General features: G+C 55.0%; 8 protein-coding genes and 1 non-coding gene across 14 annotated transcripts; 7 read left to right on the top strand and 2 right to left on the bottom strand.

Moving 5' to 3' along the window:
• The first annotated feature begins 1,149 nt into the window (after positions 1–1,149).
• GOLM2 (golgi membrane protein 2) lies at positions 1,150–18,510 on the top strand. 4 transcript variants are annotated; one of them, XM_021541789.3, is made up of 10 exons: positions 1,158–1,506; positions 7,054–7,108; positions 8,095–8,197; positions 9,233–9,323; positions 10,156–10,300; positions 10,516–10,596; positions 10,935–11,033; positions 11,517–11,690; positions 14,408–14,575; positions 17,299–18,510. In XM_021541789.3, exons 1-10 carry the CDS (start codon positions 1,180–1,182, stop codon positions 17,370–17,372), a joined length of 1,317 nt encoding a protein of 438 aa, XP_021397464.2. In that variant the 5' UTR covers positions 1,158–1,179; the 3' UTR covers positions 17,373–18,510. The 4 variants fall into 4 exon arrangements, with proteins under 4 accessions (XP_021397466.2, XP_021397465.2, XP_021397464.2 ...); XM_021541788.3 differs by having other exon boundaries at positions 1,161–1,506; positions 10,153–10,300; XM_021541791.3 differs by lacking the exon at positions 14,408–14,575 and having other exon boundaries at positions 1,150–1,506.
• Positions 18,511–23,257: 4,747 nt separating this feature from the next.
• CTDSPL2 (CTD small phosphatase like 2) lies at positions 23,258–53,914 on the top strand. Its single transcript, XM_021541787.3, has 13 exons — positions 23,258–23,314; positions 40,873–41,081; positions 42,565–42,703; positions 43,628–43,777; positions 44,215–44,427; positions 45,814–45,892; positions 46,170–46,281; positions 46,447–46,533; positions 48,356–48,418; positions 49,031–49,110; positions 51,112–51,238; positions 51,472–51,567; positions 52,013–53,914. Exons 2-13 carry the CDS (start codon positions 40,890–40,892, stop codon positions 52,076–52,078), a joined length of 1,404 nt encoding a protein of 467 aa, XP_021397462.2. The 5' UTR covers positions 23,258–23,314; positions 40,873–40,889; the 3' UTR covers positions 52,079–53,914.
• Positions 53,915–56,815: 2,901 nt separating this feature from the next.
• EIF3J (eukaryotic translation initiation factor 3 subunit J) lies at positions 56,816–65,200 on the top strand. Its single transcript, XM_077785973.1, has 8 exons — positions 56,816–56,913; positions 56,995–57,095; positions 60,956–61,013; positions 61,267–61,358; positions 61,751–61,865; positions 62,678–62,836; positions 63,832–63,905; positions 64,203–65,200. The coding sequence occupies exons 1-8, from the start codon at positions 56,886–56,888 to the stop codon at positions 64,329–64,331; spliced, it is 756 nt and encodes a 251-aa protein (XP_077642099.1). The 5' UTR covers positions 56,816–56,885; the 3' UTR covers positions 64,332–65,200.
• A 436-nt stretch (positions 65,201–65,636) lies between these two features.
• SPG11 (SPG11 vesicle trafficking associated, spatacsin) lies at positions 65,637–97,685 on the bottom strand. Its single transcript, XM_077785972.1, has 40 exons — positions 97,486–97,685; positions 95,836–96,020; positions 94,868–95,095; positions 93,789–93,975; positions 93,123–93,260; positions 91,978–92,444; positions 91,657–91,802; positions 90,863–90,995; positions 90,605–90,760; positions 89,975–90,153; positions 89,657–89,833; positions 88,539–88,610; positions 87,558–87,685; positions 86,555–86,727; positions 85,670–85,877; positions 84,991–85,194; positions 84,225–84,331; positions 83,359–83,504; positions 82,888–83,049; positions 82,471–82,537; positions 81,918–82,083; positions 80,047–80,225; positions 79,433–79,541; positions 78,658–78,817; positions 77,670–77,912; positions 77,352–77,552; positions 76,920–77,027; positions 76,402–76,561; positions 76,081–76,295; positions 74,837–75,680; positions 73,795–73,931; positions 72,263–72,461; positions 71,293–71,430; positions 70,670–70,803; positions 70,172–70,279; positions 69,497–69,665; positions 68,091–68,179; positions 67,220–67,375; positions 66,566–66,717; positions 65,637–66,004 (listed from the first exon to the last, which is right to left on the bottom strand). The coding sequence occupies exons 1-40, from the start codon at positions 97,683–97,685 to the stop codon at positions 65,824–65,826; spliced, it is 7,311 nt and encodes a 2,436-aa protein (XP_077642098.1). The 3' UTR covers positions 65,637–65,823.
• Positions 97,686–99,351: 1,666 nt separating this feature from the next.
• CIAO2A (cytosolic iron-sulfur assembly component 2A) lies at positions 99,352–102,364 on the top strand. Its single transcript, XM_021543438.2, has 5 exons — positions 99,352–99,486; positions 99,755–99,919; positions 100,846–100,895; positions 101,197–101,242; positions 101,935–102,364. The coding sequence occupies exons 1-5, from the start codon at positions 99,369–99,371 to the stop codon at positions 102,030–102,032; spliced, it is 477 nt and encodes a 158-aa protein (XP_021399113.1). The 5' UTR covers positions 99,352–99,368; the 3' UTR covers positions 102,033–102,364.
• A 1,809-nt stretch (positions 102,365–104,173) lies between these two features.
• Positions 104,174–142,451, bottom strand: ADAMTS7 (ADAM metallopeptidase with thrombospondin type 1 motif 7). The gene is made up of 26 exons (XM_077785817.1): positions 142,277–142,451; positions 141,291–141,634; positions 140,311–140,482; positions 138,267–138,466; positions 136,883–136,966; positions 135,607–135,731; positions 134,477–134,626; positions 133,776–133,919; positions 130,418–130,562; positions 129,642–129,734; positions 128,979–129,124; positions 127,502–127,671; positions 127,180–127,313; positions 126,654–126,774; positions 126,140–126,384; positions 124,833–124,974; positions 123,037–123,163; positions 122,381–122,594; positions 118,347–119,957; positions 117,744–117,947; positions 116,759–116,911; positions 115,723–115,896; positions 114,828–114,974; positions 114,592–114,751; positions 108,371–108,524; positions 104,174–104,906 (listed from the first exon to the last, which is right to left on the bottom strand). The coding sequence occupies exons 1-26, from the start codon at positions 142,449–142,451 to the stop codon at positions 104,174–104,176; spliced, it is 6,267 nt and encodes a 2,088-aa protein (XP_077641943.1).
• A 1,890-nt stretch (positions 142,452–144,341) lies between these two features.
• Positions 144,342–144,414, top strand: TRNAK-CUU (transfer RNA lysine (anticodon CUU)). The gene has a single exon. It is a non-coding gene; the product is annotated as a tRNA-Lys (tRNA).
• A 177-nt stretch (positions 144,415–144,591) lies between these two features.
• On the top strand, positions 144,592–159,993 carry MORF4L1 (mortality factor 4 like 1). Of its 2 annotated transcripts, none has more exons than XM_021543434.3 (13): positions 144,592–144,704; positions 146,635–146,681; positions 148,663–148,730; positions 150,808–150,894; positions 151,047–151,127; positions 152,809–152,871; positions 155,388–155,413; positions 155,949–156,037; positions 156,142–156,243; positions 156,481–156,569; positions 157,648–157,820; positions 158,107–158,191; positions 159,332–159,993. In XM_021543434.3, the coding sequence occupies exons 1-13, from the start codon at positions 144,665–144,667 to the stop codon at positions 159,414–159,416; spliced, it is 1,035 nt and encodes a 344-aa protein (XP_021399109.1). In that variant the 5' UTR covers positions 144,592–144,664; the 3' UTR covers positions 159,417–159,993. The 2 variants fall into 2 exon arrangements, with proteins under 2 accessions (XP_021399109.1, XP_031361581.1); XM_031505721.2 differs by lacking the exon at positions 144,592–144,704 and adding an exon at positions 144,820–145,004.
• A 14,463-nt stretch (positions 159,994–174,456) lies between these two features.
• Positions 174,457–203,197, top strand: UACA (uveal autoantigen with coiled-coil domains and ankyrin repeats). 2 transcript variants are annotated; one of them, XM_021543432.3, is made up of 19 exons: positions 174,457–174,562; positions 186,210–186,343; positions 187,220–187,308; positions 188,100–188,164; positions 188,849–188,906; positions 189,807–189,877; positions 190,013–190,119; positions 190,941–191,122; positions 191,556–191,593; positions 191,723–191,806; positions 192,347–192,454; positions 193,389–193,421; positions 193,920–194,018; positions 194,218–194,254; positions 195,097–195,149; positions 196,761–199,421; positions 199,993–200,145; positions 201,355–201,420; positions 201,498–203,197. In XM_021543432.3, exons 1-19 carry the CDS (start codon positions 174,506–174,508, stop codon positions 201,567–201,569), a joined length of 4,167 nt encoding a protein of 1,388 aa, XP_021399107.1. In that variant the 5' UTR covers positions 174,457–174,505; the 3' UTR covers positions 201,570–203,197. The 2 variants fall into 2 exon arrangements, with proteins under 2 accessions (XP_021399107.1, XP_021399108.1); XM_021543433.3 differs by lacking the exon at positions 193,389–193,421.
• Positions 203,198–243,793: the final 40,596 nt, after the last annotated feature.

Here is a 243,793-nt window from a genome sequence, read left to right as displayed (position 1 = left end):
TTTGCTGGGATTTCTCTCCCCTCACACTGAACCCTGACTTTGCGGGGATTTCTCTCTCCCCTCACACCAAACCCTGACTTTCCTGGCCTCTTTCTCCCCTCACCGAGGGAGCGGCTGCAGCCACGGCCAGAGCTGGTTCCGTGTTCCAGCCCAGCTGTGTCCCGTTCTCCCCTGTGAGAACCAGCAGCACAGCGACATTAACGGGCGGGAATCCGCCCGGGAATAAATGCGCTATCTGAGTGTTTGTTAGGAAATGAATGATCCACACCCTCACTTCATTCCGGGGGCACACTTTGCTCCCTCGGCAGACACCTCTCGGCTGTGGGGCTCAGAAGCCCACGATGTTCCTGCCGCAGCGTGCCCTGCCCCGGAGCCAGGGAGAGCCGGCGGTGTTCACCTGGAGAAGGGTCCAGAGACCTCAGAGCCCCTTCAGGAGCCGAGAGGGGGTCCAGAGAGCCGGCAAGGGACTCAGCACAAGGGCCTGGAGGGACAGGACAAGCCAGAAATGCTTCCCACTGCAGGGCTGGATGGGATATCGGGCAGGAACTGTTCCCTGTGAGGGCGGGCAGGCCGCGGCACAGGTGCCCAGAGCAGCTGTGGCTGCCCGTGGATCGCTGGCAGTGCCCAAGGCCAGGCTGGACATTGGGGCAGTGATTGTGAAGCGTTTCCCCGCACGCGGCAGGGAGGCTTTTCATCTCATGTCCTTTGCAGCACGGAGGCTTTTGACGCCCTTCAGCCCAACGCCGCCGCGCCCCCTCAGGGCACGCGGCGCCTCAGGGCAGGCGGGACGCGGCTCTCGCGAGCGCTCCGCGGGCTCTTCTCGCGAGAGCCGCAAGGGGCGGGCGGCGGGCGGGGCGCCGCGGTGGCGGCTCGGCCGGTCGGTCCCGCACGGCTCGGCTGGCACCGCCACCGCCACCGGCACAGCCCTGCCGGCCACCGCCCGCTCCCCTCGGGCTCTTCCCTCCCGCCGTTCTCTCCCAGCTCCCCCTCAGCGCCTCTTCCCTTCTCTCAGCCCCCCCACTTCACCCCCCCCCCCCATCCCCGCGGACCCCCCAGTTCCCCCCCGCTCATTCCCTCTCCCCCCTCAGGATTCCCTTTCCCCTCACATCCCCCCGCACCCTCAGGGCTCCCTGAGCGCCTGCCCCGCCGCGCCCGAAGCCGCCGCCCTCGGCCTGCCCCATGGTGGGGTTCGGGGCGAACCGCCGGGGCGGCCGCCTGCCCTCGCTGGTGCTCGTGGCGCTGCTGGCCGTGATCGCCGTGCTGGCCCTGCACTGCTGGAACGCGGCGTCGCGGCAGGCCCTGCTGCGGGAGGAGCTGGCCGAGCTGCAGAGCCAGGCCCAGCGCACCGAGGTGGCGCGGGGCCGCCTGGAGCGCCGCAACTCCGACCTCCTGGGCAAGGTGGACTCGCACAGGAAGCAGCTGGAGCAGAAGGAGGCGGACTACAGCCAGCTGAGCAGCCAGCTGCAGGCCAGGGACGGCCAGGTGAAGAGGTGCGAGGACGGCAAGGTAAGGGCAGGGGGCGGCTCAGCCCGGGGCACTGTCTGTCCTCGCCTGTCCAAGGTGTCCCCGCAGCCTCTGCAGCCCGGGAGCGAACCGAGGCTCAGGTTTGGTGCTGCTGGGACAACTGCAGCGCTCTCTGTTCTCCGAAAACGTCCCTAAAAAGAGCTGGAGATGTCCTGTGAACAATGGAAATCCCGAGAGATCGCTCGTTTCCAGGCTGCTGTTTCAAATTTACTTATTGTTTTTTAGCTTTCTGTCTCTCCTGAGAATATTTGGTCTTTTGTGATCATTCAAGATCATTCAGACGCAAAAACTACAGTTTCAAGGGAAATGAAACCAGTGTGGTGTTCAGTGGCACCCTGAGCTTGCCTCTTGGAATGCCTGGTACAGCACACTTTGATTTTTATGCTGCCAGCGTGTACTTGAGGGGAAAGAAACCAAACAACCCTGCTGCTGACTAACGTGTCATTTTCCTTGGCTTGGAGAAGCCAAGCTCATTGAAAATTCAATTGGCCCTTTCAATGGGGGTGGCCTGGGGATTTCTTTTGTTGTGGAAGATGAGCGAGCGGTTCAACTTTCACTGTTGTGCTTTCATAACTGAACTGGGAAGTTCACGGGGCTCAGCACACAAGTCCTGCTCAGGGGGCGTGTGGGGTGTATTTGCATGCAGGTCATCACTGTGCTCATTCAACAGTGTTCTTACAGTGGGATTTATGGAAATGTCACATCTTCAGGGTTGTTACTGGCTAGGTTTGTTTTCCTGGCCCTTTCTTATTGCACATAGGATGAGCAGCCTCAGAAAATGCACTGAGGTGTCACAGAAAAAGCCGAATATGTACATGTCACATTCCAGAGTTAGATTCCCTCAAACTGATTAAGTTTGTATTAATGTTTCCTACTGAATCATTAAAATTAAGCCCTTTGTGTGTTCAGCAAACATATTTTAAATTTTTTTTCTCTTCTTAGACTGCAGTAAAAACTCAAATTGGATATGACATGGACTCCATGATCTTTAAGGTGTTTTTCAGCTTCAGTGATTCTAAAGCAGTTGGGGTTTAGCCCAGATACTTCCCCTTCTGTCTGCAAAAGGGCAGCCAGCTTGTTTGGTGTGTTAGTGTCACTGCCTGTGGGTGTAAAACTCCCCTGGCAGGATTCAGGTAAGCTGTCAGGCACTGGAACTGCCCAGGGAGGTTTGGCGTCCCCATCCCTGGAGGTGTCCAGGGAATTCCTGGAGGTGGCACTCAATGCTCTGGGTGGTGACAAGGTGTGGATCAGGCACAAGTTGGGCTGGATGGTCTGGGAGGGCTTTTCCAGCCTCGGGAATTCTGGGATCAGTTGCTGGGCTGCATGATAAGGGGTGCTTTTAATGCAAGGAGTTGGTATTATTTTGGAAGTCTGTGCTGTGTTCCTGTAGGACAGCAGGGGAGGAGGTGTAGGTGTGAGCTGGGCAGTGCAGCTCTGGTTACTGGAACCGTGGGGCACAAACAGCTGCTGCTGGCTGCCCCTGCCTGCCCACCCCTCTGCTGTTCCCCGAGATCTGCCTGGGCTTTGGACGCTCTGAGTGTGACACTGCACAGGGCAGCAAGAGAAACCTGCCCAGTTAGCCTGACAGATTAAATTTAGTGTTAATTGCCTGCACTGTGTGCCCTGAATCTTCCTCCTTTGTTCCAGAAGCTGCCAGTTAAGGCCGTGGGAGCTCGTAGCTTTTGAACATCCTCTCTCTTGTGTTCCAAATGTTCAGAGTGCCCTAAGAGGCCAGAAGAGCAGGATTTTATCAAAAACCAGTCGCTGGCCTGTTTTCCTCCCATGTAAGCCACTGTCTTTTCTCAGTGGCACCAATGCTTAATTTTTTTCTAAAACCCTTTAAGTGACTTTATTTAAGGACTATTGCTTCTCTCAGAGGAGAGAATAAAGCTTTGTTTTAGAGAATTAAAGTCTGTCATAAGGAAACAGTAGTAGATATAAAGTGTCTGACCAAAAAAGGCTTGAATGATAATTTTTTTCCTCTCAAAATTGAATTTGGCAAGTCTGTCTGACCAAACTGATCATTACCTGTGATCTTAGTCTGTTTGTGAAATGCAGGAGCTGAAATAAAACCCCAGTGTTGATATCAAGTGATCACAACAAATTCAGGCTCATTTTAAGGAAAACTCATTTGAAGAGTCTCAGTGTCAGTTCTGCTTTGTGCTCCTTTGTCCTCAGCTGAGGTTCTTTGCCTTGTGGTCACATAAATCAAGTGCCTTTCCCAGTGCTGAGGCAAGTCCAGTTTCTGCAGCAGCCTCCTCTTGGTTCAGGGATTTCTGGAGTCAAGACCAAACCCTTGGCTCTCCCCTCTGTCCCCTGCTTGTGGAATGAGCCCGTCACACTGCACCAGGGTGTTGTTTGTTCTGGTGAGCAAATATGGGAGTGTGACCCAGTGCCTTGTGTTTCAAAAGAAACAGGAAAACATAACTTCTTGGGAATTCTCCCTCCTGTGGTGAGCTCCTGAGGGTCTGTTGGACCTGGAGCAAGCAAGCAGGTCTCTTTTGAAAGAGCCTGTGAGAGGCAAGCAGGGGTAATGCCTACCTTGGAATTTGGGCAGGTGCTGCATGCACAGCTTCCTGAGTATTCCGTGGGTTTTTGGCAGCGTGCCGATGGGTTTTGGGGTTTTTCCGTAGCCTGGCGCATCCGTTTGCCGTAAGCGCAGTGAAACGTGGGACTGGCAGGAGCCCGTGGTGGAGAGGTTCCAGGTGGCAGGCGCCCAGCCTGCAGGGAGCACCTCTCATTGCCTACCTGCTGCTGGCCGTGCCAGGCGTGGAGCACTGCCCTGCCCTTCCTGCTGCCCAGAAATGCTCGGGATGAACTGTTTAGTCAAACATCCCCAGCAGCAGCTGGGTCTGTTCTTTGTTGCCAAAACTTGGTGACTCCCCAGTTTGCAAAGCTGTGGTTTGACAGCAGCTGTGTGGAGTTGTTACATGGCAAGATTCACAACTCGGGGTTCTCTGGAGGGTTGCCACATGACTGTGCATAGGATTTCTGGTGGGTTTTTCCCTGTGCAGGGCTTGTTGGGCTGCAGAGGATTTATGTTCTCCATCCCAAGTGCTTGGAAAGGCCCTGAGGAGCCCCTGAGAGCTCAGCAGTACAAACAGGTCTAGATCAAAGGAGGATGGGGCCCAGGAAGAGCTGGACCTGCGCCATGGCTCATGGATTGTGGGTTTTGCATGTGTGTAGGTGGAACAGATCCCATGAATCATAAAAAAGCTTCCTCCTTTTTTGTCCTTCAGATGAGGGACATTTGCTGTCAGCTGAGCTGGTTTGGATATAAATTCTGTCACTTCTCTTTGAAACTCCAAATCACCAAAAGGAAAGATTGTGTGATAAAAGTGCTGCATGTTCCCATGCAGCTCCTGCTCACAACAGCAGCCCTCCCCCAGCCAGGCACATGGGTTATAGGATAAGCAAGAGCAAATGGGAAGGATTTGTGTGTGAGGAATTCTCACAGATGACGGTCTGAAAACAGACCCCACTACTTCCCAGGATCTCCATTTTTCACAGATTTATTGGGTTCTGGGAAACAACTGCATTAGATTGGAGTACAGGAAAATATGATTATTGCCTGTAGTTTTGCAAAAGAGCGGGAGATACTTGTTCATTCACACAACAAATCTCTGGGTGTGCCTGCTCCCCTGTCCCCTGTGGGAGGGGCAGCTGGCACGGTGGGTGCCCAGTGGATGGAGAGGCTTGGTGGTGACTTGGGTCTCCTGCTTCCCTGTGTGTCCCCGCTGCAGGGCCAGGTGTGCATTTGGAGTGAAGCTCTGCAGGTCCTGCCCAGGCTGGCCCTGATGGGATGTTGCTTTGTGCATCCTGTAAGGGGGCCTTGAATGCCTCAGTGGGCAGAGCAGGAGACAAACGTGGCTCTGACATGCCAGGAGGCTCCTTGAGTGCCCCTGTGAGGAGTAATTTTGTCCCTCTTTCAGAACACTGTGGTCAGAGGGCTCAGGTTACCTAAAGATCACGTTCCTGGGGGAATTAATAAATGCTGACACTTTAGGTGTGAAGCTGGACTTTATGGTTATGTTCCTGGGTCTGGAGGAAATAGGTTCAAGGCTATTCTGTTTATTTTACTGGTTTTTCTGTTCTGTCCCTAGAATTTTCCAGTTCTGCTTGCTTTCTCTTTTTGGGAAAAGCCGTGTGAAGCAGTGCTGTGTCCTGGCATAGGTGGGAGCCGTGGTGGTGCCTCTCCAGACCCTAGAACCCTCTTGGCTTTTGTTTTGGGCATGGGTCAGGATCTGCCTGCACCCCGTGTGCCCTGCTCCAGGGACAGCCAGGGTCCTGCAGGCTGGCACAAAAGCCCTGCTGCCCAGGGAACCTCTGCTGTGTGCCCGCAGCTGTGGGATGCTCCGTGTGCACTGTGCTGCAGGAAAGCTGCATCTCTGCATCTCTGCACTTCCTGCAGGGCTGAGGTCCCAAAGCAGGAATGCCTGATCGTACCCACACAGGACAAAGGGATCAGCCTGCTCAGAGTGCCTCTTGCAACAACAAAACCACGATGGGAAACACATTTAAAGAAGGAAGAATTTGATAAAAGGGAAGGCTCAGGTGCAGGGAGGAAGTCCTAAAATCAGGACAGGCAGATGTGTTTTGGGGTTTTCTGACAGGAAACAGAGGTGACTGACACAGACACTTCAGGGACTGTGGGGGGCACTGAAACAGCCCCTGTGTCTGGTGTGTCCCTGCGTATGTCCCTGCACGTCCTGGCAGAGTGGCTGTGCTGGCACTGCAGCGTGCTGTTCGAGAGGTGATGCTGACCTTGTCACCCACGTGTGACAGCCTGCTCAGCACCTTCCTGCAGTTACCCTTTGTATCACTGTGGAACTGCAAGAGAAACAGCCACAGCCCCCGAGGTGCCCGAGGGCAGGCAGGGATTTTTATCTGCTTTTTCAGAATATTCCACACTTAGTCTTTTTCTTTGTTCCTGCTGGTCTTTATGTAATGACAGAACAAAGCATCTTTACTTCAGGACTTTGTGTATGTGCATTTCTTACTTATTGTAACTATTTTTTTTCCTTACTAAACATGCCAAATTAAAAGCTGTTGTTGTTTACTGGTGTGAGATTCCCTCTCAAAATAAAATGTGTGTTAGGATGTTAGATAGCAACATGTAAAAGATATATTTAAATATAACAATTCTATTATATCATACATCTTAGGTAAAAATTGGTTTTGCTGTTGATGCTGTATTTATTTTTATCTACCTGTGCTTTGACATTGGCCGTTTACTGTCCCTCTTGCAATATCAGGATGCAGCATGTTTATTTTAGTCGAGGCAATCTAGTTCTTTTGATATAAATATGTTCTGGAATTAAAATTTAAGCCTTTGTTAGCAAAGCCTGAACACAGTGTTTGGTTTGGTGATGTCACTTACACTCACTAAATATACATTTCTTAGATTTACAGGAACTTTGTGCACGTCACTCTGATAATCCTGTACATATGTTGCTTCACCAAACAAACAGACACACCTGAGTCTTCACAGCCCAAATCTGTATTTATCCAACCTTTTCTTCCTTCCAGATGAAGCTGCAGAACAACATCTCGTATCAGATGGCAGACATACATCGGCTAAAGGGTGAGGGCTTCATGGCCAAACTCATTTGGCAGGCTGAAGCTGTGCATTCTAACTGCCCAGTGCTGCAGAATGCAGTATAAATGAAGGATCTGGTGATGCTGGAACTCATAATGTGCATAATTTCTCGTAATGTGAAATCTGACTGTGTTTGTTACCTGGTGTGGGTAAGTGCAAAACTGGCTCTCATTTGCTGCAAGAGAGGATGTGTGTTCTGGCACTGCTGCATTACAAGACGGTAGAATCATTTTCATGGCCAAACATGCAGTTTAGCAGAGTTTGCTCAGAATCACTGTGATGGTTATGCTGGGTTAGAAAAGGTCCAGGACACATCTCTGCAGTTTTGTACAGACATGATTATAATGCCTGGGGTGTTGCTGTATTGAGAGCACTTCAGAGTGAGCGACAACGTGGTGAGGTGTGAACATGCCTGCACACAACACACATGGGTTCTGCCTGTATCTGTGTAGCTGCAGCTGAAAATAGTAGGGAATTTCATAATTCCTAGCCTGAGGGGCAGGGAGAACTTCTAGAGCAGTTGTGAAGACAGGAAATCCGTGTTGGCTTTACGGGTAGGGGGAAGGTGCCTCCTTTTGTACACTCACTACCACAAACAGTGCTTGAGCATCCTGCCTGGAGTAGCCTGGCAGCACTTCCTTGTTACCCAGGGTGACAGGAGTGTTCAGGAAATTATGGAGATTGCCAGCAGAGAAGTGAAGCAGCGTTGTGCAAGGTTTTTGAATGCAAAGGTGCAGAAACGTTTAGGGAGATTGGCATAGTATCAGAGGACTTTGTATCTAATTCGTATGCCATCTGGCATACATGAGTAAAGTGGCATCTTCTTCAAATTGCTTTAAGAATCTTTAATCTATGTCTAGACATGAAACTTGAGCAATTTCTCATACTTAACAATATTGGAAATTATATCTGCCATGGGGCATTTTTTCTTCTCTTTCTGTATTCATGTTGGTTTTGCTTTTTTGGCCTAGAACAACTGGCAGAGCTACGGCAGGAATTCATCCGCCAGGAAGATCAGCTGCATGAGTACAAGAAGAACAACACATACCTGACAAGGAGGCTGGAATATGACAGGTATGTCCTCAAGAGTGTTGGTAGCTGCAGGTTGGTGTGTGTGAGGGGGACCTGTATTTACTAAAAAGTGCTAATTAATCTCGTGTCTGCTAGTCCTCAAACGCGAGTATGCTCACTTGGTGATGTACCTGAGCTGGCTGTTTGACTTTCAAGTTCTGTGTGGTGTTGTAGTCCTTCCCCCATCGTGAGATAGGAGCTAAGGAAAGTCTTGACTTAGTGGAATCGTTCTGCATTTTTAAGTCAATGTATTTTTTATAACATGGAGATTTAGTTCACTAACACATGAAGGAGTCTAAAGGACACAGTCCTGTGTCACCAGCATTGTTTAATACTGCCTTTCTAGCAGTGTAGTTTCATTTGTTTCAGCTGCAGCTGAAAGCATCTTGTGTAGATTGAAATTTTAAGTTGACTTTAGCCCTTTCAGTTGATGATAGAGAAACAGGGAGGACAAATACTCCTGCTTTGAGTTGGGAGGAAGACTTAACTCTTGAGAAAGTGTTTGAAACTTTTACACACATGAAGTTCTGTGCTGTGCTGGGAGCTTGTGGCACATGGGAGTTTTGGTGATTGGGCTGATGTTGTGGCTTGCTGGGGAAGTGGGGCAGCTGGCTGTGTATTCAGATGGTGTTATTTGAGTTGGGAGCAGTAACTGATAGTGGCACTTGTGCACCTTCTCTGTTGACAGCCAGGAGAGACACGTTGCTTTCCCAGAGGAATTAATATTTGTGGACAGATTAACTGTGGAGCTTGACCTTTTGGTTGCATTCCAGCTTCTGGAGGAAGTATATTCAACACCATTCTATTTATTTTACTGTTTTTTTGGCTCTGTGCCCATTTTTTTCCAGCTCTGCTTTCTAACTGTATTCAGTCTATTCCCACTCCATATACATGCCAGGGCCAGGCTTCTTGGACAGACTATTCTAGTTAGATCTCACATTTGGCTTTTTGTGTCCCTTCATATTTTTCCCCTTATTTTATTTGTGGAAGAGCAGATCCAACTAATGAAATGGAACTAATGGTGTGTTTCTCCTCAAGCCTGCAGTGTGGGCAGCAGATCAAGGAAATGAGAATGCAGCATGAAGAGAGCATCAAGAAATTAATGGACCAGCTTGCACGGGAGCAAAAGGTAATGCCAAAGAAGTTTGTGTTGAATGAGAAGAGCCCAGAGCCTGCTGTTTGCCTCAGAGATGTGGAGGTCTGGGACATTGCTTCCCTGGCTTTGTGTTTGGTATCCCCCTGAGCAGCCCCAAGTGGGTGTTAGTGTAAGAAATCTGCCTGCTGTCTCACCCAGTGGACTGAGCTCAAAGCTGAGGCCAAATTCGTTGCTGTGCTCCAGCACATCCCCATGATGTCATTGCTGAGGATTTCAGCTGTCTGTAACATGGATATCGCTGTTCAGCTCTCCAGGTGGGATCTGTGTTCTCACAGCCTTCCCCAGGTTACTGCAGAGGGAGCCTGAGCTCTGCAAGGCATGAGGTGTTAACGTGATGCAAATCATGTACTGGAATGGTATCAAGGGTGTGATTACATCAAGCAGGCTGCCAGAATTTGGGCCTCTTTCCTGCAAACAGATGCTTAAAATCTTGTTTCCTTACTTCATCTATAAAATAATAGACTGAGAACAAGTTTGTCACATCTTCTCTTACAGTCTAAAATTGTTTCAAGGCTCTGACCTTAAGGCTGATGTTACCTTAACCTGTTTTTGTTGTGCTTAGCACCTGTGTTTGGCAGCAGACATGTCATGTACCTGTGCTGTGTTGAACATTTTCTGTCCAGTTGTGTTTCCAGGTCCCCAGGGTCCAGCTTTTGTGCATAGAGTGCTCTGCTCTTTGTTTTGGTGATCATTGAATTCATAAATGCAGTTTTGCTGACCAAAAGTAATCTTGAATTTGAGGATGTGTTTTTTTTTGTAATTTCCAGGGAAGTGTTTAATGTTGTCTCCTTATTTTTTCTAGCAGGCCACACAAAAAGTTCAGTCTAGTAAAGACACTGCAGTCAGCCCCAGCAATGGTGACCAGGCAGTACCTGAGACTGCTGCAGAGTTGGAAGATAAAGACATAGTGAAAAATGAGGAGCCTTCAGAACATGTTGCAAATGGCAAAGGTATTTCCTTTTTTGGGCATTTGTGATAGAGAATGGGCCAGTTGGGTTGCCAGCCTCCAGACTGTGCTTATCTCTGAAGCAGAAGAAGGAATTGTTTGGCTCAGGTACACTGATTAGCTGCAGTGATTGTTCTAAGTTAGAGCATTCCACAGGAGGGAAATTCACAGTTCAGACTGAAGTGTAGTAAGGCAGAATATCCTTTTCTTCTCTTGCAGAGAAAATCAAACCAGGAGGAGATGCAGGCATGCCTGAAATAGAAGATAATGACCCTGCTAAAGCTGAAGATACTCCCACTGGTTAGGAGAAATACTCTTCATTCTTTCACATTTGGGTCTTGGTGATGTAGATGTTGTGTGTGAACACCATGTGGTTCACAGTGAATGCAGGCTTTTAAAACCCCTCAGTGGTAATAAAATTCAAGTGAGGTGTAAAATCAGATCATTTCTAGTGTTCCTTAGAGATTTGCATTCTCAAAATGGAATGTTTTGGATAATGCCCCTCCTGAAATCTTACCTTTTATATTTTCATTAAGGAAATTATGAAAAAATAGAAGTTTACAGGATTGTTAGAGCAAGAGCGGGTAAATAGTGTGTTTGTTTCATGTTAATGCTTTTGTCCCTGTGTTCTGTTTTAGCTTTAAAGAGGCCACTTATTTCAGCTCCTAAAAGTGAAGGTCACCAGCCTGTTATCAATCTTCCAACTGAGCAGCCCCATGCTCCAAACCTGGCACCAGGTAAAATTTCTGTTAGCAGGTAACGAGGCAATATTTTGGTTACAAGAAGAAAACTAAGGATAAATTTCTGTAGTATCCAAGGCTGTGTAAGATAAGTGCTTCAAGTGGACAGAGTAATTTAAATGAGTGTTTCTCCTTACAGTACTAATTAGGACCGCACCACCCTCTCAGGGGGTGGTTGTTGGTCTCTGGTAGCCACAATCAGATGTTCCTGTCACCTGCTCAGTGTCCTCCTGTCCCTGGGAACATCTCACTCGAGGGTGACACGGGAAATGTTTAGGACATGGGAATGTAAAGTCCTGCAGTGAAAGGGTTTGGAGGAGTTGCAGCTAAAGAGAGACAAACCCAAAGAAAATAAACTCTGTGCTTGGTCGAGTCACTTTAAGGTCCAGAGAATATCAGGTGATGCCTGCACTGCAGGTGGCTTGTTCCAGTCCTGTCCTGCTAAAATTCTGAGTGTAACTTCCCATTTCAATGTTGTAGGTTTGCCCAGTGACAGTGATGGAAACGCTGACATTGCCAAGCAGATCCCTCCAAATTCTCTCCAGCACTTGAATTTTGAAGAAAATGTGGAAGGTCAGAAAGAGCAGAAGATTGAGCCAGACCAGATAAAAATCCCAAAGAGCCGAGTTAGCGACTTGCAGAAGATTAAGCAAAGTAAGTTGGCCAATATCACACGCTTCAATATATTAAAAAAATCCCTTCCTTTTTTATCTCTGTAAGGGCCTGTCTGGAAAATAGGGACCAGTGCAGAGGGTGGCTTTGGAGAGGGAGCCTGAGAAGGAATATAATGTGTTCCTGGGTAAAAGATAGGCTTTAATGTGATTTTTTTTCACATGTACATTCAGTTATTTAAAAAAAAAATGTTTTGTTATTGGAATTTAAGATGTTTTTGGAAATTACTGCACAGTTAAATTGGTTAAGTCAGAACTTTGATACATGCAGGATGCTGAGTTACTCACTTTATTACTTGACTTCAGTACACTTTCTGGACAATGTTGTAGGAATTCAGCCAAAACTGAGAAAACTTTGGTTGTTTTAATATCACTCGTAGAACTTTGTGATGGAGCAGGGACAAGTGTATTACAAATTGTCACAGAACCTGGGCAGGCCTGGCTTTCACTCTGTGTATCCTGAGGTGTGCAAGGCGTGCTATTTTATCAAAGCAGCTTCTGGAAGAAACTTCTGAAGTGAGAAAGCTTCTAATTTCATTTGTTGGATTTGTTAATGGATTGTCTCTTCCCTGGTCACAGATTGAATGATGGGGGGTAGTTGTGCAGGCAGGAGTTGGAAGGAAATGTCTCCATTGTAGGCTGTGAGGGTACCTGAGAGTCAGGAATTGTCCCCAGTTAGTCTCTCCTCTTTGCTCCTTCATATTTGGAATAACTTTAACGGTGCAGTGAGGGAGAGACTTTATCATGGAAGGAAATAGCTAATCCAGGTTTGTGTAAGGGTCTGTCCTGATGTCAGTGGCTGCTCACAGAGGTCCATTGGTGACAAACTCACCCTGGTATGGAGGAGCCTGGCTGTGGCACAGCTCTGCAGCTCCCACCGTGGGCAGGTGCCTGCCTGGTGTTGGTGACTGAGAGCTGAGAAGCAGAAGGTGCAGAGTGGGACTGTTCAGCCTGGAGGAGAGAAGAGTCTGGGAAGGCCTTAGAGTGCCTAAAGGGGCTCCTAGAGAACTGGAGAGGGGCTGGGACAAGGGATGGAGGGACAGGACACAGGGAATGGCTCCCACTGCCAGAGGGCAGGAATGGATGGGATATTGGGAAGGAATTGTTCCCTGGGAGGTTGACAGGGGCTGGGATAGAATTCCCAGAGCAGCTGTGGCTGCCCCTGGACCCCTGGCAGTGCCCAAGGCCAGGTTGGGCAGGGCCTGGAACAGCCTGAGACAGTGGGAGATGTCCCTGCCGTGGCAGGGGTGGCACAGGATGGGCTCACTGGACTGTGGTCCCTGAGCTCGGTCTGTGGCCTTTGTGGGCCTGCTGCATTTCCTGGGATCTCTTTCTACACTTCAACCTTTCCTTCTGTCAACTTCAGTTTTAATTAAGTTCTTCTTTATCACAGTGTCTCTGGCTATCCACGGGCTGGTTTTGCTGGAAGTTAGGTATAGGCCCTTGTCTTCCATGGCTCAGTTTGGGTTTAACACATGCAAATCCCACTGTCCTACTTGGGTTTTGTATCTAATGCAGTGTCAAAAATGCCAACAGGATCGCTCCACTCAGACATGAACAGGCAATGAATAATATATGAAACTTTGGATTTCTAAACAGATCATGGGTGTTTTTCTTGCTTGTTTTATGAAAATACCTGTAGCTGGTGTTCCTGTATGTTTGAGCTGTGCTAGGTGTGATTCTGCTGCTTTTCCCCCATACAGAGAAGCAGGATGGTACTGCTTCTGGGCTTTTATATACACATTGTTTTAGAGAATAATTTCACTTTCACATCTGTCCATTTTTAATCCTGATGTTGAAGTCATTCTCCAGTTTTACTTCTCCATTAGTTGTTTACAGCAGGAATCATCAGCTGCCCTGGCAGCCTTGGTGCCCAGTGTGTAAGAACTGTATCACACTTTAATCCCATTTTTCCCATTTATACACAGTCTTCCAGGCCAGTGAGCTCTGCAGACTCAGACTGCTTCCCTCCAGCACTGGGCTGGAGATCTCCCTGTGTCCCATTAAACAGCAGCTCTGAGCTCACATCACACCAGTAATCTCTCACCTGGGTGGTTGCCTGCTCATTCCATACTTCCAGCTAATTCCTGTTTTCCTCATGCCTTGTTTCAGGATCTGAAACCACTCCTAGTTTTTTGCTGGGAGATGAAATACTGGTTTTGGGACATTTTGGAAACAGTTAGAGCTTGCTAGGGAAGCAGAGTGTAAAGGCAGGTAGAGTTTCCAGCTGAGCAGCGAGGGCCGGCCTGTGCTGGGCTCCCTCCTGTGCCAGCAGGGCACCCTCTGCAGGCACTGCTGGGCACCAGGGCAGCACTGGTGGCTCCGGGGTGTGCAAAATGCCAGGCCTCAGCCAAAGGGGCTACTGACCCTTCCAAGGATGAGTGCTCCTGTGCTTTTTGAGAAATCTTGTGTTGGTGCCTGTGGGCAATCCAAGCTGGAGCTGTTTGGGTGCTCACTCAGCCCTTCCCGTGGAGAGGGGAGTGTGGGACAGTCAGGTGTCAGGGTGACACAGAGGTGTCACCTGCATGGAGGTGTCCATGAACCCTGTTCAACCCCTGCCCCAGCCCTCTCCCTTCTCCCCCTTTCTCTCAGCTGGATCTACCACAGACCCTGACTGCCTCCACCTGCGATCTGCTCTCGTGTAGGATCTCCCTGTTTCTTTCCTCTCTGCTGCTGACTTACTCCTTTCCTACTCCACAGGCCGGTTCTTTGATGAGAATGAATCCCCTGTGGACCCGCAGCAGGGTTCTAAACTGGCAGATTATAATGGGGATGATGGGAACGTGGGTGAGTATGAGGCAGACAAACAGGCCGAGCTGGCTTACAATGAGGAAGAGGATGGTGATGGTGGAGAAGAAGACGTCCAAGGTGAGCTTGGGCCTTACCTCCATCCCATTGTGATAAATCCATGCTGAGTTACTTGTTGAATTTGTGTAAAGCCTCTCTGGTTTAGCTGATCACAAATTACTCAGACAGAACAAACAAGCTCGAAATTTGGTCTCGCTCTCTGTGGGACAGCAACGATGCAACAGTCTTGAGAGAGAGAGTTTTGGCACCTTACTGGAGTTGTCTAGAGTTCCTGCTAGGAAAAGCAAGACTCTGAATTCCAGACATGGTTTTCCCCAAACCCCCAGCTCTGGCCCCTGACTAGGAGGGCTTTGGGCCTTGACATTTCTAAATTGTCAAACAGAGGAATGAAGTGGTTCGACTCCTGCTCTTGTCACACCTGCCTGGAGCTCAGGTTATTCCAGGTGGTGAATCCAGGTGCCACTTTTGTGCATTATACACAGATTCAACAGGCTTGTGGTGTTCTGCTAACTCACCTCGGAGCTCCTGACCCAGTGCTGCCTAACACCTGTGTGTGCACGGCCATTCCCTGTCCTGCATGCAGCTCCTGCATCGCCTCCCTCGATGCCTCTGCCTGCCTTGTCTGCCTTCTCCATCCAGCTGTTGGGGATATTTGGGACAGGCCTGCATGTCTGTAGGGTGAGAATGGATGTTGGGTAAACACAGAGAGTATTGCCAGTTAAATGGAAGTGTAAAATAAAGGGGAGGGAAAAAAGTAGGAAATGGGACAAAAATCCTACAGGCCTCCTGATTTTTGACCCTCATAATATAAGTTAATAAGTTTTTAGCTGCAGGTTTTTCAGGCACCATATTTAACTGGCATCTAAGCAGAATAAATGGGCAAAGCCAGTAGAAAGCAGCTGACTGTGTGAGCTCAGTGCAGTGTCAGCAGGCTGGCACTTTGAAACCGGTGCACAAGGGAAGGAATAGGATGGACCAGAACCTGTGGCAATTAATTAACCTGATAATGGACTGCAGTGCCGTTTCCTCTTGTCCTGTCCCTTGTTCCCTGGGACAGGAGCCGGACTGTAGGTGGCTGCCACACGGTGCAGGGACGCAGCTCCCCGTCCCTGTCCCCATGCCACAGAGCTCTCGTTGTCCCTCAGAGCTCTGTGCTGCTCCATCAGCACGAGGTCCTGCCTGTGGGGACCTTCCTGGGGGAGCTGCTGGCTCAGGCAGCAGGGGTGCCATGAACAGCTGCAGCAACAAGGGCAGCATTCCCCAGTGCCACTTGGGGAAGGGTTCAGCTCTAAGTGGTGGGAAAATGTTAAACCCCAGAGACTGGGCTTGTGTAACTTGCAGTGTGAGTGGTTTTTGACGAAACAGCTCTGACTGACAGTGACCCCATCAAACATTTCCCGTCCAGGTGGGGTCCCTGCAAGGTCCCTGCTCTGGTGGCTTGGAATTTGAACTTGATCCTTCTCCTGGTCAACCCCTCTTTGTATAGACAGACTGGATTAAGAGCTGGTAGTTAAGGTTAAAGGGTGACTTCTGGAAGCTTCTTCCTGAGGGATGGTCTGAGCAGAGTGTGTTAATACTTCAAACCACATTTCCCAAGCTTTGTGCTGCTGTTGTTCCTTAATAACTTGTCGTGTTGGCTTGAGCTGTGATTTAAGTGTGGCCAGTGGAGCTTCCAGGGACAGTATTCCAGAAAAAGTGGCTGCTTCAAGCTTTATACTGATTCGTCTGCAGAGCAGGAGAGGGCAGGGTGAAGGGAGGGTGGTTATAATTGTTTGGGGAGGGAAAAAAAGAAATGAGAATTTCTGTCTAAAAACTGTTAAGAAAACATCACCTGGGTCTGCATCAGTCTGAGCAAAGCCCCTGGCATGTGCCACAAAGCCACTGGATTCCATATGGTTTCTCCTGCCTCTAGGAATGTGTGGGCTTAGATTGAAATGATCCAGGGGAAATACCCAATTTGAGGGATGTTCCTTGGGGCAGGGCAGCAACCAGCCTGGTTCTTCCCCTCAGGCACCTGCTGAAGGACAAGGAGATGTTCAAAGGTGGCAGCTTCTAAAATACCTTTTAGTGGTGGCTGGATGCTGGAGGGGGAGTAACTCCAGAATGTCCAGGTGCTGTGGTGGCACTTCCTTATGGAACAAACCTGTGTCACGCAGGTGAGCTCCAGCCTCCTGCTGCTGGAGCAGCCCCTCAGGCCCCTGCCTGGCTCCCAGGCTGCTGGTGTGAAGGTGTGGAGAGCTCCAGGCAGCTCGGCAGCTCACCTTGGATTTCCTTTGCTGTGAACAAAAGTCTTTCCTGATGTAAAGGAAGAGCTCTGAGGTGCAGGAAAAACTGATTAGTTGGAACAAATGGAAGTTTTAGGGTTTTTCACTTTTTGAGGGAAAAGGTATGGAAGGGGTCCCAGTGACTTCCCTGTGCTAGTCCCTGAGGTTCCCACCCTCTGTGAATGGTGTCAGCTCTGGACATGGGACTTTGAGCAAAAGCTGGTTTTAGTGGGGGAGTTTGAAAGCTTGGTAGGCAGTCTAAAGCCCAGCAGCTGGTGTGACAGTGCTGCAGTGTCTGCAGTCAGGCAGTCTGTGAGGTGGGGCTGCCCTGCAGCCAGAGTTCCCCCTGGAGCACTGACAGCTGGGCTGGACACATCCTGTCACCAGCCTCGGTCAGCTCGGGACTGTGCCCTTTAGCAGCATGTCCTGGCAACTGTACTTTGATATTTTTTCAGTGATACCGCATCAGATCTGGGCCGAGCATTTTAATTGTAAGCTAATTACAATCTGTAATTGCAGATGATGAGGAGAGAGACCTGCAGAACGACCTGGGGGACTACAGCAAGTCCCGCCTCAGCGAGGGGGTCCTGTAGGTCCCACTCACAGAGAGCTCAACCCAGGAGCCTGAGGTGCTGCAAAACTGGACCTGTTTTACTCCAGCGTTTCCTGCTTCCAGGGAAGCTGAGGATCAAGTGCCGAGAGTGCTCAGCAGCAGGAGGAGAGGACCCCCTCTGTACATATGTACATATTTGTACTGTTGCAGGTTGTATTAAACCCACATCTTTGCTGTTACATGGAGCTGGTTACTCAGCCTGGTCCTTACCTGTAATAATCTCTACACTTAAACCCAGTCTATAAACACAGGCTGAACTGTTTCTGCCACTTAGAACACTTGGAACCCGGAGAACTTGTACAGTTTGTACCTGATGTAACAAAGCCACTGTGGAAGCCATGTACAGCCAAGAACTCCTTTTCTACAGTCCCACCTGTGTGGCAGAGCTGCTGCTCCCCAGTGCTGGGGTTTGTACAGCAGTGAGGATGGCATGTCAGAGGGACTGGGAACTGAATGGTTCAGTAACTGCTCTTTCCTCACTGCAACCCAGCACCACATCCCACTGAACTCCTGTACAGTGACCACATCTCATAGCTAGAGCTACAAATCTGTAGTAGGATTTGAATAATTCAATACATCCCAAAAGAGTTGTGCAACTAATAGCTCGATTTAAAAGGTGATACAAATAATTTGCAGCTTGTAGGAAGTCTTTGTGTTAAAGAGGGTGTGTCAGTGAGAGACATGTCCAGCAGCTGTGTCAGCCCCTCGATGGAAGGACCAGCCCTTACCCAGGTAAACACGCTGTGGGTGCTGGTGTGCTGTCCCAGAGTGTCCATCCCAGCTCCAGCCACCCCAGTTCATTCCCAGTTCGATGCCCTGATCCTGAACACCCACCACATCCCACGGTTTGGTTTTCTCCATCAGATCTGTAAGTCAGACCCTTTTCTGTATTCTGTATTCAAGCCCTTTCAGAATTGATGGAGATGATTCCATTGCTCTGCAGCAGTGGGAATGAAGGGGATTGTCCCCCCTGGTCCCCCAAGGGCTCCTGTGGACACAGGCTGTAGGCCCTGATGAGGAACTCATCCCTGTGCTCTGGTGCTGGGCTGAAGTAATCGGTCAGGTTTGCTCCTTGCCAGCTCAGTGAACCTCTTAAATAAAGTTCAATGCTTGTACAATTGTGTTATGGGTTTTTAAGACAGTTTATTATTACTTCAAGTGTCAGTGGCGAAAAAAATTCCCCCCAGTTTCTGCATTTAATAAGTGGAACTCCAGCTCAGCGCTGCGTCCCGGTTCCAGCTGAACCCCACATTCTCCAAAGTCGTGCAGCACCACACGGCACAGCTTGGGGAGACCCCTGAATAGAGCTACTTCTGAAATGTTGAGATTAAACCATTCTGTCCTCACAGCTGCTTTTCCCTTCCCTGCCCATCAGCAGGACCATCCCTCTTGGGCTCTGTGCTGAAGGTGAGTTGCTCCATGTTCGTCCTCTGCCTTTTCTTTTTCTAGCATTCCACGTTTTCTCTTTTTTCCCTCTTTCCACGTGAGTGATTACTCTGCTTCACCCTTGTGTGGCCACCCCTGGAGTATTGTGTTCAGTCCTGGGCTCCACAGCTCAGGAAAGACAAGGGGCTACTGCAGAGGGTCCAGGAGACCACCAGGATGATGAGGGCTCTGGAGCACCTCTCCCAGCAGGAGCTGCGGAGCCGTGGGCTCACAGCTGCCCCTGCAGCCGGGCTGTGCAGCACCGAGGGTGACAAACCAGCTCGGGTTTGTTTTGGAAATGCAGCTCAGACATCCCTGTGCTTAGTGCGGAGCCCGCTGCCGTTGCCATGGCAATGGCACACAGACAACGCTGACAGACCTCGAGCAGCTGCTTCCCTCAGCACCCAGCGAGACTGGGAATCCAACCGGCTCTCACATTCCAGGTCTGCAGCAGAAATCCAGCAAAGCCTCTTCCCACCGCACCGCGGCCAGCCCGCATGTGAGCCAGCACGCCCAGGTAGCCCCAGCAGCACACCCACTCCTGGCTCCGAGGCTCCAAATCCCTTTGGATCCATGTGGCAATGCACTTCACACGAGGAGCTGACATTCGGCTGCCAGAGCCGAGGGATGAGCTCAGGCAGTGTCAGAAATGCAGGCACCTCCACCCCGCAGCCAGAGAAACAGCTCCAGTTACTCCAGCCAGTCCTAGCTGCCTGGTTTTGGAGGTTTTCAGCAAACAGACTCTGCCAAAGCTTTCCCGAAGTCACATGGATCCCACAAAAACAAAGAATCGCTGGTGAACCCATTTTAATTTCAAAATGAGGAAAACCAAACTGATGGGCAGGATCTTGCCAAAAGGTCAAACCCAGTTCTGGATGAAACAAACCCCTGTATTTTTCAGCATTTTAATAGCCATGAAGAGCTAAAGATACTTTGAGGTGTCAAGAAACAAACAGATGCGAGATAATAGTTTGTGGATTTTATTAAATGTTATCATTTTACATGTTCATATATGCAAACCCAGCAACAGTGGGAAATCCAAAGCCTGCAGGACAGAAGAGCTGGTGAGTGAGTGTTCTGCAGTAGTATATACAAGAAGTACAAAATGTTTTCTTCTCTATAAATCTATTTACTGCCCGTTTACAGTTTGCACACTGGATTGAACAATGCTCATTCATGTGGTGGTTTTGGAGGTCCTGAGCTCTCAGCAGCACCCATTTCCCATTTCCTGTACACACACAAACTCTCTATCTGAAAACTTTCTCCTTTATCCCTATTAAGGAGAATTTCCACATGCCATAAATCTGTCAGCTGCAATCACTGCTCCCGGAGATACAGAGTGCTTTCAGCAACCTGGCAGCCAAGTAGGGAAATTCCAGCTGAAGTAACCTGGGACCCTTCCTTGAGGCTGACCAAAATACTTGATAGGAACAAATCTTGCCGCAATGAACTAGAAAATGTGAGATTAGGCACTTTATAAGGAGGAGCAGTGGCCTGCTGTTCCAGCTGGCTCCAGCACTCAGGAGACCCGATTTCTGTAGTTTAAATAAAACAGGAAAACAAACCCACAAAACCAGCCAGGGCCATCTCTCCCTATTTATGAGAGTGCAGTGGAATTTTCAAGCCAGCCAGAAACACAGTAGTGATATTTATGCCTGAACACTTTTATGCCAATATAGAAACCCTAATACTCCCAATTCCTCAACCTATGAAACCTGTGTAGCCACACTGGGATTACTGGGATGGATAATCTACAGTTCAGCTTCCCAAAGCCCGCTGGTGGCTGTGCATTTCCACCCCTGCAGGAATGTCTCATGCCACTCTCCAGTGCTGCACTGTGCCAGATCAAACACAAGGCTCGTTCCCGGGTGTTTCTGCGGGGACTGGGAGCAGATGAGTGCCTGTTGCTGTCAGCTGGAGTGTCTGCAGGGAGAACAGCAAGTCTGGAGCTGCTCCTGGACAGCCAGATTGGCTCCCAGACCCGGGGATGGAGCAGCAGCACAGCCTGGGAGCTGCTTCTCAACTCTGCTCACCTATCCAATGGAACTGATCCCCTTTGGAAAGGCAACAGGAACAGCAAACACGAAAAGGGCAACAGCAACATATAAACCCAAAGGAGACTCCTGGATTTGCTGAGAAGTGCCAGATGCTGAAGTTGAACTGAAACTGGAGCTGGAATAAACCCCACCCAGCCCTGAGTTGCAGATGCTACAAAAACCTGCTGGTTTATATGATGTATAAACACAGAGCTAAGGGCTCTGCAAGGCTCAGGGGACAGAGCAGGGAAGAAATCCTCAACCCTGAGGAACGGCCTTCGAGGAGCAGTGGGGATCCCACTGCAGGAATGGGCAGTGTTCTGACAAGTGCACATTTCCCTTTCGGTTTCTCTGTGCAGTGAAGCAAACGTGCTCCTCAAATGCCCCAGGAGCCCGGATCCCCGGGCCAGGGAAGCCCAGTGCTGCCAGCTCAGCCTTTTCCTTGGCCCAGACAAACACTGCGAGCTCCCCAGGCTCCGTGTGCCAGCACAGGGTTTTCACACTGCCCACTCGGGGCTGAGGCTGTGCTCCATGGGGAGCAGGGTACAGAGGGGACCTCTGAGCAGCACAGCAACACCATCAGCAAGATGGTTTTCCATATTCCCTTTCCTGCAAGTCTCCCTAATTCAGCACCAGGGAACTCGAGCACAAGGCGCTGTGAAAAAACAAATTTTGATATCCTGTTATCCAGAAAAGGGCAGTGCTCACTGCCATAAAGATCAGTTTGAATCCTGAGTCACACATTTAATCTCTTGTCAGAGTGTTTTTGGCCGTGCTGGTGCTCACACAAATACCTGCTTGCTTTGAACCTTGCTGGATCAGCTCCTCTGGCCGCTCGTTTCAGTTTAATTACATGGCTTGAGAGAGTATTTCCACCCACCGTTTCCCAAAACTCCCACTTTCTAAGTACCAGTGACTGTCCTTTTGGGGTAACAGTGTGAGACATCACACAGTTATCCTGTCATACAGGTTCCTCCTCAGGGACTGCCAAACCATCTTAATGAGGCTCCAACATGCCCAAACTAACCTTTTTCACAGCTGATCATTCACAAAATATCCACAAGAAATACTTGAATGCTCTAAAGGAATATGGTTCCCTGTTCTGAATGAGTTTCCACTACTTTCGTACTACCTCTTTCCTATGGTAAAATTAGCTTTGTAGTGTCTTCTGTTAAAGACAGAGTAGTAGAGTCCTGTGACAGAATTCTAAAACAAATCTTGGCTTCACAGCAGCAGATGTACTTCTCTTTAACAAGCCAATAAATATTTTAGGTGACTAGAGAGCTGGGACTTCTATAATCTGATCCAAGTTCAAAAGCTAAGCAGGGAGTCAACAGGTACCAGGAAACACAACACCCGTGTAGGTTTCTTTACTGCTAAATTAGAGGATGCCAGACACTCCTGTAAAACCTTCCATTCTGGGCAGTACCTTGAGATGTTATCCAGTCATAACACAGGTGAACCTGAGAACTGATTTCTGTTACAAAGACTGGTAAGTAAAAGTGATTACCAAGAGAAAAATTAAGATATCTAAATTCAGTAGCATTGAGACAAGAAAAGTAACGTCACCACATCCTCATACTGCAAGAGGTGGCCAAGCCGCTTCATTAAGCCCTTTAAATAGCAAATCACGCAGCATCCTCAGCATTTCCCACACGAAGAGGCTGCCTAGAAGACAAAAAAAAAAAAAAAAACAGAAAGCGGAAATAAAAACTTCACAACCGACTCCACAGGCGACTTAAAAACAGCAACCGAAACCGCAAGCCGGCAGTGCCCTACGCTTCGGGAATGGCACGGAGGGCGAGGCGGCAGGGCCGGGAGCCGGGCAGCGCCCGGGGGAGCGCGGGGAGCGGGCGGCCGGAGCCGCGGCGGGCGGGGCTGCGCTGCCCGTCCGTCCGATCGTCCGTCTGTCCGCCCGTCCGTCTGTCTGCCCGTCCGCCCGGCCGCGGCGGGTGCTGCCCGGCGCTGCCGCTGCCCGGGGAGCGCGGGCAGGGCCGGTTCTCGCCCGCCGCCGGGACTCGGGCAGGGCCGGTTCTCGCCCGCCCCCGGCCGCTCGCGCCCCGCGGTGCCCTCAGGGCTCCGCTCTCCCCTCACCTCCCGGAGCGGCGGCGCGGCCCAGCGCGGCCCGGCGCCGGGACAGCGGGGCGGCCGCGCCTCCTCCGCCGCTCCCGGCCGCCGGCCCCGCCGCCTGCCAGGCCCCGCTCCGCTCCCTCCTTCCCGGCCTGCCCCGGCCCGGCCCCCTCCCCCGGCCGGGCGCGCCTGCGCGGCGGCCCCGCTGCCATCCGGGTCCCTCGGTGCGGTGCAGCGGGTCGGTAGGCGGGAAATGGCGACTGAGCGCTGAGCGCCGAGCGCCCGGAGCGCGGACCCGCCGCCGCCGCCGCCCGCCCCCTCCGCCCGCCCGGCCGCCCGGCCGCCCGCAGCGCGGCCCCGCGGCGCCGCTCCCCGGCCCCCGCTCCCGCAGGTGAGTGACGCGGCGGAGCCGCGCGGGTCCCAGCCCGGGATCAGGTGGGGGCGCGGGGTGGCCGCTGCGAGTGACCGGCGGGATGTCCCCTCGGGGCCTGCCCGCCGCGGGCCCGCCGCCCGCGGGCACCGCGCGCCCGCCGCGCTCGCCCGCCGCGGCCGCTCGGAGCCCCGGGCGAGCCCCGGCCGCGGCCGTGGCGGGGCGGCCCTGCCGCGGGCAGCGGCGGAGCGGTGTCACCCCGCCTGGCACCCCCCGCGCCCCCCCGGGCCGAGGCCTGCGGCGGGTCCCGCCCGGCCCGTGCGCCCCGGGGCCGGGCCGGAGCCGCGGCGCTGCGGGCCGTGCCGCGCGGGTCCCGCGCAGGACGCGCCTGTTGCTGGCGCGGCTCGGCGCCGGACGCGCCTGTCAGCGGCCCGGGGGCGGCGGGGCGCCGGCTCCGCGCTGCCCGGGCACGGCTCCGCCGGCGGCTCCGCGGATGCCAGCGCGCCGGGGACGCCAACTTTGTGGCCGGCACCGGCACCGTGCAGGAGCCCCGCCGCCCGGGGCCGTTATTGGCATTCCCGGTCCCTGCTGGGAAGGCGGCGGAAGGAATTAGCGAGCCGCATACCACATTGATTATCTGCTCGCTCGGTGTTACTGGAGAGCACCGCACGAGCCTGTTGCTCAATTTTATGGTACTTAAGAGCGCTCGAGAGGACAGGTCTGGCTGTTTGTGTGAGGCTGTTCGGGTGAGCTCGAGCCTACGTCTGTCCAGGGCACTTCGTTCTCTGCGGTGACAGTTGTGATGCTGTTTCTGGTCCCAAGCCTGTTGTTTCTGGGAGGGATTTTCCATCGCCTTCCAGATGTTCATGGTGCGCTTCTAAAAGTAATTTCGAGTTTGTCGTTTTTGTCTTAGCCTTTGTTGACATGTTTCCACTGTTAAGAGTAGCCCGTGAGGAAGATCTCTAAGTGTAACTACTACTCTGTTGCCTTGGGCAAGCGACAACCTCTTTTGCCGTTTCTCCACGAGTAAAATGGGGATAATAATACCTTGGAGAGTTGTTACAAGAAGTAGTTAATGTTTGTAGAAGACTTAAAAGACCTAAGTGTTATTAATTAAGCCCCATGACACATTAAGGTAAGAGTTAGCGAGCCAGGTTTGCACATGGATGAACTGAGGCAGGAAGAGATTATGATTTAGCCAGAGTAACGTCCTGGATCTGTGACAATAGCAGAAAACAAGTTGTAACTACTTCATGCTGTAGGCACAAGGGAGCCGTTCTGGATAACAGATAGGATTCCAAGATACTTGCCCCTCCCTCGCCCCCCCTCCCAATTTCAGGCTTTTCTACTTTAGGAGGTTCTGCCCGTGTGACTTCCAGTTGACTGGATAGCTCCAAGGACACTTATGGCTTGCCCACTTAAAAGTGTTTCAGCAGTTTTCATAACAAGATATATGTTCTAGGATGCTAGCCAAATCCTGACTGAAATTCCATGAAACATTCTCCTCTTTTCCCCTGAAAACATCGTGTGGAACTCAGTTTTGATCCTGTTCCAGTCAGTGCAGTGTGCAGTAAAGCTGACATTCCTGTTCCATCAAAGTTCTTTATTAAAGAAAAATTCCCCTGTCAGTCTGCCCTGGAGATTGAACGGGACAGTTGGGCCGTTTCTCTACGGATGTAAACATTCCACATATGCTGGGGCCATACATGCATTTCATAATTGAAAGGTGATTTTCCATCCCCAGCCTAGCACCACCAGTGTTGGTGACTCCCTTCCAGGGTGGCAATTCCCCAGCACGAGGATGTGACACTGGCAGAGGCTCAGGAGCATTAAGCAGTTAAAAAACCAGACAAAGTTGTCAGGATTCAAAAGGAAACTGAGGCTTCACCATCCCAAGTTTTACCATACTGCATTGGCTTTTCTTTGATCTCGTGCAATGCCGTGAGGTTGACGCCAACAGAAATCGTGTTTGCAGGAGACTTTGGGAATCACATATGTTCTTTTGACAGATTTCTATGCACATATTTCCCTCCTGTGGAACAAACTTCCACAGGTGTAAGGAGAAGAACAACTTGGGGCACTTGCACATTTTTGTAAAAACCATTCTGAAAGTCAGGCTGAACTATTTTGGCAAGAACTTGCAAGAAAAGCTTGAGCAGGGGGATTGCACAAGAGAAACTCCAGAATTCCCTTCTTACCTCAGCCATTCTGGGAGTCTGTAAAACCATGATGCATGAAGTAGGGCTGGAATTTGACATAAATTTTAAATTCCTGTGTATTTCTAGACGTGTGTATGCTCTGAGAGGAGCTTGAGACTTCCTGCTCTTTGGGACAGTGCCTTGGGGCTCCAGAGCATCACTGTGATCATTTCAGGATCACAGCTGGATAAGTAATCCCAGAACCCTGAAAGTGCCTTTTCCAGGTTATGGGTGTGCAGCTGTGCCCTGTCCAAACCCTGCCCAGGTTCTGCCCCAGCCGTGTGCCTTCAGCCTGCTCTCCCTGGGGAAGCAGTTCTGATGGGTGGTGGGTTTTGGACTTTGGTAGAGTCGCTGCAGGACCACTGAGATGATCCCACATTTAAAGGCTGCCCCTCGCACACGCTCCCTCTGTGGCTGCATCCTTGTTCCCTAATTCCTGGGGAGTGTTCTTCTCCACAAGTGCCTTTCTCATTCCTCACTGTCAGTAGATCAGATGTGGTGATCCTTGCTCCTCAGAGCCCAGAAAGTAAAGGACCAAGTCTGCATGAAATCCCTTCATTTGCTGGCCCCTGAGTCGCTGTCACCATCTCCTGTGTATTTTAAAGAGCAGATTGGTTTTTGTCTGTTTTATGTGAAAAGTTCCTGGGGTTCTGCTCACAGCTCTGGGGTTCCCAGCACAGGAGGGACATGGACCTGTTGGAGGGAGTCCAGAGGAGACCACCAAGGTGATCAGGAGGATGGAGCAGCTCTGCTGTGGGGGAAGCCTGGCGGAATTGGGATTGTTCAGCCTGGAGAAGAGAGGGAGCCTTCAGGGTGATGTCACTGTGGCCTTCCAGGACCTGAAGGAGCCGGCCAGAAAGATGGAGAGAGACCCTTTACAAGGGTCTGGAGTGACAGGACACAGGGAATGGCTTCCCACTGCCAGAGGACAGGGTTAGATGGGATATTGGGAAGGAATTCCTCCCTTTGAGGGTGGGCAAACCCTGGCACAGGGTGCCCAGAGCAGCTGTGGCTGCCCCTGGATCCCTGGCAGTGCCCAGGCCAGGCTGGATGGGGATGGAGCAGCCTGGGACAGTGGGAGGTGTCCCTGTCCTGGCAGGGGGTGGAACAGAATCAGCTTTAAGGTCCCTCCCAACCCAAACCATTCTACGATTTTGTGATTTGATGTTCATACATCCCAGCTAAGTCTTCAGAAAATGCAAATACGCACCACAAGTGCAGAGCTGATTAATCACATCCATGATGGGTTGTGATTTTCAGGGGGCAGACTGTTCAAATGGAATCATTGCTGGCATCCTGGGAGGGAGGAACGAGCTCTCAGCAGCTGGTTTAAGAGGAGCTCTCCCAGCAGGATGTGGCAGTGGCAGCCCTACGGAGGGCTCTGTCCCGGGGGAATTCCCTGGAGTGCCACGGAGCTGCAGTGAGGTGCAGCTCTTCCGATTGCTTCAGAGGAACTCACGTACAGCCGGGTGCTTGAAAGCCTACCTGACATGTTGTTTACATGTTGAGATGCCTAGATGGCCATTATTTAGTGTTTTAGAAAAATAAATATTTGACATTCACAGATGAAGACATTTTCAATAGCACTTGAAAAATTAAGTGGGAAATCATCCACATCTAAAGCAATCAGCTCAGGGGTTGGGTCGGAGCTTCCCAGTTGGCAGTCCTAACTTTTTCTAAATAAATTATTTCCCAATCAGATCAGTTTCAGTAATTACTTTGATTAAGGTGCTCTTAACTTCTTAAATGATAAGTTCTCTCATCATATCCTGCGATCCAAGGAAAACCCTTGTCAGGACAATCTGCTGTAAGAAAACAGGAGCTGAGCATCAGCCTGCAGTGCGCTTCCACCTCTGCCAGCACTGCAGGATCCATGTGGGATCTGAGGAGATACAGCCTTTGCTGCCTCAGTTTCCCTGTCTGATGGGTCAGTGTTTTGGTAATCCCAGGATCTGTGGCCAAGCCCAGGGGGAGGAAATGTGCAGCTGCTGGTGGACAGGATCAGCTCAGCAGCACTTGATCTCTGCTCTGTTGGGACATTCAAAATACAGCTCCCCATTCAGAGTCCAGCCCCATCAGTCAGAGTTCTGTGCATCCTGCTAAAAATAACCCTAAAGCCAACATTTAGGAAGTGCCTGTGCTGCATTAGATCCAGCAAGGATCCACTGCCCACCAAGTGATGCTTTTGCTGGAGTTACATAGGAAAGAGATGATGGAAATAGAAGTTATTCCTAACAGTCCTAACCTGCCTGAATTCAGAATTCGATTTTGGTGGCTGAGGAGTCTAGTTAGGATGCATGAAACACCTCTAGTTCTGTGTCCATAGTATTTAGTGTAGCAGTATAATTTTAAGTATGATACTGTCATGAAAATAAGTTTAACTAAAAGGAGCTGTTAACTTCACAGCATCTGGAAAATAAGCTATGGATAGTTACTTAAGTATGGACACTTACTTAAAGGAGCAGAGGTACAAAAAATATATCCTGCTAGTCATTGCTAATATTCCAGATATAAGTAGGAGAAAAGAATCTGGGACTCTAAAGCATTTGGATTAGAATTTACCTGTAAATTAATTACCTTATGTGTATAAACAAGAGTGTTGTTAGCAGCAGAATAGGGCCAGGCAGCTGATGCTGCAGGGCTCATTAGCATCCTCAAAGCCTCACAGGGAAGGCAGGGATCCTGTCCTTATTTAGGCTGTGTTTGGGAGTAGCTAATTTAAGTTAATAAAGTAGCAGGAACTCTGATCAAATCAGAGCAGTTGTTCTGAGCAGTTTGGCCTGTGCTGCACCAGTTCAGTCTAAATCATAACTCAGTTTACCCTAGGCCATTCTAACCCACGATTGCTTTGATTTACCCTGTACTTTAGGAGGTGCTAATTAGTGGAAGGGAGGTAATTCAATCTCAGGCTGAGGCTGTACCACAAGGGCTTCCCTGGCCCACAGCAGCAGCCTGGTTAGTGGGAGCCCCACACGGGTTCCTTGGCTGCCCGTGCCCTCCGGGAGCCTCTCAGCCTGGCTGGCTTAGTGGGGAGAAGCAGCATTTCCCTTCCCTTCCCTTCCCTTCCCTTCCCTTCCCTTCCCTTCCCTTCCCTTCCCTTCCCTTCCCTTCCCTTCCCTTCCCTTCCCTTCCCTTCCCTTCCCTTCCCTTCCCTTCCCTTCCCTTCCCTCCCCTCCCCTCCCCTCCCCTCCCCTCTCCCCACAGCCGGGGCTGTCTCGGGGGGCTGCAGGCTTGGACCCAGCCTAGCAGAGCTTTCCTGGCCTAGGCAGAGCTTTGGGCTGCTGTGTGCTGGGCTCGGCACGGGGGGGCTGCAGTGCTGGGGCACAGCTCCGTGTTCCGTGGCCTGAGCTGGGACTGCAGCCAGCCCGTGGCTCCCTCCAGCTCGCCCTTCCCTGCTTCCCTCCGGGCGCTGCTGCGTGTGGAGCGTGCACTGCTCCAGGAAGGAGGGGGATCCTGCCGAGGTGACAGCTAGGACCTGTCCTTCATCCTTGCTTCATCCTCCAGTTCCCCTTCCAGGGGATGTGACACCCCCTGAGCGCTCCTCTTCCCTCCCCATGCTGGAAGCTTCTCTGTTTTACCTCCCTGGGGGAGCTCATGTGGGGCAGGAGGCTTCTTTTTATATGGAACAGTGCTCTGGGCTGCTGGGTGATGCCTGGTACCCAATTCCAGTCCATCACCTGGGAGGGGGATCCTGCAGGTGTGGGATGTGCCCCATCACCTGGAATGGGAATCCTGCAGGTGTGGGATGTGCCCCATCACCTGGAATGGGAATCCTGCAGGTGTGGGATGTGCCCCATCACCTGGGAGAGGAATCCTACAGGTGTGGGATGTGCCCCATCACCTGGGAGAGGAATCCTACAGGTGTGGGATGTGCCCCATCACCTGGAGGGGAATCCTGCAGGTGTGGGATGTACCCCATCACCTGGAATGGGAATCCTACAGGTGTGGGATGTGCCCCATCACCTGGAATGGGAATCCTGCAGCTGCAGGCTGAGCTCCTGCTCCAGGCAGTGTGGGATGTGGGATGTGCCCGATCACCTGGAATGGGAATCCTACAGCTGCAGGCTGAGCTCCTGCTCCGGGCAGTGTGGGATGTGGGATGTGCCCCATCACCTGGAGGGGAATCCTACAGCTGCAGGCTGAGCTCCTGCTCCGGGCAGTGTGGGATGTGGGATGTGCTCCAGCCCCGAGCCAGGAGCAGCTGGGGAACCGTGGGTGATGGTCAGGAGCTCAGAAGGGAAAGCAGAGAGGGAGAGGCAGCTCCTTGTGAGCTCCGTGGGCAACACTTCTGGCCTGGGGCTTGCCAAAGCAAGGCAGAGTGTGAACTGAAGGTTTAAGGTTTGTTTTCAGAGGGGGAAAACGGTATGCAAAAAGTAAAGGAAGTGTTTAATAAGTAGCAGGAGTATTTACAAGAATGTTCAAGGTACTTGCTGGCATTGTGAATGTGGGATTTAACTACAGTATATTTGATTGAATTATCTACCTCAGTTTGTCTGACACCTTGAGCTCCTGTCAAGACCAAGCAGTTGTAGTTAAATCAATTTAAAAACAATTGGAAAAGCTTGTTTATTTTGCTTATCAGGCCAGAAATTATAAAGATTACAGGAGAAAATAAAGTTAGTGTAATCTTGATGCTTTTATGTTCTTAAAGATTTGGAAGAAACTTCTGAGGACTTCATTGTAGCTAAAATAATATTCCTAAAAAACTGTAATTACTGGGTTTAGAGTCCTTTAGTTTTGTGTTGATTAGGGACTATGAAGCTCATTGGTATTTTTTAAGAGAAAGGTCTTTGGGAGCTCAGTTGGAAAAATGGGCTGCAGAGATCCAGGTTCAGGTGAAGAGGTGTCAGACTTAATTGTTAGGTGTAATTACCCTGTTGGACTTATTTGAAGATAATTCTCTTTTGATAGTAGATTGGTTTATTATATACCTGAAAAGGTTTGATAATGTTCCATCTCCGAGATTAATAGTTAATATAGAAATATCCTAAGTCAGTTAACGTAAGAGGGTTCCAAACCATGAAATAGTTTAAGGTTAGAAAATAAACATTTGTCTTTGGTGGTATGTGCTTTCCAAAGGAAAAAGCCATTTTGAGAGGGTTTCTCTGCTCTTTGTCACTCGAGGGGTTTCTGTTCCCTGCTGGGGGGGCTGAGGTGTGAGCAGGGTGTGCAGCTGCTGCTGTGCCATTTCCTGGGAATTCCAGAGGCTCCGTGCCTGGTGTTTGGGGGAATTTTGGGCTAAGGGCTCCTTCCTTCCCTAGTTTGGGTTTGGTTGTGCACTGAAGTGGCTGTGTGAGAACTCCCCGCTGCTCTCGGGTCCCTCGGGGCACTGTGGGGTCTGAGGTGACCCCAGAACTGGGGATGAGCTGGGGTGACCCCAGACCTGGGATGGGGCTGGAGGTGACCCCAGACCTGGGATGGGGCTGGAGGTGACCCCAGACCTGGGATGGGGCTGGGGTGACCCCAGAACTGGGATGGGGCTGGGGGTGACCCCAGACCTGGGATGGGGCTGGAGGTGACCCCAGACCTGGGATGGAGCTGGAGGTGACCCCAGACCTGGGATGGGGCTGGAGGTGACCCCAGACCTGGGATGGGGCTGGGGTGACCCCAGAACTGGGGATGAGCTGGGGTGACCCCAGACCTGGGGAGGGGCTGGGGTGACCCCAGACCTGGGATGGGGCTGGGGGTGACCCCAGACCTGGGATGGGGCTGGAGGTGACCCCAGACCTGGGATGGAGCTGGAGGTGACCCCAGACCTGGGATGGGGCTGGAGGTGACCCCAGACCTGGGATGGGGCTGGGGTGACCCCAGAACTGGGGATGAGCTGGGGTGACCCCAGACCTGGGGAGGGGCTGGGGTGACCCCAGACCTGGGATGGGGCTGGGGGTGACCCCAGACCTGGGATGGGGTTGGGGTGACCCCAGACCTGGGGAGGGGCTGGGGTGACCCCAGAACTGGGATGGGGCTGGGGGTGACCCCAGACCTGGGATGGGGTTGGGGTGACCCCAGACCTGGGGAGGGGCTGGGGTGACCCCAGAACTGGGATGGGGCTGGAGGTGACCCCAGACCTGGGATGGGGCTGGAGGTGACCCCAGACCTGGGATGGGGCTGGAGGTGACCCCAGACCTGGGATGGGGCTGGAGGTGACCCCAGGCCTGGGATGGGGCTGGAGGTGACCCCAGACCTGAGATGGGGCTGGAGGTGACCCCAGACTGGGGAGGGGCTGGAGGTGACCCCAGACCTGAGATGGGGCTGGAGGTGACCCCAGACTGGGGTGTCAGAATGGGGTTTCCAGGTGTTGCTCAGCTCTGCTCCCTCCCTGCTCCTGCACTGAGCTCTGCAATGGGTGCTTGTTTAAACTCAGCTGGGTGGCCTTTGCTCACCCTCTGTGCTCAGAGGGAGTTAAACAACACTCATTTCTGGTTTAGAACTTACATGATCCCAAAAGGATGAAGCAAGGAATTTCTTTCCTACTTTAATGTGCCCGTTTTTAAATATTCCAGAGGGGGCTAAGCAAGGAAGCAAGGTGGATGTGTCTGTGTGTAAGGACTGAGCCGTGGCCATCTTCTGCTGACTCAGGATGCTTGAAGGGTCTGTCTTACCTACAGAGGTCTGAATTTTCAGAAACCTTGAGGGAATTGAGTATATTTAAAATTCCTGTTCCTCTGTGACGTTGGGTCGATGCTGGTCCATGGGCCCTGCATTTCCCAGGGAGGACTGACAGACACACAGACAGATGCAATTGGGTAAGCCTCATTTCCTCTAGGGAAAGCTGATCAGTGATGCTGTGCTGAAGGACAGAGCCCATCAGAGAGTGCAGGGAGCAAATGAAGCCCGTGCTGTGAGTGTCCTTTCCTGTGCCAGGAGTTCCAAGTTTTATTCCCGTGGGGAAACACTCCCACCTGAAGTCATGGCTTGCTGGAGGCTCAGGACAAAGGAGCTGCAGGGCTGAGGGGCCTGGAAGGGATGAGGGGAAAGGAGGAATGGGAATGAGAAAACATTCCTTTCACCTCCAGCAAAACATTTCTACTCTCCCACAATTTTGCTGAGTTGTTCCTTCGGCACTGCTGGGGAGAAGTGATGTGTGCTCTGTCATATACCACACGGCACAGAGGTGGCAGCTAACCTTTTTCAAGGGTTTCTTTGATATTTTAGTTAACGTGCATGAAATCTGTTATTTAAATTAACTCAGGTTTCCTCAGTGTCTGGAAAATGTTCCCAAATTCTAGTGTAGCTAGAAATTGTAGGTGCAGGTGCAGAGCCCCCTTTCCCCAGCTCAAAAAGCCCCTCAGACAGAAACTCCCAAAGCAAGGCAGGAGCCAAACACCATCTCCTCACTCAGCAGAGCAATCCCCCGGCCGTTTGCAGAGCCACTGTGCCACTTCACAGCCAGAAAGTTCTCATTTCATTACACATTGTGCACTTCAGAGCGACAGAGATGCATTAGACCAGCCTGGAGGTGATCATCTTGTGAAAGAAATTAGTGAAATTCAGCCTGAAATCTACTGGAAACATTTCAGTGTGGATGCAGGGCAGTTTTACCCTAAAAATTTCTGTTGTCATTGGTAGCTTGTGCTTATTATACTTCGTATTATTGGAATATTGAGCAGAAACTTCCTATCACTTTCCATTGAGTAGGCAACAAGGTTTGTTGTTTTGGTTTTCTTGTTTTGTTTTTTTTCCTTGTGGATTTCTCATCCAAAATAAAACAGGGAGTAAAAAAATAGAATGAAAATAAAATCTATAAAATAGCTTCATTGTGATGGAATCAGACAGGTCCCTGAAATTCATTTCAGGCAAGTTTTTGAGACTGGATAAATTTCAAGTTCATCATGTCTCAATATTATATTTTAAGGGTAAACACATAATATCACTCACAAGTGAGTACAGCTGTTAAACCTTTAGAACTTCTTTTCATGTCAGTTTTAACTCAGGTACATGCACAAATTAATCTCAGATTTGCAATTTTGTAAGAATGAAGTTTTCCATGCAGGAAAGAAGCCAGGATGGGCTGTGAAAGAGTCAGGATTTCAGCATGTATTCATGAGGGAAAATGATTCGTTTAAACTTTGTCTGGACACTGAGTAATATGAATCCTGACTGTGCTGGAATTTTCCCCATTTTAACAACACAGTTGGTTGATTTTTTTTGTTTTAAATCAGGGAAGCCAGGTGCGAGGAGAGCATGGAAGCAGCCCCGTGCAAAGGGAGAGCAGAGTTTAACCTCTTGTGAAAGGTTCTGAAGGTGTTTGCCAGGGCAATGAGAATCATATTATCATTTAAAGAGTCTTTATCCTGCAATAAAAATAGTCTGCTATTTTTAAGGCCAAAGGAGCAGCCAGAGCCCTTATCTCTCCCTTTGGAAGATACAACCTGACAGAGTCCTGTGGGATTCGTGATTGTGGCTGTGATCCCCGGGAGGATTCAGGTGGAGTGGAGCAGGATTAGGTTTTCTGAAGTTCAGCAAAAGGCAGCTCTGCTGCTGTGCACACCGTGCAGAAATTCCTAGATTCTCCTCAAAACCCAGGAGTTACTCCACGGCTCCCATAGTCCAGCACAGACTTACTCAAGTTTATTCATCTGCTTGTTTCTGTTGTTTTTTTAATGAAAGAGGTAACTGGTGGGGTGACTGGACAATTAGCCCAAGTGGCTGCTCGGGATTGTTTTGTGTTCAGAGCACATCCCGGAAGGTCTGCTCAGGAAGCGTTTGCAACCTGGCCGTGCCACAGCCTGGAGCAGGGACTTGACTTCCATAAATAGGCTCCCTGTGTGCCTGGCAGCGTGGATTAAATGTCCAGAGAGCCTGAGGACAGCTGCTCCCTCCCAGATCCCAGCAGCAGCCTGCTGGCTCTGGGAATCTGTTCCTGCTCGTCCGAAACTCCGGCACCGCAAACTTCCCTCTCCAGCCTCTCAGTGAGCCCCACAAGGTCTGGAGGTGACTCCTGTGGAGTCTCAGGAGCCCCACAAGGTCTGGAGGTGATTCCTGTGGAGTCTCAGGAGCCCCACAAGGTCTGGAGATGACTCCTGTGGAGTCTCAGGAGCCCACAAGGTCTGGAGGTGACTCCTGTGGAGTCTCAGGAGCCCCACAAGGTCTGGAGGTGATTCCTGTGGAGTCTCAGGAGCCCCACAAGGTCTGGAGGTGACACCTGTGGAGTCTCAGGAGCCCCACAAGGTCTGGAGATGACTCCTGTGGAGTCTCAGGAGCCCCACAAGGTCTGGAGGTGATTCCTGTGGAGTCTCAGGAGCCCCACAAGGTCTGGAGGTGACTCCTGTGGAGTCTCAGAAGCCCCACAAGGTCTGGAGATGACTCCTGTGGAGTTGTCACCTTGGCAGCACCAGAGGCTGGAATGGGCTCTTCTTTCTGCAGCAGGTGTTGGGGTTCTGCTCAAGGTTTGCTGTCCCATGCTTACCCCACTTCTCCAAGTTTCCTCCTTCTTTCGTGTGACACAAACTGGAAAGCCTGAATTAATTACCAGCGTGTGCCCTCAGTGCAAAGAGAAAAATATCTTGGCTGGGAGGGAATAAACTTTCAGTTCCAAACGCATTTGGTATAATCAAAACAAAGCCTCACTTGCAAAGCAATGGCAAAACAGAAATATGATGGCTAGAGCAGAAAAATAAAGCAACAAATGATGTATTTTCTGTTGAGGCCAATTGTAAAATGCTGCCATCCTTCTTTGGCAAAATCACCCTAAGGATGGGGTTGTTTTAGGGGCAATACTCAAACTTTGGGAGAATAGAAGTGAGCACAAGGCCATGAGGGATCAGGGTTTGAACAGGGCAACTGAAGAGCAGGGATTTCAAGCAGGATTTAGTTTCAGATGGAAATTATTTGGTGCCTTGGAAGGTGGGGAGGAGCAGAAAATGGGCTTTCAGTGAAACAGGGAGAATTTAGAGGTGCCTTTGATAGTTGTAATTCCTTGCTGTTGTTTTGGTGGAACTCATGGTTGCTTTATACATTTATCCAGATTTCATAACCCAGCACCAACATCTGAGTAGTACATATTGGGTGATTTGATATTTTAATAAATCGGTGCCTTTTTATTTTGCTTTCACCTGCTCCAGAGTAGCATCACTTCCAGACTGCTTTGAGTCAGGCTTTCCTGGTTTATTGCTCTCTCAGTTCTGCAGTGGCAGAAAAACACACCTAAAGATTGGAGAAGAGTGACAAGTAGGTGCAGTACATTGGAAAATATGGAATACATCTGCTGAGTGACATAAAATGGCTGTAATTTTCTAGGGAAGGAGAAAAAGTTGGTTAAGAATGGCCAAGAGTCACTGAAAGGGCAGAGTCTCTGGATGTTGAGCTAACAAAGAGTATTTTGTTGGGGTGTGTGAAGGGCTTTGGGGGGCATGCCGCGGTGCAGCCCGGGCTGCTGTGTGCCCACAGCCCTGCCCCGTGTCCCCCCTTCCCCTGGGGCCCAGCCCGGGCTCCGGGCCCCTGAAGCATCCCAGCACCCAGGGGTGGATGCCAGCAGCTCTGGAGCACACCTCCTCCTGGGGCTGCTGCTCACCCTGAAATGCGGGTCGCATCGCAGCCTTGAACGTGCTGACAGACACCTCTGGCAGGACTTGTCCGCAGGGAAACTGGGCAAAATATCTGCTCCTGGTTCCTCAGGGGTCTGCCTGGGGATCCAGCAGTGCCTGAGAGAAGCACACACATCTCAGCAGGGAGGTGTGTGCCAGCCGGGCTGGCAGGGACAGGGACACCGACCCTGCCGCTCCCTGCGTTCCAAACCCCTCAGCTGTCACAGCTGTGAAATGTGGGGACAGGTCACAGCTTTGTGCAGTTGGTCACGTCTCCATCTTTATTTGGTGCTCAAAATTTATAAATTGTTGCAAAATTGACTTTCTTGGCTTTGCGTAAAAAGTGTTCCAAGAAAAGCCCCAGATAAATAAATAGAAGCTTTTCACCTCCCGAGTTGCTGTCACCAAAGTCACACTCCAGACATGTTCAAATTGTCTGAATGCTCTGGAGCTGCTGTGGTGTGGAGGCTTGGGATAGATTGATTTCTGTGGTGGCAGTTCAGTGTTATTCCTGAGTGCCAAACTGAATGGAGAAATTTTTCAACACCAGAGTTTGGAATTTTCTTGTCACTTATCTCTTCCTATTGTTCTTCACCATTGTTCTTTTACCATCTTCAACCTTTTCCTGTTTCAGAAAACCCTAAACCCTGTAATTAGATGTGCCTCACCTAATTTTCCTTTTAATAGTTTGGGGGACAGTAGAGAAAACAGCAGCGTCATATGTGGTGGGAAATAAACCATCCCTAAGTGCAGATTCCGTGGAGGTGTTCTCTCAGTTTGAAAAGTGAGTCATTCATAGGAATTTCTTTCCTGTAAGTACAGTGTGCCTGGGCCACGGAATAACAACAATATTCTCAAGGTAGGGAGCCTGACACTTGGTGTGTGTGGACTCGGGAAAATGGAATTTATGGTAGCCATGGCTCCTTCAGCTGATGCTTTTTAAGAGCTCCTACATTTTCTTTTCTTGTCCCACAAGTTGTTGAGTGGATATTCCTTTTAGTCCTTCTTTGCATGTAATTCTCTCTTGAAGAACAAGGTTTTCCCCTTTTTCCCCCCACTCTTTCTGGGTTCACTGCAAGTGTAGAAGTAACTGGAGGGAGAAGGGGTTTTGGGAGCGGATTTTCCTGAGCCAGGCTCCCTGCCACAGTGGAGGTGGCAGTGCCAACCTGGGCTCAGGTCCTTGGTCAGCCCGTCAGGGGTGGCACGTGCTGGGGAAATCCAAATCCTGCAGCTCTGAGGAAGGAAATTCTCCGACATGTTTAGACTTGATTATTTTGACTGCGTTAAGTTTTGTAGCCTGGTTCAGGAAAGAAGCACGACTATAATTCAATAAAAGCTCTCCTGCCAACTGGATGCAGGGCTAGGAGAGCAAGCTGCTGTCTCTGAGAGGATTGTAGGTACCTGTTGCTAAGTCCATTAGAGATATTTATAACCCCAGGCTTGATACCCAGCATGTGCAGCGAGCCAAAGGAGTCCCTGGCTTGGCTGCACTGAGGAGCTGAGCGTTTCCCTGCTGCATAAATGTGTACTCACCACTGACAAGTATTTAATTGGTTCATCTTCTGTCTGACTGATAACTTGCTTCAGTTCTAGAAAAATCAGGCAACTTATACTATAGCAAATTTGAAGTAATATATTTTCACTCCCATATTGGAATTTCACTAGTGTCTGTCTCCACGTTTTGCAGTTTTAATTCCTTTTTACACACATTTGTCTCGCGGTCAATACAGCAGCGTGGTCATAGGCCCAGGGCACTGCTGGGACACCTCCAGTGCTGGGGAGGGAACGGAGCCCCAGGAGGGGCTGAGGAGCTGGGAAGGGGCTCAGCCTGCAGAAAAGGGGGATCAGGGGGACCCTGTGGCTCTGCACAGCTCCTGGGACGTGGGGCAGCGGTGGCCTTGCAGTGCTGGGGACAGTTGGACTGAGCTGGCCACTGATGGAAGTGCTGAGCATGGACCTGTGCAAAATGACAGCCGCGTTTGCTGGCAGTGAGTATTCCATGCAGTAATTCTGTGTAACATCACGTTCCACCCTTAGCAATACCCACAGAGCACTTTCCTTGCTAAGCCCGACAGCAGTGGCAGTACCTGGGTCATTCCTCGTTAGCTGCAGCACCTTTGTGTGAGACTGAGGCTTGCCTGGGAGCAAACACAGCTGTGTAACAGGTTTTCAAAAACATGATCAGTATTTCCCTGTCTGTGACTCATCCCAGTGCCACCGTTGCCTTTTCCTGAGCAACATACCTGTTGTGACATTACTTACATGTTAAATGTTGCAGATTGTTTATTCTGTCTCTGCAGCAATCAGATCTACACTAAATGGACTCCAGAAAGGAAACTTTCGTGTTAAATGCTGTATTTATTCTGTCTGTGCAGCAATCAGACCTACACTAAATGGACTCTAGAAAGGCAAGGCACTGATTCCTGTAGTGATAAGCATACAATTTCTTTAAAAACCTGGTTTTTGTCATTACTTCAGCTAGGAAAGGCAAATTACTTTATTTCCAATATTTCTGTGCATTACAGCTCAGATGGATTTCTTGCTACTTCATTTTTCTGCTCTTGATCCAGCATAAGCCTGATTTTATGCACGAGGAGTCCCCCTCAAAGCAGCCCAGCTCCAGGCAGCTGCAGAGGACACGTCCCCAGCCCAGAGAACAGTGACATTGAGGCTCAGTGTGACAACACCAGCAGCCCACTTGGAGGCTGGAGATAAATGGGATGCATTCCCTGGAATGCTCTTTCACTCTGCTTTAATGAATACTGCCCTTGCATGAGTGTTCCCAAGGTCTGGTGTGATTCCCAGACTCAGCTGCACCGAAGCTCACTTTGGGTTCCTGTCCTCACCCACTCTGGGTGCACAGGCTCCTGCTTCCTTCTGTGGGCACTCAACAGGAATTTAGATTTAGGTCTCATCTCAAGTTTAATGTGGAGACTTGCAGTGAAGCATTTGGAGGAGCAGAGAGAGGAAAGAGCTTCCTGGGTCAGGGGCTGGCGTGATTTGGGGCTGGAGACAACAGGCAGCCTACAATCAGTGCTTTCATCAGGACAGGTGCCACCCTGCTGGTTGACAAGGTGTGATTGTTCTCAGGTTGGACTCGATGACCTGAGAGGTGCTTTCCACCCTAGGTAGCTCTGTCATGCTGAGCAGGATGGGCTTTCCTGCCTGCCCCAGCTGGAGGGCTGAGCCAGGCTCAGTGATGTGCTGGGTGCTGAGCCAGGGACATGCCAGTGTCAGTGACGTGCTGGGTGCTGTACCCCTGGGTGTGCTGGGTGCTGAGCCAGGCTCAGTGACGTGCTGGGTGCTGAGCCAGGCTCAGTGACGTGCTGGGTGCTGAGCCAGGCTCAGTGATGTGCTGGGTGCTGTACCCCTGGGGGTGCTGGGTGCTGTACCCCTGGGGGTGCTGGGTGCTGTACCCCTGGGTGTACTGGGTGCTGTGCCCTGAGGGTGCTGGGTGCTGTACCCCTGGGTGTGCTGGGTGCTGTGCCCTGGGTGTACTGGGTGCTGTACCCCTGGGTGTGCTGGGTGCTGGGTGCTGTGCCCTGGGTGTACTGGGTGCTGTGTCCTGGGTGTACTGGGTGCTGTACCCCTGGGTGTGCTGGGTGCTGTACCCCTGGGTGTGCTGGGTGCTGGGTGCTGTGCCCTGGGTGTACTGGGTGCTGTGCCCTGGGGGTGCTGGGTGCTGGGTGCTGTGCCCTGGGTGTACTGGGTGCTGTACCCCTGGGGGTGCTGGGTGCTGTACCCCTGGGTGTGCTGGGTGCTGTACCCCTGGGTGTGCTGGGTGCTGTACCCCTGGGGGTGCTGGGTGCTGTACCCCTGGGTGTACTGGGTGCTGTGCCCTGGGGGTGCTGGGTGCTGGGTGCTGTGCCCTGGGTGTACTGGGTGCTGTACCCCTGGGGGTGCTGGGTGCTGTACCCCTGGGTGTGCTGGGTGCTGTACCCCTGGGTGTGCTGGGTGCTGTACCCCTGGGGGTGCTGGGTGCTGTGCCCTGGGGGTGCTGGGTGCTGTACCCCTGGGTGTACTGGGTGCTGTGCCCTGGGGGTGCTGGGTGCTGGGTGCTGTACCCCTGGGGGTGCTGGGTGCTGTACCCCTGGGGGTGCTGGGTGCTGTGCCCTGGGTGTACTGGGTGCTGTGCCCTGGGTGCTGGGTGCTGTGCCCTGAGGGTGCTGGGTGCTGTACCCCTGGGTGTGCTGGGTGCTGGGTGCTGTGCCCTGGGGGTGCTGGGTGCTGTGCCCTGGGGGTGCTGGGTGCTGGGTGCTGTGCCCTGGGTGTACTGGGTGCTGTGCCCTGGGGGTGCTGGGTGCTGTACCCCTGGGTGTGCTGGGTGCTGTACCCCTGGGGGTGCTGGGTGCTGTGCCCTGGGGGTGCTGGGTGCTGGGTGCTGTGCCCTGGGGGTGCTGGGTGCTGTGCCCTGGGGGTGCTGGGTGCTGGCTGCTGTACCCCTGGGTGTGCTGGCTGCTGTACCCCTGGGGGTGCTGGGTGCTGTGCCCTGGGGTGCTGGGTGCTGTACCCCTGGGGGTGCTGGGTGCTGTGCCCTGGGGGTGCTGGGTGCTGGGTGCTGTGCCCTGGGGGTGCTGGGTGCTGTGCCCTGGGTGCTGGGTGCTGTGCCCTGAGGGTGCTGGGTGCTGTGCCCCTGGGTGTGCTGGGTGCTGGGTGCTGTGCCCTGGGGGTGCTGGGTGCTGCAGCCATGCCCACGTTCCATGGTTTGTTCCCTGGCAGCGTGGTGCTCTCCCTGAGCACACAGCTCTGTGCTGGAGCGCGCCGGGAGCGCCGCCAGCCTCGCATCCCCCTTCAGACTCGGGAGCTGCAGCTGTGGCACGTTTCCTCAGCGAGGGATTGCTGCTTTTCCCTTCAGCTTTCCATGTGGTACCCATGAAGATGAGGCTGAGGACACGGAAAGCCTCCCAGCAGTCCAACCAGCTCCACACGCAGCGGGCGCTGCGGGCCAAGCGGAAACACTCGGAGGTGGAGGAGCCCTTAGCTGGCGGCGGGGGAAAGCCACCCAAAAATGAGACGGGCCTCTTGTCTTCGATCAAAAAGTTCATTAAAGGAAGCACACCCAAGGTACGCTGCCTGCAGGCCCCTGCTTTGCTTTCAAGCGGGTCAGAATCACCTCAGGTTTGATTGAAAACCAGTCCTGTTAAGAATTAATCGTGTGGTGGAAGCAAAACGTAAAGAGTTGGAAGGCAACAAGTGCCTGTGAGTTGTGTCAGCTAAAGCAGACTTTGAAACCTTCAGGAGTCGATTGTAGGTGTATTTAACAGTCCAATAAGTCACAGGCTTTATTGCCTGGTGTTTCTTTGTGAAAATGTCAAATAAATTCAGTACATTCTTAATTTCTATTTTAAGGATTCCTTGGATCCAGATTCAAGGAATTACCAGTATTAACAACTTACAAAAGCCAGTCTGTAAGCATTAATTTCTTGACTATTTCTGGCAATTTTATTTAAAATTGTTTAGGAGTCATTTAATCAATGAAGGTCAAACCTCACAAATCCAAGTGCCATGGAATTGATGCAGCTGCTCAGGGATTCCTGCAGTGAGCACTTCCCTGCTTGGAGCATCACATCCAGATCCAGATTTTGGTGGGGAAAACCATGATATTTCATGTCTTGGTGCAGCTAGAAAGCTGAGCTTTACTGGTCTGCACATGTGAACACCTGTGGCATGTGCTGCATGGACATTTGAAGCTGAAAAAAATATATATACAAACACATACATATATATTAAAAAAAAAATATATATATATAAACTTTGATAGACTGAATGTAACCTTGGAATTCCTTAAAAAACTGGCTTTTTTTCTCTAGATGGAGGCCAGTTAAAAACCCCACATCATCCATCTCAGCCGTTCAGATACTGCCATTATGTAACTGCAGATTCAAGAGTATCCAGGAAGTCAGAACTAATTTACAATGTATCCCAGATCAGCTCTGTGATAAATAAAAATCTGATAAAATTTCAACATTTTATCGACTTGTCATAGGTGTTTTGGGGGAAAAGGGTAAGAAACCTACCATAAACGTGTGCCTGCACATACAGCCATGCACAGAAGATGTGCAAAACTGTTTGATTCTGTCTCATTCCCATGAGTGCTGCAGTCACTTATTCCCAGGTAAGGAGAATCCTTGGATTTTTCACAGCTCAGTTTTGCCCTGTACTGATACAGATTGTCACACTGGATATTGTTGGGCAGTTCATCTCCTGTGTATTTAGCAGGCAGAGAAACCAAGTTTCAGGTAATTTTAGTTGCTTTGTCTCTGCCTTTCCCAGCCTCTGCAGCACTGGAATATTTATAGATTGGCTGTAAAGGCAATTTTTCTACTACAGCAGCTCCATGTAGAGTTTTTATTCCCCATACTTGGACTTAGTTTAAACTGATGTAAAATCCCAGCTGGCCAGACACTTGTTGCACGTTCTGCACCTGGAGGTGGAGCAGCAAAGGGATCTTTGGTGAACTTTCTCCAGGAAGTGACACTCTCTGGTCTGCTCCATGGGAAAAGGCGCTGCTCAGCACGTTGGTTTTTCCCCTCTTTTCTGTTTTAAGGAAGAAAGAGAAAATCCCCCCAAGAGGAGTCGGATTGAGCGGGATATCGACAACAACTTGATCACCTCCACCCCGCAGACGGGAGAGAAGCCCAACAAGCAGCTCTCGCGCGTGCGGCGGAAAAGTCAGCTCAACGGAGGTTGGTGATGCCCCCGCTTCCCTGCAGGCCGGGGGGGCTCTGCCATCCCCCAGCCCTGCCTCCCCCAGCCGGGGCTGCAGCAGGACAGGTCACTGGGCTCTGCCTGGCTTCAGGGCTGATCACAGCAGAACGGGATTTCCAGCGCTGTGGGCAGCACTTCCATCCCTCAGACGCTCCCACTGTGTCTCTGTGAGAGCAGTGTGGGTCAGCAGCAGCTGCTTTGGAGCTAATTTAACTTTTTTTGTTGTTTTTAGTTATTATTCGGAAAGTCCCATAATCGTTTGATTTAGCTCTTCTCCCGTTTTCTCACAAATAAAAGGGAAACGTGACCTCCCAGCTCCTGACATTGTGGAAGTAAGCAGGTGTCCTTAGATGCTGAGAGCACTGGTCAGACACAGGCAGGTTTCTGTCAGTTGTGGGAGGGGGATTTGAGCTGTGGCATGAGAGATCACCCTTGTTATGTGTCAGCTCTGGAACATGGGTGTTCATTGAATTCTGTCCTTTGTGATAACAGCTGGCAATCCTTTCCCTTCGAGGTGTGTCTGTGCCCCTGTGTGTGTGTGGAGAGGAGCAGGGCTGGGCTCTGGAGCAGCTGAGGCTCAGCCAGGGAGCTGGGACCCTTTCTCGTGCCTCCCTCTAGTGGAGTCCTGGCACTGGCAGCTCCGGGGCTGCCTCCGCCAAATCACAATTTCCACCTGTGTGTTTGTGTGAGCAGATTTCTGTGTGTCTGGAGAGAAGCTTCTGGGCCTGCTGAGAATGGACATTTTGGGTTTATGCTGGTAGAAAGTTACTGACTCTCATGGACCCAGCTGGGCCTTGAACAAGAGTACACCTCTAGAGAGCAAATGCTGACCATAAAGGAGCATAGGCACCTGAAACCCAGCTGGGTGGGTGGTGTTAAAACTCGTATTTTTTCTTTTCCAGAAGCTGGAAGTTATGAGATGACGAACCAACACGTAAAGCAAAATGGAAAATTGGAAGATAACCCCACCACAGGCAGTCCCCCACGAACAACGTTATTGGGAACCATATTTTCTCCTGTTTTCAATTTTTTTTCACCAGCAAATAAAAATGGTGAGCATTATTCAAAAGGCAAATAGCTTAAAGCTGAGTGTGAAAATAAATTTTTGTAAGAAATAGCTGCTTTGGGTGATGGTACACTTTTCATGCTGGTTTACAAACTAAGAGTTACTGCTGCCAGGCGAAAAGGCTTCTTCATTCTTGGGTGGGTTGATGGTTAACGAAAGAAGTTTAGGAGCATTAGAGCATTTCTTTCATAGGTGTATTTAGTGGTGCACTTTTCAGTAAAAAAAAATTAGGAGAAGGAAAAAAAAGGGATTACATTTCTTGTCTCAGACATGTTTTAGAGTCATTGTCTTGGCCTTCAGTTTGTTCTTGTTTTTGTGGCACGAATCCGTGCAGATATCTGATTATTCCGAGGCTGTGTGTGGGGCTGGGAAGGAGCTGAGCAGTGGCGGGGCTCAGCCTGAGGGTTTGGAAATGTCCCTCAGGAACGTCGGGCTCCGACTCGCCGGGCCAGGCCGTGGAGGCCGAGGAGATCGTGAAGCAGCTGGACATGGAGCAGGTGGACGAGATCACCACGAGCACGGCCACGTCCACCAACGGCGCCGCCTTCCCCGCGCCCGGCGCGCAGGGCCGGGCCCTCAACAACGGCCTGGGCGACCCTGAGGAGCCGGGCGACCGCGACCTGCCCCCGCTCACGGGTAAGGGACGAGGGACGGGCATCGGGGCATCGGCGGCAGGGAGAGCGGTGGGGCAGCGCCTCAGCTGGGAGTCCTGCCCCCCTTCCCTTGGGTAAGGGATGGGACAGGGAAAGGGTGATACGGGGGCAGCACCTCAGCTGGGAGTCCTGTCCCCCTTCCCTTGGGTAAGGGATGGGACAGGGAAAGGGTGATATGGGGGCAGCACCTCAGCTGGGAGTCCTGCCCCCCTTCCCTTGGGTAAGGGATGGGACAGGGAAAGATTATATGGGGGCAGCACCTCAGCTGGGAGTCCTGCCCCCCTTCCCTTGGGTAAGGGACAGCACAGGGACTGTGTGTGGGACAGGGAAAGGTGGTGTGGGAGCGGCATCACAGCTGGGACTCGTGTTCCACCTTTGGGTGAGGGATGGGACAGGGAAAGGGTGACATGGGGGGCAGCACCTCAGCAGGGACTCGTGTTCCACCTTCCCTTGGGTAAGGGACAGGGACTGTGCCAGGGGACAGGGAAAGGTGATCTTGGGGGGCAACATCTCAGCTGAGAGTCCTGTCCCACCTTTGGGTGAGGGACAGCACAGGGACCGTGTGGGGGACAGGGAAAGGTGATATGGGGGCAGCATCTCAGCTGAGAGTCCTGTCCCACCTTTGGGTGAGGGACAGCACAGGGACCGTGTGGGGGACAGGGAAAGGTGATATGGGGGCAGCATCTCAGCAGGGACTCCTGTCCCTCCTTTGGGTCAGGGATGGCACAGGGACCATGTGTGGGACAGGGAAAGGCTGATCCCAGGGAATCCAGCTCCTTGGCAGGGTCTCTGATTCCACCTTCCCTCGGGGTGTACAAACGGTGTTAATACTGGATTTATGGTTGGTAGGCAAATCTGGTTTAGGCACCAAAGACACAGTTTTGGCAGGACTTAACTATTCCTGCTAACTCAGGTGGCCTCATAACTCTTCTTCCCATGGAAGCAGAGATTCCAGAGGAAAGGAATTATTATTAACACTGAGCTTGCACACTCTGGACTTGCTGATCTCCAAAGAGGAATTGGCTACATTTTGATGTCTTCTATTAGAACAACATGGTAAATGAGAAACACACAGATCCTCCATTCATTTTCCATCTTTTCTTCAGAAGACAACATCTTGTTTTGACAAAAATTCAGCTTCTGTGTGCATGGGCAGCATCAAATCCTGAACTAAGCCCTCCCCAGAGCTCCAGGCTCTGGTGGATGAGCAGCTTTTGAGCAGGGGAGGTGGGGCTGGAGGGAGCTTTGCCACTGTTCTCCTCCCTCGTTCTCGAGTGCAAATTGTCCCTTTAAAGAACTGCACTAATAAGACCAGCTCTTGTGGTTTTTTGTTTTATTTTTTGTTTTGGTCATTTTCGTTGAATTTCAGCACCAGTATCTCCAGACAGTGGCTACTCATCAGCTCACGCAGAAGCCACCTATGAAGAGGACTGGGAAGTCTTTGATCCGTAAGTGCCAGTGTTTCTACTGGAAATAATAAATTAATCATATGGGGTGTAAATTAATCATTTGGAATTAAGATGCTTCTATTTAAATTGGATCATTTTCATGTTACGATAATGAACTCCAAAAGCTCTGAGCTTAAAAAAATATGTGTATGCTCATGTGGGGTTTATTTCAGTTTAAAATACTTTTTTGTGCCTTAAATATTTCAAATATTAAGTTGGGCTACAGCATTACACTTCAGTAATGTACATTTTTACAGCAAAATCTGTATATTTTCAGATACTATTTCATCAAACATGTCCCCCCACTAACAGAAGAGCAGCTGAACAGGAAGCCAGCTCTCCCACTGAAAACCAGAAGCACACCAGAGTTCTCATTAGTTCTAGACTTGGTAAATATCTTTATAAACACAAACCAGAGCAGGGGGATGGAGCATTTCCCTTATTTTGTTCATTGTGGAAATCAGTTGTGCTTGCTTTAAACAGAAACTGTTGAATGTTGAATGTTTTCTACATTGTTTTTCACACTCCTTTCTTTCATGTAACTTTTTCTCTAGGATGAAACATTAGTGCACTGTAGTCTAAACGAATTAGAAGATGCTGCACTCACTTTTCCAGTTCTTTTTCAAGATGTCATTTACCAGGTAAACAGAGAAAACCCAACTTTTTGATTTTGTTTTGTGGGAATCCTGGCTGTGTGCAGTTGTTCTCAGCTTGTTTGAAGAGGGTGAAGCAGCAGCCTGGCATTTTGCACCTGCCTGGTGATAAACTGCAGGTGTCAGATCTGGCAGGGAATTTTCTGTTCACTGAAGCTGTTCCCTTTGCAGCTCCTCCCCGTGAGCCCAAATCCTCTGCTGGACTCAGAGGGAGGCAGAGCCCTCCTGGCTGGGACCTCCTGTGGCTCCACAGTTCCTTGCAGGGAATGGTTCCTCTGTGTGTGCAGTTCTGTGCGGGTGGTGGTTGAGTTTATGGAAGTATAGAAACAGCTGAGGCCTTTTTTAAATCAGTCTGACATCCCCACGCTCAGGTAATTGTTAGTGGTTATTAAGAAGAGGATTTATTTCTTGTATCCAGGGCTTGAACTGGTGCTGCCCTGCTGGTGAGAGCCAAGTCAGGGTGTTTGGTCAAATTTAATTTTTAACGTAGAGATTGTCCAATTTCTGCATTTTAGTCACTTTTTCCCTAATTCCATCCATCAGAACGTTGAGGCTGATGTCAGTGTGTTACTGCTCCCTCTGAGCTGCTCAGGCTGGGAGCTGCTGGAGCATTGCTGGGGTGCTGTTACACAGGAGGCTGAGCCCTGCTGTGTGTGTGTGTGTGTGTGTGTGTATGTGTGTCTGTGTGTGTGTGTGTGTGTGTGTGTGTGTGTGTGTGTCTGTCTGTGTGTGTGTGTGTGTGTGTGTCTGTGTGTGTGTGTGTGTGTGTCTGTGTGTGTGTGTGTGTGTCTGTGTGTGTCTGTGTGTGTGTGTGTGTGCGTGTGTCTGTGTGTCTGTGTGTGTGTGTGTCTGTGTGTGTGCATGTGTGTCTGTGTGTCTGTGTGTGTGTCTGTGTGTGTGTGTGTGTGTGTCTGTGTGTCTGTCTGTCTGTGTGTGTGTCTGTGTGTGTGTCTCTGTGTGTGTGTGTGTGTGTGTGTGTCTGTGTGTCTGTGTGTCTGTCTGTGTGTGTGTCTGTGTGTGTGCGTGTGTGTGTCTGTGTGTGTGTGTGTGTGTGTCTGTGTGTGTGTGTGTCTGTGTGTGTGTCTGTGTGTGTGTGTGTGTCTGTGTGTGTGTGTCTGTGTGTGTGTGTGTGTCTGTGTGTGTGTGTGTCTGTGTGTCTGTGTGTGTGTGTGTGCGCGTGTGTGTGTGTGTGTGTGTGTGCTGCTGAGCCTGGGTGTGGGCCGCGAGGCGGCAGTGCCCGTGCTGTGCAGTGCCCGTGCCCTTTTGGGGTCTCCCTGTCCCTTTTGGGGTGTCCCTGTCCTTTTGGAATCTCCCTGACCCTTTTAGGATATCCCTGTCCCTTTGCAGTCCCGGTGCAGTGCCCATGCTGCTGCAGTGCCCGTGCAGCTGCAATGCCCGTGCTGTGCAGTGCCCACGCTGTGCCCGTGCTGTGCAGTGCTGTGCAGTGCCCACGCTGTGCCCGTGCAGCTGCAGTGCTGTGCAGTGCCCACGCTGTGCCCATGCTGTGCAGTGCTGTGCAGTGCCCACGCTGTGCCCATGCTGTGCAGTGCCCACGCTGTGCCCATGCAGCTGCAGTGCTGTGCAGTGCCCACGCTGTGCCCATGCTGTGCAGTGCCCACGCTGTGCCCATGCAGCTGCAGTGCTGTGCAGTGCCCACGCTGTGCCCATGCTGTGCAGTGCCCACGCTGTGCCCATGCAGCTGCAGTGCTGTGCAGTGCCCACGCTGTGCCCGTGCAGCTGCAGTGCTGTGCAGTGCCCACGCTGTGCCCGTGCAGCTGCAGTGCCCGTTGCTGAGCCCCTCTCTCTGCAGGTGTACGTCCGGCTAAGGCCGTTCTTCCGAGAGTTCCTGGAGCGCATGTCTCAGATCTACGAGGTAAAGCTGCCACAATCCCTTCTCCCTTTGTCACTTTTCTGCTGTCAGACCCTTACTCCTCACACTAAACAGCAGTTTATCAGATCAAACCCTTTTCTAACCCAAAAATAAAACAGCTAAAAAAAACTTTTAAAACTTTTATTCTATTCTCAATCTCATATAAAAAGTAAAAGAATACAAATATAATTCACACCATTACAGTCAAAACTCAACTGTTTCCTAATTACAATAAACTATAAGCATTCCTTAACCTATCAACTTTACCCACACCATGCTATAAATACCTTACAACCAATCATCTAATATTACCCCTCATAAATCTTGTTACAATACATCTTTCATAATTCTGGTTCTCCAAAATATCTAATCTTATTTACAAAGCCACCTTTTAAAACTTATTTCTAATTCCATTTCTCTCTCAACAATATCTATCTTATTGCATAACATTTCTAAGTCAACATTTCTTCATACAAATACACACTATAAGAACCTTCTATCAAAGTTTAATTTTTTTTTTTCTACAAATTCCCACAACCACCTTTGAATTTCATTTTTAAATTGTATCCACTTCCTTGTACCTCCAGTGGTGACTTTTTCCCCTCCAATCCCCAGATCATTCTGTTTACTGCTTCTAAGAAGGTGTATGCAGACAAGTTGTTGAACATCCTGGACCCCAAAAAGCAGCTGGTCAGGTAAAACCAGAACAAATGTCATGAGCAAACTGAGTCCTGTGCCTGCCCACTTGTGCAGTGTGTCCCTGACTGATCCCTTGGGGGTTTGCCTGGGCTAAGAGAGGGAGAAAAATGGCCTGAAGTGATGGAATTGGTGCCTTGTGATAAAATAGCCCCAGACCAAAACCCCTGTTCAGTCTCTGTTAGGTTGGCTCATGGGAAATGACCTCTTGGGGATCAAAAATGTGCTCTGGAATACACACTGCAAAGAAATGAAATTAAATAAGTTCCTGATTACTTTTAAACTTCACTTAATAACTTCAGTTATTTATTATAAATTGTGGCTTGTATAGCTTTTACAATCAGCATGCTTTTCATTCTCATTCAATCACAAACTCATTTGTCTGTTGGTTTTGTATTGGAGCTGGTTTGGTTTTTCATTTCTCAGTAGTGAGCTTTGTTGGGAAGTCTTTGGCCTTTCCAGTTCCTTAGGGCAGAAGGAAATTCAGGGGTGGGATTCTGTCACTCTCACTGGCAGGGGAGTTGTACCTGGCAGTGCTGGCCCCAAATTGGTTTCTGCTCGGGGGTTTCCTGAGGGAAAAGGAAAGCCAGGGAAGCCCTCCCTGGTGGTGCCAGCCCGAGGATGGTGCCCAGGAGGGCACTGGCACTCCAGAACACCCTGTGGGGCTGTGCCCACGTGTCACACCTTCCTCCAGACACCTGCAGAGGTGCAGGGCTGCGACTGCTGCTGGCACAGGGCAGAGCCACGCACAAGCAGCAGGCAGGGGCTGGGACCTGCAGGCTGCTGCTGTGCTGCTGCTGTGCTGCTGCTGTGCTGCTGCTGTGCTGCTGCTGCTGGCTGGGCCCCGCTCTGCCAGCAGCCCCAGGTGCCTGTCAGGCCCCACTCGTGTGACTCACACTCTATATATAAATGCAGCAGCTCCTTTCCCTCCATGGCAACGTGGGGAGCTCGGCTCCTGCCTGGAATCAGGCACGCTGTGTGCAGCTCGGAGCTCTGCATTTAAACACACAGGCAGCCTGCAAGGGGCTGCTCTGCACCGGGGCGGGCGGCACCAAGTCTGCCTGCTTCACAGTCTGTAGATCTGTGGAGCTGCCAGGAATGGGAGATTTGTTCCTGCTGGGTGTTCAGTCAGAGTCCTTTTAGTCAGTCCATCCATCCATCCATCCATCCATCCATCCATCCATCCATCATCCATCCATCCATCATCCATCCATCCATCATCCATCCATCATCCATCCATCCATCATCCATCCATCCATCATCCATCCATCCATCCATCCATCCATCATCCATCCATCCATCATCCATCCATCATCCATCCATCCATCATCCATCCATCCATCATCCATCCATCCATCCATCCATCATCCATCCATCATCCATCCATCATCCATCCATCCATCCATCATCCATCCATCCATCCATCCATCCATCCATCCATCCATCCATTCCTTCTGTCATGAATTACACAGGAGCAGGCTGAAGGTGAGGGAAGGAGCTGGTGGGATATTTTGGCCTTTTTTTTTTGAGGCTTTTTTTTTGAGGTGTAACAACTGAAATAGGTTAATTGCCAGCAGAGGTGTAACAGGAAAGGAAACACTCCTTGTGACACCTCGTGTTCTGGCATGAGGTGGCACGGGGAGGCCCCGTTCTTTATTCTGGGACAGAATAAAGGGATAATAAACCAAATAAACTGGCTCTGTGCAGCACCTGGGGCTTGGCACATCCTTGGGGTGTTCTTGGGTCCCTTTGTTGGCCTGGCTGGGAAAGGGGTCAGAAAGAAGAGCCTGAATAAGTACAGACACCCACCCCTGTGTTAGTGCAAAATCACCTGATCTGGGCATTTTACCCATAAAAAGCTCTAAAGAAAGCAGAAAAGGGGCACAATTCTCTAACAGGAGATGGGAAGAGGAAAAAACTGGATAATGCTTGGCAAAGCTGTGTGCTCCTGGTGCAGTGTGGCTGTTGTCCTTGGTCTCAGTGCTTTCCTTTAATGGCAGGCATCGACTCTTCCGTGAGCATTGTGTGTGTGTACAAGGGAATTACATCAAGGATTTAAACATCCTGGGCAGAGACCTCTCCAAAACCATCATCATCGACAATTCACCGCAAGCCTTTGCTTACCAGGTGAGGGGCTGGGGCAGGAGACACCTCAGGGGGCAGAACTTCCTGAGAGGCACAGGGAAATGTAAATTTGGGACTTTGTATTGAAGCCTGCAAACCAAACTGTGGGAATAACACTCAGGAATCTCTAACTTGGAAACGTTTTTTCCCCCAATTGCTATTTCACAAGTCTTATCTGTAGATAAATTAAATATAAATTGTGTGTTGATGATTTTTTTTTCATATTTTAACTTCAGCTTTCCAATGGAATTCCTATAGAAAGCTGGTTCATGGATAAAAATGATAATGAACTCCTAAAGTTGATTCCATTTCTGGAGAAACTAGTAGAGCTGGTAAGTGCTTTCGTGGCTTTTCCCAGAACTGTCAGTGAGTCCCTTTGATATTTTCACCTATTGTCAAGGGTTTCTGAGTCACTGGGGTTGAGGCTGCTGAAGATCCAGGGACGTGCTCGCACGGCAGAAGAGGCTTGTCTCTGCTGAGTGTGCTGAAAACGCAGGGCTGTGGGATTGTGACATCAGTCCTGAGGAAACTGGGATCTCTGAGCCTTTGATGCCACGGTGCCCGTGGCTGGCTGTGCTGTGTTCTTTGTTCCCGAAAGGCCGATAAATCACTCCTCAGCTGCTGTGGGTGCTGTGCAGTTATTTCTGTGAGTCTCTGCAGCGGCATCGCGCGTGGAGATGTCTGTTTGCTGTGCTCAGAGAGGGGTGCTAGGCAAGGAGCCCTGCTGCAGTGGGTCTGGCTGTGTTTCTGCTCCTAAACCTGCCCTTTCCCCCACAGAACGAAGACGTCCGACCTCACATCAGAGACAGATTTCGCTTGCATGATTTGCTACCCCCCGATTAAAGCCTTTGCTCTCGCTGCCGAGGGGAGGAAATGCAGGACCCTGTTGGACTAATACAAAACATTGCCATTACTGTTGAAATTTTGCATTTTTGTACCCCGTCTTGCTTTTCTTATCTTTGGTGCCCAGCAATGATCAAGGGTTACAGAAAGAGACTTTCTGCACCTGAGGTTGCCGCCATCAGTACAATCCAGTACCCGCAGTAGGGAGGCTAGAACAGAAAAGTCTTTAGAACTAGTGCAACTCCAAGGAAATTTTTTATGTACAGGACATCTGCAGTTTATAAAGAAAATTCTGTTTCTGCCACCAGCAGTTTGACCTGTAGAAACACAGGATTTTATGATACAACAGAGATTGAAAATGGACTCGGATTTTCTCTCTGTTCGGTGCTCTAAGTGGGTTTGTAGCCACTTTTCTGTTACTTTTAAGATTCTCATTTCAACAGGAATGGCCAGTAAAAGTTGTTTTATTTTTCCTGTTAAGGTTTATAACCTTTTTACATTTTTGACCTGTATTAGATTAGAATTTCATTATGCATTCCTTTTAGTTGAGGCGCTTCATAGTTTTTCTGGAAATAGCCAAATTTTGTTAGTTTTTTATTAAACAGTTGGCTGGCCGTTTCCCTGCTTTGTCTGCCTGCATCCTGTATATTTGTTTAAAAATATTCTCTAGTTTTAGCCCACGTAAGTTTCATTTAGAAAGAAAAAAAAAAAAAAAAACCCAACAAAAAAACCCCGCATTTATATTTTCTTTCTGTAATATTCTACTGTAGTCGAAACCTTTTCAAAAAAAAATCAAGAGACTGGCTAGATAAGACGAAGATAAGGATTACTAATATTGGGAATATCCTAAAGCAGTGCGCTGGCACGTCCTCTGGACAGAGCACACCTGGCAGCGGCGCCACGATGGACAAGGAATACCTCAGCTCTGCTGTGTGCTCACCTGGCAGGTGTGGCCAGGCTGCTCCCGCTGCCCCGGGCAGGGCTCCCGCGACACTCCCGGTTCCTCTGCGGCCACCCCGGCCCTGGCTCCTAATGCAGCGCCCCGAGGGGACCTTTTCTGGCCGTGGGAGTCGCCTTTCCCGGAGGCTTTCTATGGAAGGTAGCATTTGTACGAGTTAGGAAGCTTTGCCTCTCGACTGCATTACCACGCCACAGGCTCGGACTGGTTTTGTGTAAAAGATGTCACAGAACGGCACTTTTTCTAAAGAGAAGTTTGCTATTTTGTATGCTTGATAAGAAAGTACAGTATTGGAAATTAAAGGTGGACAGCTGATAATTGAGAAGTATGTCAATTAATTTTTTATGTATATTACCTGTTTACTTGTACAATTTTATTGTACAAATTACATGCAGCTTCATTTTCAAATGAGTCCTTAAAATAAGGAAAATCTTTTTAGCAAAACATTTAATTTTTGTATTTTTGATTTTAAAAGGCATGAGTTATGTCAACTTTTTCCAGTGTATTAATGAAGATTTTAACTTTTCATCAGGTTGAGTGTTTTCTTACTATATTATCTGTTGTGTATGTAGCTAGCACATGGTGTCACTGAACTGTTAAAACTTAGCATGTAGAGCAAGCCTGTTTTGTGGAAAATCCTTATTCATTAAAAACAAAGTCATCATGGCAGATTTTCTGCAAAAAAAGTGAAAACGTTTGCAATTCAGAATACTGATTTTTTTTGTATTTAAAGAAAGGTATTTTGCTTGCAGGAAAGAAATACTACAGATTCATTTTAATGAGAATCTTTTAAATGTATTTATCTTTAGGGCATCTGGGCATCTTTACGCTGTTTGTCTTATGTCTTTATTGAAATAAAATGTACAGAACATTACCTTTACATCTGCTTGGTGCAGCCGTGTCCCCTGGTGGAGAGCTGGATGGATGGACCCTGCAAGGGGCAGCTTTGTGCAGCTGCCCCTCGGTTTGCAGCCCTTCCTCACTCGTTCCTCGCCGTGTAAATCTGAGTCCGAGGGGTTTCGCTTCCCTGCTGGAGCTTTGCCTAACAGGGGATTCCTCCCGTTCCTCCACACCACGGACCTGCTGTAAAATTCACGGATCTGCCAGACGGAGCCCACCTGTAGCTCGTGGCCTTTTCCAGCCGTGATGGGATGTTCACCTGTTCCAGTAACATCCTTATCCCCAGGTCCTCTGTGGCTCCGGCCCTTCCAAAAGTGCTTCCAGAGCTGAGGAAACCAAAGGCACGCCGCACTTCCCAGCTGTGTGCGTGCTGTGCCCGTCAGATCCGCGAGGGAAGCCCGAATGTAAACGTGGGGACGTAGCTCTGCATCGGTGCACAACGGGACTGACAGGGATTCTTAGTAAACATATTAAATATTCATATTTTCCTGTGCTGCAAGCCTGGTGTTTACCACTGAACTCTGCAGAGCGCTCCTGCCTCCTGCAAACCTTCCTGGTGCGGAGCAGTTTTCATCCACAGGTTTTATTTCTGTCATGCTCATCTCGAGGGGGAGTTCCCTGTTCCCGTGCCGAGCTCTGGGTCAGGTTGTGTCCCCAGCACCACCCCCGTGCCTGGGCAGGCTCAGCCAGTGCGAGCGTGGCTCGTGCCCCCCGAGCAGGGCACCGTGCAGCTGGATCACCCATCCCTCACGGAATATGGTTTTGTCCTTACGGAAGGCACCGCATCCTATTGCCAAGGTTCTGAATGATTTCCTCTGTGCTCTGTGCTGGGTTGTGGTGGCCTGTTTGCCGTGTCCCCGTGGATTCTGTTCTGTGTTGGAGCCCCTTGGTTCTGGCAGCTCGGTCACACTCCAGCCCTTGGGTGGCAGTTCCTGTTCAGGCTTTTGTTTTCCCTGGGACTGCCCTCGCCTCTGGTCCTGCTTCCCCCACCTCGGATTCACCCACCTGATGATTTCCATGGTTTGAATGTAGCAGGAGCCCGAATGTGCCCGGACTGGATGGGGAATCTCCCAAACCACTGGCGGACGGTGTCGGCGAAGGGACGGATGGCGTTTGGGGAGAGCCCTGAAATGTGGAAGCCACCCTGGCAGGGTGACAGAAGCCCTGCTGTGACAAAAACCCTGCCCAGCATCGTCCCCTGCCCTGCCCTGCCCAGCATCGCAGTGCCAGGGCTGCCCCGGGCAGGAGGGACCCGCGGGAGAGGAGGAGGAGGAGAAGGTTTTGTTCTTGGTACTTGCAAAAATGTCATTGTACTGATGGGGCCGAATCTTGTTAAATATGATGGGAAGAGAAGTCCTGTGCTATGGATTTCTGTTTCTTCTGCAATCATTTCTAGTCTACAGAAGCACAAAGATGTAATTAAACACTTATGCTCTGGATTCTGTTTTTATGATTTTTAGCTGATATCCTTCACTGAGCCTCAGTTTTCTATAAGTCAAGACAGTTTTCAGCCTTGAAGTGGAAGAAGTTGTGTCTGTGTTTTACTATCGAGGAAAAATTTAAACGTTCTGTGTAATTCCTTAGAATTCCAAATTACATATTCCAGTATTAACGTATTCCAAATTACTGCACAATTCCTGGTGATTTTGTGATCACCTGCCACAGCACCCTGAGGCTGTGAAGATGTGTAGACTTGGTGAGGATATAACTTGTGGCATTGTTTGATCCGTAGGTATGGCTCTGTTATTATTTATATTGTCTGGTAAATGGAGAAGAACAGGAAAAGGATGATAATTTTGGAAGTCTCTATTTTTAATTCGTGTTTTTCCTAGACACACGTGTGTGGTTTATATAGACGTATACCGAGATCATTGCTTTGGTTTATGAAAGACACGTTCTAAATTTATTCTCTCCGGACAAAATCTATCCTCCTTTTCCACGTGCGGGGTTCTCAGGGGAGCTGGGACTGGCGGTGAAGAAGCGAACAGCGAGCGGCTCCGCCGTTCCTGTTCGCGTTGCAGGGCACGGGGGGAAGCGGAGCCTGGCGCCGCGGCGTGCGCGGCCCGAGCGTGGCGGGGCCGAGCCGTGCCGGGCCGTGCCGGCCGTGCCGGGATGTGCCGGGCCGTGCCGGGCCGTGCCGGCCGTGCCGGGCCGTGCCGGGATGTGCCGGGCCGTGCCGGGATGTGCCGGGATGTGCCGGGCCGTGCCGGCCGTGCCGGCCGTGCCGGGCCGTGCCGGTACGTGCCGGAGCACGGCCGGTCCCGGGCGGCCAGGCTCGGCTCCGCTCCCGGGCGGGCGCGGCCCCGGGACAGACCCGGGCTGCGGCCGGGGCAGCGGGATGCCGGTCCCGGGGCCGATCCGGGTCCGGGTCCAGATCCCGATCCCGTTTCCTATCCTGATCCCGATCCCGTTCTCGATCCTGATCCCGTTCCCAGCAGCAGTCCCGTTCCCGATCCCGTTCCCGGTACCGATCCCGGTCCCGATCCTGATCCCAGTCCCGATCCCGGTCCCGTTCCCGTTCCTGGCCCCGATCTCGATCCCGATCCCGGCCCCGATCTCGATCCCGTTTCCCGGTCCCGTTCCCGTTTTCGATCCCGGTCCCGCCCCCTCTCCGGCTCCGCCCCTCCCGCCGGCCCCGCCCCGGCCACGCCCCCGCCGTTCCCGCCCCGTTCTCGGTCCCGCCCCTCCCGCCGTTCCCGCCCCGTTCCCGGCCCCGCCCCGTTCTCGGTCCCTCCCCTCCCGCCGTTCCCGGCCCCGCCCCGTTCTCGGTCCCGCCCCTCCCGCCGTTCCCGCCCCGTTCCCGGCCCCGCCCCGTTCTCGGTCCCGCCCCTCGCGCCGTCCCCGCCCCGTTCCCGCGCTCGGGCCCCGCCTCCGGGGCGGGCCCGGTCATTCCGCCGCCGTCCCGGCGTGCCCCGCGCGGCGCCGCCCGGCGGCCGCGGTCGGGCCAAGATGGCGGCGGAGGCGGCGGACTCGTGGGGTGGGTGCGGCGGGGCCGGGGCCGGGCCGGGCCGGGGCCGCCGCGCGCTCCCCGCCGCTCACCGCGCTCCTCTCCCCACAGACGCCGACAGCTTCGAGGTGGTGGAGCCGGTGGCGAAGCGGCTGGTGCCGGGGGTGGCCGGGGACCGCTGGGCCGGCGAGGATGAGGAGGACGACGTGAAGGTGCGGCCGGGCGGGCCCCGCCGCTGGCGGCTCCGGGGGGCGGCGGGGGCGGCCGGGCCGCGGCCGTGTGGCGCCCGAGCGCGGGGCCGCGGGCCCGGCGGGGCGGGCGGCGTGCGCGGCTCCGGGCCGGGCTCGGGCTCGGGGCTCGGCACCGGCGGGGCCGGGACGGACAGCCCGGGGCTCCCGGTGCCGGGGCTCCCGGTGCCGGGGCTCCCGGTGCCGGCGGCTCCCGGTTCCGGGGCTCCCGGCGCCGGGGCTCCCGGTGCCGTCGGCTCCCGGTGCCGGGGCTCCCGGTGCCGGCGGCTCCCGGTGCCGGGGCTCCCGGTGCCGGCGGCTCCGCCCGCGCGGCAGCGGCTCCGGGCTCGGTCACGGAGCCAAGTCGGAGTGCCAAGAGAAGCCGGCCCTGCCCGCAGCCGCTGTCCCGGGACCTGCGGGGCGGGCTCGGGGCTCGGCACCGGACAGCCCGGGGCTCCCGGTGCCGGCGGCTCCGGGCTCCGTCCCGGTGCCAAGAGAAGCCGGGCCGGCCCTGCCCGGTGCCGGTGCCGCTGTCCCGGGCCCCGCGGGCGGGGAGGGTCGCGCAGACGCTGCCGGAGCGGCACGTCCCGCTCCCCGCGGGATCCACCCGCCGCTCCCCGGCCGCTCCCCGGCTGCTCCCCGGCTTTGGGGCGCTGTGCCCCCGCTGGCTGCAGCCCGTGGAGCTGTTCGGGGCGCTGGCGAGGCGCCGGGACGGGCTGAAGGACGGCAGCGCTGCGTTGGTGCTTCTGCTGCTGGCCGGGAGCGGCTGTGCTCCACCAGGGCGTCTTTTCCTCCTGAGCTTCCACCTCATCCTGCCCCGCTCACCACGAGGTGCGTCCTGCCGGGCTGTCTGCACGGCGGTGGGATAGAACCTGTGGATGATCGCTGCTGGTGCTTCCGAAGGCAGAGCTCCCTCAAACGCTGTTTGCTCCTGCTGGACTCCCCTGGAAGGCTGGTGGTGCCACAGAAACCTCCGGATCCATATGGATAGTGCCAGGGACTGCTCAAGGCCAGGCTGGACAGGGTTTGGAGCAGCCAGGCAGGGTGGAAGATGTCCCGACCCACGGCAGAGGGTGGAGCTGGGTGGTCTCTGAGGCCCCTTCAGACCCAAACCATCCTAGGATTCTGTCAGTGGAATAAGGCAACTACAAAAGTTCTTTTTGTTTCCTCCAGCTCTGGGACATTGTAGCGCTGGGTGAGGACTTGGGGTTGGTTTTGAGGACACTGTTACCAGGATCTCTGAAAAGCACCACGAGATTTTCTTGGGGCTCAGGTGGAGTTCTTCCCATAAACGGTACAGGAAAAGAAGTTAATCTTTTAAAAACCCTGAAGATACACACAGAATCACAGAAATTTGGTAACTTCCCTTCTTTAACTCAGTAGCAAGCCCAGCCCAGTGTCCCGGTGTCAGGTTAGAGCAGCAGGACAAGGACGGTGTGTGCACAGCAGCTCCGGGCACTGGGAAAGAGTGTGGGAGTGACACAGGTGTGTGTGACTGACCCCTCTGTGACTGACAGGTGTGCACAGACACCTGTAGCTCAGACTGTGACATTTGCCTTTCCTCCTTCCTTAGAAAGTGAGCAGCATTCCTGCTGGATGGGATGTGCCCAGGAGAACTGCACCAGAGTGCTTCTCTTGGAGTCACCTGAGGGGTCTGTGTTTAATAAAGGAACAAATGTTCCCCACATGCCATCCCAGAATGGTTTGGGGTGGAAGGGACCTTAAATCCCATCCTGTCCCACCCCTGCCATGGCAGGGACGCCTCCCACTGCTCCAAGCCCTGTCCAGCCTGGCCTGGGACATTCCAGGGATCCAGGGGCAGCCCCAGCTGCTCTGGGAGTTCCATCCCACACCCTGCCCACCCTCCCAGGAACAATCCCTCCCAGTATCCCATCCATCCCTGCCCCTGGCAGTGGGAAGACATTTTACATCTTATGTGTCGTGAGGATGCAGCTGCTTGACTATTTCTGAGGGATGATGGGTTTGGTGCCAGAGCTGCGTCTAGAGAGGATCCAGCAAAGAAAGGTGGTTTATTTTGGTTTATTTCCCTTTGATTTGCTCTTCCTGCCAGACTCCTGCTCAGCTCTGGATCCCTCGGTGCCAGGCCCCACATGGGGAAATCCCCACGTGAGGGATGACGTGGTCTAAAGTGGCAGCACAAAGTTTTCTGGCCACGGCTTTCCTAAGGCACCTCACATTGAGGAGTGTGCTTTGTATCTGCAGATCTGTGTTTTGGAAGGGTTTTTGGTAATGAGTTTGCAGTAACTGTTAATTTGGGAAACGTCAGCTTCCCGGGTTTAAAATTAGCACCTTTGGTAACAAAACTCCTCGCAGTGTTCCCCAGCACACGTTCCCCAGAAGTCAGGCCTGCTGCCAGGGGATTTTCATCCATTGACTCAGGGCTGGCACAGGGCAGTGCCTGCTCCATCCCAAGCTGGGCTGGAGCTGGGAGCCAGGGCCCAGTCCCTGCCACCTCCCAGCTGCTGGGAGGATGTTCCTGGGCTGCTGGAGGACACAGAAACAGTGTTGAAATACTGGGCAATGAATGTGTTCTCTGGGAATTACTGTATCACTGCAAGGACACAGCATGAGGCAGCTGGCTCTTCCTCCCAGAGAACTCCCTGGGTTTATAAACCAGGCAAGGCTGGCAGGACTCGGAATTCCCTGGATTTATAAACCAGGCAAGGCTGGCAGGACTCGGAATTCCCTGGATTTATAAACCAGGCAAGGCTGGCAGGACTCGGAATTCCCTGGGTTTATAAACCAGGCAAGGCTGGCAGGACTCGGAATTCCCTGGGTTTATAAACCAGGCAAGGCTGGCAGGACTCGGAATTCCCTGGATTTATAAACCAGGCAAGGCTGGCAGGACTCGGAATTCCCTGGGTTTATAAACCAGGCAAGGCTGGCAGGACTCGGAAATCCCTGGATTTATAAACCAGGCCTGGCTGGCAGGACTCGGAATTCCCTGGGTTTATAAACCAGGCCTGGCTGTCAGGAGTTGGAATTCCCTGGGTTTATAAACGCAGCCTGGCTGGCAGGATGGGGTTGGGGCACGTCTCATGGCATGGAGTCCTTGCCCAGGTGCCCTCCCAGATATCCCAGTGCCATGGATGGATCCCTCCTGGCCAGGCTGCCCTTCCTCTGCAGTTTGCATCTGACTCCCAGGCTGGGGCTGAGACAGCTCCTCAGTGCTGAGTGGAGCTATTTAAGCAGTGGGTGTAGCAAACTTAATTAGATGTGAGCTAAAATAATGCTGCTCCAAACTCAAGTCAGGCCTGTGGAACGTGGAAGGGAAGCCGAGTCCCCTGCAGGTGCCAATTATCCAGGTGAGCTGGTGGAAGGACTCGGTGCCTCCTTGCTTGGATCAGCACATCCTGGGCAGCGTGGGGCTCTGCAGCACTGCCCTGGTGCAGCCTCCCAGAAAATCCCTGCAGCTCTGGGGAGGCTTTCCCAGCCCAGGAGAGGGGCCCTGGTGTGGGACAGAACAGCCTGTGCTGGCCTGACGTGGTTTCAGCCAGGCTGGGGGTTTCCAGTGGGCCGTGCTGCACCCATCCCTCAGTGCTGTTCTGTCTCTCAAAACACCAGAAATGAGAATAAAGTCCTGTTTGTGTCAGTGGTGGTTGGCTGTTTGTGATCTGGCTGTTGTAATTACTGACACAAGCTGGTTTCTTGACTAAAACCTGCCTTTTTCATGGTAAGAACTGGCCCCAGCCAGCATGGACAGCTCCAAAAAGCCCTGAGGTACAGCTCCCATGGCTCCCTCACTCTGATACCAGATCTCAGTGGGTCTCTGGGCTTTGGAAGAGGTTCCAGATATCTGTAAAAGAATCTTCACTGTTTTGCAGGATAACTGGGATGATGAGGAGGAAGAGGAGGAGGTGAAGGAGACAGAGGTAAAACAAGGTGAGGCTTTAAGATAACCCCTGGCTCTGTATCAGCATGGGAACAGACCCTGCTTGTGTCTGGGGTGTGTGAGGATCAAACCTGAGTGGGGCTGGCGCTGGGTTTAACAGAAATGTCTTTAACTCTGTCAGAAATGTCTTTTTAACTGTGCTCAGGAGCTGAGCTTGGTGGCTTCCAGTGTTTTTGTGGTTGTGTGGGGGAAAAAACATCATCAGACTTCTGAGAGCTGTGTTTGTTGTTCCACCCTTTACAGAACCGAAAGTTTCAGAAAAAAAGAAAATAGCAGAAAAAATCAAAGAAAAAGAAAAGCTACAGAAGAAAAAGCAAGAGGAGCTTAAAAAAAGGGTAACTCCTGATTTCTTCTGTGTCACATAAAATTCAGAGGGTGGGTTTGATTTGGTTTTTTGGAGGTCTAGCAAGATCTGAGAAGGTCTTGATTCATCTGATAAACCTAAGTTAGGTCTTGTACAGGATCCCATCTGGGGCTGGGAGCTTTAATTCCTGCATAGCTGAACCAGTGCTTGGATCAGTGTTATCCCAGGTCCTGTGTGTGCAGCACGTGATGGAGCAGGCAGGAGTGGGAGTTTGGTGTTTCTTCCCATTCCCTGTGAGATGAACAATCTATGGAGACTGCAGGGATGGCTTCCAGGTTTTCCACGTGCCCTGAGTCGAGGCAGCAGTGGGTGATGCAGGGTGATGTCTTTAACTGCCACCTTCTCCCTGTGTGCTCCCTGCAGTTAGAGGCACCCGAGGAACAGAAGGAGCTCACACCAGAAGAACAGTTGGCAGACAAACTACGGCTAAAGAAGTTGCAAGAGGAGTCAGACCTGGAGTTGGCAAAGGAAACCTTCGGTGAGTTACGGCAGCAGGAAATAAATAAACCCCTGGGACCCTGCAAAGCATGAGCAGGGCTTGGCTGTCAGCACACGGAGTTGTGGCACTGAGAACAAAGAAGTAGCAAAGATGCTGATGCACAGCAGCGTTCCTCAAACGTGGAAGAGTTTCCTTAATTATAATGAATGATTCAGCTCATTGCTCAGGGGAGGCTGTCACAGAGCTTGGGGGGTGTGCACAGCTGCAAAGAACCAGCTGAGTTCTGCACTCAGGAGGTTGAGGCAGGAATGGTTTATTTGAGGAAAAAGGGGCTTCCTGGTGCAGGTTGTCCAGAGAACAGGAATAGCTGGGTCAGACTGCTGAGCTTGACTCAGCTTCAAAACTTGTTGGACAGAGACTTCGGACAAGGGCGTGGAGTGACAGAACAAGAGGGAATGGCTTCCTACTGCCAGAGAGCAGGGATGGATGGGATATTGGGCCAGAATTGTTCCTTGTGAGAGTGGGGAGGCCCTGGCACAGGGTGCCCAGAGAAGCTGTGACTGCCTCTGGACCCCTGAAGTGCCCAAGATCAGGTTGGATGGACTTGGAGCAACCTGGGACAGTGGAAGGTGTCCCTGCCCTGCCAGGATGGCACTGGTTGGGCTTTAACCCTTCCAACCCAGACCATTCAGGGATTCTATGAAATTACTGAGTTTTGCAGTAAACTTCCTTCCTGTGAGGCCAGAGATGGGCCCTGGCTGAGGGGGGAGCAGAGCTCAGGGAGGTGGGAGCTGGGTCCCCTCTAAGGGCTCACAGCTCATGTTCTCTAACAACCCTGCCTGTCCCTGCAGGTGTAAATAGCACTTGTGGAATAGATGCCATGAATCCCTCTTCAAAAGACGACTTCACGGAATTTGGGAAGCTGCTGAAGGAGAAGATCACACAGTACGAGAAGTCCTTACATTACGCCGGGTTTTTGGAAGCGCTGCTTCGGGACGTCTGCATCTCCTGTAAGTGCAGCCAGCCCCAGCTGTGCTGCAGAGCTGTGCTGCAGAGCTGTGCTGCAGAGCTGTGCTGCAGCTGAGGTGGACATGGTGCTGGGACAGTGCTCGGAGGGGATTGCTCTGGTGCTTTGTGCTAAATGAGGCACTGGCCTGATTCCATTCCAAAAACTCCACTAAGGATCCTCTCCTCGTGCAAGGGTTGCTCTTTCTGCACGGTGGTTAGAGACAGCTCTCTAAAAAATGTGAATTCTTATCCTCATCTAAAACCTGCATGTTTTTCTTGAAGCCATTTCTGAAATAATACTAATAGAGTAGATTCTCCGAGGCAGATAATTTGAGTACCTCATTTGGAGGGAAAATACTACAAAATCGAGTTAATGTAATTCTGGAACTGCAGATTAACTGTTCTGGAATTCAGCATGTAACTATACAGAGATGAAGTAATTGAAACTCCTTTTCCCAATGCCCTGGTGGCTGGAGCAGTGCTGGGCTGGTTCCCTGTCCTCTACCCAGTTGTCCTTCAGTGAGGGGTAACTTGATCCCAGGAGAAGCTGGGTACATCCATCATCCCAGCTGGCAGCTTCCATCTCAGGGATTCAGAGCTCCTAACTGGAGGGACTCCCAGCCTCTTGCACCATTTATTGACAAACATAATCATTTATTGGTAATCCAGTGCTCCTTTTGATACATTTTACTGTGTTTTACTATCTCCATATTTTACTGCACAAATGTTTCAGTAAGACTCTTGTGTTCAGTAACTTTATTTGCAAATTTTACCTTCTACAAGGCTCAGGCTTCCAAGGAACCAGCTAGAATTCTTGTTGGGATTGTAAGGCCCAGAACCACCCACTCTGTGTTCTGCTGATTTAAATCAAGTAATTGCCCATAGTTACACTAATGCTTATTTCTAGTTTTAGAGACTGTGGATGTTACTTAACTGCCTTATAAGAACAACACTGATCAGGAATCTTTTTTTTTTTCCTTTTCCTTCCCTGATGCAGTGGAGGTGGATGATTTGAAAAAGATCACAAACACTCTGACAGTATTATGCAGTGAAAAACAAAAACAAGAGAAGGTAAGACTGGGGCTGTTCCTCAGGGATCACGGCCCCTGCTTGGGACTCCCCTGCATTTATTAATTACTTGTTGAGAGTCCAGGGGAAATAGGATGAAAGGCAAAGGGGGACAGGGCTGTGGTGCAGGGAGCTGGGGACACCTGGAACTGTGACAGCTTTCCTAGGAAAACGTGTGGGGTGGAAACCACGGGCAGGGCCACAGGGGCTGTGACTGCTCAGTGCCACTGGGCTGAGCCTGGCTGGGCTAATGACAGAGCTCTGGGCCTGTCCAATAACCAGCCTCATCCTCTTGCACAGAATAAAGCCAAAAAGAAGAAAAAAGGGGTTGTGCCTGGCGGGGGGCTGAAGGCGACGATGAAAGACGACCTGGCTGACTACGGCGGCTACGACGGCGAGTACGTACAAGACTTTGAAGACTTCATGTGACATTTATCTCCCTTCTGTTGTCTTTCTGTTGCCCATAATCCCTTAAACATGTAGCACAACCTTTCTTCCTCTAAATTCTGCCAAATGCTACAATCAGAATTGCAGTATCTGTGTGCTGGGGGCTGGAGGTGCCGGGTCCGGGCGGAAGCTCCGGGCAGGGGTAGAATGGAAAAGGTCTGTAAATTGCAGTTAAAAACCCAAAATCCTGCTAATGGGCACTGCTGCTATTCATAGCAACAGCCACTAAATCGGGAAGGAATTGGAACAAGGTGAAGGATTATAACCAGCACAGCTCCATGACATGGCCTTAACTGTCCCTGCTCCAGGGCCAGGGCTGAGCAAGAGCAGTTTGCAGCAAGGGCAGGGTGTGCACGTAGAGTTCCAGTCGCTTTGTCTTGACTTAAGAGCTTGAGGATTTCAGTATTTTGGGAGGGGAACTGCTAACTTCAGTGTGGAATACTGCACCTGGGAGCCTGTCCCCCGGGACAGCCGCTGCTCCAGAGCCTGACACCTGCACAGCACCTGGTGGGGCAGAGCAAGGCAAAACCCACTTGTGTCTCAAGGATGAAGTTTATTTAGTTCCATTCATTTAAATTTCTACTAATGCAGCTGTCTGGGTTGGGTGTTCTTTAACAGTTAATTAAGGGGTTAAGTGTAAAAGAAAAAACCAAGCCACATGACTTCCTTGGGGCTCTCCTGGGTTGTGGTGGGTCTCTCACGACTCAGCCGTTTTCTTTCATTAAAAACCAAACTTGCTTAGCAAACTGCAGCAGTTCCTACAGTTGGGCAAATTGTTATGTTAACAATTACAACATCTGCAATGTTTTATAAAGCAACTAATTTAATAAAAATCACTATTGAGGACTTCACCAGGCTGGCCTTGGAGCATTTTGGGCCCTGACAGGAAAAATACCTGAAGAGGGAGAATTGCAAAGCTGAGCTGTGCTGGGAGTGTGCCCATGGCCTGGGCCTGAAAAGGAATTCATATTTAATAACTGTAAAAATATATTTGCACTTGATTATTTCTTTGACTCCAAGACAGCAGAATTAGGAATGGGCTGTTTAAGGCTGTAGAAGATTTTAGAGATCAGACTGGACTCAAAGAAGACATTATTGTGTTGGGTACCTGAAACCTGCAGTGATCCTGCTTATTCCACTGCCTTTGCCTGCACATCCTGCACCTGTTTCAGCCTCTGGATACAATTCCTGGGCTGCTCCCTCCCTCTTGCCCCTAAGTTAGAGGGCTGCTGGATCTCTGCTTTACCCCCCACCTGGCCAGTCAGTGTTTGCTGGTGACTCGAGTAATTTAGAAACAGTAAGATTTATTATACAAAACACAATGTTAGGTTGCCACAGTCAGCATTTAACTACTTACAACCTTGTGCAGTTTTCTGGAGTAATTTTTACAGAGCAGCAGAGCCCTGTGAGCAGGCCATGGATCAAATCTGTGTAAATCAGCAGTGACCCTGCAGTCTGTGCTCTGGGCTGGAACTCAGGTGGATAAGAGGTCGTTGAGGCAGCAGCCAGTCTGAGGGTCCTTCAGCAGGGAGTTCACCACGTCATAGAACTTGTGCTCGTAGGCCAGCCTGTAGTAGGTGTAGATGTCCTCACAGTGGGTGAGGAACCGCTTCAGGTTCCTCAGGGCAGCATCAGCCGGGGGCTGCTGTTTGACCCTGCAACAGAGGCACGTGGAACTGAGACACAGAACTGAGACACAGGAGCTTCCCAGGGCCCTGAGACTCTTGCTCTGGGCCTGCAGGAATGACATTTCAACAGGAGGTCGTACTCAGCACCTACACGTGAATCTCCTGGTTCTTTATTTGCTCTGATTCATTTCAAGGATTTGCTCTGCCCAGCCCCGAGCTCCCTCCTTGTCCAGCTCAAGGACAAGGCTGGATCAGAGCGACTTCCATGCTGTGCCAAGAACCAAGGCTACCAACAAATCCTTCCCTGGGAGGGGGTGAGGCCCTGGCACAGGTGCCCAGAGCAGCTGGGGCTGCCCCTGGATCCCTGGCAGTGCCCAGGGCCAGGCTGGACAGGGCTTGGGGCAGCCCGGGACAGTGGGAGGTGTCCCTGCCATGGCAACGGTGGCACCGGATGGGCTTTAAGGTCCCTTTCCACCCAAACCCTTCTAGAATTCCATCTCAAGCCCCCAATACAGGCTGAACAGTTTAACCCTTTGCTGCTGCCCCTCTCAGGGCCCTGTGCAGCTGAAGCTGCAGAGCCTCACTCACTTCTTGGCCACCTCCTCGAACAGGCCGGGCTGCAGCGGCCGCTGCTGCCTGAACTCCTCCAGGTACACGAAGTCACCCCTGGTGATCACCTGCTGGAACAGAACCTCGGCCCAGTCCGGCAGGAACTCGTAGGCCTCGGCCACGATGGCTGCCTGCAGGGAGAGCAGGGTCAGGGAGAGGGGATGGCACACGACATTCCACACTGAGAACTCATTGCACACAACATTGCACACCCAGAACTCACTACTGTTCGACCCACCCCTTGCTGCTGTTCTTGAGAGCAGCTGTGAAATACAGGGTAGCAAAGCACTGTGAACAACCTTCCTCAGCCCCTAAACAGGGACACTTCCACCAGCCCAGTCTGCCCCATCCAGCCTGGCCTTGGGCACTGCCAGGGATCCAGGGGCAGCCACAGCTGCTCTGGGCACCTGTGCCGGGGCTCCACCACCCTCCCAGGAGCAATTCCTGATTCCCAGTTTCCCATCCATCCCTGCCCTCTGGCAGTGGGAGCCATTCCCTGGGTCCTGTCCCTCCATCCCATGTATCCCACAGGATATAAGGTCAGGCTAACAGCCACAGGGTCTGAGGCCAGGAGAAGGAGCTGCAGTGCCCAAGTTGTTCCCGACAGGAGGGCCCCGAGGGAGCCCAGCTCACCTGGTAGAACCTGGGCAAGGCCAGGATGGCCCCTGGCAGGTCCTGCCTGCCCAGGTTGATGATCCTGGTGCTCTGCCCCGAGCCCAGGAAGTGCAGCTGGAGCGTGATGAGCCGCGTCAGGCGGCGGCAGCGCAGCGCCTGCCGCACGCACGAGTCCTGCAACAGAGCAGCTGAGAGCTTCCAGGGAAACCTGGGAGCATGCCTGAGAGCCCAGAGCCCTGCAGTGCCTGAGAGCAGTGCCAGAACAGCTGAGAGCTTCCAGGGAAACCTGGGAGCATCCCTGAGAGCCCAGAGCCCTGCAGTGCCTGAGAGCAGTGCCAGAGCAGCTGAGAGCTTCCAGGGAAACCTGGGAGCATCCCTGAGAGCCCAGAGCCCTGCAGTGCCTGAGAGCAGTGCCAGAACAGCTGAGAGCTTCCAGGGAAACCTGGGAGCATCCCTGAGAGCCCAGAGCCCTGCAGTGCCTGAGAGCAGTGCCAGAGCAGCTGAGAGCTTCCAGGGAAACCTGGGAGCATCCCTGAGAGCTCAGAGCAGTGCCAGTGCCAGAGCACTGCAGCTGCACATTCACCATATTCCATCGGCATTAAGCAGAGCTTCATTCCCACAAACACTTGCACCATAATTAGGCTTGGGTTTAAACAGTGTAATTGTTCTGTCCTTGCTCATTAAGCTCTGCTCTCTGTAACCCGGGTTTGTTAAAGCCAGCAGAGCACACTCGGAGCCAGCCATGCTGCTGGTGCCACTGGGCTGCAGAGACACAGCTCCCTCCTGCACTGGGCCTGCACACCCTGCCCAGGGCAGCTCCAGCCCAGGAGATTCTCCCAGCCCAGGGAGCACTAGGGAGCACTCCACCCCCCATTCCACCTCCCTTTACCTTGGAGTAACTTTCTGCTGCATCAATGAAGAGAGTCACAGCTTTCAGCAGCAGCTTCTTTAAATTTGGAACATCCTGAAGAGACTCCTCTGAAACAGGAAAAAGGAAGGAATAACCAATTATTTCTAAAGGTGACAAAGTAAGTTACAAAACTCCCTCCCAGTGCCGAGTCTGTCCCTGGTGTTGTCCCATAAAGCACCAACAAACTAAACCAAAATTTACATATTAAAAAAGCAGGAACACACTGCCCGTTCAGTTAATGGACCAAAGCTTTGCTGGAGCCTGCTCGAGTGGTTGGAGGCTGAAAAGAAACCCCAGCCACACGTTTGTGGCACAGGCCAGCACTGCCAGATGCACTCAGAAATCCCTGGGCACAGTTCCTGGTGTTGCTGCTCTCCCAGCGCTGCCTGCCCACGCTGCAGAGCTCACCCAGCAGGCACAGACACAAAGCCAGCACTTCACAGAGCCCTCAAAGCCATCCTGGGCTGAGAGACACTGGCTGTGCCCTTGCAGAGCCATCCTGGGCTGAGGGACACCCGGCTGTGTTCCTGCAGAGCCATCCTGGGCTGAGAGACACCGGCTGTGCCCCTGCAGAGCCATCCTGGGCTGAGGGACACCGGCTGTGCCCCTGCAGAGCCATCCTGGGCTGAGGGAAACTTGGTGTGTCCCTGCAGAGCCATCCTGGGCTGAGGGACACCCAGCTGTGTTCCTGCAGAGCCATCCTGGGCTGAGGGAAACTTGGTGTGTCCCTGCAGAGCCATCCTGGGCTGAGGGACACCGGCTGTGTCCCTGCAGAGCCATCCTGGGCTGAGGGACACCCAGCTGTGTTCCTGCAGAGCCATCCTGGGCTGAGGGACACCGGCTGTGCCCCTGCAGAGCCATCCTGGGCTGAGGGAAACTTGGTGTGCCCCTGCAGAGCCATCCTGGGCTGAGGGACACTGGCTGTGCCCTTGCAGAGCCATCCTGGGCTGAGGAACACCCAGCTGTGCCCCTGCAGAGCCATCCTGGGCTGAGGGACACTGGCTGTGCCCCTGCAGAGCCATCCTGGGCTGAGGGAAGCCCGGCTGTGCCCCTGCAGAGCCATCCTGGGCTGAGGAACACCCAGCTGTGCCCCTGCAGAGCCATCCTGGGCTGAGGGACACTGGCTGTGCCCCTGCAGAGCCATCCTGGGCTGAGGGAAGCCCGGCTGTGCCCCTGCAGAGCCATCCTGGGCTGAGGGACACTGGCTGTGCCCCTGCAGAGCCATCCTGGGCTGAGGAACACCCAGCTGTGTCTGTAGCTGCCCCAGGGAATGTCACACCAGGAGAGCCCTGAGCACCAGAGCGCTCCGAGGATGCGCAGGACGCTGCTCGGGGAGCTCAGGGACCCCGGCCCAGCAGGGACCCCCGTGCCCATCCCTTGCTCACCCCAGGGCTGGCACTCGATGAGTTTGAGCTGGGTGCAGGCGGCAGCCTCGTGGTTCTGGCCGATCTCCCTGCACATGCTGAAGCACAGCGCGATCATGTTGTGCTTCTCGCTGTCGCCGGGCCGGCAGCGCTTGGTGTAGTCCAGCAGCGCCGCCTTCAGCGTCCCGCCCTGGGCACAGAGGGCACCTGAGCACCGGGCCACCCCTGCCCCACAAACCAGCCCAAAAGGGACCCCTGCACCCCAAAAACCGACAGCAGCCCCGCGGCCGCGCCGAAACCCCGGCACCTGTGCCCTTCCTTACACACCAATGCCAGCGTGTGCCACTTCCTTGGGCTTGCTTCAAACAAAGCTGGGAATAGCTCTGACTTCTAAACCCCCCATGAAACTTTAACTGCAAATAAAAGCACAGCTGGACGTGAAGACTCTGGCAATGCCAAGTTTAAGTTTCAATGCTGCTCTCATTGCAGCCCTCACTTTTTCTCTAATCAGGAAAAAATGGTTCAACTAAAATAAGACTAAACCCCAGCATTAATTTATTTCTATGAAACCTGACTCTAGATTCAGGAAGTAAATTTTCCTCAGGAATTAAAATGCCCAGATAATTTCACCCAGTGTGAACTGGGTGTAAATCCCTGATGCAGCCACGGCTCCCTGCAGGTTTGTCCCTCACGTACCGGGTCCAGTTTCTTCCTCATGAGCACCTCGAAGTAATGTTTCTGGTGCAGCAGATCGAAGATGTAGGTCATCTCGTTGTACCTGCCAATGCCCGTCAGCAGGCGCACCTGGGGACACCCAGGGGACAGCAGGAGCTCCAGGGCAGTGCCACCGTGCCCTGCCAGGGCAGCCCGGGCACTCCTGGCTGCACATGTTCCTCTGGAGCCATGGGGCACTCCTAAACCAACCCAAACTGAAGGGGCATGGCTTTATCCCATCAAAACGGGCAGTGAAGCTTTTAGGACTGACACCCTCCCACTGGGCACGTCCCAGGCTCCAGGAGATCCCTCAAGGCAGCAATTAAAGATGCCCAGTGCCACCAAGCAGCACATTTCCCCAGCAGCTGAATCACCACTGGGCAGGCCTGGGGAGCCCTGGAACAGCCCCAGCACAGCCCTGGCACAGCCCCAGCACAGCCCTGGCCCAGCCCTGGCCCAGCCCTGGCCAGGGACACTCACCACCAGCCCGTACTCCTCCCTGGGAGCCAGGTGCTCCTCGGTGAGCAGCCGAGCTGCCTGCAGCACGCGTGTGATCCCCTCCATGTGGCACGTCAGGCTGAAGCAGCTGTGGGCCAGGATCAGCAGCTCTGTAACTGCGGGCAGAAGCATCCTGGTACTTCAGTCAAAGGGCTGAGGAAGGCAATTACTGCCTCTCTCCAGGAAACACAAAACACACAGAACCCCCGGCTCCTCCCGCAGAGGCTGACAAACGTGTAACACGCCATCCCTGCACTGCCTGCCAGCCCTGCCTTGCAAAAGGAAGGGCACCAGTTTTGCATTTGGCTTGGAAACATTCCGTTTCTAACTGTGAAGAGTAAGAACAAAGTGCCCCTTCTGGAACAAGCCACCTTGACAGCTCATGGCACTCCCTGGCTGCATTTCCCACCTCTTGTTTAGCACGAAAATCTGAATTTTGTTTGGAAAATAAACCCTTAAGCAACACCCTGTGCACATCCTCAGCCCAGCTAACTGAATATCAAACTCGAGATCAGCAGCAGCACCTCCCCTCTGAGCTGTGAGTTCCAGCCAACACCCTGTTACTTACACACAGGTTACACCAGACAGGATTTGCATTTACTCACTGCACGACAGCTCCCCACGGGGGACAGAGGAGATTTTATCCAGTAACTGCATCCCAACCAAGGTGTGATCCTGGCACAGCTTGGCAAGCTCCAGGAGCTCCTGGCTCTCCACTGCAGGGTTCCAAACCTGCTTCTGTCCTGGGGCCAGAGAGAGACTCCTGTCACCACTATGCAGGAGAGATCTCCTATTTATCCTTAATTAACAAACCCCAAACAAACCAACCTGATATCAACCAGACTGACTGAGGACTTGGGACTACAATCCTAAAGACACTTTGGGTGTTATTGCTTAAATTTAACAATCAGAAACTACTTTTTTGCAGTTCAACCCAACAAAATCCTAGTGGACAACCACAGAGCTGCCCCTTACTCCCCCAAAGGAAAAAAGAAAGGGGAGAACCTTTGTCAAGGGGAATGAACATGATATTCCCAAGCCAGATGATGTAGGGCAGCACAGACCAAGGTTAAAGCCCCCTTTTTAAAAAAATATTAAATTGATGTCCATAAAAATACAACCTTAACTACTGGGACACCACACGGGACACAGGAGTAACTAGAAATGCACGTCTGTATAGAACGTTAACAAAGGAGACAATTCTCACACAGCAGAGCTGTGCTGAGCCCTCAGGGACTGGGTGCAGGGGCTGCTCTGGGACACACATTTTCCCCCAGAGACCAAGGCTGGCCTGTCCCTGCTCCTTGTGCACAGCCCAAGGCCCAACACAGCCCAGGTGTGTTCCCTGTGCCCCAGCACAGCCCAGGTGTGTCCCCAGCACAGCCCAGGTGTGTCCCCAGCACAGCCCAGGTGTGTCCCCTGTGCCCCAGCACATCCCAGGTGTGTTCCCTGTGCCCCAGCACAGCCCAGGTGTGTCCCCTGTGCACAGCCAGGTGTACTCCCTGTGCCCCAGCACAGCCCAGGGGTGCTCCCTGCTCCCACACCCAGCCCCAGCCACCCACCAGCCGTGCCCACCTTTGCCCTGGGCCGATGCCAGCAGCTCCTGGGTGACCTGCAGTGCCAGCAGCGGGGCCACGGCGGCCGGGGGCAGCCCCTGGCAGGCGATGAAGGCCTGGGCCCTGCGGCCGCGCCCCGGCCCCCGCCGCGCCAGGATGGCGGCCAGCACCTCCCGCGGCTCCCGCGCCGCCAGCTCCGCGAAGGAGCAGCCCAGGTCCTGGGAGCACCAAAATCAGTCAGACTCCCTGACCTCCCCACCAAACCCATCAGAGACTCCCTGACCTCCCCACCAAACCCGTCAGAGACTCCCTGACCTCCCCACCAAAATCAGTCAGAGACTCCCTGACCTCCCCACCAAACCTGTCAGAGACTCCCTGACCTCCCATAGGAGCAGCCCAGGTCCTGGGGAGCACCAAAATCAGTCAGACTCCCTGACCTCCCCACCAAAATCAGTCAGAGACTCCCTGACCTCCCCACCAAACCTGTCAGAGACTCCCTGACCTCCCCACCAAACCTGTCAGAGACTCCCTGACCTCCCATAGGAGCAGCCCAGGTCCTGGGGAGCACCAAAATCAGTCAGACTCCCTGACCTCCCCACCAAACCTGTCAGAATGTGTGTGACCTCCCACAGGAGCAGCCCAGGTCCTGGGAGCACCAAAATCAGTCAGACTCCCTGACCTCCCCACCAAACCTGTCAGAATGTCTGTGACCTCCCATAGGAGCAGCCCAGGTCCTGGGAGCACCAAAATCAGTCAGACTCCCTGACCTCCCCACCAAACCTGTCAGAATGTCTGTGACCTCCCATAGGAGCAGCCCAGGTCCTGGGAGCACCAAAATCAGTCAGACTCCCTGACCTCCCCACCAAACCTGTCAGAATGTCTGTGACCTCCCATAGGAGCAGCCCAGGTCCTGGGAGCACCAAAATCAGTCAGACTCCCTGACCTCCCCACCAAACCTGTCAGAATGTCTGTGACCTCCCATAGGAGCAGCCCAGGTCCTGGGAGCACCAAAATCAGTCAGACTCCCTGACCTCCCCACCAAACCTGTCAGAGCATCCCTGACCTCTCCACAGGAGCAGCCCAGGTCCTGGGAGCACCAAAATCCTGTCAGAGACTCCCTGACCTCCCCACCAAACCTGTCAGAGCATCCCTGACCCATGACACCTCCCATTAAGCCTTAAGCTTTCCCATTTTCCAGACTCTGCACTGCATTAGTTGATAACTCTGAACTCCTAAGCAAGCTCCCTCGCAGCTCACTCACACAGAACAATCCCTTTCCAGCCCAGAACCAGACACTGCTGCAGCTTCAGCCCAAAAAGTGCAAGCAGGGAAGTGAGGAGAGCAGCCCGGAGGGTGGGACAGCACCTGGAGCCGAACTCCAGCTGTGCCCAAGCTCACCTCAGCACTCATGCCCAGGAAGCTTCTGGCCTTTTCCCACACAAAGGGCTGGAATTCCACCCTCTGCAGCTCCTTGAGGGCACCTGCCAAGCCCTTCCTCCCCTCACCTGCCCTCCCCAGCCCCAGCAGGGCTGGACAAGGGCCTGGGCTCACCTTGGAGAGCTCGTAGAGGCACAGGACCTGCCTGCAGTAGCCCCTGCCGTGGACACATTCCTCTGCCAGGGCCTTCAGCGCCGCCACCACGGCATCGTCCCCACATCCCAGAGGGGTCCAGTCCTCCAGGCTGGATGCTGGGAACAAAAGAACATCAATTCCTACCTCATAAAGGCAGACAACTCCCTTACACCCGGGGGGCAGGGCTCCCAAAACCTGCAGCAATTACACAACACTTCCTCAGCCTTTGGAAACTGAGCTCTTGGCACCTGTGATTTTTAAATATTACATTTGTTTCAGGGTGCAAACAATGTAACAGAGCACAAATATCCCCGATAACACCTCAGATATAAAATTTCTAAGACTAAGAAGGGTTCTGCAGCCTTCCTGATGGGTTAGGATTCATTTATGCTCTTCTGTGTCTATTCAGCTTTACACATCACTATTAGAAAGGGATGCTCCAGCTGAAACTTGCTCAGACTCCACAGATATGAAGAGAACTTTACATAAACATTCCCAGCCTTAGCCTTGCTACTAAGCAAGAAACTCCAAACCCTTCATAATGCACAAAGGAGTCAGGAAAATGTATTAATTAAGGCATTTCCTTGCTTCAGCTACGGAAAAAAAAATTAGCGGAGTATTTTCTAAAAGCAGCAAGAGGGGTAAAGCCCAGTGCTGCTTCACTGGGCCAGAACGGAGAGCTGTGACAGATGAAAGGTTCAGGATCTATAGAGACTGTACACAGAGCCAGAGCACCGTGCACAGCAAGGCCACAGATTCCTTCCAGGAGAGCATTGCTGCAGCAGGGAGGGAAGGCAGGAGCTGCTGCAGCAGGGAGAGCAGGCAGGAGATGCTGCAGCAGGGAGAGAAGGCAGGAGCTGCTGCAGCAGGAAGAGCAGGCAGGAGCTGCTGCAGCAGGGAGAGAAGGCAGGAGCTGCTGCAGCAGGGAGGGAAGGCAGGAGCTGCTGCAGCAGGGAGAGCAGGCAAGCAGGCAGGAGCTGCTGCAGGGGGGCAGAGGCAGGGCAGGGCTGGGGTCACTCACTGCCCGGGGCTGTGCCGGCCGTGTCCGTCAGCGGGGCCGGCACCTCGGGCTCGGGCCGGGCCTCGCCCAGCGCCAGGGCTCGGCAGCGCAGCGCCAGCGCCACGTCCCGGTGCCACAGCTGGAAGTAGCGGCACACGCGGGCGGCCTCCTGCACGCTGCCCTGGTCCAGCAGGGCGCCCAGCAGCGCGGCCAGCGCCACCCGCTCCTCGGTGCCCAGCTGGGGCTGCTCCTCGGTGCCCGGTGCTGCTGTGCCCAGTGCTGCCCGTTCCACCGTGCCCAGCTGGGGCTGCTCCTCGGTGCCCAGCTGGGGCTGCTCCTCAGTGCCTGGTGCTGCTGTGCCCAGCTGGGGCTGCTCCTCGGTGCCCAGCTCCTCGGTGCCCGGCGCCGCCCGGGGCTCCCCGCGGGCCGGGGCGCTCAGCCCGTGGCACCCGGCCGCGGTCAGGGCCGGCAGCCCGGCGAAGGAGAAGCGCCGTGCCAGGCTGGCGAGGGTCGCGGTGCCGGGGCACGGCCCCGCGGCCTCGGCCGGCAGCGCGCGCTCGGCCACGCGGCACAGCCAGATCTGCTTCTCCAGCTCCTCCAGCTCCTGCACGGGCAGCCCGGGCTCCTTGGCCAGCCAGTGCCCCGCCAGGGTCAGCAGCAGCTCCCTCTCCACCAGGGCAGCTCTCTCCTCCTGCCCCCAGGACTCCCTCGCGCCGTCGGCCTGGCGGAGGAAGAACTCCGCGGCGGCGCGGCTGCGGATGCCATGTTTAGTGAAGGTGTCGTTGCACTTCTTCCAGAACTCGGCTCTTGTCTGGGTTTGATGCCACTGTCCAGTGTCTCTTAAATGATGGAGATCCCTCAGAACCTGTAAAATCCACAGTTTATCACAGTTCCTTTCCAAGGAAGAAAACTCCAACTCACACGTGATGGTCAGCACTGAAATACTGGATTTAGGGAAGTGCCCCAATATGAAACAAGTCACAGAACTGGTTTAGGTTGGAAGGGACCTTAAAGATCATCTCATTCCACCCCCTGATGGAAAAACCCATCTATTTTTCTCCCCAAATAAAACTGACTGAATACAAATAAAAACAGAAAGAGAATGAGGACAGCTGTACCCTGCAGCTCAGCACTTAGAGCCAGTGTGTTTGGTGCACTTGCATGTAAAATAAAACATTTCTTAACAAAAAAACAATGCTTCAGGAAGGCTGGGAAGCTGCATCCTCACTCCTGGCAGCAGCAGGAAGAGGTGAGTGTCACTGTACCTCGTGTGTGACCACGCCGTCCACGGGCAGCTCAGCCAGGGCCGCCACCTCCCGAGCCAGGCTGAACATCCCTCTCTCCTGCAGCTGCTCCAGAATGGAGCTGCACTCCCCCTGGAACGCCTCCAGGCTGCAGGAGCTCAGGATGGAGCGGCTGATGGAGATGGAGGAGTCCCTCAGGGCCTCGCTGAGGGCACAGAGCCTCTTCAGGTGGGGGCCTGGGTCAGAGAGAGAGAAGAGCTCAGAGAGCCGGGGCCAAGCCCAGCGAAGGCTGAGCTCCCCCCGGAGCCAGCCCTGCCACGGGGGGACTCAGGCTGTGCTCACCGTCCAGCAGCGGGGTCTCTGCTGCAGCAAAGAGCTGCAGGAGCTTGCCCAGCTCGTAGTCGGTGTGGCACTGCTGCAGCATCAGCTCCAGGAGGAACAGCGCCTGCGAGCGCAGCCAGGGCAGCGGCAGCGCGGGGGCCGCTCCCCCTGCGGCCCCGGGCTGCGGGAAACGAGGGGTTAATTTGGGATGGTGTGCCCCTGTCAGCCCCGGGACATTCCAAGCAGGTGGCATTCCACAGGTGAGAGCCTGAGCAGGCCCAGCAAGGGCCAGGGGAGGTCATGGTTACACCAACAGCCCTGCCACTGCTGGGGAAGGGCCCTGAGCTGCCTGAACACCCAGGAAGGAAAAGCATTAGTGACAGGGAATGTCACCATGTGCAGGGAGCCAGACACCGGCATGGAAAGGAAAGAACTGTTAAAGCATCTGCACTGAGAGACAGAGAGCTTTCACACACTGCTCCTCTTGGCCCAGCCGCCCAATCCCAGCAGTGACACTTAGAGAAAATTTATTTCCTTACGTTTGTGAGGCTTTCCTGAAATTTGTGCAGTTTGGTTTTAGCTTCGTTGTACTTTTTACAGTTCATGCACAGCTCGTACATCTCCAGGATGTGCAGCAAAGGGGAGTCCTTTAAGACACAAAAATAGATGCCAATAAATTCCCAAAAGTACCTCAATAAATAAATCCTACTTTTAAAGTCATCTATTATTTAATTCAATAAATGTAGAATTTGTCTCCATCAGCAGCAGAACAATGAAACTTTAATTTATAAAAATTGCATGCAAGGTTGATGTAGGACGTAAAGATCTGTGATAATTGGAAGAACTTCCAATTTGACTGGGAATTTCAGTGGATAGCCAGGCTATCCTTGGCACACAGCAAGACGGAGGGGGCTTACAGGCCCAGAAGGGTGAAACACATCAAACATACCCCTGAAACCACATTCCCTCACCTTTAAAAAGAGCCGGAAGCCATTCAGAAGCGTTTTACTCTTCTGCTTCCTCAAGAAGACTTTCCAGATGGCAGCGAGGTCCTGCAGGTCCCACCGGGCCCCCTCTGCCCAGCCCTGGGTGTGGGCGGTGGCCTCAGCCCTGGTGGCATCATCCACGGAGGTGAGGATCCAAACGCAGAGGCAGGAGATGAGGTTGGCACCCTGCAAAGGCCAGCAGGACGGGTTCCAGCCGACCTCCCCGGAGAAGGGGCACGCTGGGCACAGCCAGCGGGGCAGGGCAGCAGAGCGGGTGCGACACGGGGCAGGAGCTGCACTCACGGGGCAGCAGGCTGCCAGCACGCTGAGGATGGGCGCCTGGGCCCGCAGCCCCTCGGCCAGCAGGCAGCAGCAGGGGCTGGGCTGCTCCTGGCACCGCAGCAGCACCCGGAACACGCTCCCGGCTCGGGCACCGCCCGCGGCTCCTCGGGCACTGCCTGCAGCTCCGGGCCCCAGCAGCTTCCCCAGGGCCAGCTCCAGGTGGTCCCGCAGCACGGCGGGGAACTCCTGCAGCAGGGGCAGCACCTGGGGGGACACAGCAGCACAGCCTTGTCGGGGTCCAGGATGGACACACCCAACAGCCACGCAGAACACTCCAAATCCTGCGTTAGAAAAACATCAGAGACCCGGAGAGGAAAAGGGTGTTGCAGGTGTGAATCACTCTAGTGAAAGCTCAGCCTTTTCCTCAAAGCTCAAATGTCTCCTAGGGAGCCTCAGTTCTGTCCTCTCCTGCAGAGCATCCCTGACCTCCCCAAAGGAGCTCCCCAAAGGAGCAGAGCATAAACAGGGTCTACTTGGGTGTTTTTGTGGAGTTATGGATTCTTCAACACAACAAGGAGATCCGAAATAAAATCCTAGGCCTGCTGAATCTCCCACTTAGCTTTCCTCATATGACTTCTCCCAATTGCTTTTACTGGAGTATTTTATTCATTTTTAAATCACGTTCAAAACCAAAAGGCGGAAAATTTGGATTCTCGAAAGTTTAAGTATCTTTGCCAAAAAAATCAATTTGAGTTTTGAAAGCAAAGATGAGTGGCTTTATTATAACTTACACTGAACATCTGGCAACTCTCCAATTAAAAAAAAAAAAAGCAGTGACTACTTGAGTTTAAATTAAATTTACAAGTGTAACTGCAAGGGAAGGGCTACCACAGTCCCAGGGTATGGACATCCCGAGAGAACCAAAGCCCAGGAACTGGTGAGGCTCCTGCTGTCTGCACACTGGGACACTATCTTGCTCCAAGACCAGTTTAATGCACAGGCTGCTCACCTGGGCTGGCTGGTGGCCGTGGAGCTGGCTCTGGATGAGGAACTGCAGCCACTCGTTGGATTTGGCACATTCCCTCAGGAAGGACGTGCTCAGCTCCAGGTTATGGAGTTTGCAGAACTGCATGACCAAGGACCACTGCCTTCTGGAGTCACTGGATGTCCTGCAAGGAATTCAGAGAGCTGCAGAGGCCAAGAGCTGCAATACTGGGAGCAGATGCTCAGGTCTGAGGTGAGCCTGACTATGACAGGCACATTCTTCTTTGTCTCTTAGATTTTTTTCATAGAGGAGTAGGGAGAGAAGAAAGAGAAAACAATTTCTATTTCTGCTCCTTGTTTTTCCCATGTGGAATGTGTTTGGAGAATTTTTTACCCAGGGTTATTGCTTGGTTGGATTCTGGTGAGGTTTGTTTGAGCCTGATGGCCAATCCAACCCACCTGGGGCTGGACTCTTAGAGAGGGGCACGAGTTGTGAGTTAGAAAAAGTAGGTGTGTAGTTTTAGTATCTCCTTTAAATGGTATGTTAATGTATATTAGTATAGTTATAATAAAGAAATCATTCAGCCTTCTGAACTGCAGACATCAGCATTTCTGCCCAGCGGGGCCCCCTGCATTTCCAATAGCTGTGACTGCCTGCAGGCAGCAACAGGGCATGCCAGGGGCCACTGCAGCCAGGTCACTGTCCTGCCCTGCCCCTCTGCTGTTATCTGACACACAGGTAACAGCGGGCACCTCAGCCCCCATCTCCCAGGGAACCCCTCAGCGCAGGCTGCTCTCACCTCTTTATTCCTTGCTGCTCAATGGCATCCCAGAAGGCCTCCTCCAAGGAGGTCAGAAGTGCTGCTGCTGCTGCTTTTTCACCATCAGCCAACTTTGTTAACTTCTCAACTGTTTAAAAGAACACATTCCTGAGGTGCTGTCTGGGATCAGAGCCAGGGCAGCATTTTCAGGAGCACCAGTATCCTCCTGGCTGGGAAAGCTGACACCTGTGGCCCTGGAGTTAGACATTCAACTATCTGAAGTTATTTCTAGGATAAATTTAATTTCCCTACAGCTCTGAACACCTGATCTCCCTGCAGGTGTATGATAAGAAGGAGAAAGGAAATTTGGCAATGGACTTTGTTTAACTCTCTGTAATGTTACTACCACTGAACCTCACCAATATCAGTCCCAGGCTGGACAGTGTCTGTTAGACCCTGATAGAGGCTCTATCAGTCTGCCTGACTTATTTGACACTGGGGGATTAAAATGCACCTTTCAAAATTAGTTAAAAAAAAAAAACAGGAACAAAAGAATGACCAAGTTTTACTGCGCTGCTGAGCCCCCAGGCAGCAGCTGTGCATGCCTGCCTGCCCCCAGAGCAGGCAGCGTGGGGCAGAGGAGGGAGCCTTACCCAGGGAGTCCCTGGAGGGGCCGTGGCGGGCGATGAGGCTGGCGGCGCGCAGCCCCACGCGCAGCCCCAGGCTGTCCTGCCCCAGCAGCTCCAGGAAGCACACGCAGGCTGCAGCCACCCCGGGCACGCCGAAGGAGCACAGAGCCAGCAGCCGTGCCTCCCGTGCTGCCCGCTGGATCCTGCAACGAGCCAGCCGCACGGGGTCTGCACCTCTGCCAGCACCGGGCAGTGCTCAGCCCCCCCTGGTAACCCAAAACCTGCTCAGCCCCAAACCTGCTCAGCCCCCCCAGGTAACCCCAAACCTGCTCAGCACACCCCTGGTAACCCAAAACCTGCTCAGCCCCAAACCTGCTCAGCCCCCCCAGGTAACCCCAAACCTGCTCAGCACACCCCAGGTAACCCAAAACCTGCTCAACCCCCCCCAGGTGACCCCCAAACCTGCTCAGCCCCCTGCCAAGTAACCCAAAACCTGCTCAGCCCCAAACCTGCTCAGCGCCCCCCAGGTAACCCAAAACCTGCTCAGCCCCCTGCCAGGTAACCCAAAACCTGCTCAGCCCCACCTTCCCAGGTAACCCCCCAACCTGCTCAGCCCCACCTTCCCAGGTAGCCCCAGGTAATTAGGAGCCAAAAGTTCCACATTTGTAAAAAACGTGTGTATGAGAATGGAGGCTCACACGTGATAAGCAGAGTTTGCAACTTAATACGCTCATCAAAAACTGAAGGCAGTGGAATTGTGTGGCATTCTTGTTCTCTGGACAGAGAGACATAATTCTGTCTCTCAGAAACGCAGAGAGAAGAAGAGAAAACAACCTTTATCTCTGCTCCTTTCCTTCCCACATGTAGAACTTAGCATAGAGATCGTTTACCTGAAGTGATGACTTAATTAGATTCTAGTGAAAGTTATTTAGGTTCAATGACCAATCAGATCCAGCTGTGTCTCAGACTCTCAGCAGAGAAGTCAGAGTTTGTGAGTTAAGTAAGAAAGAAGTATGTATGTAAAATAAGATATTCTCTCTTTAAGTAGTATATTAATGTCATATAGCATAAAGCTATCCTTCAGCCTTCTGATCTGGAGCCAGACATCATCATTTGTTCCCTGAGTCGGGGTCGCCTTTTTTAGGATAGAATTGGTGTTACAATTAACAGAAACCCCCTCAGCAGCTGAGGGCAGCAAGAGCCTTTGCAGAGTTTACAGCCCACTGCAGCACCAGGAACACCAGTCTGACCTGCAGATGGTGCTAAGAGAAAAATGCACCCAAAGAGGTTTTCCACAGCAGTCACTGAAAACATCCTGCATCCCTGACTCTGTTAAACTTCACATTAATGTACGGTTCCCTTTTTGCCCCAGTTTTCCCTGTTTACACCAGAGAAACTGCTCTGTGTGGAAACAACGGAGAGAAAACCAGTGACTAATACACAAACCAGACATTCCAGGTGCAAAGTGATTTGTTCTAATTGCCACACTAAACAGCAAATTTCACGCATTCAAGCAAGATGTGTCACCCTTCTGAACACCTGATTTTGAAGCTTCGGCCAGAACATTTCATTCCATCAACCTCCAGCGCATTTTTGCCTTACTAATTAAACTGAAGAAGTGCCACCATTAGGAAATGTCACAGAAAAGGGGCATCATTTTCCTACAAAGCCACCTAGGGGCTCAGGCTCCTAAAGCAGAGCCCACCCACGTTTGATCTGACTGGAATATTCCCTCACTTCCCTGGTGCAGATGTTACTGAGGTGGCTCCAAGCAAAGCTCACCTCCTTTCAGGTGCTATGTGCTTTCCAGCCCTTAGGACAGCCCAGTCCCAGTGCCCAGCACGCTGTGCTGCTGGGGAGGGGGAATGGATGCCCTCCCTGCTGGGGACACTCACAGCTGCCTGGGGGCTTTGCTCCGGGCCAGCTGCTGCCCCAGGAAGGTGCCGAAGGCGAAGGCAGGGCGGCCCTGCAGCAGGTAGAAGAGGAAGTCCAAGCTCTCCAGCACGGCGTGCCTGCTCAGCAGCTGGGGGCTGGAGAAGTGGGGCAGCTCGCTCCAGGCATCTGGGGACACAGAGCAGCACTGTCAGGGACACGCTGGGCTCCAGCAGCACCTGGGGTGACAGCCAGGTGTGCTCCTCATTCACATCCTGGCACTAGAAATCCACACTCGCTGGGAAAGCACAGCTCTGCCCCACCTCGGCTTGCTTGTAAAGGAAACCATTGGTTTGCAAGTTTATATTTAGAGAATTTTTGATATTTAGCAAAAGCTCTGCCTGTGAAGAGCATTAAAGTGAAAATCTAGAATTCTAGTTCAAAACAGGATTTTAGTAAATTACACTATTTTTCTTGCTTTATGAGTAAATTTACCTGCTAAGTAATTCCCCTGGAAAGTAACTTATTTTAGGTGCTCAGGCTAATAAAACAGGTAAACCTTGGCAAGGGACATACCTGACGCAGCAAGAGTGTTTGTTGACTGCCAGCCAAATAATTTCCTGGGATCAAAGGGCATTAATGACTGAAAGATCAGAAACAAAATTAATTGAGGCAGCTTAAGAATTTCACATTGCTGTCCTGTAACTCTCAATTTCTAACTCCCTTACAGTTGCAAACATTTAAAAATTTAAATATTGCAATTTCTGCAGGGTTAAACACCTTGCCCACTGAACACTGTGAGAACATCCCTTTCTGACATGCCAGCACTGCAAACTCTCAGGGTGCAGACACCACTTGAAAAAGCAGCTCAGGATGAAGCTGTGAGCTTCAGCTCCACACCAAGGATCCCAAAAAACAACCCCTGGCCCCACCCCCAGCCTTAGCTGCAAACAAACTCCTCTGCCCCCGTGCCCTGCCAAAAGCACTCTGTACCTGCAGAAGGTGGTAGAGAGAGATGTCAGGGGGCAGAATTCCATGAGCAGTGCAGGAGGGAAAGAGAGCAGCCTTGAGCTTGGGGTAAGGGCCCAAGGCCATTTTTAACAGCTGTGGATCAACTTTCTTCAGAGGTTTTTCTGCATCTTCGTTCTGAAGGACCTACATTGCAAGCAAGCAAAATTAATGAGGAGGAAACTGCACTCAATACCAACAAAACAATTTTGGGGTGTGCCGATCTACCCCATGGCAATTTGAGATGCAGAACACAGAAAGTATCATCTTTTTTCCTGTAAAATGCTTTTAAAGTGGTATCAGAGCCATCTTCCCCAGCACCTGGTGTTGCAGGTGACTGTGCTATGGATAGAGACACTCTGCTCATCCCCCCATTTTTCTGTCACAGCCATGAGTGCAGCACAGGGGAGCAGCAGGACAGGGGATCAGGGGGGACCAGGGGGCATCAGGCAGTACCTGGTCGATGCCCCCAGGCCCATAGACCGTGGTGGCCAGGGCCAGCAGGGTCCTGCCCTCCAGCAGGATGCTGTTCACACCCCCCTGGCTGCTGGGAATCAGCATCTGAGCATTGGCCAGACTCGCCTGGAAAATCATCTTGGGATCTTCAAAGGGAAAAAAGTGACATTTATTTCCATGTAAAAGCAGCATTAAACCATCAATCACGCATTACAGATGTCCTCTGACTGTGAAAAATGCTGAATTTTCTACTTTTTGTTGTCCATACTGGTTTCCCTCACTTTGTCTATAAACACAGAGAGGATGAGCTAAGGTTTACCAAGCTTTGCCCACACAGATGGACTGGGCTTGAGTCCCACACTTAGTTTAGCACTGGAGTGGGTCAATTCTTTATCCTACACTGACCATGCTTTCTAAAAAAAGCTTCACTTGGGATCAGTTTTGTCTTTTGTTGATATGTGACTGCAGAAGATGAAATGTTTAAAAGTGCAGTGAGTTGGGGGCACAAATTCTACTGGTTTTCAGTAAAGCAAACACACAATCCAAGGGCAGAGAAATCAAAATGCACCACAGGGACTAGAGGAAGGTTTAATTTTAATGGGATGTGTGTTTTCTTATGAATTCTCCTTCTCAACCTGTTGGGAATATAACTGAACTGGAGGTGAGGATGATTACACACAGAGTGATTCTCACTTCTGTGCAGCCTCCAGATCTTTAAGCACAGTTCAAGCAGGAATTACAATCCAGATTTCAGAGATGAGGAAGTGATGGACAGGGGTTTTTTGCAGCAGAGCAGATGTTTAACCCAGCTGTGCCCAGCCCTGGGCTAGGGCAGGAGCACCAGCCCCCTCTGCAGTGATTCCTACCTCGGGGATTGCTGGCAACCCCCCGGCACTGCACCAGGAACTCAAACCAGGGATGTGCTTCCTGCAGCTCCTTGTTATCCAGGACAGGGCAGTTTGAAGGGGTCAAACTGCAATAAATGAGTAGCAGAGTGAAAATGCAGCATTGGTAACCACTGATGTAACACAGCATTAAAGATTGGAGCATCTCATGGGTGTTGAAGCCAAATACAAGTGGTTGGACAGAAAATCATGTACTGACTTTTTCTGGTCCACTTCTACATCTCTGGTGATTCCAGTGTTAGACTGGAGCTAGAGCCCAGAAATTTTAATTGCCAAGCATCCGTTAAGTGGGAAGTATTCATATAGCTCCAATAGCTAATACTGGTACCACCTTCAAACCCCAACTAACCCTAGATTAGGTGGAAACCAGCAATTTCCTTATCTGTGAACACATCAGGAGTCAACTCACACTTGCGCTCAAGAGAGTTTCTGAATTCTGTAAATTGAGTTTCTGAAGAGCAACTTGTCTTGGCTCATTTAGGATTGTATTGCTTACAGCATTATACTAATTACAGCTGTAATTGTTTCCTTTCATGACTCGCACATAAATTAAGACAGTCTGAATAAAGCTTCAAAATACAGCTTAAAATCTCACACTATCCCAGAGTTTCTGATAAATGACACTGCCAGGGCTGAGGAAAACTGTCCCCACCAAGTGTTCAAATTGTGTTTCCTTCTTTAAATCTGGGACCCCTCGTGGGGTTTGAGGGATGGGAAGCATTCCTACCTGTAATAGTCCAGGTAAGTGTACAGCAGGTACTGCAGGCTGTGCTGCAGGCAGTGCAGGACAAACTGAGCATGGAAGTCCAGGCCACTGGCAGTGCTGTATTTTGGAACAGGGTGAGGATTCTGCAGGACTCCCCCCAGGCACGACAACCTCTGGAGCAGCAGCTCAAAATCTTCCAGCTCAGAACGGACAAAAATTCCCTTTCTGTCCGAAAAAAAAGCACAGACACTGACCACACAGCTCTCTCTGACAAGTTCTGATGGGTTTCCAGCTCAGAATTAGAGCAGACCTTTCCCCCTCAGGGATTAATTCTCTACTGAGGCAAACACAGCGTGCCCAAATCCATCTGCCCGTGCCCCAACAACACTGTGGTTACTGCAGGCCACTGCCCAGAGCGAGCTGAGAGCACTGAAATGCTCAGCATTTCCTCCCTGGCACTAAGGTGGGCACAGCAGGAATACAGCCCCTGGGAAACAGCCAAGGGCTGAGGGAGGAGTGCTCCTGCACTCGTGACTCTTACTGTTTTTGGATAACCAGAAGTAGGAGACCAAAATCACATTTACCAACGGATTCATGCTGTTTCCAAAAAGAGCAGCATAGAAATCAATATGCACCGAGGATTTTATGTCTGATTTTGGTTTCACACAGGAAGGAGAGCGTGAAGCCTTGGGGGCCCTACCTGGCCAGCTTGTTGAGGATGTCCTGTCTCATGTAGGGGCTGCACAGAGTGCTCCTGTCCACGATGTCAGGGCTCAGGGGGGGCCAGGCAGCCGGGCCACGCGGAGCCTGGCTGGGCTCTGACTCCTCAATCCAGGAGCAAACACTCAGCCAGTCGTGCTGGGCTGTCAGGTGCATCCAGAGCACCTCAGGACTGCAGCTCTTGAGTTCTGCGTTTCAAAAAGGCAAACGGATGAAGCCTGCACACACAAACACTGCTGAGGGAAATACTGGTATTTTCTTACAGGGAATTGTGGATTGGTTTGGGCTGGGAGCTTAAAGAGCATCCAGTTCCTTGGGCAGGGACACCTCCCACTGTCCCAGGCTGCTCCAAGTCCATCCAGCATGGATTTGGGCACTGCCAGGGATCAGGGACAGCCCCAGCTGCTCCAGGCACCTGTGCCAGGGCCTGCCCACCCTCCCTGGGAACAATTCCTAATTCCCAATATCCCATCCAGCCCTGCCCCCTGGCAGTGGGAGCCATTCCCTGGCTCCTGTCCCTCCAGGTACCTGTATTTAATGAACACTTGCCAATAGGATGGTGAGATCAAGGGGATCACTCCAGCTTTTGGAGCCTCGCGTTGGCAGAGCTGGCAGCAGCTCCCCAGGGCAGGGGATGGGACAGGGGATGGGACAGGATGTGGCAGAGGGTGGCATTCACATGAGCCAAGTCCCTTCCAGCCACTTCCAAACCCCTCTCCACGGGAAGAGCCCAGCCCCAGGATGGAACAGGGTGGAGCCCACGGTCACCCAGCTGGAGTGACAAACACGGTGACCCCGTGGCTGTGCCCACGCCACTCCCACAGAGCCCAGTGGCCAGCTGAGCCCCCGGGGGCACAGTACTTGCCTTGTCGTGCTCTCCGGGGCAGCAGAAGCAGCTCCTGCAGCAGCTGGTCCCAGCACAGAGCCCAGCTGAGGGTCAGGGTGAGCCGGGGGGCGGCGGGGCTGCCCCAGCCCAGCTGCGAGCCCAGCACCGCCCGGGGCCCCGAGAGATCCTGCTGCCTCCTCCAGCGGCTGCACCTGCAACGGGCAGGGCTCGGGGGGCTCAGGGGGCTCGGGGGGATCAGGGGGGATCGGGGGGATCAGGGGGCTCGGGGGGGATCAGGGGGCTTGGGGGGGATCGAGGAGGGGGCTCAGGAGGGGATCAGGAGGGGCTTGGGGGGGATCAGGAGGGGCTTGGGGGGGATCAGGAGGGGCTTGGGGGGGATCAGGAGGGGACTCTGGGGGGACTCACTCATGGGGAGGCTCAGGTAGGACTCAGGAGGCTTGGGGAAGCTCGGGGGGCTCAGGGGGACTTATCACAGCCCACAGCACCCGAGCCAGGCTCAGCACAGCTGCCAGTGCCAGTGCCACAGGCACTGACCTCAGCCCCAGGCTTCAGAAGTGAAGAGCTGCCTCGTTTTTCCAAAGCTGACACAACAAATCATGAGTATCATAGCGGCCTTACCGTTATTTAACTGTAAAATTGTTTTCCAGGTTATTTAGTTTGCTGCATTGCAGGCAGCAGAGATCAAAACCAGAGCGAACATCTGAACACGAATAATTGAGTAGTAATTCTAATATTATTATTAAAAGTGCTTTGTTTGAAGCAGAAGAGCTGTGTCACCCTCACAATAAGTTTGTCATGACTCATACAAGTTTGTCATGAGAGAACATGACAGTAACTGGTACAGTAATGAAAAAATTACCCAGTGCCCACACTGATTTCTGCAAATGAAGACCAGTGTGAAGTTAATGAAATTAAAGACTGTATTTGTTAGTACAGTAAATCTCACTGAATATAGAATCCAGCACATTTTAAACCCTATTAATGCTATTAATTGTTAATTAAAATAAATAACCCATATTACCTGGAAAGAGACAGAGTGTCTTCATTTTCCTGGAAGGATTCTGAGTACAAGCTTTCAACTTGATGCACAAAGTCAATAATTTTCTTCTCTTCTTCAGAAAAATAATTTTCTTCTTGTAAGACTTTCACCTTTAATTCAAATTAAAGCGTTACCTCCACCTGTTAAAACATTACCTCCAACGGCCCCCAGTTTTTATCTATCTTTAATATATTTCAGTTGTAAATGATCCTGCAATAACCAGCAGTAAACAATTCTGGAAGCAGAGGGCAATGCACTTAAATGACAAGAGGACTCCAGAGTGTGAGAGAGCACCAGATCAGAGCCATAAATGCCACTGCAACAGCTCTGTCCTTCAGCTGCAGATGCAAAGGGACAGGGATGCTGCAGTAATGGAGGGTGCAGCCACCAGTCCTGGCTGCTCTGCTCTCAGAGCCAGTCCAGTCAGAGGTTTCTTGCTGAACTAAGCTTTCTTCTGACCCAGAGATGGGGCAACTGAGAGGTATTTAAAAACTTTTATTCCATTTTCAGTCTCATGTGAAGGGTGAGACAATACAGGTGTTATAATTCACACCATCACAATCAGAAGCCAACTATTTCCTAATTACAAGACATTTTACCTGTTTCTTGGTCCATCAGCCTTAGCCACACCATGCTGTAAATGCCTTAAAGCCAATCATCTAAAATTACCCCTTGTAGGTCCTACTGCAATACATCTTTCATAGTTCTGTTTCTCTAAAGTATCCAGTCTTATTTGTAAGGCCATCCTTTGAAAGTTATTTCTAGTTCCATTTCTCTCTCAATGTCTGTCCTGTTCCACAACATTTCTAAGTCAGCATCTCTTATCTCAAAGTTTACATACAGATACACACTCCGTGAGCCTTCTATCAGACTCTGGAAGTTCTCTGTAGACCCACTTCCCCCAGTTTCCCTCGGCACACACAGGGCTCAGCCCTGCACCCGGGCAGCCTCTGCTGCACTCACCAGGAGCTCCCTGACGTGCCTGTCCTGCGTGTGGAGGCAGATCTTGTGCAGCTCCTGCTTCACGTCCAGGCCCTGGCACAGAGAGACGCTGGCTGTGAAGTGTGCCCACAGAGCAGACTGAAAAACTGCACACAGCCTGAACACTGCTGCCTTCCTGCCAGAGTGTGGGAACTCAAAATGTCCCTCAGACATTTTTAGAGGTTCCAGGCCTTGCTCAGAAGCATTTTAGAGTCTGGCAGGCAGCTGCAAACAGCTGTGATTTTGAGTTTGAGCCTTGGAATGAGTTACCAACTTTGAAGGTGGAACAAGTAGTCACAAAGAGTTAGATAGGATAGTAAAAGCAGCTACAAAGCAGAGGGGAGATTTTTTTAGTATTGTACAGGGGGGTTTTAGCACCTGTACAGGGGGGTTGTTATTTTGTACATGGGGGTCAGAAGTTCTAAGATGGAGGAAAATGGGCTGAACCTGTCCTCCCTCCTTCTTCTTCCTTGCCTCCATGTTCTTGGTGATGCTGTCACTCACAGATTGGTTTAGAGTAGAAAAGCACTTGGTAATATAGGCAATAGGTATTGGGGGAAAACTATAAACATGTAACACGTAATATATCATATAAAAGATAGCAGCAGCCCTGGGTGGGGAGAGAAGAAGAAGACAGCAAATAGAGAGGGTGTCAGGGTGTGTGTGTGCCTCTGCCCAGGCTGCTGACCAAGCCGCAGCCCGAGAAGAAAATCTTTTAGATAACTGGCAATAAACTGCCTTGAGACTCAACAGCAAGAGCCTGAGCAGTTTTTCTTTGGACGCACAGGCTGGAGGAGAGACTTTACCACCACACGAGACCCCAAACCAAACCCGGGGTTCTCACACCAGAGCACACAGCCCCGACACACAGACCCTGCACAGCTCCTGCGGGGATGTCCCCGGTGTCCCCAAACCCTGCCCGCTGCCCAGCACAGCTCAGCTCAGCTCCTCACACAGCCACAGCAGGCTCCCCCAGACCAGCCCGTCACCCCCACTGAATCCCAGCTGCTCCCGTGGAACCAACCCAGCCCAGGAGCCCCCGTGAGCCCGCCGTGCCCTGCAGGGTCCCGGAGCAGTGGGACACCCCCAGCAGCTCTCACCATGTTCCTCAGCAGCTCCGAGGCCTCCCTGGGGCTGCCCTTCAGCAGGCGGGCGTAGACCAGGCTCAGACCCGTCTGGATCAGCTCCTGCAGGCTCTCGGCAGGATGCTGCTGCCTCCGGAAGAACATCTGGGCCTCTGGGATTTTGTTGCTGAGGATGGCATCAGCAATGACTTCCTGAAGGGAGAAACAGGGAACAAACTGCCCTGGATCATCCCTAGGTTGATTTTCTTCCCCAGTACTTTAAGCTATTTCCACATAAGTGATCTCCTTATATAAACTTCAGCACAGTAATAAAAACTGGTCATTCACTGTCACCTCTGGTGTCAGTTTTTCCCACTCTTTGCTCTCTTCTATCTCAGGCAGGTCTTCATCCAGCTCAGCTCCCGTGTGCTCTGGGGCCATCACTGGGTGAGGGTATTTCCTCAGGAATTTCCTCAGTTTAATGACGTAATCAGTTAAAATATCTGCAGCCTTCTGCAGGAACTCATCAGGTTCTGCCAAAAGCATCCAAGAGATCGGTTAAATGGGCATGAACAGACAGGATTTTAATGTTTAGTAGTGCTGAATTAATAAATGTGCTGATGAATAAACAGACACCCCTCAGAGGGAAGAGCACATCAGCTCTGTCCCCTGTGCAGGCAGTGACAGCCGAGCACTCCCAGCACCCTGTCAGGACACAGCCACAGCCCCACAGAGCTCCCTGCCCTCACTGAGGGGTTTTCCTGCCCAGGGACAGTAAAGGAGAACTGAAATGTTGTATTAATCACACCAATTATTAGTCAGGTAAGTCCAATCTAAAACACAGGGATGAACATCTTTCACTCACTTAATTCTAGTATTTTTATGTTAATCCCAGGCAAATTTAAGCTCCTAATTAAAAGAATTAGCAGTTCTTACTTAAATGATCAGAGATTACTCAATATGACCCAGCAGGGGTGATCTTACCCTCTGTGTGCACAAAGATTTCCTCCAGCTGCTTGGTGAGGAAAGTCAGGGTGAGGTTCAGGAGCTGCTCAGAGAAGTGTTTGCTGTGAGGCTCCAGATCATTGTCCCGGATTGCTGAGCAGAGCAAGTTTAGAGCTGGCCTGAGCTCCTCCAAATCTGCAAAGGTCCCAGAAACAGTTCACACCTCTGCATCCTGCACTCAGCCACGGGGAGAGAGGGCTGCAAAAGCCTCTGAGCAGCTGCAGGTTCCTCACTTACTTCTCAGGTAGGACTGGGAGGCAGCACCCCCAGGCTGCTCAGGCCCAGGGCAGGCTGCAGACAGACTGAGAACACTTTCTTTGCTTTTCAAAAACAAGTCCACCGTGTCCAGCTGGCGATTCATCAAACCTGCCTAGGTAAATGTGAAATGGAACAATCAAACCTGGATTTACACCCATACACTGCGCCCTTCCTGCTGGATTCTTCCTCCATTCCCAGTGACAGAGCACACACACAGAAAAGCAGGGGGGGTGGAAACTCTGTGTGCAGCTGGAGTGACAAGGGGACCTGCACAGAGCCTGCCAGGCCCCTCTGCCAGGCTCTGCTCCAGCCCTGCCCTGGATCTTCACTCACTAAATGTCATTGCAGCAACATGCAGCAAACCCTGAGAATCAGGACTCTCAACAACCCCACAGCAATTTTATAAGAACAGCACAATAAACACAGAAATCTAGTTCCAAACATTTCTTTTCACATTTAACATTTTGCAAGGGCAAAAATTGCTACAGAAACTGATGAAATTGCTTTTGGGCCCAATTAAGATGGAATTTTGAGCACTGCTTTGCTCTCTTTTATTTTGTTAATGTGCATTCACTTTGCTGCTGTATTTCTTCCTTTGGGTTACTCATCTGCTTGGGGTTTTACTGTTTATTTAAGAACTAAACCACCTCTTTTTGCCCCTAGGCCTGAGGCACTTTTAATTGTGCCTAAACCCACACTGGCATTGCTAAACTGCATTCAATACTTGAAATAGAGAGTTTGCTATTTGCAAGACACGAGGCAGCCTTCCTCACCTCGAGGGCGTGGATGGGGATGGAGCACCTCTCCCAGCCATTGAGGTGACACACGGAATCCACCACCCCGGCGCTGCCAAACGTCAGCAGCCTGCTCAGGAACTCCTCCCGAGTCACCCCAAACAGCACCAGGGACAGACCACGCTCTGAAGGACACAACCAAGCCACCACTAAAGCCAGAGCAGCCACTTTTTGGGCAGCAGTGTTTCTACCCACCGCTGCTTCCAGAAGAGCCAGGCAAAGGTAGTTACCCAACAGCAGCCAGGTAAAACACCAAAAACCCCTGCAGCAGCTGTCTCAGGACAGCCTGTGAGCCCTCACCTGTCAGCAGCAGACACAGTGGCACCTCTGCACTGCACTCCACATAGACACTGCTCCTGCCAAAGTGGGAACACGTCACGTCCTGGGACTCAAAATCCCAGAGCGCCAGAGACAGCCCCGTGTCCTGTGCCTGCAGCACAAACACGGCCTTGGCTCCAGTCACCAGCTTGCACTCCAGTTTCACCATTTCCTGGCCTGCTCCCACGGGGATCTGTGCCCACTGCTGTGCTGCTGCCCCCGGGGCTGCAGCCTGCCTTTGGAGCGCTGGGGAAGCTGCCCGGGTGACAGCCCGGGGGACAAAGGCCACCATCCTCTCTGGATCCTCACAAACTTCAGGATCGTGATCTTCCAGATGGGTAAAAAACTGATACCAGGGCAAATTCAAGTCGGTCACCAAATCTGGAGAGCCTTGTGTTCTTCTTCTCCTCACCCTGTCCCACAGAGAGGAGAGGTGTGCCTTCCAGGACCTGCCGAGGGGACAGTCACCTGTAACAGCTGGCATTACTCCGAGAACAAGGCAGCTAAAGCTTTCTCAGTTCAATAAAATGCACTTAGAGCTGATAAAATCCACCCAGCACACTGCATTTCAACCTTACCATGGCCTCTTTATTTGCATCTAAATACTCCCTGCAGCCAAGCTGAGTGACCACAGCTGGATCAGCTGACAACGTCCATGTCCAGCATTTTTAATGAAAAGTTTTCTTTTCCTCACAGAAAGTGCCAAGTAAAAAATAGTAGAACACAGAGGTTTAGATAATTATATATAAATTATAGTTATAGATAGTTATATACAAATGCTCTATTATTTTTGATTGATAACAAAGTTATCAATTAAAAAAACGTAGACTGGAACTAACTCCAGAACTGAACCTTTCTCATCTATACATCAAGTTATAACTAACATGCTTTATTAGTATCAATACTCTGAGACTCAGAGGCAACCCCTAAGCAGCAATTCCTCTTTGGAAGCTGCCCAATGCCATACCTAAAGCTGTCCTGGTCCACTCCAAATTCAAAACATTTACAGCAGAATGGCTGATTTTACCTGTCACAGCTACAACTGAAAGAACAAATCAGCAGTTTATTGTCAGTGATCCAGAGGAGGCAAAGGCCAGCCTGTGTCAGCAGCTCCCTCCCTCCTGTACCTGTCTGTGCGGAAGGGCAGCGACAGCAGCTCCATGCTGTGCTCAGAACTGGCCAGGTCATCCTCGTCCAGCCCCTCTGCAGGCTTCACTGGAAGATTTTCAGGATCTCTCTTACAGAGCAAATGTTCAGGGAACTGTCTGTAAAGAAATAAATATGAAATTCCACCTTGCTCAGATGATTTAAGATGTTTTCTTCATGTTTAAGTCCTCCAGGAGCTCTGGGTGCAGTTTTCTCTCAGGGTAGCAGGTGAGCCATCAAAACCTGATGCTCCTTCCTTTGAGGTGGACACCACCTCTTAATTACCACCTGGCCCTAATTTATCAAGCTAAATCAGCACAGCTGTACCAGTACTGTTTGATAATTCCATACCCCACAGTACTTCTAAAAGGTGCTACCCTGGCACGGAGAGCACCTCATCTCCCTGGCAAAAACTGAAGGGCAAGGCAAGGTCTATCTGCTTGTTAATAGACAGATTTAAATGAAGAGGTGTTGCAGATAACAGTTTCCTTTGTGAAAGTGGCAGAGAATAAAGCAGAGCAAGAATGCAATCTTTACACAAAGAGGGAATTTCTGCTCTAGCACAGAAGTCAGAGTGAAAAGCTGCCAGCACCCTGGGAGTGCTGGCCCAAGCCTGGGCAGCCCAAAGCGTCCCCTGGGAGCTGTACCTGAAGTAGGTGTTGAGCTGCACAGCCAGGGCACGCTGGCAGCTGTCGGTCACCACGGCCGTGCTGAGGTCAGGGGACACTGCCAGGGCAGCCAGGGGGGACACGGGGGCTGGGCCCTGCCCCTGCCCAGCACCCAGGGCCACGCCGACCTTCCCCAGGGTGGCACCGTCAGAGCAGTCAAATATGTCTGCAAAGAGCATCAAGGAAAAGCCCAGGCCTGGAGTGAGCAGCACAGCAGTTACACGTTGCCCTGATTTTTAAAAGTGTTTTCTTTTATAGTTCTTTTGAAAGTTTTAAAGTTCTTTTAAAAGTTTGCTATGCCTTCTGATGTTTACATATTTCTACTGGAGTTCTCACACACTGTTGATGTAAATAATGATTGTTTTGCATTCTTCTGTGTGGGAGGAGAGAATTGATGGGCTGTTGGTTTGGCCAGTGTGGTTGGAGAGGTGGCAATTCCATCCTCCAATCCACTGTCACTTTTGGAATTCTATATGTTGTGAGGTCAGAAATGAAATTGGCTCTTTTTCTCTTTTGAACTTACCAAGCTTGTGTGTACTCATTTTGTGTCCAATAGCGACAGTTACACACCAGGGGAAGGTGCTGAAATTTGGCTCCAGGAGGAGGGAAAGGCAGCCTTTAAAAAGCACATTAAAGCACATTTATTGTGCTTTCATGTGCCAGAGGAGATCAGCAGCAACAGGTTAAAGGCAGCAGCTGGTGGAGCTGCCAGGCCTGAGCCCCTGCTCATCCCAACACAAAGCTGCCTCCCAAGCTCCCTGTGTGCCTGCAGATCATTTCTGTTTTAATTAAGCCATGAGCTGGCAGCAGGAGCCAGCCTGTTACACACAGAGCCATGAATCAAACCCCTCAAGGAAAGCCATAAATGCAGACCTGCAGCGGGGTGCTGGGAAACCCTGCACACACAACTTCCCTACAATAACCAGGATTTGGCTGCACAACCTTCCCTGCAGGCACCACTGAAATGTCTGTAAAGAAATTTCTGCTCAGCCCTGAGAGCAGAGAAAAGCAACTTTGCTCTTCCAGATGATCTGTCCCAAACTCTCCTGCAAGGATACAAATCCAGCCAGCAGGGTCCAGCAGGAACAGGATCCCCCTGCAGAACTGGGAGTCTGTTATTCTCCCCACAGCTCCTGCAGGCACAGCCAGGGGGAAGCAGCCACACGTCTCTGGGGGCGAGTCCTCCCCAGGAAAGGTCAGGTGCACGAGGATAAACTGGTTGAGCAGAAGTTTGCACTTGTTGTTTCCAAATGACAGAATCTTCACAGAGAAAATTGAAGGCAGACCTATAAATGTAAAGATACTTAAATTTTGGATTACAGCCAGCTGGGGCTTTTGATTTGTAAAGGAATCCCAAGAAAATGACAGCTCAAATTCATTGCCCCAGTTACCATCCTAACAGAAGCTGGGATTGTGAGTTGGGGTGGCTGGTTTTCAATCTCACTTTCTGTACCACGGGCATTGACTCTAGAACAATTTCCCAAACTTTTTATGTGGCTTTTTCAGTGGACAAAACTATGAAGAACATTTTAAAAAATCAGCACAAAATAGGATTTCAGTCAGCACTGAGAAGAAAAGCTATAAACTTCAGAAATAAAATATTTTAGGAAAAGAAAATATTTTACAAACATGTAAAACACCAAAGGGTCATTTTAACTGCACACCCTGTTTGCTAATCATAAAATACAAGGTTAAATGTTTAATTAGTCTTCGCAAGGTTATTGATAAGCCCTGTCTCCCTTTTCTTCCCATCAGTCCCAATATTAAAGTCAAAATTTGAGACAGAAGGGTTGCATATATCTTATTAGAATTAATTTTTAACTTTGTATCACTCAAACATGACCCTACAAGAGTTTAATTCTAACAATGTCCCCTTTGACCACAGAAATGTCCCCATTATTTTTGAAGCCCATGAATGCTGCTGATCCATTGGAGCAGTGTGGGGGTAGCTGTAATTCCCTAGTGCTGCATCCCACCCGGAGCAGCAGAAGCAGACCTGCAGTATTTCACACACAGATTTACTCACTAATGCTTTTAGCTTCAAGGAGCTTTGTCAGCGTCTGTGCCTTGCAACTGTGCAGGGGATTCGGGTTGTGTTTTCCATCTTCTACACTGAATTCGTAGACAAACAGGTCATGGCTTTGAGCAAGAGCCAGGAGTTTTATCTTGTGGGATTGCAAACCATCCTCTTCGGAGCTGTCCCACACGAAGCTGAAGATGAAACGTTCAGGGAGGTTATTTATTCCCTCTCCCCATCTCCCACGCTGAGCACTCTGGGTGTGCACTGATGGGGGACAACACCTTCCCTCCAGCAGAAACCCCTGCCCTGGCCCTCCCAGCACTGAGCTGCTTCACCCCGGGCAGGACAGAGCCTGAGGAACCGCAGCTCCTCCTCCTCTTCCTCCTCCTCTCCAGGACAAAGGCTTCCATCCTCTGTGTTTTCCCTTTGGGCACCCAGGACAGCAGGGATGCCCTGCTCCAGGACAGCACCAGCCCTGCCAGCAAGGAGAGCAGAGCGTTCTCCATTTCCAGCCTCCTCCCTGCTTTTTGGGCCCAGAACCTCTCCAGGTGTGTCACACCTGCCGGGGAGGGGACAGAGAGCACCAGCTGAGCACGGGGAAGGCAAAGCAGAGAGCAGAGCCCTGGCACAGCTCCGAAACACTGCCCAGCCCGGAATGCCCCGGGCCAGGCTGGGCACTGGGGCTGGAGCAGCTGGGACATGGCAGCGTCCCTGCCACGGCTGGGTGGCACTGGGGGGTCCGAGGTCCCTCCGAAGCAGAAGCACCTGGGGTGAGTCTGAGCAGCGCTGCCAGACCCTGCAGCTGCTCACTCACACCTGGCGAGGTTTGGGCTCGGCACGGGAGCTGCCAGAGCAGAGGGCAGAGCCACCACGTGCCAAAGCCACCATGTGCCAAAGCCACCATGTGCCAAAGCCACCGTGTGACCGGCCAGTGCCACCCCGGGCTGGCCCCGGGCACGGCTCAGGGCTCTGCGGTGTGAAGCCAACATGCCAAGAGACAAACCTTCCTTGTTTGCTCTGGCATCTGCTGCCGTGAGCACCCCCAGCCGGACAGACAGACAGACAGGGCACAGCCGGACAGACAGACAGGGCACAGCTGGACAGATAGACAGGAACCAGACAGACAGGGCACAGCCGGACAGACAGACAGGGCACAGCTGGACAGACAGACAGGAACCAGACAGACAGGGCAGTGCGGGACAGACAGACAGGACCCAGACAGACAGACAGACAGAGCACAGCCGGACAGACAGACAGGGCACAACTGGACAGACAGATAGAACCCAGACAGACAGACAAGGCACAGACAGACAGACAGAGAGAACCCAGTCGGACAGACAGACAGGGCACAGACAGACAGACAGACAGGGCACAGCCGGACACACAGAGAGAACCCAGTCGGACAGACAGACGGGCACAGACAGACAGACAGACAGGGCACAGCTGGACAGACAGGAGGACCCAGCTGGACAGACAGGAGGACCCAGCTGGACAGACAGACAAGGCACAGCTGGACAGACAGGCAGGATCCAGCCGGACAGACCGGCCCCGGCCGGACAGACAGACAGATGTGACGCAGCCGGACAGACAGACCTCCCCAGCCCCGCCCGGCTCCGGCACGCTCCCGCCGCGGGGCCCGGCCCGTGCCGCACTCACTCGGCCCAGGCTCCCGGCAGGACGCTGCCCGCGGCCCGCCCGGGCCCGCCGGGCCCCAGCGCCTCCAGGCGGATCCCGCCGCCGCGCAGCACGGTGCCCAGGGCGTGCCGGGCCCTGCTCAGCCGCGCCCGCAACGCCTCCCGCGCCTGCCCCGAGCCGGGCGCCAGCAGCACCCGCAGCTCGGCCCGGGCCGCCGCCATCCTCCGGGCCCCGCAGCCTCCGGGCCGCGCTCAGCGCCGCCCGCCCCGCGCCGCCGCCACCGCGCCGGGCCGGCCCCGTTCCGGTCAGCCGGGCGCCGCCGGGCCGCGACTACAACTCCCAGCGCGCACCGCGGCGCCGCAAGGCGCGCCGGGAGCTGTAGTCCCCGCCGCACGCCGCTCCGGCGGGGCTTTCCTGAAGTGGGATGCTCTGCGTCTTTTCTCTGATCCCTGCTGCGGGTGGATCCCCGTGGCGTTTCTGCGTCCCCGCTCTGGGGCGGGGACTGTCCCGGGGCACCTCCGTGTCCCCCGGCTGTCCCGGGGTCTTCTCTGTGTCCCCACCCTGGACCCGAGGCTGTACCGGGGTACCTCCGTGTCCCCCGGCTGTCTCGGGGTCTTCTCTGTGTCCGAGGGCTATCCCTGGGGTCCCTCCATGTCCCCGTGTCCCTCCATGTCCCTCCATGTCCCGGGGGTCCCTACGTGTCCCCTCTCCGTGTCCCTGTGTTCCTCCATGTCCCGGTGTCCATCCATGTCCCGGTGTCCCCCCAAGTCCCTCCGTGTCCCGGGATCTCTCCGTATCCCTCCGTGTCGCCCCGTGTCCCGGGGGTCTCTCCGTGTCCCCCCGTGTCCTGTCCCGGGGTCTCTCCGTGTCCCGGGGATCTCTCCGTGTCCCCCCGTGTCCCGGGGATCTCTCCGTGTCCGCCCGTGTCCCGGGATCTCTCCGTGTCCCGGGGGTCTCTCCGTGTCCCCCCGTGTCCTGTCCCGGGGTCTCTCCGTGTCCCGGGGGTCTCTCCGTGTCCCCCCGTGTCCCGGGGATCTCTCCGTGTCCCGGGATCTCTCCGTGTCCCGGGGGTCTCTCCGTGTCCCCCCGTGTCCTGTCCCGGGGTCTCTCCGTGTCCCGGGGGTCTCTCCGTGTCCCCCCGTGTCCCGGGGATCTCTCCGTGTCCCGGGATCTCTCCGTGTCCCGGGGGTCTCTCCGTGTCCCCCCGTGTCCTGTCCCGGGGTCTCTCCGTGTCCCGGGGGTCTCTCCGTGTCCCCCCGTGTCCCGGGGATCTCTCCGTGTCCCGGGATCTCTCCGTGTCCCGGGATCTCTCCGTGTCCGCCCGTGTCCCGGGATCTCTCCGGGTCTCTCCGTGTCCCCCCGTGTCCCGGGGATCTCTCCGTGTCCCGGGATCTCTCCGTGTCCCGGGGTCTCTCCGTGTCCCGGGATCTCTCCGGGTCTCTCCGTGTCCCCCCGTGTCCCGGGGATCTCTCCGTGTCCCGGGGATCTCTCCGTGTCCCGGGGGTCTCTCCGTGTCCCCCCGTGTCCTGTCCCGGGGTCTCTCCGTGTCCCGGGATCTCTCCGTGTCCCCCCGTGTCCCGGGGTCTCTCCGTGTCCCGGGATCTCTCCGTGTCCCCCCGTGTCCCGGGGTCTCTCCGTGTCCCGGGATCTCTCCGGGTCTCTCCGTGTCCCCCCGTGTCCCGGGGATCTCTCCGTGTCCCGGGATCTCTCCGTGTCCCGGGGATCTCTCCGGGTCTCTCCGTGTCCTTCCCCGTCGCGTCCCCACCCCGCCTAGTCCCCGCCCCATGTGGGCGTGACCCCGTCTCTGCGCTCCCATTGGCCGGGCGCGGCCCCGCCCCGCCGCCCATTGGCTGGCGGCGGCCCCGCCCCTCCGGGCGGCGGCGGGCCGATGGCGGCGCGCGGCCATGGCGCTGGCGCTGCTGCGGCAGGCGCTGGGCCGGCTGTGGCGGAGCCCCGCCGCTAGCGCCCGCCATGCGCCCCCGAGCCGCGCCATGGAGCACGACAGGGCCATCGAGGTCTACGGTGACTGCCGCGGCGCGCGGGGGCCGCGGGGCGAGCCCCGGCCGCGGTCCCGGTTTGCCCTTGGCGGGCTGAGGGGGGAACACGCCGGGTCCTGAGGGGCTCGGGGCGGGGAGGGGGTCCCGAGGGGCCGGGCAGGGAGACACGGCCGTGCTTGGCTCCTTGGGCTGGCTCGGTGTGGCTTCCAGAGAGCAGCAACATCAGCGGTGTGGGGAACGGGGTGCTGCTGCAAATCCCTCTGTGAAATCCTCATTGTGCTCGCTTGTCTCAGACATAATCCGCACGATCCGCGACCCGGAGAAGCCCAACACTTTGGAAGAACTGGAAGTGGTGACAGAGAACTGCGTGGAAGTGCAGGAGATAGGGGAGGATGAATATCTGGTCATCATCAGGTTTACACCCACAGTACCTCATTGCTCCTTGGCCACTCTGATCGGTGAGATCCCCTTGACCAGGTCACAAACAAAGGGCACAGGGCTCATTTCAGCCTGGCTGGATGCTCATTGCCACTCTGATCAGTGAGATCTCTCTCACCAGGTCACAAACAAAGGGCATAGGGCTCATTTCAGCCTGGCTGGATGCTCATTGCCACTCTGATCAGTGAGATCTCTCTCACCAGGTCACAAACAAAGGGCATAGGGCTCATTTCAGCCTGGCTGGATGCTCATTGCCACTCTGATCAGTGAGATCTCTCTCACCAGGTCACAAACAAAGGGCACAGGGCTCATTTCAGCCTGGCTGGATGCTCATTGCCACTCTGATCAGTGAGATCTCTCTCACCAGGTCACAAACAAAGGGCACAGGGCTCATTTCAGCCTGGCTGGATGCTCATTGCCACTCTGATCAGTGAGATCTCTCTCACCAGGTCACAAACAAAGGGCACAGGGCTCATTTCAGCCTGGCTGGATGCCATCAGTCCCAGTGCACATTCAGCCTTGCCTGGCTGTGTTGGTTTGACCAGGAATTGCAGCTTGAGAACCCAACCACCAATGCAACCAAACCAAAAACCAGACCAAACCGAGCACAAAAAAACCCCAAATCCAGAGAAAGGGGGACACCCATGTGTTTGTGTCATGTTAGGGAATCTCTTCAAAGAGAACCTCTCAAAACTCTGCTGGGAAGTGTACAGAATTCCTTCTTTGCATTCTCCAAGTTACTCCATTAATGTTATTAATTGACAACTTGCCAGCTCTTAAATTTAAAAGAAAAAGACAATTTTCTGCTTGTCCCTTTTCGCTCTGTGGCTTGTGCTGCTCAGAGTACAAAAGGACATTGTCAGTTACTGTTAAACATGGATTCTGTGAAAATGCTCCTCAGACCTTGACTTTTACAGAAAATCTCTTTTGTGTTCTCTTTTAACAGGCCTTTGTTTAAGAATCAAACTTCAGAGATGTTTGCCTTTTAGACACAAGGTAAAGTGCCTCGTTTGAAGCCTGTTTTAAATTCCATGAATGAATGGCAGCCTCCCTAAATTAAACACAGACCTTTGGAGACTTGTTAAGAAACACGTTAATTACCTGAGGATCCCTGGAGCTGATTTTTGGGTTCTGTAGCTGCCACCTCCTCGCTCCCAGCTGGGCACTGCCAAGGGAGCTCTGGGCAGCATTCCCCTCCTGTGGCAGCACCCTGTGTGTGTGGGGGACAGGGTTTTCCTGCAGGGGGGAAGGTTTTGCACTGCTGTGGAGCCCCTAACGCTGCTGATCTCTCCTGCAGCTGGAAATCTACATTTCTGAGGGCACACATTCCACGGAGGAGGACAGTGAGTAGAGCCTGTGCATGCTGCTGCTTCAGCCCCTGTGCTCTGCCCTCTGCTGCCCTGCCTCCCAGAGATGAATCCCCTGCCCGAGCCTGAAGACCCAGTGGCATCCAGGTGTTCCCAGGGCTGGGGTGACTCTGTGCCCACCTCCTGGTTTGGTTTTGTAACAAAACCCCCCCGGCTCTGGCTGGCGTTGGTAACAAAAGTTGAGTAATGGACACGAGGAGCTGCCTCAGCTGTTGGTCCCACTGTCCTGAGCTCCCCACTCCAAAACTGGACGTTTCTCAGGCAGGTTTTGCAGCAAAGCTGGCAGGACCTGGATGTTCTGCCCAGCCAGAGCCAGGCCCTGCCTCAGCAGCAGCTGTGGAGTCCCAGCAGTGCCCTGGGCTTGAGCGTTCAGTGCCTGCCAAAAATGGGATATTGTGGTTAAAGAGCTGCAAACTGGACCTGGAGAACCTAGGCTGCTCATTTACCCTGAATTGCACTCTTGATTTTGGGACACGCCACTGGAACACCCTAAATCCTTTCCCTGAGCTAGAAAAGTGACAGGAATTCTTATTTGTCGTGACTGCGCTTGCATCTGCCTCATTCCCCCTTTCCCAGTCCCCCCTCGAGTGTCCTTTCCTGCTGAGCCCCTGGTGTCCCTGGCAGCTCCTGAGCCCTGTCCTGGCTCTCTGTCCCGGGCTCTTTTGCAGTCAACAAGCAGATCAACGACAAGGAGAGGGTGGCAGCAGCCATGGAGAACCCGAACCTGCGGGAGATCGTGGAGCAGTGCGTGACTGAGCCCGACTAGACCCCAGCCCTGCTGCAAGCTGAGGAAATAATAAGAACAACCAAGGCCTTGGCGTTAATACTTGACTTGTTTTTATCTTCTGTGTGGTTTTTTTAAAGAGAAATTGTTTATAAGATAGATTTAAATTATGGGGAATCAGTCTCTAAAGAAAGCCTGGTGTATAGTGCTGGAGGTTTGTAATTTTTGGTGTCCAGAGGAATATTTTGTGATTCAAAGCAACATTTGCTTTGCCTTCTGAGAGACGTTGTGATACAAATTCAGTTTTGCAAGTTGAATTTCTACATTGTTTCAATCACTGCACTGTAAAAATAAGACAGATTCTTGTACTGAAATGCTGCTTCCTGCGTCCTGAATTTGATCTGTTTTTTTTTCTTAAGGATCAAGTTTAGAGTTATATTATAGAATTGATTTCATTCAGCTTCTTCGGTGTTGATAAACATTAAAGCTGAAATTAATTCAGAAAAATAATTTGGAGCTGAGGGACTGGACTAGAACAAGGAGATTTTTACTGGAACACAATTCCTGCTAAATCCTCGAGCTCCTTTCCCTGTTAATGTCACACATTTCTGATTCTGGAGGCTTTGCTTTGTAACCACCCTGAGGGTGAAATTTCCCTGTGGACCAGAACTTGATCCTGCTTTTCCTTCCAACTTTCCTGCAGTGTGGGAGGTGACAGCATCCCCCAGCCCCTCCTACTGCTGGCTGCCACTGTCCTGCTGCTTGTCACTGCTCCCTCATTGACCTACCTGGAGCATCCAGAACATTCCAGCTGCCCCACCTTTCCCACTGGGGACGTGGATTTCCCTTTCCCTGGGGCTTAGTCCCTTTCCCTGGGGCTCGGGCAGTTCCTCTGCTCCTCGCAGGGCAGCAGGAGGATCTGTCCAGGATCTGCTGCAGGTTTGGGGAGCTGCTCCTCCCTGCAGGCTCCCTGGTTAATGGCTGCTTCCAGGGTGAGAGATCCTTGGGGCACAGTGCAAATATCTGTGGGGATTTCAGGGATTTATGGCCGTTTTAATAAACCCCTTAGAGCTTCCCTGAGGGCATGGAAGCATGGAGTGGGCTCAGCATCACAAACAGGGAATGTTCCCTTGGCACACCAGTGAACTGCTCCATGGCACTGCAAGGCCCCTCCCCTCAAGTGCCAAATCAGCTGAAAAAAATAAAGGGGGAGAGGAACAATCCCCTTTTTTTCCACAGGTTCGTGCAGCTGTGAGAAAACACTTCTCAACTCCAGTTACTCAGCTTCAGTTAAATTTCAAACTCCTTTGTAGCCCCATGGACACATGTGCCAGCACAGGGGACACGTCCTGCGTCCCACCCCACTGCTGGGAAGGGCTCCAGGCAGCTCACCCTGCAGGCTGGGCCCAGGCAGCCTCAGCTGCCATTATCTGCTGGCTCCTTTCCTGGAATTTGCTTGGGTTTTGCCCTCCAGCAGGAGGGTTGATATTTTCTTTTCAGAATGCAGCTATCTCTGCCAGCAGGAGGTTCTGTGGATCCTGGGGCACAAGATAGCTGCTCCTGTCCCTGGCTCCTGGGGCTCTGTGAGCCTGCTGGCCCCTCACAGCTCGCTGCCACCACCCCAGCTGCGTTCCCAGCTCTGACCAAAGCTTGGAGGACAGGGAATGGTGGCACTAAGGTGACTCTCCTGGTTCCTGCAGGGCCCTGGGCTCCTTAGCTCTGAGGGCTTTGTGCTGGGGGCACAGAGGGTGAAAGTTCTCCAGAGCAACAGCTCGGGAAAAGGAGTCAGATCCCAAAATCTGGCAGTAGGAATGTTCCCAGTTCCTCGGGCAGTGGCTCATTGCTGGGGCACTGGGGGTGACTCCCAGGAGCTGCTGCACTTCCCAGCATTTCCATTTTTACTGGGCTTGGGATCTTTGTCCATCCCCGCCGCCGCTGCCCCAGGACCAGGGTGGGCAGAGGCCTTTGGGGACACTGAGGTGACAGAGGAACAGCCAGGGAGCAGGAGACACCGGGGAGGACACGGGGGACGGGGACAGCTCCAGGGGGATCCCATCGGGCAGGATCTGGGGTGCTGGGGGAACTCGGGATGTTCCCGGAGGAACTCGGGATGCTCCTCCAAGCCCGGGAAGAAACACGCGGGCCTCACCTGGGGCAGAAAGTGCTAAAATCGTTCCCTCGGATTACGGATCCTTTGCATTTACAGCGGGGAGGGACAACTGCAGAGGGCAGCAGCGACCCACGGCAGCGCTGAGCCGGGAGCAGCCCCCGGCTGCCCCATGCCCGGGGGGATCTCCGAGCTGGAGTGAATCTCGGAGCCGGGGGGATCTCGGAGCTGGGGTGAATCTCCGAGCTGGGGGATCTCCGAGCTGGGGGATCTCCGAGCTGGGGGATCTCCGAGCTGGGGTGAATCTCCGAGCTGGAGGATCTCCGAGCTGGGGGATCTCCGAGCTGCGGGATCTCCGAGCTGCGGGATCTCGGAGCTGGGGGATCTCCGAGCCGGGGGGATCTCCGAGCCGGGGGGATCTCCGAGCCGGGGGGATCTCCGAGCTGGGGGATCTCGGAGCTGGGGTGAATCTCCGAGCCGGGGGATCTCGGAGCTGGGGGATCTCCGAGCTGGAGTGAATCTCGGAGCTGGAGTGAATCTCCGAGCTGGGGGATCTCCGAGCTGGGGGATCTCGGAGCTGGGGGATCTCCGAGCTGGGGGATCTCCGAGCCGGGGGATCTCGGAGCCGGGGGATCTCGGAGCCGGGGGATCTCCGAGCTGGGGGATCTCCGAGCTGGGGGATCTCCGAGCCGGGGGGATCTCCGAGCTGGGGGATCTCCGAGCTGGGGGATCTCCGAGCCGGGGGGATCTCCGAGCCGGGGGTGAATCTCCGAGCCGGGAGGATCTCGGAGCCGAAGGGGCCGGGCTCCCTGCAGGTACCCCGGCAGGATGCTGCCCTCCTGGGCTTACACCTCCGCAGGGGCTCAGAGCAGCCCGGGAGGGACGTGGAGGAGCAGAGAGCTCAGCAAACCCCCCAAACCTCGGAGCCGGGGGGATTCGGCCAGGGCAGCTGCTGGCGGGCACCTTCCCTCCCACCGGCTCGCCCTTGAGCAGGAGGAGCAGCCCGAGCCCAGGCTGCGGCCCAAAGCCCAGCACAGCAGAGACCCCTCCCCACCTCTGCCCCCCATCCTGCCCATCCTGCCGCCCCTTTGCCAGAGCCCGACACACCGGGAGATTTCCAGCAGCCTCTGCATTCCAGCTGCCCTTTCCCGGTCCGAAATCCCGTTTCCATCCCGGAGCTCCAGGCTGGAGGAGGAAGAGGGCCGGGGGGGGCTCGAGTTTGCACACACTTTACTCGGGGTGTAACTATTACTCACCGCGGATGGCAGAGCTATTTTTATTCCATTTCTAAATGTCTGGACCCGGCTGAGCCTTCCCTCGGCGCGGGGCAGGGGCCGGGGGCTGCGGCAGCCCTGCCCTCCCACCGCACACGTGCAAGGGATTTACTGAATTTCCAAACCGGCTGCTCCGGGCGAGCAAACACGCCGTGCTTGGGACCAGCTGCGGAGCGGGGCAGCTCCTTTCCCTCCCCCCTGCCCTTTTCTGTGCCTTATCCCACCGGGAATGTCCCTCTGCACCGGGCAGCCCCGGGAGGAGCTGCTGGAGCGGTGGCCGGGGTGCAGCACCCCGAGGTGGGTGAGGGCTGCTCCCTCCCGGAGCAGCTGGCAGGGATCAGCTGCCAACTAAAATCCAAGCAAAAAGATAAACCAGTCACATTTTTCAATCCTCCCCTTGCTGTCCTGGCGTTGCTGCCCCTCTGTGCTGTGCCCGCAAAGCCTTTCTGTGCAGCGCAGGAGGCTTTAAGGACAAGAGGAAATAAACTCATTTCTTTTCATTCTCGGGAAAGGACAGCGGCAGCTGAGCTGCTCCTGGTCCCCCTGGCTCGCTGCCTCCTCGCCTGCCCGGGCTGGCACCGTGTCCCTGCCCAGTCCGTGGTGAAGGACCGGTGACCCCTGCGGCTCCTTGGGAACTCAACCCCTCCAGCTGAGGTCACCCGGGCTGGACAGAGGCCCCGCTGAGGTCTGGGAGCCGTGAGCACAGGTGCTGTGCCAGGAGAGCTGCTGGGAGCATCCCCTGAGACACAAACAACTCCTCACCAGCAGCTGCTGCTTCCCCACCAACGAGCTCCTCTTCCTTCCTGCCTCCAGCGTGGAAATGGCTGGAGGTGACCGAGGAGGCACAAAGGTCTCACTTCTGACCTGAAGCCAAGGGGCTCTCTCAGAATCCTGGGCTGCTTTGGGTGGGAAGGGACCTTAAAGCCCCTCCAGCTCCTGCCCATGGCGGGGGTGGCACTGGATGGGCTTTAAGGTCCCTTCCCACCCAAACCATTCCACGATCCCATCCCAAACATCGTTTGATCTACAAGCCCTTTCCTCCTTTCGCCCCACTGCAGCAGCTGTGTCTGAATAACATCCTGCTTGTGTTGAGACAATAAAAGCATCCTTAGAAGAAGAAAAAAGGCATTTCTATATCCCATCCAAGCCTGCCTTCTGCCTGTGGGAAGCCATCCCCCTCGTCCTGTCACGCCAGGCCCTTGTGAAGAGCCTCTTTCCAGAGACACCCACTGGAGGTGTCTCACTGAAAGAAAATACTGCAGATATTTAAGCCAGATGTGGTTTATTGTCACTGATAATGCAGTTTCTGTGCTGGTGGGAGGCCTGGCTTGTTATGTGGCTAAAAAAGGCCTGGTGTGCCACAGGAGGGATGATCCTGGATGATCCTGTGCCCTCAGCCAGCCACAGCTGGGACCCTGCACGTGGAAAGGCACTGCAGGAGGGGCTCGCCAGATCCTGTGCCACAAATAAATTGATTTGCAGAACCGATTTATCCCATCAGCCCGGCTCATGTTTTAATCAGCAAATCCCAGTTGCAAAGGGCAGCTGTGAATGATTTTCAGATGCAAACTGATTCCTTCCTGCTGCCAGTGCCTGAACCGTCTCCAATTAACTGAGAACCTTCGGAATTCCCCATGGGGAGGAGAAAATGTGAAAGCCACCTGCTTCCTTCAGTAATTGTTTAATTTAGCACACTTTGTGAGCTGTGGCCATGAGAGCCCAACACAAGGGTCGTCCCTTTGCAGTCCTGGGAGGGTGACAGGGTGTGGGGCAGATGGTGCTGGGGACGAGGAGACCGGGACTGGACACAGATTCTTGGACCATAACAACTTTACACCACCTTGGAAGGGAATAGAGCACAAATGGCAAGGTCGTGGCTTGTTTGACATAAAATCACACACAGGAATGTCCCCGTTTGGGCTGAGTGCTGCTCTCCCCGCAGCCCAGGGCTCCAGCCTGACTCTGCCCATGCAGGAAGGACTGCCCTGCAAGGTCCCCCGGTTTTTGGGCATCTTCCACAGCCTGAAGAGTAATAGGGAAAGGAATTCCTACCTAAATGCTCCTGCCCTCCTCCAGAGACCAACCTGGCAGGAATCCCTCCCCGGGACAGGGAGGGATTTGCTCCCACACCGCTCCGGGAGCAGGCGGTAGGGGCTGTGCCTCAGAGTAAATGGGATATTCTAGTTAAAAATCAGCTAACCTTAACAGAGGAGAATCTAGATAAGCAGGGAAAAAAAAAGATTTAGCCTGTAAGGCCACAGAAAAACACCTTAACCAAGCATTACACTGCTACACATAGAGAAACCCAGGGACTGAGCACTTGGCTGCCCACGAGGGAGGGACGTGGCACTCACTGCCAGGGCAGCTTCCCTCCCCTGCCCCAAGGCACGCCAAGGACCGGGAATGCCCTGCTGGACTCCAACCCTCCCTGGTGATGCCCTCTGCTCCAGAGGGACACAGCAATGGGCAACAGAGCCCTGCACAGCCCCAACTGAAGCTGAAACTTTCTTCCTCTGCTTCTTAAATTAAATCTATTTAGCTTCAGCGCGTAAACATTTTAATGAAAATTACAGGAATGGGTTGCTAGCTTCAAGTCCCTTAAAAAAAACAACAAAAAAATCCCTACCCCAAAGGGTCGGCAGAGCCGGCGGAATGCTGGATGCTCACCTCAGAGATACAAAAATAATAATAAAAGTCAAAGTTTGTGCTGGCCAGCCAACACCTTGGAGAGGCTGCAAACATCGAAGGATAGCACCATGAGCATTTCTGGGAGGTCTTCCCCAAGTGTTGCTGCTTTCAGCTCCCCCTTCCCTTTGCTTCCCCCCGTGTGCCTGGGCTGGGCGGCCCTGGCAGCGTTCCCGGCAGGGCGGTGGGGAGCAGCGGGACCCCAGCCGTGGTTGGAGCACCGTCAGAGGGTGGCACGAGTCCGCGGGCACGGCCGCCAGCCCTGCCCGGGCGCGGCGGCTCGGCGGCAGCGCTGTCAGCTGCGGGCCGGGCACCGGTGCCCGCGGGCGCGGCCGGGCACGGCTGGCAGCCCGGGCCGGCGGCAGCTGCGGCAGCACTGGGCGCGCACGGTGGGCAGCGGGCACCGGCCCAGCAGCCGCAGCGTCCGGCAGAAGGCGAAGCTCAGGCGGTCGCGCTCGCAGGGGGCACCTGGAGGGGAGGCAGGAGCACAGGGTGGGTCAGTGCTGCTGGCACCACGGGCACGGGTGCCCGATGTCAAAATGGGATGATTGTAAGGTCCCCCCCAGCCCCAACCCCTGCAGGGCTCTGTGGGAGCGATGGGGGACACGGACACAGCTGCCCCAGGGCACTGCCCGCTGTGGGACCCAGCACACCCCTCTGGCTGCCCTGGCAGGGGGCTCAGAGACCTTGGCACCGAGCAAAAACACCTGTGGCTCCCATTTTAGCCTGTGAGAAACACTGCCAGCTTTGTGTGAAGATTTACAGGTCGCAAGAGTTTGAGTTAATGTAACACCGGGTGAAAAAGTAGAATTTTGGGGGTTCTTAGAATGGGGTTCAGGAGGCAAGATGGAGGGATTTGGGTGTGTCTTGTCATTCTTCTCATCTCCATTTTTCACTGTGACGGTGACACTTTTTATTGGTTTGGAGTAGAGCCACACTGTCTAACAGAGGTGATTAGTATTGGGAATTAATTGTAAATAAAGCACACGTAGTTCATAGTATAAAATGCAAACACCACCCTAGAGAGCAGACAGAATGCCATGGCCGACCTGCTGGACAGAGCTTAACAGGACAAAGAAAGAATGTTATAGATAAGAGAAAATAAATAACTTTGAGAAACAAAACCAATGCATCTCAACTTCTTTTTTGGCTGCAGCGCTGGGAGGAAAAGGCTTTTTATGATTTTAGGGCCATCTTGAGCACAGAACCCCAGGAGCCCTCCTGCACCAGGGCACCTGGCATTGCCCATCCCCACAGCAAGCACAGCTGTGCTGCTGCCAGCAGCCCCAGAGCACAGAGGCTGCCAGGGCACCGAGCTGAGCTGCAGGGGACAAACCCCCTGTCCCCTGTCCCCTGTCCTGGCACCTCCTGCCAGCCCCCCCAGCGCCAGCAGAGCGGTGGAAAGGCCAGAATTCCTTTTTCTCTGAGTTGTTTTGGTTATTTTGAGAACCTGCATCATCTGGTTTGCTTCCTGCAGGTGTCCTGCAGCCCTCAAAACAAGTCTGGTGCTGCTCTGAGGACGGGCTTTGTTTTGGGAACGGCTGCTCCAGTGGCAGCCCAGGCCCCACCTGGGCTCCGGCCAGCAGCACAGACCCATCCCCAAATAAACATGATTTATAGGAATACAGAGCTGGTTTGTTTGTATTTTTGATTTCCTCCTTCTCTACTTCATCTCAGAGAAGGCATGACTCGCTGAGCCTGCAGCTTCTCACCCAGTGGCGTCAGACTGCCTTAAATTACATCAGCTCAGAGTCGAGCCAGAGCTTAAAATCTGTGACTCTGTGATTCCAACTTTACCTCCGGCACAAGGAATTAAAATAGATGACAGCTTTTCTCTGGAAAGGGGCAGAGCTGATGCACTCTGGGCCAACCCCCCAGTGCTTTCCCTGGGCACCCTCCACCAGGACCATGAGAGCAGGGGCAGAAACGGGGCAGGGAATGGGATTTTCTCTTTCTCGGGACACTTCTCTGCAGGGGCGATGCCGTGACCGAGCCAGGGCAGCTGTGGCTGACCAGTGCCCCTGTCCCCTCTGGGAACAAAGGCTGTGCCGAGGGAACGGCTGCTGCCCCCATTCCCACGGGAGCAGCCCAGCCCAGCCCAGCCCAGCCCAGCCCGGGCGAGATGCGGCAAATGCAGAGCAGAGACTTCTCCCCCGGTTTGGGATTGCAGCCACAGCCCCCTCCCCCAGCCCGGCAGCGAGGAGGTCACCACACTGCCCTAAAACTCATTTTCTATTTCAGCTGAGGTCTTTCCTCCCTGCCTCGCGAGCTGCAGCTCCTTGTGCCTGGCCAGAGTGCCCCAAAAAGCAATTTATCACTGCAGTGCTGGAGCAGCAGCGCTGACAGAGCGGGCTGGGGGGATCCCAGCTTCACAGCACCCCTCAGGCTGGGTGGGACACCAGCAGAGGGTTTGCCCTGCTGGGTGAGCACAGCAAATGAGAAATCCCTGCAGAGCCCAGGCCAGGAGTGCAGCACATCCAGAGCTGCGGGAGCCACTGGAAAAAGGGAATTGTTTGTTGGTGCTGTGCCCCACGGGGCTGCCAGGATAATCCTCCCTGGGAGCATCCCTGTGGCTGCACAAGGCACGGCCTGAACGCCCAGCCCTGCTGCACGGGGACACTGGAGCACAGCAATGCAGGTATTGCCATTTGCTGCAGCACAGGGATGGCTCAGCAGGGCTCCTAAAACACCTCAGGGGTGTCCACGAGAGTGGCAATCGGCCTGGATGCCCACGGATGGGTGGGAATGTCCTGGGCACTGCTGGGGGATGCTCTGCCCCTCAGGACATCCAGCACTCGCAGCTTCCTAGAAAGTTATTCATGGATCACGACCAAGCTGCCTCCTGCCTTCCTTGGAAAGAGCTGGGAAGGCTCGCGCCGGGACGCTGCTTTCCAGGCCTGCAGGGATGGCTCAGCTCTTCCCTGCTCCCAGCAGGAAATTCCTGCCCCTGCACCATGCCCGGGCAGCGCTGAGCCCACCCTGCCAGGGGTTGCTGCTCTCTGAACTCCTCCTCAGCCTCACAGGATGGGATCACTGTGGGAAACAGCAGGGGTGGGCTTGGGATGGGGGAGAGGAGCCACCACCCTTGGCTGCAGCGCTGCTGACCCCACAGGAGACCCCGGCAGCACCCCAGGGCTCCAAAGCCAAATGACCTCATGGATCAGAGCATATCCAGCTTGGAAGAGACCCACAGGCATCGTCCAGTCCAAGTGCTGGCCCTGCACAGACACCCCCAGAGTCCCACCCCACGCCTGAGAGCGTTCCCAACGCCCCTGAACTCCGGGAAGTCACTGGGAGTCGTGGAGGGGCCGAGTTCCCATCGCTCTCCCAGCCTGCTGCAGGCCCAGGGTGGATGCGTGCGGGGTCAGGCTCAGGTCTGAAAATCTTGGCTGAGCTTGTGATTCCTCCCTGGAATTCGGTCTTGGGCAAGGGAAGCTGTAATAAGCACTTAATTTGTCAGCTCTTCAGAGAGGGACCTACAGAACCCACCCAATTTTCATTGAATCCTTTTACTGCCATTTCTTTCTATTAACAATTTTTTATATAATCCTTGCACTTCATTTGGAAACGTGTTCCGTAAGTCCATGCCAAATTTTAGGCTAAAGAAATAGCTTAAAGCAGGGCTTTAAAAATCCAGGCTAAGTCAGCACATTAGAGACTGAAAACCCCCACTTTTTTGGGGGCTGTTTTTTTAGGTCGGTGTGGAAGTCGCTTTAAATTTCATTTAAGCTTCTGCCAGCCAGACCTAAGCTTTTACTTTTATTCCTGGGAAAAACAAACTTCCTGGAACACGTTCTGTAAAAACAAGGAAAGGTTGAGCTTGGAGCTGAGCTAGCAAATCCAGGGAATTAGGCTGCTGACCTCTGGCCCTCAGGATGCTCTCGGAGCCAGGGCTGAGTTGAACAAGTGAATCACCCCAGGGTCCTGCTCGGGGGCTGAGGTGCCTCCCTGTGGTGTCTGGTCAGCATGACGGGGTGCATGGGATGCACGGGGGGCACGGGATGCATGGGATGCATCCCCACTGCCAGCCTGGCCTGCACAGGCTGGCACTGAACCCGGGACAAACCCACAAACCCCACAGTTTTCAGGTGTCAGCCCTGCTGCAGGCAACATCTCTCTCCTACATTTTATCAAACCAGGGAGTCCTTTCTGGACTATCCCTTTCCCACTGACTCCTGCTGTAATTAGCAGTTAATTAATTGCTCTCCATGCCTCACTCAGCAGCACCTCCTGGCCTCACCACTTGGATAGGGACCGACACGCTCAAACGACAGAGGAAATTGGGATTTGCTGCCATTATTTCCCACACGGATCCCTTGTGGACGAACTCGGTGACTTGCAGAACCATGACCAATTTAATTTCCTTACTTAATTGCCAATTAACGGAGAACCAGGCAGCCCTGGGGAGGAGCCAGCAAACAGGAGCAGTGGGACAGGGACGGCACGTGGGGCTGAGCCCGGGGGAGCAGAGCCGGCGCTCCTTGGGCCCACCACCCTGAGTGACCAGCTGAGTGACCAGCTCCATTCACCCCCCCATTCCTCCTCCAGCACACAGCCATTCCCACTTTTCTGCTTTAAATCTGTCTGACCTGCTGGATAAGCTGCTGCAGGCTTCTCCAGGCCCTCATGCAGACCTGGGGCTCAGCTCCTTTCCAAGACACCATAACCAACTCCCAGATAAATGTCCCCAGCCTCTGGAGCATCGCACGGAGGCACTGGGGTGCCCACGGCTCTGAAGCTCCCAGGAGCCATCTAAGGACACCCTCACAGCTGGCTGCAGCTGTAAGGCAACAGCCACATTCAAAAATAACCTTGGTGGAATCTTCAATTAATTTATAACCTGGCAACAGCTCAAGATTCTGGTTCTAATTAATCCCGACCTCCTTTAATTGAGGAGCCGATTGCTGCGAGATGCTTGTTAGTGCTTCATCTGTTCCATCTCTGCTCCAAATCCATCTGATAGTGGTTTGAACATTTAAACCCTGCTGGGGTTATTGGCACTTTTGTGTCCGGTGAGGACACGGCCACTCACAGAGCCAGCCCTGGTTCTGCTGGTACAGGAGCACTCGTGCCACAGGAGAGAGGCTCCTGTGCTCCTCACAAAAACATGGATCGCTCCAGCCCGAGCCCATCTTGTGCAGTAAAGATCCCCTGGAGCACAGGAAAGGCCTGCAGTTACATTTATGTCTTTCTGGGAGCCTTTGCCTGTGCATTTACACATCTGGGATTTCCTGCCATGTGAAAATTTTGTTCCCCTTCATGCTTTGGCTGGAAACGTTTGTATTTCCAAGAGGCGTTTCCTGCCCTGGGCTGCAGCCAGAGCATTTATGTCATTTTTGATCCAGGATTCTACCATTTATTTGTGTGCTTCCTACACATCTCAGTGGTTATTCTGGTCCAGCCTTGGCTCCACAGCTCTCATCACCAAGCCTGGCACGGAAATTTTCCCCTGACCAAAACAGCCGGAACCGCACCTCGTGTCTTGAGCTGGGCTGACTCATCATTTCCTAAGTGCTGGAGTGCCCCATGGCCCTGCAAATGCTCCAGAAAAGGAGCAGATTAATGGCTAAAAACATCCTGATGGCCAACAGCGTCAGTGCTCAAATCCCAGTTAGCCAAAGCCAAAACGCTCCTGCCTGCTCTGGAATTGGTGTTGGGAGGAACACGCTGGGCATGGGATAAACAAAAAGAGCTGGAAGGCTGCAATGGGTGTCCCAGGCTGCACAGGGACCTCAGGGATGTGTGGAGCAGCTCCTGCACCCCAGGCACCAGCTACTGCTACCCCCCTGCCCCATCTCTCAGCCCTCCCTTTGTCCAGTAAACCTCCAGGAGGTCCAGCAATACTTTCTGGGCAACCAAAGAGCTTTTCTTTTGCACAGACACATTAAAGAGATAAAGACATCAGTGACATCTAATCTCTCTCTATACTGCTTTTGTGTAAGGGCTGCTAACTCTTGCAGTCCCCAGATTTCTGTCTCCCAGGTGACTGCCTGGTGCTTGGGATGTGTCCCTGTGAGAGGAAGAGGGAGCAGAAGCCAGGTGAGTGCCCGTGGTGCGGCCAAGCCCTGTGGCTGCAGCTGGGGCAGGTAAATGACAAACAGGTTGACACAGGGCTGGCTCCCTGGAGCACCTGCTCAGACACACCTGAAGATGCTGGAGAGCTGCTCCTTTATCCCATCTTCTGATGCTGGGCCCAGCTTGTTTCACAAGTCTTGTGTTCTGGGACTTCACCACTGAGCAGCTTCCTGAGAGCTCCATCACTGGGTATTCCCTGTGCCCTCCTGTTCCTGAATGCCCTGCTGCCTCTGGATGTGGTCCCTGCGCTGGGTGACACCCCTGACCCCAACAAGCACATCCCAGCTCACCTCGGTGCCAGCAGAACCCTGCCTGGCCCTTGAGGATGCTCTGACGTTTGCAGACAGTGACAACATTCCCACTTAATCATCAGGCAGCCGAGTCAGCCTTCCCCAGCCCACGCAGGAAACGCTCCCTCCGTCTCCCACGGCCTCCACGCCACTCTTTACCTGCCACTCACCTGGCTGGGAGCCGTCGCACTCCTGCGGGTTGCACTTCTGGGTGCTCTCTGGCCAGGGCTGGTGGCCGCACAGGCTGCTGTCCTCCTCGGGCACGCCGCTGCGGGTGTCCACGCACCGCACCTGGCGCCGCTGGATGCCCCCTCCGCAGGGCGCCGAGCACTGCGGGGACGGGGGGCTCAGGCGGGGGCACCCCCAGCGCCCTGCCCCGGCCCCTGCGGGGCGGCAGCCCCCTCACCTGTCCCCAGGAGCCCACCAGCCAGGCGGTGCAGGGCTGGCTGTTGCAGGGCCGGGTGCTGTTGGGCCTCAGCGTCTCCTCGCAGCGCCCCGGCTCCGGGCACGTCACCAGGCGAGCCTGCTCCCCGCCACCGCACGGCTCCGAGCACTGCGGGACAAACCCGGGACAGCTGGGCCAGGAGAAGCTCCAGGGAGAGCCCAGAGCCACCCCAGGGCCCGGAGGGCTCCGGGAGAGCTGGAGAGGGGCTGGGGACAAGGGATGGAGGGACGGCTCACAGGGAATGGCTCCCACTGCCAGAGAGCAGCGATGGATGGGAGATTGGGAATTAGGAATCGTTCCCTGGGAGGGTGGGCAGGAGCTGGGATAGAATTCCCAGAGCAGCTGTGGATGCCCCTGGATCCCTGGCAGTGTCCCAGGCCAGGCTGGACACTGGGGCTTGGAGCAGCCTGGGACAGCAGCAGGTGTCCCTGCCCTGGCAGGGGTGGGCGAGCTGTGCCCAGGCCAGCCCATACACATTCTTATCTCTCAGGATTTTTCATAGAGGAGCACAGAGAGAAGAAAGAGAAAACAATTTCTATTTCTGCTCCTTGTTTTTCCCATGTGGAATGTGTTTGGAGAATTGTTTACCTGGGGTGTTGCTTGGTTGGATTCTGGTGAGGATTGTTTGAGCTGATGGCCAATCCAACCCACCTGGGGCTGGGCTCTCAGAGAGGGGCACGAGTTGTGAGCGAGTTAGATTTGGGAGTTAGAAAAAGCAGGTTTGTAGTTTTAGTATCCCCTTTAAATAGTGTATTAATGTATTTTAGTATAGTTATAATAAAGAAATCATTCAGCCTTCTGGACTGCAGTCATACACCATTGCTGCCCAGCGGGTCCCCTGCATTTGCAGCAGTACCTCTCTCCAGGAGGACGTGTACCAGGCCAGGCAGGGCGCGCTGTGGCACGGCAGCTGCGCCGGGGGCTGCGCCAGCCCCGCCTGGCAGTGGAACGGCCGCAGCAGCCGCTGGTCCCTGGTGTCCACGCAGTGAACGTCCCGCACCTTGGTGCCCCCGCCGCAGCTCCTGGAGCACTGCGGGGACACGGAGCCACGGTGGGGAGGGACAGACAGCCACGGAGGGGGAGGACACACAGCCACGGAGGGGGAGGACACACAGACACAGTGGGGAGGGACACACAGCCACGGAGGGGGAGGACACACAGCCACGGAGGGGAGGGACACACAGCCACGGAGGGGAGGGACACACAGCCACGGAGGGGGAGGACACACAGCCAGGCAGGGGGATCCCTGTGGGGACGGGAGGTGACCCCAGGAACACGCTCTGCCCTGGGATGGGTTCAGTTGACACCACACCTCCTTTCCCCTCTTGCTCTAGGCCCAGCCAGAGCACAGTCTGTGTGGCTCACCTGTCACTGGCACCCCTCTGAAACCTGCTGGTTTCCAGCTGGAACAAGAGCAGTCTTTGTGCCTTATAGAACTGATGAGCCCAAGGAACAGCAACCACCCAGAGCAAGGAGAGCTGCTCCCCACCAGCGACCCAAATTCACCCAACCCAACTGCAAGCAGCCCCTGACAGGGCAGAGTGGCCAGAACACATGAGAAACCACAGAACCAGAAAATGGCTTGCAATGGACCTTAAAGACCACCTTGTTCCAAGCCCCTGCCATGGGATGACCTCCACTAGACCAGGCTGTCCAGCCCCACCCAACCTGGCCTTTCATCAAATCCACCTAAAGAAGATTTTAGCAAATTCCTGACTTTCCTACCAGCCCAAGAGCAGGAAACATGAAAATACTGTGGGATGAGCGGTTTAAACCCCGCGGCAAGCGCAAACCCACGCGAGCCGTGGGGCAAGAGCCCTCCCCAAGAGCAGGCGTGACCCCACAGCTTGCCCCGCGGGTTTTGGGGACCCTCCCTCGCCCGTGGCCCGTACCTTGCTCCAGTTGCCCACACGCCAGGCCGAGCAGGGTCTGAGGGAGCAGCGCCGGGCGGGCACGGGTCTGTCGGCCGCGGGACAGCCGCCGTCGCTGCCGCTGCTGCAGCGCACCGGCCGCCACACCGCGCCCAGGCCGCACGTGGCCGAGCACTGCAACACAGGGAGCTGCTGCAGTGCACCCCAAACCTGCTCAAAGCCTGCCCCAAACCCGCCCCAAAACCTGCCGAAAACTTGCCCCAAACCTGCCCCCAAACCTGCTCAAAGCCTGCCCCAAACCTGCCCCCAAAACCTGCCCCCAAAACCTGCCCCCAAAACCTGCCCCCAAAACCTGCCCCAAAACCTGCCCCCAGCCCTGCAACACAGGGAGCTGCTGGAGTGCACCCCAAACCTGCTCAAAACCTGCCCCCAAACCTGCTCAAAACCTGCCCCCAAACCTGCCCCAAAACCTGCCCCCAGCCCTGCAACGTGGAGCTGCTGAAGTGAACCCCAAACCTGCCCCAAACCTGCCCCCAGCTCTGTAACAGGGAGCTGCTGGTGCCCGTGCCCACACCCTGACAGCAGGAAGGTCCCCGGGCACTCGGCTCTGCCTCGCCCACGGGCACTGGGAGGTGCTGGGGGCACCGGGGCTGGGGGATGATGTGGGCACAGAAGCTTTCCCCTCTAAGCAATCCCACTCAGGGAGGGAAGGAGGAGAACCCGCTCCTCCAGAGCCCATCCAGCTGTTTCTGCTCCAGGTGGGACCAACCCTTCCTCCAGCAGCTCAGTGGTTGCTCCCAGGAGGAGCCTCATGGCCACGCTGCCCGCAGCACAGGGGAAACGGGGCAGCACCCTGGGGCTGGGGGTGCCAGTTGTTTGCTAATTAGCACTAATGACCCCAGTCCCCGACTGCTGCCAAGAGAAACGTCCCAGAGCCAGCCAGGACAGGGACAGGTCTCACATCCCTACTGGCCATGTCACACTTTTAATGGGACTCACCACGTACCTCACTCCAGTTCCCAACCTCCCAGCTGGGCTTGGCAGGGGCTGCTGCGGTGGGCGATGGTGGAAGCAGAGCCTCCTCCTCCTCCTCCTCCTCCTCCTCCAGCCTCTTCTCCCAGAGTGGGGGGGACAAAGGGGTGGGCTGGGACAATTCCTGCCCCCCGTCACTGGAATCAGGTGTCCCTGGGGGTGCCCGTGGTGAGGGTTCCTCTGTTGATGTCCCTGGGGGTGCCCATGGTGAGGGTTCCTCTGTTGATGTCTCTGGGGGTGCCCATGGTGAGGGCTCCTCTGTTGATGTCTCTGGGGGTGCCCACGGTGAGGGTTCCTCTGTTGGTGTCCCTGGGGGTGCCCACGGTGAGGGTTCCTCTGTTGATGTCCCTGGGGGTGCCCGTGGTGAGGGTTCCTCTGTTGGTATCTCTGGGGGTGCCCATGGTGAGGGTTCCTCTGTTGGTGTCCCTGGGGGTGCCCACGGTGAGGGTTCCTCTGTTGGTATCTCTGGGGGTGCCCACGGTGAGGGTTCCTCTGTTGATGTCCCTGGGGGTGCCCACGGTGAGGGCTCCTCTGTTGGTGTCCCTGGGGGTGCCCACGGTGAGGGGTCCCTCGGTGCAGGGACGCTGAGTGGGGTCCCATGGGAGGTCAGCTCAGTGCGGGGCGATGCCAGAGCCGGGTGCTGGGACTCCCCCTCTGTCCCCCATTCCAGGGGGGACCCTGCTGTGTGGGCAGGTGGGCCACGAGCTGGGGCTGTGGGCACCACTGGGACCAGGGCGTCCTGCTGGCTGAGGCCACTGGAGGTGAGCTGGGCTGGCCCGGGCACAGCAGGGGACAGGGACACTGGAGGGGCTGTTGTGGCCACCGAGGGGGTTGAGGTGGGGGCTGTGGGGGTGTGGAGCTCTGGCTGGTGCCCTCCCTGTCCCACAGCATCTGCCCTCTCCATGCCGTGGGATTGCCCTCCTGCCCGCGTGCCCAGCATCTCCATCCCTGCCCACCCGTGCTGCTCGCTGGGCCATGGGGCTGCACCCCTGGGGTCACTGCTGGTGGCCAGAGCCATTTCCCCGGAGTCCCTGTGGCCTCTCCCTGCAGACCGGGCTGTGCCGTGTCCCTGTGTGCCCACAGGAACCCCGCTGGCCCGTGCTGCCAGCCCAGGGACCACGTCCAGCCTGGCACTGCCCCGGCCCAGCCCAGCTGGCTGCGGACCCCTGACAGTGGGGACATCCTGCCCAAGGCTGCTCCTGGAGGGCACAGCTCCGTGGGGCTCAGCCCAGGGCACAGGGACATCCTGCCCAAGGCTGCTCCTGGAGGGCACAGCTCCGTGGGGCTCAGCCCAGGGCACAGGGGCATCCTGCCCAAGGCTGCTCCTGGAGGGCACAGCTCCGTGGGGCTCAGCCCAGGGCACGGGGACATCCTGCCCAAGGCTGCTCCTGGAGGGCACAGCTCCGTGGGGCTCAGCCCAGGGCATGGTGCCCCGGTGTGCAGAGCCGTGGGTCTCGGAGCTCTGGGTGGGCGGGAGGCGCTCAGAGTGGGGCACAGGCACTGCACCCTCCTCCTCCTCACCCAAAAAGGCAGGGGTGGTGTAGCTTGGGGTGGCTGATCCCACATCCTCGGGGACCACGCTCAGGAGGTCGTTCGTGGCTAAATCCCCGGGCTCAGTGTCTCGCCCAGCCACAGGAGCAGGAGCGAGTCCCTCCTCGGTGCCTGGCTGCTGCTGGCTCCATCCTCCCAGCCCGGTGGTGAGCAGGGCCTCGGTGGGCAGCTCCCAGGGCCCCTCGGTGCCATCGGGGCTCAGCTCTGGCTTCGGCTCCTCGCCTTTGCTCTCCTTCTCCGTGAAGGGATAGTAAGACAGATCCTCGTGGAAGTTGATAAAGTTATAATCGTAGTAAAAATCATCAACAAAGACATTTCCTTTCCTGGCTGAGAAGTCCTCCTCGGTGATGACATTGACATCGTTGGACTCGGGGATGTTTGGGATCGAGGGGTTAAATTTAGGGATGTGATTGCTGGGGATGTAATGGATTTCATTAAATATCTCCGTGCTGGAGGAGCCGCTGCCGGACCAGTCGGGGCCGCTGTCCCAGCTGTGGTGGCACGGTGGCAAGGAGCAGAGCCTCTCGGGGCTGGGTCTCTGGGCAGGGTCACACGGGGCCCCGCTGCTGCTGCTGCTGCTGCTGCTGCTGCAGTGCACTGGGCGCTGCTGGGTCCCGTTCCCACAGGTCACAGAGCACTGGGGAGGCAAGAGACAGGGACAGCTCTGTGGGCACGGCTGGAGTGATGCCAGGGCTCCGCAGGGCTTTGGGCACAGGGCTCCCTGTCACTGTGCCAGCTCCCACCACCCCGGGCAGCTCCCGTGCCAGTCCCACCCGGGGTACTGCTCATCCCAGCAAGCAGAGCATTGCTGCCCAAACCCCCTCTGGGGCTGCCCCCCGTGCCACAGCAGGGCTGGAGCTGTGGGGACCTTGCTCAGGGTGATCCCTGACCTGCTCTCCAGTCAGAAAGAGTTTTCCCGGGAGATGGAGGCTGGGAAGGGCAGGGGTGAGATGAGCTAATAGGCCTTTCCTGTGACCTATTGCCATGAATTGCATCTCTTCTTCTGGAAGAGCATTCTTTGAAGCAGGGAATAACAACATGGGTGTTGTCTGAGTAGGGAAAAAGCAAAGGTCAGGAAGGAGCTTTGCTGGGGACACACCATCCCCCCATAATGGGCTCTTTGAGTTGGGTCACTACAAAAGAAACTGAGAAGCTGCAAAGGAGAACAACAGCATTTTCTGCTGCATCTGGGGCTTGGAGCAACCCAGACTTGTGAAAGGTGTCCCTGCCCATGGCAGGGGGTAGAACCAGATGAGCTTTAAGGTCCCTTCCACCCCAGAGCGTTCCAGGATTCTCTGGTAACACCACGTGGCCACCACCAGGTATTTCTGGAGCTGGAATCAAACCCTGGCACACACCAGCACCTGTGAGAGGGCTGCGAGGAGCTGCTCCCCTGCAGAACAAACCAGAAAACAAAGCAGCTTCTCTGGAAACTCCACAGAGCTGGGTGTGCAGGGCTTTGGGGCTCTCCTGAGGTCCCAGTGCTGCAGCAGCTGTGGGCCACCCAAAGCCCAGGGAGCTCCTCTGGCAGGGCCAGGAGCTCCAGTGCCACACGGGCACAGTGCTCCTGCCTGCAGACAGCTGCCCCACCCTGCTGGTGCTGCTGACAGAAGGACCACGGCTCTGGGAAGCTTCCAAGCCCCTCCAATCCCCCTAATTATGGTGGTGGTGGAAATGGAAAAGAAAGAGGGCTCTCCCTTTAAATTAAAGGACAGAAAAATTGCAGAACCTCAAAATCCCAAACACATTTCCCCAGGGCTCACACATCCACTGGTGCCAACACCACCGAGGCCAGCTGTGAGGGCTGGGGCTGCCCTGTCCAGCACTGACCCACCAACAAGCCATAATTTTCCCTTTAAATCATTGCATCCATCTTTCTCAGCCCTTAATTGTGGCTTTTGTGGGCCCCTGGAAAAATATTTCCAACTCGCTCTCATCTTGCCTTCAAATCCTCTGCTCACATTTGATTCCATTTGTTCCTTAGCAACAAGCTCTGTTCCCAGGCTCTCTCCTTTCTCTCCTGATATTTGTCTTCACTCTGAACACTTTTGGAATGGCTGTTTAAATTAGGAGTTATCATTTTCTGGTTGAAACCCTCAGCCTGTGGTTAAGCTGATTCACAAAAACACAAAAATAAATCAAGCCTGCAGAGAGTGTCACCATTAATCACCCCATGGAATCATTTGGGTTGGAAGGGACCTTGAAGATCATCCAGTTCCACCCCCTGCCATGGGCAGGGACAGCTTCCACTCCACCAGGCAGTTCCAAGCCACGTCCAGCTGGAAACCTCATTTCTGCCCTCCTTGTGCCAAGCATGGAGCGTGGCACTCACCCTGGGTGAGGGAGCTGCAAAGCCCAGGGCTGGGGCAGAGTTAAACTGCCCAGTGCCCCTTCCTCACCCTGAGACCTCTCCAAGCAAGGGAATTCCCATCCCTGGGAGCTGGGGCAGAGTTAAACTGCCCAACCCTCCTTCCTCACCCTGAGACCTCTCCAAGCAAGGGAATTCCCATCCCTGGGACCTGGGGCAGAGTTAAACTGCCCAACACCCCTTCCTCACCCTGAGACCTCTCCAAGCAAGGGAATTCCCATCCCTGGGAGCTGGGGCAGAGTTAAACTGCCCAACCCTCCTTCCTCACCCTGAGACCTCTCCAAGCAAGGGAATTCCCATCCCTGGGAGCTGGGGCAGAGTTAAACTGCCCAGTGCCCCTTCCTCACCCTGAGACCTCTCCAAGCAGTGGAACTCCCATCCCTGGGAGCTGGGGCAGAGTTAAACTGCCCAACACCCCTTCCTCACCCTGAGACCTCTCCAAGCAGTGGAACTCCCATCCCTGGAAGCTGGGGCAGAGTTAAACTTCCCAGTGCCCCTTCCTCACCCTGAGACCTCTCCAAGCAGTGGAACTCCCATCCCTGGGAGCCGCTGAGCCCACGGGGACACAGCCATGGATTTCTGGAGCAGGAGCACACCCACTGCTCTGGGGCAGGCTGAGGTGTCCGGGGACCCCTGTCCCCAGCTCCCACCCCTCTGCAAGGCGCTGGCACATCCCCTGTGTGCCCTCTCACCTCAGACCAGTTGCCCACAGCCCACGGGGAGGGGCAGGGCACCTCAGGGTGGCAGGGCGCGGTGGCATCCGGCTTGGCGAGGTGCTGGCAGTCTGCTGGCTGCAGGGCCCTCTGCTCGTCCAGCCCCACGCTCTGGATGCACAGCACCGTCCTCTTCATCAGCCCCGCCCGGCCACACGAGGCCGAGCACTTCTGCCACTCACCCACCCACCACCTGTGTGGGGAGAGGGGAGAGAAGGGAAAGGGAAGGGAAAGGGGAGAGGAAGAGGAAGGGAAAGGGAAAGGGAAAGGGAAAGGGAAAGGGAAAGGGAAAGGGAAAGGGAAAGGTCTCAGCCAGAGCAAGCAGCCGTGCCCCAGGATCCATCCCGCTGCCCATCACGTGAGGCCATGGGGAAAGGAGGACCCCAAATGTGTCAGCCCAAGGTCTGGGAGCTCACAGAGGGTCAGGGATGGGGCAGTTCCCGAGCTGTGCCGGGGTTGTGTGCACAGAGGCAGAGAGGAGCATCCTGCCAGGATGGGACCCCCGTGAAGCTCTGCCTGTGGGCGGGCAGTGCCCCGTGGCCATCAGGCAGCCCCAGGGATGCTGCCATGGGCCCAGCCAGGGCGTGGGGCGCGTCCCCAGGGCGAGGGAGGGGAGGAAGCAGGGCGGCTGGCACCTGGCGGGGCAGGGCTCCTCGCTGCAGGGGCGCTGCTGGTCGTCGGGGCGCGTGAGCGCGTCGCAGAACCGCTCCTCCACCAGGCCCGCCAGCCTCTCCACGCAGTGCACGACCTGCCGCTGCACCCCTGCGGGTGGGTGGGCACTGAGGGCACCCCCGGGGCACCCACAGGCACCCGGGGGGCACCGGCACCACGCGGGCACCGGCGCGGCTTTGGAAACCCAACCCAGCAGCTGACAGGAGGCTGTGGCAAGCACATTTCTCTCCCTCTTGGGATTTTTCATAGAGGTGCACAGAGATGAAACGAAAGAGAAAACAATTTATATTCCTGCTCCTTGTTTTTCCCATGTGGGATGTGTTTGGAGAATTGTTTCCCTGGGGTGATTGCTTGGTTGGATTCTGGTGAGGATTGTTTGAGCTGATGGCCAATCCAACCCACCTGGGGCTGGGCTCTCAGAGAGGGTCACGAGTTGTGTTAGAGAAAGTGGTATGTAGTTTCAGTATCTTCCTTTTTATATAGTATATTAATGTATTTTAGCCATAGTTATAATAAAGAAATCATTCAGCCTTCTGAACTGAGTCAGACATCAGCATTTCTTCCCATTGTGTTCGCCTGCATTTACAGTAGGAGGCCCTTGGTGAGCCTGAGCCACCAGGCCAGCAGGGAGAAAATGAAAGCACCACTTGAAGCTGCAAGTTCACTTGTGCTGAGGCTGAGATGCCCTGGCAGAGCCCCTGGCACCGGGGCAGCTGGGCAGGATGGCAGCACTGCCCGGAGCACCGCCAGCCACCGTGGGCACTGCCAGGGCTGCCCCAAGGGGCAGCTCTCGGCTCTTTGGGCAGCCCTGCCCAGCCCAGCTCAGGCACAAATCACTGCCCAAAGCCCCGTGGCCCCGGGTGCTCCCAGGGCTGCAGGGTGACCTCAGCACACTGCCTCGCTCCGGCTTCTGTCGCCGCTCCTGCAGCACGTACCCGACCTGTGGCATGGACAGCTGCCACCACACACTGACACGGCCCTGCTGGAGCTGCTGGGCTGGGCTCTGGCCAAGCACTTGGGAGCTTGCAGGGCCGTGGGACTCAGCAGTGCTCACTGCGAGCTCTCCCAAATCCACATCTCATCTCACATCAGGAAGAGGGGCTCAGCCCTCCTCCAGCTGCTCACCCTCACCCGACTCCTGCCTGATTCACTCCTCTGTTTCCCTTCTGTTCTGGAAGCCAAGCACTCGAGTCACACAAAGAAAAGCTGGTTTTAAACAAAGCCCATGTGCTGGCACTCTGTGCTACCTAGAAAGCACAAGTGTCCTTGAATTCCCCTTTTTTCCAGTGCCAGCTGCTCTCGAGGAAGTGCGTGCTGCTCCCAGCCTCCCCCGGCAGCGTTCCAGAAATGTCCCTCTGCACCAGCTGCCCCAAAGCTGCCCTGGGGACCCTGGGGTACCCAGCCAGTGGTGCAGTGGGGCAGGAGGGGGGAAACAAATGTCCACACACGGACACTGTGGGACCCCAGTGCTCTCCATAAAACCCTGGATATCCTCCCCCCGTGGAGAGGCCCAGGCAGGCAGGAGATCTTCCACACTCCCTGATTTCTCTGAAGCTCCTTTGTCTCCATCCCGTGCCGGGTAACAGGACACCGAGCCGGGAGCACAGTGCTGATAAAGCGCTGGGGTTCCTGCTGAGCACCACGGCCCTGACCTCAGCAGATGGCCCTTTCTTCTTCCCCCAAGACCTCGTGAAACCCAAGGCCCAGGAATTTCAAAGGCTCCACTGCCCGGGGCGGGTGTCCCGGGGGCTGCACTCACCTGTCCCGCAGGTGGCCGTGCAGGTGGTCCAGGAGCCGAAGCGCCACAGGAACTCGGGCTGCTCCACCTCGTTCTCGCTGTCGGCCGGGCGCTGGATGGTGTACTGGTACCTCACCCCGGGGTTGGTCTCCTGGAACAGCAGCTGGGGGACACAGGGCACACAGAGGGGGTGAACAGCAGCTGGGGGACACAGGGACAGGGGGTGGCATTGCACCAGGGGCTGCTCAGGGTGAAGGAGGGCCAGAAGGACGTGACCCCGTGCCCAGCTCCCCGACAGAGCTGGATGGGATTTGGAGTAACCCGGTTTGTGGAAGGTGTCCCTGCCCACGGGTGGAATTTCCTAAATCCTCCCACTCCAGAGGGGCTCCTGCTGCTCCTGTGGTTGACACAAGCCCTGCTGGAAGCGCCGCCCGTGCTCACGAGGGCCGGGAGTTCATCCCTGTTTTTCTTAGCCTAAGCACCCCCATTATTGCCAAAGCTTTGTTGTTCTTGGAGCTTTGGCGGGAGCCAGGGCATCTTTCCAAAACCTCTCCATGAACATCGAAACGTTGCTGTCCACAGGTTTTAATTAGGTTACGAATCCCAGAAAGTGATTAGTGGGTGCCGAGCACGCCAGCATTCCCACTACCAGCAGCCCTGGTGGCAGCGGGCCCGGGCTGCTGCTCACATCCCACCCGAGCTGCTGCTGGAGGACAGGCAGGAGGAGGCTGTGGCTGCTGGGGCAGCTCCTGCAAAGGCAGGGATGAAATGGGGAGTGCGTGAGGCTGAGCCACAGCTGCCAGGGTGGAGCATCCTGGGGCTCCATGGGATGCAGCTCCGTGGCCACCACCACAGCTGGCACCACGGGGGATTTCAGCCTGGTGCCAGCTGTGCCATCACGTGTGGGACGGTTCCCACTGGTTCCTGCAGAGGAAGGCTTGGCCTCACGGTCGCAAGGATATTGACTCCAACTGCTTTGCATGAGCTGGCAGCTCCCTCACTCCTGACTGTCCAGCCCAGCAGAAGCAGCAGGGCTTTTTCCCTGCTCATGATAAGATAGGGGAAAGGCCTCAGGAAACGGCTCTTTCTCCTCACACTCCCTCTCCTGTGTAAATATTCTGCGGAATGCTGCAAAGGGGATGAGGCTCAGCTGCGAGTGGTGTGGGCTGGGAACACTCCCCGGGCTGGCAGGGTGTGCTTGGCTGCTCCAGCGTTGGCTCCCAGAGAAACACACCCCGAGGAGGGGCAGAGCCCATCCCCTGGATGCAGGAAGGGCCGTGAGAGACCACGGCAGCTCAGCCCCACAAGGAGGGCGGGATCCATCCTACCTGGATCCACACGGGCTCCACGGTCGGCCCCGGAGAGGTGAGGTTCTCCCAGTTCCCTGTCCTCTTGTAGGTGAAGGTGGTCCCTGCCACCCTGTAGTCCCCGTTCCACTGGATGGTCCAGCCACCGTTCAGGAAATATTTCTCCGGGTCCTCGCTCCGCAGCGCCAGGAAATTCCCGGCTTCGGCCACTTCTTCAATCCGGATCTCCCGGGCTCCCACGGGGATAATCCCAATGTCCACATAGCCTGGGAGCGGAACCAAGCATTGGTCTTGGTGGAGTCAGAGGTGTCTGAGACGATTTTTGTCCTTGGATTGGTGCCAGCACTGTGCCAATCCTTGCACCTCTGTAAGGCAACAGTGGGCACCAAGCCCTACCCTGCCCTGAGCTCCCTGCTGTCTTCTCCCCAAAAAATCGACAAGTTAGAATTAAACTCCCCTTCAGAAGGAGCAGCAGCAGCCCAGCTGTGCTGGAGCAGGCTCGGGGTGCTCTGGGGACAGCAGGAGGTGCCCTTACCCAGCCCCTCGCTGTCCTCGAAGGTCTTGTGCACGGTGTGGCAGGTGGAGCCGTCCCCGTGGCAGACCCCGCAGCGATCCTCCACGGCGTGCGAGTCGATCTCGTAGTCACAGCCCACGTTCTGCAAGGGAGCCCCGTCAGCCCCACGCCAGCGTCTCCCAGTCCCTGCCAGCACCGCCCCCGAGGGATTCACAGCACCCTGGGGTGGCGTGGCTTGGAAGGGACGTTAAAGACAATCCAGTTCCAGCCCCTGCCATGGGCAGGGACGCCTTCCCTGAGATCAGGGTGCTCCAAGGTTGCTCCAGGTTGCATCTATCCTAGGCTGTGCTCTGGTCCCTGAGGCCAGCACAGAGGCTGACACAGCCCGTCCCACTCACCCCACGGGAGCCAGTAACGCTCTCCAAGTGGGGAATGGCAAAAGGAGCGAGCTCAGCATGAGAGGGCGGGGACGCTGAGCACCCAAGGGTGGGTGCTGCCCCTGGGTGCTTCCCAGGCGCGGGGTGTCCCTGGGTGCCCGCGGCCCCACCTTGCAGATGCCGTTGATGCAGACGTCGCGGCTGGCGTCGCTGTCGTAGCAGGGCGTCCCATCCACCACCGCGTCCCGCAGCTTCTCCGCAAAGTACTCGTGCTCGGGCCGGCAGTGCAGCTCGCAGGGGTTCACTGGGAACAGGCACAGACTCAGCCTGGGGCCGCCCCCCAAAGCACAAATCAACCCCCAAAGCACAAATCAACCCCGCCAGCCCAGGGTAAAACACAGAACACGGCACGAGCGGGCTGCGAGGCGAGGCTGGGACACCGGCGGCCGTGCCCGAGCCTCTCCAGGGTTGGGGTCTCTGCCCATCACTCACTGCTGTTGGGCACTGGCGTCCACTTGTAGAGCTTCCCTTTGTAGAGCATGGCGTTGAAGTGGCTGCACTGGACCTGGCGGAAGGAGGGCTTGTCCGCGGGGCAGCGCCGCACGTTGCAGATGCGGAACCGCTTCCGCTCGCCCAGGCAGTACCGGCCCCCGTACTTGGGCCTGGGGAGGAAACACCAGTCACAGGGGCTGCGAGGGCACAGACCCCCGAGTCACAGAGCTGCGACTGCTTTGGGTCGGAAGGGACCTTCAAGTCCATCCCTGTTCCACCCCAGCCATGGGCAGGGACACCTTCCGCAGGCCAGGCTGCCCCAAGCCCCATCCTGCAGCTGCCCTGGAGGAGCTGCTCTCCATTCCACCCAGGGAGTGCTCCTGACTCTGCTCCTCTACCGCCCCAGGGAATGGCAAAGCTGACACTGGGCTTTTCAGAGCAACAGAGACTCGGGAAGCACAACAGTGCTTTTCTCAGATGCCAGCAGAGCCTCACAGCACGGCCACCCTCTGCTGCCACGCTGCCTTTTCCTTTGGTCACCCCACTGCCCGTGGCCCACGGCCCATGGCCCAATGACCTCACGAGAATTCCTTCTCCTGGGCACACTCTGCTGAAGGCAATGAAGCTAGTGATTATTTTAGGGCTGTGTTTACACACTTGGCCCTGAGGAATGGACGTGTGAGGGGGGGATGCCCAGCACACATTTTCTCACTTCATCCCAAGGGCAAAGCTGAAGATTTACCTCCAGTGGCCAAAGCAAACAACTGCCCGGGAAATTCCCAGTGTTTGCTCTCCTGCCTGTCCACAGCTGTGTTTGGAACACTCCACAAACCATCACAGCACCTCTGCCACAGAGTTTATGTCAAACATAAATCCAGGTCCTGATCAGACAGAGCTCTTCCCTCAAGAGCCCAGCAGCGTGTACCAAACTCACCCGAGGAAGAGGACGGGCAGAACACGTCTGGGAGGGTCAGGAGCTCACTCCTGGGGCTGCCAGGATGCCCCAAGCCATGGAAAAGCAACTCCCCTGGAACACCACTACAAAGCCCTTTTCCTCCCCATCCCAGGCTGCTCTGACACCAGGGCAAGCCGGGGGTTTTGGCTGAATCCAGTGCAACAGGGATTTGTGACCAAGAGGACATCTGGGGAGCAGATGGGTCAGCAGAAATCCCAGGATGGAGATGGCAGCTCCTCCAGCAGTGCCCGGACACTTCCAGCCAGCACTGGCTGATGGAATGCAGCAGGGTGATAAACTGCAGCAGGGTTTTTCAAAACAGCTCTGAATCAGGCTCCAGGAATGCCTGGTTTGCTGCTCTGTCACCAAAGGACGCTGGGTATGTTTAACATCCCTGTGGAGGCTCTGCCCTTTGTTTGAGTCACTCCAGGGCAGGGGGTGGAACCAGTCCCTCCCAGCCCAAACCAGCCCAGCGTTCTGTCCCTCCTGGGGTCTGGGCAGCCCGGGCTCAGCCTGGCTTACGTGGGGTGGCTGCAGTGCCTCTCAGCACTCTGCACTCCTGCTCCACAGCTGCGGGAGCACGAGGCCCAGGAGCTCCAGGCGCTCCAGCCGCCGTCGATGGGCTCGGGCCGGAAGCCCACGGGAACGCACTCGCCGTTGAAGCACCACTGCAGGGACAGGAGGAGAACAACAGGCTAAGGGTGGGGAGCACTGAGCACACGGACTGTCCCGTGGACATCCCTGCTGTGCTTGCATGGAGGGGTCAGCTGGGCTCTGCCACCGCCTGGAGCTCCTCAAGCCACGGGAATCTCAGAGGTGTTTGAGGACTTGAGGAAGGCAATAAGCCCAAAACTCCTTGGAGACCCCTCAGCAAGGGGATCCACAGCCCAGTGTCAGCCCAGAGGGGCTCAGAGGTGCCTCCCCAGCAGTGGGAAAGATCCCAGGGAGGAGCAGCCACCATGGCAGCAGAACCAGCCTTGTGCTCTCCTGCCATTAACTGCGGGTTTCACCTTCCCAGGTGATTCAAGTGATCCCAGGTGAGTCACCTTCCCTGAGGGCACTCCCTGCTGGGTGCTTGGGCACAGCAAGGGCAGTGGGATGGGCACCTCTGCCCATCCCACCCCTGCAGAGCCCCTGTGTGTGCAGGAGCAGGGTTCCCGAGGCCATGGGGGGTGCCCCCGTTACCTTGCTCTCCCCGCAGGCCGTGCCGTCCACAGCCGCGTCCAGCTTGGAGTGACACGTGTTCCCCACCGTGCACCACAGCGTGCTGCAGACACTCTGTGGGAAGAGAGGGACACAGTTCCTGCTGGCACAGAGCCCTTCCTGGGGCACGGATCAGATCCATCCTTTGGGCATGGATGAGATCCATCCCTTGGGCAAAGAGCTCTCCCTGGGGCATACATCAGATCTGTCCCTCAGGCACAGACCAGATCTATCCTTTGGTCACAGATCCCTCTGTGGGGCACAGATCCATCCCTGGGGCACAGATCAGATCTATTCTTTGGTCACAGATCCATCCCTGGGGCACAGATCAGATCTATTCTTTGGTCACAGATCCATCCCTGGGGCACAGATCTATCCTTTGGTCACAGACCCATCCCTGGGGCACAGATCCATCCCTTAGGCACAGATCATATCTATCGTTTGGTCACAGATCCATCCCTTAGGCACAGATCAGATCTATCCTTTGGTCACAGACCCATCCCTGGGGCACAGACCCATCCCTGGGGCACAGACCCATCCCTGGGGCACAGATCAGATCTATCGTTTGGTCACAGACCCATCCCTGGGGCACAGATCCATCCCTGGGGCACAGACCCATCCCTGGGGCACAGATCAGATCCATCCCTGAGGCACAGAACCATCCCTGGGGCACAGATGGGTTCCCTCCCTCGGGCAGGGTGGGCACAGCCCCAGCACACCCCCCAGAGCCCCTCGCTGTGGGCAGTGTCTGTCCTTACGTCCATGTCGTCGCAGAAGGTGGAGCGGGGGCCGTACTGCAGCCGGCACTGGTGGCCCACGTCGTACAGGACGCCCGGGGGCACCAGGGGAAAGTCCAGCAGCTCCCGGGCCGGGGGGTCATCCAGGCACAGCCCCCAGCCCCGGCTGCAAGAGAGGTCACAGCGGTGTCACCGTGGTGTCCCACACCTCCGCAGGTGCCAGGGGCAGCAGCTGGTGCACGCCCGGGATGAGCCACCAGCACTTCCCACTCCCTGCAGCTGCTCCAGTGGCACCTCTGGGTGCCCTTCTGGGGTGGGAGCCCCCCAGAGTGATCCCCCACGTCCCCCTGGCGTGGCAGGACACGGGGAAGGTGAAGGGACAAAGAAGGGACAACAGCCACGGATGTCCCGGTGGAGCTCCAGAGCCGTCCCCGCAGACCTGCCCAGAGGAATAAGGGAATTTTGGAGGAACAGAGATGACCAGCAGCCGGACACTGCCATGCTCAGAGCAGGCTGGACAGATGGCTCTGGGGCAGGGCTGGCAGCAGGGACGGGCGGTGCCTGCTCTGCTCCAGCCGCTCTTGCTGCGGCACTTCCCAAACGCTCCCGGGATTGTCCCCAGCTCAGCCCGGGTGTTGTTCCAACAAACTCCTTTCCAGCAAGGCCGAGCCTCTGGCAAGGCTCTGGGGGCGGCTCGGATTACTCGGGTTTGTTGTGATTGCGAAGGGCTCGGAATTCACGTGCAGTGAGATTCCTTTTTAAGCCAAAGGGCTGGAAGCAGGAGAGCTGCTGCTGCTCTGGGGTGCTGGCAGTGCCAGGGGTGATGCCAGCAGGGCCAGCACCCCCTCCCCGCCTTTCCCATGCCACCACTGAGCTCCACACGGGACACCTGCAGACAGCTCCCTTGGCTGGAGACACTCCCTAAACTCCCATGCAGATCCTCACTGACATATACTTTTATTTCCCTATTGGAAAACCAGGAATTGGGTTGCTTTCAGCAGCCCAGGGGCTCAAAAATCTCGATTTCCAAACTCCCACCAGCAGGAGCATCCTGCTGCTCCCAGCCCAGTGGGAAGGGCAGGAGCCCTGTGGGTGATGTGGGGCTGAGCTGGGATGGATGGGGCACGGGTTGGGCAGCTGGACACAGGGTCCTGCTGCAGCCTGTGTCAGGCACACATGCACACTGCATGGAACCTCTCCACACGTTTCCACAGAGCCCTGGAATGGTTTGGGTTGGAAGGAGCCTTACAGCTCATCCCATTCTGGAGTGTTTTCTTTAAAAACAGAAGGTGTCCTTGATGGGAAAAGTCCAGGCTCAAGCACTTCATCCTGGATGAGCCCCAGGTGTGACACTCGTGCTGCTCTGGACTCTTCACCCTCTGCCTGTTTGGGTCCAGCACAGGTCCCCCCATGCTGTCCCCAGCCTCCTGTTCCTCTGAGCTGCCCTGCCCCAGCCCACAGAGGGGTCTCTGTCCAGTCTGGGGGTGACTGGGATCTGCCTCAGCTTTCCAGCTTTTCCAGAACCTATTTCTTTGTTAAATATTTTACAATCATTCTCCTGGTCTGTTCAATTGGCCGAAACACATCTCCAAGCAGGGAAAAATTGGCCTGAGTTTCCCTCTGGCTTCTAGGGATCTGCAGTAAATTCCAGTCCACAGGGGATGCAGGGGCCTGCGCTTCTCTGCCTGTTCCAGCCCGTTCCTTAACAAGCTGGAGGATGGAGTGGATGGAACAGTGATTAAATCCCCATCTGTGAGCAGCCTGAGAGGATCTCCAGATACATTTGAGAGCGGGATTAAAATTCCAAAGGCTCCCAGAGAACTGGAGGAAAGGTCCAAAGAAGCCAGGACAGAATTCAACAAAAACAAAGGCAGATCTTGGAGCTTGGGGAGGACCAGCTGCACTGCCACGGAGCTGGTGGGGCTGGCAGAGGGGTGGCACGGGCAGGGCACGGTCAGCAGGCCCTGGCAAGTGGAGGATGATGGAAGAAGAGCTCCAGCACGGTGGAAAGAGGCTGAAAATCTGGTTGTCTGATGCAGAGCAAAGACTGAAGGGTCCCTCCAGCACCAGAGCATCAGCAGGCACCCTGTGCCAGCACCCTACACTGGCCTGACCAGGGGACACCTTCCTGGGGGACAGGCTGCCAGTGGGACAGGAGCTCTCCTAGTGTCCCCTCGTGTCCAGGCAGACCCTGACTGAAGGCACTGACTGCAGTGCTGGGGCCGTGCTGCCGCCGGGAATCACTTTCAGACGCTCCACCATTCAGCAGTGCTTGTGAAATAATCATTACCTCGTGTAAAAAATAACGATCACCCTCCGAGAGCGCGGCTTTTCCGAACGTGAGCTCCGTTCCAAGCACGCCCAGCAAGCCCAGGTCAGCAGGGCCCCGTTCCCTGGCTCCCTCCCTCCTGTCCTGCTGCCAGCACCCCGTTACAACCCCTCCTGTCTGAGCTGGCCCCGTGCTGGCCCCGGCCCCGGGGTGTCACAGCCGGTCACCGACGCCAGCCTGGCCCTGCGCCGCTCCCGAGGAAGAGCTGCTCCTTCTGGGGGAGCAAGGAGAGCCAAGCCCAGCAGAGGAGCTCCCAGCTGCTCTGTCTCCCCACCACAGCTCGCAGCAGCCCGCGCTCATCACAAGCAGGAAATTCTTCATCCCCAAGTGAAGGTTAAAAGCGGAGGGCCAAGAGCGCTGCGGATGCGGGAAAGCTCCGTTCCTCTGAAAGCCATAAATCAGCAGTAATTCCCCTGCACGGGGCCAATCCACATGTCCCAGGCTGGATTTGGGAGCGGAGCCTGGCCCCGGCAGCTTCCCCTGGGCCAGCTCTCCCCTCGCTGCTCCTCACTGCCTTCAAACCTTCCTGCAGCAAGGGGGAAAAGGTTCCTCCAGTGCAAGCCACTGGCTGACAAACCAAACTCAGGGCTGGCTTCCTTGGAACTTCCTAACAACAGGCTGAAAAACCAGCCACGGGTGCTAAAAATAAACAAAGGCAGGGAAGAATTTGGCTGGGTCGGGTTTGCCCCTGACAGGCAGAGAGAATTGAAGAGATTCTGCAGAACCTGCAGGGAGCACTGAGGGAAAACACTCCGGTTTTATCTGTGCAACCACAGCCCCTGTGCCCCCTCAGAAGTTCCTCATCCCCCTTTCACAGCACAGGGAGGATCCATGGAATCGTGGAATGGGAAGGGAAGGGACCCCAAAGCCCATCTCATCCACCCCGTGCCATGGACAGGGACATCTCCCACTACTCCCAGGGATGGGGCAGCCACAGCTGCTCTGGGCAAAGACCCCCAACGCTCTTAGAGAGATATCTCAGAGGTAAGAGCCCCCCATGGCCTGACCCCCCAGCCCCAGCAGTGAGGAGGAAGAGGAGGAAGCACTCACTCGAGGAAGCGTGTGATGTACTCGCGGCTGCAGCGGGACCAGGTGAGAGGGGACGTGTCATACAGGAGCTGTGGAGACATGATGAAAGGTCTTTTCCCAACTGGCTCGCAGTCATTGCTGCTTCCATCATGCTGAATCCCAAAACTGTGTAAGAGCACATCCCATGGAGGGGAGGTGAGGCACGACCACCACAGCCACCACCGCCGCCGCCCCCGCCCCAGGAGCAGGGACCTGCCCTGGGACGTGCTACTGACAGCCCTGAGCCTGTCCCGTGCTGTCACTGCAGCTTTCCCACTGAAAACTCAGGAATATTCCACAAGATCACGCTGGTGGGTGTTTTCCCACGCGTGGGTGTCTATTGGGAGCTGCATTGTTCGAGTGATCTGGTGGAAGTTTAACTGAAACTGGGGCAAGCAAAATTCTGTCGCTGTCCTTTAAAACTTCTCAATGGGCAGCCCCTGCTCCAAAACCACCCCAGGACAATACACAAGTGCAATTTCTCCAGACTGCCTCGGATTATGGGTTCTCATTAAACCTGGGACAACCCAAAACTTAACTCTGGAATGAAACCCTCAGGGAGCAAGGGAGTGTTTGAACCCGTGAGAAACCGCCTGGGAAACATCTCCCAACTTCCCCCCCGTGCCTTCTCCAGCCCCAGGGTGCACGCAGAGAACAGGGGAGGAGGAGGAAGAGGGTGGTACCTGTGTCCCAGCTCGTGGGCCACGGTGAAGGCGAGGGGCAGCCCCGTGTCCTCGTTGATGTTGCAGCTGCGGTGGGGTTGGCACATCCCGGCCACGTGGGACAGCCCCAGGGTCTCACAGGGCCTGTTCATGGCAGCACAGATGTCCTTCCTTGGCCGAGGGCACGAGGACACACGGACAGACAGACAGACACAGAGCAGAGAGGGCGTTGGAAGGCGGCAGGACCCGGCACACGGACAGCAGCCAAACAGGAGTGAGAGCAGAGACATCCAACATCCTTCCACAGGGGAAACATTTCTGACCTTCCCTTTCCCCTCTCCTCTCCCGGTATCCCCAGCTCACTATTAAGCCTGATTAATGGAGCTGCTGGCCAGGCTGGCTGCGTTTATTCCCTTGTGTAAATAAGGCTGATGCTGGGGATAATCAAGCAATGTTTTGGGGAAGCGCATCCCAGAGGTGCCGTGGTTTTCCAGCTCCAGCCACCCAGGAAGAACAGCTCCACCGAAGCACCAGGCCTGAAGTGCCTCATTTCTGCTACAAAGCAACCTCCCGGGGAAGATAAAGCTGCTGTGGGTTGTGAATCATCACCCAAACCACCACAACATCCAGCTCAAACCAGGCTTTGACTGCAAGGTACACAAACTTGGCCAGAGGCAGGAATTCCTGCCAGCTCCGTGGGAGGTCAGGGGCTTCCCAGAGGCTCCTCTGCCAAGCCCAGCCTCTGAGGGAAAAAGGAGAGTTAATCCTGTGTACAGCTCCTGGATCCAGCCCTTCTGGGGCTTGGCAACAGGGCCACGGTGAAAACCTGGCTTGGAAACCTCAGCTGGGAGCTGTGTCCAGGTTTAAACCTGAGCTCTGAGACCAGTCCATGGAATCACAGACTCCTGGAATGCTTTGGGTTGGAAGGGATCCTAAAGATCATCTAATTCCACCCCCTGCCATGGGCAGGGACACCTTCCACAGCAGTTCCAGCCACCAGGAAACATCCCCAGACTTCACGTTACAGATCTTACATGCAGGTCCCCAGGCAGGGAGAGTGAGACTTCAACAGCTCCCAGGAGATGCTCCCCGGGCTGCCCCACCTGCAGCCAGGTGAGGTTTTAGCCCAGAGCTGTGGGTGGGCTCCACACCTGGTGAGCAGCACGGCGACGTCGTGGTGCAGCGGGTGCGAGTCTCCCTTCACGTTGATGCTCTTCTGCCACTTGCAGAAGCTCTTCAAGGTGTTGTCTGCGTGGTGGGAGATCTTCAGGTCCTCCTGCCAACATAAAGGGAGATCTGCTGGAGCTGCTTGGATTTTGGGATGGGAAGGGGAGAGGCCTGACCCCAGACACATCAGGATGGGATTGGGAGTGACTGCCACCCAGATGGAATCGCTCCATGTTTATAGCTTGTAGGCTGGGTGGGAAGACAGCCCTTTTCCTGCTTTCTTTTCATCTGTGGTTCAACCAAAACATTAAATCATGCAGCAACAGGGGTTAAGGACCGCTGCAGGAAAACCCCGTGTGCTGGCTGACAGAGAAGGACGTGGCTGTGGAGACCCCGAGTGGCCTCAGGCCCCCCCAGAGCCACCAGGGCAGCCTGGACACGACCACCCAGTGACCCAGAGCCCTGTGCCCCCACCCTGGCACTGTGTCACCCTAAACCACCCCAAAACCAGGCTCTGCAGAATTGGGCACCTGGATTTCTCCCACACCCGCTCGGCCAGGCCACGGGGCCAGCCCAGGAGGGAGCCCAGCCTGGCCTGGCCCGGCTCAGCCTGGCCCAGTTCAGCCCAGCCTGACCCAGTTCAGCCCAGTTCAGCCCAGCCCGGCCCAGCCCAGTTCAGCCTAGCCCAGTTCAGCCCAGCCTGGCCCAGTTCAGCCCAGTTCAGCCCAGTTCAGCCCAGCCCAGTTCAGCCCAGCCTGGCCCAGTTCAGCCCAGTTCAGCCCAGCCTGGCCCGGCTCAGCCCAGTTCAGTTCAGTTCAGCCCAGCCCAGCTCAGCCCAGCCTGGCCCAGTTCAGCCCAGTTCAGCCCAGTTCAGCCCAGTTCAGCCCAGTTCAGCCCGGCCCAGCCCAGTTCAGCCTAGCCCAGTTCAGCCCAGCCCAGCTCAGCCCAGTCCAGTTCAGCCCAGCCTGGCCCAGCTCAGCCCAGTTCAGCCCAGCCCCGCCCAGTTCAGCCCAGTTCAGCCCAGCCCAGTTCAGCCCAGCCCAGCCCAGCCCAGCCCAGTTCAGCCCAGTTCAGCCCAGCCCAGTTCAGCCCAGCCCAGCCCAGCCCAGCCCAGTTCAGCCCAGCCTGGCCCAGCCCAGCCCAGTTCAGCCCAGCCCACCCCAGTTCAGCCCAGTTCAGCCCAGCCCAGCCTGGCCCAGCCCAGCCCAGTTCAGCCCAGCCTGGCCCAGCCCAGCCCAGTTCAGCCCAGCCCAGCCCCACCTCCTCGCGCTCCAGCAGGACCAGGCGCACTATGGCGATGTTGATGGGGTTCCCGATGCTGGCGTGGTGGAACAGCCCCGCCACCTGCAGTGGGACACGGGGGACAGGCTGGGGACACGGGCGGCCAGGACAGCAGGGACGCTGCTGGGGCCGGGACAGCACCTCAGGAATTCCCACACGGGAGACGGGAGCAGACACGGGAGCGAGGCCTGCCCTGGAATCCGTTTACGCTCGGTGTGATCTGTGCAGGCGCTGCAACTCGGCCACGAGCGCCCGGGGAACCCTCTGCTCTCACTGCCTGTGCCCAACACCTCCAAGGAGCTCGGAGCTCTCGGGTGCCTCCAGCACCCCCAGAAATCCAGGGCTGCTACCTGGGCTGCTCTGCCCCATCCCAGCCTTTCCTGGCATCAACCAAAGCTTTCCTCTGGAATGTCGAGAGGTGCCACCCCCGCAGCAGCAGAGGGACAGACTGAGCCACTTCTTTATTCTTTATCTGCTTGTGTCGTGGCACCAGCACAGCCCCCAGATTGCCAGGGACGCCCCCAGAGCCTGGCTGTCCTTCCCTCAGCTCTCCTGCCCAGCATCTCCAGGGGAGGCCACGGCCCCGGTCCCCATGGCTCCATGGCAGCTGGCCCTGGATGAGCTCTGGGTGCCCTTCCCATGCCAGGGGACACCTGGATGAGCTCCGGGTGCCCTGCCCGTGCCAGGGACACCTGGATGAGCTCTGGGTGCCCTGCCCATGTTAGGGGACACCTGGATGAGCTCCGGGTGCCCTGCCTGTGTCAGGGGACACCTGGATGAGCTCCGGGTGCCCTGCCCGTGCCAGGGACACCTGGATGAGCTCCGGGTGCCCTTCCCATGCCAGGGGACACCTGGATGAGCTCTGGGTGCCCTTCCCATGCCAGGGGACACCTGGATGAGCTCCGGGTGCCCTGCCTGTGTCAGGGGACACCTGGATGAGCTCCGGGTGCCCTGCCTGTGTCAGGGACACCTGGATGAGCTCTGGGTGCCCTGCCCATGTTAGGGGACACCTGGATGAGCTCCGGGTGCCCTGCCTGTGTCAGGGGACACCTGGATGAGCTCTGGGTGCCCTGCCTGTGTCAGGGACACCTGGATGAGCTCTGGGTGCCCTGCCCGTGCCAGGGACACCTGGATGAGCTCCGGGTGCCCTGCCTGTGTCAGGGACACCTGGATGAGCTCTGGGTGCCCTGCCCGTGCCAGGGACACCTGGATGAGCTCTGGGTGCCCTGCCTGTGTCAGGGGACACCTGGATGAGCTCCGGGTGCCCTGCCCATGTTAGGGGACACCTGGATGAGCTCTGGGTGCCCCCCAGCCGCAGCACCCCAGGGCCCCGTGGCCCAGCCCTGCAGGGCCCAGCACTCACCATGTTCATGACGGTCAGCACGTACTTCTCGATGTTGGCACTGCCGTGGAACTCCACCATCTTGGTGTCTGCCACCACCAGCGTCTCCACCCACTTCTCCCTGCTGATGGAGCGCTGCCTGATCCTCCTCCTCCTCCTGCCCTGCTTCTGCTCCCACCGCTCCCTGCGCCTCTCAGACCGCTCCAGGCTTTCCTGAGACTCTGAGGGGTTTCAGGGGGAAAAAAGGAGTTTTTTTCCTTGATCAAATGCCTGCAAGTTGAATATCTTCTTTTTTAATTCAAAGGAATCACCTTTGATGTGGAGAAGGCTCCTGCTTAGAGCCACAACTCAATAACTCCATGTGCTCTGTTTTGCTGTGCTCTGTTCCAAAGGACTCTGAGCTCAGCCTGCTGCACGTGAGCAGGGCACAATAAATAAATAAATAAATAAACAGAGCATTTGAAGGAATTTCTTTGACCAGAACAAGGTTTGCAATATTCCTCAAGGAACAGGGAGCCTCCCAAAGCCGAGTCTTAGTGTTTGTACTGACACAGGAATTCGTAGACAACACTGCAGAGATGCTTGAGAAACAACCCCGGTGGCTCAAGATTTGGGGTCATCCCAAATCTGTGTTTTTCAGGAAGGGACCATTCCCATCACCACGAACTCTGTGCCCCCAAAGCTGGACTGGAGAGGAGAGGAGAGGAGAGGAGAGGAGAGGAGAGGAGAGGAGAGGAGAGGAGAGGAGAGGAGAGGAGAGGAGAGGAGAGGAGAGGAGAGGAGAGGAGAGGAGAGGAGAGGAGAGGAGAGGAGAGGAGAGGAGAGGACTCTGCTCCTTCCCAAGGGAAACAACGGCAGTGCTGGCTGGGAGTGCGGAGGCGGGGGAGAGCTCAGCGCTCCTCACGCACAGCAGCCACTGGGAATTCTGCAGCGGGGACTTTTCCTGCCACAGGGCTCCTGCCAAGGTCAGGGTCAGCCCCGAGCTGGGTGAAGGCTTTACAAACCTCATCCCACACAGTGGGAATCGCTTTCATGGCTTCGAGGGGCTCAGCCTCGCTTCCCTAACAATGAGCTCCTACATTTCCTGCGCTGTGCTGTGAAAGGGCGTTTCGCCCCCAGCCCGAGGGATCCCAGCTCCTCCCGATGAATTGCTAATACCACTGAGGCAGTTCCATCCCTGGAGCTCGTTGTGCCTTGGCTGAGCTCCCAGCCGGGACGTGAGGCTGCTGCAGAGCTGGGGGGCTCCTGGAACGTCTCCCCTCGGATGATCCCTGCCCAACACCACCCAGCTGTGCACACGGGCAGCCCTGGGCATGGACAGGAGCTAAACAACACCAGCAGCACCTGCCTGTCGTGGGCACAGCAAACAGCAGAGCTCAGCGAGAGCAGGCAGTCACTGAAATCCTGCAGACTTGGGGACTCCTTTGGGATTCCCCTCCAGGGCTTGCACAGCATTGTAGCCCTGATTACAGAGGAGATCCACATGAATTACACACAGGCCATGGTATACCCAGAGAAATTAATTTTCAAGAATAGACTTCAAAGTCCAGAATGGACTCGAGTCAAGAACAAGACTTCAAAGACTAGAAGAAGTCATTAAGATTATTACCACAGATTAAATAATTAATTTAGATTATCAGAAGAATGCCTGAAGATAACCCTGTTACAGAAGCAAACCCCAGTCTGTGAAAGCAGAGAGCTCCAGAAAACATGCAGCACATAATGCACTGCAGCTTCATCAGGGAGCAAAGTGCCCATCAGCTTCTGGGAATGCACTGAATTCCTCAGCACTGGAAATGCTGGGTTTGGGAGTTTATCCAACCCATCTGCTCTGCACAGGGAAGGACCCACACGCACTCTGCCCACACTGGGAACTCCCGGGCCAGCCACCGAGTTCCACTCCCAAAGTCCAACCCTGGCAGCTCAAAACCAAAGTTTTTGTGGAAATGAAAGCAAAAGCTCAGTCTCCACATCAGCCCCCTGCCTGCAGCAGGGCTGGGAGCAGGAGCTGAGCCCAGAGGCCCGAGGGCAGCACCCGTGGGTGACACAGAGCAAGGGACAGTACCTGGCACGCCGCAGGACGCCCGCGGGGCCGGGGCTCTCCTGCCCTGCTCAGCCCTGGCCTTGGGCACCTGGCGCTTGTAGATCCTGTGGGGCTGCGCTGCTCCCTCCTCGCGGGGGCTGCTGGACACGGGCTCGATGAAATAGTCCTCGTTCATGAGCTGGAACACGCCCTTCTGCCAGGGAGACACAAAGGGCCCCGTGAGGCCACCTGCAGCCCAGCTCAGCCCCAAGAACCCGGCACTGGGAGCGATCACAGTGCAATGGTTGGGGTGGAGAGGGACCTTAAAGCCCAGCCAGTGCCACCCCTGCCATGGCAGGGACACCTCCCACTGTCCTCGGTTCCAACCTGGCCTTGGGAACTGCCAGGGATCCAGGGGCAGTCCCAGCTGCTCTGGGAATTCCAGCCCAGGCCCTCCCCACCCTCACAGGGAAGGATTGTCCAGAATATCCCATTTACTCCTGCCCTCTGGCAGTGGGAAGCCATGGAGGATCCCATGGAGTTGTGCTCCCTCCAAAGTGCGGGACACGAGCATGAGCACTGCAGCACCAGGTACGTGGGGCCATTTCTGCAAACCCACAGGAGGTTCTAAGCCCTTTCCCCCAAAATGCCACTCTCCAGGTCACTGCTGCCTCAGGAAATACCGACGGTGGAGCCGAGGAAACAGCAAGCAGCTTCACTGCTGCCCACGAGCTGTGCTGTCACAGCACCTCCAGCTCCCAGCCCCTCGCTCACAATCCCATCACGTAGCAGCAGGCAGAGAATTGCTCTTTTTAGGAATTCGGACACAAACAAGTAAACCCAGCCCTGGAGAGCTCCCAAACCACTGCAATCCATGGGAAATTTACAGTCAGCTCGTCCATGGCCGCACCGGACCTGCACGAGGAGATGCTGGCTCTGCTGCGGGGAATTTTGGTGTCACTCCTGGCGGGACAAAGGGTTCCCCGAGGGGCTAGGGCTCCGTGGGGAGGGGCTGTACTCACCAGGCCATCGCAGGTGCTGAGGGCAGCCAGCCCGCCCTGCAGCGCCCGGCCCCGCACCTCGCCGATCATGTGGCACGAGTCGGAGGAGCGCGGCTGGATCTTGGCACCGGCAATGCCCCCGAAACGCCGCTCGCTGACAAAGCCCGGGGCCAGGAGGTGCCTGTTGAGGCTCAGGTTGAATTTCAGGGGCTGCCCTCTGTACTGCAGCTCGTAGAAGGCGGGAAGCTTGCTCCTGGAGGCCGGAGACCTCCGCTGAAGGGCCCGGTGCGACAAGTCGTAGGACAGGAAGGATCCGCGCTCGTCCACCTTGATGGGATGGACGATGTCGCTGCCGGAGCGCGGCTCTGGGGAGAGGGGGTGCCGGGGTTACCCGCAGGGTTCTTCACCTTTCCTCCCACACCCCTTCCCCCGCTGGCGGCGGCAGGGACCGGGACACCAGCTGGATGTGCCCGCTGGGACGGCACGGAGCAGGGACAGCAGGGAGAGCAGGGACATCACAGCAGGGACATCAAGGAGAGCAGGGACATCACAGCAGGGACATTAGGGAGAGCAGGGACATCAGGGACTGCAGGGACAGCAGGCACTTCGCCTGCCCCTGCTGCCCCCGGGGCCAGCGCTGGGCTTTGCCGGGGACAGCATTAAGGTCCGGGTTAGGGCCGGCTGGGCGAGGGGGAGTCAGGCAGCTCCGGAGCCCGGCCCCGGCTTGCCCCTATTAACTCCCGCTGTTAAACTCCAGCTGCAAGGAGAAAAAAGCACCGAACAAACAACGAAAATCTCCCGAAAAATGGAATCCACGCTTTGAGGCGGTGTTGGGACACGCCGTCTCTAGGAGCAAAGCGCCCGCGGAGACTGAGTGCTCCGGAGCCGCCCCGGGCGGGCTCAGCGCGGACAGCCGGGAGGGCACCGGGGCTCCCGGGAGGGCACCGGGGCAGCCGGGAGGGCTCCGGGGCTCCCGGGAGGGCACCGGGCTGTCCGGCTCCGGGCACCGCGGCTGCCGGCTCCGGGCACCGGGCTGTCCGGCTCGACGCCGCCGAGCGCCCCGCGAGCATCCCGCAGACACCCGGCGCTCATTGCCGCGGACAATCCCGCGGACAATCCCACGGACACTCGCGGCTCCACCCGCTCATCCCCGCGGACAATCCCGCGGCTCCACCCGCTCATCCCCGCGGACAATCCCGCGGACACCCAGCGCTCATCCCCGCGGACACCGGGGGCTCCACCCGCTCGTCCCCGCGGACAATCCCGCGGACACCCAGCGCTCATCCCCGGGGACAATCCCGCGGCTCCCCCCGCTCATCCCCGCGCACCCCCGGCGCTCGTTCCCGCGGACAATCCCGCGGCTCCCCCCGCTCATCCCCGCGGACAATCCCGCGGACACCCAGCGCTCATCCCCGCGGACAATCCCGCGGCTCCCCCCGCTCATCCCCGAGGACCCCCGGCGCTCGTTCCCGCGGACAATCCCGCGGACCCCCGGCGCTCCGCGGCCATCCCGCCCCCGTCCCCGCGGACCCCCGCGCCCCTCCCGCGGTCCCGCCGAGCCGTGCCCCGGACCTGTCCCCGCGGTGCCCCCGCCCGCGGCCAGCGCCAGCGCGGCGGCCACGGGGACGAGGGGCAGGAGCGGGCGCAGCGCGGCCGGGGCCGCCATGGCTGCGGCGGGCTGGGGGCTCCGCGGGGCGGGGATATTCGTGTTTGGTGTTATTCATATTGGGGCGGGGTTATGTACATCAGGAGGCGGGGTTCTATTGATGCCTTAAGTTTCAGCTTTCCCATTTTCCGCATTCTGCACTGCTTTAGTCTGTAGCTTGGAGCTTCCTACAGAGTGTCAGCAGCTCCCTCACAGCTCAGTCACACAGAGCAATCCTTTTCCAGCCCAGAGCCAAGGACACCGCTGCAGCTTCAGCACCAAAAAGTGCAAACAATAAATTGAGGAGAGCAACCCGGCAGGATGGGACCGCACAACCTGGAGCTGCAATTGGACAATTAACCCAATATGGAAATGGACCAAAACTTATAAAAGTGTGAAAAATCATGACCTGGAATCCAACTTGGGTGTAGCCACGCTCAGGCTCTTGTACTGCCCAAGGTGTACCCTGTGAAGGGATTTAATAAATCCCTGCTTTATTCCTTTAACTCTGCCCGGTTTTGTTCCAGGCAGCCTCTCAAGGCATCAATGCACGCCGGACGGGCGGGGCTATGTACATTCGGGGCGGGGTTATACCAATTAAAAGGCGGGGTTATGCACATTAGGGACTGGTTTTGCCAATTAAGAGGCGTGGTTATGCACATTAAGGGGCGGCTTTATGCGCATTAGGGGCGGGGTTATGTACATTAGGGGCGGGTTTCTGTGTATTAGGGGCGGGGTTATTCACATTAGGGGCGGGTTATTCGCATTAGGGGCGGGGTTATGCACATTAAGGGGCGGGGTTATGCACATAAGTGGTGCTTAGTCAATTAAGGGGCGCGGTTATGCAAATTAGGGGCTGTGTTATGTACATTAGGGGTTGGGTTTTGTCAATTAAGGGGCGTGGTTATGCACATTAGGGGCGGGGTTTATTTGCGCGTTGCCAGCGTGGCCCATGGCGCCCCCTGGCGCTCCCTTGCCGCTTTGCATCTTTTGCCTGGCCGTGAGGACCGCGATTAAAAAAATCACAAAAATTCAGCGAATTTTCGGTCAGAAATAAAAAACGGTCTTTGGCTGATGCCGCCATGTACTCCCTTTCCTCTGCCGGGGCTGCCTGTCGCTGCCTCCTTTTATTTTCTCTCGTGTTGAAGCGCACCGGGAGCAAACACGCGGGATTACTCCTCTCTGTTAATTACCCCCTCGGGGGCTGCTCGCAGCTCTGGCATCCCACAGCTTCCCCGGGACGGCCGCACCTCCGCTGATGGATTACGTTTGGGACAAAGTTTAATTAGGCGATAATGTTAACTACGCCAATTAGGCGATAATGCTAACTCCGCCAATCAGCCGGGGGCGCGCCCTCTGGCGGCCGGAGCAGGGAACGCCCTTACTGCGGGTGCCGACACCCGCTGCCGCCGCTGGGTGTGCGTAGCGCCCGGCTAGCTCAGTCGGTAGAGCATGGGACTCTTAATCCCAGGGTCGTGGGTTCGAGCCCCACGTTGGGCGCATTGCGTTTTTCCCGTTTTTTCTCGGTTTTCATTAATTTTTTCGCCCCCCGGCCCGATCCGGCTGCTCACGGCGCGGGCAGCCGCGCTCTGGGCAGCGGTCCGGCTGGCGGGGCGGAGCGGGCGGGCGGGACTGCATGTCCCGGCATGCCCGGGCCGCGGCTGCGCGGCGGGGCCGGGCCGGCGGCGGGGCCGGGCCGGGCGGCGCCGGGGCCCGCGGGAGCGGCCGGAGGAGGGACCGGCCCTTATAAATGGCGCCCAAGCAGGACCCCAAGCCCAAGTTCCAGGAGGGTGAGTGCGGCAGGGCCCGGGGCCGTGCCCGGTGCGGGGCCCCGCTCTGGCCCCGCTCTGGCCCCGCTCTGGCCCCGCGGCTCGGGGGGGTTTGGCCCCAGCGCTCCCCGCTCAGCCCCGACCCGCTGGGAATAGGTGGGAAAGCGAATTCCCGCAGCTTTGTCCCTTCCCGGCCTTCCTCTCCGCTCCCGGCAGCACGCGGGCCCTCCCCACCCCGTTCTATCCTTCATTTTCCTGCGCGGATGTTCCTCGGTGTTAAAACGGCTGCGAGCCCTCCGGTGTGTCGGGGGTTTTGTTTTGGTGCGTTTGGAAAATGGTTGTTATTTTTTTTTATTTGTTTGTTGTCGCCCGGAAGGGAGCCCAGTGCAGGAGGATTCATGGAGGCAGCGGTGGATGCCAGCACAGCTGGAATCCACATCTGCCGCAGAGCACCGGGGTTTAGGTGGGTAAGGATGACTCGGGCTGTTTAGGAGGATTTTTCGACGTATATTTGGATTTTTAGGTGATGGTTGAGGTTGAGATTAATAAAGTAAGAGAAACGGAAATAGCAGTGCAGTGTAAGATGGATGCCCCATCCCTGGAATGTCCCAGGCCAGGCTGGACGGGGCTGGGAGCAGCCTGGGACAGTGAAGGTGTCCCTGCCATGGCAGGGTGGGATGAGATCAGCTTTGTTGTAAGGAACAACGTGTGGATCCAGGGATCAGCCCGTGTGTGAGGGAGCAGGAGCCTGCCGGGTTATCATGGAGACAAAGAACCCTTTCTGCGGATCATCCCTGTGTTGTTAAAAATGAATGTTCCTCGGTAACTGTGGGCATCTCTCCTGCAAAACACTGCCCAGCTCTGAGGCTGAGGTGTGTCTGCCACCAGCACTGTGAGCACCGTGACGATGAGGGTGGCAATGCCACCTCTGATTGTCAGCCCCGTCTCTAGGGACATTTTTAAATAAATAAAAGGACCAACTGTGTGATGCATCAATGTGGACAACCAGCGCCTTTTTCTTTGTGAGACACAGAGGCATTTCACAGTTCCACAGCTCATCTTCCCAAAAGCAGAAAGCACTGCAGCTTCCAGGAGGAGATGTGCCCTCAGATATCCTGGGTTCAGCATCCTGCAGTTCCCTCAGTGGAGCCACACAGTGAGGCTTGGCCACGAGGAGATAAAACCGGCCTGAGGGACAATGTCATCCTGCTCCAAAGCCCACAGTGAGGGGGTTCTGCTGCTGCCCAGCCCTGCCCTGCCCCACAGGCTACGTGGGGAAGCAGCATGGGGGTCTCTCTTCCTGACTCCCCTGGGCTGGCAATGCCATGTGCTGCCCTTCCTGCAAGGAGAGGACACGGGTGACAGTGGCAGGAGCTTCAGGTGCAGAGGTGGGTGTTAGACAGTGTCCTGGGTCAGTGACCCCTCAGAGGGGCAGCTCTGCCTGCCTGTGGCTGAGCCCAGCCTGCTGTGGGGGCTGCAGCTCCCCGAGGCTGGGGAGGAGCTCTGGGGATGTCAGGGAGGAGCAGGGATGTGGGCTTTGCTGCCAGAGTCACCAGCACTGTGTGCTGTGTGTGTGCAGCTGCTCTGGCATCTCGGGGATCTCTGCTCTGATCCCTCTGCCGGGACAGAGCATTTGTTTCTGGGGTCAGTCCTGCCTGGGAGCTGCCCCCAGGCTGCTCTGTGCTGTTCCTGGGGCACAGGCTGTGGGCATGGCCCCTGAGCTGTTTCTCTGCGCTGTTCCTGGGGCACAGGCTGTGGGCAGGGCCCCTGAGCTGTTTCCCTGTGCTGTTCCTGGGGCACAGGCTGTGGGCATGGCCCCTGAGCTCTTTCCCTGTGCTGTTCCTGGGGGCACAGGCTGTGGGCACGGCCCCTGAGCTGTTTCCCTGTGCTGTTCCTGGGGCACAGGCTGTGGGCATGGCCCCTGAGCTGTTTCTCTGTGTTTCCCTTGCAGGTGAGCGAGTGCTGTGTTTCCATGGACCTCTCCTTTATGAAGCCAAGGTGGGTGTGGGAGGCTGCAGGTGGCTCCTGCTGCTGCCCAGGAAAACAAGGACATGTTTCTGTCTGCTGTGCCTCTAGATGGGACCAAGGACTGGAACTAAATTTAACAGAAAGCTGTCTGAAATCAATTTCAGACCCTGGGGCTCTATTCCAGAACCATTTCAGGAAGCCCAGTGGCACCGTGCAGCTATTTTGGGAAGCTCCCAGAGGCTGTTAGAACATCCCAGAACACTGAACACTGGAAATATCCCAGAACACTTTGTGCCTGCAGGATTTGGTGCCTGAGCTGCTCAGGGGGAGGGGGCTGAGTACAGCCCGTGGCCTTCCACAGCACCAGTGCCCAGGAGGAGCTGCACTGCAGTGACAAAGGACGTGGCAGTCCCAGTTCTGCTTCCCAGCTCTGGCTCTTTCACCACAGGAGCCTGCAGTGCAGATTTGTGCCCCTGCTGCCTCAGTGTCTGAGTGCCCCACTCCCCCTGGAAGGGAAGGAAAGGGCTCTTGGGGCTGTGTGGGTTGGAAGGTGTGCAGAAATTCCTGGGGCACCTCAGACAGGGATTTAAATCCTTTGGATGTTAACACAGGGAGGCAGGAGAAGCGCTCAGCTTCTCTCTTCAGGAGAAAGAGTTGTTGTAATGCTAAAATCTCTCCCAGAGCACTGAGAGGGTTTGGGCTGCTCCAAACCATTCCCACCTTAGGGCTCCTACTCTGCTCTTTCCTGCCTCTGGATCAGAAGGATGAGGTTGTGGGATTTGTTGGGAATGTGTGCTCAGGGTTGTTGTGCCTGCAGAGAGGAGGGTGATGGAGGCTTCTGGCTTTGAGGCAATGACCTTGTGCCACCCAGCCAGCCCCGAGCTGGAGCAGCTGTGCTTGCCCTGCTCTTGCCAGGGTGGAATGAGTGCTGCAGGAGCAGGCTGTGCCAGCTGGGTGCTGCAAGGGATTTCCCAGCTCACAGGTGGCTTTTGGCTGGCTGTTTGTACCCAGTGGGTCCTTCAGCGTTCCTGCGCTGGCAGAATGATCTTGAAGTTTAATTTTAAAAAGGTTTGACTTGTTTATTTTAAAGAGTTTCATTTTAAAAGCTGCTTTGTCAGTAGTAATGAATAACAACCTTGGCTTTCTTCCTGCTCCTTTGATCTGTTTTTCTCCTGTGGTTGGTTCTCAGTCCAGCAGTTGTTTTGCTTCTGACCACATCCTTGGTGTCCCACATCAAGGTGGTCAGAGCAGCTCCTTGTGAGGGCTCGTGGCAAACGGGAGCTGTCTGTGCATCTCTGCCATGCAGAGTTAAAGCTTTGAGAGCCACTTCAGGCCCTTCTAACCCCCAGCAGGGAAAATATTTTGCTACAGAACTGTATTTGAGTCATCTTTTGCTTGGTGCTGAGCCCCTTTCTTCTCCAAGACAAGCAGAGGCAGGCTCAGGCTGTGTGTGGCTGGGTTTAGCTGCAGGCTGTCAGAACAAGCACTGCTGCAGCAGCAGGAGAACCTTAGTCCTGGCTGCAGGCTCACGTGAGCCTGGGTTTAAGTTCCATATGTGGCATTCTGCAGGTGTTTCCTCCTCTCTGGCACTGTTTTGTAGCTGAATGGGTACAGCACAGTGTGGTCTTGAGAAAATGTTGTATTAGCCAAAGGTTCTGCCCTCTCCAATGCTTGGGGGTGGCTCTGTGTGCCAGGAAAATACCAGTCATGGTTTTGGGAGCAGTTTTTACTTCAGTGGAAGAAAAACACCTTTTAAAGAGAGTCAAATCTGGAGCCCTGCAGGTTTTTCAGCAGCCTCATTCTGTCACTGCTCGGGGCGGGCAGTGGCAGCTGAATCTCAGCACCTCCAGAACAGAACTTGAACTTCCTGGAGGAAGTGTTGAGTTGGTGGATTTGATTTGTACAGCCAAGAAGTTCAGAGGCAGGGAAAGCTCTGCAAGCTAAAGCAGCAAAATGCCCTGAGCTCTGCCTGTTTTCCCTGGGACTGACTGACCTTTCTTTTCTGTTCCAGTGTGTAAAGGTTGCCATAAAGGACAAGCAAGTGAAATACTTTATCCATTACAGCGGTTGGAATAAAAAGTAAGTAGTGCATGGGATAAAAGCAGGATTTCTCTTTCCTTTCCAGGGAGATGCTTTGTCTGAGTGTGGGCTGGGGGCAGCAGCACTGCCATGTCCCTGCTGGGATCCTCTGGGATGACCAGGATGATTTAATACCCGAGCTGCTGATTCAATGCCTGATTTATGTAACACAGAGAACATTGCCAAACTGGCCATTTCCTGCAGAACTGGCAGAGGCTGCTGGGAATGCTCTGGGACATTCTGGTTGCTCAGGGTGGGAAACACTGGAGTTCCTCCCTGGCAGAAACTTCTGCTATGAAAACTTCCTTGTTATGCCTTGGGAGGAAGGGCAGCTCCTCCTGAGGTGGGGCAGAAGCACTCGGATCCCCTGGCCTTGCCTCAGCCCAGGTGCTGGGGGGATTTTGGAGCACAGCTTGCTGAGGGCTGGCTCAGCAGCAGGTGCAGCCTGTGTTTCAGCTCCAGCCTCTCAGATTAAATAAACTTACAGATGCTTTTCCCTCCTGCAAAACTGGCAGGGTTCCAGGTGGGAGATGGCTGAGGGTTACAGGCACCTCTGTGGGATTTTAAATGTGGAGCACGTTAAAGGTGAAAGCTTCCATGAGGTTGTTATATTGATGTACTTTTCTCCCTTTTTTTGAGTTGTTTTCTACCCCTCGGATTGAATGTAGGCAATGGAGGTTTTTTCCTAGGTGATTAAAAACCTCAGCTCTTCAAACCCAGAAGTCTCAGAGGGCAGTTTCCTGTTTGGTTTGGTTTCATTTCCATGCTGAGGACTCTTAGTCACAGCAGTCTTGATCTCTGTGATGTGACTAAAAGCTGAACCTTGTTTTAGATGTGACTTTTAATTGCATCTGCCCTCCCTGCTGCCAGAGGGCCAGGGATGGCTCAGTGTAAACACAACACTTACAGGGGCACTGTCCCTGTGTGTGGTGGCTCCTCTTCATGAGGCAGCATCAGTGTGGCCCTTCCTTCCCTTGTTTGTGCCACGGAGGGGGCAGAGGTGGTGTCCTCATTCCGCTTTTCTTGCTCGTGCTGTTTGAGTTTTCATTTTTGCCTTCAAGCTCCAATTAAGGACATTAAAAGTGGCGTTGCTGTGAGGGCCAGGGCAGCACAGCCCTCACCTGCAGCTGTCAGGGCCTGGCTTGGAATTATTTTGCCCTTATCACAGTCAGGATACCAGCAAGCTTTGTCACCGTGGGGCACAGAGGTGCCACCTGGGCACACAGCACTTTTGGGAGGTCCATTGCAGCTGGGCAGGCAGGAGTGGGAGAAGTGGCTTAGGCAGAGCCTGCCCAAACCCCAGAGCCTCTGGGCACAGCTGGAGGTGTCCCTGCAGTCTGCAGGTGCTGCCCTTGCCTTCTCTCCACCTCTGCACTCCTGCTGCTCCTGCAGCAGTATTGGTCTGCTCCAAGACTGGCAGCTGCTGAAGAGTGGCACAGAGCTCTTCACCAAGAGCTTTAACTGATGTGCTTTAGAATGGCCACTTTTAATGTGTTTTATTTGAGATAAGTTGTCAGATTGCTCAGCTGAGGCACTCTGTGTTGAAGTGGAATTCCTGCTGTAATGGCAATTTCCCCAACACCTGTTCTCTTAAATCGTTCACTTCAGACTCTGCAAATATTCATGCCATCTTGGTTTCCTTCACAGACAGAAATCAGTAAGTTACAGTAAGACCCTGTTGCTGAATTTGTTAACCTATAAAATGTCGGAATAGATAAAGGAAGCTTTCTCAGTAATAGATTATGGCTACAGATATCCCATAATTTTGTAAGCACAGAGTATTCTTTCTTTCCTGTGATGCTTCTTTTGAGTTCAAGACTGTTCTCTCCCTCCTAAATTGCCTTTCAAGTTTGGGAAGCTGGAAATGCCAGGGGGTTACACTTCCCTAGCTAAATCATTCCAGCTCCAGGCAGTGGGGAACGTGTGGTGGCTTTGGCCTTGAGTTGTGCCACTCCATGACTTGACACAAAGCAGAGTTTAGTTCCAAATTTTGTGAAGCTTTTAATTGACTGTTGTGGGCAAGGCAATCGTGGGAAGGTTTTGAGTGCTGATTTATTTGTCTCTGGGTTTTTTGCAGCTGGGATGAATGGGTTCCAGAAAGCAGAGTGCTCAAATACGTGGATACCAACCTGCAGAAACAAAAGGAACTCCAGAAGGCCAACCAGTGAGTAGTGGGGAGGAAGGGATTCTCAGGAAATGTTTGTTTAACAGAGCTTCAATCCACAGTTATCAGGGGAAGGAACTGAGTTTCAAACCAAAGTCAAAGAAGCTTCTTTTCCCACCAAAATCTTAATTCTGAATGCGCTCTGTTTAAAGGGAACAATATGCAGAGGGGAAGATGAGAGGAGCTGCTCCAGGCAAGAAGACTTCTGGTCTGCAGCAGAAGAATGTTGAAGTGTAAGATTCTTTTTTACTTAAAAATAAAAAACCCAAACAAGACAGCCCACCCCCAAACCCTGCCCAAACCCCCTCCCAGACTTTGGTTTGTCAGTTTTAATGTCTCTGCAGCTCAGCTCCATTTCTTGTGGCACAGCCTGTGCAAAAGCATTTTAATGGCACCAAAAAGGCCTTTGTTGAAGTATTTAATTTAAAATGCCTTTTAGATGGTGCACAGTTAATGTTGAATGCACGCTCTGCAATTTTTTGCAGTCTGTTGTCGGTGACCTGCCACTCAAAAAGTGGTGATTCCTCATAAGTCTTGTATATCTCAGTAAAATCAGTTTCTCTGTAGAATTTCCCAGCTCTTCCAGCACTTTGGAATAAATCCTCACAATGCCTTGCCTTCTGCCATGGTGCAGCTGTCAAAACTGCATTTAAAGAGCCTTTCTTTGGCTGGATTTGACAAAACTAAACCCATAAGTACACAATTAAAAATGGATTTGCATCCTAAGAGACCAGAAGCAAGCTCAGGCATCAACTAGAAAAACTTAATTTGAGCTGTGACTGTCAGATTTCCTTCACTCCATCCTTTTGGTGCTTAGGGAGAGTTTTATGGTAGATTTTCAGACAATCAGTCCAGCTCTGCTCATTTCTCATCTTCTGTTTGGGCAGGGTTTCACTTATTGACGAACGTGGCCCTTACTTACTGGGCTGTTTTGAATCTCTAATTTCATTTGTGATGCTGGCTGTCACAAGGAGGTTGCTGCAATGCCAGCAGTTCTTCAGGAGTGGATTTGGCAGCAGCCTCGGGCTGCAGGGCTCGCTCAGGGGCAGGTTTGCTGTGGAATGCGAGTCCTGGCTTTGAGCAGTGCAGCCCAGGTGGGGACAGGGAATTGGGGATTGCTCTGGACCCTGGGGCAGTTTCACTTGGGGAGTGGCCCAAGCCTGGCCAGGGCTGCAGCTGGCTCCTGGTGTGGGGAAAGGGGAGCCAGGGGATCCCCCCGGATCTGCTGGGTCCCCCTGGATCCCCCCGGATCTGCTGGCTGGGTGCTCCCCTGTGCTCAGGTGCTGCAGGCAGAGCCCCAGCTGAGCCCTCCATGGGAAGCAGGCACTCACCGTGTCCTCATGTGGGCTCAGACAAAGCCCAGCCCAACTCTGTGTGGGCAGCTGATAAGGAGTGTCGTTAAAATCTAATTAAAACAGGTCTGAATGATCACCAGCACTGATTTGGCTGATTAAAGGGCTGTTCCAGCTGACTGTGTGAGTGGTGGGAGGGAGCTGATGGTGGCTGTGGGTTTGACTCAGCTGTGAGTGTGTGTTGTTTGCACTACAGAGTAACTCTTCCCAAAATACACTTCCAAAATCCAGCCTTGTGCATCTGAGCTCACTGCAGGCACAAAGTGCTGGTGGTGAGGGGAGGATAAACTGTGCACACAGCTGTTCTAACAGGGTAACACTGTGCGCCTCTGTGGGCCTCAGAATGCACCTTTGTGGCACTCCTGGGGCATCTGAGGGAAAGGTGGTCGACATTCTAAAACTTATTCTAAAAACTCATTCTAAAATGAGTTTTTCCTTGGCTAAGCAAGCGTTAGTGGCAGTAGTGCGAGCACAGCCTGTCGCCGGGGGTGTCCATGGAGGTGGGCTGGCAGCTGCTGGGTGCTGTGAGGGCTGCCAGCAGCTGCCTGTGCCCTGTCCCCAGGTTCTTCCGCCGCGATGGAGCCCACACCGTTTGCTGCCTGGAGACCCCGGCCATCTCCACACGGTGAGTGGGGCCTGGCCACGCGGGGCTGCCACCCCGGGGCGACCGGGTTCTGTCCTGGGTTCTGGGCAGGCGATGAGAGCCCTCAGCCTTCCTGGGCTCTGTCCTGGGCTCTGTCCTGGGCTCTGTCCTGGGCTCTGTCCTGGGCTCTGGGCAGGCCATGAGAGCCCTCAGCCTTCCTGGGCTCTGTCCTGGGCTCCGTCCTGGGCTCTGTCCTGGGCTCTGGGCAGGCCATGAGAGCCCTCAGCCTTCCTGGGCTCTGTCCTGGGCTCTGTCCTGGGCTCTGGGCAAGCGATGAGAGCCCTCAGCCTTCCTGGGCTCTGTCCTGGACTCTGTCCTGGGCTCTGGGCAGGCCATGAGAGCCCTCAGCCTTCCTGGGCTCTGTCCTGGGCTCTGTCCTGGGCTCTGGGCAGGCCATGAGAGCCCTCAGCCTTCCTGGGCTCCGTCCTGGGCTCTGTCCTGGGCTCTGGGCAAGCGATGAGAGCCCTCAGCCTTCCTGGGCTCTGGGAGCCCTCAGCTCTGGCAGGCCCTGAGCCCTCAGCTCTCCTGGGGTCCACCTTTCCTCTCTCCTGGGTTCTGGCAAACCCTGGCAGCCCTCAGCTGTCCTGGGGCCCCACCCTTGGTTCTTCCCTGGGTTCTGCCCTGGGTTCTGGGCAGGCCATGAGAGCCCTCAGCTGTCCTGGGCTCTGTCCTGGGTTCTGAGCAAATGATGAAAGCTCTCAGCCTTCCTGGGTTCTGGGAGCCCGCAGCTCCCCTGGATCCTGCCCTGGGTTCTGGCAGGCCCTGAGCCCTCAGCTCTCCTGGGGTCCACCTTTCCTCTCTCCTGGGTTCTGCAAACCCTAGCAGCCCTCACCTGTCCTGGGGCCCACTTTTCCTCTCTAATGAGTTCTCTGCTGGGTTCTGGGCAGGTCCTGGGTTCTCCTCTGGGTTCTGGCAAACCCTGGCAGCCCTCAGCTGTCCTGGGGCCCACCTTTCCTCTCCCCTGGGTTCTCCCCTGGGTTCTGGGCAGGCCCTGGGGGCCCTTGGCTGTTCTGGGGTGCTTTGTTCCCTTGTTTGGGGTTGCTGAAAGCCCCTTTGCAGCTCCTCTGCCCGGCACCTTTGTGGTGGGGCTGGCTGCAGTGGCAGGACTCTCCCTGCAGTGTGCAGCTGACTCCAAACTTTCAGCCCTGGATCCTTCTGGAGGTGCTTCCTGCAGCCTGGAGCTCCTGGGAAGCAGCACCGAGGAGTTTTTAACCCTGGGAGCAGTGCTGGTGTCGGGAGGGAGAGCTCAGAACCTGCTCCTTGTGCTGTGCTTTTGTTTGAGTCTGTTCAGGGTGACTGCTCTGCAAAATGCAGCAGCTGGTTCCAAAAGCTGTGAAGCAGTCTGTGATCAAATAGAAATATGTATGAAATGCAGGTTTGGGTTTAAAATAATTACTCATTCTCTGATAACTGGAAGCTGTAGCAGAAAAAAAATGTGTAGTTAAAGCAGGCTTTATAGCTGCCTATGCAACACCTTCTGATCTGTTAAATGTAGCTCTGCTGAATTCCAGCTTCCCAGAATTTATTCTACATTTCATGGGCCTAAAAATCAGGGAACAGTCAGAGTTAATGAGTGCTTAAAAAATAGGAAAGGTAACCAAGTGTTCTGGAGGGAAGATAAGACACTGAGTAACAAATTAGGGAATAACATCTGGTTGTAAGTAATCTAAGTGCAGTTTTAAAAACTCTGCTTCTGTTCTGTTACCCTGATTTTTATCTTGTGAATTAATCCTGGGAAGGGCTCCCTCTGAGGGATGAGCTTTATCCTGCCCACAGTTTCAGCCTCACTTCAGCTGCTTTGCCTTTAAACAAACCCTTTCCTCTCCTATCTCCAGCCCTTCCTCAGAACTCTGCCTGTTTCCTGGCCCTGATAATCCCAGTCCAGAGCCTGAAAACAAGAGTCACTTGAGGGGTGCTGAATTTCTGAGGCGTCAGTGTTGGCCTGGTGGATTTTTATCCACCCAGTGCCCAGTTTTTGAGCAGTGGATCCAGGCTGCTGTTGGCAGGGAGCAAACTGAGAAGGAGTCATGGTTCTCCAGCTGAAACTTCCTGAAAATGGGTAGTAAATAGTCAAAGTGCTCCTGCATCTTCCCTCTGCTGCTGCACTGGTAAAGCTGGAGGTTTTTTTTCAGTCTTCTACTGGAAGTTAATTCAGTTGAGTTGAGATTTTTCTGGGAATTCCCAGCACTTCTGTTTCCTTGTGCCATATTCTGCCTGAAATAAAACAGCCACAAACCTCATGTAGCTCTCCAAGAGCACTTGGGAATGACAAAACTTCCCAAAAATGGTGAATTCTGACCTGTTCCATGAAGAATCTCGTGGTGCCATAGCTCTGAAGCAAAGTTGTAGCTTCTGTTTCCTCTGTGTGTCCTTAGCTAAACACTGCCCAGGCCTCTGAGGATCTGCTCCCTGTGCTTGAACCATTTTCTGGCTTTCTGCTGTAGCTTCCTTTAGTACCACTCTCTTGACATGTGCACTAATTTGTGTTCTTCTTGCAGGAAAACAAAAAAGAACAAGCAGAAAAGTAAGTGTGTTTTATTTTGTGTCTGAGTGGGTCTCTCTAGTGAAGGTTGTGTAGCTGAAATAAGACCTTACCTTGTGCTGTCCCTCCTGGGGCTCTCCCTGCTCAGGAAGGGGAAGGTTCACACTTTTCTGCTTGGTACAAAATCTGCTTGTTCCAGCCTGCCAGGATTTTGAGCTCTTGCAATTGAAAAGTGAAGCTGATCTGTTGAAATAACCTAAATTTGACTTAGGAAATTTTCTTGCTGAGATGGAGACATGACAGAGCTGCAGAGCTGAGCTCTGCAGAAATTCTCCCCCAAAAATATGACAGACTGGTGTGGTTCTAGTGGAGAAACCTCCCTCAGAAAAGTGCCAGTGCAGCAGTTTAAACTGGCACAAACAGGGGGACTCCCAGAACAGAAGTAATATTTAAAACAACAACAACAAAAAAACCAACAGGTGCAAAGGTGACCTGAGAAAATCTGAGCCTTGCTTTGAAATCCTTCCCCTAAATGTTCCCTGCTGTTCTTTCCTGCTGCTGTGTGTGCTGTGCACAGCTCCAGGCATTGGGGAGGGGAGCAGCACCAGTGAGACTCCCCAGCCTCCCAGGAAGAAGAGGGCTCGGGTGGATCCAACAGTTGAAAGTGTGAGTATTTTCCATTCCCTCCCAGGGATTTTGGGTGGAAAACAGAGGGTGCTGTGCTCCCAATTTGTACCTGAGAGTAATTAGTCTGGCTTGGCTATTTTCAGGAGGAGACGTTTATGAACAGAGTTGAAGTGAAGGTGAAGATCCCTGAGGAGCTGAAGCCATGGCTGGTGGATGACTGGGACTTGATCACCAGGCAGAAACAGGTGAAAATCCTGCCCAGCTCTGGGGACACCTTCCACCGTCCCAGGCTGCCCAGCTTGGTTGGGTTTTTTTAATGCCCAGCTAAACTCTTGGGGTAGTCCCTTCCTAACCTCTATCATCTTAACCTGCTGATTTCATCCTAGTCCTGGTGAGAAAGGAAAGGGTTTCAGTTCAGCTGCCACGTATAAATGTCTGCAAGAATGAGACAAACTTGTATTTGTTCTGTTTTGCATTTGTAGCTCTTCTATCTCCCTGCCAAGAAGAACGTGGACTCCATTTTAGAGGATTATGCAAACTACAAAAAATCCCGAGGAAATACTGATAACAAGTGAGTAGTGCTCACTGCCAGCCTTAAACACCTCCTTGGCTCTTGTTGGACTTGGATTCCATGGAAAATGGAATAAGGCTGTGAAACCTGACCCAGCCCCATGTCCAGTGCCCTGTTCCAAGCCCAAGGTGATAGTGGTGTTCAGAAATCCTAAGGGAGGGATTCCAAATCCACGTCTGCTTTGTGGATATAATTTCTGCTTCCCCACTTGGCCTAAGCCTTTTCCTGCAGGAAGCTGATAGAAACTTCCCAGAGAAGCTGCGTGAGGTGAGCTCAGTGCCCCTGGGTCCCTCAGAGCCAGGGGCCAGGGAGGTGCACGAGGACTTGTAAATCCTCAGATGGGCAAAGCCAATTACTGTTTGTCATTACCCCAGCAATCAGCCCTGAGCAAAACAAGGTGTGTTTACTCTGCAGGAGACTTTCCTGTTTGAAAGGGAGAACAGAAAAAGGAAGTCATTTTCTTCCATTCAAGAGGAAGCAGGTTATTGACTTGTCAGGGTGTTTTAACCTGCTCTGATGTAATTGTCCTGATGCCTGTTCTAAATTTGTAGGCAGGGTGGGGTGAGGATTGTGCTCCTCTGTCGCTGCCAGGTCCTGTACAGGCAGGGTGAGGTTGGAGGCCTGCAGGGATCTGGCAGGAGAGGCCTGGGAGGAAGGGAGCAGGTGCCTGAAATACTATAGGGCTCTGTCCCCCTGCTCAGTGTAATTAATTCAGTGTTGTCCTTTGAACATGGTGGGAGCTGGGATGAGCTTTGGGTGACAGAGAAAGCTGCTGAGTGTCCCCAGTGCTGCCTGTGCCTTCAGAAGGGCTGCTCCAAGTCCATCTCTTGGAGAGTATGGCTGAAAACTGCTGCTCTTGGTTTGCCTAAACCCTGGCTCCGTTCAGAACAGCCCATTTTCCAGAGAGGTCTGGAATTGCATCTCTCCCTGTGGCTGTAGATTTTAAGGTCTGCAGACAAATTTCCTTGTGAATGCCTGTGAAGGACCCTCCCAATTCGGGTGGTCTCCCCGAGCCAAGCCTTGCCCTGGAGCAGTCCCTGGTGCTCGGGGCAGGCCTTGCAGAGCTCTGTGTCCCCAGGGAATACGCTGTGAACGAGGTGGTGGCAGGGATCAAGGAGTACTTCAATGTGATGCTGGGCACGCAGCTGCTGTACAAGTTCGAGAGGCCGCAGTACGCCGAGATCCTGGCGGATCACCCCGACGCTCCCATGTCCCAGGTCTACGGGGCCCCGCACCTCCTGAGGCTCTTTGGTGAGTGCCACTGGGCAGGGGGTGAGGAGCCCAGTGCTTGTTTCCCCCTCTCCAGCCTGTGGCAGGCAGCTCTGAAGGGTGGCTTCATTCCCTATCCAAGTACCCAAAAGGCTCAGGGCCATTGCAGGGTTTGGGATGGAAATGGATTTTTAAACTGTGGCTGGTCTGGGTGAAATTGTATATATTGGAGTAGATGGCTGGGCTGCTTTCCTGTGCTGCTGTAAGGTTGTGAACTCACAGCACGACGAGAAGCAGTGCTTGTGACAAGTGTCCTTCCTTTGGGCAGTGCGGATCGGAGCCATGCTGGCCTACACGCCCCTGGATGAGAAGAGTCTGGCTTTGCTCTTGAACTACTTGCATGACTTCTTAAAGTGAGTACTTGTGAGGTCTTCCAGCAAGAAAGACAGAGGTCAGGGAGCTCAGGCTGCTGTGAGGCTGCCCCTTTGCAGTGAATTGTTGTGTAACTGGGGCCTGTGTGTGGGATCTTCCCCACGGCTGCAGTGAAGCCTCCCAGACTCCACTTCTCTGCTTCTGTTAATCTGCACTCCTACCCTGTCCCATCTGCTCCTTGTTGCAAAATAAATGCTTCAACATTTATTTATAACTGCAAAAAAAAAAAAGCAAATGATAATTCCAGCAAGCTATTAAATTACACAACAGTTACTCAACAACAATTGAGCAAATGTTTAAAAAGTGATGAACTTTAAGAATGTTATTTTTGGGACAGACTGTCACTAGGGCTTTAGTGTGCTATGGTATCCTGTAGCTGTGGGATGTTCAGGAGGAAAACAACCTGATAATAATAAAACACTTCAGTGTGAAATGAGGTGAGCGTTAAGGTTTCTTCCAACCCAAATAATTCAGTGATCCTATGATTAAGAGCTATTGGAAGCTGAGAGAAAACCCTCAGTAAATCCAGGACAGCTCTACAGCAGCAGGGCTTGACAGGAGTCAGCCTGGTAGCCAGGAAAACCTGCCCTGGGATAGCCCTGGTCCTTTGGGGCAGTCTGAGGTAAATGCTGAAGAGCTCTGGCTGTGAGGTAGAACTGTGAACCCAGTGAGCAGAAATCCTGAACCCATTCCATGAGAATTTAGCCTTTACCTTTGGCCATTCCTTGTTTTGCCATCCTTCACTCAGCCCTCGAGGGTCCCTGTTTGTGCAGACAGAACTTCCTGGTGTTCTGTCCCTGCTCCCTTGGTACAGCACTTCCAGATGGATCCTTGGTGCAGCAGCTGCCTGAACCTCCAATGCCAACAGCTTCATCCTCTTAATCCTGAGCTGCTGGAGCTCACCTGGAGCCAGAGGTGCTCAGCAGCCCTTTGGAATGGATTTTTGGCTGAGCTGGCAGATGTGTAAGCGCTTGGCAGAGCTGATGGGAGCAGCAACTGTGGGACTGACTGGTGCTTCTCAGACCCTGCTGTGTGTCTGGGCAAACACCTCCAGATTCCCAGGCTCCCTGAACAGCAGGATTCGGGCAAGAAGCAATGTAATTTTTTCGTTGTTTTTGCAGATATTTAGCAAAGAACTCCTCTGCATTGTTCAGTGCCAGTGACTACGAGGTGGCCCCTCCGGAGTACCACCGGAAAGCGGTGTAATCCCCTGGAGCAGGGCCTGGGTCCTGCACCACTGTCCACTTCTGCATCCTGTCCTTCACCTCCCCGTCACACAGCTCCTGCAAACGTAGAGTGATTCAAATTGTGTGTGTGAAGTGCAACTGCCACGTAAGTCCGGAAGATTCCTCGTTCTGCAATGGAATTTCTTGTCCCAGAGTGGAAGCTCGGAGCTGCCGGGAGCTCCGTGGTGTTTCTGGCTCAGTGTGTGCATCGCTGGGATGTAGAGGAATGTGTTCTGGCGTGTCATTGTCTGACCTCAGTGCTCGTAGGGCTGCTCAGCCTCACTCACCCGCTTTATTCCATAGTAATGACAGACCACGAGGGCTGTGTCACCTGTCCTGGTGCTATTGACTCTCTCACTCACCCCAGTGACTTTTTGGTGTTGAAAGTTCAATGTTTGGTTCATAAATGTCTGCTTTTCATGGGGTAGTTGAAGGACTGTGACTTTTTTTTATATTCTAATGATAGGAAAATGCATTCTCATCTCGTAGTGTTTGGAAATGTTGGTCTCTCGCAGAGCTGTTTTACAGATCTGCAAATAAACTTTTTTAATTTCAAATGTGGTTTCTAATGTTTGTGTTTGCATCAGTCGCTGCCGTGTGAGTGTCCTGGCCAGGCTGAGCGAGGGAATGAGGGGTTTGGATCTCTTCAAGGCATTGCATGACTTGGCTCTGAGTAGCTGCTCTTTGCACGCAAAATACCAGGTTTTAATCACAGATGTTACTGCAGGAAGCCACGGTGGCCAGGGATCTGGGACCCATCCTGTCCCAGGGCTGCTCTGGGGTGGGGCTGAGCCTTTCCTGAGGGGCTGAGGGTCCCACACGTGTGCCCTCCCAGCACCTGCTGGGGGTGAGGCTGGGCTGGGCTGCCCGGGGCTGAGGGAAGGTGTTGAGCACATTTTCCAGACAGAAATCCAGCAGGGTGGTGTCCCACCCTGCCCTCCTGTGCTGAGCCAGCCCCCAGTGCTGCTGGGGCTGGGGTGGTCTGCTTGGATAGGGAGCTGTGTGAAAAAGCAGCAGGATCTGCTGTCACATGGAAAAAGAAGGATATTGAGCAATGGGGTGAGGGGAAGTTGTCATGGAAACTGAGGCAGGGCTGGGAGCAGCTGTGGCACTTCCAAGGGGGGTTCCCACTCGGAATTCTGTTCAGGGCAGGCAGGGAGCAGGGAAGGGGCTCTGTGGCTTCCCTGCCCAGCGCCAGGCTGGGCTGGAGCTGTGTGGGAAGGTGGGTGCTCCTCTGGCTCCTGGTGCTGTTCCAGTCACTGCCTGCTCGCCTCAGCGTTGTTAATTAGCCACTTCTCATTATTTATCCTGGCCATTACCCGGAGCCAGGATCATGTTCCAATCTGAACAATGGATTTATCCTTTGCCAACCACTCCAAGAGTGAAACCGGCCTTTTGCTGTCAGTGCTTGTGCTCACAGAGCTGGGTTTGTACCAAGGCCTGTTGGGATCTTCTGGTCATTCTGTTTTATGTGGGAAGGTCCCTGGGCTCCTGCTGGCCAACCAAGGTTCCCAGGGAGAGGACAACTGTGCTTTGTTGCCCCTCCAAGCTGGGAGCTTTGCTTCTTCCAGCTCTTCCTGGAAAGGGTGAGCACTTCCAGGCTGGCCTGAGGCAGGATTGTTGGCTTCCTTGGTGCCCTTGGCCCCCATGGAGTCTGTGTTCCTCAGGCAGGGCTGTACCCCTGGAGAATTTGAGGAGTTTGTAGAGCAGGAATTGAAACATTTGCAAGGATGGACTGCTGGAGGCCAATCCCCATGCTCGGGAAGGGAGGCTCTAGGAAGTGTAGTCCCTGTGACAGAGCCTGGGGGAGTCCAGGTGGCTGAGCTCCCTCCTGGAAAAGGTGCTTTTACACATGGGAAATGATTGTTTGATGAAGCTGTGGGGAGCAGTGATGAACTGTCCCTGTCAGGGTGACCCTGGTGGGAGGGCAGTGTTGTGCTGTTACTGATGTTCCAGTTGTGCCATTCCCGATGTTCCAGCTGTACCAGTCCCAGTGTTCCAGCTGTGCCATTCCCAATGTTCAGCTGTGCCATTCCCGATGTTCCAGCTGCACATCCTGCCCCGCGTGCTGTGCTGCCTGTTCCCTCCCTTTGCCCCGGTGTGAGGGTGGTTTCCTGTGCCGTGGGCGCGGAGGGCTGGTCCCTCCTCGCCGTTTTCCTGCTGCCCTTTCGAGCCTGGCCTGTGCCAGATCCCGGGCTGCTCCATCCCGGGCTGCTCCCTGCCCTGCTGCCTCGGCACGGAGAGGAGAGGAGAGGAGAGGGAGCAGAGCGATCCCTGTGGCGCTGCCCCAGCTCAGCCATGGCATCCTCACAGGTGAGTGCCCCCACAACCACGGTGTGCCCGTGTCCTGCGTGTGCTGGCAGCTGTGCCCCGCCTGGGGTCTGTGCTGGGGGGACACACATCACACGGTGGGGCTGGCTCAGGGTGAGGGGGTTTGGCCCTGGCACGGCCGAGGGAAGGAGCCAGGAGCTGCTGGGGGTTCTGGAGCTCTCTGTGAGGGACAAGGAGCTTATTGGAGGTGATAAGGAGCTCACGGGTCCCAAAGCCCATTACGGCTCCACGGGGCTCCCTGTTACCTGCACGTGCTTTCCAGGCACTCTAATGCCACACCGGGATTATGCCAAGGCTTTGCCCTACTCCCTCCCTGTTAATTATTAACTGGAATTCATGACATGAAGGGTGGAGAGATGCAGGGAGCACTGCAGAGGGTGTTCCTCTGCCTCATCACCCCAAGGACCTGCTGGTGCCCCAAGAGCAAGGGCAACACCAGAACCCCCAGCCCCAGCGTGGGTTCTGCTGCCTGTGTGGCCTTCCTGGGTGTCAGGGAGCTGTAATCGGCTTCTCTGGAGAAAAGCAGCTTTCTGCAGCTGCCCTGGGCCATGAGCAGGGGCTGCCAGGAGCCGTGTGTGTCCCCTTGAGGACCCTGCTGCTGAGGGGCACTATTAGGTTTCCATTCCCATGGCTTCAGCAGCTGCTGGAGGTTCTGGAAGGCCCTGGCTGGGCAGCACCCCCTGGCAGTATGAGTGGGTGGGAGTCCTGCAGGATCCAGTCTCTGTCCTTGGCAGGAGCAGCCAGGGAGCAGCTCTGGCTCAGCCGCTGCTCTCACCTGTAATTGGCACCGAGAGGTTGCTAAATGCAGCAGTGGAGGCTGCTGGCTAATTAGTTTATTCTCTAAAACTGCCTTTCAGGAGCAGCTCGGTGATCTGGGGAAGGCCAGGGCTGGACAGGGGTGTCATTACCTCGTTAGGCCGGCTAATGGAGCTGGGAAACACCAACCTGTGCACGCTCCCGCTGCCACAATCGCTGCTTTTGTTTCTGAACTGGGTGGGGAGCGCAAACCCTTCCCGTATGAAACCACAGGGATTCGTTATCCAGGGCCCCAGCGCCCGGCATGGCACCGATGGAGCCCCACCCCTCTCCATCCCTTCTGCTCTCTGTGGAGCTCTCCATGGAAACGGGATCGGCATCGTCCCCGCGAGTCCCACAGCCACGCTGGCGTTATCAGGGCTGGGGCTCCGAGCTGGCACCAGAACAGCTGTGCCCTCCCCGGCCCCAGAGGATGCCCCGATCCCCGTGCCCTCCCCGGCCCCAGAGGATGCCCCGATCCCCGTGCCCTCCCCGGCCCCAGAGGATGCCCCGATCCCCGTGCCCTCCCCGGACCGAGAGGATGCCCCGATCCCCGTGCCCTCCCCGGCCCCACAGGATGCCCCGATCCCCGTGCCCTCCCCGGCCCCACAGGATGCCCCAATCCCCGTGCCCTCCCCGGACCGAGAGGATGCCCCGATCCCCGTGCCCTCCCCGGCCCGAGAGGATGCCCCGATCCCCGTGCCCTCCCCGGACCGAGAGGATGCCTCGATCCCCGTGCCCTCCCCGGACCGAGAGGATGCCCCGATCCCCGTGCCCTCCCCGGCCCGAGAGGATGCCCCGATCCCTGTGCCCTCCCCGGCCCGAGAGGATGCCCCGATCCCCGTGCCCTCCCCGGACCGAGAGGATGCTCCGTGCTTTAGGGACGGGTTGTTCCTTCCCTTCCCAGACCTGCGGGTTCCGTACAGCAGCAGAGCAGGTTCCAGTGCCCACTGCCATCCGAGGGACAGCGGGACAGAACAGGAGAGCTGCACGGCAGCGACCGGGCTGTGCGGATGTTCCCTGCTCCTCCCCGGCTTGCTCAGTGCGTGAGTGACGCCGGGAGCGAGGAATGCAGGGCTGGCCGAGCTCCTCTGTCTCTGGCAGCCCCGACACCCCGGTCCTGCTGCCAGCCCAGCCCAGGGCAGGTATCGCCACCACACCCAGACCTGTGCGGGGAGCCCTGACCCCGACACCCCCACGCTTGAACCCGGCCGCAGGTGGAGGTGATGCTCCGAGGAGGGATAATTACTGGCGCGGGCCATCCTTGCGTGCTTCGTGGTCCAGCGGCTCAGCAATTAGCGCTAGGGAGCGGCCGGGGAGGAGCTCCTCGTGATCCTTTGTCTCTCGGAGTTTCCCAGCAGAAGCTGTTCGCCGTGATTTACTCTGAAGTGTCGCTGCCCCAGCTGAACCTGTGCGGCAGCTGCTGCCTCACCTGCCCGCAGGTCTGGGCAAAGAGAACGCTGGTCCCTCCATCAAGTCGACATCACAATAGGCTCTGATTATATCTCGCAGACAGATGCAGTCACACATATCCATGGTATTATTTTTTTCACCCATGGAAAATTAATGATAGTGAAAATTTAATTTTGATTAACAACTGGTGTGTCACCAAAAGGGAAATTTTTTTTATTTTTAGTATAGGGAAAAACAGTTGTGCCAGAATACTCCCGAACTGGCGCCTCAGCCAGTCCTCTGAGCAGAGGGGATCAGTCCTGCAGGAGCAGGGAAAACCGAGGCAGACGGAGGTGAGGGTTGCTGGAGCGGGCTGGTGCTGGAAGGAGAAGGTGCAGCAGGACGGAGCTGTCAGTGGTGGCTTGTCACCTGTGCCCTCTGCTCCTGCACCCCGAGCCCGGGGCAGCGCCGGAGGCTGCAGGAGTGCCGGCAGCCGGAGCTGGGGCGGGTGTGCCCGGCACGGCCGGCGCTGACAGCGGTGACTGACGTTCCGGTGGGTGACCTGCGGAGTGTGGCACCTTGTGTGCCAGCCAGCAGCTCCTCGCGCGTGCCAGCCGGAGCCGTCCCCAGCAGGGCCCGTAGCCGAAGCTGGGGGTGGCCCTGTCTGCTGCGTGCCCGCAGCCCGAGCGGGAGCGCTGGGATGAGAGCCCTGCGTCCACCGCCGCGTTTCTACTTTTAACCTCTTTAGGGTCCTGTCTGTAACCTGCCCTAATTTTAGGCATCGGGCTGTGGCGCTGAATCCCGCAGGGAAGAATGAGTGCAGGTGTAAAATTAGCCGGATTATTCTGGGCTGGCGGTTACCAGCTCCACCATGGAAACACGTCCGGCTCAGCCGTGTGTGCTGCTGCCTCCCCAGCAGCCCTGCTCCCACCTCAGGATCGGCCTGCAGTCACAATCCTGTTATCCACCCGGAGCCTGAGAGGGAAAGGACATCATTCCTGCACTTAGGAATTGATCCTGAATGCTTAGGATCATGTTAGGGGCAACCAAGCCTTTCAGTCCCAGTGGTTTGGCTGGGAAGAGTTTGGGCAGCAGAGACTGAACAAGGAGAAATAGTGCATTTCTAGGCTCTGCCACAGCTGGAGAGGAGATTATGTGAAATAACTAACATGGAAATGTTAATCAGCATTAGCTGTAGCCCAAATTCCATTAGAGGAATGCTAAACAAAGAGAAGGAAAAGATTGGGATTAGGGTGGCTTGGCAATAGGCTGTCCTCCCCAAAGTTTGGGCCTCGTGCTCCAGGATTTAAGCTGTTATTTAAAATACAGTCATCTTCTTTTCCTCCTCGCTGCAAACACCAGAATGTCCAAGTGTAGATCAGCTGGAACTGGCACATGGAGCGTGCAGCAACCTGGTCAGTGCTCAGTCCTCTGCTGAGGACACAGCAAAGCAGCAGATCCTCAGTGTGAGCACAAATGTCCCTGCCCAGGCTTCCCTGGCACTGCCCTGCCAGGGACTGGGGTCATGGAGAGGCAGTGACTGAGGAGGCTGCAGGGGACACGGCCAGCCTGGGCAGCTGAGGGCACTCTGAAAGGAGTTTTGGGGTTTTGTCATGGACAAGATCTCCTGAGATTCTGGGGTTTTAACACTTCATGTTAGCTTGTGCTTGACTGTTCACTCCCTGGTTTCAGTACTTTTCCCTGCTCGCTTTGTCCTGGCCCTTTTTCACCAAGTTTTCAGAGTTAATATTTCTGAAGTAACTCAGGTTCCTCCTGTTCTTCCCGTAAGGAGCCAGGCTGGGAGAGCTGTGGGGTTCAGCCTGGAGAAAAGAAGGCTCCAGGAAGATCTCAGAGCCCCTTTCAGTGCCTAAAGGGGCTCCAAGAGACCTGGAAAGGGACCTTGAACAAGGGCCTGGAGGTACAGGACAAGGGGGAATGACTTCACACAGCTTTAAGGTCCCTTCCAACCCAACCCAGTCTGGGATTCTGTGATCCTGTGTTCTCATTCGAGCTGGAAACGCAGGAGGACGTGGAGCCGTGGAGTCTGACAGAGGGCAAAGCCCTAGGGCAGAGCTCACCCCAGCCCAGCAGAACTGGAAAGGGTTTGGATTTAGCTGTGCCTCTTCCCCCACTTGCAGGCTCCCGGAGGCTGCGGCCCGCAGGGGACGGAGGGGAGTGAAGCTGTGCAGTCACACAGGCGGTGATCTCTGCACACAGCTGACTGTTCCAGAGGCTCTCGTGACAAAGGCCACTCTGCAATGCATCCCAGCCTGCATGTGAGGTGGAATTTGAGTGTGGAAGCTGCCCTGTAGCAGGACAGAAGTTCTTTTCTCCATGGAGCTTGCAGATTGCTCACTGCACTTGAGAGACTGAGCAGACAAGTGCGTTCAAACAACATCCAAACAGCATCCAAGAGCGATGGGCACTGGCACTGCTGAGCAGGGCTGAGTCTCACCAGCTAAAAGCAGCCCTGGGCCGAGGGGCAGGAGCTGCCCCCGCAGCCAGGGAAGCATTCCCAGGTGGGATCCCACGGCAGGCGCCATCCCGGAGGGGCCGATGTCGGGACAGTGTCTGCTGCCTGCTCTGGCACTCAGCACACCAAAAGGGCCTGGCACAGCACTCCGGAGGTTCCCAGGCTGTTTGGGTGTTCTGGTATTTTTTCCCTTCTCTTGAAATGACAAGACTTTGAGAAAAGCCATCCTTGAATAGCTCGGCAGAGAGGCGGCTCAGGTTTCCCAGCTGCCGAGCCCTTGCTGCAGGTATTTCGGGCAGCCTTTGTCCAGCAAGCTGTGGGGTGCCGCTGGAATTAGGACACGGCGAGCCTGCCCCTTCTCCCAGGACTGCTCCAAGGGCTGAGGCCTCTGCTCCACCACCAGATCAGCTCCCGGATTTGCACAGATTGCTGCCTAGCAGGAGCCGAAGCTCCTTTCCGGAATGAATCCTGTTCACAGGAAATTCAGCCCCCGTTGGCATCGGCCAGCATCCAAGAGAGAGCAGTACCAGCAGACACAGGATTTATTTTGGGTGCCATGAACTCGGGTTGCAGTAACTGCTGTGAGTGCCAGTCGTGTGCCAGCCTCAGGTCACCCAGCTCTCTGTGCCACGCCGGGCGCTGTTCATGCCCCAGCCTCTCTCTGTTCCGTGAGCCCAGGCTGCTTTGGCTGCTGCAGGTTCAGCTGCTCCCTCGAGCAGGCAGTTCAAAGCCTGGTTTCCCACTGCTCAGAGCAGATGGAGAGCAGGGAAGGCACGGCCCAGATAATGGAGCTAATTTGTGAGGCTCGGGGAGCTTGTGGGGCTTCCCTGGCTTCAGGAGACGCTGCTGGTTGGGATCACTGGGGGAGACGCTGGGGTTGCTATTATTGCACTGCAAGTCCTGCGTGCCTGGGTGGTTGCTAACCTGGGACGCTGCTTGCTTTGCTCCTCATCACCCTAAAAATGAATCCAGGATCTCTCCGGTGCTGACAGGAGCTCCCAAGAAGAGACAGAGGCTGAGGGAGCTGCTGAAGGTCACGAGGCTCCGGTTTCATGTTGATCCATTTGAGCTTAAGCAAGGCTCCGAGCTGCTGATGGTCCAAGCCCAGGCATCACACACACACAAGGATAAGAAGCTTAGGAAGAGCTTTGCCTTTGCTACTGACCCCAAAGCTTTGGAAAGTGCGCCGTGGTTGCCTGGGAGCGCGGCCGGCCGGCCCATGAGGATGGAGGAAGACGTGCTGATGACAGCAGCTATTTGAGATGTTTCCCCCTGAGCTGGGCTGGCTCCCCACAGATTGAGCATTGGCTCCTGAAGACCTGTCTGCAGCTCTGCCAGGGCTCTGATGGATTTGCACACTCTGCTGCCACAGAGTCCCATTTTTCTCTCTCTTTTGCTGCAAATGAAACAGTTAAACTACAGCATGGTCACTCCCTGGCCAGACCGCTCTGTGCAGGAAAGCATTCGGCTCTAGTTAAATTCCTTTTGATCTTTACATTCCTTTGGCTCCTTATCACTTCTCCTTATCCCTGCTGTTTGTCCTCCCATTTACTGTGTCCATGCTAAGGCTTTATCTCCAGGATCAAGCCAGTCCAGGGGAGATCTGGCTTTCTCCTGACATTGCTCTGTCCCCCGATGCAGCCCCAGGAGCCCTGCTCCGAGGTCCCTTTTGCCTCTGCTCCCGTGTTCCAGGAGTTGCATAATCCCATGGAAAGCCTGAGCTGATAAACCAAGGCAGCAGCAAACCCCACGTCTGTTCGAGGTGGGGGGAACCAGAACCTACTGGCAACAACGTCCTGATGGGAATGTGAGAAGCTTTTGCTACGTCCCTTGCACCCACTTCTGTTTCTAATTCTACTTGCACCCTCAGTGTGAGCAGAGCACTGTGGCACGGTTCAGTCCAGTCTGCGTGGGACACGCTGCCTTTGGTTCACTCGGGAACTCGGCTCCCTCACACTGGGAATGTGCTGCTTCGTTAACACCATTTGCCACACAGACACTGCCACTGCACTGAACACGGGCTCTGCTGTCTCTCCGTGCCTCAGCACAACCATTCCACTTCTCTGAGAGTGAATTTGCTTTCTCTCAGCAAGGCTTGGAGCCCCAAGAAAAGATGCCTTCACTGTACACCTTCCCCAGTGACATTCCACAACTTTCTCCTGGAACAACAGTTTACTGCAGTCCAGAAAATTAAATTCACCACTCCCCTGAAAGCACGTGTGAGTGGGGAAAAAAACGAGGAGCTGTTTTCAGTCTTCATCCACGACCTGAACTTTACCCTCTGCTGCTGCCAAAACAGATTCCCGTCCTTTGGGGCGTTTTCCTCTGTGGGGATGTGTTCTAAAATACAGAGAACCCACAGCACAGTGAGTCCTGCTGGCTCTCTGGGCAGCAGGCAGCAGCCCTGCTGTCTGCACCCACTTGTGGCCTGAGGGACAGCTTTGGAAAGCCACTTCCCACCTGGCACTGCCCGGCTGGCTGCACACCGTGTCTGCCGGAGCTCCTGCCAGGCACGGCCTGGGCACACGCTGGCTCTGGGCACGGCTCTCTGCAGGGTGAGCATTCCCTGTGCCCATCGAGCACTGCTCCGTGCAGGGTGAGCGTTCCCTGTGCCTGCTGGGCACTGCTCTGTGCAGGGTGAGGGTTCCCTGTGCCCGTCGGGCACTGCTCCGTGCAGGGTGAGCGTTCCCTGTGCCTGCTGGGCACTGCTCTGTGCAGGGTGAGTGTTCCCTGTGCCCGTCGGGCACTGCTCCGTGCAGGGTGAGCGTTCCCTGTGCCCGTCGGGCACTGCTCTCTGCAGGGTGAGCATTCCCTGTGCCCGTCGGGCACTGCTCCGTGTAGGGTGAGCGTTCCCTGTGCCTTTTGGGCACTGCTCTGTGCAGGGTGAGCGTTCCCTGTGCCTGCTGGGCACTGCTCTGTGCAGGGTGAGCGTTCCCTGTGCCCGTCGGGCACTTCTCTGTGCAGGGTGAGCGTTCCCTGTGCCTGCTGGGCACTGCTCCGTGCAGGGTGAGCGTTCCCTGTGCCCGTCGGGCACTGCTCCGTGCAGGGTGAGCGTTCCCTGTGCCAGTCGGGCACTGCTCTGTGCAGGGTGAGCGTTCCCTGTGCCCGTCGGGCACTGCTCCGTGCAGGGTGAGCGTTCCCTGTGCCTGCTGGGCACTGCTCCGTGCAGGGTGAGCGTTCCCTGTGCCCGTCGGGCACTGCTCCGGAGCAGCTGCGAGCAGCCAGGGACAGCAGCCAAGTTGGCACCGGGCACTCACTCCTCACTCGGCTCCCGAGGCTGGCACACGCTTTGTTTTTCCCGAGCTCGGCCTCGGGCCAGGCGGGCTCAGAGCTCGGTGTGCAAACACTGCTGAGCGCAGGTTGCCGTCTAAACATGTGTCTAAACATGTTCCCTTCCTCCTCCCTTTCTGGGAAGCCAGCACAAGATGGGGGTGACAGGAGTAGGAAGAAAGGAGGTGGTGGTGATGTGGCGTCGGGCTCTTCTCCCAGGGAACAACCCACAGGGTAAGAGCAAACAGCCTCAGGTTGTGCCACCAGAGGTTTAGGTTGGATAATAAGAAAAATTTCTTCACTGAAAGGGTTATCAAGCTTTGGAAGAGGCTGCCTAGGGAAGTGGTGAAGCCATCATCCCTGGAAGTGTTCAAAAAACCACTTGGATATGACCCTCAAGGACGAGGTTTAGTGCTGAGCATGGTGGAGTTCCACGGTTGACAACTAGACTTGATGAACTTGGAGATCTTTTCCAGCCTTAACCATTCCACAATTCCGTGATTCTCTAGAGCTCAGACACTGCTTGGCTTTGGCTGTGTGTTATTAAACCTCCCAGTGCTTTCTGTGCATCCCCGGGGCTGTGTGCCCTCCCCATCCAGCTTTGTGCACTCCTGGCTGGCACTCCTGGGACGGGCAGGACCTGCCCTGGGGAAGTGGGAGTCAGCCAGGCCAGACAGGGTCTGAGGGACACTGTCACCCTGTTCTTTTGAGAGTTTTAAAGTTCTTCTAAAAGTTTTCTATGCCTTCTGATGTTTACATATTTCTACTGAATTTTCTCACGCCGTTCATGTAAATAATGATTGTTTTGCATTCTTCTTTGTGGGTGGAGAGAACTGATGGGCTGTTGGTTTGACCAGTGTGGTCGGAGAGCTGGCAGTTTCACCCTCCAATCCACTGTCACTTTTGATATTCTATATATAGTGGAGTCAGAAAATAAAATCTCTTTAGGGTCTCTTCTTTCCCCTTTCACATCTAGCATCTGTGTGTGAGTTATTTTGCGTTGTAGTGTGACAGGACACCAGACAGATGTGTGTCCTGCTGGGGACACTAAACCCAGAGGGCTGCAGACACCCCAGGGCAACAAGGCCCCGCTCTATCCTTGCAGTGGAGACTGGGTCTCCTCCCGGGCTCAAGAGCAAAGGGAGATAAAATTATATTCTCCTCTCTGTGTGTGCCTGGCATGGGGATCATTTATCCACATGATTAAGGCAGCAAGTGATGCAGGAGGTGGCTGAGTAATTTAATAACCCAGGTGGAAATAGAAAGCCAGGAGCATGTTTCCCTTTCAGTCGTGCTGGGGTTTGATTTTTATGTCCTGTTACAAATGGATTGATAAATGAACCCCCTGGAGAAGTGGAATATATTCACACTGATCTGCTTCTCTGTTGTACGAAACTGCTGAGAGCCAAAGCTCGCTGAGCCTGTTTTTGGGGACAGATGTGGACGTGGCTTGTGCAGAGGGGGCTCCCCAGCTCCTGTGTGGCTGCAGGAAGGTGTCAGTGAGCACAGGTGGAATCCTGGAGTCACATCCTCACGGATATGGGCCTCACCCACTCAGACAGTCGGCACCAACTCATTTTGCAGTGTGTGACCACCTAGCTCTGTGCTTTTGTGACCCATTCCAAAGCTCTCTGGGTTCTGGCCGGGGTAAGAGAATGGCACAAATGCTCTTCCACTGGAGCAGAAACACAGGCTCTGGCACTGCAAGTGTGGAATCCCCCCGTGCTGCAGCAATTCCTTCCTCCTGCCTCGCTGTACAGTTTGGCTCCAATTAGTTGGTCTCGACTGCTACATGTGCAGGCCAGCACCACTTCTCTTTCAGGGGGCCTTGCCAGAGATTAATTAGATCCCAGGCCTGCAGAGGGCCAGCCAGCACATTTCGTGTGCCATTAACTCGGCACTTATCAGGCAAACATTGTCGGGATAAATCTCCCCTTTGTTGTGCTGCTGTAAGCGGAGGCTGTCACAAAGATGAGCGGTTCGAGCAGACGCAGGGTGATGGTGTGGGAGCTGCATAAGCTGCTCGCCGAGCTCAGATGCCAGCCCGGGTCACTGGGATGGCACAAAGCGTGTGCCAGCGCAGGCAGCGTGCTCCAGCAGCCCTGGGGACACGGCTGCCCTGAGGCACGGCATCCAGCAGCCCTCCACGGAGTCAGTGCATGGAGGTGTGCAGGGGAAAATCACAGACAGAGAGCTCAGGAGCTGGGGAGAGTAGGGAATGCATCTCCAGCAGGAGCTCCAGGTTTCTGTTTGGAAAGCATGAGGTGACCTTATCTCACCAGCCTCAGGTGGTGCTCTGCTCTTGGTGCCCGCGTGCTGGGAACACAAACCACGGCAGGCTGGCTTGGCCTGGCTCGTCTCACTTCCAAGAGAGCTGGCAGAACGTCTGGCCAGACAATGAGGGACAGGAGCCAAGAACCTGGAATGGAGTGATGGCAGGAGCGAGACAAAATCAGGGACCAGAAACGAAAAAGAGGCTTGGAGCAACCTGGTCTGTGGAAGCTGTCCCTGCCCATGGCAGGGGCTGGAACTGGATGGCCTTCAAGGTCCCTTCCAACCCAAAGCACTCCAGAATTTTATGATTCCATGATAAATCATCTAGCTTCTCATCTAGAGGGGATGGGACGTGCAGAGGGGTGATGTAGTGGGGACTACGTGCCAAGAATCTTAGCAGCAGCAGCCTGAATTCATTTGAGGAGCAAAGTGAGAAGTCTGGAGAAAAAGCCCACAGAAGTGTCCAGAATGAGGGAATAGTCCTGGAGCGTGGTCAGGGAAGGGCCAGACGTGGAATCTGCCCAGACTGCACTGGGACAGCCTGGCCTGGGCACTGCGAGGTGAGGCTGGTGACTGGGCCGCCGCTCACACCGACAAGTCAGGCTCCAGAAATGCAGCGAGACTCGTCTTGTTCTGGCCTGACACATCGGGCTGGGAGACTGCTCAGGGAGGGAATTCCTGCTTGGACAGCCGGGCAACACCGGGCAGCTTCTGCGCCAGCTGCTCTGCCTGAGGGCTCTGCCCTGCACCGAGCTGGGCAGCGAGAACCGCGGGACACGCTTCCCTGGCATGGGAACATGGGGCACAGCTGGATCCCAGGGCTGGCTGCCATCCTGTCAGTGCCATCCTGTCAGTGCCAAACTCTCAGTGCCATCCTCTCAGTGCCATCCATCCCCTCAGTGCCATGCCCTCAGTGCCATCCCCTCAGTGCCATCCTCCATCCCCTCAGTGCCATCTCCTCATGCCATCCCCTCAGAGCCATGCCCTCAGTGCCATCCTCCATCCCCTCAGTGCCATCCCCTCAGTGCCATCCCCTCAGTGCCATCCTCTCATGCCATCCCCTCAGAGCCATGCCCTCAGCGCTGAGCCTCAGCAGAGCCCTCAGCTCCGCTGGCTGGGGCACGGCGTGGATGTGTGTGGTTATCAGGGGACAGGAGTGGCGCCGGAGTCGGCCGAGCACTTGGAACTGCTCCGGGCAGCTTCTCGGCACTGACTCGGGAGCAAGGAGTTATTTTTAAGATTCTGCTTTCCCTCGTGCTGGAATGACTCAGGAGGAACTTCCTTTAAGCAGCACAGATTTGGTGGGAAAAGGGAAAGCTGCTGGTGTTAGTTTGGCCCTGAGAATGTGACAGTATTTTTGTAAAGCTGAAACTTTTGGTAAACTTTTGGTGAGAGGTGTCCAGAGCTGTGGCTTCTGCTCCAGGACATGCTGAGTTCTGTTGGGGAAAGGAGAGATGCTGCCTGAAGCATGGCTCTTCAGGGAGAAAAACAGCACGAACTTTAAACGGCGTTTGGGGCACACACAGGGCGTCTCCAGAGACCCAAATGTGGGATTAATCCGTGCTGGACACAGGGGCAGCGCCCAGGGGAAGGTTTCCATTCCGGAGCTCGCTGGACTCCCCAGCCACCCTGTCGAGCACAGAATGAGTTCATTTTTAACCGCACCGTTCTTTCCTTCTGAACGGGCCACCTATTGACTAACCCAAGTGTTTGAACAGGGCTTGGCCAGATTGATTAAAAGGCAGTGACATTTACCTCCAGCCTTGCTTATATTAGAGATCCATTGATCAAACAGCCCCGTTCCAGCTTTAATAAGCAAGCTCTTAAACCCAACCCATGGGCTATAATTAAATAAATCTCAAATAAGCTTTAAAACCTTGTGTCATCAGCGCAGTGTAATGGGGCTGCGAGGAAAGTGGGGTGAGAAGGGGACATGGAGTAAGACTTGGGACGAGCAGAACCGAACTCCAGCTCGGACATGCTCACGCCGAGGCTGGGTTAATCGCGTTGTTTAAACCGCTGCCGTGCCCAGCTCGGGGCTCTGCTGCGTGACCTCCTCGATGCTTTAAAACACGTCGTGTTTATTACAGCGCCTTTTGCACGGCGGCCATCGGTTCTGCAGCTGAGCGGGAGGGCTCCGAGCGGCCTTCTCAGCTACCGGGAGCTCTGTACTGGGACGGAGGGAGGCGGTGTCCCCCCGGCAGCACGTACGCCTGTCCCGGTGTTTTCCCCGGTGCTTTTCCCGGTGTTTTTCCCGGTTTTTAGCCCGCTCCTTCTCTGTGGTTCCCTGAGGGGCCGGAGCGCCTGCCCCGCCCGCAGCGCGCCCCCTGCCGGCCGGGCGGCTCCGCGCGCCGCCCCTCCGCCGCGGGGAAGTCCCGCCCCCCCGCGCCGCTCGCCGATTGGCCGCAGCGCCCGCGCGGGCGGGCGCCCATTGGCCGCGGCGCGGGTGGGCGGGGCAGCCCCGGCGCGTCCCGGCCGTGGCGGCGGCGGGAGCGCGGCGGGGCCGGAGCGCGCCCCCCGCCCGCGGCCGCGCCATGAAGAGCCTCAAGTCCCGGCTGAAGAAGCACGAGGCCGTCATCGGGGGCAGCGCGGTGGGTGCCGGGCCACGGCCCCCGCCGGGCTGGGGGGTGCGGCGGGGCGCGGGGGTCCCGGCTCCGGGCGGGGCAGAGCGCGGGTGTCCCGGCGTTTGGCGGGGGAGAGCACGGCGGTCCCGGCGTTTGCAGGGGCGGAGAACGGAGGGTGCGGCGCCTGGCGGGGCTGAGCGCGGGGGTCCCGGCTCCTGGCGTGGGGCAGAGCACGGGGGTCCCGGCTCCTGGCGTGGGGCAGAGCACGGGGGTCCCGGCCTTTGGCGGGGCGGAGAACGGAGGGTGCCGCTCCTGGGGGGTCCCGGGGCACGGAGGGGCAGAGCGCGGAGGATTCCGGCTCCCCGGGGAACGGGGACATGGCTGGGAGCAGAGGGCGAGGAGAGCCCGGGAGCCGCGGGAGGGTCCCCGGGAGGGTCCCCGGGAGGGTCCCCGGGAGGATCCCTGGGAGGGTCCCCGGGAGGATCCCCGGGAGGGTCCCGGGAGGATCCCCGGGTGGATCCGTGCTCGGAGGCCGGGCTGGGCTGGAGCGGTCCCCGAGCCGCCCCTGGCCTCTCGCTCCGGCTGCCCCCCGGAGGTTCCCCGTGCCCGGCTCCGGACAGGACACGTTGAAAAGCACAAAAGAAGCTCTTTTATTTCCCCGAGAGCCGCGGAGCCGCCCTCGGGCTCGCTCGGTCGGAGCCCCGCGGGGGGATCGCATGGGGCGGGATGGGAGCGCTCCCGATGGAGGGGAGGTTGGCTGGGAAGCGGCAGAGCTGCCGGCCACGCTGCGATCCTGAGCATCCCCTCGAATGCAGCACCTCTGCGAGCGCACCTTCCTCACGGGGCAGCTCTGTGTGTGCCTTCTTGTCCGGCTTCCAAAAATGTAGGCTGGTTTTAGCTGGCTTTAACTGGCTTTCTTGGGCTTTATTTTCACCTCATTCATCCCTGCGGATGACTTGTTGAGGGAGGAGGTCTGTGCAACTGGAGGAAGCTGTGTTTGGAACTTGTTCGCGCGGTAAATCATCTTTAATTGTGCCTGTCCGGGAATTGCTTCCCCGGGAATCCGTCCTGAGCGGATCCCTGTGCCCCTCTGCGAGGAGCAGCGGGACAGGGAGGTGAATGTGAGCGCTGGGTTTTATCAGCCCTCCTGTGAGACCCCGGCTCTCCCTAAATCCTGCTGTTTGCCCTGGCTCCGGAGATGTTACCTGACCGCCGCAGCTCCTCTGAAGTGCTGACAGATGACAGCGACAGCTCCCATCCCCGTGCCCCAGGATCCACGGAGCTCAGCAGTGATTCATGAGGCTGCTATGAGGATTTGTCATGCGTGGGCTGGCACTGCTCTGTGTTCATTAGCTGTCCTGTACTTTAGAGCTGTTTGTTATTCTCAAATTAGCCCAGTAATTACATTCAAACAAAGACTGGCAGCACCTGTGTTTGGTTTTGAATAGACATGGAGATTTTTCACTTCCAATAAACCTTCTCTTTGGAGGAGGTTTCAGCAGTCTTAATACCTTTGAGAGCTGAAGTTACTCTAAAATACGTGAAGGGAATTTGCTTTCAGCACGATCCTGTGAAAACAGGGATTTTTGTCCATAGTAAACTTATTTCCCCTGTTTATTACATAGTTTGGTTATGTGATCACTCCAGCACCTCATCAAACAGCAACTTTTAATCTTCTCTGTGGGGGACGAGCCCACCCCGTGGGTGGGTGTTGCAGGGGGGCTGCTGGGATGAAACTGGTCTCTGTTCTGCTGGCAAGGAGGGGAGGTGGGTGGGAGCCCTGCCAGCGGCAGCTTTGGAGATCCTGTGTGAAAGGAGTGCACAAGAGCTGCCTGTTCGGGAAACCTCATCCCTCTCTCCCCTCCCCACCCTGTGCTGTTTCCTGGGGGGTGGAGAGAAACCTAATCCAGCCTGCCTCTGGAAGTTTTCCTCCAGGTGAAGGTAGTAGTTATGTGCTTTCTGTTGGAAATGGCTTTATTTCTGATTTGTGATGGAGGGAAGCCACAAAAAGCAGCAGAAAGCAAAAGCCATGTTAGTTATTGCCAATTCCACGGTTATCCAGAACCTGAAAGTGGGATCACCTGGTTTTGCCAACTCCAGCTGGCTGATGGTACTTGGAAAATCAGCTGAGCAGCCTGCGCAGTGCTGTGCACAGTGAGACAAATGCCTGTCATTAGCAGGAGGGCAGGCTGGAAAGTTGGATGTCAGCTTCTGTGGGGCACAAAGGTCACAGGAGGTGCCTCATCCACCCGCATTTAGAGGGAAAATCTTAATTAATGTTCTCAATCCCACTGGGACTGCAGCAGCTCCCACTGCCCGTGCCTCTGAGATTCCAGAACACATCCTGGCACTCTAAATGTGTGTTGGGACCTGGACTGTGGTAAGGGAGTGTGTTCTTCCAGCAGAGCTGGAAGTTGTGTCTGTACCCGTGAGATGCTCACTGCTTGGTCTCTCTTGAGAAGCCAGCTGGGGAAGGGTTGGTTTGTTGTTCTGCAAACAAGCCTCTTCTCTCTGCTCAGACCTTTGCAGATGGACTTGCAGCGGTGAGTTCTGACTGTGGCCTCTGCAGGGGAAAAGGCACCACTGACTGCTGTAACTCTGGGGCAGCAGCTCTGCTCAGTCCCAGCTGTGTTCTCCCCTCAGCTGGGCTAAAACCTTGCTGTCCCTTGTGATGAGGCCTGGAATGTAGGGAAGGGGCACCTGGGGCTCCTGGTGGTGCTTTGAGCAGAGCTGGAGCTGCAGCCTGAGGAGCGAGATCCTCACAGTTCAGGAGGCACCTTGCAGGAGATGGGAAAGGGCAGATACAAAAACATGTGAAAACTCCTGCCAATCCTTTCTCCTCTGGGAAAAGTGGTGCTGGGTTTTGTTTAATTAAGAGAAACCCAACCTGTCATATAATTAGCGGAAACCATTGTGCAAGGAACAAAGGGCCACCTGAGCACTTGCCCTGGCATAATAAGCTGTGATTATTAAATGACTATCTGAACAAGCTCTGGAGTTAGTGACAGCTGAGCTTGTTCCAGGTTGTGTCAACACTTCTTTCCCTGTGGATGCTGCCCAGCTCTGTGAAGTGGATGAGTTTTCCTCTGGGAAAGGAGGAGTGGAGCTTCGAGGGGTGACCCAATGCACCATTCACCTGAGAGCAGGTACCACCTCCTGCTCTGGGCTGACCCCTTTTGCCATGGGCATGAAGGCTGCTGCTTGAATTTGCTAATTCATCAGCAGCACCTTCTTGCTGGGTGTGCAGCAGCATCGATGGCAGCAGTGATTTGTAGCCCCAGCGTGCTGTCAAATGCACATTAGTCACTGGAGGGGTGAAGTGAAAACCAGGGGTTTGATAACCTACTTTTAACCCTCTGAAGGTTCAAGGTTATTTACAGGAGAAGAACCTGGTGCTGCTGGGGGCACAGGAGAGTGTGTACACGGACAGGATTTTTGTGGCACTGTGTCCTGGCTCTGCCCTGTGCAAGGGCACAGACCAGGCTGTCAGCCAGGCTGATCCCAGCACTCTGACCCATCAGCAGAGTTTTTCCAGTGTTGCTGCTGCTGGCTGGAGCAGTTCTGTCCTGTCCCCACTCCCTGAGGTGACTTTGCCCTGGCATCCTCAGGCACTGCAGCCAAGCACCCACAGCACTGTAATATTCCAATGTCATTCCTGACCTGCCTGGGGTTGTTCCTTGGAGCGAGTTTGGTTCCAGGAAGCTTTATTCAGGCTCGTGCTAATGTGTTTGTTCTTGGAAAAAAACCTCTGTGTGATTCATTTGCATTTAGTTAACTGGAATTAGAGCTTGTTTGTGCGATGTTTGGGGTGAAGCTGAAGAAACACAACGGGCAATTTGTGGTGCAGCCTGTTTACAGGTGCATTGTAATTTTCAGGCTCCGTAGAAAGGAGAGTTAATGCTTTATCACTTTGGAATGCAGCAATTAAAAACATTTAAAAGAGTGGAGGTTCAGTGCAGACCTGGGAGCTCAGTACCCTGAGCTGATGTGCAGACATAATTCCACAGATAAGCTCTGTGCTTATCTCTTTGGAGTTCACATGACCTTTGGTGTAGAAGCAACTTCTGGAGTACTTTGTCAGTATTTCAATATTAATATTTGCAAGCACATGCTTGAACATCCGAGGCTGGTCCTGTTTGCATCTCTTACTGGTGGCTGACCGTGGCTGGGGTTTGCTGCTCCCCTCCCCGTGTGCTCGGGGCTGCTCCTGTGTGCCGGATGCAGCAGCCACGTCAGGCTTCATCACCCCGACATTTCCTGATGCTTTCCTGAATGGAAGCACACAAATCAATGGGGCCTTGCCTAAGAGCTCAGAAATTCCAGCTAATGCTGTGCCTGGAGCCCTGGGGAGGCAGGAGCTGTGCTGCTCCCTCTGGCAGCTGGACTCTGACCCTGCTCCTGTTTCTCCCTGTTTAAAGGGGAAAGATTTCTCTGTGAGTGAAGGCAGGCTGCAGCAGGGGCTGGGCTTGCAGGGCTCCCCTTTATCCAGGTGCTGCTGGGGGCTGTGATGTCCTTGGTGTGTGTGACTCTGGCCCCGGGTACCACGGAACATCCTCAGCAGATTTTGGAGATGCAGCTGCAGAGCCCCAGCAGCTCTGATCACTTCTTCTGGTGTCAAGTCAGGCTGTGCCTCAAGGCTGGCAGGCTGCTTTATCAATACAGTGCTCTGGAGTTTTGTGTTGGCCATGAGATAGGAGAAAGTTGTTTCAGAACAAAAGTGGGACTGTTGTTTTTAGTTCTTTGAGTTCTGTGCCTCCTGCAGGGTTGTAGGCAGAATCCTTTGGCACTTGCAGTGTAGCATCTGAGCTCTTGTGGCTGGTGCTGGTGGATTTTCCCCTGGCACAGCCTAGAAGAGAGAAACTGGCACTGCTGTGAGGGACCTCTCACTCCTTGCAGTGGGAAATGTTGATTTTTGAGAGGATTTTTTGACACGTAACAGAGCTACAAGTCAGTTTGAATTTTCTTGATTCTTAATAAATTGAGCTTGATGGGGTCTGCTGACTTGGGAGGAAACTACCTTCAGAGCAGGGTGAAATCAGGAATGTTTATGAGGAGATGTGGCTGCCTGCTTTAAGCTGTTTGTTAGCATGCTGTTAGCTCATTAATGACAGGCTGCAGTTACATTTATTTAAACCCACCAGGCACAGCACAGCTGCTCAGGTGAGGTTTTGACAGGAGTGTTTTCAGCATGATACCAAACCAGAGCAGGCCTAAGGGAGCTGCTGGTTTTTATCCCATTTTGGGCTAAGCCTTGCCCACTTGGTGGCATTCAATGGCTTTTTTATTCTGGAGGATTTCGGTGAAGGAGGTGGTAACACAAAGTGCTGCCTGTGGGAAGGTGCTGGGTGAAACAAGAGCCCTGTGTTCAGGCTGTGTCTGCTTTTCCCTTGCACAGACTAAACCCCACATGGCACTCCAGAGCATTTACACGTGGAGACAGACGTGTCCTGGGAATTCAGATCCGCTTGTAAAATACAAAATTGCCATTTCTGCTCACCCCAGTGGGGTTTAACCCAGTATGTGCAGTGTTTTTTCAGACAGCTAAGCCAAATTCTTCAGGAGAGATCGGTTTAGTGCAGTGCCCTTGCACTGCAGGGGAAGCTGCGCTTGGGGAACATTTTTAAAAACCAGTTTTCTGCTCTAACTTGCCCTTTCATTCGGTCTGTGTGGTTTTAAAATGCACCAAAGCACTCCAAAAGCGTTTGTCACTTTGTGCCATTGAGGGCAGGGTGTGTCTTTTCTGGTGACAAATGTACTCTGCCCTCCGGAGAAAGAGCAGGGACTCCAGGTGTGGGGCCTGGTGGCTGTGTGAGCCTGGCCCTGGCTCTGAGAGGAGCTTTGGGTTGACTGTGGGAGGAAATCCCTCCCTGGCAGGGGTGAGGCCCTGGCACAGGTGCCCAGAGCAGCTGGGCTGTCCCTGGGATGTCCCAGGCCAGGCTGGACCAGGTGGGAGCACTGGGACTGTGGGAGGTGTCCCTGCCATGGCAGGGGTGGGACAGGATGGGATTTAAATCCCTTCCAAGTGCTCCTGGGGTTCTGTGAAGGACCTCTGAGAGGGTGTGAGCTGTGCTGGCAGTGTCACCAGAGCTCTCCTTATGTCACCTGCTAATGGCATTACAGGGGCTGTGTCCCTGCTGGGCTTTGCTGGGGACAGGATCAGCCTGGCCCCGTGGTGGCAGGAGCTGGGCTCACTTTCACAGCTTTATCCCAGCTCGCTGTGAAGGGCTTAGGAGCTGCTTTGAGTTACAGCTGGGATTTCTGAGCTGGGTTAGGTGGCCTTAGAGCCCATCCAGTGCCACCCCTGCCGTGGCAGGGACACCTCCCACTGTCCCAGGTGCTGCCTGGCCTGGGACATTCCAGGGATCCAGGGGCAGCCACAGCTGCTCTGGGCACCTGTGCCAGGGCCTCAAACCCTCCCAGGGAGGGATTTCCTCCAAACCAACCCAAAGCTCCTCTCTTCCTGTGAGAAGCCATTGCCCCTTATCCCTCCACGCTCTGAAGTTGAAATTTCTTAGCAGAGGATGTGGAGGATGCTCAAAGCTCACCTGGACTCGAGAGGCACCTGGGGAAATCAATTCTTTCAGCACAGGAGGTTTGTCACTGAGGGCCAGGGGGGCTGTGTTCTGTCTCTGCTGGCAACCAGGCTGCTTCTGAGGCTAGCCCAGCACGGAGGTGGGCTGCTCCTGTCCCTGGAGGCACGGAGCTGGGCAGGAGTCCTGGCAGGCTGAGTTAAACTGGTGCTCTGTGTTAACACAGCATGGGCAGTGTCAGCCTTGGCCAGGTGCCTGTGGTGTGGAGGGTGATGTAGCACCTCCAGAGATCTGTACTGCTGGGGTCTGATGATGTTCCTGCTCCTAATTTTGGGGAAAAACAGTTTGAATTAGGCTGTACACTTGGGGTACTCTAAAAAGCACCTTTGAGTCGGTGCCTTTGAGCTGCCTGGGAGAAGGTTTAATCCATGGGGTTTGTGGCTGGGCCGTGTTTCCTGAAGTCCCTCGGTGCTGATGGAGCCATGGGAGCTGCTCTGTGCCTGGCTGGAGCTGGGCAGGGCTGGGGAATGTGGTTTAGCAATCCTAAATCTTGTGGTCAGGAGGATCTGCAGCACAGAGGGGCTGCAGGATGAGTGCAGCTCAGGAGACACAAGGAATGTCTGCAGGCACATGAGGTGGAGACAAGGAAAACCTTTGGGATGGATACTCTGGAAAGCACCTGGAAGCCACAGTCTTACCTACATTTCTCACCAAACTGATTTTGGTCAAGTGGGGCTTTTCTGTCACTGCCGCTTGGGAGTTGTATTTATCCTTCCCCCACAAAAAAAATATCCATTTTTAGCTTGAGGAGACAGACTTGGTTGTGGTCAGAAGACAGCACAGTCACTGCACTTTTTTGGAGTGGCTTTGTCACATGGATGCTAATTGCAGAGAGGTCTTGGAACATTCTTTGGGGAATGTTGTTGCTGTGGGGCAAAGGCTGGTGCTCACACAGGGGATGGGGTGATAGTTCGGAATTTACTGGGAAAGGGAGAATTTGCCCAAATCTGAAATTCTCTGCTGAGGAGATGCATGTATTAGGTTTTCTGCAGCCTCTGCTGTGTGTCCTCCAGGGTGAGCCTAAGTGGTTTTCCTGGCCCCGGACCAGCTTTCTCTCCTGCAGACAAAACAGAGCATTGCTTGTCCTGTTGACCTACTCCTCTAAATATGGCACTTGGGAGATCTCCACTTAAATTTAAAACTTGTGAAAGGGGATTCTCCATCTCCCTCCTGTTAATCATTGTGCTGTCTGTTTAGTGTTTTCACAGCCTCTGTGACTCCTCTCGTTTCACATGTTGGGAGACAGACTGGCAGCAGCAGTAAGCTGAAACCAGGTTTTATTCAGGAAGGGTTTCAGTGCTGTGAAAGGAGAATTTTTTTAAAGCAGAGGCATGTGTGTTTTCTAATTTAAAATGGGTTACATTTCTGTCAAAATAGGAGCGTGCATTCCATCTGCTCGGCAGTCGTAGCTGTCTGAAGCCTGAGCCCGAGGCTGGCGCGGCGGAGCGGGGAAGGAATTGCTGCTGGAGTATTTCAGTCCTGGTGTGTTATTAATTGTGCCGAGCCCTCCGTGGGGGTGAGGTGGCTGTCAGGAGCGGGTTTGTTATTTTAAAAGAGCCTTTGCCCGTCTGCAGTGGGGCCGGGGACGTGCCTGTCCCCTGAGTTCACTCGCGCGCCGTGACTCAGGGCGCGGGCACGCCGGGAATGTATTAATGCCTATTGCTTTCTATCTGCCTATCAAGTAGTGCCTTATCAGAAAATAGATGGGGCTGATGAGGGGTTGTGTAGCAGAGCTGTCCTGGCAGCTCTGTCCGGCTGTCCGAGCCTGCCTCTGGCCGGGCTCCGGCCTCCTTCCTCCGGCGTTCCCAGAGTTATGAAGGCTGAAGATGATGCTGAGGATGGGGAGAGCACCCTCGGGGAGCCCAGCTAAGTGAGGATGGAGCAGGAGGAGCCACGGGCGGTGCAGAGCAGCAGTTCCTCGCCGTGACGGAGCTGGTGGCTCCTGGCAGCCAGCTCAGCATGATCTGCTGGTTCTCTTGTGCAGCCAAGGACGCAGTAGGTATCTCGGAGCTCTGGCTGGGCTCTCCAATCCTGGCAGCCAGCTCAGCATCATTTTTTGGTTCTCTTGTGCAGCCAGGGATGCAGTAGGTATCTCGGAGCTCTGGCTGGGCTCTTGGATCCTGGCAGCCAGCTCAGCATCATTTTTTGGTTCTCTTGTGCAGCCAAGGACGCAGTAGGTATCTCGGAGCTCTGGCTGGGCTCTCCAATCCTGGCAGCCAGCTCAGCATCATTTTTTGGTTCTCTTGTGCAGCCAGGGATGCAGTAGGTATCTCGGAGCTCTGGCTGGGCTCTCCAATCCTGGCAGCCAGCTCAGCATCATTTTTTGGTTCTCTTGTGCAGCCAAGGACACAGTAGGTATCTCAGAGCTCTGGCTGGGCTCTCCAATCCTGGCAGGAATTTACAGCTGCAAAAAGGTGAAAGCTCAGATTGTGCAAGTGGGGTGTAGTACTTCTGTTTAATTGATGAGTGTCGTATCTCCTTAGCAGCTCCTCCTGCGAGGAATCTTCCTTAAATGTGAAATGTGTTTGTTAAATATATAATGAATTAAGCATGGAATGGTTTTGGTTGGAAGGGATTTTAAAGCTCATCCCATTCCACAACCTGCAGTGGGGAGGGACACCTGCCACTGTCCCAGGCTGCTCCCAGCCCCATCCAGCCTGGCCTTGGGCACTGCCAGGGATCCAGGAACACCAACAGCTGCTCTGGGCACCCTGTGCCAGGGCCTGCCCACCCTCACAGACAGAATTCCTTCCCAATATCCCATCCATCCCTGCCCTCTGGCAGTGGGAATCATTCCCTGTGTCCTGTCCCTCCATCCCCTTTTAAATTTAGTACACCACAGGCTGTGGATACGAATGACTGAAGTGTTGGTTTTTTTAAAGTAATGCTTCTGTTAATCAGAACTTTTATGAAATGGGAGCAGGGACTGGCTGGGGAGGGTTTGGGAGGATTTTCTGTCTATTTGGGCGAGCTGTGCTGGCAGGTATCAGCTGCAGAGGTACAACCCAGCAATCTCACCCCAGTGTGAACACCCACGGTCAGATCCCTGTCCTGTAGGGGTGGGAAGGCACCGGGAGAATTTAGGGAGCGCAGAGCTTGATGCTGTGTGTGTACAGTCTCAGGTGTTTGACATGAAAAGCTAAGCCTTGCACCAGGAGGTGGCTTTGCAGGGCAGCCTGTCCGGGCTGGGGAGGGCCATGGCACTGGTGATGACTTCTCAGGCTTTCGGGCTAATGGATGTGTTAATTGATTGATGAGCCAGTGCTGCACCTCAGGGGCAGCACCGGTGCTAATTGCATTAGTGCTCTATTTTTATTCCTCCTGTCACTTCTGGCAGGGGTGGGCTGGGTTAGCTGCTGCTAAGCCTTCGTGATTACTGTAATCTTGTTTATTGTGGGAAAGTGGAGTCAAGATTATCACCCGGGGTCCTTAGGGCTGGAGGGGCCCTCTGGAGATCCTCCAGGCCAGCCCTGCACAGGCAGGCTCACCTGGGGCAGGTGGGACTGTCCAGGTGGGCTGGGGATGTCTCCAGAGAGGGAGAATCCAGCTGCTCCAGGGCTCTGCCCCTTCCCTGGAAAGAACTTCTTTCTCATGCTGAGGTGCAAGTTCTTCCTCATGTTGAGGTGGAAAAGCTTGTATTTTAGTTTCTGGCCATTCCTTCCTGTCCTGGGTACCACTGAACAGTGCGGAATCATCCTGACACCCCTCAGAGATATTTATATGGATTTATGGGATCCCCTCTGCCTCCTCTGTTCATGAGGGCAGCTCCCTTTTCCAGTTCACTGCAGGTGCAGGTGGTGGCAGTGGATTTTTGGGGTTGTTCTTTTTTGTGTAGCCTCTTTTACTTCAACAAACCCAGGGCTGGGGTTACCTGGTTTAATGTTCTTCACATTGTGAGGAATTTCTGACCCACAGTGAAAAGTAACTTCATGCACCCACAGGCTGCTTTTGTCTCACCTTTACCAGTAAATTCTTCTGCTGTGCAGAGTTAGATTGGAATATCATGCTCCTGTTTTAATTAAAATCCTCCCTTGGAAGCATTTTTCTTGCCTTAAAAGTTCCTTGGGTGTCCAGCCATCCGTGTGCAGCTTGGGTGTGAGGTTCTGTCACAGAGCAGTTCCCTGAAAAGCCCCGAGCCCTTCAGAGGGGTGGTTTGGCAGGGAAGAGAACAAGCTCTGCATTTTGGGATGGGAGGCTTGGCCTGGGGCCTGAACGTCTAAGTTTGAAGTAAACAAGAGAGGAGTGGGGGGTGAGGGCTGTCTGGGCTGGATGCTGGTGGTCTATTTATAACTGACTGGGCCTTTCTCTGCCCTCCGCAGCGCTTTGGGAACTGCAGGCAGTTCCAGACTATCAGCTTTGAATTTCTTTCTTCTGCAGCTCAGTAGCTGTTCTTCCCTCGAATATCACACTTAGCTGATTTATGACCCACTGAACAGTCTGGCACAGCCAGGAAAAGCCATGTCCTGCAGTGTATTTTTAGTGTATTTTTAGTGCGTCCATTTGTTGTGGGAATATGGAATTGAACAAAGGCAAACTGAAACAGAATGAGGAAAACAAAGCAATTCGATCCTAAAGGTCTCCTTTAGGACCAGAGAGGCTGGACCAGGCTGTCCCAAAGCTCTGCACGTTCCATGCCAGCAGCAGCGTGACAGGGATGTGGCACAGGTGACTCCAAACACCCTGGTGGGTGCAGTTTGTAGAGCCAGGTGGGTTTTGGCGTGGCTTGTGAGTCTCAGATTCAGTCAAAGAGAGAAATGAGAGTTTCTAGCCAGGCAAAAAGCCTGGGAAAGAGCTGGGAAAGAATGTAAATAATCCTTTATCTCTCTTGTTTTTCACATTGTTATAGTTAAGTTCTATCACTGTGCATCAAGCACTCTGCACCAATGCTGTGGGTTGTTTTCATTCAGAACCGATGGATTTGATCCTTGTGAAGCTCTGTATAAAAGAGCAGTGTATTTTGAATAAATCAGAGTTTTTAGTACTACAGCCTGGTGGGTCAGAGGCTCTTTGTGCCCGTCCTGCCTCGGCAGCGACAGAGGCTCAGCCTCGGTGCTCCCTGAGCTCACATCTGCTTCTGTCTGCAGCTGAACCCAGACTGGAGCAAGTACGATGACAGGCTGATGAAGGCAGCGGAGAGGGGCGATGTGGACAAGGTTTCATCCATCCTGGCCAAGAAGGGGGTCAGCCCCACCAAGCTGGACGTGGAGGGGAGATCCGCGTGAGTGACGGCCCGAGCTCGGGAGTGCTGCTGGGAGGCTGCTGGAGTTCATGCTCCTGCTGCTCTAAAGCCTTTTGAGTGCAGAAATCTGGGTGATTCCTCATCTAAATCTAGCTTCACTAAGCTGGAGCCCAGCCGGCTGGAAAGGGAAACTCCCAAATATTGTAAGAAATGCAGGTGAACCCGGTGGGAAGAAATGACAATGTCTGACTCAGTTCAGAAGGCTGAATGATTTCTTTATTATAACTATACTATAAAACATTAATATACTATTTAAAGGAGATACTAAAACTACAAACCTACTTTTTCTATCGTATCTAACTCGCATCTCCTGGCCCTCTCTGAGAGCCCAGTCCCAGGTGTGTTGGATTGGCCACCAGGCTCAAACAATCCTCACCAGAATCCAACCCAGCAATCACCCCAGGTAAACAATTCTCCAAACACATTCCACATGGGAAAACAAGGAGCAGAAAGAGAAATTGTTTTCTCTTTCTTCTCTCTGTGCTCCTCTATGAAAAAATCCTGAGAGAGAAAAAAATGTGCCTGCCGCATCCAAAAATCTTCACTTCCAAGTGATCAGTGTTTAAAGACTTGCTGTTGCCAGGTTTGAGTATTAAAAAGAAACTGAAACCCTACTGGTATTTCACCTGGTTCACTCATCCAGGTTAACAGTGATTGTTTCTCAGGAAATTTGCCTTGTTCCTTGAAGTAATATTTGCAGAACCCTTAACTCTGGATGCTGTCCAGGGCTGGCCCCTGTAACACTTCCCTTACACAGCTGCTGGCTTGGTCTTTCCTGGCCAATATTGCCATTTTTGTGTACATACCAGCTGTGCCTAAGCAAGGGCTTTTCTGTTTTGCTTTGTGTTATTTTAGATTCCATGTTGTAGCATCGAAGGGAAACCTGGATTGCTTGAACACCATCCTGGTGCATGGAGTTGATATCACAGCCACTGATGCTGCAGGTGGGTTTCCTCACCCTGAGAGGGCAGCCTGAAAATGCTCTCAGCTGGGTTTTGTTCTGCAATAAAGTTAAGCTGGACCACAGGATAGCTCTTCCTTCTTTCTGGCAAAAAAACAAATTATTTGTGTGGCTTGTTGCTGGTCCTGAGGAAACTGGCCTGTTGTGGAATTCATGAATGCAGCAGCACTTAAGGAATGTGGGTTTGTGCTGCTGTAATTGTGTTTATAATGTGCTCCAGACTCCCTGGTGAGGTCAGCATTTCTGAGTGAGAGCAGGATAAGAGCAGTTTTAAATGAACTTGAGGTGAGGATTGAGGGCAGTTTTAAATGAATTTCAGGAATGTTGTGGGAGGTGTTTGTATGCCTCAGGAGCTCGGAGTTTACCTGAACCTTCCAGATTTCCTTGTGTGGTAGCAGAGTTTGTGGAAAGCCTTATGGAAGAGACAGTTAACAACAGGTGCTAATTTTCAGGTTGTTACCTCTGAATTTTGTAGGTTTAATACAAAGCTGAGAACAAGAAAATGTACAGAGATAACTTGTCCTCCTCCTCTTATGGGAGAGTGGATGCATTAAATCCTTGTGTGGAGTCAGATGCAGTATTTTGAGATTAATTTCACAAATGAGCTCTCATCCTTGAGTGAAGATTCACTGGAGTAGGAAAAGGCTGTGACAAGGTGAGGAGTAGAGAGGAGATGTCTCAGCACAGATCTGCAGGGACTGGCACACAGCAATGTTGTATCTGAAATGCTGGGAATATTCAGAAGTTCACTGAGCTGCTGTTCTCTGTTTTTAGGCAGAAACGCCCTGCACCTGGCTGCAAAGTATGGCCACGCTTTGTGCTTGCAGAAGCTCTTGCAGGTACTGAAAATGCAGCTTGTCTCTTACAGCTCTCACACTGAGGGGGAAAAGGTGGCTTTACATACATGGGTCAAAAGTGGGATGTGTGATTTCTTTCTTAATCAGATTATTTTTGAGTCACAGGGAAGAGACCTTTTCATGTTAAATACCAGGTTGGGACTGAAAAAGGGCTAAAATGAAGAAAATAAACTTTTTTAAAAAATATTTTCGTAGACTATCAAATCAAGTTGTAGTTTGTGGTTCTTGAAGAAGATGGGGCTGAGTGTCTTTGAAAGTCTGCTGTTCCCTGTCTGAATGCAGTTTAGGAGCAGCAACACTGGCTGCTCCAGAGTGGTGTTTGCTTCAAAAGCTGGCCACTTATAGCCACAAATTCTCATTAATGAAACAGTATTGGAGAGTTGTCTTAGGTTTGTGTGATGTTTATTTTTTCTTCATTTATTCCTGGTCAGTGTATGCTCATTTGATTTTTGTTATTTGAATGGGTTCTTTTAAACTTTTAATTGATGCATGTCTCCATGCAGATATAAAGGCTCATGATCTGTGAAAAGTCTAATGAATTGTGCAATTCCTGTGCATATTTTTTACTTAAATCACATTTTTTTGCTTTAATTTAAAGCTCAAACTCCTGATGTTGTACATGCAGTCTGGATTCTGGTTGATAACTGGGATTATTTATTTTAACAGTACAATTGTCCGACAGAGAATGTGGATCTCCAGGGAAGAACTGCTCTTCATGATGCAGGTGAAGGGGTTTGCTTTGCTGGTAACTGTATGGAAATGAAGATTTAATTAATGGGCTGACTTCCAGATGGACTCAATTCCTCTCCTTTAATTTTGGTGGCTGTAGTAGGAGGGAGCATTTTATATTGTCATGACATTTGTCCTCAATAATGAATTAACAGTCGTGTGGAGCTTGGAGGTCTGGGGTGAAGTTGAGTAAAATCTCTGAGGATCAGGAGCAGAGTTTTGGGGCAGTGCTGAGAGCAGTGAAGACCTTTCCTCTGGGTTTTCTGCAGCCTCCTGGTGCTGCAGGGTGTCTGGCCCAGCAGTGGCTGATGGCTTTTGGGTGCTGTGAGAGCAGAGCCCTGCAGCCTTGTCAGGCTTATTGGAAATGCAGACGAAGCCAGTGGGGAGAAATGGTGCTGTCTGACTCAGTTCAGAAGGCTGAATGATTTCTTTATTGTAACTATGCTAAAATACATTAATATACTATTTAAAGGAAGATAATGAAGCTACATAGCTACTTGGTCTAACTCCCAAATCTAACTCACAACTTGTGACCCTCTCTGACAGTCCAGCCCCAGGTGGGTTGGATTGGCCACCAGGCTCAAACAATCCTCACCAGAATCCAACCAAGCAATCACCCCAGGGAAACAATTCTCCAAACACATTCCACATGGGAAAACAAGGAGCAGAAAGAGAAATTGTTTTCTCTTTCCTCTCTCTGTGCACCTCAATGAAAAATCCTGAGGGAGAAATGTGCCTGTGACAAGGCTTCAGCTCAGCTCTGGGGATTTTGGTGAAGCACACGCAAACCCAGGGCTGTGCCTGGGGCATCCCCAGGCTGCTGTCACAGCACGAGGTCCCCTCCCTGCCCTGTGCCACCTCCCTGCCCTGTGTCACCTCCCTGCTCTGTCCCCAGCCATGTCTGACTGCTCTGCCAGCATCCAGCTGCTCTGCGACCACGGCGCCGCCGTCAACTGCAAGGACGGGGTAAGGGGCTGCCTCCCCTCCTGCTGCAGGTCCTGCTGCTCACGGGGGGCTCCCTGTGCCCCCTCCCTGCCCTCAGCCTGTCCTGCTGGCCCCCTGTGCCCCCTCCCAGCCCTCAGCCCGTGTCTGTGCCCCCAGGACGGGAGGACACCGCTGGTGCTGGCCACCCAGATGTGCCGCCCCGCGCTCTGCCAGCTGCTCCTCGACAGGGGGGCCGATGTCAACGCCAGGGACAAGCAGAGCAGGTGAGGCCCGGGGGGCACTCTGGGGGTCCCGCTGGCACGGGAGGGAGCGCTGCCCCTCGGCAGCCTGGGATTAGTTCAGCACTGGATCTGTTCAGGGAAACCTGGCCTCTGCCTGGCAGAGAAACCTGGCCTGTTCTCCTGCTGGCATCCAGAATGTTCCCAGGCGTGTTCTTGCCAGCAGGGAACCTGCACTTGGTTGTTCAAAGGGTCTTTCTGCCCCAAGCAGCCTTTGGGATCAACGTGCACGATGGGCTGTGGCAAAAGTGGTGCTCTGGCAAGAATTCCTGAGTGCACTGGAGCTCCCAAGGGACACTGAGCTGTTTATTCCTGGGGCCAGGGGAGGGGTTCTGTCTGTGGCTGCTGCTTTTGCCAGTTATTTCTTGGACAAGTCCTGAGGCTGCCATGAGATAAAGGCTGGCTACTCACATTGCACGTCCTGCAGCTGGGGAGTGTTTGGGGAATCTGCCAGGGCTCCCAGGACCCCCTGTCCAAACCTTGCCTAAATTCTTTGCCTGGTGTTTGTTGTGTTTGTTGAGACTTGTACCTGGTAGAGGAAACCAAAGTCATGGGAGCTCTCCAAACACCGGGTGACTTTCAAAGGCAGCGGGTCTGGTTTTGTGGAAATATTGTTGTTGTGGTGGGTTTGTTTGCTCTTTCACAAATATTTAAACATTGCCCCAGTGACTCTGGAAAGCTGTTTCCCCTGTGGACAGAGGGGAGGTGCCTTGGCTGAGGTTTCTGTGTCGGACAGCGGGGTCAGCTCTGCGGGTGATGCTCTGGGGGTCCCCTCACCTCTCAGCCCCGTCTCTCTCCCCTCCCAGGACTGCCCTCATGCTGGGCTGTGAGTATGGCTGCAAGGATGCCGTGGAGGTGTTGCTCAGGAATGGTGCTGACGTTGCCTTGACCGATGGCCTTGGGCATGACTGTGCTTACTATGCCAGGATTGGGGACAATATTGACATTTTGGCTTTAATCAAAGCTGCCCTTGAGGACTCCAGCAGAGGTAGGAGTGACCTACAACACCTTCCCTTGGGTGGAATTGTGGCCCTGCTCCTGTGGCTCCGGGAGCTGTTTGGGAGGGCAGCTGTGCTCCTTTGACCACAGAGGTCATGAGCTGCCTGGTTTGGAGGGGAAGGGCAGTTCTTGGGGTTGTGTGGCTTTAGCAAAGCTTTTAAGAGCGTTGCAGGTTCTGATGCCTCAAGGGCTTAACGGTATTGATCATGGGAGTTATTTACCCTTATTTATAGAAATTAGCCTTTGTTTTGTAGGAAACCTTCTGGATGTTTCCACGTTTGATTAGCTGGGGGTGTGGTGAACTATTTTTTTAAATGCCCTCCCAGGGTGGAAGGGGGATGGAATTAGCTGAATGTGTTGTTGTTTCATGGATCTGAAGGAAATGCTTTTTGTAACTCCCTATTTTTGTGGTGCTTTTTTAGGGAGAGACAGCATGAAGAGAGGGCAGGCTGAGCAGAAGGTACTTGCTGGGGCTGTTTGTCACCGAGGTGTTGAGAGGGGATCATTTGTGTGGGTTTGGTGACCCCGGTCCCAGTGGGAGCTGGGGTGGTACAGGGATCTGAGGGATGTTCTCCTGCTGCACTGCCAGGTCACCAGCGTGTCCCAGAAGTGGGGCCGGGGCTGTGGAGCACAGGAGGAGCCCAGAGTGTTCCAGAAGGAGCCCAGCACTCAGGTGGGTGGGGAGCACCCTGTGGTGCCCCCAGGGATCAGGAGCCACTAAAGGCAGGCTGGGCTGCTGAAGTGAGCCCTGATCATGCACTGCTCTTTGCTTAACCCCTAATTGCATGATGTGCGCTGTGGCAATGATGCTGATGAGCTGTAAACTTTTTTTTTTTCAGGAAAAAAACTGCACTTTTTCAGCTAATAAATAGTTGGAAGTGTCCCTGTCTTAACCTTTCCTACCTCTTAACCTTCTGCCTCTGCAGCAAAGTCAGTCACAAGTGAGGAAGATTTATTTTTTTAACATTCTCAAGAGATGTATGTTTGTGTCATACTAAAAATAATCTGTGTCATAGTTGTTCTACTAAGCAGCATTAATTTTCCCATCTCATTCCCATGTCATTGCAGTTTTCAAAAGGCTAGGCAGGGCTTGGAGTCCTCAGTAAATCTGAAGATTTAAATCTGTTAGCTCAGAGTCTTCACCTTTCCCAATGTGTGTGTAGTGTGGGGAGGCCTTAATTTTCGTTTTTAAGTGTCATATTTCACTTGTAAGGACTTGGAGCTGGAAAACCAAGATTTGAAGGAGCGGATGAGAGAAGTGCAGGAGGAGCAGAGGATGCTGCTGGACAGGATCAGTGGGCTGCAGCTGCAGCTCAGTGAGGTAACCCAAGGCTTGGGGTGCCTGCCTGGAGCCTGGAACCCCCGTGGGGTCAGGATGTGGTGCCCACGGCTTTCCTGGGAGTTATGCAGTGTGTGTCACTCACTGCCTGCTGGAAACGCCTGGGGGCTTGTAGTTCCACTGGAGCTGTGAGGAGGCTGATGCTGTGTCCTTCCCTGGCACCCAGAAATTTGGGGAACAGCATTGCTGGCTCTGCCCCCCAGTGCAGCTGAGCCCTGGGCTGCTCTGGAGGGCTGGGCTTTGGAGACTGAGCTTCTTCTCTCCATTAAATGTGCTGGTGTGTGGCAGGGCTTTGTCATCAGCTGCTTTCCCAGCTGTTACTGGACATGGAAGCACAGAGAAAAAAAGAAATCTTCAATTGGCAAGAAAGCAAAGCCAAAGGTTTTCAACAGAAGTTTCTGACCAAATTTGAAATGCTGATTTTTAAAAAATTTCTCTCTTTTTGGAACTCTGAGTGTAGCTTGTAGAAAGAAAACAAAGGGGATTTTTTGTTGCTTTTTTGCTTTGTGGAGGCTGTCTCTTTGCTGTATTTTTGTAGAGGTACAAAAATATGCAGCTTCTCCTAAATGTGGCCCATGGATAGAAAGAATATTTCTTAGTGCAGTCCCTGGCTTGTCTGAACTCCTGTTTTAAGCATTGCCTTTATAAAATAAACTTCTTAATAGAAACTTTCCCAAATCAGCAAACTTCTTCTGGAAAGTCTGAGCTGGAAAACAGGAGATATTCCAGTTCCCAGAGCCATTGGTCTGTCAGCCATCCTGGCTAGAGAAATAGGAAACAGAGCAATAAAGCTGGGTGGAAAATGGAAGGGGAGATTGGAATCTGGGCTGGATTTGTCAGCTGATGAACTGTGTGTGAATCCCTTAAACATCATTGAGAAAATGAATTGGGGGGGATTTTCTTGTCATTTTTGCAGGAGCAAATGTTTGCAGATGATCTTGAGAATGAGGTAGGATGTGTCACCTGCAGGTGTAACAGCACTGGGGAGTAGGGGGAGCAGCTCTCTTTTATTTCCTCTGCAGTTTTAAGTACATTGCTTAAAAGCTACTAAAAATGCCAAATGAAGCATCTATTGCTCTGGTTCAGTTTATGCAGCTGCACAGCATTTCTGTTCCTGCAAATAATGACCATTCCCATGGCTCCTTTAAAGCAATTAAGCACACTGATAATATTAAGCATCTCTGTAGTGACTTTCAGTAATGCAAGACTAACCAATATGAATTACTTAAACAGTAGCAGGTTATGTTGGTGCATATTCTTGATTCATTCTTCAAGACTCCTCCTGTAGAGGAGCAGTCTTGAAGAGCAATTCCAGAAGCAAAATGAGGGATTCTTTTGGTGCTGATCTTGGTTGAAGTTCTGTCTAAACTCTTCAAAAAGTTCCTTGAGGTCTTACTAACCTGTCCATTCTTGTGGCTTTGGCTATGTGGCACTCCTTCCCTTTCAGAAAGATGAGCTGAAGAAAATCCTGACTACCAAGGAAAAGCAGCAGGAAGAAAGTTTAAGGACTATTGAAGCTCTCAAAGCTAAACTCAAGTATTATGAAGTACGTTGAATGATTCGAAATGGGATATAGCAATTGATATTTACAGTAGGAAGCACTTCAGCATTTTAAATTGCTGAAACTGCTGAATGGTTATCTCATTGCAAAATCTTTCCCTGCCCCTTCACCCCTAGTTTAACGTAGAGCAGAAATTTGAAATAAATTTGCAGCTTCACTTTTGTTTCTTGCCCTTTGATTTTAGGGCGACTCTGCGGGGTCTGGAGGTAACTTTGGAAACAGTGAGTACAGTCAGTTGTTAAGGCTTGCTGTGCATGGGGGGGGGGTTGGAATGCAGGGATAAAAGGGGGTTTTGGTCATCTCTTCCTGTTGCTGAAGTGCAGCCAGGCCTCGTGTCCAGCCCTGGGAGCTGAGCTGTGTTTGGAGGAGCTGCCAGGGCACCACTGATCAATCTCCCAGGAGTGCCTGGCCGTGGCACACGGGCTGGGGGCTCTGCTGTGTGCTCTGCGAGCTGGGCAGCATCCCTGCTCCCAGGGGAACAGCCCTCTCCATCCTTGCGGGCTGAGCAGTGCCCTGCCTGGCTCAGGGGCTGCACTGGGTCAGGTCAGAGCTGGGGTGGAGCAGCTTTGACTTCAGCTCGGCACCTGAGCTCCCACTTGGGAGAGGAGTGAAGCCATTCCCAGGAGCTGGAGCCTCCTGCACCCAGCCCAGCTGCAGACCTGCCTTGCACTTGTGTAGCACAAGGGCTCTTGACAGATTAAATGGTATTTTGAGTGTCTGGCTGCCTGGCAGGAGGAGTCATGGATGTGGAGTGCAGGGGATGCTTTCCCTGCTGAGATCTCGTGCAGACATGAGCTGGGCAAGCTGCCAGCTCTGACCCTTCTGCAGGACCAGAGCCCAGCCTGGCAAACCACTCCTCTCCTCCTCCTTGGAGGACTTTGGCCAGGCTTCCTGTGGGGATTAATTAAGTAGAACTTGTTTTAATAACAAGTACTTAAACACCAGCCTTCAGCCTAGTGTGACCCCAGCGACCAGAATAAAGCTGGGCAGGAAAATCAGTGTTCTTGTGATTGTGTTCCTGTTTTTAACCAGAGCCTAAACACTGTTTGCTTTGAAAATCCAGGAAAAGAAGATTTATTACTTAAACAAGGCCAAGCGTTTGCAGTGGAATCCCAGGTAATAAATATTTTACCACTGGAAGGAACTCTGAGATAGTCGTGCTGGGGAAGCTAAATGTGCTTATAAAAGTGTGTTTATTGAGCATTGCTTCTGAGCACACAGTTTTGGGCAATTCTTGCTTTTCTGTGTTTATTTTTTACTGTGGCTGCCCTCTAGAGTCCTGTCTGTGACAGGGCTGTAAATGCTGAGAGCTGCTGGGTCTGTCCTTAGCTCTCCTCAGCGTGTTTTACACAGTCACTCTGGAAACTGGGGATTCATCTCCATCATATTTTTCTAATTTAATAATATATAGTAGTATAATTAGAATACAATTATAATATTAGGATAAAATAATATAATATACAGATTCTTTAATTTTCTTGCCTGCTATGATAAGAATTCCCTGACAATTCTGTTTGGTAGCTATCAACCTTTTAAAACAACAATTTGGGTATCAACAAGGTCCAGCAGACCCCTGGGGGGGTGGAGTGAGATGGTGTTGAAGGTCCCTTCCAACACAGACCCTTCTAGAGTTCCACGTGGCTGCATTCCTCAGTCTTTTTAGCAAGAAGGGTCTGTTAGCCATGGCATTCTCTGCTCTGATTCCTTATAAAATCATTTTCACACACATGAGGGATGGGAGCAATGTCTTAATAAATTAAATTTGTTCTAGCAGATGAGTGATTAAATATGAATGCAGAACAAGGGAAGTGGAATGAATGCATTATACCTGCCCCTGTAGGTTTAGATGGGATACTGGGAAGGGATGGTTCCTTGGGAGAGTGGGGAGGAGCTGCAATGGAATTCCCAGAGAAGCTGTGGCTGCCCCTGGCAGTGTCCCAGGCCAGGCTGGATGGAGTTTGGAGCAGCCTGGCACAGTGGGAGGTGTCCCTGCCATGGCAGGGGTGGCACTGGAGGGGCTTTAAGGTCCTTCCAACCCAAACCATTCCGTGATTGGGAAGCAATAATGCAGAGCTGTAACTGAGTTTTTTGCTGTTAAAAGCTGAAATACTTGTTCTCTAATAGGGGCAAGAATCACAAAAAACAAAACAAAACAAACTCTTGTACTAGTGATGCTCAGATCAACTGGATTTTAGACAGTTCCCATATTAAATAATGGCAGTTCCTGTGGCAGGCACATTCTTCTCTCTCAGATTTTTTCATAGAGGAGCACAGAGAGAAGAAAAAGAAAACAATTTCTATTTCTGCTCCTTGTTTTTCCCCTGTGGGATGTGTTGGGAGAATTGTTTACCTGGGGTGATTGCTTGGTTGGATTCTGGTGAGGATGGTTTGAGCCTGGTGGCCAATCCAACCCACCTGGGGCTGGGCTCTCAGAGAGGGTCACGAGTTGTGAGTGAGATATGGGAGTTAGAGAAAGTAGGTGTGTAGTTGTAGTATTTTCTTTAAACAGTATATTAATATATTTTAGCATAGTTATAATAAAGAAATCATTCAGCCTTCTGAACTGGAGTCAGTCATCATAATTTCTTCCCATTGGGTTCACCTGCATTTACAATAAGTGCCCATGTGAAATAGTGGCAGTCCCCATGTTAAATAATAAGCAATAAGCATGTGTACGTGACCTGTCCGAGTTGTGAACTTTTATTTTTTGTGCCAATTTCCCTGCAGTCCAGGTCTCTGCTGAGGCCCCTGGAGCTCTCCCTGCCTGCCCAGGCGCCCAGCTGCGAGAAGGAGGCTCTGAAGAAGGAGCTGGAGAGCCTGAGGAGCTGCCTGGGGGCAGCCAAGGAGGAGATCAGCAAGCTGCAGAGGGAGCTGGCCCTGAAGGGCTCGGAGTGCAGGGCTCTGGCCTCGGAGTGCGAGAGGAGCAAGGCGGAGTCGGACAGCCAGGTCAGGCAGCTGGAGGACGCCCTGAAGGACGTGCAGAAGAGGATGTTCGACTCCGAGGGCAAAGTGAAGCAGATGCAGAGCCACTTCCTGGCTCTCAAGGAGCACCTGGCCAGCGAGGTGGCCTCGGGGAGCGCCAAGGTGACGGAGGAGCTCAAGGAGCAGCTCCGGGAGATGAAAGCCAAGTACGAGGGAGCCTCGGCCGAGGTGGGGAAACTGAGGAACCAGATCAAGCAGAACGAACTGCTGGTGGCAGAGTTCCAGAGGGACGAGGGCAGGCTGGTGGAGGAAAACAAAAGGTTGCAGAAGGAGCTCGTGAAGGTGGAGATGGAGCGAGATGAAAGGGGCAGGAACGTCACGGAGTTGGAAGGGCAGCTCAGGGAGACGGCAGCCAAACTGGCGCAGTCTGTGAGCGCAGAGCAGTTTGAGAACATGAAGGGTTTGCTGTCAGGCGAGGTGAATGAGAAAGCAGGGAGGCTGGCAGAGGTGGAAGGGGAGCTGGAGAAGCTGCAGGCAGAGGTTGTGCTGTTACAGAGGGAGGCTGAGAGTCAGAGAGCTCAGCTGGCACGGCATGTGAAGGCAGAGGAGCACGAGCAAATGAGGAGTGGGTTTGAGCAGAGGGAGGAGGAGCTGGGGAAGGCAATTTCTGAGCTATCACACAAGAATGAGACTCTGCAGAAGGAGCTTGAAAGATTGCAGGCTGATAACAAGGTGCTGAAGCAGCAAGTCCAAATGCTAAAAACTGAAATTAAAAGCCAGAATGTGCCTTTAAAAATTCATGAGGAGTTGAAGAAAGCAAATGATCTGGCTGTGGGTGACCTGACAAAAAAGCTTTTTGACATAACAAAGAAGTACAATGAAAGCAAAGCAGAAGCTGAAAAGTTGCTGGCAGAGAAGAACGACTTAAATGAGAATATCAGCCACTTGCAAGCTGTGTACCTGTCTCCAGAGCAGCACAAGAAAGAGGTGGAAGCTTTAAAATCGAATGGGATTGAGCTTGAAAAGCAGCTTGCTGAGCTTCGGAAGAAATACGATGAGGAGCAAGCAAAAGCGGGCAAACTGGTGACCGAGGTCACTGGCCTGAGGGAGACCCTGAGGGATCAGTACGTGCTGGCCACCACACATGAGGAGGTTAAAACTGTCCTGAACAGCACCCTGGAAAAAACCAACGGGGAGCTGTCAGATCTGAAGGGCAAAATTGGAGAGATAAAGCAAGAGTTCCTGAGGGTAAACGAAGAAAATGGAGCTTTAAAAAACAAGGTGAAACTCTTACAGAACCAATTAAAGACGGAGTATATCAGTTTAAAAGATCACGAAGCCACGGTGAACGCTTTAAATAAAAGCGTGCAAGAGCTGCAGGAGAGCAACGCCGCCCTGAGGGCTGAGCACCAGAGGGGGCAAGATGAAATCTCACAGCTGCACGCAGAAATGGAAGCCCAGAAGAAGGAGCTGGACACCATTCAGGAGTGCATCAAGTCCAAGTACGCGCCGGTGGGCCCCTTGGAGGACGGAGAGCAGAGCTCGGGCGGCGCGGCGAGGGAGCTGAGGGCACGGCTGCAGGAGCAGGAGCAGCGGCGCAGGGCGAGCGAGGAGGACGCGCAGAGGTGCCGGGAGGAGAACGAGAAGCTCCGGAGCGGCGTGCTGTCCATCCAGAAGGACCTGCAGCAGAGCCAGCTGCTGGCAGAGCAGTCCCGCCGGCTGGAGAGGCTGTGCGCCAGCAGCATGGAGGGGCTGAGCCGGCAGCTGAGGGCTCTGCTGGGGAAGCTGACGGGGCAGGAGGGCCGGCAGGACGCGGCCGCGGCTCCGCAGCCGCCGGCGGGGCAGCTGGAGGCGCTGAGCGAGGCTCTGGGCCGCACCGTGGAGGAGCTGCAGGAGGCCCTGAGCAGGAAGGAGCAGCGCTACCGTGAGGAGTCCCTCAGGGTCGCGGAGCTGCAGCGGGAGCTGGCCCGGCTGCAGGAGTGCTCGGTGCCGCGGGCGGAATTCACCCGGCTGCAGGAAGGGCTGCAGGGCGAGGTCGCGGCCCTCAGGCGCAGCCTGCGGGAGAAGGAGGCGGAAAGCCAAGGCAGGAGCCAGGAGGTGCTGCGGCTGCAGGCGGAGCTGCAGCTGAGCCAGCGGGCCTTGGCCGAGCTGCGGAGCCAGGAGGTGGTGGCCATGGCGGAGTACAGCTCCATGAAGGGGGCCCTGGAGGCCCAGGTGAGCAGCATGGCTGGCCACCTGGCCAGCATCAGCCACAAGTACGAGCAGGCCTGCGAGGAGGCTCTGCAGGCCAGGAGGAGCGAGCTGTCCCTCAAGGACGAGAAGGAGCTGCTCCAGCTGAGGAGCTGCAGCATCGAGCAGGAGATCAAGGACCAGAAGGAGAGGTGTGACAAATCCCTGACGACCATTATTGACCTGCAGAAGAGGATCCAGGAGTCTGCAAAGCAGGTGGAAGCCAAGGACAACAAGGTGAGGTCTGGGCTTCGTGCTCCTGGTGTTCTCAGCTCGGCATTCGGGGGCTGGGCTGCAGCTCCTGAGGTGCTCCAGCACCACTTTGTGCTGAGCATTAGGAGCCCAGGGCTGGCCCACAGCAGCTGAAGTCCTGATTTTGCATTATGCAAAGTTTTTCCAGTCCCTTATATGTCGTGGACATTGTGTAGTGTTTAAATCTTGTAAAAGCTTGAGACTTCTGGGGATGTCGGCTCCCGCTTCCTCTGGAGATGTGTTTGTTGGGCATCTCTGACTTGCCTTCTAAAGGTTCACTGTTCCTCCTAGAAGTTAGACCTGGAATATCCTCAGAGCCTCCCTTTTTTCAGTTTCTTACATCACTGCTGAGCTGCAGGGTCTGTACCTGACACCCCCGGGTGCCAGGGAGCACAGTGGGAACCAGCATGTCAAGAAAGCAAAGTCCTCTCGTAGCAAGCTGGGACAAAGACCCTTCAGTGCTTGCTGGGCTTCACCAGACTCAGTGTTAAAGAGCAGTTTGCAGTGAGACATCCTTAAATGGTGTTTTCTGTGGGCTTTTTTTTTTTTTTAAAAGATAACAGAGCTGCTGAATGACGTGGAGCGGCTGAAGCAGGCTCTCAACGGCTTGTCCCAGCTGACATACACCACTGGGATCCCCTCCAAGAGGCACAACCAGCAGGTGGAACTGCTCCAGAGCCAAGTGAAAACACTCCAGCAGCAGCTGGCTGTAAGTGCTCGCACAAGGTGCTGTCTGACGTGCAGTAGCATTGCCTGATTCCCCGTGCAAACAGGGAAATGAGGATGTGCCCGCTGGAGCAGGGGTGGCATGCAGCCTCACTCTTCACAAGTGCACTGCCCTTTGTTTGCTTGGGCTTTTCCCCCTCCGTTCTGCTTCTCTGTAAGGTCTTTTTTTCTGCTTTCCTGTTCGATTTGAGTTGCAACACTTGACAGGTTTTCCAGATAAAAAGGATATAAGCAAAGTGGGAGAATCTGTGCTTATGGGATGCTCTGCTGTAATCCTGCCAAGACCATCCCTGAAGGCTCAGCTGTAGTTATTTCTTACAACCGTGTATTTTTTCTCACCTTGGAAGGGTGAGGTGCTAATTTCTTAATGGCTTTCAGTTGTGTTCCTCTGCCTGCAAGCCTGGGGTGTTGTTTGCCACGAAGCACTGGCAGAGCAGAGGGCACGTCCTGAGTGCTGGGATTTTGTGCTGCACGCTTCTGTGGCTTCAGTGAAGCTCATTATTAGAGCTGTGTCTGAGCAAAGTGAGTTCTGCTCCTGCTCAGATTCGCCAACACATCTATCAGAGTATCTGCAGGGCTGATTCTTACCAGGCAAAGTGTTCTAAAATGGGTGTTTTTAACCAAATAGCTGATGCTGGTGATGAAGCAGTGTGCAGGGCTGTCACTGTTGTATTGAGGACAGGTGAAGGAAGCGACATGACTCCTACATTTTTGGAAGGTGAAAGCCGAGTTCATTAGCCTCACATTCTTTTTCTAGCTAGTTCTGAGAAGGCTGGACCTGATTGATCTTCAGCCAATACTCCTTACAATATTGGTTCATTAGGAACAACGCTTTCCTTGTAAACACCTTACAAGTAATAACAAGTTCAAAATACTAGCTGTAGGAATGTTTTCATTCTTCTTCTGAGTTTTCTCAAGTTTATCTGACTTTTTCTGACCAGACTCCCAACCACCACAAGGGACCAGGAGCTGGGCTCTGGTGGTTCTCACCAGCTCAGGAGGTTCTGTGGTCTCAGCTCTGGCTGGCTCCGGCAGCCTCCCAGCAGAAAAGCAGTCACTCTTTTGCCCCGATTAGTGGAAGGGATAGCAGTTAGAGCTGGAAATGCAGCTTTGCTTGCTGTGGCAGTGCCCAGGGCTGGAGGGGCAGGGTTGGAGGCGTGGGGAGCTCACCCGGTGTCCCGGTGTCTCGCAGGACGCGGCGCGGCAGCACCAGGAGGTGGTGGCAGTGTACAGGACACACCTGCTCAGCGCCGTGCAGGTGAGGCTGCAGAGCCCCTGGGGGTGGTGGGGGTGCCCAGAGGGATTCCCTGTGGTTGTGACTGTTTGCTCCTGCAGGGACACATGGATGAAGACGTGCAGGCTGCCCTGCTGCAGATCATCCGCATGCGGCAGGGCCTGGTGTGCTGAGGCGGCTCTGCTGCTGTGCTCGTGGCACCGAGAGCCTCCTCCGTGCTGCTGTCACACACTGCTGGTGGCAGGGCTGCACCCACAGCCCCCCAGCACCAAACAGCTCCCAAAGCTGAAGCCTTTTCTCCTCATCGAACACTAAACCGGGCCTGTGGCGTTTCAGGCCTGGCACTGTTTCCATGAGGTGGATAAAAAGTATACAGCATCTATTAAAACTGTCAAAATGATGACATGGAGGTTAAATTAATGTCTGATTGACCACTTATTAAAGCAGGACCTATACCCAGAAGCTCCAGTTGATCCTCGAACTTGAACTCTCACGGGATGGTTAAAAATAAACTGTGCAGAGCAGTGTGGCTGAGTGTTGTAGCTGGGGATGTCCCTTAATGATGAAGAGAAAGTGGCTCATTTGTCACACTGCCTGAGCAGGATGGGCTGTGACACGCAGGAAGGTGTTTTGCTGTCTCTTGTAACTTGGCTGGCCAAGTTACAGCCTTTATTTAATATATAACCTTAAGATTTAGTGCCTTTGCTTCTACAAGACTTAAAAAAAATCAGGTTTTCCATTAAAACACTAACAGTCCCTGCTCTCCCTCCCCTCAGAGTGTTCCTGAATGCTTCAATCCTGACTCCTGCAGGCTGGAGGGGCTGGTTTGGGGAGCAGCAGCTGGATCCCAGTGCCGTGGTCCTGCACAGTTTCACTCCTCGTCAGGGTGGGACTGAGCAGTCGGTGAGGCAGTGGATTTTCAAGCACCAGCTCTGAGCTGTAAATGATGTGCTTTAATCTTATTTATGGGGGAAGATGTCAGTAGTGAGGATTAATGGGAGGAGAATTTTTAATTGCTGGAATCTCCCCATGAAACAAGGCTTCATTTTTAGCTGAAGGATGGTTTCCATAAGGAAGTTTTATGAAAAAAAAAAAAAAAAAACCAAAAAAAACCACCATGAAATTTGTTACTGTTCAAGGGAAGTCTTTGAAAAACGAGCCTGTTAAGGAATGGAGCTGTTTAAATTGAACACCAGTGAGTGCTGACCTCAGTCTGCTTTTTAAAAGCCTTTGCTGATAACCACCAAGGGGGAATGTGGCATCCTGATGCAGAAAAGCCAAACTTCCTCTCCACATTCCTGAAAAATGAGGGCTGAAGTCAGAGTTCCCTGCTTTGTGTTGTTTGGGCTCCCCCAGCTGTCCCTCCAGGCCTTGGGCTCCTTTTTTTACAGTAGAGTTGTGTTTATCTCCTTTTTTTCCCTCCCTTTTTGGGCAGAGTCTTGTAGGATTGAAGAGGCCACGTGGAGGCTCCAGACAGTGTTGGATGTGCAGGGCAGTTTTTATATAGAAATCCCTTTAATATATTTACACTAAATACGTGTCTGTAGTAAAACAGATCTGCTGCTGCTTTCCTTTAGTTTCTTAGAGGACTATTACAGAAAACATCTCAGAGTAAAGAGTTACTTTTTAGCCAAATTCTTTTATGATTGCATTACTTGAAACTTATTGGAGAGGATTTGTTTTGTTGTACTAACTGGCCTGTTTTGATAACTGTGTTTCCTTATCCCAGGGAGTTCTAGGTATGTTTTTCTAAATCTCTCCCATATTACAACATCAATAAAATGGTTTCTTCTTTTTTTTTTTTTGTATTGTAGTGGTCAATTCTTTTTAAGGTACAGAAATACCAGTGGAGATTTGGGCTTTAACAGGTGTGGATTGTGTAAATCCTGGGAGAGCAGGGGTATCTCCAGGGCTCGTGGAACGAACCAGTCCAGCCACAACGCTCTCCCCTCGCTGGGGAAGGTTCCACATCCATGGGCAGGAGCCAGAGGAGAAATGGGAGGTCAGCAGAGTGTCAGATGCCACCAGAGAGGCCCCAGGGTCCCCTGGAGCAGCAGCGCCACATTAACGAGGTAATGGAGCCTGGAGCTGCTGCTGGCACGGGGCTCTCTTGTGCAGCAGCTCTCTGCAAAGGGAAATTGGCCTTTTTGTCTCCAGGAGCTGCCTGGGAATGCTGGGAGCTTGGAGTTTACTGCTTTTGTCATCCCGGGCCTGCGTTGCTCTGCCAGCTCAGAAAATTGCCTTTTAATAGGAAGGCCGTGGACGTAATTGTCACAGCCATTAGGTCAGATGGATTTTACAGGAAGAGAAAAAGATGTTGAGCATTTAAGGGCCATTAAATTGTGCAGGTTTTCATTGGTGGGCTGCAGCACGACGCTGGGAGGGATATTTATTTCCACATTTGCAGAGCGGGGCAGGGAATGCGTTGCAAAGGAAAATAGGACACGAAAATGGGCTGGTTTTCCACTTGGTGAACAGCTAGTTTTATTTCATAATAATTAGTTTTACACTTCATTAAGTGATGGGGGTTTTGCTTAGATACTTTAAGAATACAGTGGAGAAGATTTAAAAATTCTCAGCAGGGCATCAAGTTACAGTTTTATAACGTAACGAGCAATTTCAGAGGGAGATGGGATCTGTCTAAGGAGGATCAGGACTGGGATAAGAATTAGTGTGAGCCCATAGACACTTCTGGCTGCCCTGGCCTCACTGTACAGCTTGCTGGGGTTTGGGGTTTGGAAGGTGTTGACTTCTGTCCCAGCAGACAAACAAGTGAGAAGTGCTGCAGGAGGAGGGACAGAAGTTGGAGATTCAGGGGTGGTTTCTCCTGCTGCTGTGGGGAAGGGCTGCAGCCCAGCCCAGGCAGCACCTCTGGGTGCTGGGGGGAGCAGTGGGGGACTGCAGGCCCTGGCAGGGGATTGCAGGGGAGGGTTTGGCTGCAGAGGTGAAGTGCAGCAGGTCCTGGCAGGGCCTCCAAGAGCTGATTTCACAGGAGCCAGGAGTCCAGCGTGGACTGTGGAGTTCCCAGGGGCGATATCTATGTTTTCCTTGCCTGGAGGGGAGTGACCCCATCTCCTCTCCTGAGCTGCAGCTCCATGGAGCTGTCAGATTCCCAAAAATACAGCCGAGAGGCAGCTCTGTGGATCTCAGCTCATCAGGCTGCCACCCTGGAGCTGCTGGAGGGGGTGGGGGTGCTGTGCTGGTCCCCACGCTGACACCAGGTGGGAGGGTGCTGGGCCCTTTGCTGTTCTGTGTGGTCCTGACAAGAAATGGCAGAAATCCCGTGCCCCCGTGTCTGCTCCAAGCCCAGGCTGTGATGTCTCTCACATCCCACTCCTGCTGAAGGTGGAAAAGCAGAGAAACGAGTGGGAGCTCCTTGGCAAGCAGCAGAGCCTTGCGGGAGGGTGTTTGGGGCCACGTGCCAGGTATTTCTGGCTCTGGTTTGGGATCGCTGCCACCGTTGCCCTGTGCCATGGGATCCCCTGGGTCCCAATCCCTCTGCCTCCAGCGGGATCCCCTTGGTGCCTTTGGGAGCAGCTGGAAGGGGCAGAGCCCGTGGGGCAGAGGAGGTCCCTGCTTGGCTGGAGCAGGCTGAGGACAGAGGTCACTGTCCTGGCACGGGGCCTGCCAGGGCAGAGTGGATGTGCCAGCCCTCAGGGATGTGTTGGAGCTGGCTCAGGGAGTTTGATCAGCACTTCTGGGCTCCACTTCAGTACCCCCAGACACCTCAGAGCAGGAAGGTGATGAAGCACTGAAATGGGGGCTCCAGGCTCATCCCTCCCTGGCTCTCGTGTCACAAACTGCTTTGATTTCTGCTCTCAGCCCTTTGAGGTGGCGTTTCTGTGTGGGTTTGGGGTATTCAGGTGTGCCTTGTCTCCAGAACATTTCTGGGGCCAGGAAGGGCCCAGGGGGCAGGAGGGCTCGGTGGTACCCAAGGAAAGATCCAAACTCGAGGGGGCTAGACCTGGCCTGGCAAAGCTGCTGTTCCAGCCGTGCCTCTGGGCTGTGGGGAGGAGGATCTGGCTCACGGCAGCTCTGGAAGCTGCACGTTCCCAGAGTGCTGCTTCCAGGGGCACCGCACTGCCAGGAACTGCCCCACTGCTGCCCACAGGCTCTGCCAGAGCTGCTCTGTGCCCTGTGGCTCTCCAGCTGCCTGCCCCGAGTGCCAGAGCTGCCCTGCAGCGAGTCAGGAACCGCAGCAGGGCAGGGCAGGGCTCAGCTCTGCCCCAAAACACTCCCCAGGAATGTGCTTATCTGCTGCCTTCCCAGCTCGGGCAGGAGCCTCGTGCTCCTGATGAAATCGAGCTGCCCGGGACAGGTTAGAAACCTGCTCTGGGATTTTCCTTAGGCTGCACCAAGGTGTCACCTTGTCTGTGTCAGCTGGATGCCTCCGAGGGCAAAGCGAGTGCCAGGACACCGGGATGGCTTCCCAGTGCCAGAGGGCAGGGCTGGGATACTGGGAATTGCTCCCTGGGAGGGTGGGCAGGGGCTGGGATGGAATTCCCAGCCCAGCTGTGGCTGCTCTGGATCCCCTCGGGAGTGCCCGAGGCCGGGCTGGATGGGGCTTGGAGCAGCCTCATCTCTCTCATCTGCTCTGTCCCATCTAAAGCTCCTCTCCTCCAGCCTGAGGCCACCCCCTGGCCTGCACCTTGTGCACAGGTAATGCCTCAAAGAAGGGATTTCATTTCGAGGCAAGTTAAAATTGCAGAGACTCTTTCCACGACAGTGCTCCCGTCATCTGTGGACATTGTACATATGTTTGCCAGTGGGGCCAGAAAATTATGTAGCTCAGGACTAGTTTTTTTTTCTTTCTTTTTTATTGCTTTTATGGTTTTGTTCTGGTTTGTTTTTTTTGTTGTTTTTTTGTTTGCTATGTTACTTTTGTATTGTTATATAATGTTCTTTTTTACTATCAAATAAAGTAGATGATAGCTAGGGACGTAGGGTAGCCACAAGCCAGTTAGCTAGCTGATAGCAGGGACAGATTCCTATTATTTCATAACGCATCAATTTAAAACCAAATTGGACCAAATTACCAGTTGTCCGAGGTGGATGGGCCACCTTTACTTAACCCAGTGAAGGAACATCTATTATTTATTTATATGTGTTTGAAAAATAGCCCTCGGAACACCGGGGCTCTGGAATGTGCCCTGGAACGCGGGAGCAGCAGCTGGTTCTGCGCTCCCTGCCAGCCCCGCCAGGCAGCAGCCAGGGCAGGCTGCTCGACAAGCCACAGAAAAGGATCTTTTCCCCCAGGCCTGCCTCCCCCGCGTGCTTTGTGGGATCCCTGGGCAGCTCTGCCGTGCCCCGCTTGGAAACACCACCGGGCTCCGCGGCTTCCCTGCACTTAACGCCCCCGACCAAAGGTTTGCTCAACGCTGGCACCTCGCCTTGGAGGAGTTGTTGTCATCTGGAGCTTTAAGTCAGCTCTTTGAGCCCTCACAGCTGTAAATAAGAGGTTCTTCGGGACAGAGCTGCTCCGCTTTTTTTCCCAGCCTCTCGCAGGGATGGAAGTGCTGGAATCCCCGTCCCGCTCGCGTTAAAGAAACCCCAAACCCTGCCCTGGGAAATCTCGTTTAGAGCGGGCGGTGAAACGCGCCGCTGTTTTTAGGCACATGTTCCTCATTTGGCTTTTATTGCTCGAACACGCCGGCGCTGGAGCCGTGCCCCCAGCCCGGGGTGCCAGGGCGCACCTGGGCAGGACCAGGGCTGCGCTTTCATCTCGGCTCTGCTGATTGGAACCACGGCTTGGCCGCACATCAGACGCTGCGAGCTGGAAGCCATCCTCGGCGCTGGCTGCTGCAGGAAGCCTCGTCAGGCTGGGGGGGTTAGGGGTGGGCTTTTTTTTTATCCTTTTTGGAGCTGTTGTATCGAGTTTATGTCCTGGCAGAGGCAGGAAACCGTCGTGTGCAATGTGGCAACCAGAGCCCGGCCAAGGGCTGTAAATTATGGCTTTAATTTCTTGGTTTATGGGCTCTTGTTGACTGCAGATCAATAGGAAAAAGGTGCACGGAGCCACCTCTTTTAATTAAAATGCTGCTGGGACTGAGCAGTGAGAGGAGGTGGTGCCTGGAGCAGCTGCTGCTTCCCCGTGCAGGGTTTGTGCTGCTCCCTTGGCTGCTCCTGCTTTCCAGAGGCCAATTCCTCGAGGAGAATCAGCCCCAGAGACTCGTGGAACACCCTGAACTGGAAGGGACCCACGGGGATGGTTGATCCAGACACCCCAAAATCCCACACCATGCCCCGGGGCGTTGTCCAAGCGCTCTGGAGCTCTGGCAGCCTCGGGACGTGCCCGGGTCCCGGAGCTGCTCCAGCCTGGGCTGTGTTTGCCTCCTCACATCCCTCAGCTCACCCTGCTGAACAGAACCACATTTCAGCAGAGTCTCCTTCTAAACCAGCTCCAACTCCGCTGCACCCCGAACTTGGGATGCTTTCCCCCGGGGCAGGATTTCGCCCCAAACAGGTGCAGCAATATTTTTCTTCTGGAAGAATTTCCAGAGCACATCTCCCATCTGTGCCAGAGGCTCTTTTCCTGCTCATCGCCCTCTGACACGGCCCTAATCAAAGGCAGATACTAAAGCCAAGCCCCGTTTATGTCCCGTCATTCTTGGGAGGACGACCCATCGCGTGAGCTTGTTTGAAGTCTTAGTTAACCTTTAATCATTTGAGGCTGAGTCTGGCTTTGATTTTGCTGCAGAGGAAAAAAAAAAAAAAAAAAAGAAAGAAAAAGGATATTTTGCAAATTCTTCAGGAAGGAAACATGCCAATGCTGAGGCATCTCTCATCGCGCTGGGAATGCTGTGTTTGGAATCTCCTGGTGATAAAGTCTGTGGAATGAAGGCTTTTTCCATTTCCTCGCTTGGGTTCTGCCTGTTCTGTCCGAGGTACCCGAGGTACTACAGATAATTGCTGCCTGCAGGGGTGTGAGGTGCAGACTCTGGGTGAGACGGGTGGCTCAGGGTCAGTCTGAGCCCCGGGATTTCCTCAGAGCTGAGCTCTGCTCAGAGATACCTGAGGAACCACTTCCAGGTGTTCGGAGCAGCACAACGAGGATCAGCCAATCCCCAGCACATTCCACAACAAATCCGGAGCCAAAAGCTCCTCAGCAGCTCCCTGCTTGTTTGTTTTCCCCCGTGGGAGGTGCTGGCTGGCTGACAGGGCTGGGCGAGCGCCAGCCCCGGTGCCAAGGAGCCGGGGCAAGAATTCCCTGCTCCCACCCGGAGCGTGGAACGGGAGCTGGGCCCGGCTCCTGGCTGTGAACAACCCCAAGGATCCCACAAGGAGGGCTTGGCTCAGTGCCTGCAGCTGGGAGTCCTTGGGCTGCTCCTGCTCCTGCAGGTGGGCTGGGAGCCGTGTGCCCTGCTCAGCCCAGCACCTCCTCCTGAAAGCCCGGCCCTGCAGCCCTGCATGGCTCCTACCTCCCAGCCCTGCATGGCTCCCACCTCCCAACCCTGCATGGCTCCTACCTCCCAACCCTGCATGGCTCCTACCTCCCAGCCCTGCATGGCTCCTACCTCCCAGCCCTGCATGGCTCCCACCTCCCAACCCTGCATGGCTCCTACCTCCCAACCCTGCATGGCTCCCACCTCCCAACCCTGCATGGCTCCCACCTCCCAACCCTGCATGGCTCCCACCTCCCAGCCCTGCATGGCTCCCAGCCCTGCATCGCTCCCACCTCCCAACCCTGCATGGCTCCTACCTCCCAGCCCTGCATCGCTCCCACCTCCCAACCCTGCATGGCTCCTACCTCCCAGCCCTGCATCGCTCCCACCTCCCAACCCTGCATGGCTCCCACCTCCCAACCCTGCATCGCTCCCTGCTCCCAACCCTGCATGGCTCCTACCTCCCAACCCTGCATGGCTCCCAGCCCTGCATCACTCCCACCTCCCAACCCTGCATGGCTCCTACCTCCCAACCCTGCATGGCTCCCACCTCCCAACCCTGCATGGCTCCCACCTCCCAACCCTGCATGGCTCCCACCTCCCAACCCTGCATGGCTCCCAGCCCTGCATCACTCCCACCTCCCAACCCTGCATGGCTCCCACCTCCCAACCCTGCATGGCTCCCACCTCCCAACCCTGCATGGCTCCCACCTCCCAACCCTGCATCGCTCCCTGCTCCCAACCCTGCATGGCTCCTACCTCCCAACCCTGCATGGCTCCCAGCCCTGCATCACTCCCACCTCCCAACCCTGCATGGCTCCTACCTCCCAACCCTGCATGGCTCCCACCTCCCAACCCTGCATGGCTCCCACCTCCCAACCCTGCATGGCTCCCACCTCCCAACCCTGCATGGCTCCCTGCTCCCAGCCCTGCATCGCTCCTACCTCCCAACCCTGCATCACTCCCACCTCCCCAGCCCTGCAGCCCCGTGCTGAAAGAGCTGCAGGGGCTCTCTTGCTTCTCTCTCACAAAGGGTCTCTCTGCGGCAGCTGCGAGGGAGATTTCAGCTGGGCTTTGGGCTGGTCCCCAAAAACAAGGTTTGGGTTGGGCCCCAAAAGCAAGGTTTGGGTTGGTCCCCAAAAACAAGGTCTGGGTTGGTCCCCAAAAGCAAGGTTTGGGTTGGTCCCCAAAAGCAAGGTTTGGGTTGGTCCCCAGGGCTCTCTGGGCTCGGGGTGTGTGCCTGTGAGCCCGGCTGGGCCCTGCAGGAGGAGCAACAAACAGGGAATTGTGGAATGTGGGATGGGATGGGGATTGGGGCTCTGCAGGAGGAGAAATGGGGAATTGTGGAACGTGGGATGGGGTGGGGATTGGGGCTCTGCAGGAGGAGAAATGGGGAATTGTGGAATGTGGACCGGGATGGGGATTTGGGCTGGCTCGGGCTGAGGGCCGGCTCGGTGCCGAGCCCCCACTGCCCCTTCCAGGGACCAGGCTTGGCTGCGCTTTTCCCTGGAGGAGCCCTGGGGGTCCGCACTGCGTGCAGGGACATTCCCGGGGCAGGCTGGGCTGGGAACGGTCCCTGGGAGGAATTCCAGCGGGAATTCCGGGCTGGCCGGGCCGGCCGGGGATGCTCCCGCTGCCTCCCGTGCTCCGGAGGGAGCCGCGCCGCGCCTGCAGATGGTGCCAGAGACGGGACAAAGCTGCGGAGCTGCTGCTCGGGGGAACGCCTGGAAATGGGGGGAGAAGGGAGGAAACGTGTCCCGAGCGTGTTCCAGGGGTCCGCCCCACATCCCGGTTCCGTCTCTGTGCCTTGGACCGGGACCCCGCGGGCCGCCCGTTCCCAGCCGAGCCGTGCGGCGCTGCTGTGCTCGGCTGCTCGGCAGCGTCTCCCCTGCCTGGAGCATCCTCGCATCCTCCCTTTCGTGTCTCCGGGCTCCGCACGGCCTGGAGCCCCCCGGGCCACGGCCACCGGGGCTGTCCTTCCTTCCCCGGGCCACCGGGGCTGTCCTGTCCTTCCCCGGGGCTGTCCTTCCTTCCCCGGGCCACCGGGGCTGTCCTTCCCCGGGGCTGTCCTTCCTTCCCCGGGCCACCGGGGCTGTCCTGTCCCTCCCCGAGCCACCGGGGCTGTCCTCCTCCGGGGCTGTCCTTCCTTCCCCGAGCCACCGGGGCTGTCCTTCCCCGGGGCTGTCCTGTCCTTCCCCGAGCCCCGGGTGCCAGGGGAGCCCCCGAGTGCCAGGGGAGCCCCCGGGTGCCAGGGGAGCCCCCCGAGCCCGGACCGGGTGCTGCCAGGCGTGGGGGGCTGGAGGGGGGCTGGCTGTGCCCTGCAGCAGCTCTGGATGGGATTTACCTCCGGGGCTGCCTCCCAAACGGGCGGCTGGCGGGGGTGGCACTCCCCTTGCCAAGCTCGGGCTCTGTTTTGGGAGGTGAGAACTTTACAGAGGAGAGCAATGAGCAGGTGTGGCTGAGCCACTGCTGGGAGCCCACCTGGGCCTGCCCGGCTCCTCGGAGCCGCCGGGGAGCAGAGGCAGCAGAGGGAGCTGGCCCAGCAGCAGCGGAGCAGCTTGACCCCTTTTCCCCCGACAGGGCTGGTACCTTTTAGGATCAAAGCTTTGCACATTTGGTCGCTGTTCCTGAAGAAGCTCGAGCGTTTCCACTGCAGCCCTGAGTGATTCTGGCTCGGCTCCTGCCACCCAGCCCCGCTCAGCTCCTCGAAACTGGAGTTTACAAAAATAAAACCCAGATTAAAGCCAGTGCAGCTGCCCCGAGGTTTAAATCGATGCTGGTATGATGTGCTGCCAAAGAGAGAATTACTCAGGAGTGTGGATTAGAGCTGTTTGTCTCCAGGAAGACCTGCTCTTCAAAGCCAGGGAATTTTCCCAGCTCTAGCCGGTGCATCTTCAGACGCGAGGCTCGGGTGCCCTGCTCCGTGGGCACCGGCCTGTCAGCGATCTCGTTTTATCTCAGCTGCTTCATCTCCTTTCTTCTTCGCCATCTCTTTCTTCCTGTCTGCTTTGGTATTCTCCCATGCTCCTGCTTTGGCTGGAATTCGCTGGCCAGGGCTGCCCTCCAGCCCTCCCGGTGCTGCCTCTCAGCAGCTGTAAAAACTTCAAGGCTTTCAAAAATATTTTTCTTCCTGTTGGGAGAGAGGTTCCATTTTTCTGTCGTGTTTGCTCGTTCTAAAGAGCCCGGCTCTGCTGAGGGTCCATCCGCAGGGGAAGGTCTGGGGAGGGCAGGTTTGGGCTGGGCTCTGGCAGGAGGGGGCTGTGCCACGTCCCAGAGCCGCGGCGCTCCCGTGCCACGGGCAAGGGTGAGGAGCAAAGGGCTCGGGGCAAGGCTGGGGCTCAGCAAAGCAAAATGCTGTCCCTGAGCTGCATCCCAGCGGCACGGAGGAGCCTGTGCTGCCCTGGGCTCACACTGGCACGAGGGAGGCACAGCAGGGAGCTGCCAGCCCTGGCACAGGTGTGGAGAGAGGGGCTCTGCCCAGGGTCACCTGTCCCTGCTGCACTGTGACCCTGGGCCACCACAGCCTACCACCTCACCTGTCCCACCACAGCCTGCCACCGCACCTGTCCCTGCCACCTCACCTGTCCCACCACGGCCTACCACCTCACCTGTCCCACCACGGCCTACCACCTCACCTGTCCCACCACGGCCTGTCACCTCACCTGTCCCAGCACAGCCTGCCACCTCTCCTGTCCCTGCCACCTCTCCTGTCCCTGCCACCCCACCTGTCCCTGCCACCTCTCCTGTCCCTGCCACGCCGTGGCCCTGGGCACGGGCACACCCAGGGCTGTCCCAGCCCTGCAGGGCTGCTGCTCCTGCTCCTGTCTGGCCCCCGGAGCCCCTGAGCCCCGGGTGGCTCCTGCTCCGGCTCTCGGCCGAGGGGAGCCCCTCCGAGGGGAGCTCCGGGCTCCCGGGGGCAGGGAGGGGAGGGCTGAGAGTGGAGCGAGTCCTGCTCCTTCCCAGCTGCCAGCCCCGGTGCCCTGCCTGTCTGGGCACTGCTCGTCCTGCAGGGGCTCTGAAATCCCGGCCGAGCTCCCCGGCTGGGATCGCCTGGGCAGGGAGCTGGGCGAGCCTGGCGGGCTCCGGCCGAGCTTTGGCTGACAAAAACCCCGGGGGGCTCTGGGGAGAGCTGGGGGACTGCGGGCTGGCATTTCAGGGGAAGGTGCTGGGAACACCGAGTGCTTCTGCGGGGCCGATGGAGGCGCCGGGGATGCTTTGATGGATTCGGGCTTTATTTATTCATGTTCCATTTCTGGCTTGTTTGTCCATCTCCTTAACAAGGTCACGGCTGTAAAACAAAAATAGCATCCACGAGGGATCTCGGCCTTCCCTGTTAAACCTCCTGAAAAGAAACACTGGCTGGATCTTTGGAAATAAAAATCCCACTTGGCACGGGAGAACGGTGAGCCACCAGATTCCCCTCTGAAGAGCAAATTTCTTCCAAAAGATGAGGACCTGCTTCCTTATGTGCCGAGACCCCAGGATGGTTTAATTTCGGTGTCAGTGCTAATTGATTGGAAGCAACAATTTTGCCAGACAAAGCTGTAAATTAGTTTCAAATGGGGGAACCGGGCCACCCACTGCCCAACGATCGAATTGCAGTAACAACATAAAACATGGAGCAAACCATAACCCAGGCAAGGAAAACCCAAGTGAAACCAGATTTCCACTCGTTGCCTTTCCCCGGCAAAGTGGAAGCAGATGTTTTGTGGCTTTGATAATAAACGAGGCCGATTCTTTCAGCTGCGGCGTGGGATGGGCGGAGAGGAAAACCCCCCCGGGCAGGAGCTCTGCCTCCGGAGACCACCGGCATGTAAACCCCTCCCAATCAAAACATTGCCCAAATTGGCTTCCTAATTGCAGCCGAGCCTCTCTCGCTGGGACGGCCCCTCTCATCGCCTGCCGCGAAATTCCAGCGCCGCTCCCACAGCTTGCAGCCGCAGATGCAAATCCCTCCCGGTTCTGCTTCAAATCCCTCCCGGTTCTTCCCCAAATCTCTCCTGGTTCTCCCTCACATCCCTCCCGGTTCTCCCTCAAATCCCTCCCGGTTCTTCCCCAAATCCCTCCTGCTTCTTCCACCAAATCCCTCCTGGTTCCTCCTCAAGTCCCTCCTGGTTCCCCTCACATCCCTCCCGGTTCTCCCAAAAATCCCTCCCGGTTCTCCCAAAAATCCCTCCTGGTTCTCCTGCGGGGCCGGGCCCACCCTGCCCAGAGCAGGGTCGGGGTCAGGGTCAGGGTTTGGGCTTGCTGAGATCTCTGGGGTTGCTGAGATCTCTGGGGTTGTTCAGAGCTCTGGGGCTGCTGAGATCTCTGGGGCTGCTGAGATCTCTGGGGTTGCTGAGATCTCTGGGGTTGTTCAGAGCTCTGGGGTTGCTGAGATCTCTGGGGTTGTTCAGAGCTCTGGGGTTGCTGAGATCTCTGGGGCTGCTGAGATCTCTGGGGTTGCTGAGATCTCTGGGGTTGTTCAGAGCTCTGGGGTTGCCCTCAGCTCGTGGTGGGGCTGGAGCTGGCTCAGATCTGCCCCGGGTGGGAGCTCTGCTGCCTCGGGGCCGTGTCCCGTGCTGGGTGCTGGCCCTGGCTCTGTGTGAGCAGCCCCGGGCACACGATGGGCTCAGGGCCCTCAGCCACCGAGCTCCAGCCCAAATTCGTGCTCTGGCTTTGTTGCCCGGGGAGCTTTTCCCATCTCCCGCTTGTGTCACCTCCAGAGCTGGCTGGAAACAACCTGCAGGTGTTTCCAGAGGGGTGGAGCTGAGCGTCAGCCTGTCCAAACCTTTATTTGGTCTGGGTCTGGATGTTCAGGATGAATTCTGGGCCTGGATCTCTCTCAGCTCCGTGCTCCTCGTGCGGCAGAAGGAAGGAGCCCTTTGTGGGGAGACCCCCGTGCCACAGGCAGCCCTGCCTGGGCTGGGTCTGTCTTTGTGGCTGACTGGGTGATCCGAGGGGTTTTCCCAGCCTCAGCACTCTGTGCCTCCATTTCCTGCCCTGGCAGGGACGGCCCAGAGCTGCAGTTCTGTGAGGAAAGTCCCCACGGGGCCGTGGGAGCCCAGGTCTGCTCCAGGCCCGCGGCAATTCCACGTTTTGCACCCAGTGCTGCTCCTGGGGGCACACGGGGCTCGGAAAAGCTGCCGGGAATTCCCTGAGTGAAAGGAGGAAGGAACAGCGGAGCAGGCTGCCAGGGCAGGGCTGGATGCCCATGCCCTGGGCACTGAGCAGCGCTCCCCGAGCTCCTGGGCCCGCGTTGTGCCCGCGGCATCTTCCCCCGGCCGCCGGTGGAGTTACAGCGCCGGCTCCTCCCGCCTGATCGCTGTTTCCAGCAGCAAGATGGATTGCTTTCTCCTTTAATTATTTGCGGATCACTGAGACTTTGCAGAGTGCTCTAGGTGACATAAACCGCAGTTTAGCGCGCTGGCATGTGCCCATCTCGGGGATTTTTCCGGCTTAGCCACCAGCCGGGCTGTGGGAAAGGAGGAGTGCAAACATCGCTGTCCTCCGCTGACCCGCCGGGCACACAGCAGCAATTCTGCCTTAACGGGGCGCTCTGGGGAGCAGACGGGCGTCTCATCCCCGTCCCCATCCCTGTCCGATGAACCCGCTTCAGCTGAAGCACTCAGCGCTCTCAGAGCACTGATCTGCAGCTCGAAACCGGCGGCGAACCCGGGCGGTGCCACATCCGTGCCGGGGCCGTGCCCGGGGCTGGCTCCCGCAGCACGGCGTGCCCGGGCATCCGCGGGGGCATCGCGGAGCTGCCCCGGCTCCGCTGAGCTGGAAAGGCCGGAGCTGGTGCCCGGGAGTGCCAACCTGCGCCTTCTCTGCCTCTGCAAAGGTCGCAGCATCCGCGGCGGGTGGCGCAGCTCGGGCGCCGCGGGGCCGGGGGGTCCCTCGCCTGTCGGGTCTCGTTGGGAGAGCAGAGCCGAGCTGTCGGCGGACTCACACCGAAATAGCTCTTCCCGTTCGGGGAGGGCTTGTCCAGCTGACCGAGTCCCCCCCGGCATCTCCCACCCGTCCTCAGCCCCATCGCAGCTGTCCCAGGCCGGGCAGGAGGATGCCGAGAGCCGCCTCGGGCACCGGGCTGAGGATTTTTTGTGCTGAGGAGCTGTAGAGAAATGCACGTCTGCTCCATAATTCCAATTAAAGCACAGCTTGGTGCTGATTAGATCTAGAAGTAACATCAAGAAAAGGGAAAAAATGTAAATAAGCAGTATTATTTCCCCCCCCACCCCCATCCTTTCGACAGATGGAGCCGCGCTGATTAGCTTATCTGATCTCTGGTGAGAGAACAAATTGTTGGTGGGAAGCGCTTTGTGGGTTCCGACTCCGCTCGGGCTGGGAGATGACGCCGGGTTTGTTCCCGCACGCTGAGCCGCTTCCTCCGGGCCCGCGGGCAGCCTGGCCGTGTCCCCGTGTGCTGTCCCTTTGTCACCGTCCCATCCCGGTCCTGTGCCCGTCCCTATCCCCATCCTATCCCCATCCCCGTCCTGTCCGCATCCTCGTCCTGTCCCCCTGGCCACCATCCCATCCCCATCCCTGTCCCCATCCCTGTCCCCATCCCCATCCCTGTCCCTATCCCCATCCCCATCCCTGTCCCTATCCCCATCCTATCCCCATCTCCATCCTGTCCACATCCCCATCCTGTCCCCGTCCCCATCCTGTCCCCATCCCCATCCCTTTCCTTTCCCCTGTTCCCACTGTCCTGTGCCTTTGTCCACCATCCCATCCCGGTCCTGTGCCCGTCCCTATCCCCATCCTATCCTCATCTCCATCCTGTCCACATCCTCGTCCTGTCCCCCTGGCCACCATCCCATCCCCATCCCTGTCCCTGTCCCCATCCCTGTCCCCGTCCCCATCCCTGTCCCCGTCCCCATCCCTGTCCCCATCCCCATCCTGTCCCCATCCCCATCCTATCCCCATGCCTGTCCTGTCCCCATCCCCATCCCTGTTGCCATCCCCATCCTGTCCCCATGCCTTTCCTTTCCTCCGACCGTCCTCACTGTCCTGTCCCTTTGTCCAACATCCCCATCCTGGTCCCACTCCCACCCCCATCCCCATCCTATCCCCATCCTTGTCCTGTCTCTCTGACCCCCATCCCCATCCCTGTCCTATCCCCATCCCCAAACCCATCCTGTCCTGTCCCCATCCCCATCTTATCCCCATCCCCATCTTGTCCCCATGCCCGTCCTGTCCCCACCCCAGTGACAGCCACCACCAGCCATTCCTGCTGGTGCTGGGCTGTCTCTCTCTCTCTGCTTTTGGGAATGTTTCCTTCAATGAAATCACTTCCTCGCAGTAATTACATCAGCTAATTAGGGACCTAATTGGCTAATTAGAGCCAAGTGACAGTTTCTCCCCTGCACGGAGAAGGAACACGGTGTGACTGCAGAGCTCCGGGTGCCGGGCACAGGGGGTGGCAGGGCCAGCTCTGCCCCTCCTCAGCCTCTGCAGGGGCTGCCTGCCAGCACGGGCAGTGGGCACGGGCAGTGGGCACGGGCCGAAGGCTGGGTCCGTGCTGGAAGCCTCGTGGGCAGCAGGAGATCGGTGCCAACAGCCTCCAAAGGCTCCTGGGGGCAGCGCCTGCAGCACAGCCCAGGGATGGAGCCCAGGGATGGAGCCCAGGGAGTCGTGGAGTGATTCAGGTGGGAAGGGACCTCAAATCCCACCCAGCACCACCCCTGCCATGGGCAGGGACACTGCCGCTGTCCCAGGCTGCTCCAAGCCCCATCCAGCCTGGCCTTGGGCACTTGCAGGGGTGGTGAATCCACAAAACCTCATCCTCCCTTTCCTCTGGGCTTGGCTCTGCTGGAGTGTCTTGTTGGGAGAGAGGTTTGGGCGGCTCAGAGGCAGAGGAGGGGTTTTACTTTCCCCGTGCCTTTGTTTGTGGCACACAAAGGGAGCCGAGCGCTGCCCGGCTGGGTTTGGCTCCTCTCCGGGAGCCTTGGATGTGGTTTGTGTGTCAGGGCCGGGCTGGGAGCTCAGCCCTGGATGCTGTTCCCCGCTCTGGCACTGCTTTGGGGCGGCCTCGAGCAAATTTCTCCTCAACCCTGGGCTGCTTTTCCTCTTCTCTGCCAGCCTTGCCTTGTAAGTGACCTCCTGGGAGCGGGGCCACGGCTGTGTGTCCGTGGCGGGCCTGGGTCCCGCTGGGAGCCGCGTGGGCTGCAGCCCAAAACCGCTGGGGCGCCTGAATCCGGCCCTGCTGTCCTGTGGGCGCCCGCATGGGAAATGCCAGTCCTCAGCACTGGGTCTCACCCTCCACGTGCCCAGCCGCTGGACCCTGCCTGCACCTCGGGGTGCCTGCGGCGCTGCGGGTCCCTCGGTGCCAGCCCCGCACCCATGGGGGCCAGAGCCGCCTCTGGAGCAGCTCCCAGGGCAGCTGAAGGTCCCTTCTGACCAAACAGGGGCTGGAACGCAGCCCTGGAGCAGCTGGAGCCTGGATGTGCCATCCTGAGCTGGGACGGACCCCCATGGCTCGCCGGGCCAGCCGGAGGTGCCTCAGTTTCCCTTTGCGGTGACCCCACACAGCACGGTCACGCTGTGGGGTGCCACCCCACGGGTTTCTCACCGTGGAGCTCCACACAAACCAAAATCTGGCCCAGCAGGAGGCAGAGGCGTTCCCAAAGCCCATCCTCCACCCCGTCCCTTCCCACAGGCACCCCCGTGTCCCTGCCAGGGCTCGCTGAGCTGGGGACAGGTGACACTGGGGTGACAACTCTGGCTCTGCCCCTTCCCACAGCCCCAGAGCCCCACCAGAGGTGAATTCCAGCTGAAAACTGCACAGCACAATTCCTCCCCTCTCCCCAGCAGTGAAACCCCCTGGCTGAACTCTCAGACCCAGCCTGAGCTGGCAGCTGCACCCAAAACCTTTTGGAGGGGCTTTGGGAGGCTTGGAGCATCCCACCAGGCTGGAACACGTTTAACTTGCAGCGCTGGTGCTCCCTGGCACGCTGCCACGGGCTCCACATCCTTCCCTTGGCTTTCCAGAGGTGCCAGGGGGTGGCACGGAGCGAGGCCACGGCGCCGGGGGCACAGCCCAGCCTGCTCCTCCCTGCAGCACTTCAGGTTAAAGCGGTTTCCGAGCGGTTTTGTAGCGCAGAAAAGAACATTTCATGTGCAGAGAGAAGAAAACAGGCAGGGCAATGATGTTAAATTGCTCAGGGAGTTTTTGCTGGACTCGGATTTTACCAGAGGGAAAATCCTGCTGTGGTGGTGACGTTGAGGGCCAAGGAAAGGAGCCAAGGCTGCCCGTGGTGCTCCCGGGGTGACAAGTGGCACGGAGGGGAGGGGAGGGACTCTCCAGGCAGGGCTCAGGTGATGCCTCAATCCCTGCAGAGCCCTGGGGACATGGGGACAATCCCAGCCCCCCTCCTGAGCTTTCCTCATGGGATGAATCCTCCCAGGAACGACACCTTCCTGTCAGGTCTTCTTTAAATGAAAAAAAAACCACCTTAAAACAGGTTCTTCCCAGAATTTGGGTTTCCTGGGGCACTTGTTCAGCAAACCTGGGAGGAACCAGCTCTGAACAAGCCTTTCTTGTCTCTCGTACTTGAAACAGAATGTTGGTTTCTGAAGTAAAACAACAAGGAAAAATCCGTTTCAAATCAACGTTTTGACTTGAAATGTCATTTTGTTTTTAATTGAAGAACCAGAACGAAATGACATTTTAAGTCAAAATGTTAATGTTTTGTTTAGACGTCTCCCATGGGAAAATTTAAATGTTTCAGCAGAGCTGACATTTCCTGTCAAAGATTCCCAAAACTGGGGGTTTCTCCAAGCAGGAGTGAGGAGGGTTTCCAGGGTGGGTGTGGACAGGCCCTGCAGGTGCTGGGGGGTGTTTGGGGACATCCCTGGGGTGTCATGGCCAGCCCCCTCCAGCTGCCCCGGGGGTGTTTGGGGACATCCCTGGGGTGTCATGGCCAGCCCCCTCCAGCTGCCCCGGGGGTGTTTGGGGACATCCCTGGGGTGTCATGGCCAGCTCCCTCCAGCTGCCCCGGGGGTGTTTGGGGACATCCCTGGGGTGTCATGGCCAGCCCCCTCCAGCTGCCCCGGGATGAGGCTCCCGGTGGAGCTGAGCCGGTCCCAGGGTGCTGCTGAGCCACTGAGCTGCTGCATCCCCAAATCGGGCGTGGGAAACTGGAGCTCTGCTGATTCCGGGTGTTTCACACGGCCTGGCTGGGATGGGAGCTCCTGCCTGTCCTGCAGGCCTGGGCTGGGATCCATGGGATAATGGGATCCATGGGATAATGGGATCCGTGGGATAATGGGATCCATGGGTTGGGATCCATGGGATAGGATGGGGTGGGATCTATGGGATGGGATCCATGGGTTGGGATCTATGGGATGGGATCCATGGGATAATGGGATCCATTGGATAATGGGATCCATGCAATGGGATGGGCTGGGATCCATGGGATAATGGGATCCATGGGGTGGGGTGGGATGGGATGGGATCCATGGGTTGGGATCCATGGGATGGGATCCATGGGATGGAATCCATGGGATAGGATGGGGTGGGATCTATGGGATGGGATCCATGGGATGGGGTGGGATGCAATCTATGGGATGGGATCCATGGGATAGGATGGGGTGGGATCTATGGGATGGGATCCATGGGATGGGGTGGAGTGGGATGTGATCTATGGGATGGGATCCATGGGATGGGGTGGGATGGGATCCATGGGATGGGATCCATGGGATGGGGTGGGATTTAATTCAGGGGACAAGATGGAGGGATTTGGGCGTGTCCTAACCTGCTTCTTGTCCTCCTTGCCCTCCGTATCTCGGTGTGATGGTGACACTTTTCTGTTGGTCTAGGATAAGGTCACACTGTCCAAGGTGGATTTTAGGTATTGGTATGGGAACTGTAAACATGGTACACGGAATTTTGGGTATATAATGTGGGAGACACCCGGGGCTGGAAGGACACTGCCATGTCTTCTGTGCTAGCTGGAGCTCGGCAGGTCAGAGAGAAAATATTGTAGATAAGAAAAAATAAACAACCTTGCAAACTTGGCTTCATGCATTCCGGACCTTTCCTTCAGTGGCTGGGCTGGGGAAAAAAGGATTTTCACTCTGCTGGGGTCCTGCCAGGTGACCCCGTCAATTCTCCGGGGTTTTCCTGTGCCGGAGCGGGCGGGCAGTGGGGTGTGCGGGTCAGGGGGCGCAGCAGGATTTTGGGGGCAGGCAGCCCCGATGCCAGCGGCGTGCCCGGGCCGGGCAGTGCCAGCGCGACCCTTGGCTCTCCCCCGGAGCACCCTGCCCTGCCCGTTCCCCGTTCCCAGCTCCAGCCGGGCACGCCGGGGTTCCCAGTGCCCCAGCCGGGCACACCGGGGTTCCCAGTGCCCCAGCCGGGCACGCCGGGGCTCCCAGTGCCTCTGCCGGGCACGCCGGGGTTCCCAGTGCCCCAGCCGGGCACACCGGGGTTCCCAGTGCCCCAGCCGGGCACGCCGGGGCTCCCAGTGCCTCTGCCGGGCACGCCGGGGTTCCCAGTGCCCCAGCTGGGCACGCCGGGGTTCCCAGTGCCCCAGCTGGGCACGCCGGGGTTCCCACTGCTCCAGCTGGGCACGCCGGGGTTCCCAGTGCTCCAGCCGGGCACGCCGGGGCTCCCAGTGCCCCAGCTGGGCACGCCGGGGTTCCCAGTGCCCCAGCCGGGCACGCCGGGGTTCCCACTGCTCCAGCTGGGCACGCCGGGGTTCCCAGTGCCCCAGCTGGGCACGCCGGGGTTCCCACTACTCCAGCCAGGCACGCCGGGGTTCCCAGTGCCCCAGCTGGGCACGCCGGGGTTCCCACTACTCCAGCCAGGCACGCCGGGGTTCCCAGTGCCCCAGCCGGGCACGCCGGGGCTCCCAGTGCCCCAGCCGGGCACGCCGGGGTTCCCAGTGCTCCAGCTGGGCACGCCGGGGCTCCCAGTGCCCCAGCTGGGCACGCCGGGGTTCCCAGTGCTCCAGCCGGGCACGCCGGGGTTCCCAGTGCTCCAGCTGGGCACGCCGGGGTTCCCAGTGCCCCGGGAACCGCAGACCCGTCTGCGCCCGGCGTTAATTGCTGCTCTTCTGCAGCGCTTCAAAGAGCGCTCCCGACCGCAGAATGTGGCACGTATTATTAGATTTGTTTTTGGAATATAATGATAAACTGTTGCCATTATGGAGGTAGACGTAATTATATGAAATCTATTTTAATCTATTCTGCCTTTTAAATATTCTATGTTCCCTTTTAATAAGAGGTAGCATCCAGCCTTTGATGTTGTAGCGGAGGTGTAGAAAGCTCTCCTCTCCTCGCTGCAAATGTTAATTGAATAGCCTCCCTTTCTCTTCATTAGCCGCATTAGCTTGCATTAACACCTTTTAATATCTCTTTAAAATCTTGTTCAATTTACTTTCTTTAATCTTTTCCTTTCCCAGAGTGTTGCATCACTTTGATCCTCATCTTCTTCTTTTCTTTGATGACAACTTGGAGTTTAATTTGTATTTGAATTGAAATGGAAATTTCCTAATTCCCCAGAATTCAGCAGGCATTTTACAAGGGTTTGGCATCTGCATTAGCATTTGGGGCTGCCCGTGCTGGGGTGGGATCCTGGGGCCCTCTGGAGTCTCAGCTCTGGGAGAACCCTCCGGGAGCCCAGACAGGGTGATGAGGGCTTGTGCAGCCCTGCTTCTGGGCCTGATCCCAAATCCCGGGTGTTCCTGGTTGTGCCAAGGGCTCAGCAGCACGTGGGGAGCTCCAGAGGTGCAGGAACAATCCCTGCATCCCGCCCTGCCAGCCGGGCATCACTCCCAGGAGCCCCCACGCTGCTGGCTGCCAATGCTGGAATGGGATGGGATCCTTAAATCCCACCCAGGGCCATGCCAGGGATGTCCCAGGTGCTCCCAGCCCTGTCCATCCTGGCCCTGGCACTGCCAGGGATGCAGGGCAGCCCCAGCTGGCTGCCCACGGCCTCCTCTGGACGCTCTGCCTATGGACTGTGAGGATTAAAATGCAAGAAATCAGCTCTCCTTTGAAAGAAGTACTAATTTTTTTAAAGGTCTTTATTCCTGATGCTCTTCCTCAGAGCGCTTGGTATTTGTCAAAAGCACCTCGGTGTGGATTTTAACAATAACGCCACAGATGAGTCGCTGCATTTTCCTGACTGCTTTGAATGGCACTCGGCGAGCCCAAAAGAAGAGCTTGTTGATTGATACATTATTCCCAGGCTTGAATTCTTGATTTCTGTAAATCCCTTCCTCCCTGCGGGGCCGTGAGGGCAATACGGGCAGCTCACTCCTGCTGGGACCACGGTTTGTTTTGGAGGATGCAAAATCAGTGAGGGCAGAGGGGTCCCTTCCGACCCCCAGCACCAGGGGGGCTTCTGAGGTGTCCTGGGGACCCTTCCCCATGTCCCACATCCCTGGGCTGCCCGTGGGTGTCACCCTCGGCTGGGACAGGAGCAGAGCTCATCCCAGCCCGGTCCCCTGATCCCGAGGGGCTTCTCACGCCCTCGGTGCCCGGGCAGGGCTGTGGGGTGGACGTGGTGAGCACCCTTGGCACCTCCAGAGGGATCTGGGAATTTGGGATGAGGCTGGTGTTGTCCCTCCTAAGGCTCTCCAAGAACCCCTGATCCCTGTCTCCAGTATGGGAATGTTTGGCTCTCCAGGCCGATGGAGCTGTTCCAGAGCAGGGACTGCACTGGGAATGTTTGGCTCTCCAGGCCGATGGAGCTGTTCCAGAGCAGGGACTGCACTGGGAATGTTTGGATCTCCAGGCTCCAGGGAGATGTTCCAGAGCAGGGATTGTGCTGGGAATTGATGGACCTCCAGGCTGAGGGATCTGGGACTGTGCTGTGCTGGGAATGTTTGGATCTCCAGGCTCCAGGGAGATGTTCCAGAGCAGGGACGGTGCTGTGCTGGGAATTGATGGATCTCCAGGCCGATGGAGCTGTTCCGAGCAGGGACTGTGCTGTGCTGCCTTGTCAGGTGGCTGTGCTCTCACCTCCACAGCGCTGCCTGCACAGAGGGGAGTGAATTCACGACGTGCTTTGCATCTTTTCCCTTTTAAATGCCTGGGGAGGAAGCTCTGATTGTTGAAGCGTTGCTCTTTTCCTTCCCTTTCAGGGAAGAGGAGCTTTGCTGGGAGCCGGTGCTGTGCGGGTGCTCCTGGGGAATCCAGAGCTTTGTGAGTTCCCCCTCTGCCTCTCCTCCCGCGCCTCTGATCCTCCACTGAAACCAGAGGCAGCGGCTCCAACACCTCCCGGGCTGGCAGGGAAGGGCTGTGGGGATGGAAGGATACAGGGAACGTCTTCAGTGATCACAGCTGAGCAGGGAGAGCCGCAGACTGCGGGCGTGGAGGTGCCTTGATGCGGGGTCACGGAGCACGACCTTCCCCCAGGCCCTGGCAGAGCTGGGTGGGATAGGGAAGGAGCGAGACAAAGAGTGTCAGAGAGGAGGAGCTGGCAGTGTCCTTCCTCAGCCACCCTCCTCCTCCTCCTCCTCCTCCTCACCAGAGCTGGGATGTGTGTGCTGCTGAGTGTTCCGTGTCCTTCCTCAGCCATCCTCCTCCTCCTTCTCCTCCTCCTCCTCCTCACCAGGGCTGGGATGTGTGTGCTGCTGAGTGTTCCGTGTCCTTCCTCAGCCACCCTCCTCCTCCTCCTCCTCCTCCTCGCCAGGGCTGGGATGTGTGTGCTGCTGAGTGTTCCATGTCCTTCCTCACCCACCCTCCTCCTCCTCCTCACCAGGGCTGGGATGTGTGTGCTGCTGGACACGCTCCAGGCACGTGTGGCCTCCCGGATCAAGGTGTGACCTTGCCCCGTGTCAGGAGAGGTTTTCTCGCCTCTGGTGTTACCTGTGGGCTGAAAGGAGCCCGGGGCTGTCACCTGGGTGTCTCTAAGGGCTCTGTTTGGGACAATCAGCCGGGATGTGCCACCACACCGAGCCTTCGGCCTCGCCGTGCCCTCTCACCTGGGTCTGGGGGCACGGGGACCTGCACCGGTGCCACCTCCAGCAGGTCGGGCTCAGCTCGGTCCCTCCAGCCCAGGGGTGCAGGTGAGGAGCTGGAGGCTTTATTGGTTGTGCTGTTCCCATCCCAAATTCCCGAGGCACCCGGTGAGTGCGGCGCTGCTCCGGCTGGCCTGGTCCTCTCCACTGCTCCTGCTGCTGGGAGAGAAAAACACCCGGAGCGCTGCTGGTTTTCCTCCCTTCTCACGTCCTGGGGGAGATTTGTCTGCACACCGCGCTTGATTGAAGTGCACTTTTATCTTCCTGCTTATTGTCCTGTCTCCAGCCCCTCGGTAAACCTCACGCTCCGGTGAAAACCTCGAGCTGTGAAACCCCAAAGGGAGCCCCGCCCCGGCGCCTGGGTGGCACTGGAGGGGCACAGGGATGCCTGGGGTTGGCAGGGTTATGTGTAGGAGATATAACTTGTGCCATTTCTAGGATGATAGATGTGATATTGAATATCTGTTGGCGTATACACGTTTGTATTAGGACTCCCCCCACCCTCGCAAGTGAACCCTGGTGTGTGTTGTATGTTAAAACCTGATTTACAAGTAAAAGGATGTGGCTCGGCCAAGAGATGGGCCATGGGGGGGACCCCAAGCGCTGATTGTTGTGTGAACGATCCGAGATGGATATCATGGATGTGACATGTATATCATGGACCTGAGATGGATCTCATGGACCTGAGATGGATCTCATGGACCCGGGATGGATATCATGGACCTGAGATGGGTATCATGGATCTGAGATGGATCTCATGGACCCGGGATGGATATCATGGATGTGACATGTATATCATGGACCCGAGATGGATCTCATGGACCTGAGATGGATCTCATGGACCCGGGATGGATATCATGGATCTGAGATGGATCTCATGGAAATCCTCGGGCAGATCCCGAGATGGATCTCATGGAAATCCTCGGGCAGATCCCGAGATGGATCTCATGGAAATCCTCAGGCAGATCCATGTGAATGCAGCGTTCCCATAAATTTCATCATGGGATTCAACAACTGACACTGAATTGTTCTTCCTCATCACCAAAAAAGAAAATCTTATTAACCTATGGACTCTGAATAGAAAAAAAGACTGATTGCTGAAATCTTGGCCTCAGGCAGAATTTTCCCTATAAAATCTGCTTGTGCCAGGATGGAAGTGTGTGGGCACAGAGGAAACCTCTGCTGAGGCTGACTCCTTGTTGCACACCCAGGGCTGATCCTGGGCTCGGCTCTGTTCTTTCCTTGTGGCTGGCCGGATAGAATTGGATTGCAAAATAAATATTTTATTTTTTCATTTTAATTTGGCTGGACAAATTTTCATTTATAACAGCAGCAGCCTGGCAGCCCCTCCGTGGGTGCCCGGGGCACCTTGGGCCGCCCTTTCCCCAGCCCCACACGGGGGGTGCGGGTGCCCCTCCGGACAGAGCCCCGTCCCAAAGCGCAGCAGCTCCTGAGCCTCCCACCCCAAACACATCCAAACCCGGCTCCTGCCCGCTCCTGGGAGCCTGGCACGCCCCAGCTCTGCCATGCCAGCCCTTCCGCTGGCGGGCGTGAGGAGCTGCCCGTGGATGCTCGCGTGGCTGCTGGGGCTCTGCCTCCCGCTGCTGCACTCGGGGCCCTTTCTCTCCTGCTTTACAGCGTGAAGAACGAGGCAGAGGATGTGGAGCCCAGCCTCGGCCGGGTTTCATTGGGTTCTAGATTAGCAGAACAAAGAGCTTGGAGGTGCTGAGGGCTGTGGCAGACCCGAGCCCTGCTGGCTGCGGCAGCGGTGGCGGGGTGGGACGTGCCCGGGTGCTCTTTGCCTGCTCTGCTGGGCATTTGCCTTCCTGCCACCCCCTCCTGCCACGGCTGCCAGGTGCCCCCAGGCCCCTCAGTGCTGGTTTTTGACTGAAAACCGGGGTAGGATCCTGCTGTGCCCACGGGCTGCCCGGTGGGGTGGGGGATGCTGGCAGAGCCCAGGGCTGGGCTGTGCTGGGAAGCTGCTGGGAGAGACTGGCTCGGGCAGCTCATGGAAAAAGGCTGCAACAAAGCAGCTCCTCGGTAATTTTGAGACTCTGAGGGAAGGATTTAAATACTGCCAGGAGGCTGTGCCCACATGAAGGGAAACAAACCCAGTTTTCCATGTGCTTTGGTCCAAAGAGCAGCGAGCATCCAGCACAGGCCCCCTTTGCTGGAGAAGGACGTCTTCGACGAGGGTGGTTTGACTTCAGAGGCGTACGCACAAGAATGAGGAATATTTCCCATTATTAAATCCAGTTTTATTTGCTTATAACTTTACAGTTAGCTCGGGGGGGAAAAGCTTTCTGTGGGCAGCGTCTGCTTTAGGTTGGAACTTTGTATTTGGGAAGTTTTGGCGCAAACAATCCGACCACATCTGAGAGCGCTGGGAGGGAAGCAGTCTGCTTTGACATGCTGGAAAAGCCAAATAAAAGGCACGCAAGAGCCCCCTGGCACGCCGGGCGGCACGGCTGGGGCTGGCATCCCAGAGCTCCAACCCTCCAGCCCGTGTTTGCTGCTCCTGGGGCAGGACGGATCCGAGCTGGGCATCCCCAGCCAGGTGTGGCATCGCCCTCAGCACTCCCGTGTCAGAATCTGAGGTGTTGATGATCCTGAGATTGTAAAAGTCTCTGTCTGCCAGCCCCGCTGCCAAAGAAGAAATCATAATTCCCCTGTGCTGGTTCCAAGGTTGTTTATTCTGTTTATCTCTCACATGTTCTGCTGCCCTGCCCAGCTCTGTCCTGCAGGGCAGCGTGTGGGGCTCTGCCCTCAGTGGGATGTTACAAACATTAAATACCAGAAACTCCCTGGGCTGCATTTACAAGAACGTGCCAATATCTGTCACCTACGTTGGACAGTGTGTCCGCAGCCTGAACCAACAGAAAAATGCCAACACCACAGTGAGACATGGAGGGCATGAAGAAGGAGAAAAAGGACAAGGCACACCCAATTTCTTCCATCTTGTCCCCTTTGCACCCCATCTAGAATCCTAAAATTTTACTTTTGCACCCGTGCCACGCTTAATTATTGCTGATATCAAACACTCAGAGCTGGTAATTCACCCTGTAAGATTGAAAACTCTTTTCCATGGCCAGAGATCACAGACAGTGTCTCTGGGGCTCTGTCCATTGGTTCCTGACTCCTGCCAGGGTCCCAGACCTGCCAGAGGGATTCCCTGGACTCCCACAGTCCCGGCAGGGAGGACGAGCCAGGGTTTGTCTGTGCCCCACGGGGGGCTCTGGGTCACGTCCCGTGTGGGTTATCGAGGGTGCTGGCCCTGCTCTGCCACCCCTGTGCAGGGCACGGCGGGGCTGGCACAGGCTGTGCCGCGGGAGGAGGGCAGAGGGTGGCAGGGGCTGTTTGTGCTGGCCCTTTGCTGTGTCCCTCTGGGCAGTGATGGAAAAGGGGATTTCTTGGGCTGTGGGGCACCTCCCTCCCAGCACCGGGGGGTTAGCTGAGCTCAGACAGCCTGGGGAGGAGCAGAGCCCCGGGGAGGGGTGGGAGCAGAGCCCCAGGACAGGAGCAGAGCCCCAGGGTGGGAGCAGAGCCCCCAAGGGTGGGAGCAGAGCCCCAGGGTGGAGCAGAGCCCCAGGACGGGAGCAGAGCCCCCAAGGGTGGGAGCAGAGCCCCAGGGTGGGAGCAGAGCCCCCAGGACAGGGGTGGGAGCAGAGCCCCAGGGTGGGAGCAGAGCCCTGGGGAGGGGTGGGAGCAGAGCCCCAGGGCGGGAGCAGAGCCCCAGGGTGGAGCAGAGCCCCAGGGTGGGAGCAGAGCCCCAGGGTGGGAGCAGAGCCCCAGGATGGGAGCAGAGCCCCAGGGTGGAGCAGAGCCCCAGGGTGAAGCAGAGCCCCAGGGTGGAGCAGAGCCCCAGGGTGGGAGCAGAGCCCCAGGGTGGGAGCAGAGCCCCAGGGTGGAGCAGATCCCCAGGACAGGAGCAGAGCCCCAGGGTGGGAGCAGAGCCCCAGGGTGGAGCAGAGCCCCAGGGTCAGAGCAGAGCCCCAGGGTGGGAGCAGAGCCCCAGGGTGGAGCAGAGCCCCAGGGTGGGAGCAGAGCCCTGGGGAGGGGTGGGAGCAGAGCCCCAGGGTGAAGCAGAGCCCCAGGGTGGGAGCAGAGCCCCAGGGTGGAGCAGAGCCCCAGGGTCAGAGCAGAGCCCCAGGGTGGGAGCAGAGCCCCCAGGACAGGGGTGGGAGCAGAGCCCCAGGGTGGGAGCAGAGCATTTGGGGTCAGCAGGGCTGAGGAGCAGCAGCAGCAGGGCCCAGCCTCTCCCAGCACTGCTGCTCCTCTGCCGGGCAGGTCTGAAGGGTTTCAGCGCCTTCCTTGCATCCTTTCCCCCCGGGCCCTGGGGATGCAGCCTCCTGTGAGCTGGGGAAGCTCGGGGTGGCTTTGCTGGTCTGCTGCATCCCTGCTGGCCACAGCCCCGGATCCCTGGGAATGGATCCCTGGGAATGGATCCCTGGGAATGGATCCCTGGGGTGCTGCTGGCCAAGGGGTGCAGGGATCTGCAGGGGCTGCCCTTCCAGCTGCAAATACCTGGGTGGGGATGCTTGGGCTGCATCTAAACGTGAGCACATCACAGAGACCGGATTCGTTTCATCAGTGCCAAATTCCCCTTCCTCCCTCTGTTGCAGGAAAAAATAATTCTCCCATGAAACTGGGCCGGGTCCACCCGGGCTGTGTCCGAGACGTGGCACTGGTGTCGCCCTGAAGGGCTCCTGGAACGAGCCCATTTCTGTGCAGCTATTGGCATGGAAATCCAGCAGGGTTATTAGGCAGAGAGCGGAGAATTCGTTCTGGGCATTTATTATTGATGGGTAACACGACACTATTTTAATAATGTTCTCTGATCCTGCTGCAGCTCAGCAGGGAGGGGCTGGAGCAAGCCCGGGGGAAACCAAAATCTCCTTCCGACGTTTCTGCAGCGTGCTGAGAGCCTGGCTGAGCCTGGTGCCCCTCAGCTGCCCAGCCTGGCCTGCATCACGGAGTGAGCGGGGGGCAGCTGGCACCGAGGGTGCTGGACACGGAATCAGAAAATCCCGGAATGGTTTGGGTGGGAAAGGACCTTAAATCCCACCCTGTTCCACCCCCTTCTCCTGGGCAGGGATGCCTTCCACTGTCCCAGGTTTCTTCAAGCCCTGTCCAACCTGGCCTTGTGACTCGGAGAAGGAAATTATCCCCAGCCCATCCCAGGAACTGCTGGATCCCCCGTGCCCCCCGGCAGGTACCGGGGCTGTGGAACGCCCCCACCCCTTTCCTGTCCTATTGGGGTGCAGGTGATCCTATGGGGATGTAGATGATCCTGAATGTGGGTAGGTGATCCTACTTGGGATGTAGATGGTCCTGTTGGGGTTCAGGTGATCCTACAGGGATGTAGATAATCCTGTTGAGGTGCAGGTGATCCTTCTGGGATGTAAGTGATCCTTTTGGGGTGCAGGTGATCCTGTTGGGATGTAGGTGATCCTGTGTGCAGGTGATCCTGTTGGGATGTAGATGGTCCTGTTGGGGCTCAGGTGATCCTACAGGGATGTAGGTGGCCCTGTGTGGGCGCAGGTGGTCCTGTCAGGGTCCAGGTGGTCCTGTTGGGGTGCAGAGGCCTCCTGCAGGCACAGGGAGCTCCGACACCCACAGATCATCACCCCAGCCTCCGCCCCATCAGCCCTGCCAGAGCCCAGCCCTGGCTCCCTGCAGCCTGGCCAGGTGCCCCACAGGTTGGTGCGTCGGGGGCAAACTCCTCTGGGGATGAGCAGGGAACCCCCAGGCCCCTCCTCGCCGTCTCTCCCAGCCCGGAGCCCCAGCAGCTCCCGCGGAGTTTGCTCGGGGTTATGATGTACAGAGGGCTGGAAATGAAAGGGAATATTGTGCCTTTGAAAAGCAGAGGAATCGTGTCTGCTGTGTTAAACTCGCAGACCTGGATGCGGAAAAAAACCGCGTGTGGGTGTGATGAAAAGCTTCCCAGGAGCTCATCCCGTGTAATTGGGCTGGGAGCGGAATGACGGAGGGGACGCGTGGGAGGAGGGACACGGGTGACACGGCCCGGGCCGGGGTTTGAGCAGCGAGTCCCAGAAGCCCAGCACGGGCCATCAGGAATGAAAGAGATGCTGTTAATGCGGGAAACAAGGCAGGACACACGCGAGCTCCCGGCTCGGTCCGGCCCGTGCTGGTGCCAGCTTCAATTGGAATAAACAATGGTGCTGGGCTCTGCAGCTCCTGGAAGGCAGAGCCGGGCTGGGAGCGCCGCTCCCACACGAGAACCGCTCGCCCAATTCCTGCTCATTTTTAAAGACGGGCGGTTGTGAAAGCGAGAGGGTACTCAGGGGTGCTCATTACCACTTCTGCCTCGCCTTGCGAGAGCTTTCCTCCAGCGCCCATAAAAACCCTGCTCGCTCTCACCAGAGATGCCACATCAAATATTCAAGGCAGATTACACCCAGAGCCACACAGGAGGAGGGGGGAGGGGGAAAAAAACCCTCTAAACTGTTCAGTTGCTTTAATAAAGGAGCCAAAAAGGTTAAGAAAGAGAAAGGCAGGCGGGAGGGAGGGGAGACTCGGTGCTGGTCCCGGGGCAGCGCTGCTGGCGGCGAATGCCAGCCCAGCCCAGCCCAGCCCAGCCCAGGTTTGAAGTGGGTGCTGCTCCTGCCGAGCCAACTTGGGGCACAGGTTGGAACACCTGAGCCAGGAGCAGAACCTGTGCTGGGGAGAGCTGCACTGGCAGCTCCGGCAGCTCCTCAGCTCCAGCAGCTCCAGCAACTCCTCAGCTCCATGGGCTCCTCAGATCCTCAGCTCCGGCAGCTCCTCAGCTCCTCAGATCCTCAGATCCTCAGCTCCGGCAGCTCTGGATGCTCTGGCAGCTCCAGCAGCTCCTCAGCTCTGGATGTTCTGGCAGCTCCGGCAGCTCCGGCAGCTCCAGCAGCTCCAGGAGCTCCAGGAGCTCCAGGAGCTCCAGCAGCTCCAGGAGCTCCAGGAGCTCCTCAGCTCCAGGAGCTCCAGGAGCTCCTCAGCTCCGGCAGCTCCGGCAGCTCCAGGAGCTCCAGGAGCTCCTCATCTCCGGCAGCTCTGGCAGCTCCAGGAGCTCCAGGAGCTCCTCAGCTCCTCAGATCCTCAGCTCCAGCAGTTCCAGGAGCTCCAGCAGCTCCAGCAGTTCTGGCAGCTCCAGCAGCTCCAGGAGCTCCTCAGCTCCTCAGCTCCAGCAGCTCTGGAAGCTCCGGAAGCTCCAGGAGCTCCAGGAGCTCCTCAACTCCGGCAGCTCCAGCAGCTCCAGGAGCTCCAGGAGCTCCTCAGATCCGGCAGCTCCAGCAGCTCTGCTGGCATGGAGCAGCTCCAGGTGGGCATTCCTGCCCCGGAGCTGGCTTGGTTTGCTCTGGGTGTGCCCAGAGGGATCTCGGCTGCTCCTGCTGCTGCAGGCAGGTTTTGGGTGGAGAAAGGCTGGATGTGGGTGTCTGTGTAAGGGCTGGGAGCATCCAGGTGGGAACAGCAGAGCCAGCTTCTCTGGTGGCAGCGAGGGTTTATTATTTCTTTATTTATTGAGGGTTTATTATTTATTATTGGCTCTCCCTGCCAGCCCAGGGTTTATTCGGGTGCCCCAGTGAAACATCCTGAACCTGCCAAAGCTCCCGAGAGCACACACAGATAACATCTCCCCCCAAAACACGCTTTGCTCTCCCTCTCATGTTTTTCTACCAGGTAATTACTTTTCTCCTCCTAATTGCGCTGCCGAGCAGAGCCCTGGCGCGGGGGGAGGCGGCGCTGCGCGTGTGAGCCCGGGGGCTGATTTTGGGGAGCTGTGCCATGCTCGCTGCTGGCAGTGGGGCCATGCCCGGGCTCCGGGGGCACCTGGCTGCCAGCCCCGAGCGGCCCGCAGGAGGTGATGTGTGGCCCCAGCCCTGCCCACGAGCCCCGGGTGTCATCAGGGATGGTTCCTGGTGCTGGAGCCCAGCCTGGCCCTGCTGCCCAAAGCCCCCCGGGCCCTGCCGGTGCCCCCTGCCCTGTCTGGCTGTGGGAGATCCCCATGGGACACCCAGAGCCCGGGCAGGGCCTGGAGGGGCTCCAGGAGAGCTGCAGAGGGGCTGGGGACAAGGGATGAGGGACCGGACACAGGGAATGCTCCCACTGCCAGAGGGCAGGGATGGGTGGGATTTTGGGAATTGGGAATTGCTCCCTGGCAGGGTGGGCAGGCCCTGGCACGGGTCCCAGAGCTGGTGCTGGCTGTGCAGGGGCACACCTGGCCCCAGGACTCAGCCCTGGGCACCCCCGGGTCACCCCAGCTCCTCCGCGGCGCCGTGTCAGGGCTGGCGGCGCGGGCGTTTCTCGGGGTGGGATTTTGTTCCTGTGGTCTTGCTGCTGGTGGAGATTAGTCAGCGTTGCAGGGCCCAGACCTCAATCCACAGCCACCTTCTGAGCCGGCCACCATTCCACAAACCACTTCCTTCCTTCCTTCCTCGCAGCCTCCTGCAGCCGGGCTGGGGGTGAGGAAAGGGCAGACAGGGCTGGCAGAGGAGCTGGGCATCCCCAGCCAGGGGATCCACGTGGGATCCAGAGCCCCGGAGTGCTGTGGCTTGGAGGGGCTTTAAAGCTGATCCCACCCCACCCCTGCCATGGCAGGGACACCTCCCACCATCCCCGGAGCTCCCAGCCCTGCCCAGCCTGGCCTGGGACATTCCAGGGCTCCAGGGGCAGCCCCAGCCGCTCTGGGCACCTGTGCCAGGGCCTCAAACCCTCATGATCCAGCTTTTCTGTGGTCAGAGACATTTTTAAGGAGGGATTTTGTTACAGCTGGGTGCTCCCTTTCCTGGAGCTCCTGCAGAGAGGGAGGATGGGGCAGGCACGTTCTTCTCCCTCTCAGGATTTTTCATAGAGGAGCACAGAGGGAAGAAAGAGAAAACAATTTCTATTTCTGCTCCTTGTTTTTCCCGTGTGGAATGTGTTTGGAGAATTGTTTACCTGGGGTGTTGCTTGGTTGGATTCTGGTGAGGATTGTTTGAGCCTGGTGGCCAATCCAACCCAATCCAACCCAACCCAATCCAGCCCACCTGGGGCTGGGCTCTCAGAGAGGGGCACGAGTTGTGAGCGAGTTAGATTTGGGAGTTTAAAAAAGCAGGTTTGTAGTTTTAGTATCCCCTTTAAATAGTGTATTAATGTATTTTAGCATAGTTATAATAAAGAAATCATTCAGCCTTCTGGACTGCAATCAGACATCAGCGTTTCTCCCCGGCGGGTTCCCCTGCACTTCCAACAGGAGGACACCTAAGGGAGCTCTGTGGGGCCCCCCTTCCCAGCCTCAGCCCCCCCAGCACTGCCTCCTTTCCTCGGGTGGCAGGCTGCAATTTGTGCTGGAGTCTGGCTTTCGAGTGAAACTCTTGGCTCGTCGCTCTCAAGGCACAACACGCTCCCTAAATAGCAGGCTAAATTTCCCCACCTAGCCTTAAAAAATAAAAGAGTCCTCTGCCAAATGAAAGGACATATTCCAGTATTCTTTGTTGTTGCAACAAATTGGGTGGATACTGTCAGACTTCTGTATTCTGGGAATACTTCCAGAGCCTCTTTCTGTGTGCAAGTCGGTTACCATGTAATTGTCAACTGAAATTGCAGTGTTGGATAACTGAGCTGGGGCTGAGAGGATCTCCTGAGCCCCAGCCCCGAGCCACGACAGGGAGCGGGGGGGCTGCAGCCCTGGGGGCTGCTCGGAGGGGTTTCGGGGTGGTTTTGGGGGCTGCACACAGCCCTGGCCGGGCAGGAGGGGGATCACGGCACCGCTGAGGCTGGAAAAGCCCTCCAAGGTCATCGAGCCCCAGCTGTGTCCACCTTGTCACCGTGACCACCTTGTCACCGTGACCAGCTTGTCACTGTGCCCACCTTGTCACCGTGCCCACCTTGTCACCGTGCCCACCTTGTCACCGTGTCCAGGCTGTCCTGGGGTGCCTCCAGGGGTGGGGGCTCCACCTGGGTGCTGGGTCCATGAGGGTCACAGCCAGGGCGGGGACAGGGATGGGGACAGTGATGGGACAGAGACAGGGGGACAGGGACAGGGACAGGGACAGGGACAGGGACAGGGACAGGGACAGGGACAGGGACAGGGGACAGGGACAGGGGACAGGGGCAGGGACAGGGACAGGGACAGGGACAGGGACAGGGACAGGGGACAGGGACAGGGACAGGGACAGGGACAGGGACAGGGACAGGGACAGGACAGGGACAGGGACAGGGACAGGGGACAGGGACAGGGATGGGGACAGGGACAGGGACAGGGACAGGGACAGGGACAGGGACAGGGGACAGGGACAGGGACAGGGACAGGGACAGGCTGCTCCCTCCCTGCCCTGGCTGCAGCTGTGGGGAGGAAGCAAACGCTGCTTTCGGTGCCATGGGAATCGTCTTCACCCCCTTCCTTCCCCTTTCAGAGCGGCAGCTCGCTGTGCTGTGTTTGCTTTAGCCCGAATCCCAATGACAATTAGCGCTCCGAGGCCAGATTAAGCTGTTTGTTGCTTGTTTTCCTTTTTCACTTTGATTTCCACCTCCTCCAAATTCTTAATCCTCCTGAATATTTCATCTCTTGTAAGCCCATCAATCGCAGGGCTCCCAGCGGGGCCGGCTCTGGGGCAGCGGCTGGGCTGGAGCCGCAGCTCTGCTCCTCGCCGAGCGGGGATCCGGCCCCAAACCCGGAACCACAGCGGGCACCCGAGGGGAACCTGCTGCTCTGTGGCTGGGAAAACCCAGCTGCCCTTGTTGCCACTGCTACGTGTAGCAGATATAATTGACACCATTTCTAGTACGATAGATGTGATATGGAATATTTGGAATATACACGTTTGTATTAGGACTCCCCCCACACCCTAGCAGGCGAAACCTGGTGCGTGTTGGAACCCGATTTACACATTAAAGGATGTGGCTGGCCAGGAGATGGGAGGTGGGCCATGGGTGGAGAGATACTGGGATGCCAAAACGCTGATCATCGCATAAACGACCCGAGATGGATCTCATGGACCTGAGATGGATACCATGGACCTGAGATGGATCTCATGGACCTGAGATGGATCTCATGGACCTGGGTTGGATATCATGGACCCAAGATGGATATCATGGACCTGGGATGGATATCATGGACCTGGGATGGATATCATGGACCCGGGATGGATCTCATGGACCTGGGATGGATATCATGGACCCGGGATGAATATCATGGACCCGGGATGGATATCATGAACGTGAGATGAATATCATGGACCTGAGATGGATATCATGGACCTGAGATGGATCTCATGGACCTGGGATGGATATCATGGACCTGAGATGGATCTCATGGACCCGGGATGGATACCATGGACCCGGGATGGATATCATGGACCTGAGATGGATATCATGGACCCGGGATGGATACCATGGACCTGGGATGGATACCATGGACCTGAGATGGATACCATGGACCTGAGATGGATACCATGGACCCGGGATGGATATCATGGACCCGGGATGGATATCATGGATCTGAGATGGATCTCGCGGAAATCCTCAGGCAGATCCATGTGAATGCAGCGTTCCCATAAATTTCATCAAGGGATTCAACAACTCCTGACACTGAATTGTTCTTCCTCATCACCAAAAAAGAAAATCTTATTAACCTATGGACTCTGAATGAAAGAAAAGACTGACTGCTGAAATCTTGGCCTCAGGCAGAATTTTCCCTGTAAAAACCGCTCGTGCCAGGCTGGAGGTGTGTGGGCACAGAGGAAAACCTCTGCTGAGGCTGACTCCTTGTGGCACACCCAGGGCTGACCCCGGGCTCGGCTCTGTTCTTTCCTTGTGGCTGGCCGGATAGAATTGGATTGCAAAATAAATATTTTATTTTTTCATTTTAATTTGGCTGGACAAATTTTCATTTATAACGCCACCTTCCCTTGGCACAGGGGAAACCCTGGCGCAGGCATCGGTTTGGGAAGGTTTTGGTGTGGAGGGGTCGGGGTGGTGGCCAGGGGCTCCTGTCGGGGGCAGAGCCTGGAGGGGGTGCCCTGTGCTTGGCTGGGGTGTGGGGATGGCCGTGGATGGTCCTGTGGAGTCAGGGGAATTCCAGTGGAATCCTTGGCATCAGAAAATCCATGGCATCTGCCCACTCAGGTGAGGCCCCACTGCAGAGCTGCTCCAGCTCTGGATCCCAGCAGCAGCAGGACCTGGAGCTGTTGGAACAATTCCAGAGGAGGCCATGGAGCTGCTCCAGGGCTGGATCCCAACATCAGCAGGACCTGGAGCTGCTGGAGCAATTCCAGAGGAGGCCACAGACCTTCTCCAGGGCTGGATCCCAACATCAGCAGGACCTGGAGCTGCTGGAGCAATTCCAGAGGAGGCCACGGAGCTGCTCCAGCTCTGGATCCCAGCACCAGCAGGACCTGGAGCTGCTGCAGCAATTCCAGAGGAGGCCACGGAGCTGGTCCAGGGCTGGATCCCAGCACCAGCAGGACCTGGAGCTGCTGGAGCAATTCCAGAGGAGGCCATGGAGCTGGTCCAGGGCTGGATCCCAGCACCAGCAGGACCTGGAGCTGTTGGAACAATTCCAGAGGAGGCCACGGAGCTGCTCCAGCTCTGGATCCCAACATCAGCAGGACCTGGAGCTGCTGGAGTAATTCCAGAGGAGGCCACGGAGCTGCTCCAGGGCTGGATCCCAGCACCAGCAGGACCTGGAGCTGCTGCAGCAATTCCAGAGGAGGCCACGGAGCTGCTCTGGTTGGAGCCCCTCTGGGAGGGACCCACAGGGATCATCCGGTGCAGCCCCTGGCCCTGCCCAGACCCCCCAACAATCCCACTCTGGGCACCCCTGGGAGCGTGTTCCAAACGCTCCTGGAGCTCTGGCAGCCCCGGGGCCGTGCCCAATCCCTGGGCAGTGTCCAGCACCCTCTGGGTGGAGAATCTCTTCCCAAAATCCAGCCTACCACAGCTCCAGGCATTCCCTGGCTCCTGCTCACCTGATTGTGATTCCCCACCAGAAGCTGCATTTTCCCTCTTTTCCCGCGCCTGCTTCCTGGGCTGCTCTGGGACTCAGGGCTGGGATTTCACCCGGAGCTTGTGCTGCTGACAAAAACGCTTTGTGATGGGGAGCTGCTCTCTCCTGCCTGTCAGAATGTCACTGCAGCTGGAGCCAGCTCTGCGCGGGGCTGTCCGTGGGGACAGACACACTCCCCTGCAGCTCCTTCCTCCTGCCTGGAAGGACAGCTGGGGCAGGGGGCTGCTCCCGTCCCAGCCTGGCTGGGACCTGGATGTCCCTGTCCCGAGGGCTGATGGCACCCGGGGTGGCTGGTGTTTGTAAGGAGCCCTTTTGCCACCAGACCTGCTCCTTGATGTCCCTTTTACCACCCAGCCCTGCTCCTCGATGTCCCTTTACCACCCAGACCTGCTCCTCGATGTCCCTTTACCACCCAGACCCCTCCCTGCTCCTCAATGTCCCTTTACCACCCAGACCTGCTCCTCAATGTCCCTTTACCACCCAGCCCTGCTCCTCGATGTCCCTTTACCACCCAGACCCCTCCCTGCTCCTCAATGTCCCTTTTACCACCCAGCCCTGCTCCTCAATGTCCCTTTACCACCCAGACCTGCTCTCATTGTCCCTTTTACCACCCAGACCTTCTCCTCAATGTCCCCTTTACCACCCAGACCTTCTCCTCAATGTCCATTTACCACCCAGACCTGCTCCTCAATGTCCCTTTACCACCCAGACTCCTCCCTGCTCCTCGATGTCCCTTTACCACCCAGCCCTGCTCCTCGATGTCCCTTTACCACCCAGACCTGCTCCTCGATGTCCCTTTACCACCCAGCCCTGCTCCTCAATGTCCCTTTACCACCCAGACCTTCTCCTCAATGTCCCTTTACCACCCAGCCCTGCTCCTCGATGTCCCTTTACCACCCAGACCTGCTCCTCGATGTCCCTTTACCACCCAGACCTGCTCCTTGATGTCCCTTTTACCACCCAGACCTGCTCCTCAATGTCCCTTTACCACCCAGACCTGCTCTCATTGTCCCCTTTACCACCCAGACCTGCTCCTTGATGTCCCTTTGCCACCCAGACCCCCTCACTCTCAGCACCCCAATGGTTTTCCAGGGCTGTGTCTCCCTGACCCGGAGCAGCTCTTCTGGCAGGTTCTGGGGATCCTGCAGGGCTCCAGATCTCCTCTCCTGGGCCCTGTGCTCCCGCTCAGAGCCGGGGAAGAGCATTCCCTGGCAGCAGGCGGCTCCAGGAGCGGTGCCAAGGGAGCTGCGCTGGCATATGTTCCCTCTCCGAGCAAGGTCCCACTCCCGGCTCCTTGGGAGCTCCTTCCCTCCTCCTGGGGCATCTGCAGGAGGGGCTGGAGCCAAGCTGGCAGCTCCCAGAGGCTGGCAGGGAGGTTCCTCCTGCCCTTCTCTGCTCCATCCTTGTGCTGCCCGTGGCTGGGGAGGAGACCCCCTGGTACCCCCCCAGGCCGGTGCCAGGGGCAGCCCAGCCCCGATGGCCGCGGGGAATTCAGCACATTCCTAAATAATGGCTCTGGTGGTTTAGCAGGATCTGGAGCCCATACTAATGGCTCATTGCTGAACCATAAGTGGTTGTGTTATACTTCGGATTTATTGGAGGCCAAGGGATTAATTTCCTGAAATATATGGTCATGATGTTGAGGTTAAATTAAGATCTCATTCAAAAGGATTCTTTTTATTATATTTAATTTGTAACCCCTTTTCTCTAGCCATTTTACAGCTATTCCTCCCCCTCCCTTCAATGTTCAGTGTCATGTTTCCAGGAAGAATCTTATTTCATGCAGACTAAGAGCATTTTTCAGTATAACCTTTTACAGTTCCTCACCGTTCAAGTTCCTCCAGTCTCGCTTGTTTATACACAACAAGGTCTTAAATCCTCTCTTGGAAAATAAAGATGTTGATGCAAAAGCAACAAGAGCTTCTGGCAGAGCTCAAATCCATCCGTTCTCTCCTCCCTCCCCACATGCCACCCCCTTCAATCTGCTGGAACTAAAAGCCCTTTTACTTCAGCGCTTGAGCACTTTGATAAAACGCGTGTTGAGTAAATCTTACATGACATTTTTACTCTGGGTGAGATGTACATAAAGTCGAGCTGGCTCAGTGCTGGCCTCGCTTCGCCCTTCCCCACGCTGCCATTATGGAACTGATAAATTAACTGTGGAAACGGGCTGGGACCGGGACCGTGGGGAGGACGAGCTTCTGGATGCAGGAACGGGAAGGGATTTGGGAAGGGAAGGCTCTGGGAAGCTCCTGAGGAGGCGAGGGGCTCCAGGAGAGCAGGAGGAGGATTTTGGACAGGGACCGCCAGCCCCGGCGCGGAATTGGCACCGCGGCCGCCCGGGAGGGAGCCGGGGCTGGCGGCAGCTCTCGGCCCGAGCTGTCAGTGCAGGATTTTCTCCGTGCCCGTCCCGGGTGCCCCCGAGGTGCTGAGGGACACGCCGAGCGCCCGGGTGCCCCCGAGGTGCCGACGGGCACGCCGACGGGCACGCCGAGCGCCGTATCTGCGCTGGCAGGCCGCGCCGGGGCTGACCCCGCTGGCGGGGCGCAGCGGGTGCTGACTGGCATCCACGGGCCAGATAAGATAAAAACAACCGATGACAGCAGGGAAGGGAAACAGTCAGCTCAGCACTTGGATCTGAGCCCGGCAAAGAGGAAGGGAAAGAAGCCGAGGAGGGCCCGGCGGGGAGGGGAAGAGGGTGGAATATGGATTAGAATAGAAACTCTGGAAAAAAGCTATCAGGAGGCAGCAGATTTGGGTGTTAAATATTTATGAATTAGCGGCACTTGTCGGGTTCTCTGTGAGCTGAGAGTTTCCAGGATGGGAGTGAGTGTGGCTGCGATCCCGCCCTGCCAAAGTGTGGATGGTGGGAAAGGAAAGGCAGGGATGGGGAAAGGAAAGGAAAGGCAGGGATGGAGAAAGGAAAGGCAGGGATGAGGAAAGAAAAGGCAGGGATGGTGGGAAAGGCAGGGATGAAAGGAAAGGCAGGGATGAGGAAAGAAAAGGCAGGGATGGGGAAAGGAAAGGCAGGGATGGAGAAAGGAAAGGCAGGGATGGTGGGAAGGGAAAGGCAGGGATGGGGAAAGGAAAGGCAGGAATGGGGAAAGGAAAGGCAGGGATGATGAGGAAAGCAAAGGCAAGGATGGGGAAAGCAAAGGCAGGGATGATGGGAAAGGAAAGGCAGGGATGATGGAAAAGCAAAGGCAGGGATGGGAAAAGCAAAGGCAGGGATCCCGGGGAAAGCAGAGTCCTGGCTGGTTCCATTCTGGACAAGGTGACCGGCTGCGGTGGCTCTGGCAGTGCCGAGGCTGGTGGCAGTGTGGGATAAACCCAGATGAGGAGCAGAAAGGATAAATGAGGTGCCATAAAAGTGACTATTATTATTCAGAAAATTCCGCTGAAGAGCACTGGAGTAATTAAATCATAATTGCTCATTACTCAGCTGAAGTGACATTGTAAGTGGCTGAAGGTCTGTGAGGAGCAGGGGAAGGGGGGCTCGGCTATTCCCGTGCTCGGGTTTCTCTGGGGATGGCATGGGTGGATCTCCCGGCAGCTGAGCAGAAATCCCAGCCCCCAGCGAAGGTCAAAAATCCCCCCTGAGCCTGCAACGCTCGCTCCCAGCGGGGCACAGAACCTGTGGGTGCTGCAGGAAGGGAGCCAGGAGCAGCTTCACCTTCACAGAGGGTCCAGGCTGGGTATCCCTGGAGAGTGGCCAGATGTTCCTGGAGCTGGGAATGCCTTGGCTGACCCACTGAGCCTTGAGCGCTCTCCTGGAGCTGTTTCCCACCACCAAACCAAGAGCTGCAAATGCTGTAAGCCCTTCATTACAGAGCGGAGTCTGTGGAACCTGCACAGGGCTCGGGTACCCTGGCACACGGGGATGTGGGGCAGGGCTGGGCCCCGGTGCCAGGGCAGCATTCCCTGGGCCAGCCAGGCTGGGGATCAGCTGCCTGTTCAGCTCCAGGTAACACGGTGGGAATGTTTGGTTTCGTTTCCTCCTTTTTGTTTCAAAGTCGCTCCGTGCTTCGCTTCCTGGCCAAATATTGTAAATGCAGGAGAACCCACTGGGAAGAAATGGTGCTGTCTGACTCAGTTCAGAAGGCTGAATGATTTATTTATTATAACTACGCTAAAATACATTAATATACTATTTAAAGGAAGATAATGAAGCTACATAGCTACTTTTTCTAACTCCCAAATCTAACTCGCAACTCGTGGCCCTCTCTGATAGCCCAGCCCCAGGTGGGTTGGATTGGGTTGGGTTGGGTTGGATTGATTGGATTGGATTGGGTTGGATTGGGTTGGATTGGGTTGGATTGGGTTGGATTGGGTTGGATTGGATTGGATTGATTGGATTGGATTGGGTTGGATTGGGTTGGATTGGCCACCAGGTTCAAACAATCCTCACCAGAATCCAACCCAGCAACACCCCAGGTAAACAATTCTCCCAACACATTCCACATGGGAAAACAAGGAGCAGAAATAGAAATCGTTTTCTCTTTCTTCTCTCTGTGCTCCTCTATGAAAACTCCTGAGAGGGAGAGAAATGCGCCTGCCACAGCCAAAGCCTCCCTGCCCTGAGCACAGCAGAGCATCCCCTGGAGGGTTCCTCCCTCACCCCTGTTTGTGCCCCCTCCCCACCTTGCCCTCCCCGTGGGCAGGGGGAGCTCCCTGCCCCAGACCCTTCCCACAGGAGTGGCCAGGACCGAGCCCTGGCCAGCCCCAGCTCCCGCTGGCCTTTCCCCATGGAAGGAAGAGGAGAAGGGTCCTTTGCTGTCGCTGCTGCTCGGCTTTATTCTCCTCCAGCTCCAGCCAGCAGGGCGAGGTCCCGCACTGAGATTCCGGCCAGCTGGGTGGGCAAAACGCTGGGAAGGAGGGAGAGGAGCATCCCTCTGGGACAGCCCAGAGGATCACCCTGGTCCCAGGCAGCGCTCGGCGGAGCAGAGGAGCTGCTGAGTTCCCAGCGGCTGCATTTATTTGGATTTTGGGAATGGCTGTCAAGTGAGTCACCTGGCAGAGCAGCAGAGCCCCCTGCGAGGAGAGCGGCGCTGCCAGGGAGGTGCCAGCAGAGCAGCCGTGCCTCAGCCAGCCTGGTGTGCTGGGCCCTGCAGAGCCGGGGGGAGAGGGGCTGCCAGCCTGACCCTTCACTGTGCCAGCCCTGACCCCCGCATTGTGCCAGCCCTGACCCCTGCATTGTGCCAGCCTGACCCTTCACTGTGCCAGCCCTGATGCCTTTATTGGTCCCACCTGTCCACCTGGGTGTCCCTGTGTCCATCTGGGTGTCCCTGTGCCCATCTGGGTACCCTGTATCCATCCGCATGTCCCTGTGCCCACCTGGCTGTCCCTGTGTCCACCTGGGTGTCCCTGTGCCCATCGGGGTGTCCCTGTGCCCATTGGGGTGCCCCTGTGTCCATCAGGGTGCTCCTGTGCCCACCTGGGTGTCCCTGTGTCCATCTGGGTGTCCCTGTGCCCATCGGGGTGTCCCTGTGTCCATCTGGGTGTCTCTGTGCCCATCGGGGTGTCCCTGTGTCCACCTGGGTGTCCCTGTGCCCATTGGGGTGCCCCTGTGCCCATTGGGGTGCCCCTGTGTCCATCTGGGTGTCTCTGTGCCCATCAGGGCGTCCCTGTGTCCATCAGGGTGCTCCTGTGCCCACCTGGGTGTCCCTGTGTCCATCTGGGTGTCCCTGTGCCCATCGGGGTGTCCCTGTGTCCATCTGGGTGTCTCTGTGCCCATCGGGGTGTCCCTGTGTCCATCAGGGTGTCCCTGTGCCCATTGGGGTGCCCCTGTGCCCATTGGGGTGCCCCTGTGTCCATCTGGGTGTCTCTGTGCCCATCAGGGCGTCCCTGTGTCCATCAGGGTGCTCCTGTGCCCACCTGGGTGTCCCTGTGTCCACCTGGGTGTCCCTGTGCCCATTGGGGTGCCCCTGTGTCCATCAGGATGCTCCTGTGCCCACCTGGGTGTCCCTGTGCCCACCTGGGTGCCCCTGTGTCCATCAGGGTGCTCCTGTGCCCACCTGGGTGTCCCTGTGCCCACCTGGGTGCCCCTGTTCTCATCAGGGTGCCCCTCTGAGCCCAGCCCGGCCTTTCCT

Source organism: Lonchura striata, chromosome 11 (assembly GCF_046129695.1).
Source record: "Lonchura striata isolate bLonStr1 chromosome 11, bLonStr1.mat, whole genome shotgun sequence".
NCBI classification, from domain to species: Eukaryota; Metazoa; Chordata; class Aves; order Passeriformes; family Estrildidae; genus Lonchura; species Lonchura striata.
The sequence above is the reverse complement of the archived record's forward strand: the minus strand, read 5'-3'. Positions and strand labels throughout refer to the sequence as shown.

Bases quoted from the DNA above. Each gene is read 5' to 3' on its own strand.
- CTDSPL2 (XM_021541787.3), top strand. From the start codon at position 40,890: ATGAAGATGAGGCTGAGGACACGGAAAGCCTCCCAGCAGTCCAACCAG. The intron at 44,428-45,813 runs GTAAGGGACGAG...GTTGAATTTCAG, and splicing joins CGACCTGCCCCCGCTCACGG to CACCAGTATCTCCAGACAGT. The intron at 45,893-46,169 runs GTAAGTGCCAGT...GTATATTTTCAG, and splicing joins GACTGGGAAGTCTTTGATCC to ATACTATTTCATCAAACATG.
- SPG11 (XM_077785972.1), bottom strand. From the start codon at position 97,685: ATGGCGGCGGCCCGGGCCGAGCTGCGGGTGCTGCTGGCGCCCGGCTCG. The intron at 70,280-70,669 runs GTGAGTGTCCCT...GGGTGTCCCCAG, and splicing joins GGGAGGAGTACGGGCTGGTG to GTGCGCCTGCTGACGGGCAT. The intron at 66,005-66,565 runs GTGAGTGAGGCT...CCTCTGTTGCAG, and splicing joins TTCGAGGAGGTGGCCAAGAA to GGTCAAACAGCAGCCCCCGG.
- CIAO2A (XM_021543438.2), top strand. From the start codon at position 99,369: ATGGCGCTGGCGCTGCTGCGGCAGGCGCTGGGCCGGCTGTGGCGGAGC. The intron at 100,896-101,196 runs GTAAAGTGCCTC...TCTCTCCTGCAG, and splicing joins GTTTGCCTTTTAGACACAAG to CTGGAAATCTACATTTCTGA. The intron at 101,243-101,934 runs GTGAGTAGAGCC...GCTCTTTTGCAG, and splicing joins ACATTCCACGGAGGAGGACA to TCAACAAGCAGATCAACGAC.
- UACA (XM_021543432.3), top strand. From the start codon at position 174,506: ATGAAGAGCCTCAAGTCCCGGCTGAAGAAGCACGAGGCCGTCATCGGG. The intron at 174,563-186,209 runs GTGGGTGCCGGG...TTCTGTCTGCAG, and splicing joins CCGTCATCGGGGGCAGCGCG to CTGAACCCAGACTGGAGCAA. The intron at 186,344-187,219 runs GTGAGTGACGGC...GTGTTATTTTAG, and splicing joins GACGTGGAGGGGAGATCCGC to ATTCCATGTTGTAGCATCGA.
- GOLM2 (XM_021541788.3), top strand. From the start codon at position 1,180: ATGGTGGGGTTCGGGGCGAACCGCCGGGGCGGCCGCCTGCCCTCGCTG. The intron at 8,198-9,232 runs GTATGTCCTCAA...TTTCTCCTCAAG, and splicing joins AGGAGGCTGGAATATGACAG to CCTGCAGTGTGGGCAGCAGA. The intron at 11,034-11,516 runs GTAAAATTTCTG...TCAATGTTGTAG, and splicing joins TGCTCCAAACCTGGCACCAG to GTTTGCCCAGTGACAGTGAT.
- MORF4L1 (XM_031505721.2), top strand. From the start codon at position 144,947: ATGTTCCTCGGTGTTAAAACGGCTGCGAGCCCTCCGGTGTGTCGGGGG. The intron at 146,682-148,662 runs GTGGGTGTGGGA...TTTCTGTTCCAG, and splicing joins CTCTCCTTTATGAAGCCAAG to TGTGTAAAGGTTGCCATAAA. The intron at 156,244-156,480 runs GTGAAAATCCTG...TTGCATTTGTAG, and splicing joins TGATCACCAGGCAGAAACAG to CTCTTCTATCTCCCTGCCAA.
- EIF3J (XM_077785973.1), top strand. From the start codon at position 56,886: ATGGCGGCGGAGGCGGCGGACTCGTGGG. The intron at 56,914-56,994 runs GTGGGTGCGGCG...CTCTCCCCACAG, and splicing joins GGAGGCGGCGGACTCGTGGG to ACGCCGACAGCTTCGAGGTG. The intron at 61,866-62,677 runs GTGAGTTACGGC...CTGTCCCTGCAG, and splicing joins GTTGGCAAAGGAAACCTTCG to GTGTAAATAGCACTTGTGGA.
- ADAMTS7 (XM_077785817.1), bottom strand. From the start codon at position 142,451: ATGAGCGGGTGGAGCCGCGGGATTGTCCGCGGGGATGAGCGGGTGGAG. The intron at 134,627-135,606 runs GTGTGGAGCCCA...CCCTCGGCCAAG, and splicing joins GTCGCCGTGCTGCTCACCAG to GAAGGACATCTGTGCTGCCA. The intron at 114,975-115,722 runs GTACTGCTGCAA...TTTGTCCCGCAG, and splicing joins ACACGTCCTCCTGGAGAGAG to TGCTCGGAGCCGTGCGGTGG.